This window comes from Halichoerus grypus, chromosome 8, assembly GCF_964656455.1.
Source record: "Halichoerus grypus chromosome 8, mHalGry1.hap1.1, whole genome shotgun sequence".
NCBI classification, from domain to species: domain Eukaryota; kingdom Metazoa; phylum Chordata; class Mammalia; order Carnivora; family Phocidae; genus Halichoerus; species Halichoerus grypus.
The window spans coordinates 140,631,636-140,856,988 of record NC_135719.1 but is presented as its reverse complement, the minus strand read 5'-3'; the positions used below and the strand labels follow the sequence as shown (position 1 = coordinate 140,856,988).

Below are 225,353 nucleotides of genomic sequence, written 5' to 3'. Positions count from 1 at the left end.
AACCCAAATACGTAGGTATCCTGAGTAGGCAGCAGCGTTGTTAGGTGTGCTGGAACTTCTGAGTTCAAGTGTTCTTGGCAGCGTCAAGGCTGAAAAACACATCATTGTTGTCATGACCTGCATGGAAAGGTCAGTTGAGATGAAGTGCTACGACGAAGGACAGTCACTGTGACATAGCTCTACCTATTCGTTTCTGTGTGAGCGCTTTGCAAAAATAATAGAGGCGGTGCAGAGAGCAAATGTTCTGGGCACCTGGCGGGCTCAGTCGGTGGAGCGTGTGACTCTTGACCTTGGGGTTGTAAATTTGAGCTCCACCTTGGGTGTAGAAATTACTTAAAAAAATAAAATCTAAAAAAAAAAAAATTAAAGGATGATGTCAATTATACTTCAATAATAAAAATAAAAAGACAAAAATTGTTTAAAAGTTCAGTGGAAGCATGACACTACAATGGTTGTAGAATTTGGGCTCTGAGGATCAAGTCCCCAACTTAGAGTTATTCTCATGGGAAAATTATTCTTGACTTACTGAGTTGCAAATGATACAAGTCTCTAGAGACCCATCATTGTCTGGGCGCCTGGGTGGGTCACTCAGCTAAGCGTCTGACTCTTGGTTTTGGCTCAGGTTCTGGTTTCAGGGGCTCAGGTCCTGATCTCAGGGTCCTGGGATCAGCCCTGCTTTGGGCTCTGTGCTCAGCATAGAGTTTACTTGTCCCTCTCTCTCCCTCACCCTCTGCTCCACCCTCCCCCTCATGCTGTTGTACGTGCTCTCGCTCTCTCTCAAATAAATAAAATCTTAAAAAAAATGAAAGAAGGAAAAGAAAAAAAACCCATCATTGTCATTAAATGTGATGGATCAGGTTCTGATTCCTAGGAGTAGATAAGCTCTGCTGGAAAGGAAGCCCTGCCCTCCCAGAAAACCCAATTCACTCCAGGATATCCTAGAAGAAAGAAGTCATTTTTTTAAGTTTATTTATTTACTCAAGTAATCTACACCAATGAGGGGCTCAAACTCAAGATCCTGAGATCAAGAGTTACATGCTCTTCCAACTGAGCCAGCCAGGTGTCTCTAAACAAGCAGTTTTTTAGTTCCATTTCTTTTTTTTTTTTTTAAGATTTTTATTTATTTATTTGACAAAGAAAGACACAGCGAGAGAGGGAACACAAGCAGGAGGAGTGGGAGAGGGAAAAGGAAGCTTCCCGCAGAGCAGGGAGCCCAATGCGGGGCTCGATCCCAGGACCCTGGGACCATGACCTGAGCCGAAGGCAGACGCCTAACAACTGAGCCACCCAGGCGCCCCTTTAGTTCCCTTTCATAGTGGGTTATATTTAACCGCCTTTCATGTAATCCTTAGAGTCCTACCTGGGTTGGTTATCCACCTGGACAGCCCAGAGCTGATCTCATTAGTGTCTTTCCTTCCTGCAACAGACAAGGAAGCTGAGGCTCAGAGAGGTTAATTAATTTTTTTTTTTTAAAGATTTTTTATTTATTTATTTGAGAGAGACAGAATGAGAGAGAGCAAGCACATGAGAGGGGGGAGGGTCAGAGGGAGAAGCAGACTCCCCACCGAGCAGGGAGCCTGATGCGGGACTCGATCCAGGGACTCCAGGATCATGACCTGAGCCAAAGGCAGTCGCTTAACCAACTGAGCCACCCAGGCGCCCAGAGAGGTTAATTAATTTGCCCAAGACTCCACAGCTGGCAGTTTGTGGAAGTGGGATTTGAACCTGGATCAAATTAACACCAAAGCCTGCTTTGTTCCTCTCCACCACCGTGCCATTAAACTACGCGAGTGCTGTTATCTCGGCCATCAGAAATTCAGTAGGAATAAACAGGTGTCTCTGTCCCTGACGAGGGTGGAGGGAAGGCATTTCTCAAGACAGTATCATCGCCCGTTCGTAAACTGTTAGAACATTCGAGGCATCCTTGGACAGGATGATTTTAAGGATTATTTAAGCAGAAGTCACACCTTCCTTCCAGACATAATGTCACCATCTGTGGTTAATAGAGCAATGGCATATCTATGAGCAAAACTTCTCCATCGGTGATTCACTTGCAAGGTTTTATTTTAGCTGAGTCAGCAACCTGGTAATTTCATGAAGTCAAGGAGAGGTTGATGTAGGCAGGACAGAAAAGGTGGAGAATTGTGACATAGCAGGAAGGCCAGAAACTACAAATGCTTCCCAATTCTTTGGGACATTGTAATGTTATTTATCCATTCACTAACCAAACACAAAGGAGGAAGTAAAAGCATGAGATCCTGGATAACTTACTCATTGCCAGATAACACCAGCATCTGCCTTGTACAACAGCAACGCTCTGGCTGTGTTCTTGGTTAAACAAAAAGTTGAAATGTAGTTGAATTCCTTAAGTATGATTATAGGGGACGTACACACCACGTTTTTGTTTTCAAAATGCTTTTACATCTGTTATCTTAATTTATCTCTGCACAACCTCCCTGCCTCGAATAAATTTTTATTATAGCACTTATCGCCCTGTAGTTAATGTTTAGTGTATATGTCCGTCTCTCCTGCTGTTTTATGACCTTCAGGGCAGAGACCCTGCCGTATTTACGCTTCTAGAAAGCCCTAGAACTTGGTAAGACACTGGCCAGGGCTTGTTTTCTTGAGAAAGATAGAAACCCACTGGATGCAATTTAAGCAAAAAGAGGGCTTTGTTTCAAGGAGCCCCAGGGCGGGGGGTGCGGCCACGTCTCGGAAGAACAGGAACCAGGCTCTCTCGCGGTTCCTCCTCTCTTCCCGCTGCCTCATTCAAGCCTCCTCTGTGAAAAAGTGTCTTTCAGGGTTTCGTGGACCCCTTGGCTAAAAACCTGGCTACCAGCATCTCCGGAACTTGGCCGGCAGGGAGCCCAGAGCCCCAACACTCACCCCGTCCCACTCCCTTGACTCCAGGGGTGGAGACTCTGATTGGCCCAGCCTCGATGAGGTGCTCCCCTCTTGTCCAATCAACTGTGGCCAGAGGGGTGTGGTCCAATCGCGGCGACAGGGTTGTTCCTATGGTAACCACTTGGCAAGGGCAGGAAGGAAGGAGGCACAATTGCCTGAAAAAAAGGGAAGGGGCAGAATAGCCCAAACAATAGGAGTCCACGTCCGGTATATACTTGGTGCTCCATAAATGCTTAGTGATCTGGCTGGCTCCAAATGCTGCAGGGTGCGGGCCTTGTTCTAGTCCCCCAGGCACAGTGAGCTCTTTCTGGCCTCAGGGCTTCCCACGCACTCTTTTCCCCACGGCTCTTTCGCACCTGCACCCCCTTGGCCTGGCTGAGTCCTGCTCCTCCTTCTACGGTTCTGGTTCTACGTCTGGATTCCCCACCTCTTCAGATGGCCTTTCCTGATCCCCTTTCAGAATATCCTGCTCAATTTCTTCAAAAACACCACCTTGCAGTTACTTGTTCACTTCCGGTCTTCCCCGCAAAGATTCTAAGTTTCAGCGTCCCCAGAGGCCCCCCAGACTCCCCGCGCTATGGGATAAGCCGCGCAACTTGGGGGTGGGGGACAGCAGGGGAGTGAAGGCCCCATTAGGTGAAACTTCGACAGACGGCAGGGAGTTTATGATCTCCCCCTCCTCCATCCAGGACAGACCCTCAGAGGGGAGAAGAGGAGACCTGACCCCAACTCTTGCCTGCCACACCGACTGCTTGGAGAACCAGTTCTGTGGGAACTGGTGTGGGAAACCAGAGCTGGGGCCAGCCGGTCTTATTTCAGCCATGGGTTGTCCCTGGAGCAAAGCTCAGGCCACTCCCACCCTAATGTCCAAGGCAGAAGGGCTTCTCTACTCCACAGCACCAGGAGGCCTGTTTGCCTGATAGCTCTGGGATGCTGAGCCTTCCCAGGGGGCCAAACACCCTCCACATCTGAGTCCACCAAGTGCCCAGTCTACCCAGCAGTCTGGGACCCCAGGTAGAAGCAGCCTGGAGGTTCCTTCTTCATTACAAGCTTTCCACCAGGTAGACCCTCTCCCTTCCCCTGGGGAAACACTATCCTGAGCCAATCACCTTCTAGAGGACAGTCAGGACTTACCCAGAGGCCCAGGTCAGAGGCTCTCTCCTAGGCCATCGGGTCCTGGGCCTCAGGCCGGCTTTTTTTGCCTGCCTCGTCAATCCCACTGTGATACCATGCATTTGTAGCTCCATGAGTCCTGGGCCTAAATGGGGTTAGTTCTCATTCAGCCCCAACAACCTAGTAAGAGGAGTTACCGTGCACACAACACTCACCATACCAAGGAACTGTCTAAGTGCTTTATTGATTCATTTCATCCTTACAGCAAACACCCTCTGAGAACAATGGATTGACCTTGACTGGAACCCAGTTTGGAAAAAGTCATAGTAAAAGACACTTTGGAGACCTTTAGGCAAATCTGAATGTGAACTGGGGATTAGTTGACAAAAAGGAATTATTTTTTACTTCTGTGAGGTATGAAAATAATATGTGGTTACTGTAGGGGGAAAATATCATTTTTTTTAGCATAATGAATCATTTAGGGGTGAAATTCTACGATGTCTGTGCTTTAGATAATTCAATAACAATGACAACTAAATGAAGCAAATATGGCAAAAAGTTAAAACATTGTTAAACGTAGGTCATGGTATATGGGTGTTCACTAGACTACTCTTTCTACTTTTCTGTACATTTGAACATTTTATAATAAAGGGCAAAACATGCTTAATAGGATATAAGTAGTATTAGTAATCCTGTTTGACAGATGAGAAAGCTGAGGCTTGGAGAGGTCACATTACCTCCCCAAGGTCACAGAGCCCGAATGGGGGACCCGGGATGGAGCCCCACTGCGCACGCTCCTGCCGGTCCACACCCAGCGCATGCTCAGTAAGCGTCTGTTGCACGGACGCAGTGGACCTAAGGGTTTTGGCCGTTCCCGCCTCAGCTGCGTCCCTGGAGCGCATGCTCTCCCCTGGGCCCCGGTTCACACACCTAGGACCTTTCATGTGGTTTCTGGATTAACTGGGCACCTCCCACTCCTACCTAGTCTCCACTCGGGGCAGCCAGAGGGACCTTTCTGCAGTGTGATCCTGACCCTGGAACTGCCCTGCCTAAAACCCCCGAATTTTCCACCTAAGGTCATGTTGCTGCCGTTGTTGTTGCTTTTATTTATTTATTTATTTATTTATTTATTTATTTATTTATTTATTTATTTATCTTCTCTTTTACTTCTCTGAATAAGTCATAGCGCAATTGAGAATTCAAAAAATGCGAAAGAAAAGATAGTAAAAAATGATTCTCCTCCCCATCCATTCAGCCACCTGGTCCCTCCGCCTGGAGGCTGCTCCTCTACCCAGGGCTTGTATATCCTTCCAGAACCGGCCCCCGTGTACAGAAGCAAATAGGGAGGGGGTGGAGGAGCAGGACGCTCTTCTGCTCCCACTCCCGCCCCACCTACCTCCAAGCCGGGGAACTCTGTTTTATCTTTTTTTACGGCTGGCCTCTTGTACAAGATTTTCTTTGAAGGGGCTCCTGATGCTAAGAAAGGTTTGAAGTCACTGCCCACATTGAGGACGGCAGCCACTGCCCTTCTCCCGCCCAGCCCATCCTTCCAGCTGCATACTGTCCGCTCCCAGTCTTCCCAAGTTCTGGCCGCACCAGTTGCCATTTGTGTCCTGCGCTGTCTTGCCCATAACTTTGCCAGTGGCATTGTCAGAATGACTTGCTTTGTTTGCCTTTCTTTGTTTCTGCTTGGTGAGTTCATTCTTTAAGATGTGTCTCAAATATCACCTCCTGTGTCAGCGGTCTATTTCTCTGCAACAAAGTACCCTGAAATTTTGCACTGAAGACAACAACTATGTGTTATCTCCACCCCGCCTCCGCCACCTCGCTTGGGAGGGTCAGGAATCTGAGATTAGCTCAGCTGGCTTGTTCTGGCTCGGGGTCTCTCACGCGGCTGCGGTCGAGCTGTTGGCCAGGGCTGCGATCTCCTCTAAAGGACTGACTAGGGCAGGAGGCTCTTCTTCCAAGCTCAGCGACATGGCTCTTGGCAGAAGGCTTCAGTTCTTGGCCGCATGGACCTTTTCTGTAGGGCAGCTCCGGACAGGGCAGGTGGCTTCCTTCAGAGCAAGTGACCTAAGAGAGCAAGACACAGGATACCCAGGGTGGAAAGCACAGTCTTTCATAACCTAATCTCAGATGTTTCCTATCATCAGTTCTACTTTATTCTGTTGTCCACACAGACCAAGCCTGGTGCGGCGAGGGAGGGAACAACGCAGGGGTGTGAGGACCAGGAGGCAGGACCGCTGAGCCACCTTGCAGGCTGGCAGCCACAGCTCCCGGTCTCAGTCCCCAGGCGGTCCACACTTTGTACATACTTCTTGCCAAGCTTTTCCCATGTTGTGTTATGGGTGCTTTGTCTCACTCCCAGATTGTAAACTTTTTTTGTTTGTTTGTTTGTTTGAGGGCAGTGATTAAATTGTATCCATTTTTCCTTTTATTTTTAGCCTCAGGTCTGGTCTGATATATTTATTCAATAAATGTCAAATTAGGACACCTGGGTGGCTCAGTGGGTTAAGCATCTGCTTTCAGCTCAGGTCATGGTCCTGGTGTCCTGGGATCAAGTCCTGCATGGGGCTCCTTGCTCAGCAGGGAGTCCCTCTCCCTCTGCTTCATGCTCTCTCTCAAATAAATAAATAAATAAAATCTTTAAAAAAATGTCAAATTAATGCTGAAAGCATGAATGAATGAATAAATGAATGAATTAGTGGCTATCCAGATGGTTAGTTCAAAAGACCAGAGGAGAGAGCATGAACCATTATATGAGGAATTTCCTCCATTTTCTACTGGTCAAGACACCTAAGTAGTTGGTTGCTCAGAGCTCACTTCCTTTTTCTCTGGTTACTTCTCCTTCCCTAACACCCTGTGGCAGCGTCTGAGGGCTGGTCGCCATGTTGGTGTAAGGCCATCCTGCCTCCTCCTCACAGCTGACTGGACCAGGGCCGACCACCTGACCCAAGGTTGACCAATGGACTCCATCTCCAGGGACTTTAAAACTGGGACCAGGAGAGGTCAAGCTTCAGTCTGGCTACTTTCAGTCACAAGGGGCCTGAAAACTGGAAACTGTTGGCAAAGAGCAATTCTTTGCCACACGGACTGGGGAGCAGAGAAAGCCAATCTGCCACATGGGGAGAGAAGAATGCAGAGAAAGGAGAATGAAGAGCAAGAGGAAGGCTAGCCCCTGTTGCAAAAGCACGCCAGTTCCTGCTCCCAGTCTGATCTGAGACCCGGCTGCCACTCCAGCTTGGTCCCCACAACATACCCTTATGTTTTTGTTTTTGTTTTTTTTTAAGATTTTATTTTATTTATTTGAGAGAGAGAGAGAAAGCACGTGTGCAAGCCCACACACAAGCAAGGGGAGGGGCAGAGGGAGGGAGAATAGTGGGGAGCCTGCTGCAGGGGCTCCATCCCAGGACCCTGGGATCATGACCTGAGCTGAAGGCAGACGCTTAACCGACTGAGCCACCCAGGCGCCCCTACGCTTATGTTCTTATCAAAAATGGTGTTTGAGGGGCGCCTGGGTGGCTCAGTCGTTAAGCATCTGCCTTCGGCTCAGGTCATGATCCCAGGGTCCTGGGATCGAGCCCCGCATCGGGCTCCCTGCTCTGCGGGAAGCCTGCTTCTCCCTCTCCCACTCCCCCTGCTTGTGTTCCCTCTCTCGCTGTCTCTCTCTGTCAAATAAATAAATAAAATCTTTAAAAAAAAAAAAAAATGGTGTTTGAGCAACAGTGTGCTGCTGCCTCACACTGGCTCGTGGAAGCTCATGGAACATATTTCCCCGATGGCATCACGACGGTAGCTTGACAAAGGTCCCGCAGCCGTGTTTACACCACAGAAAGTGGCAAATGCTACAAATCGGGAATCCCTTGCTAAGAGCTGGTTATTAAACATTTACCAAGCATGCCACTGGATTTAAGACCATTCCAGAGGTTTCTGTAACTTACAGCCCAAAGAGTTTTTTGGACTAAAACATCTGGGCAAACTCCTACTCATGCTTCAGGACCCAGTGCATCTCCTGTGAGAAGCCTCCCCTGGTGTTTGTGAGAAGCTAGTTCTCTATGTACTCAGGGTGCCTAGGAGACATCACGAGACAATCCAGAACTCAGAGTTCCGTGACCCAGGCCAGGGGTAAATCAGACACCCCACCTAGGCAATAAGTGCTTATTGCCTTCGAGTTCCTTAGCATGGCAGGCTGGCCATCCAGCGGTGGCCCCCCGCCCTCCTTGCATCTCCAGGCTCTTTCCTGCCCTCTCCTCCCCTGCCCACCCCACCCCTGCCCCATCCCCACCCCATCCCCAGCCCTCTGCCTCCTCAAGCTATAGCCCAGAGTCTCTGCTATATGATAAAGATCTGATAAAGATCGAGAACCTTCACCCCAGAGGAAACACACATGCAGACACACATACATTTGCATCTGGTTTCAGGAGATTCATGGACAAATCTCTCCTTTTCTCTGAGGACCTTCCTGGCTCCCATATCCTGTGTGCCCCTGCTTTCCACCAAGCACAGCTCGATTTCCTCACCTTCAACGCTTCTCCAGTTTATTTATTTTTGAGTCTTTTGCTATCCCAGGAGTTTCCATGAGGAAGCACCTACTGTTGTCTTAGGAATGCCTACACAGGTGACTGAGGATGACAAGTGTGTTCTGACACCCAAGTTCTAATCATGAAATCGGGGTGCAGCTGACACAGCCTCCTGTCTAAGCACAAAGGCGCGTCACTGGGGATCGTATCAACATTGCTAAAGGGAGGAAATACCAACCCAAGACAGGCGGGGACACACGCGGAGAATGAGGAGCAGGGATCGCTGGAGCCCATATATTCCTGGCACCAGTGGCTCAGGGTGTGGGGGCGCGTGGGGCAAAGGAGGAGGAGTCATGGGAAGAACCTGAACTTTGGGGTCCTAGAGATCCGGGTTCAAATTCTGGCTCCATAACTAAGGCTTGTGACCACGAGCAAGTCACTTTGTGTCTGAGCTTCCGTTTTCTCTTTACTGAGTCACTGTTAAGATTAAAAGAGACAATATATGTGACATGCCTGGGATACAGGCGATGGTCAATAAAAGTTAACGTTCCCTTTTCCTGTATTCCTGTCATGTTGGTCCTACGCGACAGAAAGCAACTCTGGTAAACTAAAGCCAAACATCATAATCTCAGGGTCCTGGGATCGAGCCCCGTGTCGGGCTCCCTGCTCTGCAGGGACCCTGCTTCTCCCTCTCCCTCTACTGCACCCCCTGCTTGTGCTCTCTCATTTTCTCTGTCAAATAAATAAATAAAATCTTTTTTTTTTTTAAAGATTTTATTTATTTATTCATGAGAGACAGAGAGAGAGAGAGAGAGAGAGAGAGGCAGAGGGAGAAGCAGGCTCCCAAGGAGCAGGGAGCCCGATGCGGGACTCGATCCCAGGACCCTGAGATCATGACCTGAGCTGAAGGCAGACGCTTAACCATCTGAGCCACCCAGGTGTCCCTAAATAAATAAAATCTTAAAAAAAAAAAAAAAAAAGATGTTCTGGGCTCATCTTGTGATTTCCATGCCTCAGCCTTGGAATTAGCCATTTAGTGATGAGTTTTAGCTGTGCCGGCGGGAATGGTCATTAGAAAGCAGACCTGTGCCCTGGGTGTGCTCAAGGCCACCGGGCTGACAGTGCTTCTAGACCATCTAGCAGCCAGAACTGGGAAATGTGTGTGTGTGTGTGTGCGCGCGTACGTACGCTTGCATGCTTGTATAGACAATACATACATCTAATATCAATTTCTGTATCTCTGTATATATTTAAAAAACATGAGTTTAGGGGCACCTGGGTGGCTTAGTCAGTTAAGCGTCTGCCTTGGGCTCAGGTCATGATCCCGGGGTTCCAGGATCGAGCCCCACGTTGGGCTCCCTGCTCGGCGGGGAGTCTGCTTCTCCCTCTCCTTTTGCTGCTCCCCCTGCTTGTGCTTTCGCTCTTGCTCTCTCTCCCTCTCAAATAAATAAATACAATCTAAAACAAACAAACAAACAAACAAAAAACCATGAGTTTACACCAACATCTCCAGTTCTAATTCAACATACAGGATTTACTCTAGACTTCCCCTCTTCCATAGGAAGTAACCCCCTTTTCTGACAGTGAGAAACGGGATCCCATTATCTTCACTCTATTTCCTTGTTCGCTCAACCCGCCTGCTGTGCAAACCAACCCCTTGACCACTCAGGTCCCTCCTCAGGTTGGCCCTGTCATGGCCTCAACCTGACCAAGGAAAGGGGGAAGGGACCAGATGCATATTTTATTTATTTATTTTTTAATTTTTTTAAAGGATTTTTAAAATTTATTTATTGAGAGAGAGAGAATGATAGAGAGAGAGCATGAAAGGGAGGAGGGTCAGAGGGAGAAGCAGGCTCCCTGCTGAGCAGGGAGCCCGATGCGGGACTCGATCCCAGGACTCCAGGATCATGACCTGAGCCGAAGGCAGTCGCTTAATCAACTGAGCCACCCAGGCGCCCCTGGATGCATATTTTAATATCATTCCTTTTCCTTTCCCCCTGCTGATCAAATAGCCTCCTTGTTACAGTTTGGCCTCCCATTTAGCTTGCTTATAGGTACAGAACGAACTGGCCTCCTGGAGAAAACATTTCCTCCTCATCCCTGCGCTATGGGAAGCTGGGATTGGATTTGCCTTCTGTTTGGAGAGAAAAACACTAATTAAAAGGGCACCTTTGGGTGCCTGGGTGGCTCAGTCGGTTAAGCGGCTGCCTTCAGCTCAGGTCATGATCCCCAGGTCCTGGGATCGAGCCCCGCATCGGGCTCCCTGTTCAGCAGGGGAGCCTGCTTCTCCCTCTCCCTCTGCCTGCTGCTTCCCCTGCTTGTGTGCTCTTTCTCTCTCTGTCAAATAAATAACAATCTTATTTTTTAAGATAAATAAATTTTTTTAAGATAATAAAATAATTTTTTTAAAAAGGGCACCTTTGCAAGAGGACGCTGGAGGCACAAAACCTGGATGCTTCTCCAGCACTAGCCCTGGGTTGGGGGTTCTTTCTCTACGAGGGAGCTTGATGCTCAAGTAGCTGTTCTTTGAGAGTATCCAGCTAACCCCCTTCTCACCCTCTGACTCCATTCTCAATTACAACTACAAGAACTAAACAAGTTTCTGTACCAAGCGTTGTGCTGAAGGATTATGCATATATTATCTCTTTTAGTCCTCAAACAATATTAGGGAAAGCACTGGTATGGTCCCCATTTCACAGATGAGAATACTGAGGCTTGAACCCTGCCCAACCAGCTCTCCTGTCCTGCTTCGGCCCTTATTTATAAATAAATAAACAAATGTAAAAATGTACAAATGTAAAAAAATAATTAAAAAAACAAAAAGTGCTATTATGTGATATTTAACACATGAAAAAAGTATCATACATATGTAAGTTATAAAGCATAATATTATAAGTAATATTATAAAGTTATAAAGCATAATAATAATATAATAATAATATATAATATTATTATATATAATAATATAATAATAATAACCAGCTGGTTAACCCACAAGGGATATTCATATGTTATATTATATATATAATATATATAATATTTATAATAAAATAATAATAACATATAATATTATATAATTAATAATTAGGAGATAAAATATTATATTTATATATTTACATATTTATTTATTGTAAATAATAATAAAACACCCCCCATGCCCCTAAACCTATGTCTCAACTTAAAAATACACTAACCAGTTTCTTTGAGGGGAAAGTCCTGGACTACTGTGTGTTTTTAAAATTATTTTTATTTTTTAAATTTTTTAATTATTTTTTTTAAAGATTTAGTGTATTTATTTGAGAGAGAGAGGGAGGGAGAGAGAGGGAGAGCATGAGCAGGGAGGAGGGGCAGAGGGAGAGGGAGAAGCAGACTCCCCACCGAGCAGGGAGCCCCACACAGGGCCCATCCCAGGACCCCGGCATCACGACCCTGAGCTGAAGGCAGCCGTTCCACCGACTGAGCCATCCAGGCGCCCCTTGTTTGTTTTCTTAAATCACACTTTCATCACCAAATCCTGTGGGTTTTACTGTCAAAATACATCACAATTCTGACCACCTCTCACCTCCTCCTCCTCTAACCCAAAGTACTGTCATGGCTGGACCAAACAGAACCTTCCTACCTTCTCCCCATTGGGCGACTGCAGTGAGCTTAAATAAGAAGGGTGGGTGGGAATCAGATTATATCTCTCCCCTGCGTGGTCCTGGCGCCTGGGACATGCGGTCGTGCCAACTCAATCCTGAATCCTCAGCGCTGACCAATGGGCAGGACCAGACTCCTTGGTCTCTGCCATGGTTGACAAGGTCTTCCAGGGCTCCTTACTTACCTTCTTTCCCTCTCTTTTTTTTTTTTTTTCAAGATTTTATTTCTAAGTCATCTCTATACCCAATGTGGGACTTGAACTCACAACCCTGAGATCAAGACTTGCACACTCTTCCAACTGAGACATCCAGGTGCCCTTTCCAGGGCTCCTTTCGATGGGTGTTCCTCTCTCCTTCAACTCTGGTGTCTTCACACTCACTGTTCCTTCTGCCCGGAACACTGTTCCCCAGATATGCTTGTGGCTCCTTTCTTCCTCCGGCAGGCCCTCTGTTCATTTGCTCATTTGCCCAAATGCTCCTTTTTTTTTTTTTTAAGATTTTATTTATTTATTTGACAGAGAGAGAGACAGCGAGAGCAGGAACACAAGCAGGGGGAGTGGGAGAGGGAGAAGCAGGCTTCCCGCAGAGCAGGGAGCCCTATGCGGGGCTCGATCCCAGGACCCTGGGACCATGACCTGAGCCAAAGGCAGATGCTTAACGACTGAGCCACCCAGGCACCCCCCCAAATGCTCCTTTTATAACATTCACAGCATGAAATAAGTTCACAGATAATGAAATCTCCTTAAAGACCATACTTTTAAACAAAATCAATAAGATATAGTTAATTTATACTTATACATAATTTAAAAGAGAAATAAAAGAAAGTTAGTATTTAATAATTTCATATGTATTTTAACACAGAAATGTTCTGGCAGCAGTCTGCTTTTATACCTAGAGGTATTATAAATATGGCAGTAACACAGGTGATATGTTGACTCAAATTCCACAGGGATGTGATTTCCTAAAACAGTAACCAACTCTTGGTGGAGTCCCAAGCAAAACAAAGTATAACTTTCTCTCTGTATACATAGTTCTTGAATTCCTGAAGATGCAGTGAGTGATAACTCTGTGTACAAAATACTTTGTGCCTAATTATGAAACCAAGTTAGGTCCAGGCTCATATTATAGGTATATTATAAGATTTTTCACCTACATGGATGTCTGTTGGGACATTCTAGAGTTGCACGAAGGGGGTTAGTCTTCAACGCTTCATCCTTTGATCTGTCTTGTGCATCCTAGAACGTCTGATGTCCCTGACACAGGCCCCTAAACGCCTACTGAGTTTCCCCAATGGGACAACCCCGGACATTTCAAGATGTCCACTAGGTGTCGCTATTGTCCAGAGAGAACCGTCGCTGGGCCTCCGTTTTATTTTTCTTGGCATCCACCCTTCCCTGATCTTGTAGACTGTGTGTGTGTGTGTGTGTGTGTGTGTGTGTGTGTGTGTTGCCTGTTTTCAATACTAGAACGTGAGCTGCAGGAAGGCAGGGCTTTGTTTCTGTCACTGATGCATGGCCTAGAAGCCTAGAACAGCACCTGGTTCACATGGGCACTCAGTGAAGTAGTGGATATAGGAGTCCTGTCCAGGATTGCCCTAATTTCGGTCCCTAGACCTCGGCCTTACAGTGTGTTCAGGATCAGCTCAAAGAGGATACAAGATTTGAAAGTCAAAGTTGACTCACATCCAGCCCCCAACTTTGTACAACATTGAGATTTTTTGTTTTTGTTTTTAAAGATTTAACTAATTGATTAATTTAGAGAGCGGTAGGGGAGGGGCGGAGGGAGAGACAGTCTTAAGCAGACTCCCTGCTGAGCGTGGAGCCTGCCATGAGGCTCAATCTCACCACCCTGAGATCATGACCTGAGCCGAAACCAAGAGGCGGACGCTTAACCGGCTGTGCCACCCAGGTGCCCCAACTTTGAGATTTTTAACCAAGTGACCACCACCATCCCTTTCTTGACTCAAATCGTATTTTAAGCAAGTCTTCGAATAATAACAACAGTTAGTGACATTCAGTAGATGCTAATCACATACCTGGCATTGGTCAAGATAAGGATCATCTCTTTTAATCTTCCAGGAAATCCCTTGAATGAGGTGCTATAGTTATCCCCATTTTACAGATGGGGAAACTGAGACTCAGTAGAGAGGCTGGCAAATGTTCTCAATGCCCCTCACCCAACCAAGCGTGAGGCCTGGGCTTTGAATGCCAGGCACTCCCTGTCCACACGTGGAGTCACAGGGCTATCCACCCCTCTTGAAACACTGTGGGCGGCACAGAGTAAAAGGTCTGGCTCAGGACCCAGAGACCTGGGTTCAAGGTGTCGACTTGCCACCAACTTGCCATGTGACGTTGGGCAGGCCACTTGGCCTCAGCCTCCTTATCTGGGAAGTGAGCGTAGAGCCAGTCACAGAAGCTACTGACCGGCGGCCACATACACAGACGTGTTGCTGTCTACTTCAAGAAAAGGGAATTCGACTCTGCCTTGAGGCGGCCAGGGGAGCCTAGCGGGGCTCAGGGGGTCTGGAACTGGCTCACGGGGCAGCACCCCGTGGGAGGCAATGGGGCTCTTCTGGCCTGGAGATGGAAGACCAGAGGGGAGGTGGGCTGCGGGCGGGATGGCTGGCTTCTCTCTTTACGGTGGCCCAGAGGGCAGTGGAGATGTGCTGGGTTTCCACGAGTCCCACGGAGACCTGGCGCTCCTGACCAACGGTCAGAGTCTGGGAGAAAGGTCAAGGTTCACATTGCAGAAGGCAGAGAGGAGGCTCCTCAGAGTGTTCCCAGTCTTAGGTTAAAAGATAAAAACCGCTGAGTCCACCCGAGGGAGCTGGAGGTTGGGCATGAGAGACACAAGCGCTTTCTGGAAGCCAGGGTGTGGATGTAAAAATGGGCTGCCCTGCTGGAGGGGAGCGTTCTGGGTGAAGAGGAGACATGTCCAGAGGGCTTCCAGCAGGGAAGGTCCTTAGAGGCCTTCCACTCCAACACGTTGGGGAGATGGTCCCTGACATCTCTCTCAGATCGACCTCTCCCCAGGGGCCCCATGGTCTGAGTCTTAAGGCTAAGTGCTTTTCCTCTCTCTCCGCTGGGCCTTGAAAATCCTTGAGGGGCTTTTCCTCAGGGATGACAGGAAAGAAGCTGCTCTGACCCTCTCCCACCAACCCCTCTGGACCCAGCGCTGCCTGGACATTTCTGGCTCTCCTGAGAGAAAACAAATCTTTACCCACTAATGTAAGCTGGCAAAATCTTTACCCAACAAAACAAACAAACCAGCTCTTCTAGGCCTTGCTTGCCCAGCTTCCTGAATGTGACATCAGGGATTATGCCCTTGGAATCCAATCCGCACGGACAGTCCCACTCCCAGGAGCAGAGGAGGGACTAACCCCAGGTGGCAGATAAAGGTCACATTCACACTGAGGTGCCTTCAAAGATTGAATGGGGGCGCTTCAGGGTAGGGTTGCTAGATAAACTACAGGAGGCCCAGGAAAATTGGAATCTTCTACAAAAACCAAATTTAAAAAAAGTATAAGTATATCCTGGGATGCCTGGGTGGCTGAGTCGGGTAAGCATCTGACTCTTGATTTCAGCTCAGGTCTTGATCTTAGGGTCATGAGTTCAAGTGCTACACTGAGCTTCATGCTGGGCGTGGAGCCTATATACACACATACATGCATGCATACATTCAAGCATAAATAAATGAAATAAAAGTATAAGTATATCCCACAACCTATTTGGGACATACTTATACTAAAAAAATTTATTCACTGTGTATTGGAGATTCAAATGTAACTGGGCTTCCTGTATTTTTTTCTTTTAGTGATTTTTATTTATTTTTTTGACAGAAAGACAGCGAGAGAGGGAACACAAAGAGGGGGAATGGGAGAGGGAGAAGCAGGCTTCCCGCTGAGCAGGGAGCCCGATATGGGGCTCAATCCCAGGACCCCGGGATCATGACCTGAGCCGAAGGCAGATGCTTAACCGATTGAGCCACCCAGGCGCCCCTGGGCTTCCTGTATCTTAATTTGTTCAATCTGATAACCTTGGGGGCTGCCTGTAAATAAATACGGTAAACAACCAGGGCCTAACCAGTGTCTTTAAGCATGTGAGCACTTGTCAAAAAGGACCTTCCTGGTAATTCAGGGCTTCTGTACACGGTTCATTTACATATGAAGACGCGGCTGCATTTGCACTAGAAAAAAACAGACCCTGAAATGGCCGCTCTGAATAAGAATCACCATTTTAAAAGCTTCCTGGGAAGCCCAAGTCAGCATTAGCCTTTGGAAATTCCTTTGACTTTTTGCTGCTGAAGGAGTTTGACCCGTTATTCCCCTCTGAGGAGTCATTTCCAAGGACAGCGCTTTAGGGATGGAGACACCCAGCATGATCTCTAAGCATTGCTAATGGATTCGTGGTGGTGCTGTCCTTAAGCGAATTGCTTGCTTAGCCCCTGCAATAAGACTGAAAACCGGGCGATAACTCTGGTGTCCAATATCAGAGGACTAGTTAAGTGAGTTGGTGGCCTAATCACTAGGCAGAATGGTAGGTCATTAAAACTAGTGATTATTAAGGCTGTTCCAACAAAAAGGATTGTTTTTTGGAAGATTTATTTATTTATTTGAGAGAGAGAGGGAGAGCAAGCACGAGCAGGGGGAGGGGGCGAGAGAAACGCAAGCAGGATCCACACTCATCCCGGAGCCAATGCCGGGCTCGATTTCATGACCCTGAGATCAGGACCTGAGCCAAAACCGAGAGTCCAAAGCTTAACTGACTGCACCACCCAGGTGCCCCCCAACAAAGAGGATGCTTAATGAATGGGGAGAACACAGGATAAACCATTAAAATAAAACTCGTTACTTGTTTCTAGAGAAGACGCTGCAAGGGAAATCCATGCTGTGACTGGTTTTGCTCCCATGGTCTCTTTTTTCCAAAAATCCTTTACTGAGTGTGTATTAATTTTATTATTAACAAACAAAACCACACTGGAAAGTCTTCTCCAGTCCTTCCTTTCTTCCCAGGTAGCCATGTGGAATCCAGAATCTACCCAAGGTCATCCCATAGAGGGCTACACTGTCTTTCTCTCACCTATCCTCCCTCCTTTCTGCTAAACTCAAAATAATATTTAAGAAATGCCTCTTAGGTACCAGGCCCAGGCCTGCAACAGAGCAGTTGGAATCTGGAGTTGAGAAACACACAAAGCCTACCCTGGGGGGTGTTACAGCCCAGCGCTTCAATGTAGCACCTGCTAATTAGCCAAGCTAGACTCACCTCCTCAGGATGCTTTCCAGGATACCCTCTCCTCATGTGCCCATAAAGCTCCCTACGTCCTTACCCGATTTTCACAGTAGATCATGAGCTTCTTGAGGCCAAAGGCTGTGTCTCTTCCCTCTGATTCTCCAGAGAGTGTGATTGGCCTCAAGAGATGTTTGTTTGCTACATGAATGTTTCCTATATCCCGTGGAGTTAGCGGAGGGTTCCTCGCCCTCTTTAGTTTGTCATTTTACTTTTCTTAGTCAGTGGCTTGCTTTCTTCAGACCTGGCCTAATGTAGCCTCCGGAGGACTCACATTTGCCCCATAGAGAGACACGAGAAAGGTGAGGCTTCCTTTTGCCTCTCCTGTCAGCACGTTCGCGTTCATTCATGGACTTGCGTCCAGCCACCAGAAATCTTGGACAAGCAACCGGCTGATTCACTGTTCAACAACTCTATAAAAGCGACTTTATACACGGTCCGATGTCGCATAGTTTGAGGGGAAAAACAGGAGTCATTTAAGTGTGAAAAAAAAAGAAAAGTGGAGAATTGACAAACAACGTGACCATTTAGAGCAGGGGTCAGCAAACCTTTTCTGGCAAGGGCCAGATGTGAACATTTTCAGCGCTGCAGGCTGTCCGGGCCCGTGGCAATGACTCAGCTCTGTAATTACAGCAGGAACCGCGGCCGTGGACAAGACAGAAAAGAATGGGCGCTGTGTGCCAAGAAAAATTGATTTGTGGACACTGAAATCCCGATTTCGCGTAGTTTTCACATGTCACGAAATCTTCTTCTTTGGATTTTTCCCTCCCCTAACCGTTTAAAAATGGGAGAACCAGGGGTGCCCGGGTGGCTCAGTCGGTTAAACATCTGGCTCTTGATTTTGGCTCAGGTCACCATCTCAGGGCCGTGCGATCAAGCCCCACATCAGGCTCGGTGCAGCGCGTGGAGCCGGCTTGGGATTCTCACCCTCTACCCCTCCCCCTGCTCACTCTTTCTCTCTCAAATAAATAAATAAATAAAATCTTTTTTTTTTTTAAAGATTTTATTTATTTTTTGACAGAGAGAAAGTGAGAGAGGGAACACAAGCAGGGGGAGTGGGAGAGGGAGAAGCAGGCTTCCCGCGGAGCAGGGAGCCCGATGTGGGGCTCGATCCCAGGACCCTGGGATCACGACCTGAGCCGAAGGCAGATGCCTAATGACTGAGCCACTCAGGGGCCCCAATAAATAAAATCTTAAAAAAAAAAAAAAGGGATAACCATTCTTAGCTGCTGGGCTGTACCAAGACCAGCGGTGAGAAGGGTTTGGCCAGGCTCTAGCTTCCTGGCCCCCAGTATATAGTGTGGACTCAGGGGTCAGTTCTAACCTCCCCAGCCACTTATTCTGTCCTTGTCCTTTAGCCTCTCAGGCCCTGTGTCCTCAGGTGTCAAATGGGAGGACTTGGCTGTGGCCTCAGCCACACTCCTACAGAACGATCCTTAGGAGGACTGAACGTGACGTTGCCTGTATTCGGTCAGAGCCTTATAAATTCATGCTTGGCAGCTATTTCTTTTTTTTACTTTTATTTTTTCCTTCCAGCACTTTGTCTATTTAAAATTAGAAAAAAAAGGGGCGCCTGGGTGGCTCAGTCGTTAAGCGTCTGCCTTCGGCTCAGGTCATGATCCCAGGGTCCTGGGATCGAGTCCCGCATCGGGCTCCCTGCTCTGCAGAAGCCTGCTTCTCCCTCTCCCACTCCCCCTGCTTGTGTTCCTGCTCTCGCTATGTCTCTCTCTGTCAAAAAAATAAATAAAATCTTTAAAAAAAATAAATAAATAAAATAAAATAAAATTAGAAAAAAAAATTTTTATTAGGTTTTTTATTTTGGGGCGCCTGGGTGGCTCAGTCGGTTAGGCGTCTGCCTTTGGCTCAGGTCATGATCCCGGAGTCCCAAGATCAAGCCCCGCATCGGGCTCCCTGGTCCATGGGGAGTCTGCTTCTCTCTCTGCCCCTCACCCCTCTCGTGTTCTCCCTTTCTCACGCTCTCTCTCTCTCAAGTAAATAAAATCTTTTAAGGACAAATTTTTTATTTTAATTCCAGTATAGTTAACACACAGTGTTTAATACACTAGTTTCAGGTGTACAATACAGTGATTGAACAATTCTCTACATTACTCAGTATGCGTCATGATAAGTGCACTTATTTTTTTTTAACTGTAAAGAATACTGGGTAGCTGATTATAAATGATGATGACAATGATGGTTTTATGACTCATTTCTCACCATGTGCTGGTAGAGTGCAATAGTTCTCAATCCCCACATGCGTCCAAGTATCTGTGAGCTGTTTTGTTTCTTGTATTTCTTTACGTTGATCTCAGGAGCAGACGATCTTGAGAATTGCAGTCTTCATTTCATTGCACATAATCATCACTGGTACGTGCAAGAGGCCGCTCTCGTTTATTTTTTGAGTCCGACTCTCCCACCACGGAAGAATTCTGACCCGTTGGTCTGGGGTGGGGCGCAGACAGAGGTATGTGTTTTCGGAAGCTCCTCAGTGATTCCAATGTGCAGCCAGGGAACCATGGAATTCGTGTTCTATTGCAGTTGCTAGTATCTCACTGGTCAAGTTTACCCATGGATCAGCTGCAGCAGCAGCTGAGCGCTTGCTAGAAAGGCAGGGTCCCAGCCCCCACCCCCAGGCCCACTGGATCTTCAAGGACCACTGGAGCTTCCAGGAGATTCCAAGGGATTCTTGTGCTCATTCAAGCTGAAGAAGCATGTGGCTCTTGTGCCATGTGTGGGTAATGCTTCCTTTTCTGCAACTGACGTGTGCTTGAAAGTGATGTTTGAGAAATAACGCTGGAGATGGAATCCTATTTTTAATGCAGATGGATGGGGTGCTGGTAAAGCACCAACCGTTGAGGTACATGGGCTGTGACCTTGTTTTTCTTTCTCTCTCTTTTTTTCCTTTTTCTCTTTTTTAATTTAGGTTTCTGGTAAAGTAAGGTCCCTCTGCAGTTCCCTGTCTGGCAGAGCCCAGAGCGCGGGACTGTGCCAGGAAAAGCAATTTAGGACTCGAGAGGCCACCAGGGGCCTCTTTCCCCATGACCCCAGAGAGTGGACGTCACTGGGGCTCATGGGGCTGCCAAAGGTGGGCTGTGGATGGCATTTCTTAATATAGTTAGTCAATAGCTATGTTTTCTAAGTGCCACAGAGGACTAAAGGAATGTCACTGAATGCCTGGCGTGGACGGGACTGATGGTTTGCAGAGGGACATTTCCCAGGCCTTGGAAGGAGAACAGATATCATATTAGGGGGCTTTCATGGAGATAAATCCCCACGCATAGGCCTGGGGTCACTGCCTTTTTTTTTTTTTTTTTTACCACTTTGGCTTTGGGTCTGAATCTAATGGTGTGCACCGAGAGCTAGTGTGGGCCAAGGAGCCTCTGGCCTGGCTGTCCTCGGAGCTCGGCTGTGCTTGGCCTGCAGAGCCGCCTGCCGGCTTTTCTCCCGAGGCCTCGGTGTATGCGCCTGGATAAAGGGCGCGTGGTCGCAGCTAGCTGCATTTCGAAACGGGATTACACAACCTTGTTTCTGAATTTCCTTCCTTCTTTCCTCTGGAGGTCTCGAAAATAAGTTTCCTGCCCTCCACCCTTCTTTTGCCACTTGCCACAGTAACAGAGAAGGGCAGGAAAAGCCCAGCGTGGGGTTCAGGCCCCCCCTCCGCCATCACCGTGTGACCTCAGCGGGGCATTTCGCCCTCGAGGTCCTCCTTCGCTGTAAGGGGAAACCCACACTCCCTTCCTTGCAAGAGGGCTGCAGAAGTCCTGCATGCAAAGTACCGAGGAGCTCTCTGCAGACCACATTCAGGGGCTCAGCTGCTGCGTCTCCTCTCAACGACCATCTCTTGACTTGCATCGGCTCCCTCCCACTAGACCTGCAATGCCACTTTCCATCTCTCCTACCCCACTTTTCTGGGGGATGACAAGCTGACTGAAGAGTTTGATCTGTTTTGCAACCTCTGAGGAAATCATGGATTCAGGCAAAATTATCAGTTGGTGTTCAAATCAAAGGAGGTGTGTCATTGGGGTGCCTGGGTGGTGCAGTCAGTTAAGGGTAAGACTTGATTTCGACTCAGGTCCTGATCTCAGGGTCGTGACCTCGAGCCCTGTGTTGGGTTCTGCGCTAGGTGTGGAGTCTGCTTGAGATTCTCCCTCACCCTCTCCATCTGCCCTGTCACCACCACCCCGTGGGTGTGTGCGCACATGCTCTCTCTCTAAAAAAAAAAAAAGTGTGTCAGCAAGGGAATGGACAGCAAAATTGTGGCATATTCACCCAATGAAATAAGACAATAAGGGGGGAAATTCTTTTTTTTTTTTTTTTAAGATTTTTATTTATTTATTTGACACAGAGAGAGAGAGAGAGAGAGAGAGAGCGCACAAGCCCGGGAGCTGCAGGTAGAGGGAGAGGGAGAAGCAGACTCCCCACTGAGCAGGGAGCCTGATGCGGGGCTCGATCCCAGGACCCTGGGTTCATGACCTGAGCCAAAGGCAGACGCTTAACTGACTGAGCCACCCGGGGGCCCCGGGGAAATTCTTGATACACACAACAGTATGTATACATCTCACAGAGAATAGGACACCGTGAGGGAAGTTGCAGACAAATCCAGAAGGTTGGCCCTTCCCACAGGACAATCAACCTAGTCTCTCTTACAAGGTGAACCGGTCAAGGTCAGAAGAGATCAGGAGACATCACAACCAAAGGCAATGTGAGGTCTCAGTTTGGATCCTGGTTTGGACAAACCAGTTGTAAAGGAAACTTTGAGAGGTAATTAGGGGCATTTAAATATGGATCCAGTTTTAGATGACTGTAAGGAATTGTTTTTCATGTTTTATTTATTTTTAAAAATGTAAAATTTTATTTATTTTTAATTTATTTTCTAATTTTTTTTAAAGTAGGCTTCCCACCCAGCGTGGAGCCCAATGCAGGGCTTGAACTCACAACCCTGAGATCAAGACCTGAGCTGAGGTCGAGTCACTTAACCGACTGAGCCACCCAGGCGCCCCATATTTTATGTTTTAAAGTATGCTAATGCTAATGTGGTTCTATTAGAAAATGTTATTTTAAAAAAGAGGCATACTGGAAGATAATTCTGATTCATTTTCAGCTTGGTGAAGGTCAAGCCAACCCACAGGAGGACATTTATTTTCAACAGGGAATGGACATTTATTGGAAATCTGCTGTGTGCCAGCCCTTTATATATTTTCTCATTTCATTATAGTCATGTGATTTTCCTTTTTGTAACTATTTTTTATTTATTTTTTTAAAGATTTTATTTACTTACTTAACAGCGAGAGAGAGAGAGAGAGACAGTGAGAGAGGGAACACAAGCAGGGGGAGTGGGAGAGGGAGAAGCAGGCTTCCCGCGGAGCAGGGAGCCTGACGCGGGGCTCGATCCCAGGACCCTGGAACCATGACCTGAGCCGAAGGCAGTCACTTAACCAACTGAGCCACCCAGGCGCCCCTGTAACTATTTTTTAATTGGAAAAGTAATACATGTTTGATGAAAAATACTTTGATTGCCAAACAAATATGCAATGTCATACGAGACCTCTCTCACGGCAGGGACCTCATTCTCCCAGTTCCTCTCCCCAAAGGCAACCACTGTTAATGGTTTCTTGTGCACCTTCAGAAGCAAGACATTCTCTGTCCACACAAACATACATATGAATGTGTGGTCCCATACTGTTGTACTCGGTGGTGGTCTACCATCTATACTGAATTATGCTTGTTTCGTTTTGTTTTTGACTTAACATATCTGAGAGACTCTTCCATACTTGGTTGTATGAAGGCCACCAATGATCTCCCACTGTCAGGTCCAAGGCCACCAACCGTCTTTCCATTGTGCCACCTGCTGATGCTCTTTCCTCCTGGGGCACATCTCTCACGTGGCTCCCAGGGGCCAGGACTCTCCTGGTTTTCCTCCTGTCTCTTCAGCTTTTTTGCTGGCTCCTCCCTGACCTCTGAACACTGTCATACCCCTGAGGCCCATCCTTGAACTCTTCTCCACCTACACTCACACCCTTGCTGACATCACCCAGGCTCATGGTTTTCAGTACCATTTCTGTGCTGACAACTCCTGATTTTATATCTCTAGCTTGAGTCATGCCCCTGAACCTTATCAACTGGCCTACTTGACATCCCTCAGATGTCAGACAGATGTCTCAAACCTAAACTGTTCAAAACAGGACTCCTGACGTAATCCCCAAACCCTCGCCTCTTGCTGTCTTCCCCATTTCAATTGTTGGCAGCTCCATTTTTTTTCCAGGTGCCCAGGCCAGAAACCACAGACATCCTTAATTTCTCTCTTGTGCTCAACCCCATATCCCACTTCCCAGCAAATCCCACTGACTCTTCCTTCAAGCGATATCTGGAAAGTGACCACTCCTTACCACCTCCACTGCTACCACCCGGGTCTGAGCCACCATCCTTCCCTGCCTAGAGTATTGCAAATGAATTTTTTTTTTTTTAAAGATTTTATTTATTTATTAGACAGAGAGCGAGCACAAGCAGGGGGGAGCGGCAGAGGGAGAGGGAGAAGCAGGCTTCTCGCTGAGCGGGGAGCCCAATGTGGGACTCGATCCCAGGACCCTGGGATCACGACCTGAGCTGAAGGCAGACGCTTAACGACTGAGCCACCCAAGCGCCCGGCAAATGAATCTTAACTGGTCTCTCTCCCCGCCATCCTTACTGCCCCACAAAGCAGCGTCCCGGGGGAACCAGACAAGGTCCTGTGCTCCTTCAAGGAATCCTGTCTTGTTTGGAGTAGATGGCCCACACGGTGTGGCCCAGGAGCCCTGCGCGATCTGGCTGGTCTCTCTCTGGGTTTTCCTCTTACCCCCTCCTTTGCTCGTTTTGCTCCAGCCAGACTGGCCTCTCGACTGTCCCTTGTCAACACCCAGGCCCGAGCCTATGTTAGGGCATTTGCTGTTCCTCTACCTGAGAGCCCTTACCCCAGATATCTGCACCACGTGGCTGCTCACCTTTGTCACATTTTTGCTCAAGGATTGCCTTCCAGCGGGATGGCCACTCAATTAAGATCACAACCCACCACTTCCTGTCTCCCTGAGCACGGCTTATTATTTGTCTGTAGCATGCATCACTTACGCAATGTACTATACAATGTATTTACTTATGTTGTATATTCTTTGTCCACCTCAGGAGAATATAAGCTCCGTGAGGATAGAGATTTTGCAGTTTTTATCACTCTGATATCCCTAGTGTCTAGAATAGCACCTGACACACAGTAGGTGCTTAATAAATATTTAGTGAATGAATGAATGAACTGATATAATTCTATTTCATGATGATGATGATTTTAATTAAGTAGGTTCCACACCCAAGGTGGGGGTTGAACTCGTCACTCCCATTTATTTTATTTTTAAAGGTTTTATTTATGAGAGAGAAAGAGAGAGCTCGAGCACGCATGTATGGGGGGGAGGGGCAGAGGGAGAGAATCTCAAGCAGACTCCCCGCTGAGCACCGAGCCAGATAGGGGGCTTGATCTCACAACACTGAGATCCTGACCTGAACCCAGTCAACGCTTAACCAACTGAGCCACCCAGGCACCCTTTATTTTATTTTTAAATTATTTATCTTTGGTTTCCCATTTAATAGATTATAAAACTGAGGCTCAGATTTATTAATTTGCCCACAGTCACAGATAATAAATGATCACACCACGCTGGCTGCATCTTGAACTAGCGTATTTAATTACTTGTGCCAAACCGGTGCAGAATGGGTATGACCAGGACTTTCTTAACCACTCTCCTACTAACAGATACCATCTTATGGTTCTCAGGTGAGGTACACCAGGCTCAGAGAGGTTAAGAAGATTGCTCAATGCATCAGCCGTATCCTAGATCTGAAGTCTCAAATCACTTAATTGTCTCACTTCCCAAAGCCTGCGTCTCCCCCGGGAGAAAGGACTGGGATGAGGGGGGCTTCCCAGGTGGCCAACTTCTACCCCTTGGCAGTGCCCTTCCTCCCCAAGGCCCTCCCTCTACTGTAGCTCATCTTCGAGCTCTGGAATAATCCTCTCCCAGATGGCCGCAGGCCATGGACACACAATAGACCATTTAATCCCTTAATGGTCCATCTGCCTACCAGGGAGAATGTAGATGTCTCTAGGTTCCGGTTCTGGAGTTTTTCCACTTTTGCCTCTTACCTCAAGAGAGGTCAGGGACCGCCTGGGGGGACTAAGCTGACGTTAATTTATCCTATCACTTTTTTTTTTTTTTAAATCTGAGAGAAAGAGTGTGCACATGAACAGGGCGAGAGGCAGAGGGAGAAGCAGATGCTGAGCGGGGAGCCCCACGTGGGGTTCGATCCCAGGACCCTGGGATCGTGACTGGAGCTGGTCAGCCGCTTAACTGACTGAGACACCCAGGCGCCCCTATCTGATCACTGTTGTGAGCACTTCTGCACAGGGCACTGTTAGAAGCAATTTGTCTTCATCTGAATCCAAACAGAACCCAGACTCTCAGCCAGTAGGATATACTATGGTGTTATCAGATGCGTACAGTGGCGAGAAGACAAAAACACAGTTCCTGCCCTCGAGGGGCTCACAGTTAGTGGTGGACAAACAGTCAAGTGAGTCCAAGTGTGATTAGCATCCTGGTCATTGAAGGTGTCGGGAACTAGATGGTTGAGATGCCAGCAAGGGACCCCTGGGCTGGGAGCTGGTGGGTGAGTTAATAAGCAAAAAGAGGGAAGAACATACCAGAAAAATGGACTGAAAATGGGCCCTAGGGATAGCAGGCATCACAGAGGCTAGGCTGGTGGGGGCAGGGTGAGGGGCACTCGGTGGGAGATGAGGCTGGGAGCCAGTGGTCGTGTCCAGGACTTGTGGCTTTATTCCAAGTGCAGTGGATTTGCTTTCTGAATCCTGCTCTGGCTGAAGAGTGGAGAACGGACGAGCTGGGACTGCAGGAGACAGACAAGGAGGGAAGGTTTGATAGGCTTTGTGGTTACTCAAAGAGGTGGAGGAAGTAGTAAATTGAGAAATATTTGCCCCAAGGTCATGCCCCTCCCTGGGGTCAGCTCACATCCAAAGACTGATGGACTGGGCTGGAATGGGATAGGCGAAATGGTTCACTCCTTTGGTCCAAGTGGGACAGCTCTGCAGGATGGTTCTAGCCCTAGAGCCCCACGCTTCCATGGGATGACCAAGAACTTAAAACAGATTAAAACCACAGAAGTTCCCATTCTTAATGGAGAGGAGGATGGAGGCCAGCGCCTGCCCAGAGGTCCAGAGAAATGTGGGTGGATCCCTGGTCCCACCAGTGCATAGGGAGGATCCGGCTATACCTCTGGCAGCGATCCACTTCTCAGAACCTGCCCCCTCACCCTCCTGCCTCCAGGACGGTGACCCCAGGTGAGGGGCGAGTCCCCTTGGCCCTGCATTGCTGGGCCCAGCTTTCCCACTTACTTGCTCAGTGACCTTGGGCAAATCCCCTTCCCTCTCTGGGCCCACTTTTTCATGAATAAGAAAGCAAGATGGACTAATTAGTGGCTCTTAACTTTTGGGGCAAATCACAGAGCTAGAGTTTGTAAAAAGCCATTATGTACCTATGGGCTCTTTTTTTTTTTTTAATTTTTTTATTGTTATGTTAATCCCCATACATTACATCATTAGTTTTAGATATAGTGTTCCATGATTCATTGTTTGTGCATAACACCCAGTGCTCCATGCAGAACGTGCCCTCCTCAATACCCATCACCAGGCTAACCCATCCTCCCACCCCCCTCCCCTCTAGAACCCTCAATGTACCTATGGGCTCTTAACTGGGCCTCAAGTTGAATCCTTGGATGAGTCAGTAGCAAGCACCATTTCTGAAGGCCTGCTGAGGACCAGCCCATTGCCCTGTTCTCATCCTCACCGCAGTCTTAAAGGCAAGCATGACCTTCCCCACCTTGAAGCTCGGAGGGCTATGGTGGGGAGCGTGGGCCCCTTGCCCAAGCCGAGGGGAGCTGAACCAGGACCCCCAGGCCAGGTCTTTCAGCATGTCTCCATCTCCCCACGCCCCACAACATCACACCTTTTAGACCTCACAGCCACTGCACTGTTGCAGTTTCAAGTGCTCTCATGAAGCAGGTTTTATCTCTTGACGTAAGATGGAGCCCTGGAGGCCCAGAGAGGCTCAGTGGACTGCAAGGTCACACAGCAAGTGCGCGGGCGAGGTGAGCGGTGCAGGTAGTGATCACGTGTGATCACTCCCCAAGTCCCAATGTGGACAAGCCTCTCCTAGTTGCAACTTGGAAGACCAGCCGGAAGAGGGGTGGGGGGGCTTGTAATTAGGGGAAGAAGGCAGGCCCCTAGGTCTGGGCCTTAAAGCATGAGCCCAAGTTTGGTCAAGGAGAGTCTGCCATTCCTAACAACTTGGTTCTTTCTCTCTACCTCGGTTCTAGCTATTCTCCCTTCTTAGGCCTACCGAAATCTTCCTTATTTTCCAAGGCCAGCTTAAATGTCTCCCCTGAAACTTTTGAGCCCTGCCCCCTCATTCATTTTTTTCTGCCTGAGCCTGAGGAGAGATGTCTTCTCCTCCCAAACCCGGAGCTCTTTGAAGGCTGGATGCTCCCCAACTGCCCCATAGGGCAGGGCAGGGCAGGGCAGGGCTGGGTTTAGTGAATCAAAGGCACTGAGGCTACGGCCGGCTTGCACTCCGAAAGCAATGGGTCTCCTGGGAGTGTTCCACCCTCATTTTAGATGCTTCTAGTTCCCGCCCCGTCCCCACTCAGTTGAAGGGGACCCAGAGAAGGAGTCAACATCCTAAGTCTGAGAAGACCCTGGGTGTTCAGGTCACCACCCCAGGGAGCACCCCCCCACCCCGTCCTGGCGAGGGGTCTGTCTCCTCAAGGGAAGAGAGATGATCTCATTGAATGTCCGTATCCGCCCCCCGCTGCAGTTCCACTGAATTACCCAGGGTGGGGGGGCGCTGAACACTGCTGGGGGGACAGAGATGCTTTTGATTTAAGAAACTCCCAGAGGACAGGCAGAAAACGGCCACAGCATGACTCCTCTTGCCCCTTTAAAAAGCAACAACCCCTTGGCAATGGCCACCCTACACCCAGTCCCGCGCCCTCCGTCCCGGAGCTCACCCGCCTGAGCCCCGACGCAAACAAACCGCAAAACAGCCAGGCCGGGAGGGCGCGGCGCCTTTAAGAGGCGGCGAGCGACGCTGCCCCCTAGCGGCCGGCGCTGCGGCGCTTCCTCCGCCCCGGCGGGGTCCAGCGGGCCGGCCGGCCGGGTCAGCGCGGCGGCGGCGGCGGCGGCGGGGCCGGGTTCGGCGGGTGCGCGGGCTGCGCCCGGGGACGAGAACGAGGAGGCGGTGGCGGCGGCGGGTGAGGAAGGCGGGCCGGGGCGGGGTGGGGGGGCTTGGGCGGCCGCGTGCGCCCCGCCGGGGTCCGAGCGCGCAGGGAAGGGCACGCGCCCTGCTCGCGGCGGCCGACCGCGCCGCCCGGGGCTCGGAGTCTGGGCCCGCGGGCGCGGGCGGGAGGGCGGGGAGGAGGAGCCTCGAGGGGCGCGGGGGGTGGGGGGTGGGGGGCCGGGCCTGCGCCGCCGCGGCCGCCGGGGGGCGTGCGGCGCGGCCCCTGGGCTCCTGGGCCCGCTGCGGCCCCGGCCCGGCGCTGGCGATCTGGCGCGCCGGCGAGCCCCGCGGGCGGCGGGGGCGTGGGCGGCGGCGGCAGCCAGTGGCACGCCGCGCTGAGCGCCGCTCCCTCCGCCCGGGCGCCCGCCCCGGCCCGCCCCTCCCGGCAGGACTGCGCGCCCCGAGCCCCGTTCCGCGTCCCCGCCGCCGGAGGAGGTGCCCGCACGCTCGCGGCGCGCGCCGGGCCGCCACACTCGGCCTGTGGGCGATTTCCTCCGGACCCGAGCTCCCCGCCCGAGGAGGAAGATGCAGACCTTTCTGAAAGGGAAGAGAGTTGGCTACTGGCTGAGCGAGAAGAAAATCAAAAAGCTGAATTTCCAGGCCTTCGCCGAGCTGTGCAGGTAAGGAGGGACGGGGCCCCGGCGCCCGGGGACCCCCCCCCCCCCCCGCCCCGGCCCCAGCCCGGTGCAACCTCAGCGGCTGCTTTGGGAGGCTGGAGCGTTCGGGAAGGAGCGGTGCGCGGGGACCTTGAGCTCGAGCGGCCAGGTGGTTGTGGTGGCCGCCGGCTGTGTTCGAGGGGAGCGGCGGCCGGGATGGGCGGTGTGGCATGGACTGGGGCTCTCAGGTGCACTGTGACCCCCGGTGGGGAAGCCCCCAGCTGCCCGGAGCGCGTTGGGGGCGCTGCTAAAGGTGGCAGAGGGACCTGGGAAGTCGGGGAGTCCACGCTGTCTGCCTCTGGCTGGAGGTTACTTTTGGACTGGAGTGTTTTTCTGCCTTCGTTCCCTTCGTGGAGAAGGGCGCCGCTGTTTGTATGTTTGCGGACCACCTACTGTGTGCCCCGCGTGTGCAGCCCTTGAAGCTGTCATCGCATGTCACCGGGTTAAGCCTGTGTGCGGCGAGTAGCAATACTTGGCATGTATGCGGTGATTTGCTGTCTCATTAGAGCCTCGCACCAGCCTCGAGAATTGACCCGGGTGGTGATTCTGGGCCACGTGTCTGAGAAGGGGGAGCGATCTGCAGAGAGGTGGGGTCCCCCCTCCCCCCCGCCTGGGGTCCCACCGCTAGGGAGTGGCTGGTGCAGAGGAGGTGGGATAAATATATGTGGTGTAGAATGGCTTTCTTCTGACGCCCCCACTCCCAGTACCTCCCCCCCCCCCCCATGCTGGTGCTCAATGGAGGAGATTCATGGTGTTTTAATAAGATCACATTCCTAGTCTGTTACGGAAGCATCCAGTCTTGGGTCAGGTATACCTCACCTTGCTGTACAACTGTGGCTTTACCTCTGGGAAGCTGTTAGGTGAATCCTGTTCTTACGGAAAGCCTGAGAGAATCTGGCTCCCCAAGCCTTTTGCAAAGTCTAGGTGGAATCCTTTTGTTTTGCAGTGTCTCCTCTTGGTAGATTTGATTCTTGAAAATGTGTTCTACTTGCACTTTTGTCCCTGTTGGGTCCCCAGACATGTTGCAGAATTGAACAGCTGGGTTTCCTTATCTCCTGGTGCGGAGCAAGTGGTGGGTCTGAGCTGGTCACCTGCCGTCCTGTGGCATCTCCGTGCCCGTCGTGCCTATCCCGAGGGCCTGTTGCTCCTTTGCCCTGGGCAGACCCTCCAGGGGCTGTTCTTTCTGCAGCCAGAGGGGCACACCTTATATGAAACAGCTCCTGGCTCTGCATCCTTTGGCCTGGGGATGGAGTGTGGCTGCCATTTCTCAGGCTGGCTTCCTCAGGAGAAAGCAGGCTTTTTTTTCATGGTCGGTAGGGCATGCCAAGCAGCCTGGGAATTCAGAAGGAGATCGGGAAATCAGGAGGAACTCACAGCTAGAACTTTGAAAATGGGTCCGAGGACTTCAGAACCTTAAAAAAGGATGCTTGAACGTGGCACTGCAGATACACACACACACTTACGGAAAAAGTGCCCTAGACACAGGAGACATGTGGAGAAGCCCCTCTGACATATCTTTGAAGTCCCATGCTGGTGTGAGGTCCCCGAGCTCCTCCTGCAGTCATCTGAGTCCTGGGAAATCCCAGTTAATACCTTGCACCCTTCTCTACTAAGGTCTGTCTGTATTTGTGTCATCCCGTGTCTGCAGCTAAAGCATGAGGCTTGTCATCTGGCTGGTATGTTTTGCTCGTTAATTAGGAGCCTCTTGCAAAACAGTTCCAGCCCAGACTCAGGGCTGGGTCCCGCTGCTGGACTTGCAGATTGCCTCTCCCTCCACATGGACTCCCCCTGCCTTTAAGCGGGGCTGGAGGGGCGTTCATGGCAAGCCCTGAAGTCAGCCATTCTGGGGGAAATCAGGCATGGAGGGTTAATTTCTCGGAAAAGGTTGTTGCCCTCAGTCTGGATACCTACTTCTGGCCAGAACATTGGCCTCAAAGAGAAGACAGAAAGCATCTGGGCCATTCTAGAACCTCAGGAAGCCCCACTTGTGTTTTCATTAGAGAAGCTCTAGATATTTTGTTGCTTAAGCTTAAGGAAAAGAAAACACCAAGAAAGAGTTTTTCTTCTCTTATTACTTTCAGGGCAGCGCCCCCTGGTGGCCTCATTTCTAGACTGGGTGCAGAAAGCTCCCTTGACAGGATGGCCAGGGCCCTTTGCTGTTCTTGTGTTTGGTACGAATGCTGGTGTGATTTTTAGTGGCCCAAGAGGTGACATTGTCTTGTTTTCGACGTTCACAATCTGGGGATGTAACGCTCCTGTTTTGTTGGATGATTGATTGCCCATGACTTTCTCTGATGAGAAAGTCCAGAAATGTTTGAAAATGATACGAAGCTCTGCTCTGAATGTTTAGGGCAGTGTCAGCGCTAGAAAGGATGGCCTGAATGGACCAGATGAGTTGTTTAGTTGAATGTCAGGCCTTGTAAAAATCCTAGAACAGGAAGGGATGTTGGGGATCATGTCATCCAGGTCCTTTGTTGTGCAGATGGGGAGACAGGCATGAGAGGGGCAGGTTCCATACTTCTGTTCCTTTTGTTGAACTTACAGAATGGGCCCAACCTGGTGACCCGGAGACCCCCACAGAAAGCCCTTTCTACCTGGGCACCCTCTTACCTTCACAGGGGTCCAGCTGCTGCCCTGTTGTCCTGGGGACATTTTTCTTTTTTTTAGTTTTTCTTTCTTAATTTGAGATAGAGCAAGAGCGAGCGAGCGAGCGAGAGAGAATGAGCACGAGTGGCGGGGAGGGGCAGAGGGAGAGGCAGAGGGAGAAGCAGGCTCTCTACTTAGCAGGGAGCCCTACGCGGGGCTCGATCCCAGGACCCTGGGATCATGACCCGAGCCGAAGGCAGACGCTCAACCAGCTGAGCCACCCAGGCGCCCCCGGAGACACTTTTCCTTGCAAAGCTGAGTCGTGCCCTTAGCAAGTGTGTAATACCTTGTTCTGCCAGAGGGCATTGCACGTTTTTCGCGGCAGTAGGGGGTTGGCACGTGGGCCTGCCAGGCTATATGTCTGGTAGGCATGAGGTCCCACCCTTCACACCCCTGGGGCATCTTGATAGGACGGCCTTCTCTGACTAGTCAACAGATGGGCCTTTGACTCAGCTTGTTTTAGTGGCACCATTTGATCCTGTCGTCCCCCTCGGTGAGGGGGGGACAGGGATGCGGATGAGGCTCTGGTTGTGTTCTCTTTTTCTCCACCATCCTCCCTGCCCTTCTGCTAGTACTGGGGCAGCCTCGCAGTTCCCTCACGCCCTCTCCTTGTGCCTTTTTCAAGATGCCCAGGAGGGACTTCCCAGGGGAAGCAAAGAAAGCAAGCTGGGGGCTGGAAATGTTGGGGAGGTTTTAAATTTTTAATTTTTAAAGTTCTCCACAGTGTCTTGTGTGGAAATGCTGGCTGGCCCCCACCCCTCTGTTCCCTCTGTTAGTGTTTTCCGTCTTCCTTCTCCATTTCTTCGGCCTTTCACCCTTTTCTGTCCTGCTGCTGAACCTGTGCTGGGGGAGGTGGTGGAAAGTCACGGGGCTTCCTGAAGCATCTTGGTGGAAGATGTGGGTGGCTCTCTGTCCGTCTTTACTGTTATGTTAGCTGCCTTTGTCATGCGGTCCTTTCGGGCACCTCGTCTCACTTCATGCCTCCAGCAGTCCAGGGACAGAGGGCTGGGGACACTGAGGCTTGGGGCGTGGGAGACCCTCACAGCCCATCAGCTTTCTCGGGCCCAGTCCCCAGGCCTCTTCACTGGAGGACATGGCTTCCTTGTTAAGTCTCTTCTCTGCCCAGGTTAGGCTGGGGCTTCCTAGAGCCTCCAAAAGCAGGAGAACGTCTGTGAGGTTCTCGTCCTAGAGGACCTTGCAGGCCAGCAGGACTGACGAGGCCTGCAGGAAATGTGTTTATGGAGCAATCTCAGACCACAGTCTTGTCGTGGACTTTCCCACCAGTTCCCTCAGATGGAACTGGGCCCGGAGTCCTGAGCCTCAGGTTTACTGAACACCTTCTGGAGGCTTGGCCTGAGAGGCAAGCCAGTCCAGGGCAGCAGGGCGGAGCCCCTGCCCACGTGGAGCTGGGAGTGTGGCGTTCACAGTGACCCGGCCTGGGAAGCCTGTCGGGGGGGGCTTGGGTGCCATCAGCCCTCCCCTCTCCTCATCCTGCATTCTTTCCTTTAAAAGGGGGCGTCTAGAAGGTCCCTTTCTGCCGGGATGGCTTAGCATTCTGGGCTGGGAATTCCTACGGGAGATTCTTAGGGAGAGGAAGGAGCCTCTTTTCCAGGATGAAGTGATGCTGGTCTGTGGGTTGGTATTGCTCTCTGTCTTAATGTCTGGGTGAGCCCCATTTTGGGGGTGTAGGGGTGGGAGAGGGACTGACTGTGTGTCCTTTGCCCCAGTGTCCCCGAGACTGTCCCTAACTCAGCCTTGCAAAGAAACGCTTCTCCCTGCCTCCAAGGGAGAAAGCTGGACTTCCAGCGGGAGAAGCAGTCCATCTGCACAGTGCCGTCTGTTGGTCCCCAGCCTGGCTCCACAACAGACCACCTATGTGACCCTGGGCCCTCTGTGCCTCAGTTTCCCCTAGGCAAATGAGGATGTTTGCCGTTGACAAGCTCGGGGTTGAGTGCACGAAAGGAGTCAGGACGCTGGGCGTGTGCGCGCCTGCGCCTCTGTCCACGGTGCTTGCCCCGGCTGGCGCTCTGGTGGCCGGCGGGCCCTGAGTGGGTGCCCACGGGTGCCTCCCCACTCCAGGATCTTTGGCATTTGTAGATCCGGTGTTCTCGGTCTGGGCCGTTTGTGAGGGACCCCGAGTTCCACGATGGGTGCTGCCCGGCCACCCTGCCGGGTGTGGGCTTTGTGGGGACGTCAGACCCAGCCAAGGTGCAGGGACGGTCCTGCTCTTTCGTACGGGTCCCGGGAGGCAGGGGTGCTGCCCTCGCCTATTTAACACATGAGAAGTTGAGAAAATCATCTGTTAACACACGATGGGCCTTCCGTTTCTTTTTTAAAGTTTGCAGATTCAAGAGGAGTTTGTGCTGGGTTTCCCGAAAATGCTGAGTCTTCAGGAGCAATTGTGTTATGATTATTATTAACTTCTATTGTTTCCTTTATCTTTGTGAATGCTTGCTACATGCAGACGTTAAAAAAATAGCAGAGGACTGCAAGTACGCACTAAAAAGTCCGTTTCCTTCTTTTTTTTTTTTAATAAAGATTTTATTTATTTATTTGACAGAGAGACACAGCGAGAGAGGGAACACAAGCAGGGGGAGTGGGAGAGGGAGAGGCAAGCTTCCCACGGAGCAGGGAGCCCGATGCGGGTTCGATCCCAGGACCCTGGGATCACGACCCAAGCCAAAGGCAGACGCTTAACGACTGAGCCACCCAGGCGCCCCAGTCTGTTTCCTTGCTCCCGAGTTCCCGTCCCTCAGGGGCCACGGCCCCCGGCAGCCTCTCTCTGCGGGTGTGCTGTGCAGACGGGCACACGCGTGTTCTGGCCGTGGCTCATTTCGTGGAACCCCGCGTCATAGAGAAATAGCACATCTCTGCCTTATCGGGAGGCAGATCCCTGTCACTTGCCTCATTTCTTTATTGGCTCAGTGGTCCCGCTCTCCTCACGACAGACGCATTTCTCCCCCGCTGGTTGGCCTCTGCCGCCCGGTGTAGACAGCGGGACAGCGAGTGCCCTGCCCCATGGCCTGGGAGTCGTGGCTGGATGAGGGAGTGCTGGGTCAAAGGGCACTGGCGGTTTACTTTTTCTGGGGAGCTCTGAAGCCGCTTGCAAAGGGATGGCGCTGCTCACAAGCGACAGCGAAGGGGAGGGCCTGTGACCCGCACCCTCCCCAGCGCAGCCCCGTGGCGGACGGTTTTGACCTTGGCCACATGCATGGGTGGGATGGGACTGTAGATTTGCATTTCTCTTTGGACGGTGAGACTGATTCACGTTGTGGGGCTGACTGCATCCGGTGTAGAGCTGGGCTCCCCTGGGCGCCGGGCTGGCACCTCCATTCCTAACCACCAGGCCGTCCTGCCTCCGCTGACCATGTCTCCCGTGTGGCTTGGCAGGCTTGGGGCTTTCGGCAAAGGCTTAAGTGAAGGGCCTCACGAGTGCAAGTCCTGAACAGTCGCAAGTAAATAGAGTTTCTGTTCCCACTCGTATTGTGAATTCAGCTGGTAAGCTAGTTTTTTCAAGGAATGTTCTGGTACCTCCTTTTTATTTTATTTTTTTTAAAGAGAGAGCACAAGTAGGCAGAGCGGCAGGCAGAGGGAGAGGGAGAAGCAGGCTCCCCGCGGAGCAGGGAGCCCGATGCGGGGCTTGATCCCAGGACCCTGGGATCATGACCCGAGCTGAAGGCAGACGCTTAACGACTGAGCCACCCAGGCGCCCCGGTACCTCCTTTTTAAAAAGTAAGATTCGTCATCACTCAGGACCTGCACACCTGCCCCTTCCCCTTCCTGCATGCATCAGGCGTCCCCCAGCCTTCCCCCCTCCACCGGCCCTCAGGAAGCTGGCCTGGGCATGTGGGGCCTTGCTTGGGGGAGAATGTGGGATGGACTCCCATCAGGGAGACCCAGGCCTGACGGGGGGGGGGGGGTGCCTTCTCCAAGGTCACACAGCGAGATGTGGCGGGGGGCTCACTTGCTCCAAGACCAATGTGTCCCCCCCTTCCTCCAGAGGTACCACCAGGGTGCCTCTTGGAGCAGCCAGGCCGTTCCCCGTTCGCCCGCTGCTTTGTCTTGCCCGCTGCAAGCCTCCCTCGGAGAGCGGCTGCCCTGTGGCCCGCACTTCCCCAGCTGGGCCTCACGGGCTGGTTTCTGTAGGCCCGTCATGGGGCCAGGCTGGGGATTGTGACAGCTTCCCGGGACTGTTCCCTCCCCCTCCCCTGCTTTTAGGGCTCAGAGGGTGGATCTGTCACTGCCTGTGGGGATTTGAGAATCGCTCCCATGAGGAAGTCCCTGGCCCACCCTGGGTGGCCAGAAACTATCCCACCCTGTGGGTCAGCCCCCCGGCAGAGCCCGCTGCTAAGCCATCGAGTGCCCCTGGAGGCGGACTCAGGACACACAGTCAGGCGGAGGTCCCTCCCAAACACAGCTTCTGAGAGGTGCCTGTGATTTCCCTCTCTCTCAGAATCTTCAGCCCCTAGCAGGTGTGTTCTCTCTCTCTGGACTTGAGCTCATTGCTCATTGTCTTTGAGAGCCGTTTTATAGAGGTGGGAGGTGGAGACCTGCAGTTGTGTCACTGCTGAAACCAGGGCCTCCGACAGCGTGCGTAGTAGGAGCCCAAAAGAGTATCTCTTAGTGGAGGGAGGAACTGACTGGTGGGTTTTGGAAGCCACATCCCTGTGGCTCAGCCAAAAGCTGCTGGTGGCTCTGGAGTGCTCTGGGCCTGGAAGGAAACCGTGGGGTGGGGGGACATGGGGGGGGTCAAGTCCAGGCCAGGGAGGGGCCCCTGGGCTTCATTCCTTCATTCTTTTTTCCACTTAGCATATCCTGAGCAGGCACCCGGCCGGCCCCGTGCTGTGGGCCGGTCCCTGTTCTCAGGCACCCACATGCTTGCTGGGGTTCAGTTAGCACACAGACGCACTTAAATGCTGCACGGTGTAGTTAGTGCCGGGAAGCCTGTGAACAGGGGAGAGCCGTGGCAGGGTGGCTGCAGCCACTTGAGCACCATGTGGTCAGAGGAGGCCTCTCTGCGGAGGTGACGTTTAACCAAAGAGGCTGAGAGCTGTTTCTTCTGGGAGCCGAACGAGCTACAGGGTGGGCGTTGTCTGCTGCTGAGAAGCCACATGCCCTGGCCTGCCTCTTTTGTAGCCCTGGGTTCCGTGTGGACCGTGGGCAGCTGTTTAGGGAGGGGCTGGCTGGTTTCCACTTTAGACAGGTGGTCAAAGAAGGCAGTAGAGTGTCCTTGGTATCTTTGTTTGCTGGCAGTGTGATGGGGGGCCAGGTGGGTGGCTGGGTCTCCCACCTGAGGCTGCAGCCATGCTCTGGGGGCCCTGGGGGCCGGGGACTGGAGGCTACATGCTCCCTTCTGGTCTGGCCCAGTCTAGCCTTTGTGTTCAGGAAGGAGCCCTTGTGAGCCTTGCGGGTGCGGGAGGGTGGGGATCCTACAGCCCTGGTGGGTAGGCCCTAGGCCAGCTGACCTTTGCCCTTTCCCAAATCTCAGGTGAGGCCTCCAGGTGGGGTCTAGGGGTGGGGGAGGGAAGCCACCCCAGCTTGCTCCTTTTAACAGAGCTTTACCTTCCTCCAGGCCAGTGTTTGCAAACTGTCCTTTCCCGAAGTCTGTTACTAGGACCTCACCCCAGAACTGTCAGGCATGTTTAATGCTGAGTTTAACAGGCGAGAAGTGGTCCCTGGGGGTCGGGGCCTCTCCAGGAGGGCATCCGGATGTAAAGGTTCCCAGGCCAGTCTGTCCTGGGAGCTCAGGTTGCTCAGGTTGGGCAATCCTCTCTCCTCTTTTCTTGCCTCTGGCTACTGGCTTGCAGTGGCTTACAGGTGGGTCCTGAGGCTGGACGGGAACTCGCTTTTGCACAGGAGACAGTCTTGGGGATGTCACATCCTGGGGATGTCACACGGGTCGTCAGCCAGGGCTGGGAATGGGGGCGGCGGCCTAGCCCGCGAGGCTCCACTTTGCAATTTCCTCCGCACACCTGTTGGCTTCGCGTCAGAGGTCTTGGAGCCTGAGCCATGAAGCCGGGACTTGGGGTTCGTCCATGCGGCCCTCCATGCTTCTGGAAGGCTGTGGTGATGGTCCCCCACCCCCATCCCCAAATCGGTGGCTCACGTCAGAGCGGAGCGAGAACCTACCATGGGTCAGGAAATCTGCCCTCCCAGGTGGGAGGTGTGTCTCCGTGTGCCAGATGGGAACGCTGAGGCCCGGGGAGAGGCGACACGACCTGCCTGGTCACCCAGCTGCGAGTGGCAGAGCTGGGAGTCACCGTGGCGGCTAGTTGACTCCTGAAACCATGCTGTGTCTACCCTGCCTGGTGGCCTTCGCCTCCATCTTGAACGTAGCATCCGGGGACGGTTGGCTTGATAACCATTTCAGAAGCGAATCAGGGTGTTCTTTTCTGAGCGTTCTCTGTGGACGGTTACTGGGCCCAGAGGGTTGGTGGGTGGCGGGGAGGGCAGTGAACTTGGAGCGCGACTTGCCCAACCAGCTGTAGGTGACTGGACAAGTGTCCCGGAGCCTCCGCGCCTCTGTCAGGTGGGCCTGATACAGCCGCCTCGGGCTAGTGACATGGCAGGTGCATCAGGAATGATGGATTCCCCCTTCTCCCCAGGAGGCCACCGCCCCGGCCCTCCTGCCTGTCCAAGCTGGGGCCTGCGGCCTTTGACATATTCCGGTGGGAGCCCCCAGCCTAGGGCCGACAGGTAGCCTCCCTGCCTCCCTTCCTGATCCTCTTCTGGTGTGGGGGTTCTGCAGCGTCAGTGACGAGGACATGCCGCCTTCCTCCCTGCTCACTGCTTCTGGAGGGGGCCCGGGGGTGGGGGTAGGTGGGTGCAGAGGGTTTGGCTTTCATTTCTGCCTTCCACCCTATTTCCATCCGGCAGCGGAGGGCTGGGGTGTGGAGGTGAGGAAACATCTGGGCCCCACCGTGGGCTGCTCATGCCGGTTCCTGGGCTGCCTTCCCCGCCCCCCGCCCCCCCGCCGGAATGTCTGGGGTGGGCTCAGCCATCTTCTTTTAGAAAAGCACCCCATTCATTCCTTCAGGCAGCCACAGGACATGTATTTATTGAGTGCTTGCTGCATGCTGGCCAGTCTTGGGTTGTAGGGACCCATAGAGCCGTGAGCCCTGCAGAGTCCCCTCTGTCCCCAGGGACAGCCCCAGGGAACGTTTGCTGGGCTGCGCCCCTAAGAGGGGAATACAGGTTTGTGGGGTTCTCTTCTGTCCTCCCAGGGCTGTGAGGGACCCTTGGAGAGGAGAGGAGGAGTATGTTGGCATGTGGGAGGTGGTGTGTGTGAGTCCCAGGTGCCCATCCTGGAAGGACTGGCTCCTGCCCTCTTTAGGATCCTGGGTGTTTTTGTGAGGAATATTCAGTGCTGTGGGACTGTTGGTTTCCTCTCTGGTCTCTTATTTTTTATTTAAAATTTTTTAAAATTTTATTTATCTATTTTTTAAAGTACTCTCTACACCAACGTGGAGCTTGAACTCACAACCCCGAGATCAAGAGTCTTAACGCTCTACCGCCTGAGCCAGCCAGGCGCCCCCGCCCCCCCGCCATTGGTTTCCCTTCGGATGGAATTTCCCCTTTGCACCTCACCCATCTTTTTTTTTTTTTAAGATTTTATTTATTCGTTTGACACAGAGAGAGCATGAGTAGGGGGGAGGGAGGCAGAAGGAGAAGGAGAAGCAGGCTTCTCGCTGAGCAGGGAGCCCAACGTGGGGCTCCATCCCAGGACCCTGGGATCATGACCTGAGCCGAAGGCAGATGCTTAACGACTGAGCCGCCCAGGCGCCCCTGCACCTCACCCATCTTACAGATGGGCAAATGAAGGCCCAGGAAGAAGATGTAGCCCCACATTGTAGAGCTAATAGAGGGGCAGCTTGGATTTGAACCTGGCCTCGCTGACACTAAAGTTTATTTTCTTTAATATTTTCTTCTGAAAAGATTTTATTTTATTCTTCAGTCTTTTTCTAAAGATTTGTTGCGGGGTCCTTGAAAAGAAAGGGAGGTCTGACCATTCCCTCAGAGGGCCTGTTCCTGCCTCTCTGTGAGCAGGTGTGGGCAGGGCGTTGGGGCCCCGGGTGGGAAGGAGTTGTGCTTCCTGAGGAATCTGCCCCCCAGGCCCCTCGGCCTGCACCTTGACTGAGGCGCAGCCAAACTGGGGGGCTGTGCTGAGGGAGGTTTGGGTGCCTGGTTCCTCACTGCGCGGGGGAGGAAGGTCCAGGCTGAAGCCGCTGGGCCTCGCGGAGGCCCGTCCATAAACCGGGAAGTGCCCCTGCGGGGAGGAGGGTGCTTCCGCCCGGCTGCCCCTGGGTTTTGGGGGGCGCTGTCGGGTCCTCCAGAGGTGCACACCGGCCTCTGCCCGAGATCTTCAGTGATGGGGAGCCGCTCAGCCCCGAAGTACCAGCTGCTCTGTTAAGGCTCTCAGTACATATACTGACACGGAGGCTCAAAGGAGGGGCCCGGGAGCCTTCCCGGGGTTCCTAGCTGGTCGCTCCCCGGGGTAGGATTTGAACAGCCGTCTGCCTGAAGCCAGGTGTTCGTTGTTGCTTTCGGCAAACGATCCAGAAGATGGGAGGATGGCTTTCCTTTGGTTGATGCCGTTTTCCCGCGGCTTGTCTTCAGAGCCCTGGGTTATCAGCTTTTCTCCTTTTCCCTTTCAGTTTCGTTCGGAAGGCCCGCTTGCCCAGCGTCCGGAGACTTAGTGCTGACTCAGTTGATAGCCACCCAGCTGGGGAGGCTGGCCGTGCGTCCGGGTGACGTCCAGGGACAACGTGTGTTTTGGTCGGTGGTGGGATTTGAACCCTGGTTTGGCCTCTTACTGGATGAGCGGCCCCAGGTGTGTTTCGGCCCCCCTCTGGGCCTCGATTTCCTCCTTGTTAAGGGTCGGCCTCATGCCTGTGCACGGGAGGTGCTCAGCATGCAGACTTCCCCCTCCTTTCTCTGGGCCAGAGACCATCTTTGAAGGAAAAGGGGGCTGTCCCTCACTCCCCTCACCTGTAATCAGACCTGTCGTGTCTACCTACAGGGGACAGCAGAGTAAAGGTCCTCTGGTGAGGTACAAAGGTTCAGCATCTTGAAGGAGTAATTTTCCAGAACCTTTGAGCTACAAGGGGTCTTTGCAGATGAGGATTTACATTACAGCTCAGAGTGCCGGCCTGGCAGGTTGGTGCACGCGGCCGTGTGGCTGGCTGGGCTCGGGCCTCGGCTCCAGAGCCCACACATGCTCCCCTTCCCTCAGCCCGCCTTTGGCCTCCAGGGAGCCATGTGCGAGGGTGAGTTCAGGGCCATCTGGGCCAGCCACCCCTGTGGTCTTTCCCATCCTTCCTCTAGCCTTGCTGGGAGTGCTGAAGGACCGGCTCTTTGGATTCCAGAAGCTCCCCTGGGAAGGGTAGGGGCGTGGATAGGCCTCTCCTTCCCAGAGGCAGCCATATGGGACGTAGGCAGTTCTGTGGGTGCCTCTGTACCAGCAGCGGACGGGGGACTCCCCTGAGAGTGAGACCTGTGCCTGCAAATCTGTCCCCGTTGCTGGAGGGTACCCTGGCAGTTGCGTCATCTCGTCCTCTCTCTCTCTCAGTCACAGTTGACAGTGTCAGGATGAAGTTAATGATCTGAGCAGAATGTCGATTGTATGGCTGATTCCTACAAGTCACAGGGATGTTATCGGTTCCTCCAGAAACCTCAGTGCCGACCGGGATCAGTAATGACGGGGCTCTGTAAGTGGGATCTCCATGCAGAGTTCTGGCTTCAGGGGCTCTGATGACATCATCAGACCAGGACCTGGCCTCTCTCGTGCTGGCTCCATTCCCAGGCCGTGTGGCTCCAGGTGAGACCTCACACTGACCTTTATCCCGAGCCAGGCGGTGTGCCGGTTCCTCGCGTGCTGTCTCATGTGATCTGCGCTGCAAGCCCTCACAGGCTGTGGGCTTGTAGGGCCCCTGTCTCCTGGCAGGGGAGATGGGGGCACAGAGGGGTTGAGCACCTTGCCAAGGTCACACAGCTAGCAGGTGGCAGAGCTGGGATTCAGACCTGGGTACGTTGGCTCCAGGGCCTCCCTCCAACTCAGGTGCAGGTCCCAAGGGACTGAGGATTAGTTCTGATTGGCCCTGATTGGTGAGCCTGAGCCAGTCCGTTGTTGGGGCCAGGGAGGGCTCCTTTCCCTACCACACGGTCTGGGTGTGGGCAGGGCGGACCCTGCACAGGAAGTTGGGGACTGCTCGCTGAACAGACTGTGATGGCCGTTGGGCAGTCGGGGGGGTGGGCAAGGGCACTCCCTGGTTCTGGGTTCCCGGGCCTGCTGGGGTGAGGATGGGGGCTGCTTTCTGTCAGCCTGAGGGTTCACACACGGTCTCCTGGGCCAGGGCACTGCTCCTGAGAGAGGAGTGAAGAGCACCCCCACAAGTCAGAGCCGAAGGCTGGGCCCCTGGCTCCGTCTTTCTCTTCAGCTAAACCCACGGCCAGCTGGACATGGATAGATTCTGAGGGCCCTGGGCCCAGGGGTCCGTCGCTGGGCGTCCTGGAGAAAGGGCTTATGTAATTCTGCCTTGAGGGATGGAGCTTGATGGGGCCTTGGGGAAAGGCTGCCGGGAGTCCAGGGTGAAGGCTGACGTCCTCCCTGCCCTGCTATGCTGTGTAGAATGTTGGCGTTGGACAGCGTTTTGGGGTGAAACAGTCCCATGTTATGTAAACTATTACTGATGGCCTTGTCCTGTGCGTGAGGAAATGTTTAGAAGGTGTCTTTCCTTCCCAGGCCAGGAGCCTGGAGGATATCGCAGCTGTGAACTCTCTGATTGGGGTTGTGGAGGTGGAGGGGAGCTCAGTCCGTCCTACGGTGGGGAGCGTGGGTGCAGGGCACTGAGCTGATGTCCTGGCCCTTCTGCCCCTGAGCAGGCCCGGTGGGAGCTGTAGGAGGACCCACCGGTACGAGTTCTACCTGGAAGGGGGAGGAAGTGAATGGTGAGTGCCGGCACCCAGGCTTGCACACCTCAGGGCCCCAGTCCTGAGGGCCCCTGGCAAAAGGGGTAGGCTGGAGGCTGGGAGAAAGGCTCGGTGATGGGGCCCAGTTAGGGCTTGAGGTCCCTCATGGTTCTTTTCTGGAACCAGGGAGGAAGTGAGGACTGTTGAGAAGCCAGGGGCTGCCCAGCCCAGAGCTGTTGCCCTGTTCCAGAATTCTCAGAGGCCAGTGGTTCTTTTTAGTGGCTTGGCCTCCCGAGCCGAATAGATAGAGGTAGTACTGGGGGAAAGCGGTGGGAGGGAGGGTGGTCCTGGGCACTCCGCTTTGCTGTGCCTGCCATGGACAGCAAGCAGGGCTGGCCTGATCTTCGCTAGCCCCCCCCAGGAGCTTCTTGGGATTGTGCGGGGGTGGCTGGAACCTGGGTCAGGGAGCTGAGGTCTGGTTCTGCTATTTATTTATTTATTTATTTATTTTAAAATTTTTTAAAAGATTTTATTTATTTATTTGACAGAGAGATAGAGAGAGAACACAAGTAGGCAGAGAAGCAGGCAGAGGGAGAGGGAGAAGCAGGCTCTCCACAGAGCAGGGAGCCCGATGCGGGACTTGATCCCAGGACCCTGGGATCATGACCTGAGCCGAAGGCAGCCGCTTAACCGACTGAGCCACCCAGGCGCCCCTGGTTCTGCTATTTAGTTGTGGGCCCTTCATTGGATTCCTTATGTGAGGGCCCCTCTCTCAGAGCCCTGGGAAATGAATTTGTGACCCCCTGCTTTCGCTTCAGCTGGGGAGACTGCCGTTTGGACCTGAGCTGTCATGCTGGACAGCGGAGAACCGCAGGGAAGTTCTCCGGGTCTGTTACGGGAGGCCTTGAGGAGGGGTCATTTCAGTTTATCAGCTGATAAAAACAGAGCCCTTGAAACCAAGTTCAAGAAGTTTGCTGACTTGTCGGCATGAAATGGCAGAATTTCTCTTGGGTAGATTCATATCTGACTTGTGAACACTAAAAAAGCCTTTCCTTAAAACCTGGCATACGTGATCAAAAGTGAAATCCTAGTTATTCTCCTTACTTTTGACCCTGATCCCTGGAGGCAGCCACGTTCTGGCCTCCTCCTGGGCGTGTGCTGGGTCTGACACGCCAGTGTGTACGCGCACGTGCACGCACACACGTGCACACGTGCAGACACGCATGTGCACACAGGCACGTGCACACACCCGGCCCTCCACTTCCGTTTGCACACCAGCGATGGCCCATTATTCAGGCTTCTCCTACCTGTAACTTTGTTTTTCATTTGCTGCAGCGCAGAGCTGAGTCTGTCCCCAGGTGCACCACACCTGCTCTGCCGCAGGGCCCCTCAGCAGCCTCTCTTTGGGGTTCTGGGCTTGCCCCCAGGGCTTGCAGTTTACCGTCTTCCTTATCTTAGGCGGCTCGGGCTGCTGTAACAAATGCTGCAGACCTGGTAGCCTGAACACCAGGCGTTTATTCCTCATGGTTCCGGAGGCTGGCAGTCCAGTTCTGGGGAGAGCTTTCTTCCTAGTTACCGGCGCCTGCCTTCTCCCTGTCTCTGCACATGGAGGGGAGAGACGCAGAGTGCCCTCATCTAAGGGCACTCACCCCATTGTGAGGCTCTGCCCTTCTAGGCTCCTCTAAGCCCAGTCTCCTCCTGATACCATCACATTAAGGGTTGGGGCTGCCATACGAATTTTGGGGCGGGGGCACAGATATTTCGTCCGCAGCATCTCTCTTGCTGGGGGTTGTACGACACCAGCTGCCGTCTATCTGAGGCCGGGAGGGGCCTCAGCCTGGTTTGGCCCCTCCACCTCCTACCCCTCCTATATGTGGCCCCAGTGTGGGTGCTGCTTGGGGAGGGGGGTGACGGGTGTGCTGTCCCTAGCTGGCTTCTGAACCCAGTTCCCGCGCCAGGGGCATGACTGACTTTGGGCAGGTGACGGGTCTCCCTTTCCTCATCTGTAAAATGGGAACATCGACACGCAATTGTGGGGCAGATCGGGGGATCAGAGAGAGAATGGCTGAATTGGTGGTGGTGGTTTCTAGCACATAGTGGGGGATCCGACTGTAATTTATCCTCTTCCCCAAATCATCTTTTTTTTTTTTTTTAATTTCTTCTGTCTCAAGGTGAATTTTAGAGAGCTGAGTGTCGTTTCTGATCTCAAAACTGGTCAAAGGAAGGGGCTGCTGGTGTGATCCCTTAAATTGGAAGGACAGATCTTGGTTGATAGTCCCCAACCTTGCACTCTTCCCTGCCTTCTGGCCAGCTGGGGTGGGGGGCTGGGGCCCTTGAGGGCGGCTGAGGGTCCTCTCCACAGCTTCCTCAGCTGCCTCCTGTGGTTTCCAGCAGAGTCCACCCACCTTCCCAGCCCCACACGCTTCTGGGAGGGCCTCCCATCAGCCAGTGTCTCCTTCATGCGGAGTCCCAGCTGAAGGAAGTGAAAGGATGTATGTCATCCTTTCCCCTGAAATTTATTGTCCTCTGTGAAGACAGTTTAACATTATGAGAACAAAATTTGAAGAGACAAATGGTCCCTCCACCCCCCATCCTATGTCCTTCCCGCTTTGTGTTTTTTTTTAATAAGGATTTTATTTATTTATTTGATAGAGAGAGAGACAGCGAGAGAGGGAACACAAGCAGGGGGAGTGGGAGAGGGAGAAGCAGGCTTCCCGCCGAGCAGGGAGCCCGATGCGGGGCTCGATCCCAGGACTCTGGGATCATGACCTGAGCCGAAGGCAGATGCCTGACGACCAAGCCACCCAGGCGCCCCCCCGCTTTGTGTTTTGTATGTAACAGTCACAGACTTGGAATCATTGTGTACGTGGCGTTGTGTTTCTGCATTCTGCACATAGCACTGTAGTGAAAACAGATTCTTTGTTTCTACACAGACTTCAAGAATGATCTTCCTAAAATGTACTTTCTAGGAGCTTTTATTATGAAAATTTCCAACATATACAAAAGAAAGAATAAAGAAATGAACACCGCCCTCCATATCAGTACTAAGTGTTAACCATTATTGACTGATGGCTAATCTTGCTTTTTATTTCCCCCATATTATTTCGAGGCAAACTTCAGACATATGATTTCACTTGTAAATATTGGAGCATAGCCTTTAAAACATAAACCTAGTGCTGTTATCACAACTGAAAATAAAGTATGACAGAGCATGATGGTTTTTAATCAGGATGGAATAGTTCTTTCTGTTGGACATCCGTGTGGTAATACAGTGAGCTGTAATCTTGTTATCAAATATTTAGATTATTTCCACTTTCCTTGTTGGTGTAGATAATGCTACCTTGGATATCTTTGTGAATATATTTTTTAAAAGATTTATTTATTTTAGAGAGAGAGAGTGCGCGAGCAAGCAGTGGGGAGGGGCAGAGGGAGACGGAGAGGGAGAGAGAATCCCAAGCAGGCTCTGTGCTAGGTGCGTAGCCTGATGCTGGGCTCAATCTCATGACCCTGAAATCACAACCTGAGCCAAAACCAAGAGTCGGTCACTTAACGGACTGAGCCACCCAGGCACCCGCATCTTTGTGAATATAAATGCCTTCCTTCCTTTTCCGATCCATTATGTGTAAGGGGGAGTTGGATCAGTTACCGTTGAGTCACAAACCATCTGAAGGTAGTGGCTTTGAGTAATACCCATTGGTTTGGCTCATCCATGGGTGGGCAGGCAGTTCAGGTTAGGCTCCCTTGTGGGTCTGATGGCCGTGCCGTCAGCTGCGGGTCGGTCAGGGTCTCCGCTTCTGGGGAGTGGCCCGTGGTTGCCCAGGGCAGTGGCGATGACCGTGCCACGTATGTTCTTCCTCCTGCACACTGCCTCGCCGTGTTCTGGTCTAGGAGGCAGGGTTCCAAGACGTAGTGGGCACATCCCAGGCCTCTGGAGGCCGGATCTTTCTACCACATTTGTTGGCCAAAACAAGGCACAGAGCCTTCGGCTCAGGTCATGATCCCAGGGTCCTGGGATCGAGCCCCGCATCGGGCTCCCTGCTCGGCGGGAAGCCTGCTTCTCCCTCTCCCACTCCCCCTGGCCAAAACCAGGCACAGACTCAAGGAGTGAAAATGAACTTCACCTCTTTTTTTTTTTAAGTAATAAATGGAGGGGTGCCTGGGTGGCTCAGATGGTTAAGCGTCTGCCTTCGGCTCAGGTCATGATCTCCAGGTCCTGGGATTGAGCCCCATGTCGGGCTCCCTGCTCAGTGGGGAGTCTGCTTCTCCCTCTCCCTCTGCCTCTGCTTGTATTCTCTCTCTCTTTCTCTCTCAAATGAATAAATAAATACATCTTAAAAAAGGTAATAAATGGAATTTATTGAAGGAAATACAGAGTCCTTCACCTAAATCACCTGTTTCTGGAGGACAGGGCTGCTTCTCCTTTCTTGGAGGTCACTGATACCTTTGAGATTCAGAGGAAAGCTGTAGAACCTATTCCTAGGAAAATACCCATAATGATACACGCCACAATATAAAGAATGCTGCAGATTTTCTGAAGTAAAGGTTCTAGGGATCTCAGATAAAATTTTCTTGTTTGATGCTTGTGGTATAGATTTTCAGGAAAGACAATATACAAGCCTTCTTCAGAACGGGATTTCTTACAAGGTAATCCACTAAAGAATTCTGTGGTCACGTAAGTTTGGGGAGCAATGCCACTGTGAGATTCTTTTTTTTTTTTTTTAAAGATTTTATTTATTTATTTCACAGAGAGAGACACAGCGAGAGAGGGAACACAAGCAGGGGGAGTGGGAGAGGGAGAAGCAGGCTTCCCGCCGAGCAGGGAGCCCGATGCTCGATCCCAGGACCCTGGGACCATGACCTGAGCCGAAGGCAGACGCTTAACGACTGAGCCACCCAGGCGCCCCCCACTGTGAGATTCAAAACACATTTTATCTTTGTTTACCTTGGCGGGGTGCGTTTGATCTATTAGCATCTCAGAGAAGACTTTTTTTTTTTAAGATTTTATTTATTTGATAGAGAGAGACAGGGAGAGCAGGAACACAAGCAGGGGGAGTGGGAGAGGGAGGAGCAGGCTTCCCATGGAGCAGGGAGCCCGACGTGGGGCTCGATCCCAGAACCCCGGGATCATGACCCGAGCCGAAGGCAGATGCTTAACGACTGAGCCACCCAGGCGCCCCAGTAAATGTGACCTCTTGATTGGAGCAGTAAGGTCATTGCGAAGGGCACCGACACGGAGCAGGGTCAAGAATTGGGAACATTTCTGCACATAAGAGTGTGTGATCTGGCCCTGTGCGCCCGCCAGGCACCCCACAGACCCCTCCTTCTTTGGTCCCCGCCAGGGCTCAGAGGGTGCTGTGCTGGGCATGGAGAGGGTGGAAAAGCTAAGGTCCACCTCGGGAGACCCCAGGGTGCTCATTCCTGCGTGGACTCCCTAAGGGATGAATGCCCATCCATTGTTCAGAAAGCATTTCTGAGTACCCCGCTCTGTGCCCAGCTCCAGCTAGATGCTCTCTGGCCTGGTCCTCCAGGAACTTGGTGTCCACTTAAGGAGAGGAGGCTCACGTGGGTGACTGATGGGGGCGGAGCAGGGTGGGGGGAGCCGGCAGGTGTGATCGCAGTGTGTGGGGTGGTGAGTTTTGGTCCCCGTTTGTAGCCTGGTGTTACCTCTGTGGCAACCCCCCTCGCTGAACTTCATTTTCTTTAGCTGGAAAAAGAGAAAGAACAGAGGAGCCCCCAGATCCTAGACTGTTCCAACTGGGAGAGGCCTTGGGGTGTTCAGTGGGGAAACTAGCATGAATCTGGGCATCACTCCCTCCTGAGCTGGTGGGTGTATAGCACTTCTCAGTTACTTCCAGGCCCAGTTTTCTGTTGTTGGTCTGCTTCTGTGTATTTCCACCGGGACACCTCCTGCGTCCCCCCCAGTAGAGAGCGTGTTCACAGACATCTGTTAACATCCCTCCATGCCATGCCAGCCCTCGTGAGGGACCTGTGGTGGCCAGGATGGACACGTCCTTGCAGCTTTAGTCTTTGGGGAGAAAAGGGGTGGGGAGGGCCTGTGACAAACATGTCAGCCGGTAAGTTAAAGGGGGTAATTTTAGCAGGGCTGTGAAGAGCATGGGTGACTGTCCTCAGGGTGGTCATGGAAGGCCTTTTCAAAGGAGGCACTTGGGGCTGTGGCCTGACTGGTTAGAAAGCAGGTATCTGAAAGTCTGGGCCAGAGCCTCTCAGGTAGGGGGGGAACAGCAAGTGCAAAGGCCCTGGGGTGCTTTTGAGCAAGGACTTTGGTGTGTTTGTGGAACAGCAGGGAGGAGGGCGCAGCTGGAGATGTGAGGGAGGGAGCAATAGAGAGGCAGGCAGGGGCCAGACTCTTCAGGGCTTTTCCAGGCCATGGTGTGTAAAGTTTTACGTGACGGGGGAGGGCAAAGGCTCCCATCAAATGATTGCACAAAACCGTCAATGAACATGGATGATCCTTTAAAGAGCTTTGGGCTGTGTTCACTAGCGATGGGGTAGATGGCCAGAATTACATGCTCAGGTGCACAGGCTGTCTGTATGAAGATGTTAAATGTCAAATGCAAAGCAGTGCTCCCCCTCTCCCTGGGGCTGTGCTCAGCCCTCAGATCAGTGACAGCCAGGTTGTCTCCCCTCTAGCTGCTGGCCAGGGTGCCCAGGCTGGTCATGGAAGGACGGACCTTGCTCTTGTCACCATCCAGCTCTGTGGTTTGGGGCCAGTTACTGAGATTCTCCGTGCCTCAGTTTCTACCTCTGTAGGATACACACGCACCTAACCTTCACAGTTGGTGTGCCCGTTGAAATAATGAGTGTAAAGCCCTGTAGTTCGCTGCCTGCCATGTGTATTTATTTATAAATACTGGAAACAGCCCGCTGTAGCTCCTTGTGAAACGGTGGGCGGGTGGTATTATCGTCGTAGTGGTAGCGTTACTCAGGGGGTCCTGTGGGTCTAGGTGCTAGAACACACCCCCCCACGCCCTGGGAGCTCAGCTGGGTGGGCGGCACGGGCATAGGGAAGCCTTGAAGCTTTGCTCAAGGAATGGTGGAGGGGGCAGCTTTGTGTGTCTGGAAAGACTGAGGAGGGCTTCACGTGGGGGGTGAACCCCCCTCCCCCAGCGTCTTTGAGGGTCAGGAGGAGCTCCCTGGGCAGACGTGCGTGGGTTTAAAGTTCAGGTAGTGAGCCGGCGCGTGCGAAGTTGTGACACTGTGAGGCCGGGGGTCCTCAAACAGGGACTGTGGGCATGTCAGGCTGGGAGGCACATGGGGGCTGAGGGGGCCCCTGGAAGCCTGGTCTGAGAGCATCTAGAAAGCAGCAAGATGGGGTGTCAGGGAAGGAGCATCTGCTGATTGTCCCTGTGACCGTGGCAGGTCTTGTCCACTCTGCGAGGGGCAGGCGTGGACTGCACCCACGCCGAGTAGTTAGGAGCCTGGAGCCCAGACGTGGCCCCCTGGCTTGGAACCCGGCTGCCCCACTGGGAGGTCACTGCAGTCTGTAGGCCTCAGTGGGGGATGATGACAGGCCCCACGTCACTCGGCTGCTTTCGGGGGACAGGAGGTCCGTGAATAGCACTTAGCACAAGGCAAGCACTTGATGATAAAATGGTGGCTTTTAAACCTGCTCCTCGAGGCTGAGTCTGGCTGACAGCCTCCTGTTGACTTAGCCGTGGGGGTGGTGTGCGGGGGCAGGGGGATGTCCCCTCTGAGCCTCCTCTGAGCTGTGGGCACAGATGAGTTTCCAGAGCAGACTGGCAGAGACACAGCCCTGCTTCTTGTTGACTTTCTTTCTCATTCTCAGGTGGCCCACAGAGCAGCTACCTTCCTGTGTCTCCCTCGACCCCCTGCCCCGGCGGTTTCCTCCCACCACGGGACCGTTCCGGGCCGGGAGGAGGCAGGAGGGGACCCCCACGTCCTCGGGTGTGCTCATTCCGGCATAGAACGGATGAGGAGACCGGAGGCTGAACAGCCTCTGCTGGGCCCCTCAGGTAGAAGGGCTGGGGTGACCCCCCGGGCCCTCCCTCCTGGGGTCGGTGCAGGACGCTGCAAGCAGTGACCAGGAGCCAGGAGAAGTTCAGTCTGTCTGGAGCTTGGCACGGAGATGAGGCCCGAGTCAAGGCCAGGCGGCGCAGGGTGCCGGAAGCCATCACTGTGTGCCTGGGCCCTGTCTCGAAGGCTGTGGGGGCCAGAGCAGGCGTGTGGGCAGCGCGGGCCGAGGCCGATGTGGAACACCGCGGAGGACAGATGAGAGAGGACGAGACCGGGGCTGTGGGCTGTAGGCGGGAGCCGGCTGTGGTTGACCAGGCGGCGGGGAGGGACTGGGCTGCTGGCCAGCCGTGAGGACTTGCTAGGACCTTGCTCCTCAGGCTGTGGTCCCGGGCGGGTGGCCTTGGCGCGGAGAGAGCTTGTGAGAACTGCAGAATCTCCACCCACCCAGTGCTCAGAACCAGCATTCCAGCAGGGACCCCAGGGGTGCGTGTGCATTTGCACATTCACATCTAAGAAGCCCTGGTTTAGAAAACCTGCTGCCCCCCTGGGTGCGGGCCTGGGAGAAGGAAGGAGGGGTGAGGCCCACGCCTGCCTGTGTGGGGAAGTGGGCTTGGGGATGGAAGTGCAGGTTAGGCGGTGGGCTGGAGGAGGTCAGGTAGGATTTGGGATGTGCAGTGCACTCAGGTTCCTCACTGGGAAAGGGGCCCCATCACGACCACCCAGGGTAGTGTGGGGACCACAGAGGGGGTCACTGCAGAGGGCTACAAGGGCTGGGCTCTGCAGGGCGGCCCCTGGCGCCCAGCTCTGTCCTCAGGGCTCTGGAATGGGGAGGCCCATGCTCGGTGAAGCTTCTCTGTAATGTGGCGTGGGCACCCCCACAGAGTTGGGTGGTTTATCTGTCTACTGAGTCAGGAAATGGGCTTTGAGTTCATACGTGCGTGACTGTGGGTCATGGAAGAGAACAAAGTCGTGCTTTAAGGAGTGGTCATTCTTGGGGTGGGGGGGGCAGATGGTGTGGAGTTGCACGGGCCAGGGCTGGTTGAGGAGGGTGAGGGTCGCTGTGAGGACCAAACAAAGCAACTGCCAGGAAGGCTAGCTGGGGGGGCCCTGGGTGGGGCGCAGTCGGTTAAGCATCGACTCTAGGTTTCGACTCAGGTCCTGATCTCGGGGTCATGGGATCGAGCCCCACGTCGGGCTCCATGCTCAGCACAGAATCAGCTTCATTAAGACTCTACCTCTGGGTGCCTGGGTGGCTCAGTCAGTTGGGCTTCTGACTCTTGCTTTTGGCTCGGGTTGTGATCTCAGAGTCCTGGGATTGGGCCGCACGTTGGGCCCTGTGCTCAGTGCGGAGTCTGCTTGAGATTCTCTCTGCCCCTCCTGCTTGGGTGCGCACGCTCTCTCACTCAAATAAATAAATAAGTCTTAAAAAAAAGAAAGAAAGGCTGGCTGGGTGTCCGCCAAGCCCTGGTGAGATGTTCCTTTGGGGGACGTAGTTAACATGAGGGGGGTGGGTCTTGGGAGGCAGGTGTCCTTGGCATGAGGAGTGGCTGACTTAGTGCCTGGGGCTTAGGAGTTTAGCCGAAGCAGCGTGAGCGTGCCTTCCAGCCCTCCTCCTAGATTCCTGGCTCCCTGCCCCTCTGGAGTCTGCTGGTGCCGCGGCTTGGCGGGGCCCAGGCCAGTGAGCACACGCTCCCTTCTGCTGGAGGTTGGTTGTAATGGGATGGAAATTTGGCTGGCCCGGTTGGCATGGGCCAGGACCATAGCATGCCCAGCTTGGGCTGGGTCACCCCATGGGCTCTGCCATCAGCCGTGCCTAGGTCAGAGCTGCCAGAGGCCCAGCTTTGTGGGGGAGGTGGGGTGGGGATTGTGTGGAGGGGCGTGTGTGGGGGGGCATGGAGTTTGACTCTCTGCCTCTGTGGGCATCTGAATCAAGGGTCTAGTTACAGTTGTCAGCGAGATGTTTTGGGGTGACTGACCTTGGTTATTGTGCTCCAGAGGCTTTCAAAACGGTGAGGCTGGGTGGTTGAGGGAGACTGCACGTGGAGGGAGTGTTATTTTATTAGTTCTGAGAGAACGTAAATGTGTTGAAATGGACAGTACGGTCACCTGATTCAAATCCAAAGGCAAGAAAGGACTTACGCTGAAAAGGATCTTGTCCTAGCTGTGCCCCTTACCCCCCGGCTGCCCCCCAGAACTGCTCCTTGTTTTTGATCCTTCCAGGGTATTCTAGCACATGCAGACAAGCACGTGTGTATGCATATACCCACGTTTCCATAGATGCATCTGTGCGTGCACACATGCATATTTATTTATTTGAAAGTTTTGGGTTTTTGAACTGACCATGTGTCCAGGCAGATCCCCGTGCTTGTTCACAGAGGACTGTAGCTCAGGGCTCCTCAGCTGGGGGCTGTTTGCATTTTGGGGCTGGATCCTTCTCTCGTTAGGGGCTGTCCTGGCCATTGTAGGATATTCAGCAGCACCCTGGCCTCCACCCTTAGGGTGCCATTCCTCCCCCAGTTGTGACAATCAGCAGTGTCTCCAGCCATTGCCAGATGTCCCCTAGGGGCAGTCACTTTCAGGGCTCCGGTCTGGCTCCCAGTCTGGGTTTTTTGCTCCCCGGGCATGGGTTTGGCCTGCTTTGGTCGCCGCTCACCGTTCTCACACACCGACCAGCCCTGGTGGCCGTGTGCTCGTGGGCGCTCAGGGTGGCCGGTTCTCTGCCTGCCAGAAAGGAGGCCCGGATGGAACACCATGGCTCTCCCGTGCCCTTGTTGGAGACCCTGAACCTGTCCAAACTTCCCCAAACCTCGGTTTTCTCATCTTTGGAATGGGGCTGTGATAGCCCTTTCTCTTCTTGGGTGCTCGTGCAGATTGGGGACGCTGGTGAGTGGCGCCCCCTATCTGCTAGTGCTGGGCTCGTCCACGAGTGCCTGGTGACAGTTGACCTCCTCCTGACTTTACCACGACCCCAAGTCCCTCTGTCCTGGCCTTGGTTCCTTTGTGTGTAAAATGGGGGGACCTCTTGCAGTAGAGGTCCCCGAGTTATTAGGGGGCACCCCCTGGTGGGAGAGGGGAGAAATGGAGGCCAGAGTCTGTGGCTTTCTGAGCTTCCGGTCCACATGCTCGGAACCGTCCGTGCTCTTCTGAGGGTTAAATGGGAGGAGGAGGTGAAGGGTTGTGGTGACTTTGACTGGCGGCCCACTGTGTGCCAGGTGTCATTCACTCCTCATGTCATAAGTTACCCCCGTCCCGCCCAGTTACAGATGGGGAAACTGAGGCACAGAGTGCCGCGCTTGGCCATAGGAGGCTTACAGCAAGTGAAGCTGTCCTGGTTATGATTAGTGGGCTGCTCTCAGGACTTGGGTCCGAATGTCACAGACCCTGAAGATGCAGAAAGAAAGAGGAGAGGGAAGTGCCTCCTGCCTTCCTGAGGCGGCCCTGCACTGGAGGTGGAGGGGCCGGGCTGGTCCTGTGCTGGGCTTCCTGGGCTGGCGCTGGAAGCACCGGGCAGCTGGACGCACGCTGCTCCGGGAGCTGGCTGGCTCGGCGCTGGCGCCTTTGTTGGCTTCCGTAGGTTTTGCCTGCAGGGGCCTGAATGATCTGAGCTGACGATAAAACATTTGTCTGGCCGATGCTGTAATCACACTGCAAGGGACACTTGAAATTATATCCACATTTGGGAAGCTAATTTGAAAGAGCGTTTTCCTTCATAATTATATGCAATCAGGCAGCCAGTGTTATTGGGGGTTCTTTTTTTCCCACAGCCGAGAGGCTGTCTGCTTTTCTCTTCCTGCCTCTCCTTGCAGCATGCGGTGGGCCACCTCCCTGGGAGAGGGACCCCCAACCCTTGGCTGCCGAGAGGCCCCAGTGAAAGCTTTCTGTGGCGACTGTTGGGGGATGAGAGAGAGGGGAGGTGGGGGTGATGCTGGGCTGGAGCTGCAGGGTGGGTGGTGGTGCTTGCCGTCAAGCTTGAGGCACAGGTGGGTGGAGAAGGTGATGGAGTATGATGCCATGGTTTGGACGTTGTGGAAGCCAGGATTCTTGTGGGTGCGAGTGACAGAAGACCCAGTTCAGATGAGTTTAAGCAAAAAGAGAATTTCTTGGTCCAGGTCACCAAATGGCATAAGAACAGCCCTTCAGGGTCCCAAGACATGCCTCCTGCCTCTCCCTCCCCACACTGTGATCTTTTCTCAGTTCTTCAGCTGCTCAAAACTCTTTCCTACCTCAGGACCTTTGCACATGATGAGGTTCCTGCTTCCTGGCAGGCTCATCCCACCCCATCACACCACTGGCCTCTTGGCCTTTAGATCTCAGCACTGACTTACCTTCCCTGCCTCAGGCCCTTGAATGTTCGTTTCAGAGCACGTCACATGTTGTTATATTTATTTCAGTGGTTTGCATGTTCACGCTCTCCTTTCTGCTCGAGGTTCCTTCGGGACAGGCATCCTTTCTACTGTCTTTACTGTTGTGTCCCCAGTAGTGAAACTGTATGGGGCACATAGTAGGTGCTCAGGAAGTATGCATGAAACAAGTGAATGAATAAAAAGAATCCTTTGGACAGAAAGGCAGTTTGTGCGAAAGCAAGTCATCAGGAGGAATTTAGTTTAAGAAAACCCCTGGCAACATTAAAATAAAATAAAATAAGCCCCTTCTGTCTGCCCCCTGCTAACTGGGTTCATTCCTCTCTGTCTTGAGTTCTTATCCTGGCAATGAGGGTCATTCCTGGAGAGCTGTCCAGCAGAAAAGCATCTAGTCAGGGAAGTGGATTGGATGTCTCTCAGGGTGGGGCGGCTGCCCTTGGCCTGCACTCAAGCTTCTCCCTTCTGAGGAATCAGGGCCTCCTCTTTTTGGCATTCCACTTCTTGGCTTTAGGTTGGGGCTGCTGTGACACCTTGTGTGGGGGTGTCTGAGGGATTTCTCGAGATGCTTGGGGCCCGTTGCCATGGCTTGCAGCTGCAGAGCCCGGGAGGGCGGGAGCCCAAGCAAAGAAGGAGGTCGGGGCGTGTGCCTGTCACTGGCAGCAGGCCCTGGGCCCTCCGAGGCCGGGCTGGCCTGTGTTTTCGAAGCGCCTTTGATTTCCTGGACTCCAGCGACCTGGCCAACTGCTCTCTCTTGTTGGCGGATTCGGAACCTTCCTAGGACATTAGCCCCCCCACCTTCCCACGTACCAGTCTCCGCACCCTGATGGCGGGTGTTTGGCCTCTGCGGTCATGGGCCAGTCACCAGCTGCCTGCCGTGGGGAGCCCGCAGCTCCCCCTGCGACCGAGCTGGACTCTGCTTCCGTGGCCCTTCTGCTTGGAAAGTACGGATTCCAAGTGATGCTGTAGTCAAAGGAGCTGTCAGCCCTGTGGAGAAGGGAGAAACAGGTGACCTGTGGTGTGGCCAGTCCCCGCTGCACATGGTCTCGGGACGGCAGGGCCCCTAGAAATGCCTTCTGGCTCTTTCACCCGCAGGCCTCCCCCGGCCGCCTCGGGGTCAAGTGTGGAGGAGGGGCATCAGCCCAGGGTTGGGGCAGTTGGCTGGGTGGGGGCGGAGGGGCAGCTGTGCCCAGCACAGTTGCTTCTCCAGAAATCCCAGAAGCCTCATCCCCAGACCCGCTGGACCCCCCCCCCCCACCGCCCCCCAGGCCACGGGACGAGCATGGTCTTTGCCGACAGATGTGACTTTAGATTATGGTTCCACTGTGGCTTACTTGGTTTGAGTTTAGGGGCAAGTTTCTTTTTTTTTATAAATACATGTATAGTTTTTCCAATTTTATTGAGGTATAACTGAAAAATAAAATTGTACTGAGAGTGTGATGATGTGATGATTTGATATATGTGTGATCTGTGAAGTGATTGTCACACTGTTGTTAATGAACACATCCGTTACCTCACGTATTTACCTGTTTTTGTTGGTGTTGGTGGGAAGAGGCAGACTCCGGTCATACGACACAGCCTGGTCAGCTGTGGTCACCGTGTTACACGTTAGATCCTCGGACCTTACTCATCTTGTGACTGAAAGTTTGTCCCTTTTGCCGGCCTCCCTCCTTTCCTCCTGCCCCCCAGCCCCTGGCAACCACCATTTTACTCTCTCTTCCTATGAGCTTGCCTTTTTTTTTTAGATTTCACATGTAGGTGACACCGTGCAGGATTTGTCTTGCTCTGTCCAGCTTCTATTTAGACGAGTTTCTCTGTGAATTTCCTCACTTGAAGAAGCAGGACCGTCATACCCCCTAATGCAGTCTTTGAAATGACACCCCCTCTGGCCCCCGTCTCCTCCCTTACCCTCTCCCTGGCTCAGGGAGAACAGGCCCAAGTGGGGAGTGAGGGGGCCCAGGAATGACTGATGTTGCCAATCATTTGTTTGGGTTGTGCCAGGGCTTTGGAATCTTCCCTAAATTTAAGGGTCCCGGGAGCACCAGATGAAGGCACTGCCCGTTTCTGGAGTTGGGTGCTCAGTGCATCTGGGACTTAGCACCCCCGGACCTGTAAATGGGGGCCCAGCAGGCCCCTGTGGGCTTCGGTATGCCTCGTGCTGGGCTCAGGCTCCAAATGCCTCTCTTTGGGGAGTGTCTGTCGCTGCTCAGAGTCACTTGGCAGAGTCTGAGGGACTTGGCCTTCAGTGGAGCCAGGTGGCCTTGGAGTGAACGGTGGGAAGGCCTGGCTGGTCTGGGCATCTCTCGTGGCCCTTAAGGTGGACCCGAGGGTCAGGAATATTTACCCCCCCTTCCCCCCAGCTTAGACCCAAGGCTTCTAGGTCTGGGGCCATAGGTCTCCACCGCCCAGACCTAGGACGCCTCTCCCCATCAGGGATCCCTGTGTAGGTGTTTGGTTATGCCCTTTGGATCCTGCGAGGTAGCGGGGGGGAGGGTGGTGGGAAGGTTACTAAAGATTGCTGTTTGAGCTGAGCCCTGAGGGTGACCAGGAGGGAAGCTGTCAAAGCCAGGGCTTCTGGGTGCGGGGATTCCCTGGGCCCCTCTACCACATCAAAGGAAAGGTGAGGTTCCCCCCACCCCCAAACTCAGAAAACTTAAACCCCGAAGCACTTATTCAAAAATTTCCCCAACCCCGGGGCTATTTACAGGATGGCAGCGGTGTTCCAAGTCTAGGAGGTCAGTCGAGTAACGGCCTTATCCACCGATGAAGAGTAGGGAGTTGATGCCTGGCTCTGCCCATGACCCAGTCCCTCCCGGAGACCAGCCCGGAGGAGAGGCAGCGTGTATGAACACTATATTCATTTCCTATTGCTCTTGTAACAAATGACTGCAGACTCAGCTGCTGCACCCAACACGAATGTCTTCTCCTACAGCTCTGGAGGTCAGGAATCTAAAATGCGTCAGCAGGGCTGAGTTTTCCTTCTGGAGGCTGTTGGGAGAAAGCGTGCCTTTGCTTTGCCCAGCTGCTGAGGCCGCCTGCATCCCTTGGCTTGTTGGGGCCACATGACTTTGACCTCTGGGTCGTTGTCACATCTCCTTCTGACCCTCCTGTCTCCCTCTTCTAAGGACCAGTGTGATTACACTGGACCCACCCAAGTGATCCAGGATGCTCTCCTCCCTCCAGACCCTTAACCTTAAGCACATCTGCAAAGCTCCTCCTCCAGGTGAGGTAGCGTACTCACAGGTCCTGAGCACACCTGGCAGGGGGCGGAGGGCATTATTCTGTCTACCCGAACGCTAAGGCTCTTACCGCTTCTCCATCCCGCGAATCTCGGACACCCCCTTAAAGTGTCCACATGTGGGCCAGGGGCAGATTAGGATTTGTCCAGAGGTTCGTTAGGAGCCTCCATAGTCACCAAGGAGGAGGCCGGAGCTCAGCCCCTGAGGACCCTCAGGGTTCCAAAGGGCATATTCAGGGGGCCCTGTGGCCACCAACGTCTCTAGGCAGGGCTTGTGGCTTGGGGGACCCCTCTGCTCCCAGGCTAGCCCAGGGCTGAAAAGAGAAAGCCCAGCAAATGTCTGACGACAATCATGTGGGGAGCTCTGCGCTCCGGTGGTGGGCGGCCCAGCAACAGGGCAGAGACTATTCCCTCCCCCAAACTGCAGGGGCTCAAAGAACCCTTCTCATGGTCTTGGAATCCGGCCGGAAGGGAGCTTTCAATTGCAAGGGAGTGTTAGCAGCAGAATCTGGGTGGGTAGAGATGTTTAAGCTCCACCGGAACACAGCCTTTAAGAGTGTCGCCTTCCCAGATGCAGGCTCAGGACACATGTTTGTGTGGTTATTTTAAGGGTGTGTGGTCCCTGGAGGATAGGTGCTAAAGACATTCCGACCTCCTTGGGCAGGCTTCTCCCTCCCCCAGTGGCTCCCAAGGAGGAAAATGTCAGCGCGGAATGCCTGTCTCTCCTCCTGCTGTAGCTTATTACTTTGTTCGTTAGGTTGATGTTAAACTGACTTTGCTTTCTTAGGAATGAGAAACTGCTGTGAAGAGTCATTAGCCCTGAGGCAGGCCAGGCTGACAACTGGGTGGATTTGCTGGAACCAGCCCTTCCTGCAGCCCCTGGGGGTCTAATAACATCCCCCCCCAGCCCCTGCAGTTTAAGGCCCACCCCTAATTAGGAGAAAGAAAAATTATAGCACCTGCAAGGGGTTAGTAAAAGACTTACAAGGAATTTCAGAGAATTTTTATATCAAAAAGGGGGAACGTATCAAGTGACATTGAGGGAATCTCAATATTTGTTTTCAGATGAAAAGTTGGGGTGATTTCCAGTCTGAAATGGTGACACTTTGGATGCAGCAGAACACTCCCTTGGGTAATCTCCAGCCCACCTCTGCCTCAGTTTCCCTACCCTGAAAGTTGAGGTGTGGGGGTTTTAAAGGTGCCTTGGCCCCTGGCGGCCCTGGTGTCTCTGCTTTGCTCCAGGAGGTGCTGGGGAGGTGAGTCACTAGCCCTGCCCCTCACCCACCTCCTGGGTTCACGAGGGAAAGCTGCTTCCAGGGATCCCGTGGGCTTGTTCTGGGTCTGAAGGAACACGCTGACTCAGGCTTCTGCGTCTGCCCTGTGAGGAACCTGCGGCCTGCCCACCTCCTCCAGCTGGGGCACCTGGTCTGGGGGAAGGTCTTCAGTGATGAGAGTTGGTGACTGTCCAATCAGGGGAAAGGCCCTCCCCCCAAAAAAAAGACATATGGTCATATGGCAGCTTCCAGTTTATCTGGTTCTTTCCTGGAGCTGTCCAAACAGTTCAAATGTTTGTACTGCCTTTAAAATTCTGTTCGTATGTTGCCTTTATATTGGGCCACTTCGGTTTCTGGCATTGTGAGTAAGAGGGAAATCCAAGTTGTGAAACCATCGGTAGGTGAAGCAGGCTGCCGAAGAAGCAGACAGGCAGGGATGGCTCAGGGTGGGAGCCCTGGCACTGGGAGGCTGGGGCGTTCATTCAGGAAGAGCCTGCAGAGCACCTGCCAGGTGCGGGGTCTGCGGTGGGCACGGGGCGCTGACATCCCAGCCCCTGGCCTCAGGGGCCCAGGGTCCAAAACCCGGCACAGGGCAGTCTTTGGTCTCAGAGCCATCCTTTTTGCTCTGGGGAAGGGGCAGGGCAACAGCCTTCAGCTAGTATGATGTTCGAGCTGTTCCTGATGATCGAGCAGTTCCTGAGGGTTGAGCAGGAGCTTGCCAGGGGAGGAAGGGCATGGTAGGCAGAGAGGGAACAGTTTGTGCAAAGGCACAGAGGTAGGACAGGCCCAGGTGTTTTTAGAAAATGGGGTCCCTCCTGGGAGGGTTTCATGAGAGGAGGGACTGGCTCCACCTTTCCCCCAACACCTTTATGCTGCACCCCCACATGCCGTGGTCCAGGGGTTGTGCTTAGAATTTGGGGATGTAGACAGAGGCCACTGGCCACGTTTCTTCGAGGGGCGTTTATCAGGCAGGATAGGCTGCAAAAACAAACAACCCCAGGAGGTTTGCAGCAACAGATTTATTTATAGCTCGTTCATAGTCCGGTGGCTCAGCGCTGGTCTCCACACCCCGGCGTTTCTCAGCCTTGGTGCCGTGGACAGTTTACGCCAGAGAGTCCTTTGTTTTAGGGGGCTGTGCATTGTAGGGCCTCTACCTTCGGGACGCCAGGAGCACTTCCCCGCAGGTGGCAGTCAAAAATGTCTGCAGGTGTTGCTAACTGTCCCCTGGAAGCAAAAAGTGCCCCCTTTGAGAACTACCATGAGCTGAAGGGCCTCTGAATGGTGTCCTTCTGGTTCCCGGCCTGGCTTTGTGGCCACCCCGCCAGGTTTCTTTTCAGGAGTGGGTCTGGCCCAGCTTTGGGGGGCCATCTGTGTCCTCCTGCTCCCATGGTGGTGGCTGATGTCCCGGAGGACTGGCTGCAGAGCTGGGGGTGGAAGTTGAGAACTTGAACTTGGAAATGACCTGGGTCACTCTGTGCACATTTCATTGGCCAAAGCAAGCCGTGGGGCCCTGCTGAACCTGGGCTAGGGGAGGCAGGCGGGGCAGGGGAGCGCCTGGCAGAGCTGCCAGGATCAGGGGCCACTGTTTTTTTTTTTTTTTTTTAAAGATTTTATTTATTTGACAGAGAGAGACACAGCGAGAGAGGGAACACAAGCAGGGGGAGTGGGAGAGGGAGGAGCAGGCTTCCCACCAAGCAGGGAGCCCGATGCGGGGCTCGATCCCAGGACCCTGGGATCATGACCTGAGCCGAAGGCAGACGCTTAACGACTGAGCCACCCGGGCACCCCTCAGGGGCCACTGTTAATGCTGTCTACCACAGTGCTCTTTGCCGAGTAGGGTGGGGGCAGCGACCCGGAGCCAGGCAGCCTCTCTGCCCGTGCTCGGTGCTGGCGCTCAGGGGCTCTGAGGAAGTTGGGAGCCAAGGAGGGTTCCTAGGGAGCTGACCTCGAGTGTGAGTTAGGTGGTGACGTTGGGGTGGCAGTTGAGGCAGTGGGGAGTCTGTCCGTCTGCATACCTGGGTGAGGGAGGAGGCCAAGCTGTGTCTTCAGGGAACCCCGAGTCCTCGGGAGGCCCTCCGAAGGGCCTACCCTCTGCAGGGCGGGGAGGGGCAGGAGGCCAGAGGTGGGGAGGTTGCCTGCAGGCCTCGCGGGTGCTAAAGGGCCTTATTATTCGGGGCTCCTGAAATCTGGCAGTTACCAAACTGGGCTTGGACGAGCGTGTGCCTGGCTTTCCACTTGCATAATTACACACTTCCCGTCTCTAAGTGGTTTTCAGCTCTGGGTGCAGGTGCAGCTTCTTTCTCCTCCCCTCTTGGTGGGAGGGAGCCTGCGTTTCCGGGTTGATTCCCTCTGCTGTGAAATGGCTCCAGGGAGGCCCGGCCTCCCTCTGCAGCTGTGTTATCCTGTAGGTCCGCTTTCAGTGGCGGCTTGCCCCCTGTGGCCAGCCTCTGCTGTGACTGAGCAGGAGGCACTTGACCGTGGCCTTGCAGATTGCAAGAAAGCAGTTCTTGATGAACCCAAGGGCCCCCTTTTCTGGACAAGCTTAATTATTTCATTGCCCCTCTGCTCTCTCCGTAGCTGCCGCTGGACTTTTCTCTCCTTGATGGTCAGAGGGGACCTCTGTGTCTCAGCGTCACCCTCTCTCCCTTGCTTTACTTGTCTGCAGGCCTCAGGTCTGACACCTTGCCCCGGAAGGTCCTGTTGGGCCAGAAGGGTCACACCCATTCAACAGATGTGGAAGCCGAGACCCGGGCCCGGGCCTGCTGCAGGTTTCCACAGGACCCTGCTCTGCGGTGGGGCAGGCCCGCTTCTTGTTGGGGGTCGTTATCCCAAAGTGTCCCGTGTCGGCCCTCCTGATGCCACACACAGTGGCCTCCTTTTGGTGTGGGCTCGTGGACGCATCTCCCTCGGGGTGCTCTGCCTCCCTGGCTTCACGGACCTTCTACTCCTCCTGCTTTTGATCCTCTTCATTGGACTCCTTTGTCGTCTCCTCTCCTCCCACGCCGGTCATCTTCAGGAAGTGGTGGCTGCTGTCACTGAGCACCTGCTGTCATCAGCGTGACAGTGGTCGGTGACAGAAACTCCCGTGTAAAGTGGCTTCAACAAATACCTGCGACTGCAGGTCCAGAGAGGACAGGCTCCAGGCCGGCCGGATGGAGGGCTTGAGCTCCAGCAACAGAGTGCTGGCTTTTTCTCCTGCTGTGGCCTCTTCCTTATAAGTCTGGCCACAGACAGGTCACGGAGCGCGGACGCTCCTGGCCACATGCTCTCTGTGCTGTGGACGGTCCCCCAGGACCTGTCCTGGATCCTGCGGGGGGCAAGGCCACGTGTCGCCCCTGGAGAGGGTGCAGCCCCTCAGTTGTTTGCATGCCCATCAGCATCATGTGGGATCAAGGAGGGGCAGTTCTGGAAGGCAGGAAGGCAGGACAGAGCAAAGCAGCAGAAGCCCACATTCCCAGTGTGGGCCCCAGCAGCTCTGTGGGGTGGGTTCCAGGATTCTCCTCACTTGACAGATGGGGAAACCGAGGCACGAGGTACGGTTGGGTCTGGTTCCAGGGTCTCCTCTTAGGGACACACCTGCCTCTTCCACTTTCACATGTCTCCCTCGATTGTATTTTCCTAGCCCTGAACTGTCTGCTCAGCTCAGTTCTCAGTTTCTGATCCCCTCCTGGTACGACCACGGGTGATAAAATGGAAGGGTTAGCCGTCTTCCGTCCTCTGCTGGTGCTGGCCTGGGAGCAGCTCAGCTGTTCTAGTTCTCCTGTGTCCTTGACTCCTGTCCCAAGACCTGGAAGGGCTGACCCTGGATGAGCCCTCCCACCCCTGTCTGGTCCTGCTGCTCCTCAAGCACAAGCTGCTCCTTGCTCCCATGCCTGGCTGCTCCAGAACAGCACCCGGGGGCTTGGCAGAGTCCCGCATGCCTCCCAGGCTCTGCCCCCAGACGTCCTGAATCAGAGTCTGCAGGACCAGGCCTTGAATTGGGGTTTTTGACAAGCTCCAGTGGGGATTCTTAGTCGTCCACCCTGGTATTTGGGATCCGCTGGCCCACAGGGTAAAGGCCAGGCTGCCCTGTGACATTCCAGGCCTCTCTGGCCTGCCCGCATCTTCTGGCCCCTTCTCGTTGCCCCTGCGCACCCCCCTCCGTGGATCTTATGCTCCCACACCCGCAGGCACCTTTTGGGAAGGGAGCACTCCTCATGTTGTTCCTCTTTAACCTCTCCTCCCGAGTGTCTGTCCGTAGTTCCCCTTCATTGAAACGGCTGACGCCGCCTCCTCCCTGAAGCCTTCTCTGACTGCTTCCCCTCCTGCCCTGAAAGGATAGTTTGCTTCAAAAATGAGCATTTTAAATTCCTCAAGGCTGTGCTCTCCTTGGACTTCTGGCGAGGAGGAGTCCTTTTACAAAACAGATCTTCCCTTTACAGCGATCCAGCTTTCGGAAAAACAGGTTTATAATTATAAGCCGCGGGGGTGGTTCTCTGTCCAAAACTTATTAATCAGTATTTATCAAGAAAGCAACAGTTTTAGAGCCTGTGCAAGTTTTCTCCAGGTGCAGGGTTGAAATAAACTTCTTTAATTATTTCACTTTAACTTTTATTGTTACTTTTTCTATCATTTGGGGCGTAATATCTATGCTTACTGTAGAAAACTAGAAAATACAAGGAAATGTCAAGGAAAAAAGCCACCCATGTCTTTCCTGCTGCGGCCACAGCTGACAGGCAGTGCATGCCCTCCCGGTCTGTTTGCCAGATACTCGAATAGTTAAGTGTGCTTAGAATCGGGCCTGAACGCTCCCTGTAGGGCAGTCTCATGCTCCCAGAGTGGGCCTGGTTTCAGCTCCTCTATGAGCAGGACTTGGAAGCTTTTCTAGATAAATCCTGAACTCCTCTACTTCATGTTTTTTTTTTTTTTTTTTTTTTTTTTAAAGATTTTATTTATTTATTTGAGAGAGAGAGAATGAGAGACAGAGAGCATGAGAGGGAGGAGGGTCAGAGGGAGAAGCAGACTCCCTGCCGAGCAGGGAGCCCGATGCGGGACTCGATCCAGGGACTCCAGGATCATGACCTGAGCCGAAGGCAGTTGCTTAACCAACTGAGCCACCCAGGCGCCCTACTTCATGTTATTTTTAAAAAATATATATATAGTTTTAAAGATTTTATTTATTTATTTGACAGAGAGCGCGGGAGCACAAGCAGGGGGAGGGGCAGGGAGAGGAAGAAGCAGACTTCCCGCTAAGCGGGGAGCCCGATGCGGGGCTCAATCCCAGGACTCCGGGATCATGACCTGAGCCGAAGGCAGACGCTTCACCGACTGAGCCACCCAGGCGCCCCTACTTCACGTTATTGATTGATTGATTGATCCATGCCTTTATCAGGCATTTACTTTATGCCAAGCCCTGGGCATGGTGGCAGCTGGAGTTTTACCTGTTATTTAAAAGATAATTAAAAAAAAAAAAATGTTCCTAGTGTTTGAGAATATGTTGCTGGGTGCACTGGGCACAACGTTCCAGCATGAGAATGTACAGTGAAACGTAAGTCTTCTCACTCCTCCCTCCAGCTGCCCTTGCCCTTGACCAGAGGCCACCCTACACCATATTCTTTCATTCTTTCTTGTACTTTCAGATTCATTCTGTGTGTGTGCGAGCCCACGTTCTTGTGCTGGATGTTGCTCTTAACCCAGGCCGTTCTTAACTCAGCACACAGAGCTTTGCACCTTGCGTTTTCACGTAGACAAAGCCTTCTGGGCGCATGGAGGGCTTCCTCATTCTTTTTACTTACTGCCTAGTATTTCTCGGACAAGTGGCTTGTTAATGGCCCCTCTGGTGGTCTTTCGGTCTTCCGCTGTCGCAGTGAACAACCTGAAACACCGCCCATGTGAGGACGTCTGTGGGGCGGGATGGGGGCGCGGGCGTTTTCAGGAAGACTGGTAATCCCTTGACAGTGAGTTCTCTGGCTTATCTTCTCCTCCCTCCTCCCCTTTGGTGTCAGAAACCAATTTCCGGACTTGGGGAATTTCAGGAGCCTGCTGCTTGGGAAGTGAGGGTTGTTGGTCTGTTGGTCCCACAGGAGTTTCAGAGGAAGGAATGAGGCCCCGGCAGGTTTACGTTCTCCTTTGCGGAGTGGGCTGCAGTGGTGCGCGTGGGGTCCCTCCACTATGGGGCCTGTGACTTCCTGCCTGCCCCCCTCCTCGCTCGCCCCCTTACACTGAGGCCCTGCGGCGCAGAGACCAGGCTGGCCGTCCTCTGTGCGTCCCCTGCAGGCCCTGTTGTGCCTGCTGGTGACGGCCCGGCCGTGGGGCAGCCCACACTTCCTGAGGCTGCCCGGCCTCTGCTTGCTCATCCGAGTAACGGGTCATCACTGCCCCTCCCTGCTGGGGCTGAGGAAGGCGTCAGCGGGCGAGAGCACCCAGTGCACCTTAGCTGCCCTGGCTGAGGGGGTGTCTCCCGTGTGGCCTGATGTGGGCTGAAAGGGGAGCCCCCCTCTTTTCTGCCAGAGTCGAGATAGATCCTGTTCTTGGAGCTCTGAGCTCCAGAGGAGCTGGTCTGGCTCCTGGGAGCTCAGTCCCACTTAAGATTTTCAGCCAGCCTGTTCTCAAGGTGAACTTGTCGTCGTTGTTTCTTTTATGTTACGGGTCTCTTGTGTTTTCAAAGTTGGAGTCCTGTTTGTTTTTTAGGACTGGGGGAGGGCAAGCTGACTGGGACGGTGTCAGATGTGGGCGGATTGGAAGTGACCGCAGTCGGCCTCGGAAGGAGATGAGAGCCACACGCCGGGATAATCGGGATGCCATGAGGATTAACTCAAAGGGACAACCCAGGGCCTGGCGACAGCCCAGTGGAGGCCCTGTCCGCCTGGTGCGGGTCACGTCCATACGCGCCTGCTGTCCCCTTCGGTGCCATCTGTCCTTCCTGTGGTGCGGCCCCAAGTCTTGTCCTCGGGGACTTCCCAAGGAGCTGTTCCCTCAGCTGTTCAAGATTTCTGTCCTGGAGCAGGGCCAGGGGCAAAGTGAGGAGTCCCTCTGAACCCAACCTGGTTAGTCCCAGTCACGAGTCAAGTAGCCACGGGCCGGTCACTGTCACCAGTGCTCAGGTGGAGCAGGACAATCTGGGAGTGGGGCCGAGGCTCTGAGGTGTCCCTGCTGCGGGTGCTGGTGGCCCAGGGCTGTGCTCTGTGCCCAGTCTCTCCCCTCATGACGTCAGGGAAGCCAATGGGTATTGGCCATCATTCTGGAACTGTTCCGGAGCTGTGGAGAAGCTGAGTGATGGTGGGGACCCCTGAAAGCATCAGCCACTGTGGTTTTCAGATTGGGTTCCTCGGGGCCCGGGGCTGTGTTGAGGTGTTGGGGGTTGAGGGGAAGGCTGGCTCAGCGTATCCCACAGTGCGAACCGGTCTGTCTTGCTGTCTCTTGTAGCGGCTTCCTTTCGAGGCTCCGCTGGCTGCCGGCTCTCAGGAGGTGTCGGGAAACGCTCGGATGAGCTAACCAGCAAATGTAGGATTGGCAGGTGTCACCTCCGCTGTGTTGTGTGAGGGGATGGTGACGGTGCCCAGGGGGCTTTGTGCCCACCTCCCCCCCTAGACCGTGAGCCCCTCCAGGGCCTGAGCGATGTCTGTTGCATTTGGTGTGCCCCTGAGTGCTGGGCCAGGCTGGGCACAGGACCCTGAGCTGAGTGTGTATGTATTTGCGTTTAGGGGGTGTCTGTATGCCAGGCGGCCGCCGTAAGTAGGCACGCGGTACACACGGCCATCGAACCTGCCATCGTCCCTGCTCTCATTTCCAGCCTTGCCTGGTCACAGCCTCCTCTGAGCACCTGTGGGGGCCCCGGCCTTTCTTCCCAGGAAGATGCACATGGTCACGGCCATGGGCATGCCGTCGGCGTTCCACACAGAACCCTGTGCTTGCCCCAGCATCCTGCCCCAGGAGACAGCCCAGCAGGACTCTGGAACCAAGGGCTGGGATGGTGGTGGTCCCAGGTTCTTGGGAGGATTTTGGCTCTGGGTAGGTGGGTGGGGCGAGGGTGTTGTGGGTCGGGGGAGGCTTCCTAGGAGAGCTTCTGTCTGAGCCACATCCAAAAGGCTGGGATGGAAAGTGTGGACCAAGGCTTGGAGAAGTGACACAGCCCGTGTGCCCAGATGCTTGGGGTGGGGGAGGTAAAGGTGGGTGAGTTGCAGGGGGCCTTTGGGCGTTCCTCAGAGACCCTGACCCTGTGTGTAGTGGGGTGGGGTGAGTTAGGGCGTGTGTGTGGGAGAACAGTGGCCATGGGATTGTGGGTGGGAGGTGGAGGAGGCAGGCTGACAGCAATATTGGCGAGGCCTGTGGTGGTTGAACCAGGCTCAGAGGATGCATAGGGCGTCAGTGGGGGCTAGAGATGGCCAGGATTGCACTAACTGAGCCGAGCGGGGGCCTCCTGCAACATGGGAGAGTGGATGGATTGAGGCAGACCTGGGAGGCCAGGCCAAGGTGTTAGACCAGATAGCAGAGAAAATGGGGAGCCATGGGAGGTGGTGGAGTCAAGGAGGAAGGTCAGACCATTGGTGGTAAATGCGGTGGAGGGGAGCATCCTTGGTGGAGCTGTGCCCAGGAAGGGCTGCCCCTGAGATTGGAGAGGGAGACAGCTGGCTGTGAGGAAAACCAGCAAACTTGGGGTCTTTGTAGAACGACAGCCAAGTTCCTCTGGGAAACGACTCTCTCTCTCTGCCAAGAGGCGGCCTTGAGGACTGACTAGGAGTTCACAAACCTTCCCTCTGCTAATGGGGCTGTTGTGGGGACTGTGCTTAAGGGATGCAGCCGCGGGCTCTCCCATGCCTTCAGCTGGCTGCAGAGAACGTTCTGGAAGGATGCTTCCTGACTGCTTGAGTAACCTGTGTTTTCTGTTTCTCTCCACAGGAAGCGAGGGATAGAAGTGGTGCAGGTGAGTACAGACCACACCCTCGCCGTTTTTCGTGTGGGTGGGCCTTTTAGGGCTCCCCTTTCCTCCTCTCCCCCAAGAGTCTGGGCTCTTGAGCACCTTCACTCACTTCTCATGTTTAACTTCTCCCCCTGTGGAGTCTCCGTGATCTCTGCCCTGGCAGGACGCGGGTTGTGGTTGGTGGTCTCCGGGGTTTGTGGAGTTGCAGTTTCTTCATCCGTGGGGGAGAGCTGGGGCTCTGGCTGGGGGTGGGGGTAGGCAGGGTGGGGGAGCCTGGCCCCTCAGCCAGGCATCTGGGGTCCTGTTGACCCCCATGGTTTGTCTGTGTCTGCCCTCCGTCTCTGCCAGGGAAGCACGAGCCCCCCGGGCCCCTGCCTTGGCTGCTCGGCCCTCTGGGGGTAAGCCCTCTCCTTTCTCGGACCATGCTTGTAAGTGGTATCATCTCCAAGACGACCCTTTCCCCCCGCCCTTCTCCCCAGGACTCCTAGGTCAGGTGCGTCCCCTCCCTGCTGTCAGTCCGGCCACATCTGATCTCCCCTGTGGGCACCTGGCTTCTGGAGAGTGGACGGAGTCAGTGCGGGGGGCGCTCCTGGTCCCCGTGCCGCCTCACCCTGGGGCAGACTTGGGTCAGGTGCTCATTGGCTGGAGAAGGAAGGACGGATGGAGAGAGAAGCCCTCCCAGGGCCTGGGGTGGGCTCTATTGCCCCAAAATAGATGTACACACTCTGACAGCAGCCGTGGGGAGTGTTGCTGGGGTGGGACTGGGTTTCCTGTCTGGAAGCCTTGGTGGAGGGCTGCTGAATGAGTTCTTCCTCTGGTCTCCCTCCTTGTAGCGGGTTGAACTTGTGACCTGGAGGCTGAGGTTGGTTTCCGGGGAGGAGGTAGTTTCTGGAAGCCCCTCATCGACTGTCGATTTTTCATCCAGGCTCATTTTGGCTCTGCAGAGTTGCGTGATCTGCACTGCGTTTTCCTGTGGACCTAAATTTCTTAGACATTAAAAGGGAGAAGTCAGAATTCAGGAATGGCTAAGACGTGCTTTCGGGGCCATTTCTGATTGATTGGTAGTGGCTGCCGGGAGGATTCTAAGCCTTCCCTGAGGTTAGCTACAGCGCTTGTCAGGGATCGCACAGAAATTTCTGTGGGGAGCAGTTTTTAGAGGAAGTGAATTCGTGTGCTCACCAGCAAACACATTACTTAAAAAGGGAAGAAATGTGCCCTTCCCGCAATAGCTGATTCCTGTCCTGGAAGACCCCAGACTCATACCGTGGGATGCTCCTACCCATGCCGCAGGTGGGAGGGGAGGGGCGGGGAGACGGCCCTGGAGTTTCAGGATGTGAGGGCAACCTGGGGGGCAGTGGGTTTGCTTTACATGGCTTCCTGGGAAGATTTAGACTAAAACCTTTAATCCACTTAGTCCAGGGTGGAACGGGAGGCTTGGAGCCATTGTTCTAGAATTTACCGGGCAGAAGAAGAGTTGCAAAATCTTCCTTGATGTGTCTGCTCTTCACTTTGGTGATGACTTCGGGGAGGAACTGGTGGCTGGGGACCAGAGAGAAGCCAAACTGGACGCTTTCCACACCAATACCTAAAAATAAAACCCACCGCGACGCCTCTTTCTGCACCTCCTCCTGGCGTCCCCCCAGTGTTTGGAGAACTTGGAATTTCAAGATGCAGAGAAGGACTCTTTGCAAAATTTGGAAGCCGAGACCCTTGGCTGGTTTTTCAGAATCAGCCAGGCCCCTGTGGGCCGCTGGATGCCGGGGATGGGTGCTTGCCACACGCGAGGTGTCGGTGACCCATGGGGGGCAGGAAGGGGGGAGTGAGCATGCCGTCAGCCAACGCCGGTCTTTCTTGTTTTCTTGGGTCCGTTGCCCCATTGGTATTGTCCCTTTTTGTGCAGCCAGCTGGTGACAGGAGTAGTGTTTTAGAGATGAGGAAACGGAGGCTCAGGATGGCCCTTGGGGAACTTGGCTGGTAAGTGGCAGCCTCGGGGTTTGATTGTGGGTCAGTGTGTCTCCAGAGCCCATGGTTTTTCTGCTAACTGGGGCTCTTTTGCACGTTAGTTTTACTCAGTGTTCCATTTACTAAATGTTTCCAGGCCTCTTATCACCTGGGCTTTGGCTACTATTTTTTTTTTTTTTTTAAGATTTATTTATTTATTTTAGAGAGGCAGAGAGACAGAGCTCCCGAGAGAGTGAGCGGGGGGAGGGGCAGAGGGAGAGAATCTTCAAGCAGACCCCCTGCTGAGCGCAGCGTCCAGGGCGGGGTTCGAGCTCGGGACCCTGAGATCATGACCTGAGCCTAAGCCAAGAGTCGGACACTCAACCAACTGACTCACTCAACCAGGCGCCCCTGGGCTCTGGCTGCTATTTAAAAAAAGGATATTGGGGCCCAGGGTCAGGAACCAAGAGGGTAAAATGCTGGTAAGATCGTGCGGTGTCCTCGCGTCGGGACCGCGTCGGGACCGCGTCGGGGGCATTAGTTCTGCCGCTGCTAGTGAATGGTGGTCGTAACAACATGAGCGTTAACGTCTACTGGGGACAGTGGTGGGCCAGGCACCAACGCCGTGTGCTTGCGAGAAGCATCTGTGGGTAAGCTCTCCAAGGGAGGGTGGGAGCACATTTCAGAAAGCAAATCTTGCAGCTCCGCAACTCCTGCACGTGCTCGTTCCCGCGGCACACGTGCTCCTTCCTGGCATCCTTTCCACAGCAGCCCTCCTCCCGTCTCCACAGAGCCACTGCACGTAGCAGTGACGGGCAGGACCACCTGGGCTCACCTTTCTGGCTGTGTGACCTCGGGCCAGTTGCCTAACCGCCCGGAGCCTCAGTCTCCCCATCTGTAAAATGGGGATAATAGTTGTGCCTGTCCCCTGGGATCACGTGAGGCCTAATTGAGTTAATTTGGGTAAAGCAGTTGGCGCCATGCCCGGCGCACGGGAGGCTTGTTCTTTACATTGTCCACAGCAGACGTGACCCTGGGGCATCAAACCTGCCGAGGCCTTGCGGCTGGTCACTGTGATCTCGGGGCAGGTAAGGTTTCTCCAGTTCTTTTCTTGCAGCAACATTGCGAAAGGACCTGATTCAGTTGTCAGCTGATAGAACATTAAAAATGATTTTGGATAACCATTACTGTAACTCTTGGCATGTCATTTTAAAGGAACTCCGAGAATTTGCTATGTAAATCTTTTTCCATCTTTTTATTTGTTTGAGGAAGTGGTCTCAGCACTTGGGTCTGTAAGAATTGAAAAATACAATTGACAATAAGCTCTGTCTTCATCTGTGGATTCATGAAATACTTCTTAAAAATTCCTGTTCGTCTCTCTACTGAGATGTGTTTCTAATAAGGTTTAATGTTTTATGTTTATTCCTTGTGCAGTTTGTAATGTTTCTGTCATAGGGATCAATTATGTAATAATAGTAACTGTAATAATAATTCAGTCCAGAAGAAAATTTCTGACAGAGCTTTATGGTCACATGAAATTAAAAAAATTAAAGCATTTATATACTTACTTTTTTTTGCCTCGTAGTGTTAATACTAATCAGTAAAAGGCCTTTACACACGAAATACACTGAGGGATGTGGTTTGGAAATTGGAATTTGAGGATGTAAAAGGAACTTTTCTAAATTTCCAAGTGTTTAGGAAGAACCGGATTCTGTAATTTTAGGATGGATGATGGTGGATCTCAAATCGTGATGGTATTTAGATTCCATTGGATCCATTTAAAAGAGAAACAGTAACAGTTTTATTTTGAAATGTTAATATTTATAATATGTTGGAAATTACATCCTCTACAAGTATTTAAACTTAACCATGAGAAATTTTAGATGTCAGCTTGCAAATGTACAAATAGATACATAGTTTTAAACATTTATTCTGGGGGTTTCGTGTGAAGGCCACTGCTTTTGAACATTACCCCACTGACTTCTCAGAACCGGGCTCTGAAGCAGGTACCATCTTGGAGGGGGCAGTGGCCCGGCTCCCAGGCCATCCAAAGGCCCCCCCGGGCTGGGCCACTCAGACTCCCGGCCTGTGCATCCACTGAGGTGGTGGGCCTGTCTGCAGGCTGACCGGCCTCCCCGTAACCGGGCTCTGTGAGGCCAGGTGATGCTCTGATACGGAGAACCTGCTGTTCTCCCTGCTCATGTAGTCTGGGAAGCCCCGAGTCCAGGAGGCCGGGAGGAGTGGAAGTCGTGCCTTCTGTTTAATGTTGGGGCTCAGGCAGGAAGACGAGGGGAGAGCGGAGCGCGCTGTGGGACAAGGTGCCCCCCGTCCCCTTTGTCCCGAGGGGCTGCCTGTGGTGACTGATGGTCGCAGGTAGCCCTTTGCCTCAGTTTCTTCCTTGGTGTTATTGTAGGGAGGATGCTGGGCACACAGGCCCCTGACCCACCATCTCAGGCCTTGCTTGGCCATTGAGGAGGCCCCTGGTGGCCAGCAGGTTGGGAAGACCCGGCTCTCTCTGCAGCAGCACTCAGCAAGCAGATCTTTCCTGGGGGCCTGCTGAGTCCCAGGCCCCAGATGTGGGGGACTCACAGGGACCAAGGCCCGGCGCCTTCTGCTGTCGGCAGTCTGGAAGAGATTGTTCAGTCAGGAAGGCTTTCCCAAGGAGGCAGGGTGAGCCTGGCTGGTGGCTATAAGCCTCGTCCTGACAGAGCCAGGCCAAGAGGCAGGTTCAAGCCCACAGTCCCGACCAGGGCTTCGCCTGCTCCCCAGGCCATTCTGCTTCTGCTCCTGCAACACAGAGGTGCTAGGAGGGGCCAAGTGCCAGCCACGGTACAGCTACCACTGTCCCTCCACCCAGGGAGCCTTTGTTGGGAGCAAACATGTCTTGGCCAGTTGGGTCATCTGTGGCCTTGGGCTCTGCTGAGGGCCGAGCGGGAAGCTCGCATCAGCCCTGCAGGACGGTGTCACCTGGGGAGCGTTTTCCCCACTCTGACCTGCTCTGTGGGGAGGGCTTGAGAGGGAAGCCTGGGAGGTTCTCTGTCCCTGGACCCCACCGCCGCTTGCTAGGGCAGCCCTGAATTTGATGGAAGGAGATCAGGCGAGAACAGCACATTCTGTTGTCCTGCGACCTCCAGCCTCAGGAAGCGGTGTTTTGCATCCTTCCCTCTGCCTCACACGTCCTGGGGCTTTCCACCAGGTGTTTGCAGAGCGCAGGAGGAGAAGGAGAGGACCGGCTGTAGGAGAAGGGGCTGGAGTTGTATTTTAGAATGCAAAGGAGCAAGCCGAAGTGTGGGAGGTACAGCTACCCAGCAGAGATGGGCCGTCCTCCTTCCAAATTCCTTGAGAATTCAGACATGATGAAAGCCTGTCTCTGGAGCAGCTGCTGTTTCTCAGGCGGGCGAGGACAGAAAGGAGGTTCCCCAGCTTGCAGAAGAGCGCAGGGCCGGCAGCAGGCCTTTGCTCCGGGTTTCTCCAGAATGTTGCTTGTTTGGGATGTTGGAGTGCCTCGTATATGTGTTTGCTCTGCTTCCGGGCAAGCCATCCGGGAAAGGAGGTTGGGTGGATAGCATCACGCAGAAAGGGAAAGACTGAGAAAGAGATGGAAGGATGGCAAGAGCTGGAGGATGGTTGCTGGGCATCTGGGTGGGGGCTGCCGTGGGGACTGTCCCCGAGCTCGTGGGCGAGCCCCGGGGCGCTCTGGGGCTTGTCTGTTCTGTGCTGGGGGCCTGAGAGGACACAGGAGGGGACAGCTAAAGGGGGGGTGGGCAGAGGGTGAGGAAGGCCTTGTAGGGAGGTTGATGCCTCTTGATAAGGAATACGTTGGGCCAGGTGCGGGTGGGGAGTGAGGGACTTGAATGTCATTGCAGGCAGGGAGCACAGATGGGAAGGACCCAGAAGCTGGGCAAGGGGGTCTGTTGACTGGGAGTGGTTTGGAAGCACTGGGGCCTTGGCCCTGAAGGAGTTGGCAAGTGGCCAGGTTGGAGAGGGCGGCAGGGCCAGACCTAAAGAGAGCCCGTGAGCTGTTCACGGGGCGTTGGTTTGGAGGGCATTGAGGGGCTTCTGGGTGGGAGGGGGGGGTGTGCCCCAGTTAGAGGCCATGGCAGAAGATGCCACAGGAGGGCACATGGGGGACGATTACATAAGGCTGGGCCAGAGGGTGGAGAGCTGGGTCTTCTGGAAGGAGCCTGGGGCCATGGCCTGGGGGGGTGGTGGTGGTGGTGAGGGGTCTGGCTGGAATTAATGCAGTAGTGGAAGGCAGGGGGAGACAGGGGGTAAGGCATGGGTAGGTGGCGGGGGAGGGGGAGGGAGGGGTCATTTCCCTGACTTCTCACTTATTTCGTGCAGTGGGGCCCGGGGGGTTGCAGCCCGGGGAGGGAGGGCTGGTTCACGCAGGTGCCTTGAATCCAGGCAACGTGAGTTCAGAGCCAGCGGGCTTCCTCACTTAAAGCCAGAGGGCGAGCCCATGGGCCGAGTCGTGTGCTTCTTACCAAGGCTCATGGATGCTCAAGTCTCTGTTGGGCTTTAAAAAATGTATTTGTTACTTGGGTAATGTTTTCAGTGGTCCAGAAATTGTTTTAAAAGGTACACAGTTAAAGGCGTCCAATGGTTAATCCCCAGCTGGGTTCCCTCTGCCACCAACCCTCCCTAGATTTTATTTCCAGGTGATTGGGGCCCAGGAGGGGTGGACCCCTGTGAACGCCTGCCTTTCGTCTGCTGCCTCTGCCCAGCGCTTTGGAGCCAAGTGTCAGGGGCTGCGGGAACGTGGGCTGCTCTGGTATTTATTGGGGGGCCTGACATCCTGCAGCAGGGGGGCCGATGGCAACTGTCCAGCCACCTCCTCGTGGGCGGGGCTTCTGAAGGCTCCGGAGTGTGGCCCTGACCCTGACCTCTGACAGCAGACCCCCGCACCTCCAGGCAGGGTGGCCATGGGATTGGGAAACTGACTCTGTACAGGACATTTCCAGGGTCATTGGGGTCCATTATTGGGATCCAGGTTGTTCCTGGCTGTGCTTGACCCCCACCCCATGGAGCCCAGAGACCTGGGTTCGAGTTCCCATTAGTCTGTTTTCTGACTGTGTGATCCCATTTCCATCATCTTTAAAATGAGAGGACACTTAACCACAGGACTGAAGACACCTGATAGAAGCTTAAGGAATCCGGGTTTATTGTTGCTCACCCTTTGTTTATGGGGGGAGGTGGGGTACGGCTATATGTGAGACAGTGCTGCTTAGAAAAACACGTCACCTGGTGTAAAGAATGTGGTCTGGGGCGCTGGGTGGTGCAGTCGGTTAAGCATCCGACTCTTGGTTTCGGCTCAGGTCATGATCTCAGGGTCCTGGCAATGTGGAGTCGGCTTGGGAGTCTCCCTCTCCCTCTGCCCCTCCCCACCCACTCATGCTTGCCCTCTCTCAAATAAATAAATCTTAAAAAAGAAAAAAAAAGAATGTGGTCTATTTGCCCCACCCCACATCACTCCATCCAAGTAACACTTTGGGGTTCCTAACTACTGTGGATTTGAGCTGAAGTCCTTTTTAATTTATTTTTTATTCATTAATTTTTTTTAAAGTAGGCTCCATGCCCAGTGTGGAGCCCAATGCGGGGCTTGAACTGATGACCCTGAGATCGAGACCTGAGATGAGATCAAGAGTCAGCGGTTCCACTGACTTGAGCCACCCAGGTGCCCCTAATTGCTTTTTAAAGATAGATTTTGTTTTTTTACCATTTGAAATGTAGGTGTTTGCATTTTTTTCTTTCTTTTTTTTTCTTCAAAACATTGGAAATTATCTTCATTCTCAGTCATTTACTTAAGGTATGTTGTGTGACAGTGTTAGACAAATTTATGTGAGTGTTTTTTCCAATAATGCCACCATGGGGTGGGGGGAGCCTTCTGTAAATCAGGGTCTGCTCTCCTCAGATGTTTTCAGGAGCCATTCAGGAGCGATGGCCTCTGGGAGGACAACGTGGGAAAATGTTCATGAGCTGCTGAGTGCCGCCCCTGTCTATGCTGAATGGTTTCCGTTCTGTCAGGTTTATTTTTATTCTTGAGCTTTTTAGGCTCGCTGTTGCAAATAGAAACAGTCTCTGACGTCGGGGTAGTCCTGTGGCTTCAGAGGCCTGTGAGTCTCTGTTCTGGGGTGTTCTCTCTCCAGCCTTCAACTCGCTGAGTCAACTTGAGCTTGTCCTTAAAACAGAAAGCACCCCTTCCAGGGAAGCTGGGCACTAGTGTGTCTTGGTGGGACCCAGGCCTCTCTGTATGCTGAGGCTGGGCTCCGGCTCCCTGGCCCCCTCCGCCCTGGCCCCCTCCGCCCTGGCCCCCTCCCCATACTTCATGTGAAAGCAAAGAGATGGGAGGGGGAGTTTGGGGGAATAGGGAGGGAAAGGGCAACCAGAGGAGCCAGAAGCAAAGGTTCTGCCTTGAAAGTCGCTGTCTGTTTTGAGGCTGCTCGGAGGTGAAGTCATCTGGGGTGTTGCTACTCAAAGTGTGGTCCGCCGGCCGTGGGCACGGCCACGTTGCCCTGGGCGTGGTCCGGAGCTGGTCAGAGCGCCCAGCCCAGAGCTGCTGAAGCCCGATCCCCAGTGCAGCTGGGCGCACCGTGCTGGCGCAGTTGGGGGGACACCTCTTGGGGGGGGCTGACTGGGCGAGACGGGGGATTGACAGGAGGGCCCTGGGTACACAGCCAGCACTGAGAGGAGCAGGCTCTGCCTTCAGCTCCACCTCGCAGACCACCAGGCGGCTTGAGTCGTTGGCTAGCAAGCTGGCATTGCCCTCCCCACTGTCGTGTTTTCATTTGTGCTGTTAGACGTGACACCTTCCCTGCTGTCCCAGCAGACCCCCTCTGTGCCCAGCGGGAGCTGTGAGTTGAGGTCTCCTTCGGACCAGAACTTTCTTGTCTCTGGGGAGTGCAGGGCCTGGCCCCGCTGTATGCTCCATTCACTGGGTGATCGAATTAAGGACTGAGCTGTCCCCACAGGACAGGGCAAGCCCTGAGTGTCTGTGTTGGTTAAAAAAAAAAACCACAACTAAAAAAAATTCTTGATTACTCTTATTCTTATTCTCATTAAGTAATGTGTGCTCATTTTTTGAAATCTTGGGAGAGAAGGACAGGCTTAAAAATGAAAGCCCAGGGGCATCTGGGTGGTGCAGTCGGTTAAGCGTCTGACTCTTGGTTTCAGCTCAGGTCGTGATCTCAGGGTCGTGAGATCGAGTACCGCATTGCGCTCCACACACAGCACAGAGTCTGATTGAGACTCTCTCTTTCTCTCCCCTTCTGCACCTCCCCCTGCTTGTGCTCTGTCTCTCTCTCTCTCGAATAAATCTTTATTTATCTTTTATTATGTTAGTCACCATACAGTACTTCATTAGTTTTTGATGTAGTGATCCATGATTCATTGTTTGCATATAACACCCAGTGCTCATTGCAATACGTGCGCTCCTTAATACCCATCACCGGGCTACCCCATCCCCCAACCCCCCTCCCCTCTAAAACCCTCAGTTTGTTTCCCGGAGTCTATAGTCTCTCATGGTTCGTCTTTCCCTCTGATTTCCCCCCTTCATTTTTCCCTTCCTTCTTTTAATGTCCTCCATGCTATTCCTTATGTTCCACATATAAGTGAAACCATATGATAATTGACTTTCTCTGCTTGATTTATTTCATTTAGCATAATCCCCTCCAGTGCCATCCATGTCGATGCAAATGATGGGTATTCATCCTTTCTGATGGCTGAGTAATATTCCATTGTATATATGGACCACATCTTCTTTATCTGAAGGGCATCTCGGCTCCTTCCACATTTGGCTATTGTGGACATTGCTGCTATGAACATTGGGGTGCATGTGGCCCTTCTTTTCACTACATCTGTATCTTTGGGGGTAAATACCCAGTAGTGCAATTGCTGGGTCATAGGGTAGCTCTATTTTTAACTTTTTGAGGAACCTCCACACTGTTTTCCAAAGCGGCTGTACCAGCTTGCATTCCCACCAACAGTGTAAGAGGGTTCCCCTTTCTCCACAACCTCTCCAACATTTGTTGTTTCCTGCCTTGTTAATTTTTGCCATTCTAACTGGTGTAAGGTGGTGTCTCAATGTGGTTTTGATTTGAATTTCCCTGATGGCTAATGATGATGAACATTTTTTCCTGTGTCTTTTAGCCATTTGTATGTCTTTGGAGAAGTGTCCATGTCTTCTGCCCATTTTTTGACTTACTTGTTTTTTGGGTGTTGAGTTTGAGAAATTCTTTGTAGATCTTGGATACCAGCCCTTTATCTGTAGTGTCATTTGCAAATATCTTCTCCCATTCTGTGAGTTGCCTCTTTGTTTTGTTGACTGTTTCCTTTGCTGTGCAGAAGCTTTTTATTTTGATCAAGTCCCAAAAGTTCATTTTCACTTTTGTTCCCCTTGCCTTTGGAGACGTGTCTTGAAAGAAGTTGCTGTGGCTGATGTTGAAGAGGATTTTGATGGATTTCTGTCTCACATTGAGGTTTTTCATCCATTTTGAGTTTATCTTTGTGTATGGTGTAAGAGAATGGTCGAGTTTCATTCTTCTGTATATAGCTTTAAAAAAGGTCAAAGTGCAGAGATAATCATCGGAAAGTTATTTTCGTCTTTTCTCGTACCTTTACCTGAAATATGCTATTTGTTCCTTATCATGTGAATCTGGGCTGGGCGTTTCTGTGTCTGTAGGTTCTGTGACCTGCGTTTGGGGGATGGACGAGCATGTACTTGTGCTGTTTCATCGCCTTGAACTGACCGTTCCGGGGGTGGTGTCCGTTTTCCGCCGTCAGGCTGTCCCCAGCTCTGTGACTGTGTCTCTGCTCCAGAGCCTCGGGTTCTCGTGGTTTCTGGTTTGACGCTCCTAACAGTCCTGCCATGAGTGTCTGTTGACATCCCGGGTTCTGTCTTTGGGTCGCCTTCTAGAAGTGACGTTACTGAGTCTGAGCCACCAAGATCTTACGGCGTGCGGAGCCCTGTGGCTTTTGGAGAAGGTTTGCAGCTCTGCGCAGCCCCCACAGTGGACTCAGTGGTGGTTTACTGCATTGTAAATGCCTTGCGTGGCTCCCTGCTAGAGGTCAGGGAGGGGTGGGGGACCCAGGGATGGACTTGCCACACTGCCTCGAGGTTACCAAGGTTACCGTGACCGCCCCCTCGCTGTCCTAGTCTCTGGCCTCCCGGAGGTGAGGGAGGTGAGGGAGGACCGTGCTGGGGCAGGTCCTTGAGGCCCCTGGACCTGGGGGGAGGAGGAAACCATGGGTGCGGGCGCCTCCTGAGTTGCTACAGCGGGGCAGGGGAGGGGGTCAGAGAGCCCAGGTTTGCTGTGGTTTGGGAACTTCCGTAAGCACTTCCCCGAGTTAACGCATTTATTTATTTATTTTTAAAGATTTTATTTATTTGACAGAGAGAGACACAGCGAGAGAGGGAACACGAGCAGGGGGAGGGGGAGAGGGAGAAGCAGGCTTCCCGCCGAGCAGGGAGCCCAATGCGGGGCTCGATCCCAGGACCCTGGGATCATGACCTGAGCTGAAGGCAGAGGCTTAACGACTGAGCCACCCAGGCGCCCCTCCCGTGTTAACTCATTTAAGCCCCACAACAATGAGGGACTGTTAGTACTATTATTAGTGCGATTGAACGGATAAACTTGTGTTATCCCCACTTTACAGATGAGGAAACTGAGAGAGAGCTCGCCCCAGTCCCTCAGCTAGCATGGGCAGAGAAAACCCAGCAGGCTGGAGCCACAGTCCCTGTGTGACCTCCGTGCCCCGCTCCTGGTTCAGCATCATTCTGAAACCAGCGCTTCCTTGCAGCTCCTTTCCTGTGATATCTTGAGCTCTCTGCTGGGCCCGCCTGCCTGTCTGCTGCTGAGCTGCCAGAGTGCTCTTTCTCAGACAAGCCCCATCTTGTCCCAGCTCGGCTGCAGCCCCAGGGGGGACAAGGTGAAGACCTGTTCCTTGGAGGGATTCCTGAAGCCCTTGGCAGTTGCTTTCCACTCCAGGGAACCCAGCCCTGGCCACTTCCTCAAGTGCCCCCCAAAGCACCCCATGCAGAGTCCCAGTGTCCCTGTGGCGAGGCCTGGTCCCCTGCACACCCTCTCCCGGCAGCCAACCACGCCCCTCCTGGTCCATTGCCGACGCTTACTATCTGTCTGAGCAAGTTCACGGCCACTAGCTCTGCAAAGCCTTCTTGGATGCCCCAGGCCCAGAGAGTCCCTCTCTCATGTGGGCCCCCACATACCCCGTGAGCCCACCTCCTAGGCACAGAAGCTCCCATGTCATGGTGTAATCATGGACCGTGGGGGCTTTTCCCCCTTCTCTGGAAACTCCTTAGGCCCATGGACCACACCTTGTTCTTCTGGAGGCCGTGCCAGCCTAGCGTTCTGGCTTATAGAGATGCACCTTTTCAAGAATTCTTTGGAAATCAATGGAAAATAATTAAATATTTACAGAAATATATGAATTGGCAAAGTTTCCTATCATTTTCTTCTCTAGAAGTAATCACTATGACCTTCTCCATTGGTTTTGTATGTCTATACATACAAATTATGAGATTTTTCTCTTTTGGTTCTCTAATACCTACTTAAAAACCTTTTAATGAATGTTTGATATGGTGATTCTGACTGATCATGCCTTTGAACCAAGGAAATACAGTAAGAACATATTTGTATATTGTGGAAGTTTCTTTTTTTTTCTTTTCTTTCTTTTTTTTTTTTTTTTAAGATTTTATTTATTTATCTGTCAGAAAGAGAGAGAGCACAAGCAGGGGGAATGGCAGGCAGAGGGACAAGCAGGCTCCTGGCTGAGCAGGGAGCCCGATGCGGGACTCAATCCCAGGACCCTGGGATCATGACCTGAGCTGAAAGCAAACGCTTAATGACTGAGCCACCCAGGCATCCCTATTGTAGAAGTATCTTAAACTGTGCTTGATGATGCATAACGGCAGAGGCCGGCTGAGAGATCTTGACGTTTCTTTTTCAGCAATAGGGAGATCTATCGTGTAGCACCATTTTGTTTTTCAAGTTTATTTATTTATTTATTTAAGTAATAATCACAGCCAACATGGGGCTTGAACTTATGACCCCGAGATCAAGAGCCACCCAGGTGCCCCAAGAGTCGCACGCTCTTCTGACTGAGCCAGCTGGGCGCCTCTCATAGAGCACCATTTTGAAAGGTCAGAAAGTATACATGAGCTGGAGAGTTTTCCTTGTTCCTATGAAGTGCTAACTTATGAGATAATTTGCCATTTTAACTACTCTCAGAGAAGAACGAGTTGCTATTGTTAATTTATAGTCAAAGAGGTTGACTTTTAGCGTTCTGTATGCTTTGCACTCTCTGTCTTTCCCCAAAGGAAAAGTTAGTACCATAGAAGAAGTAAATCAAGGCGAGGAGCAGAGGGGGGTATAATATTGACTGTCGGGCCTGTGACTCTGAGGGCTCGCTAGGGTAGTTCTGAGCTTGCTGGTGGCCGGTGCGTGCAGGGAAGTGGGATTCACTGTCACAGAGAAGAACAACTCTAAAGTCCTCAGGACGGGGAGTAAGAGCCATGGAGAGGATTGAACCTTCCTTCCTGTTGAAGAACCTTGTCAGCATCACAAATAGAAACTCAACGTCTCGATGTGGATGAAAACAGAGAATTATAATACAAGCAGGAGGGTGGCGGCCTGAGCACATTCTCCATGAGTCTCATGCAAGGATATTGTATTTGGGGGAGATCTCTGGCCAGCTCCCATTCTCCCAACACCCCTTCACCCGCAGCTTCCATGTGGAGCCATCTGGATTGGCATCCAGCTGCCAGTAGCAGATTGGAAATAACAGTGGCCTAAATAAAATCTTTACTTCTCTCTGTACCAAAGAAGATGGATGCAGGCTAGCATAGGGCTGGCATGGGGGCTCCATAAAAATTGTAAAGAACCCTTTTTTCTCTGTCTGTGCCACACTGTCTTCTGGGTTTAAGCTGACCTCCTTGCTGAAAGTGGCTGCTGGAGCTCCGGCCGTTGTGATTATATCCCAGGTCATAGGAAGACAGTACGGGAGTAGGGCACCCCCGCCTCACGCCTGAGTCTGTTCTCATTAGGTGACCTCCTTAGAAGTCCCACGTTATACTGCTGCCTCTGCTGGCCTTGGTCAGAGTCGAGTGTTCCAGTGCCTGGCGGCCTGCAGGCTGGGAAGTGCAGTCTTTCTGCTGGGCACGCTGTCCCCTCACATGAATTCGCGGTTCTGTTACTAAAGAGGAGAATGGGTGTTGCGCTGCAGCCAGCCGTGTCCAGCACACTCGGGCCCGGCACTTACCCTCCGCGAGCCTCAGTTGCCTCATCTACAAACTGGCAGTAATAATGGGGCCAGCCTCGGGGTTGTGACAGGGACGTGATGCAGCTGAAGAGCAGGACAGGGCCTGGCGCACAGCACGTTCTCAGAAGGAGCTGTCCCCTGATTATTTACTGGTGCCATCGTCGTCGACGTCGTCCTTCGGGGCCCGCGGAAATCAGTAGGAGTCTAAATGAGCTGTGTCGTTGGGTGACTGGATAGGTAGATGAGCCAAAATAAAAGAACCTTTACAGAGACAGCGAGAGAGGGAACACAAGCAGGGGGAGTGGGAGAGGGAGAAGCAGGAAGCTGAGCGGGGAGCCCGAAGCGGGGCTCGATCCCAGGACTCTGGGATCATGACCGGAGCCGAAGGCAGACGCTTAACGACTGAGCCACCAGGCGCCCCAAAGAATCTTTCTTGTTTGGTTTGTTATCCCAAGGAAAGCAGCCCAAAACGTGACCATGTCAGTCAGGTCCACCCGGTTCGCTTAGAGAGGGGCTGACAGGGATGGTGTTGCTGCTGTGGACCAGCAGGGGGTCTCCTCCTGGCTCTGGTGGCCCGTGGCCCTCTCCTCTGTGTGGGGGCACGTGCAGCCTGGTTGGTGGGGCTGTCCGGGATCAGAGCAGAGTCTGCCCTGCCCGGGGTGCATTCGAGGGCACAGGCTCAGTTCCTTCCTTCCTCTTCCTGTACGTCCGAGTCCAGCCACCATGGGGTGAAGGCATCATAAGGCCCCTGCCCCCCATACTGGGCATGCTAGCTCAGCCTTGGCTGGGGGGAGGTCCCGGGAGAACTGTGCACAGCTGAGATGTCACGGGTTTTCCCCCACATTTTGTGAGTCCGGGGCTGGAACTTGGCTCTTTCTCTCCCCGCTTCAACCCCCCCCGCTGCCCCCAACCTTGAAAACTCCCCAGGGGCATCACTGCAGCCCCCCCCCCCCCCCCCGCCGAGGTCTCTGATGTCCTGTGTAAGTGGCAGGCGGGGTAGCCCTTTCAGGGACCTGGTTGCTCTGGGCCCCTTGCTCCCTGTCTACACAGGCCTGTTTTGCAACAGGACTGCTGGTATTTCTCCTTCCGAACTTTCTGTGATGGCCCTAGAGCACACACCCTATAAGGAGATCACTGCTCGCCCTGTGTCCCAGGACTTGGCGGTGCAGTAGGGCACACTCATCACTTTGCAGAAGCCACTTGGGAGGCGCTCAGCGGTCCAGGGGGGTGGGGGTTGATCAGGGGTCCTGGGGGAACATGTGGGGATCCTGGGCATCTGGGCAGTAATCCGTAAGGTCACTTCCGAGCTCTGAGATGCCCACATAATAATTTCAGAATGCTTTAGTGTCTTTGGGCTGGGCTTCCAACCAGCCCAGTGGGCGACAGTGACCTGTTTGCACCTTGCCTGCTGGGTGCCACCGTCAGAGCCCCCACTTGCCAGGGGGAGAGCACTGAGGTTCACACACGTGGAGTGTCTCTGCCTCGCAGCACCTCGCAAGTGAGCAGCAGAGCTGGGGGATTCTGGGGCAGGCCGGGGCCCTGGACGGAGAGTCGGCCGACGGCCGCTCTGCCCCTCTGTGGCCGTGCAGCTCTGGGCAAGTGGCAGAACTTCTCTGAGGCTCAGCTGCCAGATGGTGACAAGACTGATGAATGAGATGGGGTGACGTTAGGGGAGAAGGCCCTCCTTAGGGGGTGCGTGAGTAGCTTGAGGATAGCAGAGGGGGCTTAGGGTGGTGTGCGGGGTTGTGGGGTAGTAAGGACCGCTCAGCAGCTCCCTGGTTTTCTTGTTCCTGGGATGACTCCAGGGTTCTTAGGAAGCCCATCCCCCTGTCTAATTGGGCAGAAGTTTGGCGCCAACCCTGAGTCTCTCCCATCCTTGGTGGGTGAGGGCCCATGGATCCCTGGGCAGGAGGAGTGTGGGTTTCCTGGCATGGAGGCCGCCCCTGGCCCACTGGCTTCTCCCTGCCTGGACGATATTTTTGCTGCAAGCCCTGCCAAGTGGAAATAAGTTATTTACAGTGTTTTGACAGGATCATCAAAAGCCTGGATGGGAAAGGATGCCTTTGGGACTGAGCTAATGGCCTAGGAGTGTGGCCTGGGGTGCGGGGAGCCTGACATGGGGAAGAGAGAGGAGAGCTGCACAGTGGGGTGGGGGGGTAGGGGCACACTAGATGGAGCTTAATAACAAGAGGCCCAGTCCTCCCGAGCTCAGGGCCTGATGAAGTTGCGTGCTGATTGGCTATTCCGGGCTGACCGGTTTTGGGCTCGCACTTTGGCCCTGGGTGTCCCCAAGCTAGCTCTGGGCCTCAGCCTCCTTATTTTTCTGTCTGAGGCTCCGGTGCTGTCGTTTGAGGGGGATGAGGGCCTCTGCCCAGCCAGCGTATCCTCAGGAGAAGGGGACACAATCGCGAGGTGTGATGAGGACAGACCTTGGCCTTGACCATGAACCAGTCTGTCCGCAGCACAGCCCAGGGAATTCCGGCTGGGCCGTTACTTGGCCATTCTGCCACCCAGACAGCTGCAGCCCGAGCTGTGCCTCTGTCCCCCTGTGGCCTGTGGGATTGTCTGGCCCTGCAGAAGGGGTTTGAAGATGTCCTTCAAAAGGTGCAGAAGGGCCTCTGGGGCAGTTGGTAGTCTAGAGATAACCATCAGCTGCACTTCATGAACGTCCTTTGAGTTTTTTCTCTGTGTGTAGAAGCAGAAGGTGTATTTATGTATTTTAAACAAAATTGTAGTCCTTTTGTAATCTGTTCCCCACAAACACACTCACCATATTGTTAGTTTTTCCCCTTTTGTACAGTGTTCTGTTTAGGCTTGTTTTCTTAGTGGCCGCATAATATTCTCCCTGTAACCAGAGTTAGTGAACTCCCTTGGTGGATGTTGGGGGGGGTTCTGGCTTGTCACTGTTAACAGCATTGTCATGAACATCTGGTTCCGACATCACTGGGGCAAGTCTGCGATTGTTTCTTGGGCTGTATAAGTAATAAATCATATTTATTGTTTTCGCAGTTTGTAAAAGTAATGTGTACTTCTGGGGGAAAAAAAAACCCACAACCATTATGGAGAACTGTGGTAAGACACAATTGTTTTGGAGTTTCTCCTTCTGGGTTTTTGAATGTACCCAGGTACTTACGCAGCGTCTGTTTCCCTCCTATGTACCTTCTCCCTCCCTCCCTGCCTGCCTGCCTTCCGTCCTTCCTTCCTTCCTTCCTTCCTTCCTTCCTTCCTTCCTTTCTGGATTTATTTATTGCTGAGTGTAGAGCCCGATGCGGGGCTTTATCTCACAACCCTGAGATCAGGACCTGAGCTGAAACCAAGAGTCGGCCACTTAACCGACTGCACCACCCAGGCATTCCCCTGCCCCCTTCTTTCTCATTCATGCCCCAGACCCCCCTCTGTGCCCACTGTGGCTCGGGCCTGGGGCCCAGCTGCAGCCCTGCCCATGGGCATTTTGCCTTGCGTGTCTCCTGACCCAGGGAAAGGGAGAGAGTATGTGCTGGTGGGGAGGTGGCTGGCCCCTGGGTGGTCCCCAGTCCTGCTTCTTCCTAGCACAGCTGGGCTGCAGGCTGCTCCCCGGGCTGGGCTGCCTGCCCTGTGGGGCTGCATCCCTCTCTGGGACCCCTCCTGCTTGCAGGTGCTTTTCTCTTCTTTGCACATATATGCAGCTTGCTAGCCCAGGGGAAATTCTGACTATAGCAGATTGTTGAGAGCAGGGGAGCTACCCCCCACCCCAATCCACCTCCCTCAGAGGTAGCCAACATCACACAGTGGTCAAGGGACCAGCCTTTTCCACACAATTATTGGTGGCCATGGGGCTAGTTATGTAGCCCTTGGCCTTAGCTTCCTCTCCTGGAAGGGGGTTGTCCATCACCTACCCCTAAGGTCGAGAAGACTAATTGAGATAGTCAAAGCACTTACTCCAGCTTGGCACAAAATCCATGTCCAGTGATCCATGACTAGCTGCCAGTTTGTATTCAGGGAACTGAGGACTGGAAAGGGAGCGTTTGAAAAGAATAGCAAACACCGCTTGCATGTCTGCTTCCCTTTGGGATGGGGGAGTGGGGTGCAGCCCTGAGTTAATCCCTCTAGTGCTTCCCTGATGGAATGGGCCCAGCCCAGACTTTGGAGAAGAATTTCCAGTGTGGATATATGGGTCACTGTCCCAGTGAATTCTGACCACATGACGTCGTCGAGCTAGAGCCTGGGTTCCTGTCTTTCTTGGATGGTTTTACTTTTATCTGATGAGTTCTCACAATTACTCTGTGAGGTGGGATCTCTTTATTATTCAGATGGGGAAATTGAGGCTCAGCTGTGTCACTTGCATAAGGATGCATTGGAGGTCACAGAGCCAGCAAGTGCTAACTGCCATGGTCTTTGCACCCAGCTGGGCCTGATCCCCATGGCCTGGGCTCCCTCCCCACCCCTGCCCTGATGCTGACCCAGCCTCCCTGGTTTCCCATAAAAACGTACTGTGCCCCTGCTGACTTCTCCAAGGCTGCCACGGACCCAGCCCTCAATATCTTGCAAGGGCTTATTGCAGCAGAGTAGGGTCACCCCCATTCCCAAGCTCTGTCCGCTGCCCCCCCGTGCCGATGCTCGCCTCTTCCAGCCTTCAGCCCCTCCAGGCTGCCCTCACCGCCGGTGAGAAGGTTCACACCCTGCCCACTCTGCACCCGTTCCACACTCGTCTCTCTGACTCAGGTTTGTTCCCATGGCTCTGACCCTGTGATGTTTGATGATCTAGACGTGTCCCCATCGAACTCCCTCTACGTGGCCCCGGTGAAGTGACTTCAGTGTGGGGACTCCTTGCAGAGGCATGGGCAGGATGAAGGGAGCGGAGGGGGCTGGAGAGGCTCCCGGAGCCTAGCTGTGGGGTGCCATTAGCACTCCTAGGGCCGGCGGGGCGAGGGCCTGTCCCAGGGAGGCTGTAGTCCTGCGGAGCTGAAGCCCCTGCCCCAGCAGAGAGTGGAGGGCTAAATCCCCCAGCCCCGCTGTCTGCCTGCCCTCTGATCTCCTGATGTAGCTGGAAGTCCAGGGTCTTGGGGGTCCTCAGAGGTCAGCCTCCAGGCCTGGAGTAGGGTGGAGCGTGAGGAGGGTCAGCAAGGAGTGGCCCGCGCCCTGCTCTCCCCTGCTTTGTGATTTGGTGGACCTCAGGGCAGAGCAGCATCGGGTCCTGTGGCCCAGAGGTGCTATCCCTAGGCTCTTGGGAGGGGGACTCAGGTTCCTCCGTCCCTGCTAGGCTCTAACATGACCCCCCCCTCCCCACCGGCTCTGAGGTTCCTATCTCCCCCTCCCAGATGCCTCTGTGGCCATTAGGCTACAGGCCCATTTTCTGTGGTCCAGTTAGTTGTGATTGAGAGGGCAGAGCCTTGTAGGACTGGGACTAGGGGCTCGTCCCTTCATGCTTTCTGTCCCTGGGGGTTCACTCGGGCCCTTGGCAGCAGGCCCTCTGTTGCCCCCTGGGACCACTAAGATAACCCTGTCTCCAACCACCTTGGTGCTTGTGGCCCTGGGAGACAGAGAACCGGAGGGCCGCATCAGAGTATCAGGAGGAGGGTGGGCCTCTGCCCCGACCTGGTAGTGGGAGCTGGGGAGGGCTCCTGTCAGCACAGCATGCCCAGAGCTGGTGAGTCTCCCCCACCTGTTTGTGACCTCTTGAGGCGATTCATGTATTGCTGAACTAGAAACTCGGGTCATGGAGACAGCAAGCCTGGAGAGAGTGACCAGGAGGGCACGTGCAGGCGCTCCCAAGATGTGTGCGCTCGTGGCAGGAGAGGGCATTCGTTCAGTCAAGGTGGCTGGTTCTGGGGACCTCAGGGCCCGGGCAGCAGGAGTCCTGGGCTCACTGCCTGTCATGCAGCTGGGCCGGGTTCTGGTTCCTTCTCCATGAAACAAGCTGAGGGCCCTGATGGGATCTCTGGTGTCCTATCTCACTCTCCCCTCCTGTAATCTCTGACTTCGCAGGAAGCAGGGATACGTTCTCTCCATCTCTTTCTGCTTATTTCTTAGTCTTTCATCTTGAAGATGGCCTGGTGGAGTTGCCTCAGGGATCTGAGTCCGCCTGCCCCCTGGGTGGTGTGTGCCTGCAAGAATTTGTTGATCTGTTTGCAGCAACCCTCTTTGATGCCGTTTAAGTAGGGCAGATTTCTAGAGAGTTCAGCCAGCTCCCCACATCAGACCTCACTCAGGTGGAGTCTGTGTGTTGTAGCAAATGCACACATGGCTGTCTGTACGTGCACAGTGTTTTTGGAGTTAGGCTGGCCCAAGTTTGCGTCCTGTCTCTGACCTTGACCAGCTCTGGGTGACCTTGAGCAAGTCACGGTGCTTCAGGCTCTTCGCGGCTTCAAGGCTCATCATCATGATGGTGTTACTCGAACTTGCCCCACTGTCTCAGCGGGCAGCAGGTGGGTGAATGCAGGTGCTTTGTAACCTGTAAAGTGCCTTCTGAGGTCAGCAGATGTGTGGACGGGCTCTCCGAAGCAGCACCCGGCTTTGGAGCCTCAGGAAGCGTTCCTGGCAAGGCCCAGTTCTCAGCCCTGAAACATCATGCTCGAAAAATGCTCACATGCAGTTTATTTAACTTTAAGTGGGGCAGATTCTGAAATGGGTTGTTTATTGTCCAAGCTGAATTTTTAATTTCTCATAAATTCCCCACAAATTGCTGTAGTACATCTATATTTATTGAATCTGTCAGGGTTGTTTATGGCCCTGAGGCCTGGGCTCTTTTGTTTGCGGTTGTTGCCATGGTGACGCTGGGGTCTGAGCCTCTAGAGGAGAAGCCCTGTTCTGAAGCAGCATGGAAGGTTCTGGAACGGGCTGGCCGTGTGAAGGAGAGCTGTGGCTGCCACACCGAGGGCCAGCCTTGGGCCAGGCAAGATGTTTAAGACTCTGGATTCCGTCCCACCTTGACCTCATCCCTGCCGGTCGGTCCCTCTTCCCTCGGGGTGGGGCAGGGGGATGCTTGGCTTCGGTCTCCATTTCTGTCCCCCCCACGCCCTTGCTGTTCCGAGTGTGTCTGGGAACCAGTGGGAACTGCGCCGCAGGGGAGGTACGCACTCCCCCGAATCTGCCCGGTCAGAGCCTGCAGTTCAGGAAGATGGCAGGTGCCTTCTTGCCCGTGTCCAGCACATTGCCATCAGGTGACTTCTCTGGGACACCTCCGGGGCTCCATCACCCTTAGGACAGAGCTCAGAGGCCTGGGCCTGGTGGTTCTTTGTCCCTGCCACCATCCTACCCTGTGATCTTTCTGACTCCCCTCCCTCACTCCCCTCTGTCCTGGCCAGGAGTGGGCATCTCCCTTCCACCCCTCCATATCCAGCCCGCCCCTCTGCTCGGCACATGTTGGTCTCTGCTTGCGCTGCCCGCCCCAGCCTTCTCTCCCTGGGGAATTAGAGACATTGCCCGAGCAAGAGACAGCCCCTGAGACATCTTTCTGTGAGGCCCTCTCTGCTTGCCCCGCTCCGGCTCAGGTCCAGCTTTGCTGGAGCTGCCCTGTGGCCCAGAGGCCTCACCTGCCCCAGCCTCATGGGGCTGTTTGCCCTGCGTCCCCAGCTCTCTGCCCCGACCATGGGCTGGCTGGTGCTCTGACTGCCCTGCCTGACTGCTGGGGGCTTAGCCTGCAGCCGGCACTCAACAATGCTGCTCCCGTCAGCTGGCTTTCACAGAGCCAAGACTTAGCCTGGACTTTTCCCAGGAGCCTTTATGTTCCATCCCGGGGAAGGGATATTGTGCAGCAGGAATGACAGGAATTGCGGGGTGGGGGGAGGGGGCCAGCCTCTGGTCAAGCAGCTGGGGCTCGGGACTGGATGGGGATGAGGGAGGGGAGTCTTGGGCTTTGGGAAGGCCCCCGTGGGAGGAAGGGGCCAAGGGGACAGCTGAGAGGTCCCCCAAGCTCCTGTGTGCTGGAGAGAATGCAGAAGCTCGGCTGGCCTGCAGGTGTTTTTCAAGCATCTTGAAGCGGAGCATGCTACCTTTTGACACCACCATTCTGCCCTGGGTATATACACCCAAGTGAAAGGAGTGCTTACGTCCACCAAGAGACAGGCACGGGATGTTCAAAGTGGCAGTAGGCACGATAGCCTCAATGTGGAAATGTCCATCAGCGGTAGAATGGACACGTACGATGTGTTACACGTGCGTGTTGTAATTCTCTATAGCCGTGAGATGAGCCAGCGGCCACCACACTGGTCCCGTAGAGCGTGCAGCCCAGGAAGCTGACCCAGAGGAGCGCTGGACGTGCGATCCCATTTCAGTGAAATTCTTGAACACGAGAACTACTCTGTGGGAAAGAAGGCAGGCTGTGGTTAGCTTTGGGGACAGGGTACTGGGTGGGGGACACGACAGATCCTGCTGGGGCCTGCAGGGTTCCCTTCTGAGCCTTGATCTTGGGGGGGGGTCAGTTTGAATATTCAAGGTGCTCACTCATGATATATACTTTCGTATTTATCGTGTATTAGACAACATTAAATGCTTATAAAACATAAAAGGCAAAAAAGCCACAGGAGGCAAGGGATGTGAAGTTTTCTTTTTTTTTTCTTTTTTTTTTAAGATTTTATTTATTAGAGAGAGAGCGCGCGCGCATGAGCGGGGAGAGGGACAGAGGGAGAGGGAGAAGCAGACTCTCCGCTGAGCAGAGATCCCGATGTGGGGCCCGATCCCAGGACCCTGGGATTATGACCTGAGCTGAAGGCAGATGCTTAACCAACTGAGCCACCCAGGCGCCCCGGGTGTGCTGTTTTCTGTAATATGTACCCTTGGGTTCTCTCTAGAGCATTGGTTCTCAAGCAGCAGGGCCTGTCGGGACTGAGGGTCCCTCCTCCTGAGGCTCCCCTCGCCACTGACGATAGAGGCTCCAAGGAGGAACCTCCCTGGCAGGAAGCCAGTAGCCCCAGCAACATCCTCCTCGCCCTCCCTGGGACTGGAGTCTCCCTGTATTCAGAGGAATGCAGGTTGTGCCCTGTCCCCGCCTCTGGCCGCAGCAGGCGCTCTGGGAGCGTTTGTGGAATGAAGGGGGTTTCTGTCCCAGTGCGTCCAGTCTGTCTTTGGAAATGTAGATGGGGAGGGAGAGGATTCGCTCTTGTGTTCTCTTCTCTAACTCTGGCCTCCTAGCCAGAGAGGTGGTGCAGGCAGGAGGTGAGCACATCTGGATGCTCTTTTCTGTGGAGTAGGCGTGGGCTCCAGTCCATACTGGCCAGGTTATAACAACCTGTGTTCACTGTGTGTTTGTGCTGAGCACTGTATTGCCATTCCAGCATCTTAATGCCCTCTGTTACAGATGGGGAAGCTGGGGTCAAAGCGGGGACATGCGGGTGACATGCTCAGGTTCCCCTGCTAGAAAGTGGGGACTTGGGTTTACTCCAGGTGGTGGAGTGACCCTCAGGCCAGCCTGTGACGCACTGACTGCACCAGAGGGAGGGGTCAAGGCAGATGCTGGGAAGGACGATGTTAAAAGCAGAGATGGAATGAATGAGCCCTTCCCCACTTCCTTCCGCACTCCTCTCCCTCCTTCAGTCATGAGTATGACTTCCCTCCTTCTGGCATCTTCTCTGATGGTTGATGACCTGTGTGGTCTTACCTGTGACCTGTGGACTCTGAAACCTGGCTATCCTGCCTCCCTTCCGAGCATCAGCCTGGGTTCCACCGACTATGGGATTACAGTTGCCTGGGAGCTTGTGGGGCTGTGTATTGACAGCCCTCCAACCCCACGGCCTTCCCCACCAGCACCCCCCGCCGGAGGGATGAACCTGCCACATCATAGTCACCCAGAGTCCGTAGTTTACATGGGCCTTCACTCTTGGTGTTGTCAGTTCATATGGGTTTTAACAAATGTGTAATGACACGTACGCCTTTTAGTGTCCTATTCTAGTATCATAGACCATATGGTCTTGTCTAACTTCACTGCCCTGAAAATCCTTTGCGTTCCTCATATATTTTTTTTAAATACTTAAAATCACTGCTGGGGCAGCATTAATCGAATCAAGATCTCTGGGGTGAGTCCTAAGCATTGGCGGATGCGAAAGCTCCTGGTGACTGATACACGGCCAGGTGCGGCTCATTGGATGCAAGGCTTAAGTGTCCCCAGAATCCTCAGGAGGGTGTCTTCAGCCAGCTGGTGAGGCTTCACTCGAGTCTCTGAACCAGTGAGGCTGAGGGGACGGGGAATGTGTGTCTCCGGCACGTTTCCTGGGGATGTTGAGGCTGCTGGTCTGGGGACCCTCATCTCAGAACCCCTGGCTTTGAGCAGTGGTGGGGAAAGATGTAGTGGGGCCGGATGTGCCTCACCCAGAAAGCCACGGAGACTCTTTCTGAGTCCTCCGGGGCGTCTGGGGGAATCTGCCTGGGGCTTTTCCTAGATGCACTGCCCGCTCTCAGAGTAGGGACTGAATCTGGGATGGAGGGTAGCGTGCATTTCCTCTGTGCCCCAGCCCGCGTGCTTCGGCCACGGGCCCCTCGGGGATCCTAGGTTTGGGGAGAGGGTGGTGGTACCGGCAGGTGTTACACTGAATGCAGGGTGGGCCAGGGGAGTGGGGTGGGTTGGTCACCAGCTGGGAGGCCTGAGGGACATCCAGCCCATGGAGCCACTCAGGCAGCCTGTGGGGTCTCGTTAGCATTCCCAGCAGGACAGGCAGGGCCCCCTGGGGTAAGGACAGCCCAGACCGGCCTCCCTGGATGGGGGTGTCAGTCAGGCCTGGCATCAAGACGTGGAGCCTGTCCAGAGCCCAGGATCAGGTAGAGAAGACCTTCGTAGAAACTAGTCTGTTCTGCTTGAGCCTCTAGTAGCCTGATAATAAAACCACAAAGATACAGCTAACATTTGGGAGTGCTTTATAAAGCACTTGAAAAAAAATCCCTCATCTAAACCCAAGACAGTCCCATGAGCTGTGGGGATGACTAGTTGTCCTGCCTTTTAGATGTGGACACATCTGAAAGGGTCACCGAGCTGCTAATTGGCAGGGCAGGGCTGGGATTTGAGCCCAGGGTGCTTTCTGCTCTCTCAGCCTTCCGCTCGCCTCCAGGTGAAGCCCCAGACCGAGAGGAAGGCGCTGCGCTCTCAGGGGTGGAATGCGCTCGAATTTCTTACAACGGAGTTGTTCTTGAAATGAGTGATCGTTCTTGACATTCCTCCCAAAAGGTGTGGAGGTGACCATCCCAGATCTGTGACATGGTGGGGACCGGGGAGGTGACCACCCCGGATCGGTGACATGGCGGGGACAGGGGAGGTGACCACCCCGGATCGGTGACATGGCGTGGACCGGGGAGGTGACCACCCTGGATCAGTGACATGGCGGGGACCGGGGAGGTGACCACCCCGTATCGGTGACACGGCGGGGACCGGGGAGGTGACCACCCCGGATCTGTGACACGGCGGGTTCCGGGGAGGTGACCACCCCGGATCGGTGACATGGTGGGGACCGGGGAGGTGACCACCCCAGATCGGTGACATGGTGGGGACCGGGGAGGTGACCACCCCGGATCGGTGACATGGCGGGTTCCGGGGAGGTGACCACCCCGGATCGGTGACATGGCGGGGACCGGGGAGGTGACCACCCCGGATCGGTGACATGGCGGGGACCGGGGAGGTGACCACCTCGGATCTGTGACATGGCGGGTTCCGGGGAGGTGACCACCCCGGATCGGTGACATGGTGGGGACTGGGGAGGTGACCACCCCGGATCGGTGACATGGTGGGAACTGGGGAGGTGACCACCCCAGATCTGTGACATGGCGGGTTCCGGGGAGGTGACCACCCCGGATCGGTGACATGGTGGGGACCGGGGAGGTACTCCCCTTTCGGCTGGGAAGGCTCCTGCTGCACCTGCTTTTTCCCGTTTCCCACACTAGGGAGTTGTGAGGCACAGGGCTTTTAAGCTCATTGGATTAGGGTTGGCAAGGGGGTAGCACAGCAGTTTCCAAACTGGGCTCTTTGAGGAACCCAGGGGTTCCTTGAGGGGGGTGTGCCTGCTTTTCCAGGGGGCTGATGCTGATCCCCACGCACAATGGGCTCCCTTCAGTTATAGCAGCAACTTTAATCTGTTTTTGATTTGGGGGTCTCCGTGTTAAGATTCATTTCAGGCAGGACGTTGGAGTTCAGGGGTGTTTGAAAACCACTGGTGTGTGTGGGGGGGACAGAGCCAGGAGGAGGCAGGAGCCCGGGGCCCTGGAACCGGGGCCTCGGTCACTGAGGTGACGAGTATGCAGAGCACTGTGGGGCTGCGGGGAGCCCTTGGGAGTGGAGGCTGGCCACACTGGCTGGGCTGATTCCTGGACCGCTCATCAGGCCTTCTTCATTCATTCGTTTGTGTGCCGGGCTGGCTGGGCCCTGTGCTGAGCATGGGGGGCGGTGGGGGATGTAGTTGAGAACAAAACTGGCCCAGTCCTCGAGGAGCTTCCAGGGTGGGAAGACAGATTCTGGCTTTGGTAGACTTTGAATCTCTTTCGGCACCTTCTGGGCACTATCCTCAAAGAGCGCAGCATTGTCATCTGCACAGATACGATGAGACCTGCTCTTGGTCTCATTTCTACTGACGGGTCCCCAGGACTCACTTCCTCTCAAGACCTCGACGCTGCGCCACCTACTGGACACTGCCGGTCATAGCGGGCTCTGTGGCCGCCGGGTTAGGTGGCTCCCTGGGTCTCTAACGGGCCCTCACCTGACCCCATCTTTCAGGAAGTCTGCTTGCCACACTTCTCACCACCCAGGACTTTGATTTGCCACCTCTCTGGTGGGTGGTGGGAGAAGAAATGTTACTCGTGCGAAGAGAAGCGGGGGCCAGGTGGGATCTTGCGGTGCAGATGGGGCGCTTTCAAAGGCCAGCTGTGGGAGATACCCACTTGCCACCCCTGACCCCTGGTGTCAGCCTTTGTTCCTTTCTCTCGTGGCAGACAGGGCGGGCCCAAGTTGCCTTTCGGGGCTCCTGGAGCACCATCTGGAATGCATGGTGCTCAAGAGTGAAGGGCCTCCTTGTGCAGGACTGGGACCTGGCGGTTTATAGGGCGAGCGGGAATGAAGTACCTGCCTCCCACCCCCACTGCATGGATGTGGTCAAGATCAGAGGGCTGGGGTTCTCCCACTTGGGGCTCTTGGAAGACAAGGCTTTTACCCATGCAAGCTGAGTTCTCCTTTTACAGGCTGGCAGCACACACAGACGGGAAAACCGGCATAACCACTGGGCTTTCTTTAACGTGTGCCTTGCGCGGGCCCTGAGTGCAGACCAGCCCTCCTTGTGTCAACTCTTGCAGACCAGACAGAGCACGTTGCTTCTATTTAAGGCAGTCAGAAGCTCTTCTTCAGCCTGCTGCCCCCTGGCCTTGCTTTGCCCCGGGAAGGCTGTTCCTCACATGGCCTTTTGCACTTGGGTGAAGCCAAGCTGGTGCACTTCCCAGCAGGGAGGTTTCATCTTCCACTCACCCCCGCAGGCCTACAGTCTTGGGGAAACACCTCGGTCTGGAGGCTCCATGGTCTGCAGTTTGACTCATTTTCCTTTCTAAACCGCATCCTCTCCTGCTGTCTTGGGCCATGTTGAAGGTTCCGCCTCCCACCCAGGCAGCCTGCCCGGATGCTGCCGTCCCCACCCCCCCGCCAAGTCATCCACAGCTCATCAGTTTCCTCTCCCAGGTCCCCTGTAACCGCCCCTTCCCCAGGATAGCCAGCCCCAGCTGGTGTCTCTGCCTCTTGGCCCACCCCTCGCCTTGTGGAATAGTCTTGCATCGAGAATACCCGAGTCCCTCCCCTGCTTTCCGTTGTCTTTAGGTATAAGTCTAAGCCTTGAGCCTGCTTTACGGTGCTCTTCCCGGTTGTGCACCACCAGCCTGGCTACCTCACCTCCTGCCGCTCCCCAAGTCAAACACCAGCGAACCCATAGCTGCCCCCCATCTCTGTGCCTCTGCACACATGCCCTTTGTAACCTGCCTGGGCACACCCAGTCAGGTGTCCTTGCTAGGGAAGCATTCCCAGACCTCCCCTTGGTCTCCTCCCTCCTCCGGCTGCCTCTGCTCCGGGCCCGGGCTCCTTGCCCTCTCTCTGGGCTCCTCGCCCTCTCTCTGGGCTCCTCATGCTTTCACGGTGACGGCTCTCTTTCACTCTTACCTCTGAGGCCCTCGAGGGCAAGGAAGGGTACTTAGCAAGGAACTCGGCCCGTGGGGAGCCCTTGATCAGTGATTCTTAGGTATTTATTGACTTTGCCCCAAGGTCAAATTAAAAGCCACAGACGTGTTTTTTTAGGACTTTGCAGGGGTGCACAGGGACTCCTCCCTCATTTAATATCTTTACTGTCTGCGGAGTTGCCCTCTCAGCATTTCTCACTCTCTATCTTGCACATAGTCCCTGTTTTGCTCCCAGTGGCATTGGGGGCTGACCTAGGCCTGTCATGGACACACAGTTCCCTTTGCCAGAGACTCGCATCCCAAGCCTCCTTGGCAGCCAGGGGCACCCGTATCTTGCAGTTCTGACCCGTAAGATATAAGGAGAAAGAGTAGTATTTCCTCTTCAGAAGGGCAGCTATGTGGCTCTTGTGCCCTTTCCCTGCCTTCCAGATACGTCTGGGGATAGGGTACCTGGAGCTCCTGCAGCTGTTTTGTGACCACGAGGTGACAGGAATGAGGACAGAAATCTACCATAGTAAGCATGGCAGAATAAAAACTTGAAAAGAGCCTGGGTTCTTGCTGACATAGAGCTGTTGAAACATCGGAGGCCCACCTCCCTCCAGACTTTCTGTCCTTATATGTAAGCCATTTTCAGTCAGCATTTCTTAAGTTCAGACACCTCTTCACTGATTATTCTGAGCTTGGCTGATTGGTTTGTTATCAAAAATCCAGCGCACCTTTGGGATAAGGACTGGCCATCACAAAACGAAACTTTGAAGGCTGAAGGTGTGTGCCAAAGACAAGGACGCCAATGCTTGAGTGTTGTTACCACTCGTGTTGGGAGTGTAGGCACCCACACGGACTGTTGGGGACCATGTTCCTTTGGACAAAATGAAATTGTACCCCATGTGTGATAAAACTTAAAGGCTGTTCGGGTTGTAAGCAACAGATTTTCATCATGAAAGGAAAGACTTAAGGAAATACGAATAAATAGAATTCATTAGCACGTATGTCTCAAAAAGTCCAGAGGTGAAGTGTGGCAGGTTTCAGGCCATCAGGGACTCAAATTTATGTCATCAGGAATATTGTTTCACTTCCCAGCCTGCCGTGTGTAGGTTGTATTGGGGCAGGTTTGCCAAGTTGTGAGAAAATGATGGCGGGCAGCTCCATCTCATCAGCATGGCAACCTCACGGGATGCAAGGATGGCTCTCCTCTTGCCCCAAGTTCCGGCCAAAGTCCCCGGGGCTGGCTGGTGCTGTTGGTTCTCATTGGTCTGGCTCAAGTTACATGACTCTCATATTAGTTCCTGGGGCTACCATAACAAATGAAAACAGAAATTTATTCTCTGCTCTGGAGGCTAAGAGTTGGAACTCAAGGGTTGGCAATGCCATGCTCCTGCTGATCCTTCCTCGCCTCTTCCAGCTTCTGGTGGCTCCAGGAGTTCCTTGATTTGTGACAGTGTCACTGTGGTCTCTGCCCCCATCTTCCCAGGGCCTTGCTCCCTCTGTGCATCTCGGTCTTCCCCAGGCAGTTTCCTCGTCTTAGAGGAACACCAGTCGTATTGGTACAGGGCCCTCCCTAATGGGCTCATCTCAACTTGACGACTTCTGCAAAGACCGCCATTTCAAATAAGGTCACAGTCACAGGTGTGGGGGTAGGGGCCTCAGCCTGTCTTGGGAGGGGGACACAGTTCAACCCAGAGCACCTGTCCTCCAACCAGTCACTTCGGTCCGGGTGACGTGATGTCCTCATTGCCCTGTTGTGAGTTGCATGCCCACCCCGGGAGTGAGTAGGGGTCAACCCCCGGGCATTACGTGGCTGAAGAGTGGGAGTGGAAGGTTCTCCAAGGGGACTAGCTTGGGGCAGGCCGCAGATGGATGCAAGGCTGTCAGAGACACGGGTGATGGTTTGCTGGCAACTTGTTGTGGTGGTCATGTCACGGGGGCAGGAAGAGGGTGGTTGGAGTGTTTGGTCTCTGGAGAAATGGAAGAATACCCATTCTGTCCCTTGCTTTCCAGCTGACCACTCGTTTGGAGATAGATTTGTTGGCGATCTTTGCCCGAGGTCCGTTGGGCCGGCCCCTCCTTCCCGCGCTCTCCCCCGGAGGTCCCAAAGCCTCAGGGCACTGGGAGCCTCGAGCACTAAATTGTGTCCAGCCGTTTCCCCACTTCCTGTATGCTGGCCTTATCTCTTTTATGACAGGAGCACGGTTCAGAGTTTTCTTTTATCTAGAGCACACGAGGGGACACGAGGGAGAGGAAGTGTGAGCCGGGCAGACCTGGCGCGGGTCCGGTGCCATCACCCTGGGGCCCGGGGTTAGTGCTCCTTCCCCGAGGCTCGGTTTCCTTCTCTACAAAACAGAAAATGAGACTGGCCCCGGTCTGCTTACTGGCTGCCGCTTTCCTGTACACAGTTTCCTGTCAGCAAGCTTGTGCGTGTCTGAGTCTCTGAGCACAGGCCACAGAAAGTCTCTAAGTGGAGCCTCTGGTTGGCCCCGAAGGTGAGGTCCAGATGCTCGGAGAGTGAAGACAGAGGACTGGGGCTCGCTGTAGCCCACACACGGGTGTTCACAAGGAGATGGCAGGGAGGGGGTCAGAGAGGGCTCTGTGTGTGCTGGCCGAGGGCTTGGGTCAGATTTCAAGGACTGGGGAGGGGGGTTGGAGGGGGGGACCAGTCCACCCAGAGCTGTGAGCTGTGAGTGTGGGTCCTTGTGCCAGGGCCGTGGGGAGCCCTGGACGGGTTTGAGCGGGGGAGGAGAGCAGTTTCAGGATGGGTACTTGCGTTACTTCTAGCCCAGGGTAGGATTAGGTTTCGCTCAGGCTAGAGACTGGACTCTGAAATTAGTTCTGAAGAAGTAAAAGGTCTGGATTAGAGAGTTTAAAAATGGTAAAGAGATCGTTTAATTCTAATGTCTGGTCCTTGTTAAGCAGTTCTCTGATTTGCATATAAACCGGGGTCTTTAATTGGCTTTTAAGAGCTGTAGTACCTTTCAGCTAGGCACCCTGCCTCCTTCCCTCTGCCTCAGCGCCTCCCCCCCCCCCCCCCCCCGCCCCCCATGCTGGCCTTCCATCGAAGGGCCTTTGTTCCTGGGAGGCACGGAGCCTCTGGCCTGCTGTAATGCCCTCTGGGGTCCTTGAGTTGCTGAGTTAGAAGGCTGCACTGGCCTGGCGCCCGCGGTTTCCCACTAGCTCAGTGGCCCAGGCCCTTGAGGAACTGTGCAAGGTGGATCCCAGCAGGCAAGGACAGAGGAACCTGAGGGTCTGCCCAGAGAGGAACCACCAGCCTCCCTGCTTATTTCCAAGAGGCCAGGCTGGAAGGTTTGATTTGGTCCAGGAATGCTGTGCATATGAGGGATCACCAGACCTGGGACTGCAGATGCAGACTTTAGTCTGAAAGGCCATATGGCATGGGCTGTGAATTCAGGGTTCCGTTTTTTTAGGGTACATCTTAGGGTGGGAGCCATTCAGTGCCCTTCCGTCGACCTCCCTGTCTCCATAGCCAGATGGGTCCTGGCCCTGGAGCCCTGGTGCCTGCCCTGGCTGGGGTCCCTGGAGTTGGACCCAGTGGGTCATAGTGTCATTGGATTTTCTTGCTTCTTTCTCCTCAACCAGCCTGGGTGCTTGAGGCGGTCCTCCCCGCCCCCCATAGGGCTTGTATGCAGACCATACACCCCTCTTACCACCTCGCAGTGCTGGTGTCCCCTGGGCCACCATCCCTCCCTCCTGCAGGATCTGAGATCTGCATGGGGTTGGGGGGTGGTCAGCATTGGTTAGTTATTCCACGAATCAATCCCAGCCCTCAGGTCCTCTATCTGGAGGACCCTGTGGGTCATCCCAGTCTCAGAGTTCCCATCTGCCCTGTCCCTCACCAGGGCCACAGCTCAGCAGGTGCATGAAGGTGGTTAATTAGCACCGCTCTGGGCTTTGGGCTAAATTCTGTTTTGGCCTTGTTCAGTAATTACCAATGTGACCTTTGTCATGGTCACCTTCCTTGTGGCCGGGCCTCAGCTTCACCATCTGCGCAGAGCAGGGAGGACCAGGTCACAGACGGGTGACTTGGACAGTATCTGGCCTGCAGGTGACTCGCTTGGCCCACACAGGACTCTCACCTCCTTTCCTTTGGATTAGTGGCTAGTGTTTAAACCACTTGCCCACAGTCCCTGCCTCTGCCTGTTACCCCACAGCTTCTGCCTTATTTACATTTCGTCTGTGCAACTCCATTTCCTCCGGGCCCCTCCCGCCTAGAATTTTCTTGCTGCCTCTGGCTCTGGCCTCCCTGGATAATGGGGCAGAGGTGAGAGGCTTGCCGTTGACAAGCCCAAAGCCAGATGCTAGCATGGTGGGAATAGAGGGCTATGGGGATGAGAAGAGGGTTCTCAGAACTCACGGTGGGAGTGGTACCTGACGAGTGGACTTTGAGGCAGTATGTGTCTCAGGGACTAAGTGAAAACCAGAGCTGAGGAAAGGTGTGAGTGGGACTCTCGGGTGGATGGGGGGGTGTGGTGTGGGAAGGGCCAGGGCGGGCGGCGGGGCAGCTCCCTGTAGGGCTCTGGGCAGGATGCCAGGCCTGCCCGGACAAGTCAAGAAGAGACTGTGGTTTGGGCATGACCCCCGAGAGCCCGGATGTGCTGCAATAACAGGCACCTGATTACAGCACTCCCAGCCCCAGGGCCGAAGGATCTCTGTAATCGGGTCTGGCTTTTATCAGGCCACAGATAAGAATTGGCCTCCTCCCAGCCAGGCGGGGGCTGGCCGAGGCCTGGGCTCACATTCCTGACTGTTGCACTTTGTTCTTCCGGGGAAGGTAGGGCTGGGTGGGGTGGGGCTGCCTGGCTAGTGTGGGCCCAGGTTGGCATTTCCCCTGCTTGACAGGGTCGCGTGGAATTTCTTCTTGGTAATAGCCCTGAAGGAAAGTATGGTCAGTGGCTTGACCCATGCGTGCATTCTTTTCTTTCGGTGACCCCAGAGAGCATGCGGGCTTTTGCCCTCTACCGGTGTTCTTGCCTTTAGAAATCCACCTGGCCTACCTTGTTCTTTGCCTCCCTCAGGCCTCTCCGCTGGCCTCTCTGCGCACACGAGGGTGGCTCTGAATCCTGGCCTCTCGAGCTGTGTGATCTCGGGCAAGTCAGTTTACCTCGCAGAGCCCCAGCTTCACCGTTGTGTGTGCCGTGAACCCACCTGGGTCAGTATTTTGTGCCAATGCCAAGAAGTTTCTAAGACTTTGCTCAGAGGGTGGGCCTTGGTGGGCAGCCTGGTTTCCTTATCCTGGCGGTGGCTATGTGAACAAGGGTTTGGACTTCAAGTCAGTGTGTAGGCATAGGGGTTAGAACTTCAGTTTTCTTCTTGTCTGAGGCCCCTGTCCCTTTCTCTGTCCATCAGCACTCCCTCTGTTCCTGAGCCCCCCAGCATTGTGCAGCCAGGACCTGGGTCACCCCACAAGCCCCCGTTCCCCTGGAAAGGCAGACAGTGCACAGGCCGACTTTCAGAACTTTTCTTCAAAGCCCCGTTAGGACCCACTTCAACCCTGGCCCGGTTTCTAGCCCTGTCCCTGGTGAGGCTGTTCAGCAGCATCCTCAACACAGGGAAGATCGCAGCCTCAAACAAACCCTTTTGCCGAATGGCTCTATGCCAAGGGGCTTTTGGTGACCTGAAGAAAGAACCAGGTGTTTTCCAGAACGCCCAGCACCAAGGCCCACCCAAGCACCCGGATCGAAGCTACCTGGCTTCGGAGAAAGGGACGGACTCATGTTCGTTCTTAGCAACACGTTCTGTTTATACATGGCTATCATACATTCAGCGAACATTTGTTAGAATATAATATTCTAGTATCAGGCAGCAGAGTAGGAAAAACACGTGTTTCAAGTTTGTTAGACCTGTGTTCGAACCTTGGACCTGTTACTGTGGGATCCGGGGCATTTCAGTTTTTCCTGCCATAGAAGGTTAATTTCCTTACCCTAGAGTAATGCACTTGGTGCCCCCGCTGTGGTGGGTGTCCTGAAGACTGAGCTGAGATACGCAGGTGACTGCCCATGGCAGGGGTGTGACAGGCAGTCCCCGTAGCTGCTGTCTTTGCATAAGGTGGCCTGTGGGGTCTTTGCTACCAAGAGCTCTTGGTCCGAGAGGGTCAGCACGAGGCCACCATAGAGCTTTGCTGTGTTTTGGGGATTCCCAGCATCTGAACCTCCTCCCAGTTGACATCTGGAGAATTCTCTTCCATCTGGGTCATCAGAAGCCGGGCAGACAGGGCCTTCCTTGCTCTCTCCCGTCCTGCATATGGACACGGGCACATGCTGGGCGTGGGCACGTGCCTGGGAACCTGCCAGCCCGACACACCGCCTGGCTTTAGTGTTTGGGAGGCAGGGACAGGGAGCACTCTCACGAAGGCTCATTTGTAGAGGTGGGTGCCTGCTGGGCTGGTGCGTGCTGCGTGCTTGGGTTTGGGCTGTGCAGCGAGTCCTCGTCTGCCTGCTGCAGGGCCCACTCACCTTGTGTTTCTGGGTGCAGCCTCTCCCACTGAGGTACCCTTTCTGGGTGTGGCTCTCTTGGTTTCCTGAGGTTTCTGAGCTGCATAGTGGCCTTTAGCAGGGCTCCTTTCTGCTCATGTCAGCCCCTGGTTAATTCTGTGCTCACAGAGCCCGTTGGTCTTTGGGACTCAGAGTAACACGTGCTGAGAGCAGGGAGGGAGAAGAGGATGGCCACCTCTGCCTGCAGGGAAGGGTCAGGGAGGACTTCTTGGGTGGGGGGGGAGATTCGAAAGGAACTTTGTGGGGTAAAAGTCCTGGAGGGAGGAGGAGGTTGTGGATAAGGTTTGGGCAAAGTGTGTGTGATGAGAGAACACAAAATCCAGTTACAAGGATTGCTTCATTCGTTCATTCATTCATTCACTCATTCACAGAAATAATTGAGTGGGTCATCCCACTTCATTCAAATCGCACCTGTGCCACTTGCCAGGCCAGCCTGGCTCTGGCCTTGCAGTCTCTTCGGATCTCTTTCCTCATCGATGAATTGTAAATGACAGTGGTGCTCGCCTGATAGGGTCTTTGTGAGGAGTAAAGGGTTGAGGACAGCCTGGCCCATGGTCATCTCAGTAAAGTGAGCGTACCCTGCTCAGCCAGTGCGAAGTGCTGGGGCTTGTTGGTGAGTGGCTGGCCTGCCCTGGGTCCTGCAGACCAGGAGATAGGGAAACCCAAGGTGGGCACAGAACACTCCCGTGGGGGGCCAGGTTCGTGGCAGCTGTGCAAGACCCCAGCTCTGTATGGGGGTGGGGGAGAAGAGGTGTGTTTAAGGAGCTTCTGCCCTGGGCTTGGGGAGTCGCTGTCTTGTTTAATCTCTACGACCCCCTGTGAAAGGTCTGAGGAGACGGCCTCAGTGAGGGTAAGTGACTCGCCCTGTTCCCAAGGCCATCCAGCCGCGGGATAGGACTTTCTAGCCAGTCCCCCTGCCTCCCCAGCAGTTCCCACATCCCCACATGACCACGCCCGGGGACGTGGGGTTGGGGGAGAGAGAATGGCAGTGCCCCAGGTGGACTGGGGTGTGCAGATGTGCTTCTGCGGACGGGGCGTTTGCACAGCCCCTTCAGAGAGCACTGAGAGCTCACCAGGTAGGCCAGGGAGAGGGGGGACAGGCCTGAGCCAGGGTTGGCCTTTGGGGGGAGCGGCCTGTTACCATGTTTGGGAGGGTGTCCGGGCAAGAGTGGTGGGCAGGGCGGTGTGGCAGAGGACCCTGTGTGCTCTGGTTGGGGACTTGGACCTCATTCTACCATTGGTAGAGTGAAGTGAGGCTTGGCATGATGGGCAAAGACCTGTGCCCCTCCGCCACATCCTTGTGCCTCAGGGCCGTGGCCAAGGACCCTGTGCACAGGCCCCTCTGTCTCAGCGGGAGGCGACCCTTGTTTTGGGAAGCCCCTGGGATGGGTCCAGGCCACTCCTCTCTACCCTCATACACACCCTCCGAGTCTTCTCTGATCTGTAGAATGGTTGTGAAATCACCTGTCTCTTCTCCCAGGGAGATGATGAGGATGAAGAGCCTGCCAGACATGTGAATATGGAGTTTTTAAAATTAAGACAGTTTTACCCAAAAGGAATAAAACGTTGCGTGAATATAGAAGATGCACGGGGTGTTCGTCATTGGCCCGCCCTGGGGGTGAGGTAGCTCCCAGCATGGTCAGGCTCGGGGGACACCAGCGTGTCCTGGGACCTTCTCCAGGGAGTCGGATGGAGAGTGGGCAGGTCTGCAGAGCAGGGCACCGGAGGAAGAGTCCCTGCGGGGTGGGGCCAGCGCTGGGGGAGGAGGTCCTGGAGGGGAAGTGAAAGTGCCCTGCGTTCCCCCCTCCACCCCTGGACGTTGTGTACTGCAACCGCCAAGCCGGGATAAGTGCAGTTAATGCAGGCCTGGCATTGCGGGCCCCGTCGCACGGCCGGCCGGAGGGGTGGGGGTGCCGAGCTGGGAGGGCGCAGAGGGTACTCAGGAGGCTGCCGTCTGTCAGGAGTGACGTCACAGTGACCCTTGAAGGGTTGGTGCCTCCTCTTGCCCACAGCAGGGTCTGCGGGTCTGACATCACGCACCTTAGGCTCACAGAGGCCCAGGCACGGAGTGGAGGAGGAGGATTCCCATAGAAGTCGATCCAGGAGAGCCTGTTTGAAACGAGGTGGGGGGTGCAGGGCGTTTCTGGGAAGCAGCGAGCAATAGTCTTGCTTGGCTGGCAGGTGCATGGAGTGAAGTGGGGGGAGGGGAGCCCAAGGCAGGTTGGGGCCAGATCCGGCTGCAAGGCTAGGCACCCGGGAGCTCCGGGCTTCACTTGGGAGGACAAGGGGAGTCGGTGGCTTCAATCTGGCGGTGCCTCCATGAGACCTGACTGCGGGAAGACGCCACAGTGGCTGGTGGTGTCCGTGGATCAGGGGTAGTAACACAGCGAACTCATTCCAAAACTTGGGTATGTCTTATTTTGGGGGCTTCAGAGGAGAATTGAGCAAGAAAAAGGTCCCAGGTCTCAGGAATTGTTATTGAACATCTTATTTTCCGGCATGACTAGAAAGTGAGGTTTTCCCCTAAATGCATTTTTCAGGTAGTCGCTTGGAGCTGACCTGTTTGTTTTCAGAAAAATGGTTGTTCAGGTTTAAACATGTACCCCCATTCTTCCTGTTGAAAAGAGGAGATGGGGTGCAACTTCATCCTTTTCCGCTGTTGTTTATGATTGTACAATTAGAAACAACCAAGTGGTAAATGTAGGGAGGTAATGAAATAAATTATGCTTTTAAGTTTTAATTTTTTATCGATCTTTAAATGGTATTGTGTTAGAAGAATATGTAATTTCACAGGAGAATATTCTTTATATCATGTTTAATTAAAAAGTTGGATCCAGGGCGCCTGGGTGGCTCAGTTGGTTAAGCGACTGCCTTCGGCTCAGGTCATGATCCTGGAGTCCCGGGATCGAGTCCCGCATCGGGCTCCCTGCTCGGCAGGGAGTCTGCTTCTCCCTCTGACCCTCTTCCCTCTCATGCTCTCTGTCTCTCATTCTCCCTCTCTCAAATAAATAAATAAAATCTTTAAAAAAAAAAAAAGTTGGATCCGAATCTGTTTATGTGTTATGATCCCAATTTGGGACAAAATATACCCAAATTGGAGGGATGTATAGCAAAATACTGTTGGTTATCTCGGAGATGGAGGAAGAATTGTCTCGTGTGAATAAGTAACTTGGAATTTAAACATCTGTTGCAATGAGCCTTTGATAATATGATCAGGATTTTTTTTAAAGCTGCATTACGTATGTTATAGCCACATCTGGCTTCTTCCCATCCTGCTGGATTTTCACCGTCTCCACTCCGGGACACTCTAGAATCTGAGCTCCCGGGTGAGCTCCGTGTCCCATTTGGGGTTTTCTGGGGTGCCCCGTGGCACTGCTCTGTGAGGGGCTCTCAGACCGCACCTTCTGGAATCCAGGTTTGTGTCTCTAGCTGGGTCTACTTGGGTCCCAGGCCTGGCTCCCCTTTGTGAAGTGGGGACGGAATGTGCAGGTGGTTTTGCCGTCCACGCTGCTCCGTCCTGGGGTTGAAGCCTGGAACCGGCATCCTGGCTGGGCCTTCAGCTGCGGCTACCATTTCCTTCTGACAGTGAGACCCGACCTTCATGTTTCTCGAAATGCCTTTATTTGTTGTATTTTATTTATTTTTTTTTAAAGATTTATTTATTTATTTAAGAGAGAGTGAGCGCACGTGTGCATGCGGTGGGGAGGGGCAGAGGGAGAGGGGGAGAGAGAAAATCTTAAGCAGGCTCCATGCCCAGTGCGGAGCCTGACTTAGGGCTCGATCTCACAACCTGAGCCGAAATCAAGAGTCAGACGCTTAACCAACTGCGCCGCCCAGGTGCCTCTCGAAATACCCCCCCCGTTTTTCTCAAAGATTTTATTTATTTATTTATTTGACAGAGAGAGAGAGAGAGAGAGAGGACACACACAAGCAGGGGGAGCAGCAGGCGAGGGAGAAGCAGGCTCCCCGCTGAGCTGGGCTCAGTCCTGGGACCCTGAGATCGTGATCTGAGCTGAAGGCAGACGCTTAAACCGACTGAGCCACCCAGGCGCCCCTCGAAATACCTTTAATACAATCCTTACCAAAAATTTAATTTTTGTTAGATGTTGGTATGAATTTGACCCTTGGTCATGTCTTTGGAAGGAAGGCAGGACCCCTTCCCCCCAATCCCCCTCCCTTAAAACAAGCAGGTGAGCTTTGACCTCTGAGGTGAGGAAGCTCTGTCCTCTCTTCCTGTCAGTGCTGCCCTGCCCGGCCACACAGGGGACGCAGAGGTGGCTTTGCCTTGGGGTCAGGGTTTGGCAGGGAGGTTTGCTCTGGTCAGGGGCTTCCTGGGGGCCCCCAGGGACTGGGACTGACTTTGCTGGGCTATGCCCCAGAGTGGCCTTGTTGGAGAACCAGCCCTGGCAAGTGGGGCCACTGCCCAGGAACAAAGGAGCAGTGTTGAGAGGGTGGGGGTGGGGAGGACAGCCGGGTCATTGCTGGCAGGAGGCTGTGCGCTGTGGTTTTCCCAGTTGCCCTGTGGTGGAGGTGGCACTCCCTGGCAGGTAGGCCCTCCTCCTCTCTGCGAAGCTGCACCTCCTCTCTCTGTGCTGGGGGGATTTTTTCGTAGCATTTCCCGGTTCTTGGAGCCATGTCCTCCCCCTGCCCCTGGAATGGAGATGATGGGAGAGAGGGCAGCCCGTGTTTTTGGTCGTGATCCCGGAGCCTAGAGAATAGGGTCAGTGTTCCAGGGCCTCGGGGAGAGAAGTAACTGCCGGAGCTGGCTGGGAGAGGCAGGTGGTGGTGCCGACAGCTGGCCAGGCCTGTGGGGGAGCTAGCCGTGGGGGGGGTGGGTGGGGGTGGGGCTGCCGCAGACAGCAAGGGCCTGCAGGTCAGATGGGCCGCATGCCCCGCCAGTGTCTTAGAGGAAGTCATGCATATTGAGGTGCTTGTCACATTTCTGTTTGTTCTCTCGGTGTCTTTGATTTTATCTTAAACCTCAATGAGACATTGCAGGTTTTCTCATCCGGTCACAGAGAGGCTATCCACTGTGGCCTTGACCGTGCACCCTTTGCACGTGTCAGTTCCGTATCCCTTTGCGGGCATCTTGGGACAGGGCTCCGCGCTGCTGGGAGCTCTCCCCTCCCAGTAGGATGTGGACGGCATCCATCTGGTTGTCGGGCCTGATTGCAGACTGTGAGCCCTTTTGGGGGTGGCTTTCACTGACCACGCCTGTTTCCCCGGCCTTGGTGAAACCCACCCCCCCCACCTGTTTCTGTCCTCTCTAAGGATGCTCCTTGGGAATAAGAAACTCATGAATTAGTCATTAGAGTGCTTGAGTCAGGGCTGGGAAGCGGGGAGCCACCAGGCACCCCATACCCCTTCCCGCCAAGTTTTGTCTGGAATACCCAGGCCCACCGCCCACGGCTGCAGGCCTCAGACCTTTATGGACCTTTGTGGGTGCTCAGGCTCCGGGCCTTCAGTTCCCAGGCCGACCCGGGCTTGGTGGACTCTGGCTGTGCTGTCTCCTTGTACCGAGGGGGGTTGGACAGATGGAGTGAGTGCTGCCGGGGCCCCTGTCACCAGCCAGCCTGAGGTTATTGCTGCCCTGGACGCGTTGGGAGGGCCCAGCAGACTGCTGCTTCCGCCTGTCAGGAAGAGCCATGCCCGTTTCTGCTGCCCTGTCCCCCCCTCCCCCGCCCCCCCGGCTCCCGACGGTCCTGCTCTCTCAGCCTCGCTTCCCAGGCACTGCTGCCTGTTTGGCCATTTGCTGACCCCCCGCTCCCCCCGGCTTCGAGACACACAGTTTCCATAGCACTGCGTCTGTGGCGCTGACGTGGGCCTGCTTGCTGGGTGCTGGCAGGTGACACCCGAGGGCCGCGGGCCCACCGTCCTCCGCTCAGCTCACCAGCCACCTCTGAGTCGACGTCCTGACCCCCACTCAAATCACCGCGCACTTTCCTTTGAGCCCCCACTGTATTCTTTTTTTTTTTTTAAAAGATTTTATTTATTTATTTAATTGACAGAGAGAGAGAGAGACAGCGAGAGAGGGAACACAAGCAGGGGGAGTGGGAGAGGGAGAAGCAGGCCTCCCGCGGAGCAGGGAGCCCGATGCGGGGCTCGATCCCAGGACCCTGAGATCATGACCTGAGCTGAAGGCAGTTGCTTAACCGACTGAGCCACCCAGGCGCCCCGAGCCCCCACTGTATTCTTTTCGGTCCTTCTGGAAGAGCCCCATCCTCCTCTGCCTCACTGGCCCGATGGCGGCCGCGCCCGCGCCCGCCTGGGGTTAGCTACGCCGTGAGTGCGTGGTTTTCATGTGTTGAGTGAATGACCGTGAAGCGGTGTGACCAGGGTCCCAGAGACCCTCAGCAGTCGAGCGGCGCTGTTCGCTTCGGAGGGGATGGTGAGCAGGGGAGAGCAAGGCCCTGTCCTGGGAGACAGCAGAGCCCAGTGGGGAGAGCGAGGACCAGAGAGAGGGGTGTGCTCACCGTAGTGTGGGTGCCCAGAGAGCATCAGCCCTGCCTGGGGGGGGTGGGGAAGCGGAGCGGGGGGAGGCCTGTGGAGGCGCTGCGGCTGGAGAGGGGAGGGGGTGGCAGGAGGGCCAGTTCGTGGACGTGGAGGGAACCACGGAAGCCTGCGCCCCATGGTGAAGTCACATAGGGGCCATGTCACCTTCCGTGCTGCAGGCATGACATGTCCTCTCCACCCTCAGTGGCTTCGCTCTCGCGGTTCTCGTCTCAGTTTCTGCCTTGACCCTTGCTTGGTGGGTCACCGGGCGTCCATTCGGCCAGCCACAGACATTCGCCATGTTCCCACCCCGTACGGGTTCCGGGTCTCAGGAGTACCCAGGTGACTGGGGTGCGTCCTGCCCTCCGAGGGGGGCGGTGTAGCAGACAGATCATCCCAACCCAGGACCGTTGGAGCTGTGGTAGAGCCCACCTCCTGGTTCCTTTCCTGGTGGGAAGTTCTGGAAAAGCACACAGTGAGTAAAGGCATAACTAGGTAGAGGGACTGGAGTCACCTTCTGACGAGGCCTGTGGGATTCCCCAGAGGGAAGAAGAGTTATCTTCTTGCGTCAGAAGCAAGGAACTCAGGAGCCTCTTGGCGTTCTGGTAAACCCAGAGGCTCTGCCCTTGGTTGACGTGGGTTTTCCTGTGTCTTCCTCTTCTGCAGAGAGGGAGGGGTGGTTGCCATGGGAACCTCTGGTTGCTGCAGGCCCCTGTACGCTGAGGGGGAAGCTGCTTCCTAAATCAGTCAGCTCGTGGGGGCCTGCTGGGGTGGGATGCCGAGGGAGGGCACCTGGGAGGAAGGTGCTGGGTCAGGGGTTAGGAGGGACTTGCCAGGAGAATACTAGACTGCCATAGGAGGCTCACACTTTGGTGTCAGAGCCCACTCTTTTCTCCCCAGTCTTGGCTTCGGGGAAAGGCTGCTGGTCAACACTCTCTCCCCACCCCTTGGCGGGCATCTGTCCTGCGTATGCACCCACCCCTTCCACTCAGTCACTGTATATTCGTGCCACCCCACACCCGCCCATTACTGCCGTGGCTCTAGACATTTCTGTTTACCCCTGTGCTCTGCCTGGGAGCCCTCCTGTGCCCTGGACTTACCCTGCTACACACACACCGGGCTCTTCTCTCCCATCACAAACCTTCTCTGGCTCCCGAGGCCCAGGGAATCTGTGTGACCCTCTTTCAAGCCACTCTCCTTTGTCCTGGCAGGCTCCCACCTCTTGTCTGGCCCGACCCCAATCAACGCTCCATACTCAGGAGCGGGCTCTGACATGGCCTCTTCCCTGACAGAGCTTACCCTCTTTCCGTTCCCCCAGCAGGAGGGACTCCCCCTGCCCTTGGCTCCCTAGTCCCTCACACATCCTGCACTCCTGCCCTGGCCACCTCCGGTTGGTGGTCCCTGGTTATGGACTACTGGTCTGTTTTCTCCTTGCCGGCCCTGGTTCTCGTGTCTGGACCCAGCATGGGGCCTGGCCCAGGGAAAGTGCTGGGGGATGCCGGAGGGGGCGGAGGGGGTCTGCAGCTGACATGGGACATTGATAAAGGCCTGCGGAAGAGGAAAAGAAGTAGCTACACTGGGCGAGGTAACCCTGCCGGTTGGTACAATGGCTGTTCCTTTGAGCCGCTCGAGGTGCACCTGTGCTAATGCACAGTTAGCTTACCAGGAAGCCTTCCTTGACCCTGTCCCCCCATCCCTCGGGCTTGGTTCAGATGGCCCAGGAGTCCCCCTCTTACCTATAGGACTGTAGTAATACAGGCAGAATTGGGGCAGAATCTGTGACACAAGTCTGAATTTGCTGATTTTATCTGTAGACCCTGGAAAAGCCCGTGCCTGGTTTCGCCCCGCCGCCCTGCTCTAGGAAGCCGCACCTTTCACACGTGACCCCTGGGCCTTTTCACATCTCTGCTTTCACTCTGAGTCTCTTCTGGACACCTCTGTGTCTTGGCCTCCTGCGTGGCTCCTGAGCAGCTGTTGCCAAAGTAAGAGGAAAGCCCTCAGGCCCTTTGCAGAAGGCCTAGGCTCACCCTGCAGACAAGGACATGAGCTGTTCTGGCTGTTGTCACCTGTTGACCTGAGCTTAAAAGCTGAGCTTACAAGCAGCTGCCCAGAGCCATAGAGTGCATCACTGTCTTCCCTCCATGAGCCCTTGCAGCTCACCGAGGTCCTCATGTGCCGCTCCAGGACCTCACTAAGCAGAAGATAGTCAAGGGCATTAGGCTGCCCCCTCGCTGCTGGTATGTGTGTGATCCCTGGGGATTTCCTCCCATTGCAGAGCCAGGGTGCGTCATATGCATTTTCTAGGATCTCCCGTGATGATTCAGTCAGGTTTCTAAATTTCTGTGACCTGGCATTATTCTTGAGAATTTTCCCAAGTGAGTTCGGGATCCCCATGTGTCTCTCTCCAGCACACACGAGCATTTTTAAGTACCCATGAAGTCCTGTGCTCAAAACGCCTGTTTAACTTGACCCAAGCCAGCACCTTTCCAAGCGATTTTGAGTCCCAGGCTTCTCTTTTTCAAGGAATGTGTTTAATTTTTTTAAAAACCCCTTCATTAATATTACATCAAATGCCAGTTTGGAAACTGCTTCAAGGAATGGTCTTTTTGGACTGGAAATAAGTGAATATAGAAAGAGTACTGCTTTGGGGCTTAAAATATAATCTCTGCAGGCTTTGTAGAAGTTTGACTCAAAGTTTTCCTGCCTTATTGTTAAAGGGGTGCACAGAGAGTATTTTTGGCTCAGAGAATGCTTAGCCGTTTGTGGCCTGAGCCACCAGTTGCCATTCTGGGAGGAACGTGGAGATAAAGGATACATTGAGATGTGTTTTCCGTTGTCAGCAGAAAAAAACAGCCCGGGCTGTGAGCCAGGGTCGGGTGGAGAAGAAGGGAGCATGGTTTGGGACGTGAAGTGGGGTTCCCAGCGAGGGGTAGGCGGCTCTTCTCATGCCAGGAGCTCTTGGAAGCCAGACCCGAGGCCTCAGTGGTGTCCAGGGCCCTCATGCTAAAGACTGGGCCCACAGGTTACAGATGAGGGACCCTTCGAAGCATCCTAGAGTTTGAAGGTCTTACCTATAAGCCTCTTGTTCTGCGGGGGCCATAAAAGTGACAGCAACCGAGTGCCAAGTATTAGTGCTTATGACATGTCCTAGGCGGTATGTTGATGCCTCTCATGTGTTAATTTCCAGAGTGGTCTCTCCAAAGGGAGCCCAGAGCACAGCTCCCTGCCCAGCGCCCTGCAGTGCTTCCCCTCCCCCTGGGAACACATTCCCAACTCTTGATCTGGCCCTTGGAGGCTCTGCACAAGCTGCCCCTTCTCCTTATCCCCCTCGCCCTGAGACCCACTCAACGCAGCCTCTGCTTGGGGTCCCACACTGGCTCTCCTACTTCCTGGGAACTCCCTTCCCTCAGATCTTTCCTGGGCTCTTCTTGTTCTAGTCTCTGCTCAGACGGTGCTTCCTTAGGGAGCCTTGCGTTATTTCCTTGGGCTGCTGTAACAAATTTCCACAGCCTGGGGCCTGCACAACAAATGCATTGTCCCGAAGTTCTGGAGGCCAGAAGTTGAGACCAGGTGTGGGCAGAGTTCGTTCCTTCTGAGGCCGAGAGGGAGAATGCGTTCCACGCCTCTCCCCCACCCAGTGTCTGGTTTTGCTGGCCATCTTTGGTATTCTTTGGGTTGTAGATGCATCACTGTGACCTTCAGCTTCATTTTCACATGACGTTTTCTTTGAGTGCATGTCTGTGTCCACATTTCCCCTTTTTGTAAGGACACTAGTCATAGTAGATGAGGGGCCCTCCCTACCCCCAGTATGCCCTCATCTTAACTAACTGCATCTGCGATGACCCCGTGCCAAATAAGGTCATGTTCTGAGATACTGGGGGATAGGACTTCAATAGAACGTTCTTGGGGAGCACAACTGAACCCTTAACAGGCCTTCTCTGATTAGGACCCGCACCCTTCCCATCATGCTCTTTACACTGCTTTTATCGATGTAATGCTTGATGGACACCTGGGGTTATTTTATATGTATGTATGTACGTTTATTGTCCATCTCCCCCCACTAGAGTATGAGATCCTGAGAACAGGGACTTGGCCATCTTGTCTACCACTATGTCTTCAGTGCTTGGGCCACGCCAGGCACAAAGTATTCACTCAGCAGGAATGAATGAACGTACGCATGCATGGGTGAATGAGTGCATGGATGAAAACACAGCCCTGTGAAGCAGGTACTCTTGTCCCCATTTACCACCCACACAAACCGAGATTTCAAGAAAACAAGAACCGAATAAAGGATGGTCTTTTATATATGATTCGTGAACTGGTAGCAGTTTCTGTTTTATTTAAATCTGAAAGAGCAGAAGTGAGGATGGCTATTATTGCATTCTTGGTGTTTTGAGAATTTGTCAAATGGGACACATCTCACCTCATTTTATTTTTGCATTTTCCCGTCATTTCTGCTGAAGGCAGATATTCACCCTGGTAGCCCGCAGGGTGCTCTTTTCACCTCTGTCACCACAGGTGCCGAGCACGCTGTGTGTGTGTGAGGCTTTGGTGGGTCAGGAGGATGCCACATGGCATTGGGCACCAACCTCAAGTTTACCGTCTGGTATGGAGGTTGGGATCCAGGTCGGTCAGTAGTACTCAATCTGAAATTCTCTGTAGGAAGTGCAGGGAGAGTGCAGTTGGGGGTGGGGGGGCGCGCTGCTGGCGGGTGGAGGGTTGGCATTTGAAATCATCTGGGTAGGAGCTCAGATGGAGACCTCTGCCTCATGGCAGCTCAGGCTTTTAGCTTTGGGGGACTGTCAGATGAGGTGAGCTGAAGCCTATCTGTGGGACTTTCGTCCCAGAGGATGTGGCCTGTTGGCTTGGCTAAGAACACGGTTAGAGGGGTGGTTCTATAAGTGCTCAATAAACGCTGTGTGAATGGCTGGGTGTGTGGATGGATGCTATGAGTCTTCAGCCTCGGGGATTCAATTCAGTGCAGTGTTTGTGGCTCCTGACAAAGCCAGGGCTTGTGCCGGGCCATGTGGGGATCACAGGGAGGAACAGGACACAGTTCCTGACCTCAGCAAGGATGCACAGGCCGTAGAGAACTCTTTCTCTGCAGCTCATCAGTGGTGTAAGCATCATGCTTGGGAACCAGAGTGTTCAGGAAAGTCCATTCTGAACCTGAATGGCAGGTACTGGTTGGCATCGATGGTAGAGGACCCAGTAAATACTGACTGATGAGGGTCTGGGGGCGCCGAGAGTAGAGACATCTCCAGGAAGGGAGAGCCAATGGCCTGCTCATGGGGATCTTGCTTGCTAGAAGGCCTGCTGTGGGCCTGGCGTGGTGCCGGGCTTTACCAGCACTGTCTTGTCAAATGCTGGAGGCAGGTATCATTGGCTCCATTTTACAGATGAGGAAACAGAGGCTCAAAGAGATTGGTGGTCACTGACTGAAGGCCCAGGCTCTGTCCACAGCTGCCTGCCTTCCTCCACTTGTTGCCAGTACTAGAGACCTGGCGTTGGGCACACAGTGACAGATGCCCTGGGCAGAGATTTTCGTGGCTGTCTGTGTTTGTCAGCATGGGCTAAGCTAAGCCACTATAGCAAACATCCCCAATATCTCAGGTTTAACACAGTGCAGGTTCTATTTCCTGCTTGTGTCACATTCTGATGGAGGATGATGGTTTCTCCAGGCCGTAGCTCAAGACTCTGGGTTCCCTTTATCACATGACTCTCCTCCCAGAGTCCTTGTGTCTAGTGACATGGATGAAGTTAGAGATTTGAACTGTCTTAGCCTGGCTGCCTGGGACCATGGGGCTGCAGTTTCCCATTAATGTCCTCTGATTATGGAAAGGCCAGAACAGCTCCTCCTTCTCCACTGCTGTCTGGGTGACAGAGCACCAGCACCTCTGGCCAGTGGTTAGGGAGAATAGGGCCAGGATTCCTTTGTCTTTGACACCTGCACTGTGACCCGGGAGAATTTTTCAGTGAACCCCTTGCTGCTCTTGACCAAACCAGGCTGATTAGGTGGACTCAACTTAGAATGAGCGATTTATGTGTGGGAGTTGGGGATGGGACCAGGAGGACAGCAATGGAAACCATCGCCCTTTTCAGTTGGCGATCCCATTGCTTACTGGGCGGCTCGTGTGTGTGCTCCAAGACCTGGGTAACTAGTAATGAGAGTGCGTGTGCCCATGGTTGTCCACGTGTACTTCGTTGAAGTGTCCGTGTCCTGGGCGTCTGGAGTTTTAGTCACTGGAGTCTTGTTCTCCAGTTGTCTCGCTCATCTGTGTCCCTGGTTGTGCATCCCCACTCCTCCCTGATTAGCTATGTGAACGGGGGGCGTTGTTCACCTTCTCTAAGCCTTGGGGTCTTCATCTGTATAATGGGAATAATAATTGTCTTACCTCCCACGTGGTTGTGGGGATAATTCCTGTAAAGCGCTTACAGCATTGTCTGGCACACAGTAGGAGCTCAGTATATGTTACGTATCGACTGGATTTAGATTCAGGTCTTACTCCAAACACATGCTCTTTATATGTACTGCTCACCTGGTCATTTAAAACATTGTATGAGTAATACGTCTCATTGGTGGGAAATGAAAAGGAGCACACACTGGTCCCCATAGAGCCCCTTGGTTCTTCTCTCTGGAGAGTGCCACTTTGACCAGCTTCTGGTGACCTTCCTAAGATACACTCTCATGTACAAGCAGTGTGCACGTCAATCTTCTCCCCGTACGTAACGCTCTGTACTTGGTGATCTGTACCTTCTTGGAGATCTCTCTCTCTCTCTCAGTACAGAAGATGCTCCCCATTCTTTTTTATGGCTGTGTGGTTTTACAGGTGCCTAGGTCTGTCCCCCTGATGGACTTTTGTCTCCTTCTCCCTCCTCCTCTTCCTCCTTCCTCCTTTCCCTCTCCTCCACTCCCCCCCCCCCCCGCCGCCCATGCAGCCATGCCTAGCAAATACAGTAGCATTGCCTGACCTTGCACTTCACTTGGGATGAGTTCCTAGAATCGAACCTGCTGACCAGAGAGTGTGTGACTTACAGTTGAGACCGATACTGCCAACTTGCTTCCTGTTGAGATGATTCAAATTTGCACTCCCCCCTCCCTAGGGTTAGAGTCCCTGTTACCCCACACCCCAGTCAACAGGGTATATGGTCAATTTCTCAGACTTTTAGCCAATCTGGTGGGCAGAACATGGTATCTTAATGCAGTTGTAATTTGCTTCTGTCTCCTGTGTGATGTTTAGCATTTTCTCCCATTTATGTACTTCGGGGCTGTTTTTATTTACTTTTTTATACTCATGTCTGAATATTTCTTTTGTTCATTTTTATTTCTGTAGTGTTGTTTCCTTCTTAGCAATTTGTTGGGGCTTATTAGATATGAAAAAACTAGACATTTGTGATGTGAGCTGCAAATACAGCATGCCATGTGTTCTTCTCGGTAGGAAGACTCGACATCAAACCACGAGTTTCCCCTAAATTGCCCATCAACGTAACTTGCCCCCGGTCCCAGTTCTATTCTAGAAGGCATGCAGAAAAAAAATAAATGAGCATGACTCTCAGGAAAATTCTGAGAAAAGCAGAATAATGAGGGGGACTAGCTTTTCTAGGTACGGAACCATATCATACAGCTACTGTAATTAAAATAATGTGTGTGGGGGGAACACAAAAGAAAGCCAGGCCATTGCGGTATCCGTGCAAGACCACACAAATTAACGGAGAATCCGAAATGGGCAAAGTAAATGTGGGGGTTAATATATGAAAATAGTGGAGGCACCGTTGAGCTTGTCAAGGGTCTGGATTCTGGATTTTTCCGTCCTGCTTGCTGCCAACACAGCATGTCACTGTCAGCTCCGCGGGGGCTCCTGAGCCAAGGGGCCTGAGGCCAGCACCCCTGCCTGGCAGGAGTGAAGGCACCCGCGGCATGCTGCCGACACCTGCTTAACAGCCTCACTCTGTTGCCCTTTTTACTTGACTTGAGGTGGTTTTGCCACAGAGGCAATCTCTACTTTTCTACGAGTCAGAATATATTGTTTCCTTTTTTTTTTTGATTCTTCACGCCCCAAATTATTTTTTTAAATTAACTCGTGGTTCCTCCAAGTATTTCTGTTTTCAATTTTTATCATTACGTCTTTGCTCCACCTAGAATTTATTTTGGTGGAAGACAGGAGGGTGTGCATCTCCATATATATATATATATATATATATTTCCAGATGGATACTGAATTATCCCACTGACATTTATTAATAATCCATCTTTTATCCTCTGTTTTCAAATGCCACTGTTTTCATATATGAACTCCCATATTTATCTTGCCCTTGTTGGAGCTGTGGGCAAGACTGCGCTGGGAACCCTGTGCCTGCCGTGACCCCAGGTGGACAGTCCTGCCTCCAGTCCTGGTGGGCGGGAGCAGCCCTGCAGACCTTGTCTTAGACACGCTGCAGCCCCCTGCTGTCACCTCGAGGAAAGAGGTCTCTCTGGCCCCTCCATTTCCTAAGGAAAGCAGAGGGCTTAGGAACACCTGTCCTGGAGCCACAGGGACTGGGGGGCAGAGACCTGTCTCCCCCACTGGCTTACTGCTTAGACAGCCTCTGTCAGGTTGTGTTGTCCCCTAGAACGTTCCTCGCCTTATCTGTCAAGTGGCAACAGCCTCCCCTGCTTCCTAGGGACATCTTTAGGTGATATGGATATGGGATGTGCTTAGCACAGCGCCGGGGATATGCTAAGGGTCCTGGTGGTGGTGATTATTAGGAGCGTGCTAGTAGAGAGAGGCTTAACTTGAAGCTAGCGAAGATTGAGCCTCACCTAAGGTGGAAAATCCTAACTGCTGACATCCGTGCCGTGTGTGCGGCTCCGTTCACACAGGGAGCCGGTGCCTGCCCCCTTGTTGCGTGCTGGTGATGATTTTAGGAAGGATGGCTCTTCACCCTCACTGTGCAGGTGAGGAAGCAGGCTGAGGGAGGTGAGGGAAGTGCCCTCCCTGGGTTGGAGACTCTGCCCTGCCCTTTGCGCCCTTCTGCCTGCCTCTGTGCTTGTGGGAGCTCAGGAAGAGAATTGGCCCTCAGGGGAGCAGGGTGTGCTAAGGGCAGGACTCTGGGTTTCCTCCTCTGGCGTGGGGACAGAAAATTAAGTGGGGGCACCCCCCCCGTCCCGACTCTCTCTGCAGTCAGCCTTTGTTAACATGAACTTTGACTCTTCTTCCCATGGGCCCAGATCTGCCAGCCCTTTTCATGCTGTTTTCTTTCTTTTTCGCCAGCCTGTGGTTTGTGTTTTCCCCTCAGGGCAGGACCAGGCTAGTGCTTGGCACCTAGTGGGAGGGTTTGGTTTCCACTGCCCTGACTCCCGCCAGCAGTTATCACTGAACCATAGCACGTTGGAAGCAGCCCATTTAGCTGAGCCACACAGGGTCGAGGGACTCATCGGGCAGATTTCGGGGCTCTTCTGGGGGGTGCTGGAGAGCAGCCACTTCATGGTGTGGCTGCATTCGAGGTTTCTGCCTTCCTATCCGAGAGGATTGGACATTCAGTCTTCCCCCTTATAGGATAAATCCCTGTTGTCCTATTTTATCCAAATACTGAATTATAACTTAGAAAAAAAAAAAAAAAAAGCCCAACAAAAGCCCAGTCTCAACCCCATGAGTTACCTGTCAGTTACCATTTGCTTTCCTTAACTTTGCTCCCCTTCCCCTTCCCTTCCACTGTCCTTTTGTTTGAACAAATGGGAAAAGAGAAACCTGTGGGGCCCACAGTTAGGACTAGGGCGTGCTGTGTTAACAAACAACCCCAAATCTTCGCAGCCTAAGAGGGGGTTGTTGTGTCTCATTCATGCCGCGTGTCTGGGGAGGTCTGCTGGGGCTTCTGTTCATAATTGCTCAGAGATCCAGAGCTCCACCTTGAACGCCGCCCATCCTGCGCCAGCGTAGACAGCGTTCGGGAGACCCTGGCACTTGCAGGTAGACGCCGTGCCAGGAGGCGGCGGGGGGTGGGGGCGGGGGAGGGGGTGTGTCACCGGCTCACAGCTCATTGGCCGGAACCAGTCACGTGACCGCACCCAGTCGCAGGGCAACCGGAAAAGCATCCCGCCGTGTGTCCAGATGGGCTGCTAGACCCACAGTGACTCCTCTGAGCCCAGGATCCTCTCACGTTCGGGTTTGTGTTTCCTTTCCAGCTTCGTCCACAGCGGTGTGGGTTCACGTGGTTGGGACACCCACCCACGCTTGTCTCCGCTAGGCCCCCTCCGCCCGGTGATTCTTTAGTATCTTCTGGTGTGGGGGCGTCTGTTGTTGCCTAGCCAGGCCCCCTTCTGGGGACATGTATTCTGTGTCCCGTGCCTTTTGTCGATGGGGCCTCAGCGAATCTCCCTGGGCCAGGAGTGATTTTTCACCTGTTGATTTTTTCTTAGGCCAGCATCCCAGGAGTTGGCTTACTGGGTCAAAGGGCACGGTTGTGTTTATCTTTTCAGTCTCTTGAACCTGGCTCCCCAGCAGTGGACGAGGGCCAGGGTTTTCTTAGCTTCTAAGAACCTGGGGGTCAGCCCCTTCCTCAAGGAGCCATGCTTGCTGAGTGGGTGTAAGTTCTTTGGCTCTTTGAAATAAAGTCAGCTTGGGACACCTGGGTGGCCCAGTCGGTTAAGCGTCTGCCTTCGGCTCGGTCGTGATTCCAGGGTCCTGGGATCGGGTCCTGCATCGGGCTCCCTGCTCATTTGGGAGCCTGCTTCTCCCTCTGCCTGCCATGCTTGTGCACGCTCTCTCTCTCTCACAAATAAATAAATAAAATCTTTTAAAAAAAAAAAAAAAGGAAGAAATAAGGCCAGCTTACAAATGCCCAGACCTTTGGAACTCTAAGGTCCATTTGTCATGATACCATTTTGTGAACTTGGCCCCTCATCTTCTGGGGGAAAAGGTTGTTCACTCTTCGGCTTTAACCAGATTGCTGTTTTTGATTACCCAGTAATTGGAAACCAGTTACTGAGAAATTGGGGAATCGGGTCAGGGAGTGTTGGCGACAGTCTCGCTCCCCATCCTGGGCCAGGGTCTCCTGCGGTGACCGTCACTGTCCTCGGCCCAGCCTGCTGATCTTGGTGGTGAGCCGCATGTGACCTCCAGCTTCTGACCTCTCTGAGGGCCACTTTGAGCTCCTTGGGGAGTGAGAGTTGCTCTTGCCAGGGAAAAGCCTTCAGTCCGCCGTCCCCAAGTTGTCTTTTGGAACCAACCCTGCTGAAAAGACCCGGCTGGTGCTGCATCCTCCAAGGCCAGGCTCCCTTTTGAAGTCTGATCATGAGGCACCAGACCCGACTTTCTTCAGCAGAGACCTGCTCCAGCGTGGCAAGGCTTTAAACGTCGAAGATGTGGTAGTTCTGTCCCAGATGCCCAGATCTGTGGAGAGCACAGAGGAATCAAGCCGACTGGAGCCCACTCACCTTTCATCCAGGCTGTTTTATCTGGACCCTGGTTGAGACCAAACTTTTCATCTAGTAACTCCCATCTGAAGTCCCTGCTGAAAACATATCACTGCAGGAGTGAATTAGGGGAGAAGGGGATGGGAGGAAAGTGCCAGGCACCCAGGACACCTTTTGGTTTAGAGGTTAATTGTCTGGCTTGGGCAGGAGGGAGACCCAGGTCCCAGGCACCTGTAACTCTGTGACTCCGGGCCCATGACTTAACCTGTGACTCAGTGTCCTCAGCTGTACCTTGTGCAGTAAGCTCCTGTGAGCATAGCATAGTATGTGGCCCAAAGTAAGGACTTTATAAATGTCAATCATTATTAGCAACGACAGTAAATTTCATCGTGGCAGTAGACACGTTGAGGGGTCTTATGTGAGTCAGTACAAGTGACCTAGCTTTGCAAGATTCAAATTCTGGCTTGTACTGAGCCCTGCTTGACAGAAAGGCAGGGAGATTTCCACTGGTCAGTAAGAATGTGAATGGTAAGAATAGGAAAAGATAATTGCTGACATTTATGGAGTGCACTATCGAGTAGGAACGCACCTCCTGCCTTTGTCCTTTACCGTCACACTTACTACATACTCAGAACACTTCTAACACCAGCTGTGTGGGAGTTTCCCCCCCAGACTGAGCAGGACTGTAACCCTAGTTGGGTGTCCTGGGCTGTAACCCAGTTCTGACCGCGTCTGCCTGGAGGTAGTATCAGATCCCACAGGCAAAGGGCTCGGTCCCACAAGACAGCCCCCCCCCTGCTTCAGATGCCACTCTCAAGTCCAGCTTGTCACCCGTGCTCCTGACCAGCCAGTTGGCTCTCAATCAGAGGGTCCCAGGAGCCCCTTCTCGTGTTTGATTGATTTGCTAGAGCGGCTCAGAGAACTCAGAACGATTTACTTCCTGTTTGCTGGCTTACTATAAAAGGATGTGATGAAGGATCCAGTTGAACATCCAGATGGAAGGGATGCCAAGCTCCCTGGAGAAGAGTGGAGTGCACTACGTGCCCACAGCCAGGGAGTCCCCACGGGCTGATTTCACAGCCGTGCTGTGGCCTGGGAACGGTGAAGAATTGGCTGTGTGAGCTGCGAGACGTCGGTGTGTTATTTAACCTCTGTGCCTATCGTGGGTCTCGATCTCAGGCTGTTGGAAGAACTATATGAGCTAGTGTGCGTAAAGTGCTTAGAGCTCCACGCTCAGCGGGGAGTCTGCTTGAGATTCTCCCTCTCCCTCTGCCCCCTCCTGCCTTGCGCTCTCTCTCTCTCCCTCTCTAAAATAAATAAATCTTTGGGGGGGGGGAAAAAAAGGACAGGGCCTGGCTCAGGGTAGGTGTACAAGAGCTGCACCATAGCCATAGGACAAGGGGTCTTCTTGCCTTGAGGCTGGGGTTCCAGGAGGATGGTCCTTAAGCCTAGCTGACTCCCGCTCAGCCCCCACTTGCAGCCTGTCTGGCCGGTCAGAGAGGTATAGGTTGTTTTCAGGGGCCCACAGTTCTGCGGTCACAGAACACCTTGCATCTTGCATCCAGACAGGATGAGCAGCCCCAGCATGGGGTGGGAGCCCATTCTCCCAGGTCCCCCGCCTCCCTGATGAGCTCCAGAGATGGCTTTACATTTTTTCCATATTTGCCTGCTTCTGGATCCTGTCAGGAAGCACGTGTGGAAGTTTGGGGCAGTCTGGAACCCTCTGTTGGGGTGTCCTCCTCCTCCCTCTACTCCATACACTCTCTCTCCTTGGGGACCATCTTAGGGTAGGCTAACTGCTCAAGCCTACAACCTCCAAATTTTGCCTTAACACACTCAAGATTTATTAGGTGTTCACACCATAGCACAACTCTGGTCGTGGGAGGTGCCTGGTCCTCTAGGATCCCCTGTTTCTAGCCTGTAGATGCAGCATGAGAGAGGGGTGGTCCTAGGCCTCCCCTCCCCGGGGGCCCGTCCGGGGTCAGTGCTGTTGGACAAGTTCTTTCTGCGGAGGTGGCAGCCCCGTGGCCCCCGAGGCATCTGCAATTGCCAAGTCCAAGTAGAGAATTGAACGCAGATGATTTCTGCAGCCGCCCCTACTGCCTGCATTACACCTTCCTTCCTCCGTTTTCCCCTCTCCCTCCTTCTCCAGAAGGCTGTTTCTAACCCCCTTAGCAGGAAAGAATCCCCCCGCTTCGTGGAATGTCCCTTCTAGTTGGTCTGCAGTGTTCACTTTGGGTCCGCTTCCACAGTACGCCGGGACACTCCTATTACTGACGGAGAGCCCCCTAGAAGGGAGCATGGGGGCTCTCTGTGCCTGGCACCCAGGAGGTGCCCAGAGAACGCTTGTCGAATGAATGAATGAATGAGCAAGCCTAGCGGCGGGACGCTATCTAAGCCCTCAGGGCGGTGTTACCACTGCATCTGCTGTCCATCAACCCTGTGTCACATCTGTAAATGCAATGTTCTAATCCACCGAAACGGCCCAGTAAGGTGTCAGGAATAGGAACATCCTGATTTTATGGATGGGGAAATTGAGGCACAGAGCAATTAACATCACCTGCCCAGCCCAGGGCAGCTGAGCTGCGACGGGGTTTCCAGGTGTCTGCCATGCCCGTCTTCCTCCCCCGACCGGGTGGTGGGGGTGGTGGAGATAGTCAGAGACTAGCTCACCTGGGATACTGGGCTGGGCGTGATTGGGTTGCTTGCTGCGGAAGTCAGAGGTGACATTCCGGCCATTGGGGTTTGCAAGGCCTTTGTCCCAGCTCCCCCCGGCACTCCCCCCACCTCCAGTCAGCCTCTGTGGTAGTTGCTGAGGGAAACAGTGGGCCCTTGTTTCCTCCGAATCCTGAGCTCTGAGCAGAACAGCGTCCAGCCTTGGCCTTGCAGGATGGCGTGACTTGGAAGCATGGCACCCACAGGCCTCCTCTGGCCACAGTGGACGGCCCTTTCATTGAGACATCCTTGTTACTGGCTGAGGGACAGATAGATCCCTTCCGCAGAACGGAACAAGTCCCTGGGAAAGTTCCCTTTCCTCTGGAGGCAGAATGTGGTCAGAAAAACAAAATGACAGTTGAAACGAGGTCCCTTCCGTCCGAGCTCCCTTCCCCACGTTTCACAGATGGGAAACGAAGTCTGGCCCACCAGGGTCCCCTCCTCTGCAGTGTCCTGGGTTCTTGGGAGCTGGCCTACTCTCCCACGGTGTGCCTAGACCCTGCCTGAGCTCCCCTCCTGGGTGGCAGCCCCAGAGGGCCCACCTTCTCCTTCCCAGCCAGCAGGGAGAGACTCAAGTCCCCTTGAGGTCTTTGCAGGAGGATAGACCCTTCAGGGTGAATGTGGCTTATCTGGCCACTTGAGAAGCCGTGCTGGAGAGCCTTCTGGAGCCAGCGGCAACTCCAGTCAGGTCTCAGCAAAGACGCTGCAGTGAGAGCCAAGCCAGGACCAGACCAGGCCTGATGTGTGTCCCAAGTTGTAGTTCTCGTGAAAGGGTTTTACTGGCATAAAAATGCTTGGAAAATATACAAAGGGAGGTGGCTGGCTTCCAGAACTCAACTGTTTACCTTCAGTGGAGCGGCTGGGAACGCAGAGAGCTTGTTTTCCAAACAGCCCGTGCTTGTCAGGTCTGTAGGCCCGAGGCTGGTGCCAGGCCGGGATGAGCCAGGGGCATCTCCTTCCCCCACGCCCACTGGGACATGTTTCTGTCCCCTCATGCTGCACAGGAGACCCGGCAGCTTCTCTCTGGAGATGTGTGTGCTGATGGGGATGGAGCTTCATGCACGTGACCCAGTTCTCTGCCGTTTCTAGCTGCCTCAGTCTGAAAAGATGGGCCTCTTGTTTGTGCTTCCCGTCGTGGTGGCGCCACGGGTTACAGCCAAAGTGGGTTTGTGTCTGTGGCATCTTTTGAGAATTTGCTCTTCTTTGCCCAGGTTACCACTTCCCACTGGCTTTGCTCCCCTTCCTTCAGATTCTGTTTCTTGTTTTGTTTTGTTTTCCTGGGAAGTGGGTGTGGATGGGAACGTAATACCGAACCCCCAGGCAGACCCAGAGGGGTCCTCCCAAGTTCCTGTGTCTATCGAAGGGGAAACAGAGGCCCAGGGGGGCTGAAGAGCCAGGCTGCTGCACAGGTCCAGGACACCTGGCGGCTCGGCTGCAGGCTCAGCCCGCAGGTGTTGCTGTTGGGCCTCCATCCAGGCCCCAGCTGGACCGCTTCCCAACCACAAGGCCTTGCCCGGTGACTTCTCTTCTCTGGGCTCGTGGTGTCCTGGTCTGTGACAGTGGGAATGTCACCCTCAGCTCCTGGCCTTGCTGTGAGGACGGCGAGTGCTGCTTCGCTTCCCCATCCGGGAGCCCTAGAAGGAATGGCCAGCTTCTCAGCTAGTCTGACTTTTGTTTTGGGTTATACGCAGGCTCGTCACCATGGGGTGGGAAGAAGCTCCTTCAGTAGTATTGTGAGGTCCATGGGATTTTGTTGTTGTTGTTTTTTTTTAATAGGGGAAATCCCTTAACATCTTTTCTGGCAGGCAAAAAAAAAAAAAAGGAGTTAAGGATACCACCTGGAAAGAGCTGGTACTTCGGAAGGTTTGACTAGACAAGAGTTTAACTAAGAGAAGATGACAAGGTGTGGGTTGGGTCAAAGCAGCCAGCGGGATGTGGTGCAGCCTCCACAGCGTGGCAAGCTGTCACCACCCCAGGCCCGAGGGGACGGGGGCGGGGAGTGGAGGTGGTACGGGAGCCCTGAAACAGCGGAGGTCTTGGGAGAGGCGCTGCGTGCCTGATGGGGGCTGTGTCTGCTGCCAGAAATACGGCGGGGGTGTGAGGACGGTGGGAACAGACACCCTGACGGCTCTCTCCCCCGTCCCCATTTTCCCGTGTGCCTCCATTGTCCGCTTGGCCAGAAGCCAGAGGACAGGGTGGTCGTGGCTCCAGAGCGCGGCCTCGCAGGGCCCAGAGGGGCGGGAGCACTGGACGGCAAGCCCGGCTTCAGATCTGCATCTGAGCACCGCCACTTTCTCACTGTCAGATGGCGGGGGGGGGCGGGTTCCAGAAGTCCATATTCCCCACCCTCCTCATTTGTAAAATCACTTCTCAGAAGAACCATGAGAGACGATGGACTCTGAAAAACAAACTGAGGGTTCTAGAGGGGAGGGGGGTGAGAGGATGGGTTAGCCTGGTGATGGGTATTGAGGAGGGCACGTTCTGCATGGAGCACTGGGTGTTATGCACAAACAATGAATCATGGAACACTATATCTAAAACTAATGATGTAATGTATGGGGATTAACATAACAATAAAAAAATTAAAAAAAAAATCACTTCTCGTCGTGTGGTTGGAAAATAAAAGCTGAGCTTCTAGCGTGATGCCTAACCAGATGGACATTTGTAGCTGTCTTTGTGATTACTAGCAACTTGGAAACAGTCAGCCTGGAATCCTGGAGGGAGCCACACTTACGCAGGGATGCGCGTGGGGGTGGGGCTGGTGGCTCTCTCGGGCCTCTGCTGAGGCCATCCGGGGGGTCAGCCAGGTGCCGGGCTGGCGCCACTGCCTCCAGGGGACTGGCCTTGCAGGTGGTGGTGGCCGTGTGCCGGGCGGCAGACATCTGGCGGGTCAGGAAGCATGGTATCAGGCTGCCCGGCTGTTGCAGGTGCTCCCGTCTTGGGGTCACATGATGCCGACGGTCTGTCAGCCGGGCAGCCCTGGCTCCCTTGGGACGCAATCTTCTTAACCCCCGTGTTCTTGAAAAAATAAACAGAGCCACCCGCGGAGCAGGGCCAGCAGGGCCTGGCAGGGCCCAGGCTGCCCTGCACTCCCTCCCGGTGGCTGTGATCAGCCCTGATTTCAGTGTGAAGTGCGAGCTGCCCGTCACTCAGAGCCATGCCTCTCAGGTGCTTGAAGATCACAGCTCCGCTGAGACTGTGTCGCTTCGTGGGAAGAGTAGCTGCCTAGGTCTCAGTTTAGACCTGGCCGTGTGACTTCAGTCATTTGGCTTCAACGTGCAGAGCCCTGGTTTCCCGACCTGAAAAACCGAGGTCATTGAGCAGATGGCACATGTCCAGTTAATGTTTTCTCCATACGGTGATTTCACGGTGACGCTCGCCTCACTGGTAGATGCCTTGGTTCTACGTGTGCGTCTTCTGTATACGGGGGTGGCATGGGGCTTGGGGACAGAAATGCAGACTCAGGGCCTGCCCTGGAGGCGTTCTGGAATCTTAGTGGGTTTGTGCCCTTCTTCCCATTTCTATTTCCCATGAGCGCCAACCTTCCTTCTGCCCCCTGTCCCAGTGTTGCAGGGACGTGCAGGGGTGGGCCGGGGGAGACAGCGAGGTAGTGGGCTCCGGTGCTGAAGTTGTTCTTTCTCTCCATGTCTCCCCCCGCCCCGGCAGCTGAACCTTAGCCGGCCGATTGAGGAACAGGGCCCGCTGGACGTCATCATCCACAAGCTGACCGATGTCATCCTCGAAGCCGACCAGAACGACAGCCGGTCCCTGGAGCTGGTGCACAGGTTCCAGGTGAGCGAGGACGGTGAGGAGGGAGGGCCCGAGAACGGCCCTGCACGTTTCAAGAGCTGTAGCAGCTGTCTTGCCGTGTAGTCCGGTGTCGTGGTTGTGCTGCTCCCAAGACCTGGGCTTGTTTGTGGGTCGGCACTTCCCCGCCAGGGCCTCGGTCTCCTCGGGTGTCAAATGGGGTCCAGCCAGGGCGTGGTGGGCAGGCCCGCTGCTCCCTGCCTGTGTAGACGTGCTCTGCTGATCAGAGTGCTGTCGTGTCCAGATTCGGCCTCCACACCTGTGGCGCACACACTCACGGTCACTGGTTCCGAGTTGGCACCGGGGCTGGAACCCTCCTGTCTTGTGTTGAGAGAGGGACCCCTGGGGGCCATTGAAGTAGAACAGCCTTACCAGCTCCCCGAGTCCTGCCTTGGTGGAGAACCCCCTCTCTGTGCTCATTGCTTGGACCCCTGTGTGCTTGTCTCTGAGCACGGACTGAGTCGGCTTGGCTGTTCCCGCATCCCTGCCCCATCCCCCACTGCCCCCACCCCACGGTCTTGACCCCGCAGTGACCCACCCACCACTTTGGGAGGTGCTGCCTTTGCCCCCACTGACTTGCCCTGTGTTTTCTCTGTTGTAGACAAGAACGTGATTCATCCCCATGAAAAACAAAGTCATATTATCAGTGAAAATGTAGCCAACATGGAGGGCCTCCCTGGTGGGAGGGGATGCTTGAGCGCGCTTTTCAGCGTGTGATAATTGGAGATTTGATGTCCTGTCCTTCTGTATCCGCACAAAGGGGACTCTCCTTAGCCTCCTTGGCCACACAGTAGCCCTCCCGCTGACAGCATTTTTCTTTCCCCCATGTGTCCGGGGTCGTGACCTCAGCCTCCCTTGCTTGCTTGCCCATAGCTCTTTCTCCCTCCTTGGCTAGCTCTGCCACGGAGTCCCACTTACTGTGTGCAAAGCAGTCCAGAAGCAGTTGTGGCCTGCTCGTGGCCCTGCTGGTGGCCCCCCTGCCCGGGGCGGGGGGTGGGTGCTCTCCCCATGTCGTGTCCTCCAGGGCCTTTGCCTTGCCCGTGGCCCGAAGTCCTTCGTGCTTTCGTAGGGCTGGAGGCCATGGGAAAGGCGCGTTCAGGCTCCTCATGACCTCGCTGAGACTCTGTTTTCTTATTTGTAAAATGGTATCAGGACCAGGAAACCCCGTACAATGTTGGTCAGCGCACACGACGCCATGCCTATGAAGTGCTTCTTGCAGTGCTCTTGCAGTAGAAGGTCAAGGCCGCTTCGATCATGTGACCTCCGTGAGCCTTAGTTTTCTCTTCTGTAAAATGGGGATGTTGATAGTTCCTGTAGTCCTTAGGATGGTCAGGTTGCTGAGAGAAGTAAATGTCCGTGTATGTAGAGGTCCCTAATGTTTGCTGAGTGTGCGGACACTCTGCTCCTGCCGCTAGGACTTCAGCACCGCCCGCATTACCGTGTTTCTGCTATTCTCCCGCATCAAGGGCAGTAACCCCCAGCCAGCCCCAGTGCCCTGGGGGGGCTCCCATCCCTCACCTCCCGTAGACACACACACCGCCCACAGCCCAGGGCAGGTGGTGGCTGAACAGTGAAGGAGAACTGGGTCCCCGTGTTCCAGTCTTGGTGGAAGACAAGGTTACGGTGAGAGAACATGGCAGGGGGGATATGGGGACGTGTGGCTTCAGGGTTTCAGCCACCACGGGCATTTCCCAGGGAAGTCTTGACTGGGTCCCTGGAGTCTGTCCCTGCCAGGACATGCACATTTGGCCGGGCCTCAGATGACTGAGGTGACCTCAGTGTAACCTTCCAGCCTTGGTATTTTTGGGATAAATTTTCACTGCACTCTGTGCTCAAGCATGAAGCCGGATATCTGATAAGGCCGGGACGTTTCCTCCTTTGGAAGGGAACAATCCTTTGGGGAAAAGGGTGACGGGCTGAGCTTTCCAGAGGCCCCAGGAAGAGAGGGGACAGGCGGGGGCTGGCGAAGAGAAGGACCGAGGGACGCCGGGTGAGGGCCAGGGGAGAGGCCCACTCGGGTACACTCGGGCCTTCCTCCTCCACTCTCAGCGCTGACCTGGTCACCCGCTCTGCTGTAGGGTTCAGAGCCGGACCAGATACACTGGCATTTGACCTTGGTCACACCACTTATTTTCAGTTTCTTGTTTTAATATTCACGCAAGACTTTCACAAGGAGACATTGGCTTGGGTGGGTAGGGAGCACAGGGTTAGTAGCAGGGAATCTGAGCCCGGGGCTTGGGTTTGCAAAGCTGGCTTTTCTGCCATTTGTTGTGAATAAGCAAACAGAGTAAGATGGTTTGGCCCAGAAGGGGCTCATCTTGAAGGGCCTTCTCCGGATGCTGTACTCAGGTCCCAGGAGAAGTGAGCTGAGGAAGAGGTGTCTCTGAGATCTTCCTGACAGCCCTAAAGCATTCTGTCCTTGGGATGCTTCCATGAAGCTCTAGCCTGGGATGGAAAGGAATTCTCTGAGCTGAGAGGTTATGCTTTTTTCCTGGCTGCCTTTGAGGACAGGTTGGAGGGTGTAGGCCTGGGGTTCATTGCAGATCACTAAAGCTGATGCCATAGAAACCACCCCCCCAAGCCTTTTTTTTTTTTCTTTTTTTTAAATATTGGCCCCAAGAGAGCTTTGCTTGGAGAATCATCAGGATGATTCAGTTGTTTTTCTGCACCAGGGTTCATGTAGACCCAGCAGCCTGGTGCCTCCGTGGCTCTGTCCGAGAGTCGTCTATCACTGAACAGATCTGGGGGGCCCTGCCCCTGGGGGCGAGTGGGCCTGGGGTGTTGGGAGGGTCCCTGTCCCCATGCGCAGGGGTGCTCTGGCCTCTCGACCTGTTTCCCCAGGGGAGCAAGGAGACCTTTCTCACTGTGGCACCCAGGGTAACCTGTGTGGAGTGGCCAGGGGCAGTCCTCCTTCTGCGGCCCCTTCCAGCCTCAGAATCGCCCAGAAGGGCTACAGTGATTGTGTTCTATGGGGCATGCGGAGCCGTCTAAGAGGATCTTCCTGGGCCTTTCCCTGAAGGAGCTTGGAAGAAGGGGGTTTGAGTCGAAACTGACCCCTCTTCCCCTATCTTGATTAGCTGGAAGATTGTTAAATGTTCCACAAACACTAGGTCTGGAGGGGAGGCCTAGTCTGGAGGGGAGGCCGATGAGGAAACCGGGAACTGCCCCCACAGCCCCGAGTGATGAGTTAGGGCAAACGCAGACCTGATCACTACATGTCCTGGCATCAGACCATTCTGTGCCTTCTCTTTGTAGCGATGACAAAGACTTCATTCAGTCTTGAACCAGACCTCTTGAGACCTGTGTGATCTGGCCGTGGCCTCTCCCCCCACATCCTCACCTTGGCCCACCTGTCCCTCAAGCTCTGCCTTCTTGCCCACCTCAGTGCCTTTGCCCCAGCTGTCCTCGTGCTTGGGGAGATCTTCACCTCCAGATCTCAGCTCAGGTGCCCCTCCCTCAGGGAGGCCTCCCTGGTGATCTCTCTAAGGATACACCCACCATCCTGCTTTTCCTTTCCTCTGTTGGGAAGTGCATGATGCTCTAGCGGTTGCTTCTGTTTGTCTGTCCATCTGGGGGTTAGCCGCACGGGGGCAGGGGTCACATCCTCGTCAAGCTCACTGGGGCTCCCCATTGCCGCACATGATTCCTGCTACGTAGGAATTGTGCCCATGTGTTTGTGAAGGGAAGAAGCATTGTCCATGCTGGCTCGGTGCAGGATGCCCTGGTGGGTCAGAGGAGGGAGCACATGGCTCCGGGGGGGGGCGGCATTTCGAAGCAGGACACAGGGAGGGTGCATGAGGCAGATGGTGCTGTGTGTGGGGATGCCTCCGAGGGCTGGGGAACTGCTGGATGAACAGGTTGGAGAGAGAGGGCTTTTTCTTGCCAGGCTGTGGAGCTTGGACTTTATCCTGCAGGCCAGGGGTGAGGACGATAAGATCAAATTTCACTGGCATGAGAGAAGCCCTGCTTAGGAGGGGGCCGTTGCCAAGGCAAGATGAACTCTGAGTAGTGAGGACACCATAGTCTTCGGAGCCTGGCAATTTCTGCAGTGAAGAGAGAGCTCCTGCCCCTGGGGGCTCAGCAGTTCCCCCGTCCTCATCCCAGTGCCTCTGGGATCCTTCGGCTATGACAGGCACCCATAGGCCCATGCTCACGTGTTGGGTCCCGGCCAGCCATCTGATTGTATGAAATGCCTCTAGGAAGGGAGCTCCTTCCTCACCTCGTGGATGCAGGCAGAGAATGCACACTTTGCACATTGGTTTTACCTGAAAGGAAACAGCTTTGTGAATCAACCTTCGGTACTCTGGCTCCTCATCCTCCACCCCTTAAGCTTGAAAAACAGGCTTATTGAGATATAACTCACAGACCATACCATTCACTCATTTAAAGTATACAGTCTGATGGGTTTTAGTGTATTCATAGATCCATGCAGTCCATTTTAGGACATTTTCGTCATTCCCCCCCAAAAACCCAGATCTTTAACTATCATCTCCCTTGCTGGCCCTAGCAACTACCACTTTCTGTCTCTATAGCTTTCCCTATTCTAGACTTTAATATGAATGGAATCATATAATACTTGACTGCTGTGACTTCCCTCTTTCACTTAGCATAAGGTTTTCAAGGCTCATCGTGTCGTAGTGTGATTTGGCGCTTCCTTCCTTTCGATGGCTGAATCACGTTCCATTTAGATACACCACATTGTGTGTCCGGTCATCAGGTGATGGGTTGTTTCCATGTTCTGACTATCAAGAATAACACTGCTGGGGCGCCTGGGTGGCTCAGTCGGTGAAGCGTCTGACTCTTGATTTCCACTCAGGTCATGATCTCACGGTTGTGAGATTGAGCCCCGTGTCGGGCTCCATGCTAGGCATGGAGTCCACTTAAGATTCTGTCTCTCCCTCTGCCTCTCTCTCTCTCCCCCTTTTTTTTTTAAGATTTTATTTATTTCAGAGAGAGATGGAGAGCATGAGCGGGGGGAGGGGCAGAGGGAGAGGGAGAAGCAGACTCCCCACTGAGTGGGGAGCCCGACCTAGGGCTCGATCCCATGACCTGAGCCAAAGGCAGACGCTTAGCCGACTGAGCCACCCCAGGTGCCCCCCCCTCTCTCTCTCTTAAAAAAAAAAGAAAAAAGAACACGGCTATAAGCTTTTATGTACACGTTTTCATTTCTTGTGGGAATACACACAGGAGCAGGGCCACTGCTGGGTCACGTGGTAGCTGTTTCCGTGGTTGCGGAACCACCAGTCTGGTTTTCCTCGTATGGCCCTGTTTTGCATCCCCACCAGCAGTGCATAAAGGTTTCAGTGTCTCGACATCCTCGCCAGCCCTTAATCTGACTTTGATTTTAGCTCTCCTAGTGGGTGTGAAGTGGCATGTTGGGGTTTAGATTTAGATTTCCCTGACGGCCGATGATGTCAGGCAGCTCTTCGTGTGCGTGTTGGTCATTTGTGTATCTTCCCCGCAGCCGTCCTTATACCTCACGTGTAAAGGTCTGGAGCCCGCAGATTTGCCTTCTTTCTCCTTTGGTCTCTCGTCCCCCAGAGCACAATGGTTAGGAACACTGACGTCAGAGCCTGTTGCCCAGGTCCAGAACTCTCCCCACCACTTCTCTCTGGCTGGCCTTGGGGAATGTCTTTTCATTTCCGCTGTGCTTCAGTTCCCTTATCTATAAAATAGGGGCAGTCGGCGTCCCTGCCTCCCAGGGCTGCGGGAGGACCGAGCGTGCTAACCGTGCCGGCGCTCGGAGCACTGGGCATGTGGGCTTGTCGATCCTGGAGCCGAGGCGGGGCCTCTGCTGGCCCTGGCCCGTGTGTGACCTGCCCCTGCCTCCCAGTCTAGCAGCGGACTCCAGTTTCCTCTAACATCGGAGGGGATGGCTTTCCATGCCCCTCCTGCTCCAGTCTGTCAGGTCGGGCTCGGCCTCGCTCCAGTAACAAGCAGCTCCTCCAGCCCAGCACAGGCTTATTTCTACCCTGCGGCCCCCGTCATTGGAGGCTTGGCTGGGCCCCACTGAACGTCTGGGAGCTGGGGTGACGGGGTGGCTGCAGACACGTCATCGTGGCAGAAGGAAGAGGACCCCACGAAGCCGCCCTGGCTCTTATTTTCTGTGATTAGCACTACTCGTCACGGCTGACCTAAGAGTTCTCGGTCATGATTGTAGTCAGCGAGGTGGTGATTCTGGAAATGTCCCCAAATTGCAGGTGTCCTCTCTGCCAGGAGCGGAAATGTGCACTGACTTTGGAGGCAGGGCTGGGTGAAGGTCAGGGGACTTAGGGACTGTGCCTGGCTCCGCCTCTCACTGGCCACCCCGCCGGGGCCTCGGGGGCCCCGCCTGCCACCCCGGGAATGTGCCAGATGGCAGGGTGGGATGGGGGCATTGAGAGCTGAGGCGTCCCAGCCCAAAAGGCGGTTGCCGTGAGCAGCAGTGATCACCCCCGGGACCACGGCTCCGCTCTGCCCCCAACCCCTGGGGCTCAGAAATGATTTCACAGCTGCGTTGGCTCAACCCCTGTCCACCTCAGATGTTTACTGGGCGGCCGCCAGCCCGGGGCTCTGTGCCACACGCTGGAGGGATGGAGTGGAAGCAGAAGAAACACGGATTTTGTTGTTCTGGGCCTTCTAACCTGATTTGGGAGATAACATCTAAACCTAACAAAAATCCAGTGAGTTTCTGTGCAGGAGCAGAGCTCAGTGGCATGTGGGCTTCCTGGCTGGTGGTGCCAGCGAGGGATTTGGGTGGTCTCCATGGAGCCCTGCGCGAGGCCACCGCTTTCCCGAGCAAGTCCGAGCCGGCCTCCTGTGCTTTGGGCACTCCACATCTCTTATCTCAGTGTGTGCTGATGTTAGTCTCTGGGAAAATGGAATTACTTCCCCATTTTTCAGGTAAGGAAACAGGCCCAAGGAAGTTAAGGCACTCGCCTGGGGTTGCTCAGTTAGAACACGACGGAGGCAGGACTGTAGCTCACGCTCTTGCAAGTATGCTTCAGAGCGGCTTTGGCTGGCAGCTGACGGACCCTTGGGGGGGCGGGCAGCGGTTCAGGGCTGCCTGAGGGAAGAGGTCACCGTCTGGGATTGCCTCTGACACAGCGATGCCAGGGGAGGCAGAACTGGGCCTCGCTGGTGACCCTGGCCTCAGAGGACAGGTCCTGTCCTGGGGAGGCCATGAGGTCAGCCTCTTCATGACTCCTGTCCCGGCTGACAAGGCCACTCCCCCGGTGGTGGAGATGGCTGCACAATCTGCCCATTGTGTGCCCAGATCAGGCGGTGGTGGTAAATCATTCTTTCTCCCGAGGGGAGGTTGGTGCCATTGAGTGCCATCGGCCGTCTGCAGGGCCTTTCCTGCGGCAAGAGGAAGACCGGTCCCCCAGGCAGGCCCACGACTTTATGACCCTGTTTCCAGCCCCCCGCAGAGCTGGACTTCGCACAGCCCTGGGTGGTGCGGGGGGAGGAGCCAGCTGCCCTGGAAGCCTGAGCTCTGACCCAGCACACTGCTGTGTGTGGACAGTCAGGGTTTTATGGCACAGGGGTTGGGTTTTAGAAATACTAACATTATTAATAATCAAGGTTTCCAAGGTTGAAGAAAGAACTTTCGTGCACACGATTTCAGGATTCCTTAGCTTCCTGCACTGTTGATGTGCTGGGCTGGATGATTCTATATCGTGGGGCTGCCCTGTGCATTGTACAATGTTCAGCAACATCCCTGGCTTCCACCTGCTAATGCCGGTGACACCACCCTCAATCGTGACAACCAAAAATGCCTCCAGACATTGCTGAATGGCTCCTGGGGGTGGGGGGACAAATTCGCCCTGGTTGAGACCCCTGTCTTTCTCCGGGCACAGTGGCTCTGACGGCTTCCATTGGTAAGTGAAGCCCCTCCTGTTTTAAAAGCGTGGATACGGAGGCCTCATTGGGTACAGTAGCTGGGTTTTGGTTATTGGGATCTCAGACCAGGAGGTCTGAAGTCTCATGGGCTCTTATTTCAATAACACCTACAACAGAAAAGTCACCTTTGTCTGTTTTCCCCCTGGCCTGTTTTGGGGCCATGACTTCCTGACTTGCTACGTGGGCTGCATGCTCACGATAAAGCCATTGTGGTTTCCTTTGCCTTCGTATGGTCAGTCACAAAGCCACTCACCAGCCAAGCTGGCCTCTGCTGACCTCGGTCCTCTGAGGCACAAGGACTTCCCTGAGCCCCTCCTTGCACAGCGCATGCTGCTGGGGTCTGCGTCCACTGTCTCAGGCGTCTCACTTCCCACACCCCCTGGCTTCCAGCCCCTGACCTGGCCCGTGTCCCTTAGTCTGGTCATTGATCTCAAAGATCAGTCATCCAGGATCTATTATTATGTCATTCATTCAGCAAGTCTTAATTGAGCACTTACTGTGTGCCAGGAATCTTCAAACACGGTGGATACAGTAATCAATAAGTCAGATCAGGTGGACTCAGCCCCTGTCCCTGCACAATTGTATTTGTGTGTGGGGAGCTGTGGGGGGAGGGAGGGAGGGAATGCACACAAAACACAAGCAAGTAGAGGAAAAAGTAACACAGTCTCTAGTTACGGTAAATTCTAGAAAGAAGAAATATCAAGGCTTTTGATTAACAGGGAAGTTCTTATCACCTCATCCTGAGCCTCTCTGAGGAGTTGACATTTGAGCTGAGGCCTAAAAGGCCTGTTGATGGAGGGGAGATCATGCAGCGGGCCAGGGGGCAGCGTCCTTTAGCAGGACAGGCACAGAGGTCCGAGGACCCTGAATAAGGCAGTGGGGGTGGGGCTGGGTGGATTGTAGGAACTGAGCATGCCTGATGGCTGCGGGTTAGAGCAGGGTTGAAGAGTGCCCTGGGAAGTCCGTCGTCTTCAGCACCAGGGGTCACTGCCAGGGGGTGTGGTGCGTGTGGTATGGCAGCTGGAGCCTGTGCTAGAAGCTAGGAGGGCCGGGGGTGCAGCTGGGGGCCCTGCGTGCAGAGGTGAGGGGCCCAGGCATCTCTGGCTAGAGCGGCCCTTGGTACCGCAAACCCTGCCCTGGTTCCCGATGACTCCTCTTCCACCCCCAACCCCCCCCCCGCCCCCGCCCACTGAGAGCAGTGTGGGCACCCTGAATTCTGTGAGTAACACTTGCACGCCCAGCAAAGCCCCGGGGAGCCTGCAGGCTCTGGGGAGGCCTCGGCTTGTTCTGGGAACTGAGAGTTCAACTCTGGCTGGAGGGCTGGGTGAGGGTGGGCGGGTGGGGCAGGCCGAGCAGGCCTCTGGCCTGATCCTGGAAGTGGCCCGAGGGCAGGGGCAGCTCAGCTCCACAGCTCACTCGAGCAGCCTGTGCGTGTATGGGGATGCTTGCATGCAGGGGGAGTGCCCGTGGGGGCCCGCGTGTGGCGGGGGCGCACAGGGGTGTTAAGACAGGTGCTTAAGGAGTGCGGGGCCCGACTGCTGTGTGACCGGGGACCAGGCAGCCACTGTCTGGTCCTCATATTGCTCAGCTGCCCAGCTCTGACGGCTGGGCCAGGTGACTGCTGGGACCCCCTCCGACCCCCACAGGGGTCCCTGAACAGAGATGCTAGTCTGTCCTGGTTTAGCGTCGGCCGGCGAGGGGATGCATTCTGACCAGCACCCAGCCCCACAGGGCCCTTTCCCGGCTCCAGAGGACCTGAGTAGGGCCGTGGCTCTGTGATAGGGCATGTGACATTCGTCAGGTGAACAGTCTGGCCGGGCACTGTGCCAGCCTCCTGCTGACGAGAGATGGAGAGCGCTTACAAGTTTGGTGCTGCAGGCTGGGGACGGGGAGGGAGGGATTGTTTTCCACGGGGGGCCTGGGAAAGGCGGGGAGGAGGCATTTGCCATCTTAAATAACAGAGCATTCTGTTTACTTCCAGCCCTTTCTTCCTCAGCATTTGGGGTTATGTTTTGGCGGGAGCCCATTTCTTCATGGACTTTTCTGTCTGCTCTGTGAACAACAGTTTCTCACCCACAGGACCACACTGTCATACTCAGGCTGCTTGCTGGGTGGCTGAGCAAGGCACATGACATGAGACCATCTGGGAAGGTGACCCAGGTGGACCGACAGTCATGGGGGGCATCTGGCTTCTGGATGGGGGTGCCCATCAGGGACACTGAGGCGGGCATGCGGAGTCGCACGCCCAGGAGAACCTGCTGTCTTTGGGGAGTTCAGGCCCAGCCTACGCCACACAGGCACTGTCTTAGCACCTCCCCTCATCTGGAAAGGGGGTCCCCTGTGCCCCATCAGTGGTATGAGTCTGTACAACTCATTCCGGAGGCTGGAGCCTGGGTCCTCCGACTTCTCCTTGTCCCATTCGAACCCCTTGTTCTGTGACTGTTCTGTTCATCAGCAGGGACGGGGTGGGGGTGGTTATTGCTGGTGTTCTGCTCCGTGGAAGCTTGGTGTGCCCTTCATGAATGCTCCAGTGTTTCTCCCACCTCGTGCCCCATCTGGGACAGCGAATCACCGTCATCTCGTGGCCTGTGATTCGGGTGGATTCCTTAGGCCTGGCTTTCCCCATGTCATCTGTGCGTGGTGCTCAGCGGTCCTGACTGACTGGTTTTGGTAATGTCAGAGTCTCCCCCGACCTCTGCTGCCCAGCCAGCCACTTCCCATCTTGGGCACAGCCATCGGTTCCCCGGGGCCCTGAGCCTTTCCAGAGGCTGCTGTGTATGTGAACAAAGGTGGTCTTCCTCCCCCCCACACAAAGCCATTGTTCCGACAGTAGATCTTGAAAATGATTTCACATCAGCCCTTCGGGCTACCCCATTCTGTTTAATGGCTACATGGTATTCCATTAACTGGCCTTAAATCCTTCCTTAACCAGCTCTCTGTTGATGTTTCTGGAACATGCCTTAGTGATGAAATGCCCTTGTACACGTATCTGTGTGCACACGCAGGGGATTCTGTGGAATAAATACCTGGAAATAGAAATGCTGAGTTTATGTACTCTTGATTTGGGCTGGTGCCCAGTGTCTTCCCATAAAGTTGAACCAGTTATACTCCCACCAACCTAGAGGTGGTCCGTGTTCCACCACTTTTGGAGATGCTTCTTCTCATCGGTTTGATTTGGCCTGGAGTTCTGGAATATCGGGGGGTGCATCCCTAGCGGTCCCCTCATCCCATTGTGTTTGCTGCTGGTACTCAGGGCCCTGGCGAGGGCAGTGTCTGTGCCAGGACCTTGGCCCCAGGCCACCTCGCTTCTATCTGGCGCTCCTGTGTTCACACCTTGCCCTTCTCTTCTGAAGTCCCTGTGCTGTCGGGGCCTGACCACCCCAGCCTGAGCTCATGGGTTTAAATAACAGGTCTGAAGAGCAACTAGGCTGAGGGGCAGAGCGCATCAGTTTCCTTTCGGTGGCTCTGCCAGATCATGCCAGAGCTCATGCAGTATCTCGGTCCGTCCCGAATGGCAGAGTCTGGCACCCATGTCTCTTAATGCCAGCTCCATGTCAGACACGCTGCTCAGGCTTGTCCCTTCCAAGTTCAGCCCCTGGGCCTCGCATGCCAGTAGACGGGTCACTGCAAAACTCAAAGCCGGCCCCACCACTCCTCGGCTCGGGACCCTGTTGCTTTAGGATCACGTCCAGACTCCCTGGCTGCCGTGTCTCCAGCTGTCTGCCCTGCTTTCTGCCTTACGTCAGCTCCTCTTTGAGACCTATGTCTGCCCGGTCATGCTGCCCCGCCCCGCCTTTGCTTGTGCTGTCCCCTCTGCCTGGAATGCCTGTTCTCCTTGTGGTCCATGCCAGTGACCCTTGGTGGCTCAGCCACACGGGCCTCCGGAAACCCTCTCTCTTCCGCTTCTGCTCCCCTCCCCCCATGGCTAGATTAGTGCCCCGACCCGCACCCCTGCGTGTTCCCATACGGCAACATGATCATTCCCTACATCTCTCTGCATTTAGGAGCCCCCGTGAGGATGGGCGGAATGTGGCCGCCTGAAGTTGCAGAGCCTCCACTCTGGTACACACACACACACACACACACACACACACACACACATACATGCGTGTGCCTGTGTGCACACTTTCAGGGGCTCCCTCCCTGCCTGGCCTCATGCTCTCTGGGAGGCCTCAGGCTGAGTGCTCAGACGCTGACGATCTCTCCAGAATACAGATGAGGGTTGATTAAGACCAAGGTGGCTGAGGACATGGAAGCCCAGCTCTCCCCAAGGAGCCATTTTAGAAAAGTTAGAGATGTGGCAGGTGAGGAGGTGCCCTCCACATACCAGGGCTGAGTCAGTGAGAACTGGGGAGTCATCGTAGCAACTGCTCTGCCGAGAGGCGGTCCGGATATGTGTGGTCTTGCTTGAGCTAGCGAACTGATGTCTGTCCCTGACACGGAGCCATCGGACGTCTGTCGTTCGTGTGCCTGTCCTGCTCAGTCTCTTCCCTCTCCTGTTGTAGGCATGCATGTCGCCATCGTAACGAGACTGGATTCTGCACAGTCACTGCACTGTGCATATGCTTGAGGGCAGCAGGCCCTGGACTCCAGGACCCTACGAGGTTTTTTCATTCATTTATCGCTTCACAGAATCCAAGAATTCTAGGACTTAAAAAATCAGAAAGATGTTATAAAAATGTGTTATTCCAACCTACTTGTTTTATACGTGAGAAAACCGAGATACAAATGATTTAAGTGGCTTTCAGAAGTATGCATGAAGTTAATGGCTTGTTAGGACTTGAACCCAAATTTCTTGACTGCCTTTGCCTTAACTTTCACAGTGTCTTAGGGTCCTTGTGCTGGAATTGGGATCGGCCAGGTGCTGCTGGGCGGAAAGAAGTGGTCAGCCAGTGATTGGAAGGCATAGGCCTTGGCTGATGGTCGGGGACTGTTACATAGGTTGTGTACCGCACAGCTCAGTGGCAGACTTTGTGAATGGCATCCTGTGTGGCTGGACTTGGCAGTCTTGCCCCTGGTATGTATTGGATGCTGCTACAACCTTCCCTTGGCCCAAGGTTTAGCTGCATGAATCTCTAGCCCCGGTCCTATGCCAGACCTGGCTACCTCTTCAGATGCCTGGCCTGTGATTCTTGAATAGCCATGGGTGCTTTGGTTTAGCCAGGGCCATGGTAGGCTGCCTGGCACATTCTGTTGCACCAGGACACATGGGTCTAGCATGGATTTCTCAGGACTCTCTGTGGTCTGTGATTTTCTGTAAGGTGTAATGAACAGACAGGTATTCTGGGTGGTGCCAGGAAGGCTTTGCCTGGGGGACATTTGGCCCTGGCTTCAGTTGATTTCATGTGCATGAACAGTGGTTGATTTCATGGCTTCAGTAATCTGCCCAGAGGATTCATTAGCTGTCCTCCCCAGAAAGCTTTGCTCAGCATGGCTCATGACCTCATCCTCATGTGGAGCTGATCTCCCAGGAATGGGTTTCACTTTCTGCAGAAGCATACCATGGAAGGTATGATTGCCCGTGACACCATTTCATCTACTAGTCCTCTTCCCGCTGGTCCCACTCCTTCACTCAGCAGGTGTCTGCTGCAGGCATCCTGTGCGCCGAGCACGTGCCGGCCCTGAAAATCCTACACATATCCTTCCCTCGGTGCTGTGTGGATCTTCATCCCAGAGGCCATCGTGGGCTCTCACATCTGGTCATGTCGTTTCTTTACTCTCCTAAGAGTGGCTCCTTCTGGTTGTTGTTAGTTTGTCTTGATCCAGGGTCGGGAACAGAAGCAGAGACTCTGGCCCACTGTGGTCGCTCCTTGGGACCTTTGGGAGTAGAATGAACCAGGGCGGACCCTGGGGTGGTAGAAGGAGCAGATGAGGTCATGGTCTCATTTCTGCCCCTTCACCATGTGACCTCCGGCTAGTTTCTACTTCTTTCTCCTTTCTGAAAAGACCGGCTGGACTAAGAGACCTTAGGTCTTGCAAGGTCTGACCGTCTGTGACTCTGCTTCTGGGAAAGGAACCTGCAAAAGCTCCATTGCCATTTTTTCTTGGGTGCCTTACCTTGTGCTGGCACCAAGTGCCGTGTGCTTCATGGCCTAGGCTGGGGTTGGCTGACCATGAGAAAGACCTAGTTTTCTTTCTTTAACATACATTTTAAAAGAATGCACAGGAGGAATTCTGGCTGTCGCTAAAATTGAGATGCTTTTCCTTTAGCCAGGGCTCCCCATGCCTTGTTTTGCCGACTACAGGGCTCTGGAACCAGATGGCTTGGATCAGATGCCATCTTGGCCCCTTCCTCACTGGGAGAGCCTGGGCCAGGTACTGAGGTGCTTAGCCTTAGTTTCTCTATCTGTCAAAGGGGGCTGCTAATAGGACCTACTGCATAGGGTTGTTTTGAGGAATAAGTGTGTCCGTTCCTGAAAGTGTGTACAACACTGTCCAGTACTTGGTGAGCATTCAGGAAAAGTTAGCTGGTATCATCACCATTATTGCTGTAATTATTAATAATAACTCCTTCTGGCATCTTGCCAGGACCTCCATCACAGTGTTAAGACTTTAGGAACTGGAAGCTTCCTGTCTTTCATCCACCACTTGGTGTGGAAGGAGGGAGTTGAAAGGCCAGCCTTTGTGGCCATCAGCTGGAAGGGCTGGGCTTGGGTGTGCTCTCAGGAAGAGTCAGAAGGAGGGAGATTATGCTGAGTAAGCCCAAGGTTACCTCTTTTCCCATAAAAGCCCGGTGAGTAATTTTTGACAGCCACAGGGAAGAAATGTCTGGTCTTCGCCAGCATTTGTTTGGTGACTAAGCACTAACGGAAACACACAAACTCTGACTCCTGGGGTCTTAGGAATCAGCCTGATGTGTTTGTTCTGTGCATGGTGTGTGGGGCTCGCCTTGAATGCCCATGCTTATCTAACTTCTGGAACCAAGTGATGATCAGGATTCTGAATCCCATTGGGGTTAGCACCAAAGTTTGTCACGATCCCCAAGTGATGGCTGCTGCGGCCCTGGGGAAGTGTAGTGGATGGCACCCCCTTTTCCATCCTTGATCTACATAGGAGGCTAGAGTCCCAGAGAGGGTAAACGCAAGGCAGGCTGCACTGCAGAGCGGGGACGGGAGCAGGTCCTTGCTGTTTGTGTAGTCCAGTGCCTTCGTTCTTTCTTCCCTTTTTTTTTTTTTTTTTAATACGTTGAAGAGAATACACACACAGAAAACTGTACATATAAGCGAGCGGCTTCATGAATTTTGCAAACCAGGTACACCGCGTATCTGCAACCAGATCAGACAGTAGAGCAGAGCTGCTTCCTAGAGCCACTCATGGGCTCCCCACTCCTTCCCTGCCTTTGCCCGACCTGCCCTGTCCCTTCTTTCTCTTTCCACTCTCAGTGAGCACCTGCCATCCTCTCACATGACCTCTTCCTGGGGGTGGGGGGTAGGGAACAGGGACTCTGGAAGGAACGAGGCTGGTTACCAAACTAGAAGATGAACTTTCTCCAACAAGTTGAATGCTCTCAAATCCCTGTTCCATGAATGGCTTCCAGCCTGGTCCTCCCACACCACTCCTGGCCAGCAGGGTTTTTCTGGAACTTACTTGAGTCCTCTAGTTCTCCTCCTAGAAAGCTTCTCTGCCTCTCCCTCCAGCCTTCAGGTTAACGTGCAGAATGCTTGGCAGGGGAGCCTGGCACTTAGCTCGCCCAGCCCTGCATGTGACTCCTTTTGGCCTTCACCATGCTGCTTCCTGTCCCACCTCCCTGGAGATGGAGAGTCCCAGAACATACGCGGGGCTCATTCTCACCGCAGTGCTCGCTAAGATTTCTCTGTAAGTGCAAATACTCAGGAAGCCTTCGTTCAGATAGCCGGCCTCCCAGAGACCCGGTAGAGACTGCTCGGTCCATGGGAGGTCTGGGCAGCTCCCAGCCTCTTCACTCTCAACCCCCCACTGCTGGCCCCAGGCTTTGGTCCTCTCTTTCCTGTTCTAGACCTGCCCAACTGAGTTGTGCACAGGTTGTCCAGCACTTGGGTTCGAAATGGGTCCTTAGACTTTTCTGGGACTTAAAAAGCACTTTAGCCACGTGACTTGTTGGGGTAGGTGACAGGGTGTGCTGCAGAGGCCTTGGGGTTGACGTTGTAATGGGTGGTTTTGAATCCTCGCAAAGCCCCAGCTGGTTGTATGACCTTGAGCCGGTCAGTTTGCCTCTCAGAGACTCGGTTTTTTCATCTATAAAATGGGAATAAAAATATAGTTGTTTACTCTATAGACCACAGAGATTGCTTTGAGAGTCACATCTAGCATTTTGTATGATTGTAGCTTTTGAAAACCAGAAAAATGGTTTATTTTGTATACCGTGGTGGATTGCTGTGATTGCTACCTAAAACATCCACGCTTGAGCAGCTGAGAAGTTTTGTGATCTTTTGCATTCTTACCCTAAGAATATCTGGTGTATGATCCAAGAGAAATGAAAACATTAGTCCACACAAAAACCTGTATACAAGTGTTCATAGTAGCGTTATTCGTAGTAACCCCAAGGTGAAAACAAACCAGATGCCCATCACCTGATGAACAGATAAACAAATCCGGTATATCCACACAGTGGAATATTATTCATCCACGTGTCACAGCATGGATGAGCCTTGAAAACGTTATGCTAAGTGAAAGAAGCCAGTCCCAAAAGACCGCATTTGATTCCATTTATATGAAGTGTCCAGAATAGGCAAGTCTGTAGAGACAGAAAGTGGTTCCCAGGGGCTGGAGGGAATGGGTGAATTGAAGCTAATAGCTAAAAGGTATGGGATTTTTTTTTTTTTTTTCTTTTTGAGGTGATGAAAATGTCCTAAAATTAACTGTGCTGACGGTTGCACAACTCTGTCAACATACTAAATCCTTGGATTGTAAGCTTTAAGTGGGTAAGTTGCATGGTATATGAAATCTATCTCAGTAAATCTGTTTCTTTTAAAACACCCTGTGAGGTAGGAGCTGTGCCAGCGTCCAGGTAACAGATGAGGACTGAGGCTCTTGGAGGCGGAATCACAGCGGGGCAGGCAGGATTCTACGCCAGGTCTCGACGCCTCCGGCCCCCATGCATGTCACCTTTTCACAGGATTGGCCTTCACCTCATAGGGGAGGAAGAGGCCTAGAGAGAAGGTGCTTCCAGTGCTCCGGGTGGTGCTGCTGCTTCTATCCCAGTTCCCCCACCCTGACAGGGCAGATTGCAGGAACTGGCCAGTGGGCCTGAGTTGCCCAATCCTGCCATGGAGGTTAGAGGTTAGGCTGTGCCTGGCTGGTGGCCTTTTAGCGGCTGGGTCATGGGTGCCATGAGGTGAGGCTCTGCGCCAGGTCTGAGGCGGGTGGTGTCCTTGACTCACAGAAGCTCCTAATGTCAAGGATATAGTTTATTTTTTCTTTTCTTCTTTTGGTGTCATATCTAAGAAACCACTGTCTTGATTCAAGGCCATGAAGATGTACACCAGTGCTTTCTTCTAAGAGTTCTATAGTTTGAGCCTTCACCTCATAGGATTTTTATATTAAAGGACATGCTTAAAAAAAGTGCTTAAAATAAGCAATATTTTCCCAGCAGTGTGCATGTAGCCCAGCCGGTCCTAGGTAAATGGTGGCTGCTATTACTTAAAAATTACGGTGATGATTATTTTTATTTATTATCTTTTCCATAATTAATCTCTCACTGTGTTTCCCATCTGGCTGGCTGCCTCTTACTCCTTCTGGAAAGATAGTGTTGGTGTTTGAACCGGGCTCTGGCACAACTAGGGGTGTGTGCGGTTGAAGGAAGGGAGGACCTGGTTACTTCATCCCTTCCCTCCATTCTGTCCCCAATTATTTTGTTACAGAAATTTAAAAATACCTGAGAGAATGCTGCAACACCCTCCCCCGTACTGTCACCCAGCTTCACGAGTTAGCGACTTATGACCACTCTCGTTTTCGCTCTGCCTCACCTCCTTCTCTCACCATCCCCCGTGCCTGGTACTTTGAGGCAAATTCCACGTGTCGTATTTAATCTGTAAATCATTTCAATATGCAGCTCTAAAAAATGAATAACCCATTTCTAAAAAGGGGCCTGCAGTGTTTTGGGGGAGTGGGCCAGAACGTCCACGACCTCGGAGAACTGAGGGGGCGGGAACTGGGCACAGGCACTTCTCGCTACCCCCGGAAGGAGCCGGCTGGCACTGTGGGCTCTGCCAGGACCTGTCCACAGAGGGGTGCGCCCTGCAGCCTGGCCTGCCGCCGGCTAGGGGATTGTGCGGTGCTCCGGGCGTCGGCAGGAGGGGTGATCCCGGCCAGAAGAGCCCTGTTGCTCGCCGCAGGTGCAGGGCTGGCTTGCCCCGCAGTCTGCTGCATGGGGCACGGCAGGATGAGCTCAGAGACCTTGGGTCACGTTTGGTGCCGAGAGTCCACATGTTGTCCAATCATGAGAATCCTCTTTGTTTTTCTATCTACCAACTCCTTTCATGTCCGGGTCTTGTTGCCCACAGCAGCTCCCTGAGATAGGTTTTATTTAAAATGCAGGGGTGCCTTGGGGCACTTGGGGGCCTCAGTCGTTAAGCTCATCTGCCTTTGGCTCAGGTCATGATCCCAGAGTCCTGGGATCGAGCCCCACGTCGGGCTCCCTGCTCGGCGGGAAGCCTGCTTCTCCCTTTCCTGCTCCCCCTGCTTGTGTTCCCTCTCTCGCTGTCTCTCTGTCAAATAAATAAATAAAATCCTTTAAAAAATGAAATAAAATGCAGGGGTGCCTGGGTGGCTCAGTCAGTTTAAGTGTCCAACTCTTGATTTGGGCTCAGGTCATGATCTTGGGGTCAGGGGATGGAGCCCCCGGGGTCAGGCTCCATGCTCAGTGGGGAGTCTGCTTGAGATTCTCTTTCTCCCTTACCCTCTGCCTCTGTCCCCACTTGTGTGCATGCATGCATGTGCGTGCGCACGCTCTCTCTCTCAGATGAGGTGAGTCTTTGGAGAAGAAAATGCACATTTTGCATACCAGGAAACAGAATCTCAGAGATAAACTGCAGTTTCTTTTTCATAGACATAGGGTAAGTGGAAGAGGCAGGATTTGAACTTGGGACTTCTGCCTGCATTTTCTGTTAGATAAGAGCAAACTCTTGTGTCTCCCTGCTCATTTCCTGTCCATAAATGGAACTGCAGAGGAAATGGGATCTGTGGGGTTCATCCTATCCTGGTCCTCTCATTTGGTTCACATTCTCAGTGGGGAAACGTTGACTTCCCCCAGCCCAGCAGAGAGGGCTCAGCATCCCTTTTGGCATCATCATCCCTTGGGCCTGGGAGTGAGGGGGTGGGAGGGGCACCTGGCTGGCCTCTTCCCCTTCGTCCCCTCAACAGTCTGTGTTCTCTAGCCCTCCTCCTGGCCCTCTGACCAGGGCTGTCTGTCTCTGCTCTCCCCCCTTTTCAGTCTGCTTCAAGCCGGGCTCCCCCTTGTTAAGGTCCAGGCTCCCTTTGTAGGTGTTATGCGGCAGGCGCTCTAAAGGAACATGTGTTTACCATTTGCCATGGAGACCGTTTGGGCCTTTCTTCTTCTGAGTGGTGATAAAATGGTACAGGGCGCTCACCCTTCCAGCAATTTGTTTGGTAATTCTAAGAGTCTTGTGAAAAATGCATGAGGCCTGTGGTACAATAGATAAGCTGAAAGGCTTGGAAGGAAATCCACTTGTGGATAGCGGGGCGATTGGAAAAACTCTTTCTTTGCCCTCTCTGTCCTTGTCCCGAAAGAGATCGTGTTTAGGAATAATTCTTCTGTTAATACTGATGCTTTCATCCTGGGTCAAAAGCTTGTTGGCGCCTGCTTGTCAGATATTTTCCCCCTTGGTTTTTTCTAACTTCTTTCCCTCATGAGTTTGGCTTAAATTCATGTCTTAATGATTTGGAGTTCTCTCTTTAAAGGTCACTGCCCTAACGCAATAAAAGTGGAACCAGATCCAGCAACTACTCAGATACTCTTCTTGGGACTGGGCGGGGGGGGGGGGGGCGATTTTCGAGGGGGAGGAAGGAGTATGTCTGGACTTGAGGGGACTCACTTGCTGGGGGAGACCTGGGCCAGCCCATCGAAGCCTGTATCCCTGATACTGCCTCCTTCCAGAAGGAAGGCAGCAAGCGTTCTCTGTAATGCCTCCAGCAGGTGGCTGTCCATCTAGTTCTAAAACAGCCCCCATGTGTGGCCCCGAAGCCTGCCTCCATAATCACCAGTCCTCTGTTTTTCCAGTTTAGGCTTTTAAGTCACAGATGAGGGAACTGACGCCCAGAGAAGCCAAGTGGCCTGCCCAGGGTGGCCCTGGAAGGTGGTAACAGTGGGAGCCTGGGTTTCTTGAGTCCTGGGCCCTCATTTTCCCTCTGTACCAGGTTGCTTCCTGGCATGTTGGGGTAGGGGGGGGACAGTTCAGTGCTTTCAGGTCATAACCCAGAACATGAATTCATTGGCCAGGATTATAGATCCAGTAGGGCAAAGCCTAGAAAGCTTTCATTTATTCGTGTGTCTTTAGTACTCTGCACGATGCCCTGAGCACTGTGAATGATGTGTAGTTTGTTGTGTGGATGACCTTTTAACATGAAGAGTAATATGATTTCATATGTATGCAGGAATCTTGGTGTCTCATGAATGACCTACTCTTGAGGCAGTGTAGACCTGGGTCAAAGGAACAGTGTTGACAGGGGATAGTTGCTGATGGGGAGCCTGCCATGGTGAGATGTAGGCACTTACACGAGGCTGAGGCTGGAGAGAGTAGAGCTGGGCATGGCCCCTGGCGTGAAGGCAGCTCTGGATAAACCTTCCTTAAAGACACTTCTCAGCTTGTCTTCACGGCTCCGGTGGGTGGCAAACGTGGACTCGCCCACATCAGCTGCCAGGCTTTTTCTGTATAAGCAGGGAAGTGGGCCAGGAACTGAGCTGACTTGCTGATGGCTGCCTCTCTTGGGAGGAGGAGGAAGGTGGCTTCTCTTCTGTGTTTATATCTATAGGATGGGTGTGCAGGGAGAGGGGCCGAGAGCATGTTGGCCCCACAGAGTTCATGGGTGTGAGGATGGGAAGAAGGGCTCCCCATGGGCATGTACTGGCCACCCATTAGGGACAGAGAAGTTTTTTTAAACATTCAAAGAAAAAGATACAAATGAGCCCATAACCGGATACTCTGGTATGAAACACAAGGGGGGAGCAGATTTCACAGGAGGAGATATAAATCTCTGGCTTTGTGTTGAGAGCTCTTAAAAATGATTACTAGGAACCAAAATAGGTTCACTGAAAAAAAGAGTAATTCCAAATGGCGCTTTCTTTTTTGTTGATAAGGCTGATTTGAAAAGAAGCATTGTGGCTTTTTTCTTGGCCTTTGCTGACCTTGCAGACTGATCTTGTAGACTGGGTGGGCAGGGGGATGAATTAAGCTGGTGTATTCATTCCCTGGGGTGGTCTTGACAAAGCACCACAAACTGGGTGGCTTAAAACAACAGGGATTTTTTTTCCTCTCACAGTTAAGGAGGCTAGACGTCTGAAGTCAAGGTGTCTGCAGGGTTGGTTCCTTCTGGAGGCACCGAGAGAGAATCTGTCCCATGCTGCTCTCCTGCCTTCTGGCGGTGGCCAGTGGTCCTTGGCAGGCATGACATTAATCACTGTCTCTGTCTTCAGATGGCCTTCTCCCTGTGTGTCTCTGTCCAGATTTCCCCCATCTTAAAGACACCAGTCAGTGGATTAGGGTTCATCCTAATCCCATGTGGGCTCATTTTAGTTTGCTTCCTTCTGTAAAGACACTATTTCCAAATAAGGTCACACTCACAAGCACCAGGGCTTAGGGCTTGAACAGATCTGTTGAGGACACAATTCAGCTCACAATAACAACAGCTGGTTGTCTGAGCCCCTCTCTTGTTACTCCAGCATTCCATATTTTTGTTCTTAGAATCAGTGTTCTGGGGCCAGGCGGATGGTCCCATTTACTGCATCTGCCTGCTGAGCTGCTCTGGCCCACTGATGTGGCTTGGGCTCCCGTAGTCACAGAGGTGCCAAGTGGCAGGGCCGGGATCCTTGTGTTCCTTTCCTGGAGACATTTTGCCCAGTCTCTTGTTGAATTTTGTTAGAGACGGTAGTTTCTCGTTCCTCATGTGCCTTAGCGTTATTTCCCCAAGGAGATCCTAACTTCCTTAAAGGCTGATTTGGTCACAGCCCTGCTTGCAAGTTCACAGTCTACCCTGAAGCTAGTGGGAGGTGAAGCAGCATGTTGCAGGGGTACCTGAGGGCTGGTTTCTCATCCTGCCTTCCACCCTCCCTCTCCTGAATCCCAGCATTCGTTCCGCTCTCGCTGGCCCTGCCCCAGAATCCTTATCTGTGCAGGGTGCTGGGCCACTCTCCTCGAGTGTCATCCATACGGGCAGCAGGCTGGTTTCAGGCGAGGCTCTATCCGGGCGCCAAACAAGCTGACCGGAAGCTGCTTGCATTCCTTTTGTCAGCTCTGTTTTCTCACTCTGGCCTCCCTTTCTCCGTTTTAGCTTTGTCAGGCTTCTCCCTCAGATCTCAGGGTGACTGCTGCCAGCTGCCCGGGCCCCTCAATGTGGGAGAGAATGGTCTTGTCCCAGCATCCCTGGCAAGAGCTCTGAGCCTGCGTCTGATTGGACCGACTCGGGTCACATGCCCTCTTCTGGAGCCAGTGGTCAGGGTGGAAGGTGCTGATTGGTCTAACCAGCGTCACGTGATCCTCCCCAGACAGTGTGAAGCCCCAGTCCGAAGTCAGGGTTGGTGGAGGGAGGGAGGGGAGGGGGATGGATGCCGTGAGGGTGCGTGGGATGGAATCTTGCGGAAACCTCGTTTCTGCCTCAGCCTCCCGCCTCCAACCGGAAGAGGTGTGTTTTCCTTTCAGGAATATATCGATGCGCACCCTGAGACCATTGTCCTGGACCCCCTTCCTGCCATCAGGACCCTGCTCGACCGCTCCAAGTCCTATGAGCTCATCCGGAAGATCGAGGCCTACATGAAAGGTACGGATACACGTGGCTTGGCCCCCATGGCAGGTGGCCCACCTCTGCAGGGACAGGGTGGTCATTGCATGGGGGGGAAGGGGGAGGACGGGGTGTCTGATCTTTTTTAAACCCTTTGGGGCAGGAAGGGGTTGAATTCCCCGGGGGCACACGTTCTGGGGAGGGCCTTTTTCTCTCCTCCTCTGCCCAGCAGAATTAGGAAATAAAAGCCCCAGGGTGCTCTTTGGGAGACAGAGCGTCTGCAAGCACTTCAAGACGGTTTTGTTTTGTTGTCTTGAGCCCACAGAGTGATGAAGTGTCCCGACAACACAGCGGTTCGAGAGCAGGAGAGTGTGTAGAATAGCGGAGCAGTGGCCAGGGAAGGGGAGTTACGTAACTGGGCAAGGGAGACAAACAGAGATTGAAGGGCCTTTAATCAAACACACGGAGATGTGTAACGTGGCGGCTGGACCTCGTGGGTTACGCTCTGTTCCCGAGGGCGGGAGCCTCCCGCTTAGCTGCAGGCACTTTTCCGGCCAGCAACATCCCTTGTCTCTGAGGACTCTTTCTCCCCACCTTCCCGGGCCGGGCCGCTCCAGAGGAGTTGGACTGCCTTCCCAAGGTGTTTGTTTATGTGAGAAGGGCTTTTTGGGAAAGATTCATGTTAACAGTAACCTAGTTCTCTTTGCCTGGCCCAGGCGTTTCCCTGCTGAGAGTTCTTGTTTAATTCTGAGGAGAAGTGCTTTGCCCGTGTCCTGGGGCCGTGTGAAGATCCATCTAAGGAGCGGGAGAGGCAGCCCCCACTCCTGCCGTCCAGGCTATGAGTGTGGCCTACCCTGGCCCTTGACCTGGGGGGTGCTTGGCCTGCCCTTGTTTCGTGTGGTGGTGGGACCGGTGGGAAGAGTTTGGCTCGCCAGACCAGAGGCAGCCTGTTTGCAAGGTTAAGCCTTCTCCTTGCCTTCTCTCTTCCGGTGCTCATAGAAGTGGGTGTCCTCCCTGTTTTGCAGACAGTAGCGGAGACTGAGAGGCTAGCAGATGGGCCGACATCGCAGAGCCTGTGCGTAACAGAGGCAGCATCCCACCGGGTCTCCCCGACTTGGGCTGTCAGCTCGTAGCCCCTAAGCTTAACTTACGTGTCCGCAGCCAGAGGGCCGTGCACCTGGCGGCATGGACCTTGGCCAGGAGAGTTGGCGATTCCTTGCTTCTCTAAGGAACATACCCTGTGGAAGAGCTGGGTGTTGGACCTGGCTGTCCTGGAAGGGGTCTCGAGGCCTGTTTCTGAGGGTGCCTGGCGTTCAGCAGGTGGCATGAAGCGTGACCTTCCTGGGTGGCCCCCAGACGGCAGGCCTTTTCAGCATGCCAGCATCCTTTCCCCCTTGGGCCTGGAATGGTCAGTGATGATGTCAACTTCCCTTCCCTTTGCATTCCTTCCCCGGGTCCGACTAGAACCTTCAGATGAGAAGGAAGATCTCTGTAGGGATGTTCTGGCTAAACTTTGGTTCTGGAAAGGAAATCCGCCCCTTCCCAGGAGTTGTGTGCATTGGACACCAACTGTGTGTGAAGGGACAGGAGATGAATCCGATCCTGATGAGAAGGGCCGAGTCGTGGGAGGAGTTGCAGGTCAGCAGCCATGTCTCGTGTCCTCAAGTCCACGAGAAGAGTGATATGTACTGATGGGGTCAGGGAGGACACCGCTGGGAGAGTTTTTTCAGAGCAAAGAGTGCAGGCTTTGCGGGGAGACAGACTGAGGTCGTATATGAATCTGGGCTCTTGCTGCCATGTAGCCTTGGCCAAGTTCCTTGACCTAGCTTTGCCTGTTCTCTGTTCAGATGTTGACAGCAAGTGGTTTGTCCACCGGGCCTGCGGTTGAGATAACTGGAATGACATCTGATGAGCACTTAGCATGGATCCTGGCTCATGATGTCCCCTGGGAATGGCAGCTGCTGGCACATCTCCCATTATGATGGAAGGGACTGATCTTGGGGTCTCTCTCAGTTTTCATGGGTAGAGAATCAGGGCTGCGGTCAAGGGGGAGCGGGGGCCTGGAGTGTGAGTGTGCACAGTCGGGGAGCGGGGGACCGGTGACGGGTCGGACTGCAGTGTGCACAGGAAATAGGACTGTCCCTGGTGGGCAAGACTGCGGGTGGCAGCCTGGGCCTCCCAGACAGGACAGTGGCATGAGCAAAGTGGGACATGGCTGCGGCGTGGGGTGCTTGTGCATGCCTCACAGACCGTTGGGTCAGTGTGGGGGACTTGGAATGCCTCGTGCAGTTGGGCACTTCCACCCACCGAAGGAGTGTGAGCTGGTGAGTGAGGACATGAGCATACATTTTAGATCAGTGCAGACATGGCCTGGAGACAGGTTCTCATGGCCATTACCTATATTCTGTTGTAAGGGTGACCCACACTGAGCCACACGTGTGAGGGGCTGGTGACCGACCCCCAGTGGGGAGAGAATCAGCCTCCACTCTGCTGGGTTCAAGAAACCTCAAACTCAGGTGTCCTCAGCTCAGGAGTTGCCTGCAGGATGGGGATGGGGGGGGTGGGGAAGCCCCCTCCATGCTGGGCAGGAACGTGTTGACTGTAGAACCCTAATGGTAGGCTTGGGCCTAGGCCAGCAGGAATTGTTCTGTGGGTGGGCCGTGACCGCTGCGCCCTGGATTTTCCTTATCGTGCACACCGAGCTGGGCTGGTATTCTTCCAGGAGGGTGGGCAGAAGCTGGGATTTCCTGGAGCCTTTTCCTGACCCCCTCCCCACCCCCACAGCTGTTCTTATGGGAGCAGTGCTGGCTCTCACCTTCCAGCCTCCTAGAGCCGGGGCTGCTCCTCCCTGAAGATGCAGAGAACCTTCTCTGGGAGGCACATCCCCGCATCCCCAGCACTCCTCCGCCCCACTCCTGCTATTCCTGGAGGCAGCCCTGTTAAGCATGCTGTAAATGGCCATAATTACCCTGTAAGTTCCCCAGACAATTAGAGCAGTCCAAGTGACACTGCTTTTGCGTTGAAAGAAGGGGCTTGCTGGAGACCTCAGGGTGTCACTGTCTTTCATGCCAGGGGGGCTCTGCCTGCCTCAAGGGAGCCTGGGCAGCCGCTGCGGGCATGTGCCCGGGGCTCCCTGCTCTGCGGTGGGGGTGGTGGTCTTCCAGGAGAAGCGGCGGAGCGTTTGGAGCAGGGGTGCGCGCTCTGTCTCCATGCAGAGTGTCAGCTGTGGAGACAGGTGAGGGCTGCTGCCTGGAGCCCCCAGCTCCCCATCTGAGTACCTCGGCACCATCTTGGTTCCATGCTCCCAACGTTCATCCTCTTCTGCTTCAGAGCCTGGAGGGGAGGCAGGATTCTCTCTCCGCCTCAGAGACCCACCACTCAAGTTGCTGTAGCAATAGAGACCTGAAATAACAGTGGCTTAAATGAGATAGAACCTCATTTCTCTCTCAGAAAAGCCCAGAGGAAGGACCCAGACTTCTTCCAGCTGATTGTTCTGTGATGTGAGCCTCCTGGTCCACGGTGGTGCTGCTAAAACTCCAGCCATCACATCCAGGGTCTAGACATAAGGGTCAGGAGGAGCTGAGGAAAAGGAAGCAAGGGGAGGTAGCCTTAGTTATCTTTTAAGGAAAAGCTCTGAAAGCCACAACATGGTGCTCTGTCCACACATCATTGGCCAGGACTGAGTCCCATACTGAGCTGTAAGGGAGTTGGGAAATGTGGGCTCTGTTCTGGGCAGCCATGTGCCCAGCTAAAATTTGGGAGCTTTTTCACTGGAAGAAAGGGGAGAATGAGTTTCGAGGGAGAGCTAGTTGTCTGCCATCTCACCTTCTGAGAAGTGGGTTGCCACCTGGGGAATCCATGGGTGAATGACTCTTGGAATGACCGTTCCTCCTCCAGCTGGCTGGGGGCTGTGGCCTCAGCCTGTGACTTTAGCAGTAAGTTCCTTCCACAGAGCAGCTCAAAGCAGCGTGAGGTCACTAGGCTTGCAGAGTGACCCACCCCAGAGCGTTCTGGGCCACAGGGTTCTCTAATAGATGACTGTTTCTGGGCGGGGCCGCACCCACACCCCTTAGCCAGAGGCACAGATGGCACTGAACCTGGATCCAGTTTAAACCAAGGGCAGGAACCTCCCAGAAATGGAACATTGCCTGGTACAGCTGGTACAGGCATGGGGTGGGGGCAGGGGAGGCTGGGTCAACAAGTCGTGATTGCCGAGCACGCATCTGCAGGCCTTTTCTCTCCCTGCCACCTGCTTTGCTGTACAGGGCCAAGATTTTGAGATGGAAGCCCCGAAACAAAGGCCTGGCTCTGCCACCCCAGGCTGAGCGATTCTGGGCAAGGTTGTAGTTGGCTCCTGAACTGGCCAAAGCGATACAAGAGAAACTGTACTGTGGTTGGAGGACAGAGGCTGGTCTTCTTGGCCCGGGGGGTGGGGGTGGGCAGTGGCTGATGGAGGGCATCAGGCCACAGGACAGAGGGCTCAAGAGACCCTTCAGAGCCGATGACAGAGGTGGGTGACAGGTGCTCTGGAGGTGACAGATAGCCATCGGGACGCCAGGCCTCCCTGGGGAGGGAAGTACACACCACGGATGGGAGCATTTCTGCCTGTGGTTTTATGGGAATTTAATTAGGGCTCATCTTGGAGGCTCCTGGGAAGCCGGATTGAAAAACGGAGTAATCTAGACAGCAAGTGAAGAGAAAGGAACATTCCTCAGAGCCTGGAGGACTAATTCCCCACAGAGCCTCCATCGGGCGAGGACTACGGGGTGGGAGGGCTGTGGTGGAGCTGGGGGGTAGTGGTTGTCCATCTTTGGTGCATGGCACAGGCCTGTGGGCGGGAAAGGAGAGGCCGGGAGGGGGCTTGGAGTCAAGGCTTGGGCCGCAGACCTGCCTGAGTCCCCTGCGTCGTGTGGCCTGAGCAGGTCACTCTCCTGTCTGAGCTTGCTTTGTCAGCACGCAGGGGGACAGTGCCCCGGGGGAGCACCTACTGAATGCCAGGCACTGTTGGGAGCACAGTACACGTGTGAGCTGATTTCTTCCGCACCGTGACCCATGAGAAAGGTTCCACACTGAAGTGCATGAGCGTGTCCCTTCAGGCCGCAGAGCTACTTAGGGGGCAGAGCTGGGATTTGAACCCAGCGCTGTCCGTCTGTGCTCTTAGCTGGTGTGGGTGTCCTGCCTCCACCCCCACCGTCCCTGACAGCAGGGACCGAGTGAGGCCGAAGCCCGAAGCCCGGATGGTTGTAGAGCGGGGCTCTGCTGCCTGGGCGCAAGTGTGCCCGCTCGTGGCACTCTGGGGTGCCCTCTGGTGTTCAGGAGATGACACTGACCACGGAAGGTCCCTGGGGGTCCGCACCGCAGAGAATCAGCAGCTCTGCTGCTAGTGTCGCGGAGTCCCTGCCCCCTGGAGTTACTGAGGAAACGGGAATCCTGTCTGCTCCGTTTGAGAGCGGCCGTACAGGGTCGTGGACAAGAACAGGCCTTGGTGCTGACAGACCTGGGCTCAGCGCCCCTCGTTTGGCCTGGGCGGTCACTGGGCCTCTCTGAGTAGTCGGCTCATCTGTCCCCGGGGGGTTGCCATCACCTCCGTGGGGGGCGGTGTACAGCAGGTCTGGCCCTATTCGTGGCAGTGGGTGTGGCCCAGAATTCAGTGTCACAGGTGGTCAGGTCCCTCTCCTTGGTCCTGCTGGGTGCCCGGGTTCTAGGTGGGAGGCGTGTGGCAGAAGCTGGGAGTGGGTAGCAGGGCCTGGAGTCGTGGAGGACAAGGAGGACAGGAGTAAATGCACCCTGAGGACTGTTGCTCCCAAGTCAGCCAGTTTCCAGCCTGATTTTCTGCAGGAGGCCAGAGTTTTGGATCAGCCCGCCAAGAAAATGCTTCATATCTATCGAGTGGGCTTCTAGGGAGGCCTCGTGGTGCCTGCCTGCCTGTGTCTCCTTTGAGTGTCAGCCAGCCCAACCCACCGTGCTGAGGCCAAGGGGACAGGGCATCAGGCCAGGCCCAGACCAACTCCTAGAGCAGGTGGCTGTGCGAGCAGCACAGCCTCTACAAGCTGTGGTGGGGTTGGGGACTTTGGGTGGGTGCTCAGCTCCCAGGTAGAGACCCTGTGTTCGGATGGAGGCGGGGGGGGGGAGGGGTGGGCTGCAGAGCAGGATGGTGGGTTGAGCACCATCTGTGGGCCAGGCTGAGGTAGGCACATTCCCCGCATCAGGGGGCATCTGGGCCTGAACCCCGGCTCTGCCCTGGTGAAACCTCCCTTTTGTGTCACCTGCCAAGAGGAGCTAGATGCCCTTCCATGGGGAGCTGTGGGGATAATACTCAGGACCAGGCCTGGCCCTGGGTGAGCAGCCCCACCTCTCCTTGCGGTGAATCCTCTTAGCACAGCTGTGCTCTTCCCCCGTTTCAAACCAGAAAGTGGCGCTTGAGAGAGCTGAAGGTTTCAGAGCTGCCAAGTCTTCACGTCGAGCTCTGAGTTGACTCCAAAATTGAGCCTCCTTTCTATACCAGATGCGTTTTGCCGCAAATTCTCCGAATCCCACCCATCTTCGTGCCCTCTGCTGACCCTGGGTGGGGTCTGCTCCTGTCCCTGACTCCAGGTCAGAGGCCATCCCCGCTGCATGGGCCTGGGGCCAGGGCTCCCCCTGCTGCTGTGCAGACACCCTGTAGGGACTCTGCATCTCTCTCTTCTCCACCCACCTCCCTACCCGCTCATCCTCAGCCCTCAGAAGTCCCCTTCTGAGGTGAGGCTCTGTGTCGCCCTCCCAGGGACCAACGAATCCCAAGAGTGTTTGGCCCTGCTGGTCAGACTCACAGTAGAGACTGAAGAGCCCAGAGCACAGGGATGCTGTCCCATAGGCTCCCATCTGCTCACGGCCGGTCCCGTCACCTGACCCCCACAGGCCTAGGCCTGCTCATTCTCTTCCAGCCAGAGAGCTGGTTCCTTGGCATCTCTCCGCTCTGGCCTCCCTGGGGTGGGAGATGAGAGGTACCTTGGGGAACGAGCAGACCCCAGCCTGCTCTTCAGCAGCCGCCATCCTGACATACTACTGCATTCCAGAAGGCTGAGGGCGGCGCCCAGAGGGCAGTAGCCCCTCTTCCTTGGAGACGCAGACTCAGCTTTTGCCTTAGAGTTCTCAGGGTGCAGGCCTCCTAGTGCTGAGGCCCACAGACTAGTCCTGCCAGGTCAGAGATAGGGAGATGCAGTGACTCCCTCCAGGGGGAGGGTGCAAGTGTCCCCTTGCTCCTCCTCGTTTCCTAGAGTTATGCTGGAAGCCAGCGTCCCAAAGCTGGGATGTTCTGACTGAACGACAGCAGGCCGGCGCCCGGCTCCCCAGCCCCACCTTGCTTTCATGCTGCCATGGCATGCCCGATAGGGATGCCCCCTCCATGCTGGTGCTGACCCTTTCTCTTTGGCAGTCCTCTGCCAAATTCCTCACTTCCTTGGCCACGGCCCAGGACACAGGACTGGAGGCTCCAGGGAGAGATTGAGGGAATGAAGTGAGCTCTCATGGTGACTGGTTGCAGCCCGCCTCCTCCCCCCCCTCCCAAGGAGACTCAGGTCCATCCTTGGAAAGAACTTTCCTGTTTGCACTCAGAGCTTCTCACTGGGCCTTCCGAGCAGCAAGACAGGAGCAGCTCCTCCATCCACAGGTGCCTCCCTCTAGCTCCATCTAGCTCAGTGTCTCTGCACGAGCTACCAGGCTCCTTGCTCGTCTGCTGGCCCACAGACCCTGCTGGGAAGCCCTGTTTCCTCCTGACCCGCAGACTCACCCCTCCACCCCTCCTGAGTGAGCCCACCAGGCTCTGATGGCTCCTCCAGGCCAGTCCTTTCTTCCCTGCAAATGCAGGGCTGCTCCTGGGTCAGTTGGTGAGCCAGACAGTGTTTCTCTTTGAGACCCTACCTCTCTTTTCCGGAGTTTCTTTCCTCTTGTTGTGATGACCAATGCCTCCAGACTTGAGACTCCCAGGAGCCTGTCCCCCGCTTCCCCCATCACACTCAGAGTCTCCCAGGTCCCATGTAAGAGATCTCAACGGCTCTTCTCTGCGATAGAGAAAACATACTTGTTGGTCAGGTTGATCAGAAAGTGTCAGACACTAGGCATTTACACTTTAGTGTGAATTTAAGGCCCACTTAGTGTCTTTCCAGCTGAAAGAGATCTTGAGCTCTCAGTGCCTCCGAAGCTTCTCCGTATCTTTAAAGATGAGGAGAGGAGCCCAGAGAGGCTGTAGGACTGACCCAGTACCCCTCGATGCCTTCTGATTCTCAGTTCAGTGCTCTTTCCACAGGACCCGCACCCCTGCAGCAATCTTCCCAGAAGCATTACAAGTCACACTGCCTGGGTTCAGGTGCTGTCCTGACCCCTCACTGCGTGTATTTAGGCGAGTTATTTAACTGTAGGGGGGATAATGATAGTAGCACTTTCCTCATACGGTGGTTGTAAGGATTAAACGTGGTTGTGCATTTAAGGTATAAATATTCTGAAGATGGTAATTTTCCCAGGTGACCCTGCATTGTGTGTTTCAGACCACACCCTGAGTGTCGTGACCCTACCAGTCTTGGGTTCCTGCACTTGTTTAGTGCTGGATTTGTGCTGGCCTCCTGGATTGTGGACCTCGTGACCCCCATGAGACTAGGCCCCTCCAGGGCAGTGCTCCCCTCCCCGTCCATCCTCCCTGAACACCCAGCCCCACATTTGTAAATGCATCGTCTGGGTTTATTTCCCCAAATGAGAATCTTCAGGGTGACCCCTCATGTAGCACATGCAGGACTTTTGTCCTATCCTTAGTGGCTTTTTCATCTCAATTATAGTTTAATAGTAAAGTTCCTGTTATACAGTTTTTAGTGTAGTTACTTATTTTTGCGTAATTTTAGATTGACCAAAAAAGTTGGAAAAATTCGTCCCCAGAGTTCCCTTATACCCTTCCCACAGCTGCATCTTGAGGTAATGTTTCCCGTGACCATGATACAGTTCTCCGAACCAGAGAATTCACATCAGCAGCGGTACTATCATTAACAATGTCCCCAGCTTCCCCATTTTGACCCTTCTTCTGGTTGTCCTCCTCTGTGGCCTCCTCGCATCCAGGACAGGGCTTCAGGCTGTTTCTCTCTCATGACCATGACACTTTGGAAGGGCCCTGCCTCAGTTTGGGCTTCTGGGATGTTCCCCAGTGTTCCTGGATTAGTTTGGCATTACGCATTTTGGGCACACCGGCAATGCTTTTCCCTCCTTTGCACCTCCTGTCTCTCAGGAGGGCATGACCTGGATATGGGTTCTATCTGGTTAACCAGTCATTTGGTTGGAATGCTGTCCCATTTCTCCATTGTTCATTTCTATTTTTCTCTTTGTAATTGGCAATTATCTTTTAAGGCGATCCTTTGCAGATACGCTGTTTCTCATCATACTTTTGCCTGGTGTTTTAGCACCCATTGATGGTTCTTGATAACAAGAGTTGCTACGGTGGTATTTGCCAAATGGTCATTGTATTGAATTTTAAAAAAGTAAGCGTGCCCCTCTTCAAACCTGGACTTTTGCAGACGTCCTTAGGAGGGCACTTCGCTGTGCCCTACCATCATCTCATTTGTAAGTAAAGGGAAAGGCAAAGATGAGAATTAAGAAGGAAAAAGAAAGGGGGATCGTGTTGGAGAATGTTCTCTGCTGCAGAACTTCTCAGAGCCTTTAGCATGCTAATGTGAATCTTGAGTCTTCTAGAGGGTACTGAATTTTACCCCTGATGGGAAGACACACTGGTAGTTTATATCCCACTAATAAGGGGAAAAGTGCTAATTAAATTGTGATACACCATCAATGATGAGACACATCTCAACCTCAGAGATGGAAAATGAAAAATCACATGTCTTAGAATCAATGGAATATGGCAGTATTTGACTTTTTCCACCTTATCGGTCATAGGTCCTCTGCTTCCTCTTTGTAGAGCTTCTGGTGAGAGGCTTGCTCCACCCAACACACTTTAGGAATTCCCAGACTGGGTGCGGCTCACCTCCTACTGTGCACAGATCTGACCTTGTCCCAGAGGCAGCTGCTTTTAGCAGTGTGGAATCCATCTTTCTAGATGTACATGTACATGTACATGTACATACATGTACAAATATGTATTTATGTACTTAAAAAAAATAGAAACAGGATCATATTACATGTGTTCTCATAAAACTTGTCTTTTCCCTAACTTAGTACCTGTCTTGCCTTTTTTCCATGGCCCATAAAAGAAGAGGGAGATAGGTATGCTTGGCTCTTTTTGGTGGCAACAAAATATTTCAGCACGTGATTGAAAGAGTCATAGTTCACTCGATTATACTGAGCTCATAAGGTCATTCCGGTTTAATTGTTTTTGTAAGCTGGGTTGTAGTAAGCATAGATCTTTGCATATTTCTGTAAAATTAATCCCTAGAAGTGGAATTTCTCAGAGATTTTTATAAACATTTCTCACATGGGCAGGTACTCTTGGCTTGTTCTTTAGAAAGTTTGAGCAGATTTCACTCCTCTGTGCCCATCTGCCAGGGAAATGACACCTATCTTAATTTGCATGTCTTCCGTCCTCGGCCAGATGGAGTATCTCCTCATGCGCTTATTGGCCCTTTGCATTTCTTCTGTGTATGAATCTCTTCCTGTCATTTGCCCCCTTTTCTATTGGATTGTTGGTCTTTTTCTTGTTGATTGGTTAGAGCCCCTTCTGGATTAAGGAAGTTGTCTCCTTGTTTAAAATACCGGCCGTTTCATCGATGGAAGGCTCCATCTTTGCATTAGGGCCAAGCTGATGTTTTCTGTTCTGCTTTTAGAATATGTCCTGACAGAGAGAGCACTTTAAATGTTACTTTTGAACCCTCTTGAAGACAAAAAAGGCTTCGGCTGCATTTTGGGAGTTGGAGCTGAGCGGGGTCAGTGAGGGCCTGCCTTGGTCCGGCAGGGGCTGCACATCACTGGACACAGCTACCCTGGAGTTAATCCCCGTCGCCAGCAGCCGTTTTCATCAGCTGGAACCGGGCTCAGGAATGTCCGTGTTGCTGCCCGGGCCCGTGTCTGGCTCCTCTGTTCCTGGCCTTTTGGAGCGACCCGAGAGCAGACGGTGCTCTGGGCCCTGGAGAGGAGACAGGTCATTAGCTAAGTCCGATGGGAGGAAACGGTCATCCAGCCAACCGGGGCAGCGTCAGACCAGGAAATGTCTGAATTGTGGCCTTTCTTTCCCTCTGTCCCTGCCCACAAGCAACCCCCTGCCTCAAATTCGGGCTGATTCCACATCTTCCAGTGTTGTGTCCCCCCACTTCCACCCCAGCAGCTCACCTGTAGCCAGAGAGCCTGAGGGTCAAGGTCCTGGCAGGGCGGTGGCAGCTGCAGCAAGGCCATCAGGCCCCTTGGAGCCTCCAGGAGGCAGGGGAGGGGCTGCAGCCACTCGTGAAATGTGCCCTCCACCCTCTGTCTCTGAGAACACGCTGAAGTCAGGGACCCCTGTCAGAGCTGCGGCACCCTGCCCCCCGCCTTTGGAGAAGAGCGTTTTCACTGTGTGGCCTCAGAGGGCTCTGACCATGGCCGGGAACACCGTCAGGCCTGCGAACATTTCATCTCTGTCATGTTTTCTCGGCCCGTTGCTGACGTCGCTGTTTCTCCGGCCCTGCTGGGGACCGGCAGCTCAGATCTGACCTTGTGTTCTGAGCCCGAGGATGCTGCCTCAGGGCCATGCATGCTGCCGAGAGTAGAGTGGTGGCCCTCTGGGGGATGGCCTGGATGGTGGCTGCTGATCTGCTTTAAGAGTCCCAGTTCTGTCCCGGTGGACAGATGGACAAGAAGGCTCCGTGTCCTTTAGTGCTTGGTGTCAAGAGCACTATCTCTGGGCAGGAAAATGCAAGCTTGTCACTCTTCCACGTCCACTCTCTTTTCTTCCTGTGCCCCCGGGGGCCTTGTTGGGCCACGCAGAGCAGTGCTGGACTCACTAAGGTGACCGACTTTTTAACATGGTAGACCTTCAAATAATGATGCCGGTCATGGTGGTCGAGGGCATGGTGGAGTCTGCCGCGTGGCACCTACTAGGTACCAGTTTCTGTTGTGTTTTGTATCTTAACTCGTGTGATGCTGGCGGCAGCTCCATGGACAGGACTGAGGACTGTTCTCATCCCCATTTTAGAGACCAGGAAACTAAGGCACAGAGAAGTGAAGGAGCTTTCTCAAGGTCACACGTACCCAGGCAGCCTGGAGTGTCTAGCCACACTGTGTCGGGGAAGCACAGGCAGCTCGATGCCTCTTGTCTCCTGGTGTCTGCGATGGGAGTGAGAACCTTCTCCAGCTCCCTCTGGGCCCAGAGTCCTTTAGTGGGAGTGAGGTTTCACCTCACAGGCTGTCGTGAGGCAGTTCAGCCTCGTGGTGAAGGCATGGCTGTGGAACCAGGTGGCCTGTGTGGAAGCCCGCTCTCCCACCCACAGGCTTTTGGCCTGGAGGACAGAGCTTAACCTCCCAGGGCCTCGGTGTCCTTCCATGCACAGTGGAGGGGATGGTAGTAATCCACCCATTCTAGAAGAATCTAGCAATGAGTCGAGACCGGCAGGTGTTTGTGGTGCTCCTGGCATAGGGCTGTGTGTGCGTGCCCGGGTCCACCTCTTCATGGAAGGAGCCATGTTGTCCGCCTGCACGGCTTTCCACAGAGCGTAGCCCGTGCAGGCCTGCTGTGTTCTCAGCTCTAGCACGGGCCCCGTGTGTACCGAGGTGAGCAAGGCAGTCCCCCAGTCCCGTCAGGGGCGACTGGGTGCCAGTGGGGCACGAGCCCAGAGTTGGGAGCTTGTTTGAGAGACTGAGTGAAGCCTGTTTTGTCCAGAGTTTGGGAGTGGGGTGTGGTGGGATGTATCGGCAGGGCCTCCACCTGCCAAGCTTTCCCTCACCCCTGCCTCACCCTCTGCTCTGTGTGAGCAGTCAGGAGACAGCGTGAGGCCCATCCACTCTTAGGAAGTACTACTTCTCCTCTCACTTCCCCTCCCTCCCTCCCTCCCTCCCGTCCCCTCCTGTCCCCTCCCCTGCCCTCCTCTCTCCTCCCCTCCTCTCCCCTCAGGAGCATTCTGGGGAGGAATACCATCCCGGCCTGGCCCTGTGCCCATTGGCCTCCCGGTCCCTGCCTGGCTTGTGTGGTCAGGAACCTGGGTAGAAGGAGCCCTGGCTGGCCTTCCCTCACACCCACTGGCTCTTTGAGGTGTCAGGCCCTTCTTTCCCTCAGCTGCTCTGGGTGAGCTGCACAGATGAGTGGCACCCAGTCCTACCTGGGGAGGGCTTGCCCTGGGCTGCCTTTCAGGAACCTGGTTTCCTGTGAGCCGCTCCCTGTCAGCCTTGATTGCCCCCTGGCTCCACTTGAGCTCCTCAGTGCCTGAGCCGTGTGAGTGGGGCCCTCCTTCCTCTCTCATCCCAGAGGGGGTGCCTGAAAAGGGCACCTGTGTCCTATGCTTAGGAGTCATGAGACAGTCCTAGCTCCTGAGGAGCCCCTAGCCCCATCGTAGGTTCAAAATGGGCCCCCAGGCTGTTGGCTGGACCTCAGTGAGTAAGGGGAGCAGACCCCACTTTGACCAGTGATCGCAGCAAAGCCGTATCTCATGCTTCTCATTGCATACTGCACACGGTCCCAGCATGGTGACTCACGGTGGCTTATTCAGCCCTCACAGTGGTCCTGTGTGTGGTCACTGCTGGTGTTATCCCCATCTTGCAGATGTGGAAACTGAGTCATGGAGAAGTGGCCCAGGATGAGACAGTGGACTTGCGATTGGAACCCAGGCACTTGGTCCACGACTGCCTATACCCGTAGCCTCCAAGGAGTCATGAGGGTGAGGAGCTGCTTCTCCTGGGGCCGACCTGAAGCCCCGGCAGATTCCCAGGTGGTTTCCATGAGTCAGGCTCCCCGGTCCCCACATCCCCAGGGCACGCTGGCTTTGAGCGCTGCGACGGTCTTAAACAAAACAGAACATACTATTTTAGTTTAATCTCATCTGAGACTGTGAATGGGTCTGAAGATACGATGATGTCACTGCTGTCCAATTGTTTCCACCCCTTTGAAGCCCAACACAAATCCCCCAACAAATCCAAGGGGCCCTTGGGCTGCAGGGAGAAGTGAGTCACCTGCCGTAAATGGAATGCAGAATGAACTATGGAAGTAGGTGTTCAGGGACAGAGGGGACAGAGCAAGGGACGGTTCGTAGGTACAACTGGAGGGAGTCGGCAACAAGGAAGAATAGATTCTGACTCACTGGCGGAGGGGTGGTGGGGTGGTTGGAGACCTGGGCAGTGAGGCTGTCCTGTGAGAGGACTCGTCCAGGAGAGCGAGGAGGTGAGGACCGAGCACTGCTGTGGGGAGGGCACATGCAGGTTGCTAAGACAGTGCTGGAGCCCTTCCTGGCCGGGCCGGGTGGACGGGACATTATGCTCTGGACAGCGGGAGCAGGGTGTCAGGCCGAGGATGGGGAATGCCCTCCGCAGGCCCAGGCCCAGGCCCGGCTCCAGATCAGAAACCAGTTCCCACTTCTATCTCCTCTCATCTGCGGGCCTGTCTTCTGGGCCCTTCCAGGTGTCCTGGCCCGGGCCTGAGGCGGCTTTCCCACCCCCACATGCCCGTAACTGGATGGTTCCACATTACAGGGTGGCTGCCATCATCATGAGCCAAAGAGCCATTTGGGTTCCCTTCACAGCTGTTGTCAGGCTGAAACTTGATTTACCCAGAACGCTCGGTACATCTTTCCCTGTCAGGGACTCAGTGGCCCCTAACAGCTTAATGGCAGAGGGAAGGTGACTTTGGACAGTCGGACGCTACATGAGTCATGGACACTGGCTCTGCAGGCTGGCAGGCCAGGCTCTCAGGGCTTTACCCGTTCCAGTGCGACGCCGGTCATCAGGGCTGTGCCAGACCAGCAGCGCCACGTGGCGGCTGGTCGAGGAGTTGCGGGCCACCCCCTTTCCCTGTGTTGGCCCCGAGCTCCCCCTTCTCTGTTGTTTCCAGTGCTCACAGCTCACTTGTATTCTGTCTCCCAGCTCATCCCACACGCACGCGCTTGCCAGAGAGGCGTTTCTTACTGCCGCCTGCCGCCTCTGGGCAGTGCCGGACTGGGGGGGGTCCGGATCCCGACCCCAAGGAACATACTGCCTGCTGGCTGAGTCAGAACCCAAACATGTGGAAATTTAACAGGGTCTGAGAGAGGAGCAGTCAGACAAGGTAGCAGGGCAGGAGAGAGAGGGTGCTGCAACAAGCATGGCTGCCGGTGGAAGGTTCTGGGCGGGGTGCTGCTAGGAGGAGGCGGTGGCGGCGCAAGACCCCTTGTTCTGGAGAGCTTAGAGGTTGTTGCCGAGTGGTAGGAGGGGGGGCGTTCCCAGATTTGGGGCGGGGGGCGGGGGGTGGTGATGAGACCTCCGTGTGGAGCCAGGGTTTGGCTGGGAAGGAACTTGGGTTCTGTATTCCGGGAGGAGTTGGGAGGCGCATAGTTTGCTGGAGCTGCAGCAAAGCACCACAGACCTGGCTTAACAACAGACATTTACTGCTGGTAAGTGTTCATGGTTCTGGAGGCTGGAAGTCCAGGATCGAGGTGTCCGCAGGGCTGGTTTCTTCAGAGGCCTGTCTCCTCGGCTTGCAGATGGCTGCCGTGTCCCTGGGTCCTTGCGTGCTCTTCCCTCTGTGCGTGTCTGGGTCCTAATCTCTTCTCAGAAGGACACCGGTCAGATTGTATCAGGGCCTGCCCCTCGGACCTCATTTTAACCTAATCACCTATTTAAAGGCTCTGTCTCCAGATATAGTCACATCCTAAGGAATTGGGGGTTGGGGCTTCAGCATGTGAATTTGGGGGGAACACAGTCCAGCCCAGAACAGGAAGTTAAGCAGGGTCAGGTTGCAGAAGCCTGGAAGGGCTTTGGACTTTGACTTGAGTCAGCCGTGGACAATTCTTGAGTTGAGAGCGGCCTCACTATGTAGGTGGGTGCTTTAGAAAGATGACCCAGGATCTAATACCGGTGTGTGGTTTGGATTAATTGGTGAATAAGGTGGGCAAGGCACCAGAAATCCGTGGTTTGTGGGTAGAGCGGATGTGGTGGGAAGAAGATGGTTATGGGGTGAGGCTACCAAGAAGGAGGTTCCTGGATTCCCAGACTCCAGCAGCATGTAGTCAGGCAGCTGGGAGAAGCCCCAGTGCTGGGCTACAGCATTTGTTTGGTCGGTGTCCCAGGAGGACTGGCTGAGGCCGCTGCAGCTGCCCAAATCCTGGGGCGGAGCTGCTGGTGGGCAGGTGGGTATTGGAGCCTCCCCTCCCAGAGGGATGGGGCTTGCAGAGGTGCCCTGAGGAGGCAGGAGGGTAGTGTGTCTGCAGAAACAGGGCTAACTCTGGTTCTCAAGTGTTTCCAAATGCCCTTCATGCATATGGTCTCACCAAGTCTCCTTAATAGCTCTGGGAGGTGGGCAGCATTGCTGTCCCATTTTACAGGTGAGAGAAAGGATCAGAGGGGATCAGTGGCCTGGCATGGTTGCGGGGACTGGGCTGGCTCTCGGCTTCAGAGTTGATACTCATTATCACTGCCGCGTTTTGCTTTCTGGGCTGCCATTTGTGGTGGCTGCCACCTCCAGGCAGTCTTCCATGACTCCCCTGGCCCTGGGTGTCATGGTGGACATGTTTGGGGTATGTATTTGGCAGTTGACCAGCCTCTCCTTCCCCAACACACCCCACTACACTTGGTGATCTGGGATTTAGCTGTATCAGCCAGTTTATTTCTTGTTAAATAAAAAAGGTCTGATGCAACTGTTGAAAAGTATGAACGTATATTCTGTATTTAAGGGCCATTTCGTGACTTAAAATATGTTTTCTGAATGTGCAGGCAGGGGGACAGCCCTGTGAGGTAGATAGTGTTGTCTTCATTTTCCAGTGAGGACACTGAGGCAGAGAGGTAAGGTTACTCGGCCAGAGCCACACAGCTCGCATGAGGTGGGGCTGGGATTCAAACCCAGGTAGCCTGTGTCCCCTGCAGACCCTCCAGGGGCACCCAGTCTAGGCAGAGGCTGCCACATCCTCAGCCACCAAGACGTGGTGAGCCAGCAGAAGGGACCTTTTCCTGGATGCGCAGGAAGGGGTGTTCAGGGGAGCCTCCCAGAGCAGGAAGGTGGCCTGACAAGGCTTGGAGGACAGGCGGGAGTTCATCAGGCCAAGAAGGGGCTAGAAGGAAGGGCTCGGCGGGCCGAGGGACCAGCATGTGCGAGGCTCCTGGCCCAAGACCTCTGGGCATGGGTGTTCCCCCAGCTCTCGGAAGACTGAATGGGAACCTGACCTGCTGCCTCTGCGTCTGGTCCCGTGCCTGCTCTGTCACTCACACTCCTGCGTCACACCGTTTCCTGCTCGGGACAGCCCCTGGGAGTGGCGAATGGCCCAGGCAGGCAGGACAGAGCCCAGCTCCGGGTGGCCGCAGCTGGGGCTGGCGTGCGGGGCCCCTGGCCGAGATGCTCCAGGCTCCGTGGGAACTGCCATTTGACAGAGGCCGCTTCTCTCGGGCACGAGCAGTGGGAGCCCAGGCCAGGGTCTGCTTCGTTCCCTCATCCGCTCATTTGTTGGGGGCTGGGCCCTGAACGCGATGGAGAAGGTCCCTGCCCTCATGGAGCCTGCATCCTGCCGGAAGGCGGACCCCGTCCGCGCGGCTGCTCTGGCTAAGGCGAGAGGGTGTGTGCAGGTGGCAGCTTCCTGCCTCTCCAGCGGCCACCGGCGTGGCCTCCTCCCGTGGACCCTCCGGTCTTCCCAGGATGCAGAGCCACATGCTGGGGCGCCCCGGTCCGCTGGCTGCTACTCTGAGTCACACGCTGTCTCCCGGCCTTGCCTCCAGCATGCACGGGGTCGGGGTGCTCCTGTGGCCTCTGCTTCTGTCCCCGTCTGCAGCGGGGCGCAGCCAGGGCCCTGTGCCACCGCCTGGCTCGTGGTGACACCTGGGCCCGGAGCCTCCCTTGCTGAGTGAGGAGGGTGTGAGTGGATGGCAGTGGTCGTGACAGGGCCTTGCTGCCCTGAGGGGCTGGCTTCTTTATCTGGCCTTGTGCAGGCCCCATGGCACTTTTTGCTTGTCCTCGGTTCTCCCTGCAATGCCAGCTTGTCGACAGGGCTGGCTCAGTAGGACTCCCCATTCTGCCGGTCAGGAGCCCAGGGCCCAGCGGAGCTGTCGGAATCCGCACTGGTCTCCAGGCCCCAGTCCAGAGCTTTTGCTGGTAGTGACTCCCCACGCCAGCCTCGCTGTCTTCATGCCTCCCTCACTGTTGCAGGTGGCCCGCTGGCCCCAGAGGGACCGTATGTGCAGCGATGGGGTTGTTCCCCACGGCACCCGTTGTCTTCCTTCCTGAGAGGACTGCCCGGGTTTCTGAACGTGGGACTGCCCAGGGCTGAGAAGGCACGGTCAGGACCGTCCAGTGCAGGTGCCTCAGCGACATCCTGCTGTCCTTTCGGAAACAGCGTGGCACCGGCAAGAACCCTAGAAACGTCGATTCCCGCGGACCCAGAAGTCACTTCTGGGAATTTGACGTGGACATGATTTGCCACACGCACAAAGCTTTACACACGAGGGGCGGTCATCGAAGCCCAGTCTGTCGGAGAAGAATTGGCACAAATGTAAATGCTTGACTCCAGGGAAATGTCACCGGTCGGGTAACCAGGATACGCAGAATCTTGGGAAGATACTGCCGGCGGGTGTTCAGTAAGGCTGGGATTCAAGTGGCGAGTCCAGTCACGATCGCACCAAAGTAGGCGAAGAGGATGCCTGCGCCGGCGAAGTCCTGCAGAGAGTGAAAGGCCAGGCCGAGCAGGGTCGTATGTGATTGCTTTCTTGTTTTTGAGTGGAACGAGTCCGGGGCGGAGGGGTGTGACCACATGGTGGTGCGAGGCCTGCGTGGCAGGCGAGGCCTGGAACGGGGTCCTTCGCGCCCAGACACGCTGACCACATGCCCTGCGTCTGTTCAGATGGGGCCCAGATGCCCGCGGAGCCAGCCTTCTGTGTTAGGCACTGTGGACCACTCAACGGGTCAGATCATGCACTCAGCAAGTGTTTGTTGGGGACCTACTGTGTGCCAGGCAGTGTTCTAGGCCCTGGCCTACAGCTGTGAACAAAACCCAGCATCTTCCTCCTGCCCTCATGGAACTGACGTTCTAGAGAGGGAGACGAACCGGCAGATGTAATACGTGCTTCTCCTGCACGTTCCCATGATGTCGTCCAGCTGCACAGGCTCCTGGCCGCCTGGGTCCCCTCCCTGGTCTGTCTTCTGCCTCTTCTAGCCTCTGCCCAGCCCTGACTCCTGGGTGTTGTTCGCTCCTGGGGCCCTGCCCATCACAGAGGCTTCAGAGCATTCCAGCCCTGCGTGTCCCCGGGGACTGCCCCTGCCCATGGGTCATCTTTTCATCAGATACTGTCTGGGTGAAGAAATTAAACCTGTTCAAGAGAGGGGAACTGAGGCAGGGTCCTGGTACAGCTGCTCCCGCACCCTCCACCCACCAGTGCCCTGCCTGGGCATCTCTCACAGCCACGAGGACGGCCTGCTCTGCCGGCGCCACGGATGGGGCCTGGCACCCGACACACCCCAGGAAGTTAGATGTGACCAGTGGCCGCGTTGCAGCATCTGCCTGCTCCCCCGTGGGTGTCCCCAGCCCGCCTGGCCACTGTGGGGTACCTGTTATGTACCAGGCCTCCTGACTACCCTTCAGGAAGACATCGCTCCCATTTTACAGACGGGGAAAGTAAGGCCCAGCAGAGTTTGGTCACTTGCCAAAGGTTACAGCTGATAAGTAATTTATCACAGGTTCAAAGTCAGGCTTCAGAGTGCCATCTCTCTTTGTACCCCACTCCTAGCTGTACCTTTTCTTTTATCCACCTGTTCGTCGTTGGTCTTTTATCTTCTGGGGAACTCTCCAGCAGCTGCCTGTAGTCAGATAAGGGCATGACCACCCGGCGGAGTGGGGGCAGTGTGACTCGAGACACCTGGGTTCTCCCCCTTCGCCTGCCAGTAACTTGCCTGTGGCCGTGAACTCTTCCGCTTCCCTCTCTGGACGTGTGGACGTATGGTTGGGACTTGCTCATCTCCGAGGGCCCCCAGCTTCCCATTCTGTGATGAGAGCGGCCCAGAGGGAAGACGGGGCCGGGGTTTCAGTTTCCCAGGGGCTAAGGTTTCAGCTCTTCACAGAACACAACCCACCATCTGACTAAAAAAAGCCTCTTTCCAACTCCCATCCAGAAATAAAGACGATAGATAAATAAGCAACAGTAGGCTTTTTCTGGGAACCATAAATAGCTCCCCGGGCTCCCAGTGCTGACTTAGAGAAAGAGTCTTCACTCTGTCTCTCTTCGGGGGGAAAGCTGCTGGCGATGTTGAGAGTTTCCCACGGGCGCGCCTGCGTTGCCGCCATCCCTCGTGCGGTGGGGCTGGCACGTCTGCTGCCACCAGGGCGCTGGCTCTTGTCACGGGGACCGGGTTCCTTCCCCGGCCCTCCCACCAGCCAGGAGGCCTCAGTGTCTGAGAGCTAGACGGATGTCCGCGTCCTCCTCCCAGAGGCTGGGGCTGGGTTGTGCAGAGGCCACAGCACGTCCCTACGCAGAGCCTTTGCATGGTCTGTTCCCTCTGCTGGGAGCGCGCTGACCCCACACGCATCGCCTCGGCCGCCCGCTCGCTTTCCCTTGTCTTTGTCCCTCGAGCCGCTCCCTGACCTCACTCCCTTCTAGCTGTACGTTCTACTTGTCAGTCTGGTTTCTTGTTTGGGAACGTAAGCTCCGTGAGGGCAGGCTGTATCTCTAGCTCCTAGCATTTAGCAGAGCCTCAACACATTTTTTTTTGCCATTGGTGGTGAATGGTTGTTGAAACCAAAATAGGAACAGGAGTCGTTTCTAATTTATTGTGATTTCACAGACAGGCAGGATGGTTTTGGCTCCAAGTAGCCAGAAAGTGGGTCAAGAAGTTAAGACATCATGGTCCGGAGTGGGGCAGGCCTGGGGCACGGAGCAGCCGTGGCCTGGTGAGGGACAGGGGTCCCTTCCCGCCTCTGCCGTGCAGGCCCGGGACCGCCTTCACCCAGAGCTGGCCTCTTGGGGGTGACTGAGCTTCAACTGTGGGCCCTTCCTGGCAGTGCTACGGGGCCAGTCTCCGTCCCGGCCCCTCCCCTGGAGCGAGAGTGGGGGTAAGCAGCCAGTGGGGCCTTCTTCTCAGGGTGTGGTCAGCAGGCTCCAGGTTAGGAGGAAGGAGCAAGACGGTGACAGTGTGCATGTGCCCCTCTTCTTTGGTGCACTTGGTTCTTCGCCACCTTAGTTCCGTGTTGGGCCCTGCTTCTTAACCAAAGCCTGGGATTTCAGAAAGGTGGGGTTGTCTGGCCTAATGCTAGATGTGGCCCATTCACTGGAAATGTCTCATCTCTGCTTCTTACCTGGACCCCAAGCATCTCTGGGGGGAGCACTCACCTTGTCCTTGTCCGAGTCCACCCTGGACGGGCGTGGGGACAAGCAACAGGACTCTGCAGGCTTGAAAGAGACACCGTACATGAAGCATTTGTTCAACCCAGTGTCCGCAGAGAGCCAGCACTTGAGGGATGACAGCTGTTGGTACTGCTGGGGGATTTTTCTTTCTTTTTTTTTAAGTTGATAAAATTCACATGCCATAAAATCCACCTTTTTCAAGTACACATACAGTTCAGTAGCTTTGAATGTATTCCCCAGATTGCTCAACCAACACCACTGTCTAAGTCCAGAACATTTTCATCACCCCAGAAAGAAATAAACTCGTCTGTAGTCTGTCCCCGTCCCCCTGTCCCCTCGCCCCTGGCAACCAGTCTCCTTTCTGTTTCTCTGGCTTTGCCTATTCTGGACGTTTCATATAAATGAAGTCATACTATGTGGCTTTTGTGACTGGCTTCCTTACCTTCGCTAAGCGTTCTGTTGTCCAGGTCATGTTATAGCGTGTCTCATTCCTTTTTCTGGCTGAAGAAGACTCTGTTGAATGGGCATATCACACTTTGTTTATCCACTCATCAGGGGATGGACATTTGGGTTGTTGCCACTTTGGGGCTCTTACAAATAATGCTGCCATGGACATTGCTGGGCAGGTTTTTGTGTGGGCGTGTGTTTCCATCCCTTTGGTTTTATATCTAGGAGTGGAATTACTAGGTTGTATTGTAACTCTATATTTAACTTTGAGGAACTGCCAGATTCTTTCCCAAAGCAGCGGCACCATTTTACTTTCCCACCAGCAATGACAGCACTTTTGTCTTTTTGATCATAGCCATCTCAGTAGGTATGAAATAATACCTCGTTGTGGTTTTGATGTGCATTTCCCTGATGGCTGATGATGTTGAGCATCTTTTCACATGCACTTGGGCCATTTGTAGGTCTTATTTTGAGAACTGTCTATTCAAATCCTTTGCCCAGGGATGCCTGGGTGGCTCAGTCAGTTAAGAGTCTGCCTTCGGCTCAGGTCATGATTCCGGGTCCTGGGATTGAGTCCCTCATCAGACTCCTTGCTCAGCAGGGAGCCTGCCTCTCCCCCTGCTTGTGCTCGCTTGCTCTCTCTCACTCTCTCTGCCTCTGACAAATAAATAAATAATATCTTAAAAAAAAAACCCAAATCCTTTGCCCATTTTAAATTTGGCTTGTCTTTTTATTGTTTGTTAATAGTTTTTTATATGGTTTGGATACTAGACTCTTATCAGATGTATGATTTGCAAATATTTTTCCCCATTCTGTGGGTTGTCTTTTCACTTTCTTGATAATGTCCTCTGAAGCACAAAAGTTTTTAATTTTGATGATATCAGATTTACCTATTTTTACTTTGGTTTCTTGTACTTTTAGTATCTAAGAAACCATTACCTGACTCAAGGTCATGAAGATTTACACCCATGTTGTCCTCTAAGAGTTTCACTCTTATTGATCTTATATTTAGATCATGATCCATTTTGAATCAATTCTTGTGTATGGTGTGAGGTAGGATTCCAGCTTCATTATTTCACACATGGATATCTAGTTTTCCTACCACCATTTGTTGAAAAGACTGTCGTTTTCCCACTCCCCTTGAATTATATTGGCACCCTGGTGGACAGTCCGTTGACTCCAGATGGATGGGTCTATTTCTGGTCTCTCAGTTGTATTCCATTGATCTGTAGGTCTGTTATTGTACCACTACCATACTGCACGATTACTGTAGCTTTGTAGTAAGTTCTTAAATTGGGAAGTGTGAGTCTTCCAACTTTGTGCTTTTTCAAGATTTCCAGATTGGCTATCCTGGGTCCCTTGCATTTTTACATGAATTTAAGGATTAGCTTGTCAGTTCCCACTAAAAGAAAGCCGGGATTTTGATGGGGATTGCGCTGAATCCGTAGATCACCGTGGGAGTGTTGCCAGCTTCATATATTAAATGTCTTATTCATGAGCATGGGATGTCTTTCTATTTATTGAGATCTTCTTGAATGTTTTTCAGCCATATTTTATAGTTTTCAGCATTTAAGTCTTTGGTTAAATTTATTTCTTAAGTGTTTTTATTTTTTAATGCTACTGTAAGTAGAATTATTTTCTTAATTTCATATTCAGATTATTCTTTGCTAACATATAGAAGTACAATTGTTTTTTGTGTGTGTGTATTGATCTTTTCTTTTGCAGTCTTACTGAACTTATTTATCTTAATAGGTTTTGGGTTTTTGTGTGTGTGGATTCCTTGGGATTTTCTGTAAACAGGATCACATCACCTGCATAGAGAAGCAGTTTTACATCCTCTTTCCTGTCTGGAGGCTTTTTATTTCATTCTCTCTCCTAATTACCCTGGCTAGAACCTCCACTACGGTGTTGAATAGAAGTGGCAAGAACAGACATCCTTGTCTTGTTCCTAGTCTTAAGGGGAAAGCGTCCAGTCTTTCACCCCAACGTAGAATGTTTCTGTGGTTTTTGTAGATGCTCTTTAATCAGATTGAAGAAGTTCCCTTCTATTCCTGGTTGGTTGTGTGTCTTTATCCAGAAGGACATTGGATTTTGCCCAGTGCTTTTTCTGAGTCTTCTGGAGATGATCATCTCAGTAAAAGCTTTGTCCTTTATCCTGCTAATATGAAGTGAGCACTTTATCTGCTAGGGAGCCAGCTCCCCAGGTCTGAGCTTCCCCAGCTACACCACATACTCACTGTGTAACTCTGGGCAGGGGACGTCGCCTGTAAACTGGGAGTGACTACTCTCTCATGGGGCTCTCGTGAGGGGGCTGGAGTTGCTTTGCAGACGGTGTTGTCTGGCACCTATCAAGTGCAGTTTACGGAGCACTTGGCTATGATTGGTGACGTGTGAAAGTGTGGGTGGGCTAGGGTGGGAGGGGTCACTGATGGGGGCATTGCAAGGCTAATGTAGGGCCAGGCTGATGCACCTGTTCTGAAACGTCTGCTCATGGGGAGTCCGGAAGCTGTCATGGGAAGTGGCCTGTCGGGCTCTAGTTGTCTCTGAACCTTCCTTTGGGAGGGGATGGGCCACGCCTGAGGCACAGGTGAGCACCTGTCTGCTGCAGGACCCTCCAGTTTGTTCAGGCCTTGCGTGTCACATTCGGTCAGGTCTGGGCTGCAGGGGCTGTGTGTTCACAGCAACAAGCTTCCCCGCCTGGGCTCTGAGTCCAGGCTTAGGGGCGGGGCAGGAATGGGGCCTTGTCTAGATAGTGACTTACGGCTGAGAGCCAACACGTAGCACCAGCTCCCCACCCTGACTTTCCTGACTTCTCTTTTCCTGGCCTCCCCTTTAACCTGGCTCCTCGTCCTGCCTCTGTCATTGACCATCATGTGACTTTCGGCAGACTGCTTGTTGGGGCCTGTTTTGGCCTCTGTCCACAGAGACACTGTCATAGCAGTTTGAGGATTAAATGAATGCTCTGTTTGGAGGGGCTGCAGCACCGTCTGCCAGGGCTCAGCAAACACTGTCCCCAGACCACCCTCCCGTGGTCCCCAAGAAGCCCTGCAACCCCTGAAACCTGCCAACACTTCTGCGCCTATATGGAGTTTGGATTTTACAGGTGGGTGGGGAGAGAGATAAAAACACTTTTAATATGCCCTGTGTAATTCTTGGCATTCATTTTTATGAGCTGTATGAGGCTGGATCTTACCTTGGTTTAATGTACTGACCTTCTAGCCAGCCAAGTAGCTCAAAGTTCCTGGAGACAGGCCACTTTGCTTCTTTACTTTCTGGTTTGTTTTCCAAGGTTTGGGGGAGGAGGGCACCTTACCAACACTGAGCCTTTCCCTGTCCCTATGCTCAGAAGTACAGGGTGGTCCCACCTCCTGAGGAGCTGCTGGTCTGATCTGAGAAGGGGCCTAGACAAGAAGCAGTAATAACAAGCCAGTAATGTAATTTAGCAAACGGTAGGGAGCATCAGAATACATGTGGTTATCCCACAGATCATCTGTTTTGCCCTAACTCGGTGCCTGGCACCAGGAGCATTCCGACAACCAGAGCAGACTCAGCTCCCAGAGCTTTTCAGAAAAACCAGATGTACCGAGAACCCACTGGATGGGCGCCCCTCTGAAACCGGGGACTCAGGCAAGCCAGGGTGTGAGAAGGTGTAGGCAGCGGGGCAGGGCCAGGGCCAGAGTGTGTCTGCAGGAGGCTGGAGAAGGGCCGTGAGCGTGCTTGACAGAGGGAGGGAGGAAGGGAGGGAGGGAGGGAGTCAGGAGGCCACACCAGCAGGCAGTGGCTGATGAGATGTGTCCCCCCAGCCTCGGCTTCCTTCTCATAGGATTGTTCTGCAGACTTCAGACGTGCACGCAAAGCCCATAGCACAGTGCTAGACGCGCGGCCGGAGCTAACCGCGCAGCGTCAGTCAGTAAGGCGTGTGGTAGGAGAGGGCTTTATTGAACCAGATAATGTTCATAGTTCCCTGAGTGAGCATTTGGGTTCCCAGACAGTATCCGGTTGTAGAGTCCTGTGTGCGTACATGTGCACGGCCTCTAGGCTTGGTTGCGGTAGTAGTCATATCTGTGAGCGCATGTGGTTCTTTTCTTTGGTCTTCAAGTTTTATGCTTATCATACATTGGTTCTGTAATTACAGAAATGTTAATACAAAATGTAATTAAAGACCACGCCGCTGTTACTGTCGGTGTCTGTGCGCACGCTCGCGCCCTCGCGGAGTTGGGGTGTCCACTCAGGAGAGCAGGGGTGCCGAGGGAGGCCCCGGGGAGGTGGGTGTGTCACAGGAAAGTGGACCTGGGGGCTAGCGGGCGGCCTGCTGACGTGGGCTTCTTCTCTGTCCACAGATGACAGGATCTGCTCGCCACCCTTCATGGAGCTCACGAGCCTGAGTGGAGACGACACTATGAGGCTCCTGGAGCAGAACGGCCTGGCGTTCCCCTTCAGTGCGTACCGCCCCGGGCCCCGCTGGGCAGGCTGGGCAGGCCCGGCAGGCCATGGGCCGGATGGCGGTGGGGGGCTGTCTGTGGCTCCCCGGGATGCACGAGGGCCTTGGCTGCCAGGGAGGGCTGAGCCCCGCGTCCCGCTCCCACCTGCGCAGTGGAGACGGGTCCTCAGGTGGTGTGGGCTGGAGGTGCTCTTCTGCTGGCCCGGCAGCGTCTGTCCAGACCACCCTGAGTGCGGATGCTGGCCACCGTTGAGCCAGCCTGTCTCCCTAGCTCCCCACTGCCCCTTATCCCCACGGGCTGCAGGAGTTTCAGGAATTTCTCCCCATGTCTGCCAGGTCAGGCTTTGTGGGGAAGTCACCTCACTGATTTCTCTCTGCTTTTCTCTCCCTGCTCCATAGTTTGCAAAACCAGAGTGGCTCATGGCACCAACTCTCATGAGGTAAGCGGAAGCTTTGACTGCCCTCTTCCCCCACTTCCTCCCCCCGTGCCCCTGTCTTTCCAGCTCACAGTGTCCCTCTGGGAGCCCGCAAGAGTCTATGTGCTAGATCCCACCCCTGCTGCTCCCGCTCCCTGTCTTGCCCCTGCTTGTGGCTCTGCACACTGTCGCCAGCCTCTGCCCATGCCTGGCCTGTCCCCAAGGGTGGGAGGCGTGTGCCAGGGGTCTGCCTGCCCCCTCTGAGCCCTTGCAGATCCTATTGCAGTTTGACCTGTCCGGCTTTACGACCTCTGGCTTGTCAGTGTGGGCACTCCCTGGGCGCCCGCTCTGTGCCGGGCCCTGCGCCGGGCCCCTCTGCGTGCTGTGAGCTGGAAAGATGCTCTCACTGCCCCCACAGCACCTGCCCGCCAACCTCCCACCTGCCCCGTTCACTAGCACCCAGTCCCTCTGTGGGTCAGCGCCTTGCGCTTCTCTGACTGGCAGGGTGGCTCTAGTCACTATTAGCGTGGTTAGACCGTCCTGATGCAGAAAAGCTCAGCCTGCAGGAGAGGAACCACTTCTCTCTTCGTGAGAGAATTCTGGACTCATACAGACCTGGGAGCAGGTCTGGCTCTGTGCGCTGCCAACTGTGTGACTTTGGGCAGATCCCCCAGCCTCTCTGAGTGTCTGTCCGCACTTGGAAGTGGGGATGTGATGGTGGTTGTGGAGGAGGAGGGGCTTGCTGCCCGTGCTGCCGTGGGGCCTGGCACAGAAGGCGTTGGGTGCACTGTGAGGGAGCCAGGTATGGAGCCTGCCAGGTCACTGCAGGACGGTGGGGGTTCCGGATCCCAGTGAGCTCCCTCCTTGGCAGGAGTCTTGACCCTCACGTCTGGGGTCAGTGTGTTCAGGGGAGGCTTTCATCCCTTAGTCTAGCTGTTGGAATCTGGCTCCAAAATGTACACATGTGTGTATCCCTGTCTCTCCCGACCCACAGTGTGCTGTTTCAGGGAGGGGCTCTTCTTCTCCTGAGCGGGGGGGTTGGGAACGGAGCCTCCAGGATTGGAATCTGGAGGCTCCCAGGGAGTTGGTGTGTGCTGCAGGCCGCCTGCCTCCTGGGAGGCTTTCATGTCAGAGGGCTGCCCCCTCGGGTGGGGCGCCCCCCACAGCATGAGTCTGGAGGTTGGGGGGCAAGGCTCCTCACCTATTCTAGGGGTGCCTGGGGATGTTGAGTGCAGCGAGGATAGAGGACAGCTCTACGGACATGATTGGTTTTAGACAGGAAAGTGAGGCTTTCTGATTAGGGTCCTCACCTCTACTGAGGTCCCTCTGAGTCCCCCAGCCCCAAGCTCAGTGAAACCCAACTAGTTTGGCCAAACTACTCTCTTTTCGTTTTATGTTCACAGAGCTGTCTGGGTTTTTGTTTGGTTTTTAAACCAGTGCAAGCACACTGATTTGCTTAGAGTGAAATTACCAACCCCCCCTTCTGAGTTGAACCCCTGAGCCAGAAGCCCAAAGCACCTCTGAAGCTATCCTGTGGTGGTTACTGCTGCTGTTTTGTAAGTGGGGAGAATGGAGTAAGTTCCCCCCCTGCACTCTGGTGGCTGGGCGCTGGAGCTAGGACTTAAACCCAGAGCCCCCTGTGTTCTTTCCCTTCCTCGGCAGAAGGCTAAGGGGACGGTCCCTGTGGCGCGTGCACACACACACGTACATGCAGTGCGTGCACGGTCTGTTTCCCCGTGTGGCCTGCATCTCTGCTTCTGCCCCGTGCGGCTAAGCACCAGGAACGTTGGGGTGGTGCTCTATGACCGTGGATGCCAGGGGCGGCAGCCGGCGCAGGCAGCCAGCTGTCCAGGCTCTGACATTCCTGCCCCGAGTCCTGGGCATCTGGTGGCTCCTTCCTGGGGCCTGTGGGCTGCAAGGGATTAGCCGTGGCCCCAGACCGGCAGCTGACAGCCCAAGCAGAGATTTTTCTCCAGCTGCCCTTCTGCTCTCCCTGCTTTAGTGGCCTACCAGATCCTTCCAGGGGGGACCTTTGTCCTCAGACTGTCAGGGACTGGGAGCAGCATGTTCTTGTCCCTCAAGCCTCCGTGTAGCTTACTCTGCGTGTCAGAGGCCAAGGCTGCGTGCTGGGCAGACGCAGTCCCATCCTGGGCTCTGTCACTTTCCAACAAGCCACAGAGCTTTTTAGGGCCTCAGTTTCCTTGTCTGTAAAAGGTGCATGAGAATAGTGCCCCTCTCAGAGGTGCATTGTGAGGACAGCACCAGGTGACTCACATAAAGCGGTCGGAACAGGGCTGGGCATGTCGTGAGTGGGCAACCAGAGGCAGCCTTTGTCCACATACGGATTTTGACTCAAGGCCTCCCAACTCCCGATCCGTTGCCTTCCACTTCCTGCCTCACCTGGATCTTTGTGGAGGAACCTCTAAGGAGGTCATAAAGAATGCGTAGTGTACAACTGGGGGTCCTATTTCCTGGATCACAGTGTGAATAGAGGAGTTGTGCAGTGCACAGCCAGCTCAACCCTACAGGGAGAGCCTGATGTTGCAGGATTTCTAAGCCCCCAGAGTAGGAGTGAATTGATCCCCAGGTGTTCTTCTCAAGTCTCACTCCACTCACCCTGGCTTGAGATTTTTCATGGAGAGTCCTCGGTTCACAGCGATGCTCCTTGGTAGCAGAGCTCTGGACTGGTGACGTGCCCCTGTGTCTAAGACTGAGTAGGTAGTGGACTCTGACAGCCCTTGGCCCCCTGTCTCCACAGATGGCCATCGTGTTCAACCAGGAGGGCCTGAGTGCCATCCAGCCACCCTGTGTGGTCCAGAACTTCATCAACCACAACGCCGTCCTGTACAAGGTGTTTGTGGTGGGCGAATCCTACACTGTGGTCCAGAGGCCCTCGCTGAAGAACTTCTCTGCGGGCACGTCAGGTAACCAAGCCTCCTGCCGTCTCGGGGGCCCAGCTGGGACAGGCATCAGCCGTCGGTCCTACAGCATTTCCACTGCCACCCTGTGTTACTTTGGGGGGGGTGGCGGGGATGGGCTGATCTGAAGGTTGAAGGAGTTGCATGCAGTGGGTGAGGAGGTCTCGGAGAACAAGGTGAAACCCCATCCCACCAGGTCATTGTAGGGTCTCCATCCATCTGAACCACCAGGATGCTTCCTGGGGCCCCACACAGAAATGAGACTCACGAGGAACATGCTAGAATGGATGATGGGCCCTTCAGGGAAGTGAGTTTGGGAAAGGGCCCCTCATATTTTGAGGGCCAGAGTGCTGACTGCTTTATCAGGTCCCCTTTTTCCAAGTGGGGAAACACTGAGTTACCAGCTGCTCCTGCAGCCGCTGAGGTGGCTCTGCGCTCCGTTCGACGTCCTGCAGGTTCATGGCGCTTCCTCGCTGTGGGACCTCCGGCAGGTACATGTGGGCAGTCACCCCCACCAGGCCCCCCCTTTGCAGGGGTGAGGACCGAGTCCGAGGGTTTCGGATCCCGGGTATCCCTCAGGTGTCACAGGGTGGCGGTATCTGCAGGATGCTGCTGTCATTGGAGGCTGAGGGGCTCCACAAACTCAACTTGTTTTTAGCTGCTCTCCTGACACCAGGTGGCCCTTGGCCCTTTCAAAAACAGACACTAAGATAAGGATTTGCTCGTGTTGGGGCTGCTCAAAAGAATGTCTGGGGGTTCTGAAGGCATCTCTAAGGCAAGTTCCAGAAACCTTTGGCACAGAGTAACAGTGTCTTTGAAATAAGCAGAGCTTTCTGAGAGGACCCCTTGGAGGATATTTGATTGCCCTCATGTGGTTTGCTCAAACACGCCGTACATTTATCTCTGCAAGGGAACCCTGCCATCACCAGATGTATTGAAATACCGGGCTGTTCTGTCTCCATCTGAGCAAACAGATGTATCTTCTTAAAAAGTCTCTCCTGCTGGGATTGCCTGTCACCATCCGCTCCTGGTGGCTTTAAGCCACTTCTCGAATGAAGTTCAGCTGTTCTTGTCTTCCTCTCTCAGCTGTTCTTCCCTGGACGGCTTTTTTCTTCCCATTAACACAACACAGAGAGCAGATACTTTGGAAATGTGCATCGATTTTTCACTTCCTTTCTGGGTGCAGGCAGCCTCCTCGTCGGGTGTGGGGCCCCAGGACTCGAGGCTGCAGTGTCAGGGTTTGGGACATCCCCATTGTCACCCTGGTCCCAGCCCCAGCACACTGGGATGTTGGAATGATCTAGGGGTGAGAGGACCACGGACTGGGGTGGGGGGGGTCGTCTTTTTGTATGTGACTGGATACCAGCAAGAGGCATTCTTACAGATTGTGGGCTGGAAGAGTAGGCTGTATGCCCAGCATGGAGCCCAGCTTGGGGCTTGAACTCACAATCTTGTGATCAAGACGTGAGCGGAGATTAAGAGTCGGACGCTTAACCAACTGAGCCACCCAGGCTCCCCAAGAGACTTTAAAAAAAAAAAAAATCCTCTATTATTTTCCTGATTTTTAAAAAATACATGTTTTAAGTCTTTGGAAAATGTATTAAATTAAGAGTGGTATATCTTATGTAGCTCCCTTTCTTTTCTTTTCTTTTTTTTTTTTCCTTTACCAAAATTCTGCCTGTAAAAGGAATTTATCACCAGGTTTTCTTCCTTTGAAGACAAAAAATATTCTTTTTTTTTCTCCTTTTCCTCCTGGTTGCAAAGTGCTGGGCCAGCTTCTGTCTCAGCACCAGGAGCCTTTCGCAGCAGGGTGTGGACACTCTGTCCTGTGTCTTGAGGGTGTGGGCTCCATGTCTGTGTGTCTTCTGACCATTTCCAGCTTGCCAGTTTTCCATAAAATGTCAGCTGGGGCCAAATCAATGAGTAGATAAGCACACAGAGCTAATGCCGAAATGTTTATTGTGCTCAGATAAGCTGACCTAACTTTCAGCGTGTTCGTCCATCCATCCCCAAAGCTGGTTTCATGTCTGCAGCCTTTGGGGCATCATGCCAGGGAGCTGGCTTGGGCTTTGTTCTCTTGATATGTGTGTGCTTTCCGGATCAGAACCATAAATCGACAGTGGTCCTTTAAGCTGGACCAATTGAGCAGGGGGGCTTTGGGGGCTCTGGGCTCTTTCTAGCCCCCACCCTGGCTTTCTGGTTCTCGTCCAGCACGGCAGGCCTGCAGCTTCCCCTGTCCATGCAGGGAGCTGTGGCTCCTTGAGTGGGATTCTTCAGGACCTCGAGGAGGGCAGCCAGGGACACTAGCCTTCGCTCCCTAACTGCCGTGCTCTGTTGATTCTCAGGGCCACTTTTCGTGTTTACTGGATGGCATCTCTGAAGTCAGGTGTGTCCTAGGGCCGGTGGCATCTCGCGCTTGCCTCGGCTGGAATGGAAGTCAGGTTCTCACTGAAAGGGTTGGTGTTGTCCTGCGCCAGCCACCAGGAACACACATTCTCTGCCTTTCCTTCACAGCTGGGGAGATTGCTCCCCTCTCTCTACCCAGGGCCAGGGTCCAGATGGGCACGTTTCTCTGCTCCCCCTTTTGTTCGGTGGATTTACTTCTGTTTCTTGACTCTGAGGACTAGTGCCTTTATTCTACTCTCCTTTCTGGGCCTTTTTTCCCTTGGGGTCCATAAAAGAACGGCATCACTTAGCACATACAGCTGGGCTCAGCAGACTTTTTCTGCAAAAGGCCAGATAGTAAGAATGTTCAGCTCTGTCGTAATTATGTACCTCTGCCCTTGGAGCATGAAAGCAGCTGTAGACAATGTAGAAGCAACTGGGCATGCTGTGGTCCCATAAAACTGTATTTACAAATGCAGGTGACAGGCCAGATTTGGCCTCCAGGCTCTGGTTTGCTGACCTGTCACCTACAGCCTCTCCGTAGATGCCGTATTTCCTTGAAGCTGCCACGTGCCCAGCCCTGTGCCAGGTACGGATCCAGGAGGGAACGAGATAGTCAGCCAAGCACCCTGCCCCTGTGTGCTCGTATTCTAGTGGGAGAGAGCGCCCATGTGGAAAGAAATAATAAAAAGATGCATCATGGCATAGATGAAGGGCTCCAGAGGAAGCAGTGGGGTCCGGGGCCGCCAGTGGGTGAGGGAGCCCCTTGGACAGGGCAGCCAGGGCCGCCCCTCTGTGCGGCGGATACACGTATGGGACCTGGCAGAGCATCTGGGCCCCCGTCTGCAGTGCTGTGACCTGTTTCCCCGGCCCCGAGACCTGCGTGGAGATGAGGCAGACAGAGCAGAAGAGTGAGTGGCCGCTTCTCCTGACTACTGAGTTACTGCAGTATTGGGGTGTTAAGCTGGTCATGGACTCTCTTCTTTCTCATCTGTAAATTGGGGGCCACAGCACCCCTATTCCCTTCATTGCTCTCCCGCCCCCGCAGGGTGTTGGTGGGGCTTCTTCACTCAGGCTGTGTGTCTCAGGACCGCTGTGGACACGGGGGATGCCTGGGGCCCCCGATCCAGAGTGCTCCTGTGATTAGGGTGCCAGGGCATAGCCAGCTTCATCTTTAGAGGGACTGGGTCTCTTAAAGCTCCCTGAGGAGTTGGCATCAAAGGACGTGTGACCCATTCTGACCCGTCTCGGCTTCCCGGTCTCCAGGGTCGGGGAGTGGCTGGGAGCTGCCCACACGCTCTGTGGCCCCTGCTCAAGCCAGACACGCGTAGGATGTGAGCAGAGGATGGCTCCCCCTCCCCCACCGCCAGTGCTCACCGGTCCTCTGGCCAGAGCCCTCAGCTCAGAGTGAGCCAGGAGGAGAAGCGGTCTCCTTCGAAATGGTCCACGTGTGTGACTTGGTCTTCCTGCCGCAGGGAGCTCTTGGGTGACATGATCTGTCCAGTTCAGCAGGTGCTGGCTGTGCCCTTCTGAGTGCCCAGCTTCTTGCCTTCCTGGCATAAACACCCATGGTGTTGCCTTGTGGCTCCTGCAGGCTTCCCAGCCTCCCTGAACTTGGCTGTGTCTGCCTGCTCTGCGTGGCCCTTTACCACCCCCCCCCCACCCTCAGGCTTGCTCTGCCACCCTTGGGGACCCTCGGGGTGGGTGGGAGGCACCCTGAGTTTGGTGGGGTTGGGCCAAGGTGGGCAGTGCCTACAGAAGGCCAGAATCCCCCACTCCAGCTGCCGGGTCCCCACTCTGTCCTCTGGCCCGCAGGGCTTGCCACCCCTCAGGGCTCACTCTTTTTGGCTGTCAGCGCCCAGGAGTAGAGATTGGTGGGGCTGCCTGGCGCAAGTCCTGCAGGGTGTTTATTTTCCCCAGGCTCCTCCCCAGGACCGTCTCTCGTGCCCCCCGTCTGGACTGGCTCTGGTCGGAGCGGTGGGAGGACTGTCGGGTACACCGGGGCGGCAAGGGGCCTGTGTGCCCCACTAGCGGGAAGGATGCCAGGTACATCTCAGCACCTGCCTGCTTGGCCTCCGCCTGAATCACTTTCTCATGCATGATTGTTGCGGCGCCGTAATCCTGGAGCTGGTGGGGGTCCTTGGCGATCAGAGCAGGTGCCCCCTGCAGCCTGGCCCCTCCACACCATGGTGCTCAACCAAGGCCCTTCTATCCTGCACTTAGGGGCCTGGGTCCCAGAGATGAGCAGTGTGTCCTGGGAACGGGAGCCATGATGCCCCGTCCTGGAGGGACTGAAGCAGAGGCTGCCAGGGCCACGTAGGGGCTCATGGCCCAGGATATCTCCATGTCATTCTTGGTGGGGGGGCATGGGGTGGTGAAGCTCGCGGTTTTGTGATTCTTGCATTCTTGTGCCCATGCTTCCAAGTGCTTGAGAACGTGTGACCGACCAACCTCACTCCATGGGATGGATGGACAAACCAGCTGCTTATTGCTCTCATTATTCTTGGGATCGGTCTGCCCATCTGGGTGGTGCCCCAATGGGACTGAGGGTATGGTGGGAGGCAGACATGGATCAGGAAGTATGGTGTGGGAGGAGGTGGAAGGTGTTTCAGGGGGGCTGTGCCAGCTTCCAAAGCCAAACAAATTGTTCTGTGTACTTTTCTTGGATGGATCCTATAAAAGCCCATGTTCCGATTTCCTGTTTTTTCCCCTATGTATTTGGGAAACAGCAGAACCCTTTGTATTCTAAACACTCACGTGCCAGGTGGCTGCTTGGGCATTTCTCAAGTGCTATGCTGAAAAGGAGTTCCATGGTCACATACTGGGAGGGGCTGGAAATACTGGATTAAATAGCATTCACCAGACCTCTTGACTTCGGGCCTTTGATACTCCGGTACACTGCGTTTCCCACTCACTCAGCCACCACGACATCCTCTTAGCCCCCTTTCTAGTGCCATGTCCGTAAGACACACTAGACACACTTTGGAATGGGGCCTTAGGTGTTGGGGAAAACCAGATAGGATCCTATAAGATGGTAGCAGAGGTAGGCTCATTAAGGCAATTATTTTTGTATGGGAAATGGGAGCCCTGAGTGGACATGTTTCCGGTCATGGTGCCATGTCTCCTTGGCGTGGGGGTGCCCGGCTCACTGGGGCCCCAGGTTGGCTGCTACTGGATGCCGAACCATAAGGCTACGGAGACTGTGGCTGGAGTGGTGCTGCCCCCTGGTGTCGGTTGGTGGAGTCACCTTCTCTGCCTTGAGCTAACTCTGGCTCCTTCCTGTCTTTGCTTTTTCAGACCGGGAGTCCATCTTCTTCAATAGCCACAACGTGTCGAAGCCGGAGTCCTCATCGGTCCTGACCGCGGTATGTTCCTCCTGCCGTAGTGGCCTTCCCTCCCGGCCCTGGGTATGCGGGTGCCGCTCGCAGTGGGGCCCAGGGCTGAGCTCCAGCAGAGCACTAGCTTACTCCCGAGGGAAGATTTTCTAACTCTTCTCCCAGAGTGAGGATCTCCCCACCCTCCTCCCAAGTCACGAGGAATTTGCAGACCTGCTTGCTAATCTGCCTTTTTCCTGATTTAAAAAAAAGGGGTGGGAGGCAACAGCACGTCCGTCTTCCTTTCTCTTTCCATGTCCGCGTGAATCCAGTAGCGTTTGTTAAGGGCTGGCTGGTACCTCCGCGGGGGTGGCCCACGGGCTAGGCAGGCTTGGGGCGGGTTCCGGGAACGCTGCAGTGTGACAGGCACCATCCTAGACGCCCCGCGGCATCACGCCTGGGCCCCGACTCGCCCTTGCGGGAGCAGGGCACACAGTTCTGTTTTCCGGAGTGGGGAGGCTCATGCTCAGCAAGGTTGAGTGACTTCTCCAGACTCACAGGGCTCTTCACTCAGGGGCCGTGCTGGCCCATGACCCCAGATTGGTCTGATTCCAAAGCTGGGTCTCTCGGGAATTTAGGACTTTTTCCCTCACTGGTACCGGCAGAGCAGGGTTTGCCCAGAGCAGAGAGTTAGAAATTGTCACAGGGCAGCTTCTGCCGTCCCTCTCAAGTCCAGCGGGCCAGCGGTCTCCTCTGCCCCTTCCCCTGACCTTGGAGCCCTGGGCTGCGTCTCCTGAGTCATGGCCGTGCTGGCCAATCTGGGAGGATTTGCCTGTGTCCTCCTCCTTGTCCTAGGCTGTTCTCACCAACAGCATCCACTGTAGGCCCCTGCCCCTGGGCCTTACTCCGCTCCTTCCTGCACTGGGGGCATGCACTTGCCTATCGCCTCCTGCGCACTCCCCACCCCCCCGGGCCGCCTGTTCATGTCTCGGGTCTGGTTCCTCTGAGGAGACAGCTGGGTGCTGAGGGTTTGACAGAGCACAGGCGTGGACGGGGACCGGGAGGGAGCACCAGTGTCCCTCAAGATGTTGAGAGACGTTCCCCAGGAACACGTGCTGTGGTCAGGGAAGCTTGGAGAACAACCAGATTTTTTTTTTTTTTTTTTAAAGATTTTATTTATTTGACACAGAGAGACATAGTGAGAGAGGGAACACAAGCAGGGAGGGCGGGAGAGGGAGAAGCAGGCTTCCCGCGGAGCAGGGAGCCCGATGCGGGGCTAGATCCCAGGACCCTGGGATCATGACCTGAGCCGAAGGCAGACGCTTAATGACTGAGCCACCCAGGCGCTCCGAGAACAACCAGATTTTAAGCCAGAATCTCTCAGCGCCTGGCTGTGTGCACGTAAGATACAAAAAGCTGTTTTGTGCAAGCAAAGGGGTGCTGGTCTTCTAACCTTCAGAGACTTTAGACTGACCCAGTTCCACAGGGCTTCTTCCCTGAGAGGGTCTCAGACCTTGTTTGGCTGGTGGCTTTGTGGGGGGGCGGGGTGGCATTCCACAGACTTCCCGGGACACTGCCCCTGCCAGTCCCTGTGTGGCTCTAGCAGCTCCTGGGGCAGTTCACTGATGCCAGAGGGTCCCAGGTAACCTTCTTAGATAATCACCTGTCTGCGGCTCAGCCTGTTGCTTCATCTGTGAAATAGGAAAGCTGAGAAGCTTCGAGAGAGTTCTAGGCCTTCTCTCGACCTGTAGGGTCCGCCCTCATTTCCTCCTTCCCTTCAGCTCCTGACTGCCATTCAGGAAGCCCCCAGGACTGACACCACATAAAACAAGACAAGAGTGGTGGCGCCTGGGTGGCTCAGTCGTTAAGCGTCTGCCTTCGGCTCAGGTCATGATCCCAGGGTCCTGGGATCGAGCCCCGCATCAGGCTCTCTGCTTAGCGGGAAGCCTGCTTCTCCCTCTCCCACTCCCTCTGCTGTGTCTCTCTCTGTCAAATAAATAAAATCTTTAAAAAAACAGAACAAGAGAAGTGCGCTCAGCCATGCCCTTTTCTGTGGGAGACGTAAGCCCCTCCTGCCTTCCTCCCTCCCACCAGGGGTCCCTCCAGTCCCCATCAGGGCCTCCTGGCCTGGCCTTGAAGCCCCGCCTTCCTCCCCCTCTGGAGGCCGCTGAAGGTGAACCCCACTCCCACACCTAACTTACAGGCCCCCACACGCTGCTATCCTAGGGTAGTGGTGAAGAATGTGGACCCTGACGAGACTAGGTGGCCTCAGCCCCGAGCTCCACCAGGTTTCAGATGTGTGGCCTGGGAGTCACATTGCCTCGCTGAGCCTCTGTTTCCCCCTTCTGCCCCGCAGGCTGGTCAGGGCATTCGGGGAGTTAGTGACCTCCTCCATCGCCTCCCCATTTCCCAGAGCATCGTCATTGCCTTCGTGTTCACAACCCAGGGGCAGGATCTCTGTGCCTTTATCTTGTCCTAGGATGGCTGTTTAGTTTAAGATCATCGAACAGCTTCAGAAGGATTTCTGAGATGCCTTAGCTGAGCTGAGAAGGTGCTTTTCTGAGCAGTGTGTTAGGAGACTTGGTGATAATACAGCAGCTGGAGTCCCCCTCGCCAGCACGCCTGGGTGCAAGCCTCTTGGCTCCTACGTCCTGTGGTGCACGTGGTTTTATCACCCCATTTCTTGGAGCGAGAAAACAAGGCCCAGAAGTGTACATGACGCCTCAGGGCCTGCAGGGGCGAGTGGGCTGAGCCAGGGCGTCTGCCTGGCTCTCTCTGACTTGGGGAGGACCCCGGGCCACAGGTCCAGTGGCCGAACTGCCGCGCCGGGCTGAGCCTCTGACTGGCAAGAGTGACCTCGAGGCGGGTCCAGGCTTGGGCAGGTGCTCAGCGACAAGGGCTTGTCACAGCCAGGCCGGTACTGCCCCTTACGAGGTGTTTCCTCTGCTAGGACGCCGAGGCAGCAGGGTCGTGGGCTCGGGGGCCCTGCTGACTGCGCAGAGCCCGCGGGCGTGGCTTTCACAGCGGACTGCTGATGGTGCCCTGGTGTGGGCTCCTTGCTCTCTATGTGTCTGCAGGTTCCCCATCGGCCGTTCTAGCTACCTGTGCTGGGGTAAGGGCCATTTGTGCCCAGGGCTCTGTCCTCAGCCCTCCTGACTTGACTTTATTTTTATTTATTTATTTATTTTTTTGATTGAGTGATAGTCACACAAGATACAATGTAGCCATTCTCAAGTGAATAGTTCAGTGACGTTCAGTCTGTTCACCTTGTGCAATCACCCCCTTCTATCATGTTCCAAAACATTTTCACGACCTCGGAAGAAAACTCTGTACCCATTAAGCAGTCACCCCTTGGCAACCTCTTCCTCTCAACCCCTGGTAACCACGCATCTGCTTTTCATCTCGATGAACTCGTCTGTTCTGGACCTTTCATATGAGTAGTGTTACACGGTGTGCGTGACCTATTGTGTTTGGCTTCTTACGCTTGGCCTGATGTTTTGAGGGTTCACCCACTCTGTGCCATTGTGTAGCCGAATAACGTTTCATCCTGTGGAAAACACAGTTTGTGTGTCTGTCCGTGTGTTGATGGACATTTGGGTTGTTTCCACCTTTAGCTGTTGTGAGTACTGCTGTGACCTTTGGCATAGTACCTGTTCTCAGTCTGTTGGGTACATACCCAGGAGAGGAATTGCTGGTCACGTGGTAATTCTGTGTGTCAGTTTTTGACCCAGCTTCACTTTTATTTCTGATGAGTCGACCACCTTTCTTCCCCTTTGGCCCCTGAGCCCCACGGCCCCCAGGACTCAGGAGTCCAGTATTTATGGGGCACCTCCTATAACCTTCCCCTGACGGACTCAGAGGCAACACAGGGCCCTCCCTGCCCTAAATGCAGGTGTAGAACCTCCTTCTGACCAGGCCGATACTGTTCCCACCACGTCAGTGACCAGCAGAGGAGAGAGGCCTCGTTGGTCCTGTTTTGCACATGAGCAAACTGAGGCACAGTGAGGCTGAGTACTTTTCCCTAGGACCCCAGAGCTAGTAGAAAGTCACTGTTAGGATTCAAATCCCTATCCTCCCGATCCGCAATCCTTCCCGAGGTTCCCCTTCCTCGGCGGCCCTTCCAGGGGCCAAGTTTGAGTCCGTGTGCCTGTCCCAGGCTGGCTGGGACTAGAGCGGGAGACCAGCAGTGTGGGGCCGTCCTTCTGGGTTGTTACAGGGACTAGACACTTAGTACCTGCCCAGAAGCTGGTGGGACTTGGGGAGTGGCTGTGTGAGTGCTGCCCTCCAGGGGTCTGTCCTGCCCCCTTCCAGAGGGGAAGGCCAGGCTTTGGGGCACCTGAGCAAGGTCTCTGTGTGTGGTATGGTGTTGCACCTCCCCACCCAAGGCCTGACTTGACTTCCGTTTGTGTGTCTGTGTGTGTGTGTGTGCACACAGCTGGACAAGATCGAGGGCGTGTTCGAGCGGCCAAGCGACGAGGTCATCCGGGAGCTGTCCCGGGCCCTTCGGCAGGCGCTGGGTGTGTCACTCTTTGGGATTGACATCATCATCAACAACCAGACCGGGCAGCACGCGGTCATCGACATCAACGCCTTCCCAGGTGAGCGTTGGAGCCAGGAACCCCCTTCGTCGGTCTGTAGACCAGTGTCCTTGGGTGATGGGGCAGGCGGGTCGGGTTGACCAGCTCCCTACCTCCCTGGGGTTAGTGCAGTCCTGCTAGGCCTCAGCGCCACCTGCAAAATGGGTTTATAGCGTGGGGTGAAGTTGGCAAACGAGGTCGGTGCATCCAGCCAGGGAGAGCACAGGGCGCTTAGTGGGCCCACACTAAATACCTTTCACCTTCCTCACCTGACCCCGTGCCGGCAGCATTAGCCTTTGTTGGCCACACCTCAGGTAATCTGTTGGGTCCTTCTGGATTTAGCGAGTTGAAAGTACTCCGGAGCAAGTACACCCTCCACAGCTTACCTGTGGGGAACCGAGTCTCCTAGGGAGGGAGAAATTATCCCAGGTCGCAGGACAGGTTGGTGGCTGGGCCGTGCTCCTGCCTGGGCCCTGAGCTGTGGTGCTGGGGACAGGCCTTGGAGCCGGCCAGCTCCCCGTTGCTGCGGCGCCGGCTTCCTGCTGTCTGCCAGAGCCCTGAGCAGGACGCATGTCCCGGGGCCCTCAGGGCTGCTGCCACAGCCTGGATCTGCCGTGCTCCACTCGTCTCAACGCAGCAAGGGGCTCGGTGGGAGATAGCACCCAACGAACCCTCAGTGGGACCGTTAGCCTGCAGGGATGATGGCCATGACGTCCCCAGTTGGCGTTGGTGGAATGAGCCCGCTTTGCATGGGAGTGCCCCGAGCCTGGCTCGTTCCCCCTCCCAGCTGGCTTTGACTTTCAGCTTTATTAAGTAGCTGCAGTGGAGTTTAAGTCGGTGTCACTGCTCAGTGGGTGTAAAAACACTCAGGAAATGGTTCCTACCCTCAAGGAGGTTAGCATCTCGTGGGAGAGCCCAAGCATGGCATGTATGGAGTGCTCAGGGGGTGTGTGCAGGGCACAGGGTAAGGCCTTTTGCACGGGGCATGGAGTGCGACCGCGGGCTGAGCAGCTCCTGGGCATCAGGCTGGGTGCTTGACGCGTGTCCCCTGACTCAGCATGCAGCCAGGCCCAGCCACCATCGCAAGTCACAGCCACGGAAACCGAGGCTGGGAGGACACCACCGGCTCTTTCCGCCATTCAGTCGAAGGCCTATTGTGTGTCCCAGCTGGTCCAGACACGCGGGTGCGGCGTGATCACAGCTCAGAGGAAGGGAAGGAGCTACCCCTGAGGCCTCTGGGAAGGGCTGGGACAAGGAGGCCAGAGGCGTGGTGAGAACGTGGGGTTTCACTCTGAGCTAGGTAAGAGTGAGGCACTGAGGCCGGTGTAGGGACAATGGCCTGTGTTTCTCCAGTCACCCTGGGTGTAGCCTGCATGGAGACCTGGGTGTTGGCAGAGGTGGGGTTTTGATGAGTAAGTGATGGAATGAGAGAGTCCAAGGGAATCCAGGGCGTGTCAGGGGAAACAATGAAAATAAATGAGAGGATCTAAAGCAGGGAGGACACGGTTAGTGGTGGCCAAGTGTGAGGATTGGTGGGACAAGGAGGGGGCGATGCAGGGCTGTCAGGGTAGAAGTTCTAGAAAGATGGAGATGGGAGATGGTGAGAGCATGGAGCTCTGCACTTGAGCTTTGGCTTTGTGCAAGGTCCTGAGCCGGCCCCCTCCCAGCCTGTGCAGTTTGGGCTGGGCATCACGAGGGCATCCTGGGTGCTCAGAGGAGGGACAGTGACTGTGAGCCAATGTGGGTGGAGAGGCTTCTACCCAGAGGAGCCCAGAGAAGGGCCACCCGGGTGGGGCCAGGCATGGAGGTGGGGTCTGAGGTGGCTGGAGCGCTGAGGCCGAGCCCAGCAGAGACTGCCTGAGGGAGCACGCTGCTGGGAGCGTCTCCCCAGGAGATGGCTGCTCCCTGGCCTCTCCCAGCTTGGTTGGCAAGCACTCGTGGGCCCGTCCTGAGGAGTGCATGCCAGGGGAGGCCACGTCGGGCCCTGGGTGGGCGGTAGCATCCCTGTCGAGGGGGCTGCATGCCAGGCTTGGGAAGTAGTAAGAGCAGCAGCTCTTGGCAGCACACGAGGCCTGCTCTGAGAGCCCTTTCCCCCCTTTTGTCGACACCACAGCACAGCGTGCAGTGGGCTGTTAAGATCTCCCTTCAGCCAAGGGAACGTGGTGGCGGGCTGGCTGCCTCGCCCAGTCCTGCGGCCACCACGTGGTGGAGCTGGGAGCGGCACTATGCCCTCCTGACCGCAAGGCTTCCTGCCTCTCAGCCGAAGACCAGGGTTCAGATCCCGGCCTGCCCTTCCAGGCTGTGACGGGATAAGCCACGGAGGTGGACACTTCTGCCCATGGGGACAGAGCTTCCCACCGTGCAGAGACAGAGGCGGGGACGTTGGCACAGTGCCCGGCCCCGAGCTGGGGCCCGCAGCGCTCGTTCACGCTCCGTCTGCTCTCCCCAGCCATCGGGGCGCCGGCTGTGTGGCTTTTAGCCGGGTCAGGCTGACCTCAGGGGCGTCCGCCAGCCTCCAGTTCAGCCTCGGGTCTCCATACCACCCCAGGAAGCGCACATACCCTGCCCTGGGCCTCTTCTGGGGACCGCAGAGTGGTTGCCGAGGGAACAGCCTGACTGTTCTCCAGCCCTCCGCCCTCTGCCTGCGTCTCTGCCCCGGGATCCCAGCAGCGCACCTGCGCCTCCCTGCCCATCCTCCCTGGCCTCCCCCAGGCCTCGGCGGGCCACCCAGGACACAGGACAGTCAAGGCACAGGTGGCACCGAAGCGCTGATTGAGGTCCTGGCTCTGTCACTTGGGAGCCTTGTGTCCTCCTCCGTAAAACGAGGCGAATCCGTGGGTCCCCGTCCCCAGCAGCTGTGAAGAGGCCCGGAAGCCGGCACTTCCTGAGCCTGGTGAACAGCAGCTGGGGGTGTCCACACCCTCACTGACGGGCCCGTGTCAGTCCCCCTGTCCATGGGGCCCGTCACTTAACTCTCTGTGCCTCTGTCTCCTCATCTGCAAAGTGGGGACAGCGTTGTGAAGAATGACATGGGTGCTCGTCAGCTGTTTTACCCGTTGCTGTGGGCACTTCTGCTCCCCCCCCTCAGCCTCGGGCGCCTCAAAGCCGTAGCTGTTGTTTGCTGGGCAAGTAAGATTGTGGACAAATGAGGCCGCCCCTGCTGCCTGGCCCTGTCGTGGGCTGCGCCCTGCTCACTTCTGAGGCTCATTCCCAGCCAGGCTGTGCTGACGGCTGTGAGGGCCCTCCTGGAGGACGTGCGAGGGTCCTGGACCCTCTGAGCACCGGCCTCACGTTGCTGATGGAGGCCACGTTCGTGCGGGCGGTCGGCAGTGCCTGGAGCCCCTCCCGGGGCTGGCACACGCTCTCTGTCCTGGTCTTGGAGCTGTGTGCCCAGCCCTCCAGCCTCCAGGGTGGCTCAGCGTGGGGGGAGGGCGCCCACTCATATCGAATTTCTACCAAAGCAGTGTTTTGGGAGTCAGCAGAATCCTTGCCCTAGATCACAAACCGGCTCGGTGGGTAGCTCCCGAGGACGTGTTTGCTGACATTTGCCTTCGTATCTGTGTTAGGAAATAAATGTGGGCTGTGGGCAGCCCCAGGCCCCGCTCTGTTAGAGGCACGGGTGTGGGGGTGCAGTGCCCCATTGGGGGCACCCAGTCTCCGTCCTTTGGCTTTGATGCTCCGAGCACGTGGTATAGAGGGCCTCCCCGCGGGTATTTTGGGGGTGAGGAGGCAGCAGGCTCTGTTCCAGGAGCGGCCACTGTCGATCCCGCGTCCCCTCGGGCGTGCCCACAGCAGCCTCCAAACCGAGACCTCTCGGTTTACACAGGAGGAGGCTGAGGCTGGGCCACGTGGAGTAGAGGGCTGTTTGTGATCGAGAACGTGAGGAGTGGGCCTTTGGTACCGCCCCGCCCTGCCCCGCCATTCCTCTTCCCCACGTGCATCTTAGCACACTGGGTGGGTGAGTTCATGAGACACTGAATGTGCGTGAGAGGGACAGGGTGCAGGGCGTCTGCCTGTCCCGAGCGTGACAGCTCCTCACACCCTCGGGACAGCTGAATTCAAGGACTAACCCTTTGGGGCCGCCCACACCCAACTTTGAGTCTAGGCTTGGTGGCTTCGATGTGTGTCCCCTTATTTACTGAGCCTCGGTTTTCTTGAAATCCTGAGCGTGCCCTCCTCGAGTTCTGCAAGCCCTGTGGTCAGCCCCCGCCCCGCTCTGCCCCGCGCCTGCGGCCCGTCTCCGCCGCAGCCTGGCTCAGCGCCCCGTGCTGTCTGTCTTTGCCACCCGCAGGCTACGAGGGCGTCACCGAGTTCTTCACAGACCTCCTGAACCATGTGGCCACCGTCCTGCAGGGCCAGAGCGCGGCCACGGCAGCCGCGGGGGACGTGGCCCCGCTGAGGCACAGCAGGCTCCTGGCGGAGCAGGCGGCGGGCGAGCGGACGTGCAGCGCCGGCCCCGGCTGCTGCAGCAGCATGATGGGCCCGGACCCCCCCTGGACGTCGGAGGCCGACGCGGGCGGCGTGGGCCCAGGCGGTACCACCAAGCTCCCGCACCAGAGACTCGGCTGCACCGCCGCCGTGTCCCCCAGCTTCCAGCAGCACTGCGTGGCCTCGCTGGCCACGAAGGCCTCCTCCCAGTAGCCATGGAGCCCGGGACCCAGAGGGCGGCGCGGGCCGCAGAGTGCACCTGCTGGGTCAGCCCCTCCCAGCAGTGACGCTCCTACTAAGAATTCCCAGCGATCTGATTCTTCTTCTTCTTCTTCTTCTTCTTCTTCTTCTTCTTCTTCTTCTTCTTCTTCTTCTTCTTCTTTTTTTAATTTTTAACCTGATTTTCTGATGTCATGATTGAAATAAGGGGTGGTGGAGGGGGAGATGGAAAGGAACCCTAAGTGGTCCAGCCTCAGGGCAGGTGGACGTCCCGCCTGGTACCTGCTGCGCAGAGGTCTTCACTGGGTTTACACTTGCTGTGTCTTCAACACTAGTTCTGAATGTGAGGTGGTGTGTGTGTGTGTGTGTGTGTGTGTGTGTGTGAGTGTGTGTGCACATCCACGTCTGTTCGTCTCGATGGCTGCTGTGGATCAGGCCTCGGGGACCCCAGAGGGGGGCAGGCTTTTGGCGGCTGAGCAGAGCGAGTGAGGGGTTCCTTCTCTCTCTCTTTTCTCCAAGCCCTCTGCACCTGGGCTGGGCCCCCTCGCTGTCACCCTCCGACTGGCCGCCTCCACAGCCTTGTGCGGGACGGGGCCTAAAGCCCCAACCAGGTGTGCAGCTGTCCCTCCCAAGAGCAAGAGCCAGAGGGAGTGAGAGGTGCACCTGTTTCCTTGGGGGATTCCATGCAGGGGGTCTGGGCTGTGGGCTACCTGTTGCCTGCCCACAAAAGGGAAGAAGGAAGGCCTTGAGTTGGCTTCCCCTTTCCACGTCCAGCTCCCTGGGGTCCACCAGGCCCTTCAGCATGGGTCCCGTGCAGCCCTGCAGGGGGGCCTCCCTCCCTGACCAGGCGCTGCTCCCCAGGACCCAGGAGGAGACTGCCTGGTTGGGAGCCCCCGGGCTGATCCCGCCTGTGCCAAGGATTTGTGCCGTGACTTTGGACAGATCACCCCCGGAGCTGCTGGGCCTCTGTGTCCTCATCTCCGATGAGTGGTTGAGCCCAGAGCACTCTGAAGGGCAGGCTTGATGCCCGAGCCCCTGCGCTGCGGCCTGTTTCTCTGAGGAGTCAACCTGCTGCGCCCCCGCTTGGCATCGAGGCGCTTGGGGGCCCTCTTCCCTGGGCCGGGGCGGCTGCCTGTACGCTTCACGTCTTTTCACACCCGCCCAGCGGGCCCGCCCCACCCTTCTCCCATACTCACTGTAAGCCCTGAGCACTAAGCCAGCCAAGTGTGAAGGGAGCTGATCCCCAGAGGGGAGGAAGCCGTTACCCCCTCCTCCATGAGCGTCACCCCGGCCCCTGATGGCAACAGATCCCACCAGCCGATCGGTCCGTTCCCACAGTGCAGCGGGCAGCCCACCTGCCCCTCCACAGAGAAGGGGGCCAGCGAGAGGCCATGTCAGCCCTGGGACAAGGTGAACCTGGGTTTGATGCATAGGACCCCCTGAGCATGATTTTGTGTCTTCAGATACCTGTTCACTTTGAGAAAGCGGGAAGGGCCTCTGGGCTGCCCTGCAATGTCCAGTGAGGGTGGCCCCAGAGAGGCTGCTGACCTGGGCGCTCGGAGGGAACTTCAGGCCTGGCTCAGCGGGGGCGTGGGGGTCGCCCACCTTCCGGAAAGGAAGGGCTGGGTGGTGGCCGCCATCGAGCGGGGCTGGGCCTGGGGTGAGGGCTGGTGCCATCGGAACTGCCCGGCTGTCCTGGAACCCGAGGGCCCACCGACTAACCGCGTTTACACGACTTGAGTGTTGAACCCCGATTATAATGTCTGTACGGCGCCTTTCCTAGTCCAACCCTGAGCCCCGGGGAAGCAGGAAAGCGCGGCTGGCCTCTTGCACTGCTTTGTCTCCAAAATAAACTACTGAAATCAAACTGCATTTCACACGTGTTTACAAATGTTGCTGAAAGCTTGTGTCGTTCTGGTCTGTTAATGAAATTCCAATCCCGATCTGCCTCAAGAACAGGTGGGGGGAGGGTGCGGGTGACCCCCGATGCTGGGCTGGGGCTCCTGGCCATATTGTGTTCCTGTGTAACTTAGGTCCACCCCCAGGGTCACACGTGCTCAGGTCCAGGGCCCACAGGTCCAGTAACAGTTCCCCACTGGCCTCGATGCAGGTGGCCAGCAAGGTGACTACTGCCTCTGGGAGCCAAAACTGAGCGGGGGTGGTTTTCACCTCTTAAAGACCTGGGAGCAGCAGGTGCAGGGAGAGGGAAGGCCCAGTGTGGGAGCAAGCAGGCCACTCCTGGCCCGGCTGGTGATCACCATCCAGCAAGCACTGGCCATTCTGATCGAGGGGTTTCAGGAGCAGAGACGAGGAGAGGGGCCATCGGTGGGGAGGAGGCACCAGCCAGCGACCTCCACTCCGGTGTTGGCTGGGTGCACACCGACGGCACTGGATCCCGGGACACTCAGAGTTCATTTCCCCTGAGGCCCTGTGGTGTCTGCATCAGGGAAGGGCCCACTAAAATGCACCTCGCCTTAGCAGCCCCTTCCCCAGAGGCTTGCTGCTGCCCCCCTGGATCAGGGCCCCAGGGCAGGGTCTGCTGCGGTGTGCATGTGTATCACTTGGAGCCGGCCCCACCAGAATCAGGAGGGCAGTTAGGACTCTTAATTCCCAAGCGTCTGTTTGCCGGGTGGTGGGCATGGTGGGGTCCGTGGCCCTGTGGCACCTGTCTGGGTGGCGGTCAGCAGCCAGGGCTGCTGAAGGCACTCCTGATGTCAAGGGCTCCAGGAGCATTTTGGCTGAGGCCCTGGGTAGGTCCAGAGGGTCACTTGCAAGATCTCTGCCCTGGGCAGCCTGGAGCGGAGGCCTGGGGCTCAGTTCTGCTTACAGATGCTTTGATTCTAGAATGCTGTGATTCCAGAGACATTAGGCCCCGACTGAGTGCAGGCTCTTGGTATCTAACCTCTTCCAGAGGGCCCGGGGGAGTGTCCCGGGGTAGCGCCCTTGCCGTTGGCATTCACGGAGGTGTCTTGGTGTGCCGCGCATGGCGGGCGGGGCCTGAAGCCGCCCTGCGTCACTGGGAGGAGGCAGACCCAGCTGGAACCCCAGGGGGTTCTCCGGTGCATCCTTTAAGTGGGCCTCCATCAATAACGGAGAGAACAACTTTGAAAGAGTTCCTCTCTACCCAGAAGCCTGCCCAGCGGGCCTCATGGAAGGTTGAAGGCCCACCAGAAACGAGCTTTCCAGCCAGCGGGGATACGCACCCATTGCCTGCCACGTGGCCACTCTGAGACCCAGGGAGACGGCATGTCCTCGTCCTAGTCTAGAAGCTGTCCTCGGCTCGGGCACTCACACCGGCCACCGGCCACACAGCTGACGAATGGCTTCACTCGTGACCCTGGGGTCTGCATCGGCCTCTCCTCTGTGCCCTAGAAAGTGATCATCCGGTGGCATCCCTGACAGCCCCTCGTCCTCCACGGGCCCTGGCCGGGAGCTACAGAGACCTTGCGCTGCGTGCTGGCTGTCCTGAAGGCGACAGCCCCTCCGCGTGGCTTACCGCGGGGCAGAGAAGTGCCCCGATCCTTGACCTTCCTCCTCGGCCAGCCTGGCCACGCCCTGATGCCACACACCTCGCCTTGCCCTGCCCTGCCCGAGTCTGACGTGATGTGGCTGAGGCCCCAGACCCGCGATGCTCCCACTGGTCCTGCCCTCCACGAGGAAGGGCCTGGGCCTCTGCCCCTTCTCTCTGCGCAGCGTCGCCAATGTGATCTCGGAGCGACTCCCCCTGCCCCCCAAACAGACTGCTCACAGGACAGCGCGGTTGGACCTGGGCACTCTTCCTTCTGGTTCCGACCACCCGGCCCCGCCCACACCGCCTGGGGCCTTTTCCAGAAACGGTTGCATTTCCCCTTTACTTCCAGGCTTATCCGTGACCCAACGGCTCGGAGGGGCTGTCTCGTCCCCCACAGCCTGGCTGACCTCTTCCTCCAGGGCTGTCTGTGGGATCACACCTCTTCGACATCTGTTTTCCCTCAAAAAGCTTCTCCCATAGTGACTTTACCCAAAGTCTGGTGGTTCTAGTGCTGGTGACACCTGTGCCTTGTGACAAGTGCTGACGCTCTGACCCCGTTCACACACGCGACAGCATTAACCAGACCCCCAAGCTGCCGTGTACTTGATTGTGTACATCCAAGCACACACTGTTTCTGTGCGTACGCAGACTGTATATAAAAATCACTGCTTCTGGAAAAGCCAGGAAACGTCCATTGGCTCTTTCGATTGGGCTTTGTGTTCTGCGTGATTTTATTTAAAGATTTTATTTATTTTTCAGAGACAGAAGGAGAGAGAGGGAGCGCACAAGCAGGGGCAGAGGGAGAAGCAGGCTCCCCGCCAAGCAGGGAGCCCGATGCGGGGCTCGATCCCAGGACCCTGGGATCATGACCCGAGCTGAAGGCAGACGCTTAACGGCTGAGCCCCCCAGGCGCCCCTGTGTTCCGCATGATTATGACACCACAGGTGGCCATCTTTGGGATGGGTTATTTCGGGGACAAGGTGACCCCATGTTCTCTTTGTCAACTAGTCATGGTAGTGGATGTTTTGGTATCTGACCGCCTCGTGGAATACAGTTTGGTGTTGTGTGTGTTATTTCTGTAATTGTCACGGATGGACTGCACCCTTGAAACATGTGAAGAAATAAACGCCTTACGGCACCAGCTTTGGAGGGCGTTCCTCCGTGCCTCGGGATGGTTAGTGACAGTGGTGGGCAGCCCGTCACCAGCCTCATAGGCGAGGCCTAGACCTGCCAGGACCCTTCCTTCAAAGGACTCGTATCATCATCATAATGGTTTTATGGTCCAGGCTGCCCGGGCCCTTCGAATCCTCCTCATCATCTGATGATGGAAATAATACGTATTCTCCCCATTTTACAGATGAAGAAATTGATGTCCAGAGATGCAAAGTCACTTACCCCGAGTCCCATGACTAAAAAGTAGCCCAGAAAGGAGTTGCTCCAGGGAAATAAACTTCCCCTTGTCCCTTTGCCCGAACCCACCCCACCCCCACCCCACTCTTGAGTCAAGGGGGGAGACATCCAAAGAAACCAGAAAGCCCAGAGCAGATTTATTTTTCCTTAGATAAATTCTGTACAGAATATATTACAGTCAGGAGTTCTCAGCTTTCACCAAAAGGTCAGAAGTTATTGCAGTTGTGCCCAATGGCTCTGATGGTGGAAAGGAAACTTCTAGAAAGCTGCCTGTGTCCAGAGAGAAAAGATTACCATTTAAAGTCTGGGGGGGGGGTCCGCCCTGCAGAGGGGCGCACGAGGGCAGGAGTCAAGAGCAGGAGGAAAGGAGCAAGGGGGTGACAGGGTGGCCTGGGCTTGGGCAGGCTGGGAGCAGCCTCTCTACCAGAAGCAGCGCCCGGGCCGTCTGGCCAGGGCCCGCAAAGGGGACAACAGAGCCAGGACCACTGGCTGCCTCGGGGCCCTGGCTGGGGGGGCCGGCCGGCATGTCAGCCCCGCCGCAGCGCCTGCAGCTGGTGGGCCACCTTCTCCAGCTCCGCCTCGATGGCCGACAGGCTCTCCAGCTCCTGGTCCTAGGAAGGAACATCAAGGCTCCTGCAGGGACTGGGCCGGCCGTGTGGACGGTGGTCTGCCAGACTGGTTGTGCTGCTGCCTAGCTGTGTGCTCTCAGACAGGTGGCTTTGCCTCTCTGAGCCTTAGGGCCCTCATTCATACCATGGGGACAGAGACGCTGCCCTGCTGGGATTACTGAGGGTTACTGTGCGCAAGAAACGGAGGGGGACCAGGGGCCCTGAACCCACTCCACCCCTGGTGGCCTCAGATCCAGACCCGCCTCCTCCTGAACGGCTCTGGGCAGACACGTGGAAAACGAAGCCTCATTGCCCTCCAGTGCTCCTCCCAGGCCCCTCTCCCAAGGCCTGGACTGTGACAGTGGCCCCGAGGGCGAGGACAGTCTTCCCTGCCTGAGGGGCCGTGGGCCTTTGGCACAGGCTTGAGGGGGCGAGAGCTGCCCTGCCTCTCCCTGCTGAGGGCTGGGCCTGGCTCCTTAGTCCTCATCATAGGGGTGCCCAGCTCTGGCTGCCAGGGTGATTCAGGGCAGAGGACCCTTCTGGGAGTCCTGCTCTGTGCCTCAGCCTCAGGAAGCTTCCAGGACCCCCCGAGCCAGGACTGATGTCTACAAGCCCATGCCCTGGGACTCAGAGCAGGAGTCAGGGAAGGCCATGCCCCCACACCCGGTCTTGACCTGGGGAGGGTGGTCTTTGCGGGGTCCCTGCTGGATGCCAGGTGGTGGAGGACACCCACTGGGGCCACTTGGAACAGACAGACGTGGTTGTCATGGAAGTAGGGGCCCTAGAGCCTTCTGTCTTGGAGTAGCCCCGGGGGCATGAACTCTGTGATGCTGGAGCATTTCTGAGAAGACCCTCGGGCTGGGTGGAGGAGGCCCCTGCCCTGTCCTGTCCACATGGCTCTGAGGCCCGCATTCCTCTGCCCTGCAGTCCAGGCTCTCTCTGCCCGTGGAGAACGGAAGCTGGCAGACACCTCAGGGCACCTTGCTCTCTCCAGCCTCTGTGGGTGGGGGAGGGGGTGATCAAAAGTGCCCGGGCTTGTCCTGGTCCAAAGCTAGGGCTGGAGGGCGGTCTCCTGGGGACATTGACAGATGACCTCTCCTAGCTCCAGCTGCCCAGGAGTCTTCTTCCTCTCAGGCTGCCAAGAACTGGTCCCAGCGTGGAGGGAGGGTTGGGACCCGAGGAAGGGGCCACATCCTTCTCTGGGTGGGCAGAGAGCACCAGGGCCATGGAGAGGTCCCAGCCCCCGCGGGGCCCTGATTCCTATCTGGGCACTGAGGCCTGGACCACAGACCCCTAAGGCCTCCTCCAGCTCCAAGGTGCTGTTGCCAGCCTGCCTCCCAGGGACCCCAACTTTCACCTCCTCACCTCTGGGGCTATGTCCCAGCACCCCACTGAGCTAACCAAGTATCCCTGGACATGGCCAGGTTTTGGAAAGGTCATGTGTGTTCTGACCATAATAATAAGGTAATCAGAAAGGACTCTTTACCCCTATTTCTCAATTGGGGGAAACAAAGAGGCTCAGAGGAGGGCAGTAACCCACCCAAGGTCACACAGCTAGGAAGAGGCAGAACCCAGGTCTTCTGGTGCATCTGTGCCTCCCTCACCCGTTCACCACCAGGCGCCAAGGTCCCGCTGGTCCTGACCCTGCCCCAGGTGGGGGAGGCCGGGTCTGAACCTAGGAGGAGGGTGTGCCTGGAGGCCAGGATAGGATGCTGCTGGATCAACCTGCCCGCTGGGGCTTCCCAGGACGCCACCTGTTCTTTCACAACCCCTCCTCCCAGGCCCTCGTGGCTCTCAGGGCCAGTGGGACACCCCCCCCAAGACCATACCCTGCCAGGTCCTTTCCTTTCCAAGCTCCCTCTGTCCACAGCTCCATTCTTGCTCCACCCCCAAACCTGCAGAGCCTATCACCTCCGGGACAGAGACCCAGAGACCCCAGGGATCGGCTTCCCTACCTCTCCTGCTCCCATGACCTGTTCTGAACATTTCCCTCTCCTGCCTGCCTGTGAGCCAGGCTGCGCTCACACCCCTGCCCTGACCCGCCCTTGCCCCTGCCCCTGCCCCAGCTCTGCCCTGCTCCCGAGAGCACCCCCGTCTGTGTGCTTCTCCGGTCTCAGACCCTCAGGATCTGACTGTGTGCCCTCGGTGGGGGCAGGGGCTGCACGTCTAGCTGGGCCCACATCCTGGAGGCCTGGCCTGGGCCAGCACCCGCCCCATACCAACCTCTGGTCTGCGGTTGGCGCTGCCCTCCTCCTCCTTCTTCTCCTCGGGGTAGCCGCGCACCTGGAGGGGCAGGCCCGCCTCCACGCTGTCCTCCCGGGAGGACGGCCTCCAGCCTCGGCGCAGCTGCAGCCCAGGGCCCCTGAAGTCGTAGGCCCGGGCCCGGAAGGAGAGTTTCATGGAGCGGTCAGGGTCATCCTCCTCGTCCTCCCCCTCCAGCCGCTTCTTGGCCGTCAGCTCCTTGGCCAGCTGGTCCATCCTGCTCCATCGCTTGGCCTCCTCCCACTCCTTGGAGAGCTGTTCCTCCTCCTGTTCCGGCTCTAGCTCCCTGTTCTTCCCACCCCGGAAGGGGCCTTGAGGGGCCTCGGCTATCTCCTCCTCCTCCTCCTGCCGGGAGTGCTCCCGCTCGCCCTTCCCCTCGGGGGGCTGAGCCTCCTCAGCCCCAGTCTTCCTGGCTCCATCCACAGCCAGAGCCTCGGACCAACCTGGAGGAACTGGTGGACAAGAGCGGGAGAATGAAGGAGGGACCACCGCTTTCCCGGTCCCTGCCACTCCCTGGAGGCTCTCTGTGGCCATCGCTGTGACCACAGACCACACTTAGGGTCCATGATTCCACTTGGAGGAAAAAGCCATCTTGACAGCGTGCTTTGCAAGACCCTCCAAGCTCAGAGGGGTGGGTTGGCCGGAGCTTGTCTCTTCTGCGGGCCCTCTCTCCCCGAGAAGCCCCTGACCCAGGAACCACCCAGCTGGGGAGGGAGGAAAGACCCTGACAAGGCCCTCATGAGGAGCCAGGGGCTCTCCTAAACCCTGGGTGAAGCTGAGACTGTCCCCAGACCAGCCTGTTTGCACCTGTCATGCCGTCGTCCCTCTGTTCCTGAAGCCCACCCACCCTGCAAAGCCCCTCTCGGTCTCCTGGGTTGGAGGGGAGGGGCTATGAGGAATAGTGGGAGATGCAGGGTTTTGGAGTCAGACAAACCTGGGTTGGAATCTCAGCTTTTACTATAAATTAGCTGTGTGACCTTGGGCAAATTACTTAACCTCTCTGAGCCTCAGTTTTTCCATCTGGAAAATGGAGATAATACCTACCTTTCAGGGTTGTTGTGAAGGTGGGATGCAACTGTGGATGTGGTCCTCCTTCCCACCCTCCCCCTCTCCCGGACACACTTGTTAAGGTGGCAGACATTGTACGTACTCTCACCCCTCTGGATCTCCTTGTAACCAAGGCTTGGGTGGGGGTTAAATGCCTCGGTGGGGCTTTCTTCTTCAAGGACAGCCTTCTCTCCAGCCTCTGTGGCCTCCTCCTCTTCCTCCTCCTCTTCTCGCTTGGCCTGCTGCCCTCGCTCCGCACCCACGCCCTTCTCTCTGTCCGCCAGGCCCTGGGGGAGGCTCTTGCTGTCCTCCTCGGCCTGTGGGCCTGGGTGTTTCTGGCTGGGAAGGTTGTCTGGGGGGTCGGTGTTGGCGACCTCCTGCTCCCCCGGGGCCTGGCTGTCCTCCTCAACCTTGGACCCCTGGCCAGGCTCCGGGGAGGCCTGGGGCCTGACTCCATCTGTGTCTCCACCCTTCTCTGTGTCTTTAGAATCCTCTCTTTTCTCCGCAGCATCCTTGGGGGACGCCTCGCCCGTCACCTCTGTGGAAACAACAGTCAGGCCCTGAGGACCAGGCTGCACACGGGGTCTCCTGAGAGCCCGATTTCAGAACTTGGTCATTGTATCTTTAGGCTTCCATCCAGTCTGGCCCATGATACTCATGACAGAATTAGTGTCACCTGCTCTGTGTCTGGGTTTGACCTGAGCACAACTGGCTTATGTTTCTGTCTTTGGGATTCTACTTCTTAAAGCAGGAAGTGATTTAAAAAAAACAAAACAAAACACCTTGAAAGTGACCTCAGAATTGAAAATTAGGACATCAGCTGAATTGCTGTGTGAGCTTGGGCAAGCACCTTAACCTCTCTGTGTAAGAGGCACCATTACTGCAACTTCATTCTCTCCTCCACGTGGGGCTTGAGTGTCCTGTGGAAGTGCTCAATTCCTATCTGTACGGTTTCATTAAAAAGCATTTTCTGGTGGCTGCCTTTTCACAGTAAAAATCCCTCCTGACCCTAGAATGAGTACTGTTGGACCAAGCACTATCAAGTACATTCCACCGTTTGTCCAGGACCCCGGGTGAAAGTGTTCCCATCCCGTCTACAGAAGCTCTCCCTGACCCTCAGGCAGGTCAGGTGACCTGCCCATGCTCACAGCCTGTAAGCAGCAGGGCCTTGAATCCAAGTCTCCAAATGCCAAGTACAGGGTGCTCTTTGTGCTGACGCATAGCTACCTCTCCCATTAAAGCTTCCAGGTGCCCCAGATGGAAGTCCACTGAGATCCCTGATCCTAGAAGCTGGCCTATCCACCCACCTTCCACACGGAAATAGCAGGCCCTGCGGGGGCAGTTTGTGGCTGTTTCCAGGCAGGGGGATGAGTACTAGGGCATCCCTTTGACCTAAGCCATGATCTCTTTGACCTTTAGAAGCTCTCTGGCTTCAAGAAAGATGATCCAGGTTCATTTAGTGTTTGAGACCTATTCTTCCAGGATCTTCCTACAACAAGACTCTGCTGAGGCACCACCAAATCCCAGGAGGACAGGTGCTGCGTGGTGGGGGTGGGGGGTCTCTGCTGCAGTGGCCTCTGGGAAGATCCAGCGTTGAACCTGCCCCGAGTGTGAGCCCCTGCGGTGGGCAGGCAGGACCACCCTAGGGCTCTGTAGTGAGATAGACCCGGATTCCCATCTCTAGTTATGCTGCTTACCTTGGACAAGGTACTTAAATCTCTCTGGACCTCAGTTTCCCCATTTGTACAGGGAAGATCGAAATGATAGCTAGGTACCTTACAGTGCCTAAAGGAGGGGCTCCTTGACCCCTAGGAATCTTTGATCTTGTAACTACTGTTCTTATCTCCTCGCTCCCCAGCCTCTGGCTAGACTGGCCGGCACTGACCTTTCAGCTCCGCCTGGTCATTCTGCTTCTCAAGAGCGTCTGAGAGTCCATCCTCAGAACTGCTGTGTTTCTTCTGATGTGCCCTCTCCTTGGCACCTGGTATGAGAAAAGGGGTGGGGGGGGAAGAAAGAAAGAAAGAAGAAAGAAAGAAAGAAAGAAAAGAAAGAAAAAGAAAAGGAGAGAAAGTCCTATTTGGCCAAGCCCAGCCCTGGCATATTTGTGAGCATGAAGGCTTCCATTTCCTTATCTGTAAACTGGGCACGTCATGTTCCAAGCCTGCCGATACAAGACATCGAAGGGGGCAAGAGCTCCAGGTTGCGGGGGGGGTTGCTGGCTCCCCCTGCCCTCTCCCAGCCGGGGCCCATCAGGCAGCCACCGCACCTCTCCACGCTCACGTTTCTCACCTGGGAAATGCAAACAAGCCTTACCTGCTGCCTTGGACAGCAACAGAGACTCAGATGGAGCAGAGGGTCCCAGGGGTGGGAGCAGAGTGGGGGCCCTCTGCACCTGGCTGGTAGCTAGGGGGACCCTGCAGCAGGAGATCACGGTGACTGCTCGTCTGTCCCCTCATGGGGGACCTTGAACCAGGCAAGCCCTGCTCCCCTGGACCCCGTAAGTCTAGGTCTTTGGGAGAAGGTCCAGCAGGTGCCTGAGCTCCACCTGCTGCTGTGATCCATGCATCCCTCTCCCTGCACTGGCCCCGGACTGCTGCTACCTCCCCCGACTGTCCCCATCCGTGCCTGGTTCCAGACGATGGCCTCTCAGCCAGGCCAACTCTGCAGACGCTGCTGCGGTTTTCCCCACGCTGGGAATTTCTGGGGTGGCTAGAGGCACCTGCCGCGGCGGCACCTGCCCGGACCTGACCCCAAGCAGACCTCGGCTCACACCTCCTGGTCATTCTTCGCTATGTGATCTTGGGTAACCCAAGCTCTCCGAGCTGAGGGTGCTCACCCACAGGACAGAGTTGCTGCTTGGGAAGCGCCAAGACAGATGTATGCAGAAGTCACTCTGAGAGTGCAGAAGAGGGAGTGGACGGATGGCTGGGTGGGTGGACGGACAGACAGACACATAGCTATGTCCCGTATTCTTTTAATAGAAAACAGTAATATGGTCGCGTATTGAAAACTCCTATCGGATACACACGCATCTGTGTGTATGCGGACATTTCAGGACACATCTTCCTATAACAGTCTCTGTTGACACTGTATTTAATTATTTAAATGTAATACATTAGTCATTCAGTATGTAATTTTTAAATTATCATATTGCAATAAAATATTTAATGTTTAGCTAAAAAAAACCCCACCAGGGTCAACGAAGATGAAATGAATAAGACAGGCAGTGATAGTTATGGCCCCAGCCAGCACCCACTCCGTGCCAGGCACGCACCTCACACTCCCAGCACCCATTCTCACAGGTGGCCTGGTCCGTCCCAAGGGCCTCAGAGTGGGGCTGCCCCCGAGCTGGAGCAGCTTTTGTGCCTCTCACCCCACCCCACCCGAGACTGAAGCCCAGCCCTGAAGACAGGCCCTCACTTCCTTGGGAAGCCGATGTGCGATTCCTGGCAGAGGGCCCGTGCCCAGGGAGAGGCCCAGGGCCAGGGGCCTGCCCCCAGATAAGCAGCCGCTTCCCACAGGGCATCAGCGTGGGGCGGATGCAGGGCCAGAACCCATTTTTTCCCAACTCCCCAGGGAGTCTGTCTCTGTGCCTCCCATGAATCCACGAAGGAATCTGGGGGTGGGCATCTGTGGGATGACATCAGCCTAACTCTCCATCCCAGACTCCTGTCCAGGCTCTGTTTGAACATCCTCAGTGACAAGGAGCTCACTACCTCACAAAGTCACTCCATTCCCAAGAGTATCGGTGGATTTCTTAATCTCTTAGAGAAAGACCTATTTTATTCTAAAACATGCTGAAAATCTGGTCTGTGTTTTGGGGGCAACCAAGACCTTGCTTCCCCCATCTACCCCTTGAGAAGAAGCTCACAAGGGGAAAGGGGCCCCTCCTCTCTCCTGGAGACCAGTTTGCTCTTCAGTTAACAGAAGAAAGAGATCCTCTCTGCAACCTAGTCTTAAAAGTGCCTCCACTTAAATGACTGATCGCTAGAGATGGCGGGGTATTAGGCGAGCTGCATCTGGTCTTGGCATGTCCTTAACTTACTGTGTGACCTTGGACAAGTCACTCAACCTCTCTGGGCCTTAATCTATTTAACTGTATCAATGACAAATCGGACCAGGTGGGAGGGAGGAGCCCACCTTTCTATAATTGGAAGGAAATAACCAAATCAGAGAGAACTAGGACCTTGCTCAAACTTCCACCCTGGTTTTCTCTCAGTTACTGGAATTTACCCAGATTCCTATTCAGGGACTGGAAAATACCTTGGAGAGCAAGGTCTTGGAGCTCTTTCAGCAAATTCTGATGTCGCAGGATTGAGAGGATCCGCTCATCTGCAGTGAAGGAGAGTCGTTATGGGTGGTTTCCAGAGAAGAGCCGAGAAAGAGATTACCATCAATATTTTCAGCTGAGCACAAGGAATTTATTTTGGAAACTCAAAACCTGGGTAGCAGCTGCAAGATCAGGTCTTGAGATACCACTTTGGAGGTGGCCTCCTTCCCAAGGAGCCGACGCTTCCTACAGCCTCAGAAAGTCAGCTGCCGGCCCGGCCCCCAGACCTCACCTGAGAGATGGCAGGCCCTCAGGAGAGGGAGGGGTGTCTCTGCCCCACATTTTCCCATCTCCGTGTCTGCTCAAGGGTCTACTCCACCTGGACTACTCTTTCTTGATTTTTTCTATTGATTTTCAACTTTTCTCTGAAAGTCCAACCCCAGTGCTAATGGTGGAGCCCTCCAACGGCTAGGCAAAGCTTGACTGCTTGGTTGGAAACACTTTGTCCTTGCCATGCCCACCTACGACGCTCCTTTAGTCATCACAAGCCTATAGATTGTCTGCCAGGTGCCGGCAGCTTTCCTGGGCTCTGGGGATATAGCAACACAACATTTCTGTCCACAGGGTGGACAAGGTGGCTTGTTGTTCCAGCCCTGGTTTCATCCTGCCCAGAATTCTAGTTAACTGTGTTCCTATCTGCTCCGTCTGCTAGTCTGTAAGCTCCAGGAGCACGGGGCTGTGACCCCCTCATCTCTCTACCACCCTGACACTAGCACAGACCTGGCCAGGGCAGGTGCTTGATCACTGGATTCTGCGCAAAGCCACACACCCATATCCTCACCTCCCGGCCCCACAGACAGTAGCCGCCCCCCCCATCCCCCCGCCCACCAGCCTAGCCCGTACCTCCTCGGAGTGTCTCGAAACACTCCTGGCTGACAGGCATGGGGCTGGGCTTGGAGAGCGTGTCAGAGATGACCTCCACGATGCACTTCATCACCTAGGGAGAGAGTGGGGGCAGGTTGGGCTTGGCTTGTGTATGGGGCTCAGCCCCTGAGACTCCAGGGCAAATTTCTAATGAGAATATAGGGGCATTTGCTTTTGTCTTCAGGAGCCCATGGATTCCTGTCTCAGGGGCACAGCTCTGCATTCTTAGCCAGACAATAATAGCGATCATAGAATGATATTTGCCACATGCCAGGTGCTCTAATCATCTGGCCAGCAGCTGCCCCTCTAAGGTGGGACATGGTGGGGTGAGTACCTGGTACCAGGTACCAAGTGGTTCTCTAAAGATGGGGGAGCCACTCCTGGGCATTAAGGTATGTCTTGCAGGAGTACTTTAGTCTTACAGATGCCCCAAAAGTCAACTATCTCCAGGAAGTATTTCTGGACTGCCCAGAGAACAAAGACCTTCCCTGGCTCTACCCTGCCTGAAAACAGGACTTGGATCACTGTCTCCCAAAACCCATGATGTTGTCACATGCAGGGAGTGACAGCCTCACGGTCTGGCTGTGTTCCCCCATGGGATGAATCCTGTGGCTGGATGTGGGCACACATCAGCTACCTCTGGGTGTCCATCCCAGGCCAACAGAAGTCAGATCTCTGAAAGTTTTGTCCAGTGCCCAGCAAGGTGCTGTGGATAACCAGGCAGCTGATAAATGGATCTTTGAAGGTAGTGCCCACTGCAGTGCAGTATCCTAGCTGAGTGACCTTGGACACATGACTTGACCTCTCTGAGCCTCAATTTGCTCATTTGTACAATGAGAGCGAGAAGACTTTCCCAACTCCCCTCCCAGGGTGATCAGAAACAGATGGGAAAACACTCTACAAAGCGCGAAGTGCCACACACGCCAAGGGAGGGATTCACAGCTTCCAACCTGCTTCAGCTGCTAGAGCAGGACAGGAAACCGGGAGGTGTCAGACATGCACCAGGCAGTGCTGGTGGGGACTGAGGGGGTGGCAGGCCGCGTCGGTGGGATGCCAAAGCAACCCATCCAAAAACTCAGGGTGGCAAACTGGCAAACAGGCTCGACAGTAGTCACAGCATCGTAGGATGGAACATCTATGTCTTCACCAGATGTGACGGTGCTCCCGACCCCGGCTGCTGGGTAGAGCATGGGGACCGAAGTGTCTCCCATAAAGGATCTGGTAAGAAGGACCCTGCAGCCTGTACCCTGCATCCCCCTGCATCCGTGGACCTTACACTGGGAATGTCAGATAACCACCAGTCCATGAGGACAGATTTGGGAGAGAGGAACTGGATATGGATAATAATAAGGATAATAAGGAGCTCTGAAGGGAAACCCTAAGGCGCCCATTAACTGAGGACCTGCTATTTGCCAGGTGCCTTACATCTATGATTCCTACTCTCACAACTTCCCTCAAGGGAAATACTGTAGATGGGAAGAGGGGAAGCTCAGAGAAGTTAAGGAATTTTACTGAGACCGCACAGTATAAGAGCGGTAGAGACTTCTCTACAGGCTTGTCTGCAAGTAAAACACAGGAAACATAATTGAGCAACAGAGGTTGGAATTGCTTTGATGTTTTGGGTTGAACCATAGCCTCTCCAGAATGGAAGAAAACAGCTCCTGAGAAGGTGACGGGTAGAAATTTCTCTGGGTCGCAAGTGGGGGTATCTGCAAGCACCAGAGACTGGAATAACAGCCCCAGCCCAGACATGAATGAATTCCAAGTATACACCCAACAGAGAGTGTCTCGCTGGCTGCAGAGCCCCCCACTAGTATCTCCTAAGGCCCTTTCCTGAGGGACATCCACCATCAGCCCCAAATGGCCAGGACCCTGGGTATAGAAGCCGTGATCAAGAGTGTTTTCATTGTGACCTTTTGGGAGATCGAGGGCTCGAGTGCCTAGGGGGTGGGGGTTGCTAGCAGAGCCTTGGGAGGAGGGGAAGATCAAAGAGGGAGGCCAGAGCCAGAGAAGTGAAGACCGTCCTTGCAGATCTGTGGCAGCCACAACCCACAACCACAGGAAGCGCCCCCCAGCAGCTCAGCCTGGGCCTGCCAGATTTGGAGCGTTCAAGGCTATAGCCTGACACCTTGGCCCAGTAGCTAAGGCACAGGCCCCATCGGCAGCATACCCAGCTCGGAGGAAGCTGGGGAAGTCCCCACAGCAGGATGGCAGGGAAATCTAGCAATCTTTGATATCTTCTTTTGCAAGCTGTCCCCAGGCTCGGCAGCCGCAGTGCTGGCTCTTGGCTTTATGCCAGACTCACTCCTGCAGCTGCCCAAAACCTGGCTGTGAGATGTCCACTGGAGCCTCCTACCCACCATCCCGGGGCATCCCCGTACCCCTTCTTACCTCGGTGTCTCCTTTATTCATAGGGCTGTTCACAGGAAGGGCAATGACTGGGAAGAAAAAGAGAGTGCTGGGGTGACTCCTCTGCTCCGAGGGGCGAGTGCAGTCCTTCCCTGGCTTGGGTTTATAGGGGGTCCATTCACCCCAGTGCCCCCCCTCAAAACTGCCCCCACCCAATGAGATGCTGGGGTTGATTTTGTTTCCCTTCCCTGGTGGCTGCCTCCACGGGGATGGTCCCCAGAGGCTGCACTGAGCTCCCTAACGCTTCCCTTTGGGAGAGCTCCTGCTGGGGGGGGCGGGGAGCTGAAGGCTAGTGCTATGAAAACAAGGCCAGCGACTGAGTGGGATTGGGGTGAAGGAAGCAGGGAGAGGAAGAGAGACCCCAGAGGTGTGGGGAAAGAGACGAGGAGGAGGAGGAGGATTGTGAGAGATGATACGGAGAGATAGAAGGCAAGGGCGGAAAGATGGGGAGAGCAAGAGGAGAGAAGAGAAAGAGAGGCTAGAGTGGGAGCCAGCAAGGGTTCTCCCATCTCCCCCAGTGACCTTGGCCAGCCATGGCACGGGGCCAGAACTGGCCCAGATGCAGTCGAGATGTCGAGCCCAGATATGGGGTGGGGGCGCCAGGGGGTCCTGCCCCGCGGGGTCAGGAGTCAGGCCCAAAGCATCCGGTCTGCGGGTTTGGGGGTCAGCAGGGAGGCGGAGGCGCTGTCCGCGGTGCTGAAAACTCGCCGCGCGGGAGGGGAGGGACGAGGGGCGCTCGGCGCTGCGCGGGGCCTGGACCTCAGGGCACGCAGGGGCGCCGAGGACCCTCTCCCACGAGACCCCGCGCTCGCTCACCTTGCCCGGCGCAGAACAGAAGCGCCAGGACAGCGGCGGAGCGCATGGCGATCCCGAGGCGCCGAGCAGCTGGCGGTCTGGGGCCGGGCACGGCAGGCACCCTGGCGAGGGCTGGCTGGACGGGCGGCCTGGGGGCGGGTTGTGGCGGCGCTGGCGCGGATTGGGGGCGGAGGTCTCAGCTTTCCAGGCTGCGTCCGTCTGTCTGTCCACCCACCAGCCTCTCTTCACTGGGCTCTGGTACTGCAGGAATTTATAAACCCCCGGCCCCGGAAATGACGTCATCGGGACTGCCCCTGCTCCCTTTTTCCCACCCCTCTGGGGTCCGGCCGCAGCTCGCTCCGCCCTTAGTCTCACGCCTCTCGCTTCTGGTCTCCGCCTCTCAGCGCTCTTGGGTCTGGCTGCGTGGCGGTTATCTGGCTTCCAGGAGGTGGCAAGGGGCCTCGGCTGACCCTCCACCCCTCGAAGGTTCCACCGACTTGCTGTCTGTGGGCAAATCATTCCCAGTCTCTGGGCCGCGTGTTCCTCCGATGTACACTGAGGTCCCGACCAGCTCTAGAGCGCCACTTCATGCTCCTGAGGTTCCCTCTGCGGGGACGCCCCTCCCCTGATAAGAGTCTGGAGGCTTGCTCACCGCTCAGGGCTCCCTCAAACATCTCGGGAGTCCTAGAGAGGCCTCCCGACCCCCTGTTTGAGGAAGGCCTTCCTCTCTCTGACAACCCAGTTTTGTGCCTTCACAATTTATAATGGTGTATGTATGCATTTATTTGAAAATGTTTGGTCACCATTGCTTTCACAGCGCTGAGTTCGGCAGCTGGCAGAGTAAACACATTTAACAGAGAACTGTTGAAGGAACTGACAGAGAGGCCAAGCCAGGGATGGATGAGTGAATCCTGGGCTCTGGCCCTTGTTGGACAGCTCTCATGGGAGTGGGGCTGGGGCGAGGCAGGAATGGGGGACAGCTTTTGGTATCAACCCAAAATAGGAGTTGTAACTTGGACTCATTAGCCCTGGTTCAGTCTGGTAGGATCACCTTCTTGCTGCTGGTAACCCACTGTGTTTCACGTCTCTTTGAGTGTTCTCAACATCTGGGTGTTTTGTGTGTCAGGCTGGTTTCTTGGTTTGTGTCCCTCTGCGCTGGGGCCACATTGCTGCTCCCAACCTGGATGACACACTGGAAGCCCTTTGCCACCTGACCCCAGTGTCATAGTGAACCTGGTATCTGGGCTAGAGTTTGGCACCAGTTGGCATTGTCCAGAGCCTCCTTCTTCCTGCGACGCTCAGGAAGACCTGACAGGAGCTCAGAGGACACTGAAATGATCCTTTTCATGTATTTATTCTTTCATTCAGCCACTATTTGTTTAGCACCTACTATGTGCTTAGAACCTCCTAGAACAGCACTCAGCTATGCTAGGTGCTGAGGATACAGCAGTGAACAGACAAAGGTCTGATTCTTGTGGAGTTTACATTCTAAAGGGCGAAGACAGGCGATGAATAAGTAAAGAGGTGAAATACACAGTTGTCAGGTGGGGACAAGCGCTATGGACAAAAATGAAGCAGGGAAGGGGGGTGGGTGTGTTGGGAGGGGCAGGGCTATGTTTTAAATGGGGTGGGTCTGAGAAGTCTTGACCAAGGAGGTGATGTTTCAGCAAAGATCTGGAGGTGATGAGGAAGGAGGTTGCACGCGTCCAGGGGCAGGGGGCTCCAGGTAGAGGGAATGGCAAGTGCAAATGTCTGGTGGAGGGAATGTGTCTGGCACGTTCAAGGAGTAGCAAGGAGATAGGGTGAAAGGGACCTGGAAAATATAGCTGAATAGTAACATACAGTCCATCTCAAAAACTTGGAAAATGCACAGAAATGCAGGAAAATGCCATACTGGCACCCCCCAGCGATAAGCATCAATGATTTTAAAGTATATACAGTATTCTATAGTCTTTGTTGAGGTGGCTCCCTTGGTAAAGGGCAGTTCCCAGCAAAAGACCTCAGCTGAGCATTGACAGATTACATGCACCAGGCCCTTCTGATGTGGGGTCACCCTGAATGGGCGGCAGATTCCTCTCCAGAGTCCAATCATACAGACTGAGTATAGCCGTCCACCACAATCTATTGTTTGACTAATTTGTTTGACTAATGTACAGATAGATTTCCTGGTTTGCTTGTTTGTTTGTTTTTGTTTCTGTTCTTGCTATTTTATTTTATTTATTTTTTTTTTTTTTAAAGATTTTATTTATTTATTTGAGAGAGAGAGAATGAGAGACAGAGAGCATGAGAGGGAGGAGGGTCAGAGGGAGAAGCAGACTCCCTGCCGAGCAGGGAGCCCGATGCGGGACTCGATCCCGGGACTCCAGGATCATGACCTGAGCCGAAGGCAGTTGCTTAACCAACTGAGCCACCCAGGCGCCCTGTTCTTGCTATTTTAAAGAACAATTGTATACACATACCCTGAGGCCTAAAGTAGAACAGAAGTGTTGTTTGGTTTTTTTTTTTTTAAGATTTTATTTATTTATTTGAGAGAGAGCGAGCAAGAGCACAAATGGGGGAAGAGGCAGAGGGAGAGGGAGAAGCAGACTCCCTGCTAAGCAGGGAGCCCTACGTGGGACTCGATCCCAGGACCCCGGGATCTTGACCTGAGCCAAAGGCAGATGACGCTTAACTGGCTGAGCCACCCAGGTGCCTCGAACGGAAGCTTTGATCCTACTTTGCAGATTTGGAAAAGGAGACCCCAGATGTTAAAGTGAACCTACCAAGTGAATGGTAAAGTTGGGCCTAGAGCTTGTTTTGCCCAAATGCCCATGATTCCCCCTGTCTCATGATTTCTCACGTACTGTTAGCTCTCCCTGGAATGCCTCCCAATTACCACCCCCCTCCCTCCTCTATGGCCTGACAAACTCTTCCTTACCTTTTAGGACCTGAAGTAATTTCTCCCTCCTCTCTGCCTCCACAACACTTACCACAGAAGGCTGAAATTTTTGTCTTTAGATCCTTCCGTCTCATTGCACTTTGAGCTCCGTGGTGTTTGGTCTGCATCCTGCTCATCTGCGATGTCAGTTCCTGGCCTAGTGGCGGATGTGTGGTAGGCACAACGAAGAATTAAAGAAGGAAAAAACTCCCATCCCTTGATCTCATCTTTGGGCTTTGGGCTGGATTAGTTAGGTAAGGATACGCTGCTGGAAAAAAAAGGACCCTAAAATACAGCGGAGTAAAATGGGATCTCGTTTCTCTCACATACAACAGCCCAGAAGTACACAGTGGTGTGGTTCTGCCATTCTCAATGTGAGATTTCCGTCTTTGATACCAAGGTAGCTACTTCAGTTCCCGATATCTCTCTACCGTGGCAAAGGGGGCAAAGGGTAGATGGAGGCCAAGCAGCTTCTTTGTAAGGATATGATACAGAACTTGCCTGATCACTTCTCACAGCCCCATTGGCTAGACCTTAGGCACATGGACATACCTTGTTGAAAGGGAGGCTGGGGAGCCATTGGGAGTGGTTCTGATTACTAAAAGAAGAGGGAATACTGGAGGACAATTAATATTCTGTACTACACAACCCAGGGGGATGATGACAAAAACTAACCCTTGTAGAAAACTTGCTAAGAACCAGGCACTGTCCTAACAGTGTTACATTAACAGCCCTATGAGGTAGGTGCCATTATTATACTTGCTTACAGATGGAGTTCTGTAAGAGAAGTAAGCCTGTCTACAGGTAACCTCCAAGGTGGCCCGAGGGGACATAGGTGGGACACTGACATCTGCTACAGGGCTTTATATGTGTTATTTCATTTCATCTTTACAATAAACTTGTGGCTTAATTATCAGTATCTCTCTTTGTCATATGCAGAGGCCAAAGCTCGGAGAGATGGAGTGACTCAAGGTCACACAGCTAGGAAATGGTAGAGTCTGGGGGCCAGCCATCTGTCTCTTGTCACTCTCTGCTCCCCTTCCTAGGCCCCAACCTTCTACTAGCCTATTTTAACAGATCCCCATCAACAACCCCCACCAAAAAAAAAAAAAAAATATTACCTTCAGGTTTTCTTGGACTTCTCATTGTTTGAGAAAGACAATAGATGTTTTTGCAACTTTAAGTGGATGAAGTTCGGAGAAAGCCTATTTTTATTGCTGTAAGGGTATACAGTATACATACAATCTCCATCAAAGTCATGTCCTTGCTTTGTATATTCAGCTTTGGACAAGTTCCTAGCCCCCATTTCTAATCAGGTCACTGCCCCTGAGCTCCTTTTATCTTGACATTCTGGAGCTGCCTCTGGTTATAACAAATACCTCTCCTCCAGTACTCATGGTCAGGTCCTTATTTTTTCCCCCAGACAAATGTTCTTACTGTGACTTACTCCTACTGAAATGCAAAGGCCTGGGACAGAAAACCAAGATGTGGTTAACTCTTCATTAATTATGCAGGAAGAGGGAATCAGAAGAATATGATATGCTCCAAAGGTGGGCTTAGCAGCCCATCTTAGAATCACGTTTGAGCTCCAATGGTTTGGGCACATACTCACTGCTCACTGGTTCCCCTTGACAGTTTCCCAGATCTGCTGCCAAATTTTGATTCATGCATAAAATATGTTTTGGTTATAGCTAAGTATATACAGGCATACCTTGGAGCTATTGTGGGTCAGTTCCAGACCACTACAATAAAGTGAGTCAATGAAGTTTTTGGTTTTCCAGTGCATATAAAAGCTATGCTTGCGCTATACTGTAGTCGTTCAATAGCATTCTGTCTAAAAAAAAACCCCCATGTATATAACTTAATTAAAAAGTACTTCATTGCTAAAAAGTGCTGACCATCATCTGAGCTTTCAGCAAGCAGTGGAGGGTCTTGCCTTGATGTCGATGCCTATGACTGATTAAGGTAGTGGTTGCTGAAGGTTGGGGTGGCTGGGGTGATTTCTTAAAATAAGAGTGAAGTTTGTATCATCTATTGACTCTTCCTTTCAGGAATAATTTCTCTGTAGCATGTGATGCTGTCTGGTAGCATTTTACCCACAGTAGAACTTCTTTCAAAATTGGATTCAATCCTCTCAAACCCTGCCGCTGCTTTATCAACTAAATTTACGTAATATTCTAAATCTGTTGTTGTCATTTCAACAATCTTCACAGCCTCTTCACCAGGAGTACATTCCATTGCAAAAAAAATCACTTTCTTGGGCACCTGGCTGGCTCAGTTGGAGAAGCATGCCACTCTTGATCTCTGGGTTGTAAGTTTGAGCCCCATGTTGGGTGTAGAGATTTCTAAAAAATAAATAAACTTTTAAAAATTACTTTCTTTGCTCTTCTGTAAGAATCAACTCCTCATCTGTTACAGTTTTATCATGAGATTGAAGTAAGTCAAGTTCCACTTTTAATTCTAATTCTCTTGCTCTTCTTGTCACATCTGCAGTTTCTTTCTCCACTGAGGTCTTGAACCCCTCAAAATCATCCATGAGGTTTGGAATCCACTTTTTCCAAACTCCTGTGAATGTTGATATTTTGATCTCTTCTGGTGAATCATGAATGTTCTTTTTTTTTTTTTTAAAGATTTTATTTATTTATTTGAGAGAGAGAGAATGAGAGAGAACACATGAGAGGGGGGAGGGTCAGAGGCAGAAGCAGACTCCCTGCCGAGCAGGGAGCCCGATGCGGGACTCGATCCAGGGACTCCAGGATCATGACCTGAGCCGAAGGCAGTCGCTTAACCAACTGAGCCACCCAGGCGCCCGATCATGAATGTTCTTAATGGCATCTCAAATGGTGAATCCTTTCTGGAAGGTTTTCAATTTACTTTGCACCAATCCATCAGTGGAATCCCTATCTATGGCAACTCTAGCCTTCTGTCATGTATTTCTTAAATAATAAGACTTGAAAGTCAAAATTACTCCTTGATCTATGGGCTACAGAATAGATGCTATGTTAGCAGGCATGAAAACAACATTCATCTCATTGCACACCTCCATCAGAGCTGTGGGTGACCAGGTGCATTGTCAATGAGCAGTAATATTTTGAAAACAACAACAACAACTTTTTTTTTCCTGAGCAGTGAGTCTCAACAATAGGCTTAAAATATTCAGTAACACCTTGTTGTAAAGAGATGTGCTGTCTCCTAGGCTTTGCTGTTCCATTTATAAAGCACAAGCAGAGCAGATTTAGCATGATTCTTAAGGGCCCTATGATTTTTGGAATGGTACGTAAACATTGACTTCAACTTAAAGTCATCTCTTGCGTTAGCCCTTAACAAGAGTCAGCCTGTCTTTTGAAGCTTTGAAGCCAGCAATTGACTTCTCTTATCTAGCTATGAAAGCCCCAGATGTCATCTTCTTCCAGTAAAGGCTGTTTCATCTACATTGAAAATCTGTTGTTTAGTGTAGCCACCCTCATTAATTATTATAGCTAGATCTTCTGGATAACTTGCTGCAGCTTCTACATTAGCACTTGCTGCTTCACCTTGTACTTTTATGTTATAGAGATGGCTTCTTTCCTTAAACCTCATGAACCAACCTCTGCTAGCTTCAGACTTTTCTTCTGTAACTGCCTCACCTCTCTGAGACTTCACAGAATTGAAGAGAGTTAGGGCCTTGCTGTGGATCAGGCTTTGGCTTAAAGGAATGTTGTGGCTGCTTTGATCTTCCACCCAGACCACTAAAACTTTCTCCATATCAGCAATAGACTGATTTTGCTGTCTCATCATTCATGTGTTCACTGAAGTAGCACTTTTAATTTCCTTCAATAACTTTTCCTTTGCATTTCTAACTTGGCTATTTGGCACAAGAGACCTAGCTTTGGTCTATCTCAGCTTTTGACGTGACTTCCTCACTGAGCTTAATCATTTCTAGCTTTTGATTTAAAGTGAGTCACGTGCAATGCTTCCTTTCACTTGAACACTTAGAGGCCATTGTAGGGTTCGTAATTGGCTATTGGTTAGCAATTAGTTTCAATATTGTTGTGCATCTCAAAGAATAGGGAGGCCTGAGGAGAGGGAGAGAGATGGGGGAATGGCTGGTCAGAGGAGCAGTAGAACACACAGCATTTATGCACCCAGTTTGCCGTCTTGTGTGGGTGTGGTTTGTGGTGCCCCCAAACAATTACTATAGAAACACGAAAGATACTGATCACAGATGACCATAACAAATATAATAGTAACGGAAAAGCTTGAAATATTGCAAAAATTACCAAAAAGTGACACAGAGACGTGAAGTGAGCCAATGTTGCTGAAAAATTGTGTCAGTAGACTTGCTTGACATTGTAGGTTTGCCACAAAGCTTCAATCTGTAAAATATGCAGTATCCGCAGAAGTGCAATAACGCAGAGCACAATAAAACCAGATGTGTCTGTACAGTGTCTTGGTATTGTATGTCAGGTGAAGCATTGTGCTGTGGGTGGTGGGAGCTGCAGCTCACTGAGAGGAGGAAGTGAGGGGCAGAACAGAGTCAGGAAGTCTTTGCCTTTTGAAGACAGCGTGGATTAGATTGCTCAACATCCATCCCAACCCTCTTTCTGGTGGGCAGAAGTGGGAAAGTGAAAAACTACATTTCCCAGACTGCCTTGCAGCTAAGGACCTGGAAGTGATTTTGATTCCACTAATCAGAGGTACTTGCACAGGAACTGGAGTTGGAGTCATGTGTGGAGAGAGAGAAGGTGCAGAGCAATCATGTTACCAGTGTGGACATGGGAGAGGTGGGTGGGTCTGGTGACAGCGTCCTTGTTGGCAGGCAGTTTCCTGATCCTGGCAGGAGCTGCAGTACCGGTGGCAGCTCAGTTCTGAGGTGTGGCTTTGCAAGCTGTTTCTGGAAACAGCTGACCAAAGTTGATCCTCTACGGTCAACTTCTTCAGTTCTCCCAACGATCGTGTAAGCCATTTAACATTCTGTTTACTGCAGCCGAACCCCAACTGAAACAAGGAAGTGTCCTGTGAGGGCAGTGAGCACTTCTGACAGTAAACAGCAACACCGGGGTGAGCGTGGCCAGGTGTATTTACAGACCCTCTTGTCACTATGTCAAAGGAAAGGGACTGGTCAATGCCAGGCACTATTTGTTTCCATAACCCAGACAACACTGTTCAAATTCATTCAAACTGGGGCACCTGGGTGGCTCACTGAGCGTCCGACTCTTGATTTCGGCTCAGGTCATGATCTCAGGGTCATGAGATTGAGCCCAGGGTCAGGCTCTGTGCTCAGCGTGGAGTCTGCTTAGGATTCTCTCTCCCTCTTCCCTTCCCCCACTCGCTCTCTCTCTCTCTCTCTATATATATATATAAATTAATTAATTAAATCTTTTTTAAAAAGGGGCGCCTGGGTGGCTTAGTCGTTAAGCGCCTGCCTTTGGCTCTGGTCATGATCCTGGAGTCCTGGGATCGAGCCCCGCGTCGGGCTCCCTGCTCTGCAGGAAGCCTGCTTCTACCTCTCCCACTTCCCCTACTTGTGTGTTCCCTCTCTGGCTGTGTCTCTCTGTCAAACAAATAAATAAAATCTTAAAAAAAAAATCTTAAAAAAAAAACCCACAAATTCATTCAAACTACAGGCTTTATAAAGGATGCCAGCCCTTCAGGATGTCATCATGGGGGTAGAAATCTCCTGGTTAATGGGGAGTTGTTTGAATAACTGCCTTAGAATGATCAATTTCCCAGTCTGTAAGAAACTCAGTGAATGACACCGGTGTAGCCAAGAATCTAGTACCATTCGTGAGGTTCAGAGATGGCAAGGGACTTACCCAAGGTCACACAGCAAGTTGTAAGAGCCAGAACTGGTTCTCTGATTCTAACCGAAAGTTTCCACGGCTCCAGCGAATGCCAAAGGAATGCAGAAACGGATGACAGAGGTATGGGACCGGCAGCCAAAATAGTACCCTTGACTCCAGAGTCCAAGGGCCAATCTGGGGGTGGGGGCAGAGAGGGAAGAGTGGAGAAGGTAGATTTGGACAGTGTAAACCACGCTGAAATGCTTTTTATTTATTATTTTTTTATTATTTTTAAATTTAAATTTAGTTAGCCAACATATAGTTCGTCATTAATTTCAGATGTAGAGTTCACTTATTCATCAGTTACATATAACACCCAGTGCTCATCAACACTTTTAAAAAAAAAAATCACTCTTTGGTCAAATACACAGAGACAAAAAACAGAATGGCGGTTTCCAGGAGGAATGGGGAGGGGTGAATGGGGAGTTATTGCTTAATGGGACCAGCATTTCTGCTAGGGAAGATGAAAAGGTTCTGGGGATGGATGGTGGTGATCTTTGCACAACAATGTACTTAATACCTCTGAGCTATACGCTAAAAAATGCTTGAAATGGTAAATTTAGGTTATGTATATTTTACCACAATTTTTTAAAAAAGCACTCTCTCTGCCCACTAACGTGTGATGGTGTTGGCTGCAGAAGGCTGTCTGCTAACCCGAAGGGTGGAGAGCAGGGGACGGAACAGTGTCCCGGTCTCACCGTGGGACAGAGGCTGTCCATGCAGCTGGCATACGTGGGAGCACTCCAGGCATTAAGCCGGGACAATAGGAGTCCCGCTGGGGGTGCACACCAGGGAGGGCCACCAGAGCCTCCCCCAGAGCTGCTCTCCCAGGACACTAAAGGTGGTTCCCATGGACATGTGGCTCCCCGGAGTGCTGATACCAAGAGAGACCCCAGAGGAGGCCCCATCTGTGCCCACCGGGGGCTGCAGGCTCAGAGCTGGCCGGAGCCCCTGGCCGCTTCCCAAGCGAGCCGCGTCCAACTAGGAGGCACGGCCTGAGTTCTGCCTGTGTCTCTGGGACCTTCCATGGTCCTGGCCCACCTCCCACCCCTCCTGCTGCCAGGATCTACCCAAAGCCTTTTAACAGAAACTCCGAAGGCTTCTCTGCTCACATTCACCAGAAGCCGAAAGCTCAGGGGTTTGTCCTCTGCCACCCAGTGTCAGATGTTCATTTAGAAATACCCCCACTTCCTCATCCCTGGGTGGGATCATTCTGAGGAGAGGTTTCTGGTACCATTTCTCTGTGGCTCCCTGAGGAATTAAGCTCTGTTCTCATAGCGGTGTCTGGCTTAATCTCCCACACTTTATTAACTTCATCTTTCCTCCTCTCCCCTCCTCCTTCCATCCCATATTCCTCCCCCCACCCCCAACCAGGGATTCCTGGTAAACCATGTGTTCTCACATCCTTGATTGAGGGAACCCAAGCCAAGAAGCTGGCCCCCCCTGGCTCTGTCTGGGGTGTGGGTGGTCCCACAGCATCCAGATCTCTCTATGGTCCTTAGTCCTAAGCCACAGGGAGCTCAGTGCCTCCCAAGCCTCGCCCCTTCCTGGGCCTTGATAGATTTTCCTCCATGTCTGGTTCTGGGGCTTGATCCTTCTCTGCGTTAATTTGCGAGGTGGCTCTTTAGACTCCTGTCCTAGTTGGGAAGTGTCTTGGCAATTCTAGGCCACGTCAGGGCCTCTGGCCAGGTGAGGCCCAAATGGTGAGGATGGGCCAAGGCCAGATCCACCGGGTTGGGGAAATCACTGCAGCAATGGAATGAGGAGGTGGGGAGAGCCCCGGGCTCCAGGGTCAATGAGACAGAGAGTACCCTGGAGCTACCATTGACTTGCTGAGTGACCCTGGCTAGCCACTTTTCCACTCTGTGCCTCAGTGTCCCCACCTGAAACCTGGCTCTGAGGACACAGGGCACAGCTGTGCTCAAAGAGTATAAATTAAATCTGAACCATAGTAGCGGACCCTTTGGCATATATTGACTGTTTTACCCTTCACAGAGGTGTGACACATTTGCTATCATTATCCTCATCAATAGATTGGGAGGCAGAGGTTCAGAGAGGTTGCCTAAACTGCTTAATGCCACACAGCCTAATCAATGGCAGAGTTAGAATCTGACCTCAGGCTATAGTGTGAAAAGCCATAATGTGGCAGTTTATTGATTTTAGATGAAGAGGGTAAATACTAATATTGTCTGACAAAAGAGGAATTTGAGACTCAGAGATGAACGGTGGCTTGTCCCGAGTCGCACGGGAGGGCTATGTGGGAGCCAAGCTCTCCTGGTACCCAGCCTTGGGTTCCTGGACAAGGCTGCTTTCCTCTGGCGGTCCCCCGTAGTGGGGCTGTAGGGGGATGGCTGCCCCAGGCCTTTCCCGGGGGGCTCAGTTACCCCGTGCAGGCACATTCTGGCGTCTCTGGACCCAGCCTCTTTCCTACCAGTTCCACCAGACTTGTCAGGGGGAGGCATTGGGAAGGTGAGACATTCCTCCATCTGACGTTTATTGAGTGCCTCCTGCATTCCAGGTTCTGTTGTCAGTGCTCAGAACATGCCAGTGAAGAAAACAGGAAAGACCCTTGCTTTCTTGGAGCTTGCGCTCTAGGCTCGGGAGCAACAAACAATACGCCGTAATAAACAAGTACATTATATAGTAGGTTGGAAGGTGCTGATGCTGTCTGTGGGAAAAAAGGGGGAGCAGAACAGGGTAAGGGGCTTGGGAGTAGTAGGGTGCGAGCGTGTGGCCTCAGCAAACAGGTGGTCAGGGTAGGCCTCAATGACGTGATAACTTGAGTAAGGATTTGAAGGGGTTGAGGGAGAGAGCCATTGAATATCTGGGAGAAGAACATTCCAGGTGAATGAACAGCCAGTGCAAGGCCCTGGGGCAGGAGTATACCGGACAGGTCTGAGGCAGATCAAAAAAGCCAAGGTGGCTGAAAGAGAGTGAGTAAGCAGAGGGTAGTTGGGAATGAGACAATATTGGGCCAGATGATACAGGGCCTTGTGGGACTTGGTGAAGACTTTGGCCTTTACTTTGAGGAAAACAGGAGTCGCTGGGAGAACATAGGAGGTGGTGGGATGCTCAAGGGCATTGTATGGTTGTGTGCATCAAACCTAGCTAGCTCCCAGCAGCCCCAACACCCCACTCCATCCCAGGGGCCCTGCAGACATGCTTCTGAGCCAGGCGGAGGAGAAGAGAAAGCCATCGCCATCACTTGCCCATGGTGGCCAGACACGTCCCTGTTGATGAGCACCAGCTCCCCGGGAGGGACCGGCTGCTCCTCTGGCTAGTGCTCAGGACATCTCCATTTGGAAAGTCCCTGACAGGGGGTCCTTGGGAGTAGCTTTCTGCCTGTACTTCCAGGAAAGTGGCAGCTGCTTATCTGATGGGGGTGCCCAGGGCACTGGACAGCAGAGTCAACACACCCTCGGCCCTGCTTACAAAATCACATTTTCTAAACACACAGCTCCTCCAAGCCCCTTATCAGGCCTCCAGGTGGCAAAGCCCTGTTGCTGGGCAATGTTGTTTTATCTGCAAGGTCTGCGCAGAGGCCAGTACGAGGTGATTTCATTAGATCCTCTCCCATCTGTCTCTGCAAACATCCCCAGGGGCCTCCAATTAAGGTATTGCTTTTCTTCTTTGGCAGATGTTTGTTTTAATCTAATAAAGCAGTTTACAGGCCTTAGTGTGTGGATGAAGGCCTCGGTGGGCCCCAGCCCGGGAGGTGGTGGGAGAGGTGAAGGGAGGGTGTGTGGGCACCAAGCCCTGGACGCCGAGGCTAGCTCACTCGGAGCATGAGGCACAGCAGGATGGAAAGAAGGACCAGGCCTGGCCAAACTCAGATGCAAGAGGTCTTCACTGTGGTCCACCTCCTTCCCAGGGCCATCTTGCCACAGGAGTCCCACGGGGTGCCACACTCCTGAGCACGATGTCTTCTAGGGAGATACCCTGGGGTCAGAAAATACTGTA

General features: G+C 54.3%; 2 protein-coding genes and 2 long non-coding RNA genes across 6 annotated transcripts; 2 read left to right on the top strand and 2 right to left on the bottom strand.

Annotated features, from left to right (window-relative positions):
- Positions 1-24,748: 24,748 nt before the first annotated feature.
- Positions 24,749-28,685, bottom strand: LOC144378881 (uncharacterized). Its single transcript, XR_013440816.1, has 2 exons — positions 28,555-28,685; positions 24,749-26,379 (listed from the first exon to the last, which is right to left on the bottom strand). It is a non-coding gene; the product is annotated as an uncharacterized LOC144378881 (long non-coding RNA).
- ITPK1 (inositol-tetrakisphosphate 1-kinase) lies at positions 28,659-197,290 on the top strand. 2 transcript variants are annotated; one of them, XM_036071573.2, is made up of 12 exons: positions 28,659-28,797; positions 29,213-29,443; positions 68,776-68,800; positions 127,886-128,011; positions 150,760-150,877; positions 177,061-177,159; positions 177,561-177,601; positions 180,336-180,501; positions 184,801-184,926; positions 186,178-186,245; positions 190,630-190,792; positions 195,063-197,290. In XM_036071573.2, exons 2-12 carry the CDS (start codon positions 29,349-29,351, stop codon positions 195,410-195,412), a joined length of 1,377 nt encoding a protein of 458 aa, XP_035927466.2. In that variant the 5' UTR covers positions 28,659-28,797; positions 29,213-29,348; the 3' UTR covers positions 195,413-197,290. The 2 variants fall into 2 exon arrangements, with proteins under 2 accessions (XP_035927466.2, XP_035927468.2); XM_036071575.2 differs by lacking the exon at positions 184,801-184,926.
- Positions 69,143-72,288, top strand: LOC144378882 (uncharacterized). The gene is made up of 3 exons (XR_013440817.1): positions 69,143-69,195; positions 69,723-69,895; positions 70,212-72,288. It is a non-coding gene; the product is annotated as an uncharacterized LOC144378882 (long non-coding RNA).
- A 3,173-nt stretch (positions 197,291-200,463) lies between the features above and the next one.
- CHGA (chromogranin A) lies at positions 200,464-212,932 on the bottom strand. Of its 2 annotated transcripts, none has more exons than XM_036071577.2 (8): positions 212,676-212,932; positions 211,842-211,888; positions 209,430-209,523; positions 208,520-208,588; positions 206,142-206,237; positions 204,366-204,794; positions 203,171-203,661; positions 200,464-200,950 (listed from the first exon to the last, which is right to left on the bottom strand). In XM_036071577.2, exons 1-8 carry the CDS (start codon positions 212,719-212,721, stop codon positions 200,867-200,869), a joined length of 1,356 nt encoding a protein of 451 aa, XP_035927470.1. In that variant the 5' UTR covers positions 212,722-212,932; the 3' UTR covers positions 200,464-200,866. The 2 variants fall into 2 exon arrangements, with proteins under 2 accessions (XP_035927470.1, XP_035927469.1); XM_036071576.2 differs by having other exon boundaries at positions 204,360-204,794; positions 212,676-212,931.
- Between the last annotated feature and the right edge of the window lie 12,421 nt (positions 212,933-225,353).

Coding starts and splice junctions, on each gene's coding strand:
- CHGA (XM_036071576.2), bottom strand. CDS start 212,721: ATGCGCTCCGCCGCTGTCCTGGCGCTTCTGTTCTGCGCCGGGCAAG. Junction 208,589..209,429: donor TTTCGAGACACTCCGAGGAG/GTACGGGCTAGG, acceptor CCTTCACTGCAG/ATGAGCGGATCCTCTCAATC. Junction 204,795..206,141: donor TGACCAGGCGGAGCTGAAAG/GTCAGTGCCGGC, acceptor TTGTTTCCACAG/AGGTGACGGGCGAGGCGTCC.
- ITPK1 (XM_036071573.2), top strand. CDS start 29,349: ATGCAGACCTTTCTGAAAGGGAAGAGAGTTGGCTACTGGCTGAGCGAG. Junction 128,012..150,759: donor AGCTGGTGCACAGGTTCCAG/GTGAGCGAGGAC, acceptor TTTTCCTTTCAG/GAATATATCGATGCGCACCC. Junction 186,246..190,629: donor CCTCATCGGTCCTGACCGCG/GTATGTTCCTCC, acceptor GTGTGCACACAG/CTGGACAAGATCGAGGGCGT.